General features: G+C 44.2%; 12 protein-coding genes across 12 annotated transcripts; 7 read left to right on the top strand and 5 right to left on the bottom strand.

Moving 5' to 3' along the window:
* The first annotated feature begins 146 nt into the window (after positions 1-146).
* Positions 147-3383, top strand: LOC128707068 (endoplasmic reticulum metallopeptidase 1-like). Its single transcript, XM_053802013.1, has 6 exons — positions 147-155; positions 386-446; positions 564-1969; positions 2047-2783; positions 2854-3139; positions 3216-3383. Exons 1-6 carry the CDS (start codon positions 147-149, stop codon positions 3381-3383), a joined length of 2667 nt encoding a protein of 888 aa, XP_053657988.1.
* Positions 3384-10444: 7061 nt separating this feature from the next.
* Positions 10445-14114, top strand: LOC128709722 (aminopeptidase A-like). The gene is made up of 4 exons (XM_053804731.1): positions 10445-11289; positions 11710-13252; positions 13316-13395; positions 13469-14114. The coding sequence occupies exons 1-4, from the start codon at positions 10445-10447 to the stop codon at positions 14112-14114; spliced, it is 3114 nt and encodes a 1037-aa protein (XP_053660706.1).
* A 281-nt stretch (positions 14115-14395) lies between these two features.
* Positions 14396-25485, bottom strand: LOC128719523 (phe13-bombesin receptor-like). Its single transcript, XM_053813150.1, has 6 exons — positions 25077-25485; positions 19498-19663; positions 19281-19413; positions 18026-18233; positions 17622-17836; positions 14396-15136 (listed from the first exon to the last, which is right to left on the bottom strand). Exons 1-6 carry the CDS (start codon positions 25483-25485, stop codon positions 14396-14398), a joined length of 1872 nt encoding a protein of 623 aa, XP_053669125.1.
* A 66903-nt stretch (positions 25486-92388) lies between these two features.
* LOC128708268 (uncharacterized) lies at positions 92389-93147 on the bottom strand. Its single transcript, XM_053803229.1, has one exon. It carries the CDS (start codon positions 93145-93147, stop codon positions 92389-92391), a length of 759 nt encoding a protein of 252 aa, XP_053659204.1.
* A 6515-nt stretch (positions 93148-99662) lies between these two features.
* Positions 99663-100595, top strand: LOC128719217 (mitochondrial dicarboxylate carrier-like). Its single transcript, XM_053812840.1, has 2 exons — positions 99663-100075; positions 100151-100595. The coding sequence occupies exons 1-2, from the start codon at positions 99663-99665 to the stop codon at positions 100593-100595; spliced, it is 858 nt and encodes a 285-aa protein (XP_053668815.1).
* A 1010-nt stretch (positions 100596-101605) lies between these two features.
* LOC128715846 (mitochondrial dicarboxylate carrier-like) lies at positions 101606-102531 on the top strand. Its single transcript, XM_053810767.1, has 2 exons — positions 101606-102021; positions 102084-102531. Exons 1-2 carry the CDS (start codon positions 101606-101608, stop codon positions 102529-102531), a joined length of 864 nt encoding a protein of 287 aa, XP_053666742.1.
* Positions 102532-113919: 11388 nt separating this feature from the next.
* Positions 113920-268403, top strand: LOC128710446 (uncharacterized). Its single transcript, XM_053805499.1, has 12 exons — positions 113920-114091; positions 156023-156233; positions 172819-172940; positions 204102-204568; positions 209399-210149; positions 220953-221093; positions 233763-233887; positions 253272-253400; positions 264093-264261; positions 264350-264497; positions 264564-265131; positions 266112-268403. Exons 1-12 carry the CDS (start codon positions 113920-113922, stop codon positions 268401-268403), a joined length of 5295 nt encoding a protein of 1764 aa, XP_053661474.1.
* Positions 222671-233459, bottom strand: LOC128710448 (parkin coregulated gene protein-like). The gene is made up of 4 exons (XM_053805500.1): positions 233176-233459; positions 233013-233094; positions 226709-226820; positions 222671-222906 (listed from the first exon to the last, which is right to left on the bottom strand). The coding sequence occupies exons 1-4, from the start codon at positions 233457-233459 to the stop codon at positions 222671-222673; spliced, it is 714 nt and encodes a 237-aa protein (XP_053661475.1).
* Positions 268404-271419: 3016 nt separating the features above from the next.
* LOC128719706 (signal peptidase complex catalytic subunit SEC11A) lies at positions 271420-272159 on the bottom strand. Its single transcript, XM_053813334.1, has 3 exons — positions 272091-272159; positions 271749-272005; positions 271420-271648 (listed from the first exon to the last, which is right to left on the bottom strand). Exons 1-3 carry the CDS (start codon positions 272157-272159, stop codon positions 271420-271422), a joined length of 555 nt encoding a protein of 184 aa, XP_053669309.1.
* Positions 272160-276904: 4745 nt separating this feature from the next.
* LOC128708940 (uncharacterized) lies at positions 276905-278583 on the bottom strand. Its single transcript, XM_053803921.1, has 3 exons — positions 277762-278583; positions 277357-277686; positions 276905-277264 (listed from the first exon to the last, which is right to left on the bottom strand). Exons 1-3 carry the CDS (start codon positions 278581-278583, stop codon positions 276905-276907), a joined length of 1512 nt encoding a protein of 503 aa, XP_053659896.1.
* A 2350-nt stretch (positions 278584-280933) lies between these two features.
* LOC128719387 (probable cytochrome P450 304a1) lies at positions 280934-282750 on the top strand. The gene is made up of 4 exons (XM_053813011.1): positions 280934-281291; positions 281344-281647; positions 281789-282069; positions 282134-282750. The coding sequence occupies exons 1-4, from the start codon at positions 280934-280936 to the stop codon at positions 282748-282750; spliced, it is 1560 nt and encodes a 519-aa protein (XP_053668986.1).
* Positions 282751-285380: 2630 nt separating this feature from the next.
* LOC128719388 (probable cytochrome P450 304a1) lies at positions 285381-287136 on the top strand. The gene is made up of 3 exons (XM_053813012.1): positions 285381-286036; positions 286169-286437; positions 286511-287136. Exons 1-3 carry the CDS (start codon positions 285381-285383, stop codon positions 287134-287136), a joined length of 1551 nt encoding a protein of 516 aa, XP_053668987.1.
* Positions 287137-288358: the final 1222 nt, after the last annotated feature.

The following is a 288358-nucleotide window of genomic DNA, read 5'->3' as shown; positions in this document are numbered from 1 at the left end:
GAACGCGGTGGACAAGTTCTGTAGCCGGTTACACAAGTGAAGCAAGCGTCAAATCTGCAACAAAACTTAGTTGGGTTTTGGTCGACGAACGGCAAATGAAACAGCCAGTGCCCTAGCCGACGGAAATCAATCAATAAATTGAGGCAATGTTTCAGGTAAGCGAACACACTTGCACGTTCGGAGTTTGGGCTTTAAAAGTGATGGAAGGTTACATAAATATTCCACCGGGTGGCGCGCACTGGCCCAAGTGCCGGTTGCCAGGATATCGATAAAGTTTTCATGCATGCATGTTTCTGGTTGGAAAGTTCATTTTTTATTTATTAACGTTTTGCTTTCATGCTTCCCATGGGGTTCGCGCTGTTGTTCACCTACCCCCCCACCTTAGCCATCCGGTCAATCGTCGAAACAGAAGCACCCGAAAGTGAAGGTGCTAGATCCGGACATAGGTATGTTACGGAAGTTTATTCTTCTTCGGAACGCAAAACAGAAACAGATCTTGAAGAGAATATCGATTAAGTAACACAACTTCCGACTGATTGCTCTTTATTTCTTTCATGCACCAGATTATTCGAAGGTGAAAAGCGTCCACAGCATATCGTCATGGTGGGGAATCGGTGGTATATTTATTGTCCTGTTCATTGGCAACATCACTAACTACACCAACTCGCACCTCCCGGATGGACTTCGGAATGCGCACCTCACCCACTTCCCGAACGCCTTCATAGCCGAACGCGCCTGGAAGGATCTGAAGATTTTGAACGATTTCGGACCGAAACCTACCGGCACGTACACGAATGAGGTGCTGGCGGTCGATTTTCTCAATCGCGAAATATCCTACATCGATCAGCTAAAAAACCGCAACCAGCAGCTTATCGTGCAAAATCAGATCGTATCGGGTGGGTACGTCGGTGTGTACATGAACAAATCGGCCGCCAACGTGTACCGTAACGTGCAGAACGTCGTTGTGAAGCTGGTGGGCCGGAGTGAAACCTCCAACCGGTATGCGCTGCTGCTGAACTGTCACTTCGATTCGGTGGCCGGTTCACCGGGTGCCAGCGATGATTCTGGCAGCTGTGCGGTAATGTTGGAAATTTTGCGCGTACTATCCCGCCAATCGGAGGTGAACCGGTATTCGATCATCTTTCTGTTTAATGGAGCCGAGGAAACACCGCTGCAAGCATCGCACGGGTTCATCACGAAGCATCCGTGGGCAGGGGATGTACGGGCATTTATCAATCTGGAGTCGGCCGGTTCCGGTGGCAAAGAAATGTTGTTTCAAAGCGGCCCCAAACATCCGTGGTTGATAGAAGCGTACGCGAAGGCCGTTCCTTACCCGTACGCGCAAGCGGCTGCGGAAGAAATCTTTCAATCCGGTGTCATACCTTCGGATACCGACTTTCGGGTGTTTCGTGATGTTGGTCGCATTCCGGGAATGGATTTTGCTCACACAGCTAACGGATACCGGTACCATACGCGGTACGATTCGATCGATTATATTCCGCTGCCGGTGCTCCAGCGTACGGGTGACAATATTCTTGCGCTGACAAAGGAAATAGCAAATGGGGACGAGCTGGGTAGTACGGAACGGTACGCACAAGGCTATATGGTGTTTTACGATTTTCTTGGCCTTTTCTTCGTATCCTACTCGGCCGATGTAGGGCTGATGATCAATTTGTCCGTGGTGTTGCTGTCCATCATCATCCCGTTCCTTTCGCTAGCTCGGTCCACTAGCGGTACGCATGGGAAGCAGATCCGTTCCGAGACGATGACCGGGTTTCTGGCAACATTTCTTGGCGCCGGAGCGAGCGGTGTGCTCTGCTTCTTCATCGGTTTGCAACTCGATGCGATCGGCCGGTCCATGTCGTGGTACTCGTCGACGAACCTTATCCTTGGTGTTTACTGCTGTCCGGCGTTGCTGTGCCAGTGCATAGTACATTTGCTGTGCGATCGTTTGTTCGGTAGCAAAACGGTTAGTATTGTGTTGTCGTTCGCGTCCTGTTATTATGCCGTTCTAAATTTAATCTATGTCCTTACGATCGCTTCCAGACCCCGCTGAGTCTCGCACTCAAAGTACAAGCTCGGCTAAATGGTGTGAACCTCTTCTGGGGCATGATAACGCTCGGCATAACGTTCACCGGCTATCGGCTAGCGTACATCTTCATGGTCCTAATCCTGTGCTCGCTCTGCTCTAGCACACTGATTTCGATGCTTGGGCTGCAAAACACGGTCCACAAGTGGTTACTCATGCATATGTTCTTCCAAATTGTTGCCCTCGCCTGGAGCACACAATTCTACCACATCCTGATGAATATGTTCGTCCCCATTACTGGTCGTATCGGTTCGTCCATTAATCCGGACGTCATTATCGGCACGCTGGCCACCTTTACTACGCTGTTTAGCTGCAGCTATCTGACCCCGCTGCTATTTTTGCTCAAAAAAACCGATAAGCTTATTGGGGAGCTGGTGGCCATAACGCTGATTGCGCTGGTGCTTGCATCGTCCACACACGTTGGCTTCCCGTATCGTGATGATGCCGTCAAGGTACCGGCCGTCCAGCGCCACTACATCACACACACGGTGCGTAAGTTCCACGATTATAATGGCGGCGAGCGGTACACGGATGCGGGCTTTCTGCTGCAGGAACTCGATCGCAATGCGAAAAAAACGATCGAGGGCATTGCAATGCCGGATGTGGTGACGCCGATGCGCGAGATACCGGCCTGCGACAAGGAACTGTTCTGTGCCATACCTTTCTATTCGATATGGCATCAAGTTTTATTTGAGTAAGAATATTTCGACGAGATCTTTACGTTTGGTGCTGTGTGACTAACTTCATGTTGCTTAATGTTTTAGGAACTATTGGCTGCCAGGACCGGCACCGGTGGTGCGACAGTCAGTTACCGTTTCGCTCAGGGAAAAGGAACAGTTGAATGAACACGAACATCGGTTGCATCTCGTGCTGAAGGGAAGCTTTCAAGCGTCACTTATAATTGGACCGAAAGCGGGCACAACCTTAAAGCGCTGGAGTTTACTGAGTGAAATACCGGCTCCGATCGAGTTTAACGGTCAACGGGGCCATTTTGTGCTGCTAACGGCCGGTGTTGAGAGTGAACCGATGAACATCACGTTAGATGTACGCGTAAGTGTTTGGTTTTAACGTCCAGATTCCACCGTACCGGTTTAAAGCGTCATGTCGATTCTATTTTTCGCCTTAGCACGAGCTGAAGAAATACGACGGTCCGCTGATCGATCTACTCGTTACAACGACACATTGGGAGTACCAAAAGGAACACACGCCCGTGTTCAATCGCCTTCTGGCGCGTGTACCAAGCTGGGCACACGTCGTTCCCTCCGTAGCTGCCGTCAATAGTTATACCTACTAGAATTAGCGCTTGATCTGTTCTGCTCTGCGCTAGATGGAGCCTTACACGCGTTGCACGTTTCACTCTTACCAAATGATATTACGGCAAAACGTAAAGCTTTCTCACTTTGAACACAAACTAGCTACTTCTTCATACTATTGCCTTATAATACTATTACGAATCTACAACGCCCCCTCCAATTCGTTCTGGCGAAAGCAATAATTAGATATTAGACGATTCTCACGCTTGTAGAAAGTTGTTGCACAGCAAGTAACTCTACAGTTTCTCATTATTAATCATCACAATTGTACTACGACTGTGGGTTTCTTCAACAGTTTATTCATACCAAAGCAATTTCTTCCACTGTGTGTGAGTGTGTGTTTCTTTTACCAGTTGCTCTCTATTGCTGAACTTTCGATCTTAGTAATATAAAACTATCTATCTTACATCGAAGATATTAGAAGCGGAAAAGACTTAGATTATCGCTCGACTTACCATTTGACGGTAGGGGAGTTTTCGATTCTTGTCATTACACACCCAGTCAGAATCCAATCCAATAGATGGGGAGTTTAAGCAATAATCAAACGCTAGGATTATACGGACGAATCTTAAAAGCAACATTTACCCCTCCTCAGTAAATGCTACTACATTATGTTCCTTCTACAGCAGAGTACGCTGTGCAGGAAGTTCTAAATACAGCACAAATGAGAATTAAAACATCAACCAGTTTTATGGAGAATTTTATCTCTTCCTTACGCTTACGCTAGATGGAATTTTTAAGTACGCAACGATTGGTTAATTTGACAGACAAAACAAAAAAAAAAACAAAGCTTTAAAATCGCCTGCGTGCAAGTGGTCGACTTTCCCTCAGTTGGTTAGTTGGTGCGACTAGCAATTGTGACGTTAATTAAATTGTTTATTTCGTAAAGCAATAGAATCAATAAACAAAACGCTTTAAATACATAACGAGTGTACTCCGCGGTAGTTTTATATTGACTCTTAGATTTACATCTGAAACGTAGTTTATGCATCAGCAAACCGAAATTATTCGTTGATCATTTTGTACTTCCGCTGAACAATTAACGAATCCATTGTTGTCATTTTATTATTTCTGAAGGGATTTTTGAAATCGGTGTACTCCAGAGTTTATTCCTAATTTTAAATATTAAAAAAGCTGTTATTTTTCATAATAACATTGAAACTATCGTACCAGTCAAGCTACTTTCCTTCGAATTACCTACATTTTTGGGGGTTAAACAATTCTATTACACATCTTTTTTTGTAGTACGAACTTTGAACAGCATTAAAGCGTAATACAGCGCTTTGGAACTGTGTTGGGAGTAGCTTCCAATAAACACGTGCCAAAATCTTGATAGTATTCCAGTGTTGATACGGAAAACTTTGAATTGCCGTGACGGCCTTTGCTGTTTTCTGTGGCGCCATCTATTGTACAATAGCGGAACTACAAATCGTCTTTCTGTATTTCGGTGCACTTCTCGGGGAGCTCAAACGCGCACAAAGCGCAAAAAGTGCTAACATTAAGTTCTGCAAATGCTTCTACAACACGAATTAGAAATAATTGTGACTTTATCAACTGAAGAGTTACAGTGATAAAACGTTGTTATCTGCTCGTTACGCTAAAACAAAAAGGAAAAGAGACAGTGGCTAAACATTTTTGGAATTCTCTAGTTTTTTCCCAACTCGCTGCGCCACATTCTTAATGCATTTGGAAGGAAAAAAACGATAGCGAAAAAAAAACCCACCTCATTCCACACAGCAATAAACTAACCGTCCAACAATAATCAATTGACACAACCAGCTACTCGACGTCATCCTTATCGCCGTTTGTGTGGGGAATAACAAAACTAAAAAAAGCGCTCGAAATTAAGAGGACTTATCTCAGCGATAGGTGACTCGTATCGCTCCATATTTCTGGATGCCTCTTTGTAATAGCTATCCACGGCGCGAAACCCTTGGACAGTTCACTCTCATCCGTCGCGGGAGACGGGACTTCAAAACTACCTTCCCGGTGCGTTTGAGCACGTTTGCGGCAGAATCCATTGATAGCCAGCGGTGACCAGTGTAAAGAGTGTGTCAGTGAAGTGCGATAATAAACATGGTCAATCAAATGTTACAACAGTCGAAAGGTAAGCGGTAACATCACTCCTATTGAGCGAATCATGTTGCGTGTGCAGCAGTACAATAGGTGAGATTCAGGGTTTCGTCTTCAGTAGATAGAAGCGCACTTGCCAATGATCGATAATAGTGGCACGACATTGTGACAGGCAATAATGAAAATACGTTTATCAGTGAAAGATATTATGTGTGAAACCGGACCGGTTGGAGGGGTGGAAATCAAACGCCCAACTTCATCGCGGTATTGTGCGTGGTCAGATTAATGTGTCGGTTCATGATGCTTTACCGTTGTTTGGGCGCATGTCTACAACTGCTTCACATGTTATCTGCCTGTCGGGGCCGTTTTGTTTTCCAGACTGGATTTTAAAGAACAAGGTCGCCACCTTCCTTTCCGTGGCACTGTTCGCTATGGTCATCACCACGATTGCGCTAGCCGTATCGAACAACAACAATGCCAGCGATCTGGAAGAGTGCGTAGCGGAAGTCGATATGCTGATGGGCCTAACCAGTACGCAGGCAACGACGACCGACACAACCCAGCAGGAAACGGCAAGCACCGAAACGGAGGATGGAGGAACTACCACCACACCGGTTTCGATGGAAACGTCACCGCTTCCCGAGGTGACCACCACAACCATTCTGCCGACCACTACCGCAGATCCGGGAGTCATCAACTATCGACTTCCCGGCGACAATATACCGCTGCACTACGATTTGCAACTGCATCCCGATTTGGAGAAGGACACGTTTTCTGGTACGGTTACGATCACCATACAGACGGTACGTGCGAACGAGCAGGTCGTACTGCACAGTCACCTGCTGCAGTTGGATCAGATAAGGTTCCGGTGTCTGAATGATTCCTCCTACACGTACATCGTAAGTATTGGGCATCGATTATTGTACGTTCGGGCGGATTGAGCTCGTGATCGTAACATTTTCCACTTTCACTCTCTCTCTTCGATCATGACAGAATAGCAACTACGATGACAAGCTGGACTTCCTGAAGCTAAATCTCAACAAAGCGATCCCGCAGGACTACGTGTCGGAGGTAACGATCAATTTCAGCGGCCGGCTGGATGCAGGAATTGTTGGATTCTACGGCAGCTCGTACACGGACGCAGCGGGTTCGAAAACGTAAGTAAAGGGTGCTTCCTATACGCTGGGGACTGTGGTGCACTTACACCAACAGGTGCATTGTGCACTAGCTATAAATGTCGGTTTCCCTACTATCTTACCCAATATGTCCACGCTGGACGAGATACACACTAACATGATTACTGCTGCCATCTGTTACACCGTTGGCGCCATCGTCGACCGGTTTTGTTTGAGCGGGATGCGGATGTGTAACTGGAGGCGATTGCTCTGCTTTACCAGAAGTACTACGGTTTGCTTCCGACAGAGCGGGATGAAACGACGTAGTGCTGATGCTAGCTTAACTCCCGTTTCATCTTCGTTTTCGCTTTCGCTTTCGCTTTCAACCAGAGTGCCGAGAGGGAGCTAGCGTCATTTCGGATCTACCGTAAACCAGATGATGAGGGCTTTCCAACGTAACCGAACGGAATGCAGATTATGCTGGTTGCTAAACTGGCAACCATAGCAACCAGCATAGCACCTGTTTGCCGGGGGGGGGGGGAAACATGTGTTTTTTTTTGCGCACACACAACACGTGGTACACAAAGTCGGTAATGAATCGATTAGCTTTTTTTATGGCGAAGCTAAGTTGAAGTGCTGTTGAACATTGTCCACTCGCGAAGATTACGGTGAGGCATCCCAACGCTAACGCTCGTGTTGAAGAGTAGAGTAAACTCAAGTGTCGTTAGGATGTAGCCGTTTGGAGATTCGTCCGGCGTGATGATCTTCACAGCTACTAGGCAGTTAAATGGCGCGCACTGTAGCGTACTAAACGGAATATGCCAACCCTTTTTCGGGTGATCCACACAGATTTGTCTAGTACGGTTGTATAGCACACCATCAGCACTTGTGCTGCTATGCATAGCAAGCGGCAAACGATTTTGTACTTCGAATGCATGTGTTTGTGTGGCTAATTTTGCTTCATCAAGGTAATAAGTTGCCAGCTGCGTGTGTCCAGCATGCACTATCGCCAGGCCTTTCTAAGTGAGTGCGTATAGTGCTTTACAACGCCACTTAAGCGTCCGGTGATGATCTATTGAGCGTGCGAACTGACCAAACTCAAGGTGCCTGTGAATGATGGGCGATGATGGATGCTGCTGAAGCTGCTGTTTTTGGTTTCTTGCCTTACCTTTTCCCTTTTCCATTTCTTGACTCGGTGTCTAGTGTATGAAAGCGACGAATTTACACACTATGGACAGTATGATGGATTAAATATGCTAATAAAAAATATTAAATATCGTGCCAGAAGCAACTCAATGAAAGATCGTTCCGGTTATGGCAAAAAAATAGGTGGGAAATATTTTTTACATTAACAAAAAAAAAACAACAACTTTTTAAATCAATTTGCTCAAGTGTTCCACTGTGCGTTCCCTGCCTGGCCTAGTGGCGCATACATTTATGAGACGATCGTACGCGAAACAGACGAATGTTTGCCTTCGCTCGGTTCGGACTGCGTGCTTACGGCGAGCGTGCGCAACACAAGCTCCAATTAGGCAAAGCGTCAATTTGTCAACGGACCCGTAAAGCGTAATACAGCGTCATTCGATGCGTGGTTGTGATTGTGTTTAGTCCTGTGCAACGTTAGTGACAAAAAGCGTCTTAATACTGTTACACTTAATACAAACCATTCCCTGTGTAAACTTAATTGAAATACAAGCAAGCGGATGCCAGCAGTGTGTGCCATTTATCAATATCTACAGTACAATTGGATGCCGGTGTTTGCAGTGTGTCGCAAAATAAAACATGGTGTCCTGTGAAGAACGGGAATCATATTACGCCCAAACTGTGTCACTGTGTGCAGGACGAAGCAAACGGCAAACCACAAAACCACAAAGTTCCAAATTATTGCGAGGAGAAAGCGAGATGCGTTCAGAAGCGTGTGCCCGGTAGAACAAGGAACCCCAAACCAGATCTGGGAATGAAGGAATTTTTAATTTTTTGGCCACAAACAGGTTTGCTGTTTTTGGGCGGCAGGAAGAGAAGAACTTCTTCCCTTGATGAAACAGGGAGAAAAGAAAACACCCAAACTTCAACAGAACGTTTTTTTTTTTTGGCGGATCGCTCGATACGATCGCGTACCGAACCGAGCAGCACCAAAATGGTACGGTTCGGTGGCATGCCAATTTTGTTCAATTGTCTCGTAATGAAAATCGGTTCGGTGGAGAGCACCACAGAGATATCGGTATAATTTGATAAATCACGTACCATTTGCCAATGTGGTAGCAGTTTGCGCGATGGTTAGAAAGGTTTCGCTTTTTTCCCTTCAAATTACCTCTGTAATGTGTTGCTGCACCTGGGATTACTTCCGAAAGCATTTAGCTTAACTATTCGCGATTCTACGACAACTCTCCGTTGCTAGTGGTTTGCTTAGACTGTACGAACTGTGAATGCAAAAAGCTCGCGAGACATCATTCAATCAACAGTAGGCTTGAAATGAAAAAAAAGGTCAATGAAGAAGTGTTGCGATATGAAACCAAATCTGGCAACGCGTACCACACTGTGACAAACCCGAAGATACGTGGGTGCAATGGAAATTGTTGAGCAAAATCTTCCTCGCAAAAAGGTCAATCGTGTTAATATGCGTTTTTGGCGCCCAGGTGCTTATAAACATACTAAATGCCAGAGTTTGGAGTGCGTGTTGTGGGTGCAATAGTTGCATAAATACTGCCATAACTTTAATACTGTTGGGCGTTCGGATGTAAGCATGATCCAGTTTTAGCCAGCTCGCGCCAAACAAGCCCATGCTGTTCGATACCGTCATCATTTCTCCCATGACATACTTAGATATATGCGGCGACTGGAGGATTGGAAGGGGGAGGGGGGGGGGGGGGGGGGGAGAGCACTTTTTTGTTTTGGAAAGTTCTCCCAAAAATAACAAACAATCAAAATCCAAACTAAAAAAAAAAATCACACACAAAATCGCCGGCACGTCTGCTAATGTCCCTAGTACAAGTACTAGCTCTGTGGCATGGAAACGGCGGTAATGGCACACTTTGGCGCGCTCGCAACGCTTGAATCGAAAGGGCTCGTCTTTGGTTGGTACGTGCGTAGCATGCGTACGGGCGGTTGAATCATTTTCCAAATTCAACCGGCCAAGGTTTCAATGTGTTTTTGTTGTTGTTGTTGTTTCTTTCCCTTTGGTTTCTATTACCCTCACCCGCTGTTGGTGTTGCCGATTGCAGTGAGCGAAACAATTCCCAAACCCGCTTACGGTCGCGTGTTATTGCCATTGTGTTCTCATTGAAAATCATCACCACGATGACGATCCACCATCAAGTTTGGTCGAGTGTGTAATAGCTTTCGTTCCTAAAAAAAAAGGTTGGTGTGAGCCGTGGTGTGACTAATTGTGGAGTAGCATTAGTTACGCGCCTTTGGAACCAGCGTGAATTGTTGACTCTGTGTTTCTGCACAGACGACATTCGATCAAGTGCGGCACCTTGCTGGTTCTAGCGATAAATTAAGCTATCACCTGTTTACGATGCTGCAATCGCGTGACTAGACGACCTTGTGCTTACTTATTTCTAGCTTTTACTGTCCCTGTCTCGGTGGAGGTGTGCAAGGCAATCGCAGTAGGCAAGTGACGACGGGTAGCAAATTGGGCATGCTGCGCATACACCGCTGCAACCATTTAGGTGCGAGCTGATTGCATATGAAACGGTTCTTAATAGTGATACGTTGCAAAGCGGGACAGTTCAATAGAAAACACGGCTCGAAAAGTGAATCTTCGCTTGTATAGTTGGACCGGCAAGCTCAGTGTAACATTGTAAGATAAGACGTTAGAAAACCACACTACACACGTATAACTTCTCCTCCGGATGACGGTGAAACCGGTAACGGCGGTTGTAATTGGTTCCGGGATGACCGTCCGACCGGCCGCACATTTCGCGCAAAATGCATCCGAGCGCGAACAGCGGCGACGCTCGATCGTGATACTTTCGCTACTGGCCGCTTGTGCGTTTCTGTTCGTGCTGTCACTTTGCCTACTGACAGCGCTGGTGATGGTTGGGCGCAATCTGTCATCCGATGCTGGCAGTCATTCCGAGCTGACAGCTGCCACCGATGATATGCATTTATTTGTCAACAACAACAGTATTGCATCGCACGACGGTGAAACCGCGTTCAGTGATAACGGCACCGGTGGCCAGTACAACCGTAGCACTATCTTCCTGCCGAACTCGGTGTATTATTCGGTGACACCAACAGCAACTCGGTCAGAGACGGCCGGTCGAATGAATCGGGTGTTTAAGATGGGTACGCAGGTGGTGGACAAGTTAGGCTTCCGGTTACCGCGTCACATTGCACCGGTGCATTACGAGCTGTGGTTGCATCCGGATCTGCAGCGTGAAACATTTGCCGGGCGCGTTGGTATCGAGCTGAACGTGTCCGAATCGACGAACTATATTGTGCTGCACAGCAAGCTGCTAACCATCACGGAAATGGTGCTGCGTGAGCTGAGGAGCGGTAATGAGCGACCGGAGCGTGAAATCAACATATCCCGGGCGTATGAAATGCCGGAGCATGATTACTGGATCATCGAAACGCAGGGCGAAATAGGGGCCGGTGCTTATCGGTTAAGTGTGCAATTTAATGGCAGCTTGGCGGACCGTATCATTGGGTTCTACAGCAGCAAGTACCTCGACAAGACCACGAACCGAACAAGGTAAATGCCGGTTGCAAGGTGGTATTTGCTTGTGGAGGATGAGTAGGTGGTGTGTTATACACACTTGGCGATACCTAGATGCGATTAGCCTCGTGTCACTATGATGGATGGGGGGCGAGCTTTGTGTACCGCAATAGGGGACTCTAGCCAGGTTATCTCTGCAGATACAGACTATTCCGTCCCATACTTCCAAGCGAAGATGAGCAATGGCAAACAATATGTTTCGGCAATTGTAGCGAAGGCAAAAGAACAAAAGCTTCTTTACGTGTTTTTTTCTCTTTTTGTAAAAATAAACTATATCTTTATTTTACTTCTAGCAACGGCAACGATTTTACTTCAAGATCAACGAGATTTAAATATTTTACAACGTACGCATCTAACGATACATTTTTTGGGTTTCTTTTTACCGTCTATTTGCAGAAAAATTGCAACATCCAAGTTTGAGCCAACGTTTGCTCGGCAAGCGTTCCCATGCTTCGACGAGCCGCATTTGAAGGCCGAATATACGATCCATCTGGTTCATCCGTCCGGCGATGGTTACGAGGCACTGTCCAACATGAACATCGCCGAAACGGTAGCGAACGTCCCTACGACCGGGTTAAGCACTACAAAGTTCGAGCGAAGCGTTAAGATGAGCACCTACCTAGTGGTGTTTATCGTGAGCGATTTCCTTTATAAGGAGGTGCAGATCATTCCGGTCCATGGCAATCCGTTTCCGTTGCGCGTATACGCCACCCGGTTCCAGCAGGACAACGTTGACTATGCGCTCGCCACCGCACGTACCATCATTGAGTATTATGTGAAATATTTCGGTATCGCTTACCCACTGCCCAAGCTGGATATGGCGGCCATACCGGACTTTGTGTCGGGTGCGATGGAAACGTGGGGATTGGTCACGTACCGTGAAACGTCCATCCTGTACAACAAGGCCACGAGCAGCACGGCCAACAAGCAGCGGGTGGCGGGTGTGATTGCGCACGAGCTGGCCCACATGTGGTTCGGCAACCTGGTAACGATGCAGTGGTGGAATGAACTGTGGCTGAACGAGGGTTTCGCGAGCTACATCGAGTACAAGGGCATGCACGAGGCGTCCCCGGACTGGGGCATCGAGGAGCAGTTCATCATCGACGATCTGCACGGTGTGCTCACGCTCGATGCTACGCTCGGTTCGCATCCGATCGTCATGTCGGTCGAAAATCCGAACCAAATCACGGAAATTTTCGACACAATCACGTACTCCAAGGGTGCGTCGGTTATACGCATGCTGGAGGACTTTGTGACACCTGCCGTTTTCCAGCAGGGTGTTACGCAGTACCTAACGAAGCTGGCCTTCTCGAACAGTGTTTCGGAGGATCTGATGCGCGAGCTGGACGAGCTGGTGGACACGGTGAGCGTTACAACCGTGATGGATACGTTCACGAAGCAGAAAGGTTTCCCGGTCGTGACGGTCACGGTGAACGCTTTGCAGTACGTGCTACATCAACAGCGCTTCCTGGCCGATAAGGACGCGAATGAGACGGAAGAATCACCATTCAGTTATCGCTGGTACATACCGATCACGTACGTAGCCAGTAACACCGCTTCGGGTGCTGCGCCCCAACGGATCTGGTTCCCGAACGATCAAACCATGGTGACGATCGATAAGCCGCAAGGTAGCAACTGGATTAAGCTAAACTATCGTCAGATCGGGTACTATCGGGTGAACTATCCGGTGGAAATGTGGGAACAGTTTGGTGAAGCTTTGCTCAAGGATGTAAACACGTTCACGATCGGTGACCGTACCGGACTGCTGAACGATGCGTTTGCTTTGGCGGATGCAACACTGCTTCCGTACAACAATGCGCTCGATTTGACGCGCTATTTGAGCAACGAAAGTGAGTACGTGCCGTGGTCGGCCATTGCGAGCAAGCTGAAGACGATCCGCAATCTGCTGTACAACTTCAACTCGTACGATGACATTACGGTAAGTTGGCGCATTTGAAACTCGCCCTAATGTTGTACTGACCATGTTTTTCCCCATTTGCAGAGCTACACCCAAACGTTAGTTAGCGAAGCGGTCCAATCAGTCGGCTGGGTTGTACCGGAAGATGGTGAACATATGAAAAAGTAAGACTTTCTCAGTTCTCTAGTTTGATCCCGTGGATGGTGTTTTGATGCGCTTTAATTTTTCCACTTACAGCCTACTGCGTACGACGATCCTCGATCTAGCCTGTTCCTTCGGGCATCCTGGGTGTATGTCGGAAGCGAGCAAACTCTTCCTTGGTTGGTTGAACGACGGCGCCATTATCCATCCCGATTTACGCTCCGTTGTCTACACGTACGGCATACAGTCGGGCGTATCCGTGGCCGACTGGGACAAAGTGCTGGACCGTTTCCGACAGGAGAACGATGCGAATGAGAAGACGAAACTTATGGTTGCCTTAGCGTCCTATCCCGATCAGCGCACGATGCGTCGCTTCTTGGAACTGTCCTGGGAGGCGGCGTTGGTCCGCACGCAGGATCAGCTTAGCTGCATCCAGTACATTGCCGCGAATCGGCACGGCGAACAGCCGGCCTGGGAGCATGTGCGCGAAAACTGGCCCCGCCTGGTGGAACGGTTCGGCATCGGTGAGCGTAACCTCGGCCGGATGATTCCATCGGTTACCGGGCGCTTTACGACGTTGGCGCGACTGAACGAGCTGGAAGACTTCTTCGCCCGTTATCCGGAAGCGGGTGCTGGTGCGGCCGCCCGCCGCCAAGCGCTCGAAACCATCCAGAACAACATCCGTTGGCTGGAGCTTAACGAAGCGAACGTGGCCAACTGGCTGAAGGAAAATAGAGTATAGTGTACGATGCGTTGTCCGGGAGAGGATTTGTCGCCGGCCCCGATCGGTCGGCGTTGTAAGTGAATTAAAGTTTCATCCTCGATTTGTGCTCTAGGAGATCAAATCGCAGGTACACCGTATCATGCGTTTACCCAATCACTTCCTCGTTTGTACACTGCATTCTTTGGAGGGGGGGTTTGAGGGCTGGTTTGAGGTCATCGTGTCACTCTTCGCTGAGTTGTTAGGTTTTTCGTTTGTACTGTTTGTAGTCCATCTAGGCCGACACCTTGTTCGGATGTCCTCTAGCGTATCTCACTATTAACCTCACCCATAAACCGTGCCAACTCGGCACTACTAAACTCATCCTCGTCGAACTCCTTCAGGCTCGAGTTGCTGATCGTGTTGGTATCGACACTGTCGCAACTGTTACGCTTACGGTACGCCTTTCGTCGCTCGCTGGCCACATCCGCCCCGGTCCCGTTACCAGTCGGCGGTGAATTCGATTTGCACGGCGTACTGGTGGGTGATTTGCTGAACGCTAGCACCTTCTTGGTGCCCCGCCGAAGCTTTTCGGCGATCGTCGACAAACGGCCACTGGTGGGTTCGTGCGATTCGAGTGGATTGCCACTGAGCCGGAGTGAACCGTTCGAGCTACGGCTTAACTTACCGTTGCTGCTAATGTTGGTGCCGGTAGTCGATTGACTGCTGCTGATCGAGATGCAGTGCGAATCGGCACGGGTGTACGTTGGCCGGATCGATATTGGGGGCATCGTGCTGCGGTTAGACCGGTTACGGTCGTTCGTTAGCAGCGATAGGTTCGATTCCTGCTGGTTTCCGGTGTTTTCAGTTCCCGGTTGCTTCCCGGGACCGTTTCCTGCCGTGCCGCCAATCGGGATGCCGGTACCGATGCACGCCATGTTGTTGGAGTTTACCTTGAACGATCCGCCACCGGTAACGCCGTACCGCGACACGGCACTGTACGTGTGCTGCTGGCCGTCAGATTTGTTTCGATTCTCACCACAGAGGCTCATCTTGAGTGTGTGCTGGAAGGACGGGGAAGAATGGAAAGCAAATATTACATGATGCTGGAGGGCACGCTACCAATCTGCCGTCATAGAAAAAAAAACTTTCGCCACAGAAAAGTCTTAGGAAGTGGTTTATTTTGCATATCCCTTATAAAACTTTTAAACGTAACTGTTGGTGGGGAATTGTATGGGAAGATAAACTTTCATCATCGTTCTCAAGGAAACTCGTTTATCACAGCTTCCACTCGTCCCGGTCGCCGCCCCATCAAATGGACGGAAGACGGCGACGTTCGATGGGCGATTCAATGCCGATACCCAGCCAAACATGGGTGTATAACGTTTGCACCATTAGCAGCAACCAACCGATGGAACTTCTGCGAAATTAGGTTCACCACATAATCTATTGACCAGCTATCCTACCGGGAAACCATTTGCGTTGTGTTGCGCGGGTCCGATAAAACTGTCCCTCCGCCGCACGTGATTTATGCACAATTTTTCCTATCAAACTCGCATCTAAACTGGGGGTGTTTTCCGGAAAGCACCAGCACAAATCTGTTCAAAAACTGCGATAACTATGGCACCAACGGTTGTGTGTCGTTGCGCCAGTGAGCGAACCGGGACAAAAGAAGCACAATCAGCACAATTTCGATATGGGTGTGTCAGTATTGTACGGGGTTCGGTTGCTGGAAAGGAAAGTTGCTGTATGATTTCAATTTATGCAAAGCATTGTATCGACGGTAGCCCGTTCCATACTGTTCTTTTCATATCCTCGTTCTTGTCCGAAGTTGTTTCGGGTTTGGCACACGCAACATGATTTTACTCCAATGTGAGTAGTATATTTCCACATCACCCACAAGGGAAAGGAGCTGAAGAGACTGTTTTTGAGAGTTTTTCTTTGCCTTTTTACCTGTTAATCGAATGGAATCCTATACAACTTCGCCGAACAATCTATCCTAATCCATGGAACCTTCAAACGCTTCCTGTGAGAAGACCGATCACACTAGTGGAACTGGTGAGATCACGCTTCGATTGTAAACAATCTAAAAACTTAACACCAACAAACAATTTCGATCTTCGTTTGGTCTTGGCAGTCTTGGCAGGAGAGAACTTCAGAGTTGAGCTGGCGCGAGTTACGACAACGCCAATCTGCAGTTCTCATAAATGTCCCCTTGCTAAGACCAACCGTCGAATGAACATCTTATGACGAATCTTAAATCACAGGTATGTATTTTGGGAAGATGCCGAGAAACTTCAACAACCAAAACCCAAGAACTCAGGGTATTTCTCCAAATATTCTCCCTCTAGCTCAAGATAGACGTAGTTCGCCAGTGTATCCAAAAAGTATATCAAGTATATCGTTGCGTTCTTTTTTCAAAGTTTTATCAGTTTCCTGAACTCCACTATCAGGGCAGCAACAACTTCTAGCAGGAACATTTGACCATCAAACTCCCGCCTTTCTGTTTCGCACATACATCTAATCGTAGTGTTACGGGCTGACGTTATGCTGAACTGAACTCTGCGGTCGCATTCCTTCACCGAATAAGTTTGTCCAACGGAGAAAATCAAGCTTTTCAAACTGAGCAACTGTGAGTCGACGCTATATAGTCATCAGTCCATGGTACGGGGGAATGCTCCTTCAAGGAACGGGATCCCGGTCCTGTCGTGTGGGACACCGGTGCCACTGGGCCGCATCAAGACCAAAATAGAGCAAGAGGCTTTTTGCATAAGCTTGTGCTGCAGGTGACATGGGAAGGAACCCAGTCCAAGGCACCTGTTACACAACTTCGTATGATCTGACAGAGAGCACCTTCACATGCAGATGCTTGATTAGAAGGTTAAACCAAGACGCTTTTATGTAGGTTTTTTTTTTATCCTGCGTTCGAAAGCAATTTCTCGAACGTCGCCTGAGGTTAGCTTTGCGCGTGTGGGAAGCATGCAGTCGGCCGCTTCCAGACGATCCCTACTGTAAACAATGGCAGGCTCATGCCTGCTAGCCCGATTTATGCCAATCAAATGATAATGTCTTATTTCGTGCCTCAAAACCGATGGCTCTACGTCTACGTCTGAACGATGTTTCGTTCTTGCCTACCTGATGGTTAATGGAAACCCTTAACGACAACTGTGGATACTTGTTGATACAACAGTCAAAACGATTAGGTTTTGGAATGGATTCGCTTGGAAGACTCTACATTATTTCGTTGCTTAAAGTCTGCGTTCCTTCTAAACTGGTCTTATGCCTCACCGGTATCCTTTCATGTTGTGGAATTCGCTTTTAGTGAAGAGATTAACACACTGTGATAACTACCTCATTTATAAAGAAAGCAGACGCCGTTAAAGATTAACCTCTCATAAGCTCCAATCGTTAACAGCCGTGCCGGGCCGGATGGGCACAGCTAGTATTATGCTGTTTGATGTTGTCCAGTATCAGTGGACTGATTTCGCCCAAGGTCGACCAAAGGCCATAGCAGCCCAGAACGATAAACTACTACATCAGTGCGCTTACCCGGGATGCGTCGCGGAACTTGTGGCTCATGATGTTGTACAGCAGCGGATTAATGCAGGTGGACAGGAAGTACAGTATGCCGGAAATGTAGTTCAGCACCATGTACACCTTGTAGAAGAACACGCTCTCCGTTTTGGTGAAGACACCGTACACGGCCATCAGCCGCTGCGCATGGAACGGGGCCCAGCAGATGAAGAACGTTGCAACAACAGCCACTGCCGTGTCCGAGGGCGGCGAGTATCGTGTTTTTGGTTGGAGAAAAATGAAATGTAAATTAAGTATAACTGCTTATGAAGTTACCGAGGCATCGGTCCAAAATAAAAACGGATGGTTGGATGATTTTCGGCGGCCCAATTAACGTTTATCAGTGTGTGTGTGTGTTTTTTTTTCATATTTCGCTTTACCTAACATCCGAATCACCCTGCTCTGGGCACTGACACCTCGGGGCGGTGTAGTGTAATCAGATGACGCCCGTTTTACGCCCTGCAGCAGTTTGCTCTTCCGTAGCTTAATACCAATTAGCACGTACAGCACCGCTATCAGCGTCATCGGGCCGACGAAGAACAGGAAGCTGGATACCTCGAACGCGTGCACGAAGTGTTCATCTTTGATCTAGAAGGAGTAGAACGTGAGTAGTATACTTTTAGTGGTCGGAATTAAAGTGTTGTTTTTCATCAAATAGAAGTACAGTACATCCGGGCTGGCTAGCCGCATGTCGGTTACTCGATTTCCATGGATAACAGACCGTTCAGCTTTGTGCGTGCAATAATTGAAGATGAAGCTGGCAGGTCAACGGTAAAAGTAGAACAGTAGAACGTCGATTATCCGGGGCCTGATTACCCGGCGACCGGATTATCCGTGAGCTAAAAAATGACAGCTAATGGAATAGTTTTCACTTTTATGATCGTTCAACCGGTTGGTGCCAGGAGTTAAACTCCCTGTAAAATGATCCATACTGTTAATAATGAATAACTTCTAATATAAAAAAAAAAACATTTGAATACTTGTCAATTATTGCACGTGGAAAGCTGAACCACCTGTTATCCGTGGAATTCCGATAATCCGGATAATCGAAGTTCTACTGTATTCATATGTTTTTTTTAAATATTAGAAGTTATTGTTTTCTTAACTATATAGATAATTTTGTAGGAAGTTTAACTAGATAAACTCTTTATAGAAAACTCTTAAATTTGTCTCGGGTCTACGGTTAAACATTTAGAATCAATACTACTAACTGTCATTTTTTAACTCACGGATAATCTGGCCCCCAGTTATTCAGGACCCGGATAATCGACGTTACTATATTGACTGTACTAAATTGTGTGTTGGTAGCACTGAATAATGGAAATAAAGCCTTACGGCTAGAGATAAGTGGTTACAAAGCAACAATTAAATAGTCCTTTGTAGTTACCATTCATTACATTAGTATTAATTGTACTGTGTACAGCTTGTGTAACCAATATTTTGCACAAGAATGCGTATGCATCTGTACCCTATTAAATCAATTAAAATCGGTCCATTGCTCCTTTCTGCTGTGATGCGAGAGTTCTACACGGTCGAACAGGTCCTTCGTTTGTTGTGGTGAAAATTGCATGTTCTCCAATGGAAATCAATCGATGACGAATCATTATTTGTACCACGCTACACGCATGCACTTACCGTACATAACCGAGAGTCACCGGTTTCCACGATACCGAACTGGAGTGCCTGTGGTGTGGCCAACCCGAACGCTACCAGCCAGATGACGATCACAAACTTTATCGCCCTCGACAGCTTCGACATGGTGTGGGACCTAGTTGGGAGTAAGACAGTTTTGCGGTTTGTTGACCGGAAACAACAAGGGACAATCTGCCGGGGGTCAGCCTGAGTTTCTTACCGGAACGGATGACAGATGGCGATGTACCGCTCGACGGTGAAGGAGGTGATGGTGAGCACCGTCGCGTTGGCGGCCGTTTCCGACAACAGTCCCGTAATGATGCAGGCTATCTGGTTGAAGGGATAGGCGAACGGATTCCAGGTACCGTACAGCTCTTGGGGCATTCCTGCGGACAAGGACGAAGCTTTGGTTACGATTGATGAACACTTTCGCAAGGATTTGGTCGGTGTTTGCAGAACTTTGGAGAGAGTTCAAAATGATGGTCGTTTCGTAGTTCAAATTTTACAATATGAAACATCATTGATTGATGTTGTTGTTCTAGAATTGATGTTCTAAATTCCCTTCGGAGTGGGGAAAATCATCAACTTGCAGTCAGACAAACGCTGAAAGGCATTCTTCGAATAAAATTTTCCATCCATTGGTGTGGAGTGAGCTGTGTGTTTGAATCACCGAAGATATATTCATAAGCTGTTCGCCTCGAGACGCGTGTTCTGCGCGGCGAAACATTCGTGGTATTTTGTTCGACAACATGTGTGTGCCCATTCTCGTCTGCCCATAGCTTTGCACATCGTCAATCAAATACCGTGCAAGCGCAATTGGAATGTTCAAAAAGGGCGCCAAACTCGCGTGGGGGGCAGGGAAAGGAGATTGTGTATTGTAACACACATCCTTTCCCTGCCCCGGGGCATGAAACAAACTCTCGTTGAGGACACAACTCGACCTTTAATATTGTACATCTCTCTCTCTCGTTCTTCCCCTCACTACAGCTTATACTATTGGCCATGGGTGGGTGGCCATGGGGGAAAGGGGGAGGCGGCAATTGATGATCGTAAACTGTTGCCAGTGGCCGGACACGATTGCTAAGAAACGCCAACGGCCGACCGGTTGACCCGTGGAAACATGGGCATCTAATGCCCGGCAGGATGGGGCAGGCGGATTTGGCGTTTCCGCAGCTCAAGTGCAATGGAAAACCATTTGCCCGTAGTAACATGCGGCCCCGGAAGCATCTGGCCAGTGTCTGATAAAGCCAAGACGATTTTATTACATTACGTTACTAGCGTGTATTAACGATCGATCGTACCCGGCCGGCGGTGGTGGTTGGAAACGTCTTACGGGTTTAGGTCGATGGGGGAGAAGAGGCGAGAAGGGCGAAGGAACAAGAAGATGATGGTAAAGGCAAGAACAGGAGGTGGGGCAGAAATTTCATGACCGTGTTTTGTTGACCGCGAATGGTGAGCGTGCTGAGTTTCATATCCGTTGGCAGACACTTCCATCTCTTCATTCGACCGACCGTTTGATGAGATTGTTTAACTTTCCAGTTACAACCATGGTTACACTAATTGATCCTATTTTTAACGGAAAAATAAACCACAAGTGGGCCGGAAAACGGAAAGGGCGGATGATGATTCGCCAAAGCGCAGATTGATGCTTTTCCAGCGAGTGGTATTTATTATCACTTTACGATTATGATAATAAGTGTGAACATTAGAGGTGATAACAGATCTGGAAGGTTTGTAACTTAGCTTAAAGGCGGGGAACTTTTAGAGAAATTGCTATCGCTAGGGCCAGTAAAGGGTTCTTAAATGAGATAGGAGCTGTGGCCAAACATTATTATTAGCGGTTTTACGAAGCAAAAGAGTTGTGCAACCAATTGGACCAGACGGCAGAGATTTGAGGAATTGCGGATTAAGATCCTCTCTATTTTCTTGGGCAACATTCGAGCAGAAGATAGGGCGATGGGTTTTTTGGTCGAAATGATCTCACCTTTACACCAGTTCCTCACATCTATTCAAGACTTGTCAAATGGTCCTGTTACAAGAATGACACTGGAGTTGTAATCTGCTGAAATGCTTGAAGGGAAAACGATCACAAATTCGGTCAAAGTCGAAAGTTGTTGAAATTTCGTCCAAACCATACCATTCCTTCCATACGCAGAATTGATTACCCGTGGGTAAATCACGCCATTCGGAATGAAGCCAAGACCGTGGATCGATAACAATTGGAAGCCAAATAAACAGGAATCCACTTTTCGGCAAATAAATCACTTTCGATTGAGATTTAAACGGGGTACCGTTTAGATACTCTGCTTACTGATATTACTTGGTATAGGCTTTAGGGATTTGGGAGGCATTTTATCGGCATTCGCTGGCAAAAAAACAATTTCTTAGAAGGATTCCCTCCGCCTACAGGAAAGGCTACAGGCTAAAGGTTCTTCGCTAAAACATGAACTGTCGTAACACACTTGCTTGCGGTGTGAGCAAAGAAACACTTTGATTTTGCGTGACACGGACAACGTTTACGATATTAATAAACGGTTGTAATATGGTATAAATATGGTATTATCTATTTGAATTGTATTTTATATCTCAAGAGATAGATTTACTCCATCATTAATGGTATTGCATCTTTGTTCAACCTAATATTAGTATTTAGTGCAATAAGAAATACAAAGTTGTGAAGAGGATTTGTGCATTTGTGCAAAACACCCTACAGAAGAGAGAGTCTCGAACATGCCGCTGGAACCGTTCGAATCTTACGGGGGACAGGGGGACGAACTGTCCGGACTGTCTGCTATTTAATATGGCTCTGGAAGGTGTAATGAGAAGAGCGGGCTTTGATATCCACTCGGTCACTTCAATTCCTTCGCGGATGACCTAGACATAATCGGACATCTGCGGCGATGTACGAAGTGTACAACCGACCGCAACTTGATGGCTTTAGGATTGGATTGAGGATCAACGAGAAGAAAGCAAAAAACCTGCTTGCTGGAGATTCTGACCCTGATTGAGCCCGCCTGGGGAGTAGAGTATCAGTTGACGGGGACGATCTTGAGGTTGTCTAGGAGATCTGCTACATTGGTACGATCGTAACTTCTGATAGCAACCTAAGCAAAACAATCCGAGGAGGCGAATTGTGATGGGGAATTGTGCCTACTATGGACTCCACAAGCTCCTATGATCCAGAAGCCTTCATCAAGAAACGAAATGCAGCATATATCGTACCCAGATATGTCCGGTAGTCCTCTTTGGTCATGCATCTTGGACTATCTCTGGCGATGTGAGCAGGGCGTGTGTGGAGAAGGAAAATGAACCATAGCTTCAAGTCAAAATGTGTTTTCTTTTACATTTCTTTGCATTCGAATTGTAATCGTTAATAAAAACACGGTGCATGGCAGTGAAATAAGGTTTGCCATTTGATACGATCAAGCGAACACTGTTAGATGCTACCACATAGCCTGCATAATAAATGCCCCATTTATCTGGAAACCCCCATCCCAAGCGCAACCGAAACGAAATATGAAATTGCATTCATATTGCTAAAGTAGCACATGTTGACAGCAAAAACCTCGACCTTTTGCAAAGGTAACGATGGAGTAGACTGTCTTGTCCTGGTGCACGGCATCTTTGACCCTTCGAGTGTACTTGCATGCTGCAAATACAGTTTATTCACGTTACCAACGTTCTCTTCCACTCCGCTATGGAATGTTGCACAACTAATGCTGATTACGGGTAGCGTTGCATTTTTATGCTCTTTTGCTTAGAGATGCACATCGTGTTTGGTGCTGCAGATGTTTCCCAAGGGGGGTGAGCACATGATATTTGGCATCCATATGTGCAAATCACACACAAATATGAACTATCCCCAGCTAAGTGAATACCGGTGTACAATGTTTCAACTTTTGTCCTTCACTCTCCTTCGCTAACATCGTGCTGTGAGTAGGGCATGAGGCATGACGCTTGGGAAAATAAATGACGAAAAACCACCGGAGACTCCAGTGGCAGAATATTTAAACTCGTTTTTGCTTTGTCCTTTGCTGGCGCCCCGTTCAGCCCCGGGCAGGTGTCGCTCTGTTTGTTCGGAAACAATTCGGAAGTTCCGAAATATGCTGAAGATCATAGACGTGACCTTGCGGTGGTCAAAATTTTTACTACGTGCCAGTTGGTAGAATATGCAAGAAGTCCTCCGTTTTTTTGTTGTTGCTTTGCTTGGATCGGTTTCTTGGCACTAGCAGGGCGGACGGAGTATGCTCCATGGCGCATGCATATAAATTGGATTTTCATTGAAATAGTAAGGAAAAGGATAATGGCGAACCCCGTCGGTACCGTTTAACCTTATGTCCGTGTGCAGGTTTTTCTTTTCCGGGTGGGTTAAATGTGGAAGGTAGCCCTGCCTGTAAAGCAGGGTGTCATGACACACTGTTCCGCATTTGCATCTGATGGATCGTAAGAAATTCATATGCTCTTTGGAATCTATTATCATAATTTGAAGGAAACATTCCGGGAAGGAAGGTGAGAAGAAAATTGTTGTTCTATCTGTTAGGTTCTTTTTCATAAGCAATTCTATTGGAAAATAACCCATAAGAAAGGGCGAACTTACAATACAATTTCTCAATAATTACCCTTTTAGTAAGAATTTCTCCCTGGTCTAACAGCAGTTCCAATAATAATCAGTGATCCGCAACGATACAATATGAGCAAATTAACACTTACTGTAAAGGGGTGTCCAGTGTACTTAATTCTTCAGCACCACAACTCGTTGTTTCCAAGTGGTTGAAAATTTCCTCCCAGCACCCCAGCTACCCACCGTACCAAGTGGAAGGAGTTGATCGAACCTTCGCAGTATTTACAGTTCCTCAGACTTTTATTTATGTTAATGATATTAATGTAGCAAAGGGTGAATGGACACATATTTCCACATTAGTGGTCAGGGTGGGACTATCTCCGCAATACGCGTTTACCGTTGGTGTAATGATGTCAGGCAGATTGCTTTAACGACAGTATCGACATTTAGTTTTTGCAAACCAAATGGAGTTGATGTGGTAATCGTTTGCAGATGGGAAACCACAGCCCAAAGAACTGTGAAGACTACGAATTTATCGCAAAGGAATGGTAATTGCTTGAGCGTAATGAACCGTAATAGTATAACCACATAATGTTAATTTGAGGTTTGCTCACACCTGAAGCATTAGTATTAGTTACTTTGAGTTAATTCTTGAGAGCATAATACACACAAACAGATATTTGATTATTCGTCTGTAAACTTCCTGCTTGCAGGATTTACTTTAGTACCATATTCCTTGGTTTGGTCGTCGCGAATGCGACATTTCGTTTGTGTAACATTTCTTTAAAATCTCACCATGTGGCATTTGAGGTTTTAAGACACAAATTTGACAGTCAGCTTAGACCTGCTTTGAAGACGGCTTGGTTTGGGTGCTCATACTTTCGCATGCCAAGTAAGAATTATCTCCAAACACAAACGAACTGCTTCTCAGCAGCGTAATGAGTTGTGTGTCCCGTAAGACGGAAGGATTCCGAAGCTAAATCTCATTTAAGCAAAAGCTTCGTTTAGCATTTTTAGCCGGCCCATCATCCTCGCCAAAGCGCCAAGCAGCAGATTCCACCTCATTAGCATCGAGCATGAAATGAGAAGAAAAAAAAACACATCCCTGGCAACCGATGCGCATCACCCATCTGGCAGTAAGGCGCCGGGTGCGCCACGGTATTCAGCACCGCGTTGATGCCTCCCGGGAGCAGTAAATCAGATTACCGCGTTCGCGCGATAACCGTGTGACAACTTACCGAACAGCAGCAGCAAAAAATCCGACACGGCCAGATTGAACAGATAGTAGTTGGTGGCGGTGTGCATCGATTTGTTCTTCGCGATTACGATGCAAATGGACAGGTTGCCTACGATGCCGGCCACAAAGATGAAGCAGTAGAAGATCGTTATCGGCAGCAGGATGCAGATCGGGTTCGTCGCGTAACCCTGCGATTCGGCTGCATGCCCGGCCACGCTGTCGTTCGCGTACAGGTACTGCGGTTGGTACTGCTGGTGGTGGTGGTGCGGATGTTGCGACTGATGCTGCTGCAACGGGTACTGCAGGGTATGGTGTCCACCGAGCACATCGGCCGGTAATCCCTCACCGGTGCTGTTGGTGATGATGGCCGCGATTAGGCTGCTGCCGGCTGTCTGTGTAAGCTCCATCATGTTTGGTGGCTCCCGCGGGAGAGTTGCTAGCGGGTTGAATCAGGTTGCACGGGATGGGACAGCAGCACAAAAGTGCCGTACGTTACTAGCGGTGCTGGGCCATGGTTGAGCGACCGAAAGGATCTGCATCGGTGTCGCTGGTATCAGGACGAGGAAATGTACGTGTGGCCGCGCTGTGCTTGGTGTCTGAAAAATGTACGTAAAAACGAACGGTATTAAACTTTGTGTTGTTGCAAGGTTTTGAAGGTGTTTTATTCTAAATTTAGGTAAATAAAAATACCCCATATGAAATTTCACGTATAATATCTACAGTGCGTAACATAAATAAGGAAACATTTGTTTAAGAAATGAAGCAACCATTTTAAGAGACTAGTAAAAATGATTGTCAATTTTCTGAAAAAAAACTATTTGAAAAGCTACGTAAATTAATTAATTTTACAATAGTTAATAAAAATAATAATTCACTTTAAAAATTACAATGGGCACCTCGTTTTAGACCAACCGTAAGTATCGCAAATAGTTTTTTTTTTAAATTGTGCATAATATTATTAATTTGCATTGTTCATACGCTTGTTTGGATTCCTTTGTTTGTAATGTTGATATAATAATGGTAATGATAATATAACAATCGAATATTATATAGTGGAACGCCGATTATCCGGGTGTCTGATTATCCGTTATGTAAATAACAGTTGCAAAGGAAATTTGATATATTCCAGACAACACCGTTGACGGAAGAATTGAAAGACCGAATTTTACATGATAAAATGAATTCAAATGCATTAAGAAAACAAATACAATTTCTTTTGCAACAATAAAACAATCAGGAAAAATAAATTGTACTCTAAAAAAGCCCTATCTATGATACATTACACGCTAATTTTATTATAAAAAAGAGGCACTCCACTGTAATTCCACAAATTCGAAAATCGATTGTTTATCGATTGTGTAAAAATACTCTGTAAGAATTTGCAATGCAATGTAAATAAATATGTCGGGTTTGCTAATCGTCAAAGTTTTCTAGATTTTTTTTCTAGAAAAGCATTTAATCTTTTCTATATTGGCTTTTCTTTTCTGCCCGTGTTTCCATAGTTACGTTACGCACTGTATTTTTTACTGCTGTGGAAGTCCTGCGGATTGAAAGATCCACGTTAAAAATAACTTTATTTGAAGTACATTTGGTTTCACTCCAACATAACAACCCTCAAAGCAAAAAAAATACTTCGTGATGATAATAATCAAAAGTATTTGGAACTCCCGCCCCGCCTAAGACATTGCCTATTTATTATTGGCAATCACATGCTTTCATGCTCGCCCTGCATGAATTGCGACCCAACGTGAGATCGGAAACGGGATACGAAACCACCACCAAGGGACCGACTTGCTGTCATCATGCGAAAAGTGTCCCCCACCGTCGTACGGGCTCATTAGCATATTCAAGAAATAAAATCACACAATCATCCATCTTGGCAAATGAAATTACGATAAGATTGTGCTGGCTCTGTCTTGGGGGCGCGGCGCAATCGAACGAATTGTGCGAACAACACGTGGCCTACCGCAGCACGTGGTGTACGGTGGTGTGCGCGTTTCACGCCAGTGCTTCATATGTGTCCCATACGCATTCTGCGCGTCTTAAACGATGACAGCGTGTCGTCGTGGGCCGCCTGTCAATCAAGCGCACGGCGAAAATCTATAATCTGCCGCTGATCGTACCCGCAGCCTACTCCGTTGCTGGGTGATATTTCCTGCGGTTTTGGGGATTCGGTACATGATATGGATTAGGCAGGTGGATACTTTAGCCAGCGCACGAAGCGACTGACACGAAACAGTCAAACATAAGTGATTTCGTTAAGACAACGGTTCCAGGTTTTTGATTGGAAGTGGTTTAGCGATGGGGGATGGATGTTTTTTTTTTATCGTCAACGTTTGACAAAGTGTATCTAATGCTCGAACGATGATCTTTCGGTCCCGGAGCCACAGAGTTCAACCTTTTTTATTTGACGGTCGATCCGTGGCTCCCGTGAAAAATTGGTGAGAGCCGAGTTTCAGTTCTTCATTAGCTGAAGTAGTTTTGAAGTGCGGCAAAATGAAGGCAAGTCAATGATTCATGAAAAGGTCGCTCGTGCGCCATGATTGAAATCAAGTAGAAAAGTTGCAAGTTGAACAATCAACCATCGAAAAAAAAAGTACAAAAGTACCCAAAAGTAAATGTGATGTTATTAAATTTTGCCATCAAGATGACATTCTGCTACCGAATGGGTTTCGCGGCAAGCAGTTCGTTAAATTGCGTTTCCCACAACACGGTGGGACACAAACTTTTGAAGTGGTTGCGTCCTAATGCGTCCCCCCCGTCTTGAGCGAATGTTTTGTCTTGCGGAATCGAAAGTCTAAACATTGCGTGCAAAACTTCCATAACGCTCCAAACCGGTGCTTGATTTTCGCTCGTTCAGTTCGGTCGCTACCGGAACTGCAAAGTCATCCCGATCACCGTTCGCCAATCGGATTTTACCAATTTCCGGTTCCATTTGGCAGGTGAGAAGTTTTTCCCATTTCTGTGCCGCCTCGGTGGCCCGCTCGGCTTCCGGTGATGTGTATTGATCTGTTCAGTTTCATTTCACCGGGCGTTTTGGTGTCGTCTGCAGGCGCAATAGCACTCGCATGATGATGATGATAAAACAGACACTGATTCTACACGGCAAAAGTTTTGTCGAACTGTTTTTCGAAACGATTTTTCCATTTGTTTGATAAAGTGTGCGACTTTTTCTTTTCCTTGCTGTGTGTGTGTGTTGGAGATGATTGTGCAAATGTGCTTCAATCGACAAGTTTCAACGCAACAACGCAATAGTAAAACTTTTGGCCATTTCCTAGAAAAAGAACAAAACAACAGCACGATTATCAATCAGCGGCCCTTTCCGCTCGGTGTTGGGGACAAAACGGTTCCACATAAATCATAGCTTCACGAATACGCGATTAGCCGTTAGTAATACAAATTGATTTACTTGTGTAAATGATATTTCGATCCCATATCTCACACGAAGTGTTTGTTTGTCCAGTGGCCGTGTTGGTCCAGCTTGCCGAATGTTGGCGAATAGCAAATAAATCATAAAAACCCCCACAAGAAGAACAAGTGAGACAAACGCACGGTGGACAGTTTTTTTGATGCTGGGTCCACAGCCCTGACCGGAACGGTTGGTTCTGATGCGAGAGAGATTTATTGTGTGTGACTTATTGGTGGTGCGATAACAGTGATAAGTCATGGATGGAAAAATACATTTTTTAACGATGGCCACCGACACCGTTCGTTTATGCGAGGCGATGTAAATCTTTTAAATGGTCCAAATTCGCTAAGCAAAACGGTCAACGTGGTGACCGTTTGAGCCACTAGTAAGTCATTTATTAATGTCGCACGCTCTTAAGACACATCACGGTTAAAAGAAACCGTTCTCGTTGCGGTGGACGCCAGCCTCAGGCAAATGTTTGTCGCCTGTCGGCCAAACCTAATCCTGTTTAGGATTATTTATGGTGTTGCGATGGTGAAAGATTTAAATCACTCAATTAACACAAAGCTCCGTGCAGTGATGAGAGCGGAGAAGCACTTTCACTAATTGCAAACCACCGCACATTAAAACAATCGTTTCGTTGTTGATTGAAAATAATGTACTGGTAATGCTGGTCGACCACCTGCGAATTCCTTGGTTTATCACTCCACTGGAATTGCTTGTAATGTTGCCAACGACTAGAAAAGGAGAGTCCGAACAAGCGACATTTGTTCAACTTCCAACCCTGTAGCAATTCCGTGTCTTCCCAGCAACTCCTCATCCCGTGCATTCCGGATCACTTTCCCACTCCAGGAGTCCAGAGTTCCCGGTGAAGTAATCCGGGTACGAGCGTTTCGAATGTCATCTCCGAACGGGATGAATTGATAGCCCGATCATTGTTTGGGGATCTCGAGCTGGAGCTGTGATTGTGATTGCATGAAATTTGTCACTGTCACTAGGGCGTGTTGTTTCGGTAAGTTCTTACGCTGTTCCGTGTTATTATACCGGTTCGTTGTTGCAACATAATCCATCAGCCCCTGTCATGTTTCGGCTGTCGAACGTGTCATTAGTTAGAAACTATGCGAAGGTTGGCACAGAAAGTGGATAAATATAAATTAGCATCCAGCTAAGCGTGCCGCCGGGCGATTGGTTGGGGCAAAAGGGCGACACCGGGACAGGGGACAAAGAAGTGTGTGTGTGTTTTTTTGGAGCTGTATTTGTTAAATATTTAACAAATCGTTCTGATCAACCGGAACAGACCCACCGTCTCGTCTTATGTGACACGCCGCACACTGTAAAAATAGGCAAAAACAACCAAAAAAAAAAAACAAACGGAGGCACATTTGAATATTCACCGATAACGAATTCATAAGCCGAAAGATCTGTTTGCTACTCTTTGTGTGTGTGAAGCAACGCAAGCGCACCGCCGCACGAACGTTTGCTTGTAGGTCATTCGGTTCTTTGACCAAGCGCGCAGAGCGAACGTTGCGATGTTGCTTGAATTATGTATGTAACGCGTGCGGCTCGCAGCATCCCGCCCAAAAGCAGCGATGATCTCAGCGAACAGCGGGCCCAAAAGGGCCGAAAGGTTTTTCAACTCCTTTGCCGATCGAAACGATAACGTCAAAAGTGAAACCCTGGTTAGTCGTTTACGTACCCGCTCCACCCGGGAGCTCGTGTCGGTAAATGGGAACGAACCGGGAATTTGACATCTCTCGGGAAATGGTGGCCCAATTTGAATGATTCCTCACCTGCACCGTGCAATCATTCCGAGCTGATTTGGCGAACAAGGCTACAGTAGATTGGAATTGGAAGAATTGGGAAAAGAATTCGGTTGCTAAGCGTAACGATCAGTATCTCCGCGATTTGCTAGACTCCTTCCTGACTCCTTTGCAAATGAGGACACGTTACACATTCAGCGTCACATTGCATTAGCCCGGTTTATCTACTTGCCGCCGTGCCGAAATGTTGCGATAATGAGCTTTAAACTTTGAGCGCGAAATGGAGGTATTAAAATTCAATCTGGCCTATCGGACTGTCAACCATATTGCGTACCTTCGCCGTTCCATCGGGGATCAGCCTCAATTTGTCCATAATACGGAGCGGCATCTACTTCACGTAAGTAGATGATATCGTTTACAACAACAAAAAAAAAAACACCGGTTGCCCACCGAGGCATTCATTGTGCAGGTTGTTGGCTTGGCTGGTTGGTTGAGGTTGGCTACAAAATTGCCCATTGAAAGGCGACCGTATCGTCAAACCTTTCGGCTTGGATTAAGCAGCAAGATTAGGCTTAGGGTTTCGTAAAGTAACTAATTTTGAGAAGCCACTTAAGGACGCTAGGGACGCTCTTATTCTAGAAGAAGTGTCGTAAATCCTTAGAATGTAAGAATGTAGAATGTTAGAATGTACAACTGGAAGAAGCACAAATCAAGCGAGAGCAAAGAGGCTTAGACATAAAATTTATCAATATACGTTGAAATTCCGAAGCGTTTACCTCCACCACTGTTGGCATCGAAAAGGCGTTTGATAGTGTTTGGCACGGGGGACTTTTAGCGGGGCTGGTTTGATCTACCTATGTATTTTACAAAGAAGGTCTGCAGCTACTTGATAATAATATTCTGTCAGAACACGATCGCTGTCCCAGCAGGCGTTGCTCAAGGAAGTCTTTTGCCACCTTTGCTATCACTCTGTACACTACAGATATACATGCACTCCCCTGCGATGGCTAGATGTTCCTGTTCGCAGATGGCACTGCCAAAACTGTGAAGGACAGGAGATTTGTAGAACTCAAAAGTTGGATGCAACGATGTCTTTGTCTACTGCTCAAATATGCGTCGGACTGGAAAATAAAAATAAACCCCGAAGTGACTCAAGCAATCGTATTCCCTCATCGTTTGAGGAGATCACCTGTTTCACCCATGAGCCGTGGGCTTGATGTCGATGGCACAAGTGTCTCTTGGTCCTCTACGTTTACATCACCATCGATAATAAAATGCTCTTTCGGGGACAGGTTGGCGAGCGGGCATTCGCTCCTAAAGCGTTTGTATCCTCTGATTTGTCGAAGGTCTCGATTATCGATACCCAACAAATTGGCTAGCTTAAGTCAATCTTGTATGCCAATGCTACTCTATGCGAGCCCAGTATGGGATTCGTGTGCGAGGACTCATCTCTGTAGACTGAAGGTCATGTTCAACAAATTGCTGTGCATGATAACAGACCCAAACTGGTTTTAAACCACTTAAGGAAGCTATAAGTTTGACAAGCTCCAGATTTTACGGCCTAGTTGTATAGTATGTTGTATGAATTTAAGGTGGATAAGATTAGAGATTCACCACGGTAGCGCTCCCAAGAATGCGCTAATACACTTTGCCTACAAGACATTCCAACGCCCATTCTGTAAAGTCTTATATGATTGTATCCTAAGGTTTACTCCACTATTAGCTAACCAAACATACGCAAATGTATTTATTTTTATTAGGAGCCTTTATAAAATATTTCAGACTTTTTATATTATCGTGAGCTCTGGAAGATATTCGACCCGGCTCGATAGATGGGTAACTGTTATGACACTCACTAAATGACCGTTCGGTGTCAAACGAGCTTCTGGCCGTTCAGCTTGGTCAGAGGCAACCAATCGATGCATAATTTATCAGTTTATTTTCAATAGGGTGGCATTGTGTGACAGTTTCGTCCACGTTATGCTTGTCTGGAAGTCTATATGCCTATTCCTATGGAATATGCTTAAAATATAAATATCGCTAAAGCATAAAATCCCAGTTTAAATTTTATAAATAAAACAAACAACCTAGGAATGGAAAAGTCTAAGGTTTCCATCATTTTTTGTTCCTCAAAAAAAAACCCTTAGTATAATAGCCTCAAACTTCCTGTTCCGAGCAAAAAGCTAGCAGGTATACTATCAGAATATAAGCGCAACATAAACAAAAAGCATCACCGAATAAGCAAGTGGGTTTCGGGTTTCAATACCGGAACCTTCATTCCTGGAACAGTTTGTGGGAATGTTTATTCATCACTTTTCGGAGCTGCAAATCTCCGAAAGATGGCTTATTGTCAGCATGGCGTTGATGGTGCCAGCCAGCCCGTCAGCCAGCCCGAAAGCATTGTCCGGGCGGGACGAACAGAAAAGCTTTCCCATAATCTTGGGCGGAAGATGAAATGTACCTTTTGCCAGATACACGCAAGTTTACCAGGTTACGGGTGCTGTCAGTTCGCTTCAGGGGATTCGGTTTTCTTGTATTTTTTTCGATTCATCGAGGCATTGCCAGCACCCCACCCACCCACATTTGGTTTTGACGTTCTTGACATTTGAATGGTGTATTTTTTTTTCACCGGGAGACATGTTGAACGGTGTAGCATGATTACAGGCAATGGCTCTGAGCTAACGGATCCAATTCGTGGGGGGGAGGGGATTTGGTTCACTGTTGCGAGATAGGAAGGTTAATACAGTTGGACAGAAAATGTGCAAACACTTTGTTCGGGAAAGCACAGTGATAACGTTAATAAAATAATTTTATTATGTTTAAATCCAATAATAAAGACCGAATAAGAGCAGCGTGCTCTTTATAATGCGTCTCGGCTGGTTTTGTTTCCGAACGGCCCAGCGTGACCCAGCATTCCTGGGGTGAGCGTATTTACAGAGCCGCTGAACATGAGTGGATCAAACCAACAAACCGGCTTGAAGTTGACCTCGAACTTCGTAATCGGGTCCTGCTGTCAGATACCGCAAAGCCCCCGAAACTTCGCATCAACAACAAACACAATAACGGGGCCGTGCACGTGGTGGGTTGTTTTTTTTTTGGTGGATGGTCAGTTTGTTGTTGTTTCCAGTCCTAACCCGTACCGAAGTGAAATGTCATCCAAGATGATGGAGCTCTTGGAAATTGGATGGGTTTCTTTTTCGTGCCGAACACTGGCGTACCCGATCGCAGTGTGCTGGGCGATTCGTAATTACATTTTCTCCAACACTAATCAGCAATTGATTGATCAGTGGCAAACCGTGTAAAGGTGGTAGCGTTTACGTGCGGGGACGAAGCCGAGTATGATCGGACGATGTACTTTTACTCGTGCAAGTCCAATCAGAGTCAAGTTGGAATGTTAGTACTTGGGTTATTTGGTCGTATCGTACGGGATTCCCTTCTGTCGTTGCCCTAGAGCACTGCAAACTTTCTCAATTGCTTGTTTTGGTTTGTTATCGTCCTAATGTGGGTTTTGCAGGTATGTTTGAACTTTTTTCTGCCCAATGTAAGCGGTTTGATGATTCTTTCCACTCTATTTTAACCCTGCTCTTTGGTTGCTATTGTTTTTGTTTAGGGTGAATGAATGAATTGAAGACATTATGACCGCTTGCGTTCCATTGCTTTAATTGGGACAGAGAAGAAGTTGCAATGATGTAGAAATAAGCATTACTTTTGGACTTTCGGACAGCTGTAAGATAAAAGCATTGTTTTTTACCTCCAAGCTACTTTGATTGCCTAAGCTGTATTGAGGTCACAAGAAGCAAAATCCAAGAGATTAATCGGCAAATTTGTTGTACAATTGTTTTAGCTCACTCAGCTTGGGACAGAAAGATTGATTAATCATTCAAAATGCACTCAGGGTATATGGCATCACTCGATGTACTCCCACCGTATTTAAAATAATTATTTGGGTACATGGTTTTTGAAATTTATTTAAAATACTAAGGGAATAATAGAATCGCCCTTGACTTGTTTGAAATACAATTTCACGTATTTTCATATTTTTTCTAACCATTGCTCCCTGTATATTTCTTCTTTCTTTTTTCCTTCTTCTACTTCTACTATTACTATTACTACTACTAGTACTACTTGGTATACCGACCAAAATTATTTAAGACGTTCAATTGCAATTCAAACAATTTTAACATTGTTACAATCTATCTGGAAGAGTTTGAAATAAATTGCAAAAACCACGTGTCTATATACTTATGTTAAGCCCTGTACTATTTTTCTCCAGCGTCTATCGGTAGTGAACTTTTAATTGATTTACGATCTTTTGATTTAACATAATTTACAGTCACTCAAGCTTATACTCGTGGTATAGAAATAGAAGGTCGCAATGTCATGAATTGCTCAACACAAGTTCTGTAAGATAGACAGATTTTTTACGCGCACTAAAATCGCTCACAATCGCTGAAGAGAATTTTTAGCATGGTTGTTCATTAAAATATTTTCATGATGTTCACTTCTTAGTGAATGATAATAAACTGTATGAAAAAAATGAAAAATTTGATTACAAAACATTTAGAGTCATGTATTTAATAAGTTTTGTTAGTTAGCAGGTTGATCCAGCAGGTTAGCATTTTCCAATTCGGCAGGTGAGCAGAGCAACCGCCGCCACTGAAAAGCTCCATCCATGTATACAACGACCATGAACAGTCCCATAAATCTGACCACCCTATTCGCGCTGGTCACTGTGGCCACTTTTATTTTCCTCCCCCAAGCTTCAGCATGAGCGCCACAGCGCTGGGACCATAAATTGTTTCCAGAAGCCGGCTTTTCTGCTGTCCACCCGAAAGTTCATAAAAAAAGCTCGCCATTTAAATCGTAATGATAATTCATACGTTTCCAGCAAACGAACGCGAATGTTACACCGACCCGGTCGGCGGAAGCGGTACAAATTTATGAGTCCAAGTGCACCAGTAAGCATTTATTAATTACCGAGCGAGATAATCGTTTATTTCACGAGGGATTTATTCAATGTTCCGCCGTTTTGCAATGGTTTTGTTCTAGTCGATCCGGTGCGAAAAGTTGCATGGTGCGCAAAAAAACGCAAATAGAAATTGAATGCTTGCGTAATGAGATCATTGCTGCAGGGAAAGTCGATGTGGGGATGATTCATCGCCTACTTTGCAGTGGTAGGAAAATTGCATTATCCTTGTTTGAGTAAAAGATTGCATTGAGCACTGTTTAATGCAATGTAACACAAGTTGAACAACTCAGCTATTCAACTGTTGTGCTAAATCAGTTCACTGCAACACTGCTCCAGCGGTGTGGTGAAACGAAAACCATTCAAAATCATTGTTAATTCTTCGGTAATGCATACGTTCAACTTTCTCTTCGTATGGCGTTGGTGTGGTGCAAAAAGTTATCCGTTTCTCCATTACTCAAGCTAATGAAATTTGCCATCTCGTCGCGCCCTCGCTTCGATTCGTCACAGGGAAAACTTGCTACATTTGTGCATTTGAAGCCTGGAATTCATTCATAATGTGTCATTCACTGTGCTCTTAGTCGGATTCCTTCGGCCCGGAAGTCCAAAGCAGACTGAACTGTCACCACAACATGACGGAAACCTCCCACGGACCCCATCGGTCGGGTGGATAATGTCGGTGACACGCGGTTCCTGTGTGTGGCGACGTTGATTAAAATTGTGCCACCCATCATAGGATTGCACTGTTAGGTTCGTGTGTGTGTGTGGTTGTGAAGGTACTGATGTTAGGGCTGGCATTCTTGTTTACGTGCAATGTAATGTTTGTCAGTGGCGAAGAGAATACGAAGCCACGCTCGCAGTAACAAGTGAGGAGTATGCTACGAATGCGAAGCAAGACGGTAATTGCTCGCAAGCGTACATTGCGAAAAGGATGGGTGTCAGAAATCGTCGATACGTTAGCGCACGTGCCAATGATGCTGATGTTAGGGATGAAACTGAGCTTGGAAAAGATGGGTGAGTAAATGAAGTTTGGGACCACGATATGCTCCTGCAGGAAGCGCCTCGCTTTAACTTTTGAACGCAATATGTTAATATCATAGACAATGTGGTACGTAACGAAACATAAAGTTAGCATACCCAAGAGCAGTTCATTCTCCGTTGATTGCGTGTGACTGTTTGCTCTTCAATTCATTTTTTTTTGTTTCTCGCTAAAGTGACAGGGGATATTTTTGTTTGTTTTATATTTGTTCGAAGTTGCAACAATGAATTAAAGGATTATATACTAGTCAACTGTTCGAATTCGAGACGGAATATCCTTCTTATACGTAGTGTTTTGTTTGTTACATATGAATAAATAACACGTTCCGTATTCCGTGTCACCCATGCAAAATGTGGGGCCCTGTGGGGCTCTTGTGCACTTGGAATATAAATTTGGTTTGCATTTTTGATACGGAATCTAAAGAACAAGCCCCTGGGTGTAAATTTGAAGCGAACAACAAAACAATGATTGTAGTATTTTCTTAGATAAGTATTGTATTTTGTGATAAAAATAATTAATTTGTACGATCTTGTCGCGAGATGTTGAAAGCAATTTCTTCACAGTTTTCGTGATTTTCGACCGCTCGAAACGATGTTATTTGACTAGGTTTTTTCTTCATTTTTCTGTTTTTCTCGGAAATCTTTTGCGATTATCAGAGACGTAGACAAGCTTTTGTGACAACTAATGTTTTAAAATCGAGGCGGCTGGGTGGTGTATTAGTATCGGGACCGGTCTTCACACGACAAGCCTGGTCCAAAATCCCATCCGGACCAATCCTCCGTACGCTTGACCGACTAATCAGCTACGGATAATCTAAGTCAAATAATATCAAAAATGACCGGCATTTTAAATCTTGAGATTGGAGTGCCAATAAAGAAGAAAAAAAAAAAAGAAATGTTTTAGAACATTATAAAAAGGCTTACAATCACTGTCCCAAGCAGTATATGCAAAATTGTCGATACATAAATATGCGCATATCTTTCGACGTCATCAAAATTAAATGGAGAAAAATACCCACGCATCTACGCGTTATCACTGGTGTTATAATCTAAAAAGTTGTGAGTTAAGTTGATCGCCCCGTGGATGAGAAAATATCCCACCCTACAACACAACATAACAACAAACAGTGTATTTTGGCACACTCGGTGTAATAATAAATCAAAAGTAAGTAAGGAATTTTCTCCCTAATTACTAGCCGCCCCCAAAAACTCAACGGCGAAGTTACTGGAGAGGAAATTCGAAACTCTATTAACCGTAACCCGCATTCAGCGCATACGTGTCCAAAACCGGTTCGTCGCGGTTGCTTCACTCGCACTACACAACACTATCGTGTGACCGCGATAATCCACGGCACTAACAACGACCCAAAACAGCGATGAACAGCGTCCCACGCGCACCAACCTATTGACCGGTAACACCGGAGAATATGATTTACTTACTATAATAACATAAAACTTTTTTCCCCTTTTGCACGGTGGGTAAAACTTTTCCGGAACCCATTATGACAGCGTGGGGCTCAGATTCGCCCTTTCGTTGCCGCATCGGTGCACAAAGGAGCTAAAGCGCACACGGCCGTACTGTGGCCCGTGCTGTCTTTTTCTTTGTTGTTGTTTTGGTTCGATCACTTCCCAAAGGGTCCCTTATTTCACCGCACAATTACCATACCATACGGCCGGGAAGTTTGGATTCGATCAGCACCGACAGTAGAGCAGGTTGTCCAGAACATCGTTGGCTCCTTGGTGAACCATTAATTAAGCAATTCATTGACGTTCGGCTAATAGTTCCAGGTTCCCGCCGGGATCTGAGTAGGTGTGAGAAATCCCCAATGGAGGAAACATAGACCCATGCGCACATACACCGCACATGAGGGTGGTAGCGCCAGAAAACTAAGCGAACCAATAAAAGTCAGATGTTTCTTACGCCCGGCCGGACGCTTATCGATAGTTATCGGTGAAAGGGGGTAAGGGGGGGTGCGAAATGGGGCGAGCTATCCCGCGGTCGAGATAGTTCCGCACGGTACCAACCAGTGGTAGTGTACACAAAATTATTCATCCTAGGTGGCTTCAGGACGGTCCTGCCGGGGGGAAAGATTCAAAGGTGGAAAATTCAATTATAACTTTCATCAACAAAACATGAAGCGGAGCTAGCAGAACCAATAACAAAACCAACATGAAACAACGCACTGATTATAGTGAACCCCATCCCAAAGGGTCCAACTTATGGAAAACATCCGCAAGGAAGCTTATAAGCTGTCACACTCGTTTTTTTTTTGTTCTCTTGTCTCCCTTGCTCACTTCCAAAAGCTCCAGGAAAGATGATGTCGTAATTAACTTTCACAGATGATTAGAGCATTTCTATGGTGGGAAGACATTTTTTTTTCTTTGTCCCGTTTGCTGTCCCCGTCCAAGAACCGTTTCGGACGGGTAGCGTGAATGTCCTGAGAAGTTTCATCATTTGCCCACGGCGTCACCTGGAACAACGTCCAGCATCAAAAGGATGACTAACGAGGTTCGGTATATTGGATGAGGATTGTGCGACAATTTACCACAATTGTGTGTGTGTGTGTGTGTGCAGGTTGTCTGAAGGGTATATCCGGTCACAGGGATAGATAAGGACATCTCGACAAAGAAAGACGATGGGAAAGGAAATTCGTTTCCATCAATCGATTTAACCAGATTAGACCGACGAAAAAAGGACGTTTGTTCAGCATCGAGTACCTTGGTGTCACACAAATTCCCATCACTCCGCATCATCATACCGCTTGATCGTGGTGCAATCAAGTAACCACCGATGGGAGACCACGGCCACTGTCCACAAAGTTGGCGCCTCGCCGTTGGGTACTTTTCCGGTGTGTGTGTGTGTGTGTGTGTGTATGTTTCCTGTGGTGGATAAAATCGGTTGGTTATCTTTATTGTTTCCACTCATTAACAGCTGCCGGTTGCGTGCGGTTGGACAAAAGCACACCGGAAACAAAGTTTCCCATCAAATTAAGGCACACTCATTGAACATCTTTTGGCCATTATTTGCCGCAAAAGTCTCGCTTTTGTTCCTGCTGTTGAGTGATGAGATGGCGTGATGGAGTGTTGTGTGCAGTAAGAAAACTCCTACTCCTCTCCTTTCACCGCACCCCAAAGAATGATCATCAGATTGGATAAAAAATCATGAATTGCTTTATGCTCACAATAGCTCAGAACTCTGTTGACAAGTGCGTTTCGTCACAGGTTACACCCACTAGTAAAGCTACATCAAGGGATCTTGAGCACCAAACCAAGAATGGCGTAAAATGTAAAAAATGAAATGTAAAATGCAAACACACGCACACACACACACACATTCCACCTTCGAATTTTGTGGAAATAGAGCATCGTAACGAGAGCATTACATGCACCATCTTTACAGACGAATCGTCGCGTCAAGGTAGGCTATGACGTTCAGAATATTTGCTGTGGCAATTATTCTTCCAGGGAAATAATACAGCTCAGCCATATTCCAACATTGTGCGTTGGCCAGAGTACAAGAACGACCGACATAAGCTACCAATCATTGGGTTTGATTGAATCTGGCGGCTATGGTGGAGCTGACTTTGAATAGAATTACTTCCACCAGCAGGACGAATAAATGAATAAATGAAAGCAAAAAAAAAAAGATGGATCAATCGATGATGGGGAAGGACAAAAATATGAATACAGTTGTTACAGCGCGAAAGAACCGGTACGTCGTCTGTAAGTACGGTATTAGTCCGACCTCCCGAAACCCCGTTCCACCGAGTGCACGATCGCCGACTTCATGGCTAAAATCATCAGATCAGAACACGAAGGAACTTATCTACGAAAGCCGAAAGAAGACGAAGAACCAAACGAAAATAAGCGAAAGTAGCACTTCTGATTGGCCCCTTCATGCCACATTACATGATCAAATGAAAACCGAGCACACTTGTCGACCGTTTTTTTCCCCCCATTTTTTTCGGGAAGGTCGATCGTTTCTCACCCGACCCTATTACGAGTCAATGGTGCGATGAAGGTTCTCAATTGGACGGAACCTGCTTAAGCTTCGGAAAGGGATCGCCCCAAAAAAGGACCGGGGACGCGTTGCGTGTGCTGGTAAATATTCTCAAGTGTTTCCATTAAAAGTGCTGCTTATTTGTTAGGTACGACACGACCGAGAAGAAGCTTACCGAAGGAGTGTGTACGGGGAGGGGGGGTAAAGCAATTATGATTTTCGTTTGAGAAATTCTTAAGTTGGTTTCCCCATTTCACGACACTGGTGCTGCTTGTTGCTCGTTCAGACATATGCACACATTTCTTCCTTTCGTTGGTTCTAATCGGGTCCGGCATGGCATACGATAAAGCCTCTGTGCGCCAAGAAGCGGTGACCTTTGCATGTAGGCAATGGTACCGGCGCGATATGAAAGTTGCCACCGGGAATTCGCCGTAAACCTGGATCGCTTCGTGTGTCTTTGGTGGAGCCATGCCATGTGTAAGGTGCTTCCATTTTATAGCCTTCCACTGCCAACCGGTGTGAGTGTTTTTTAGTGCCCGATAGCCGTTAAAGGGCTCACTTGAGCATATTTGACGTCACGAGTGAAGCCTCACGATAGGAAGCTTTCGCGCGGTTTTCCGTGATGTTCGGTTGGATTATGGGTTTTGTGGGACATACGGGCTATAGTTTGGTGCCTATTAACCAGCAGACGAGTGTCGGAGATTTATCTTGAATTTCGATCCGAGCTGGGAAGAGATTTGCTGAAGATTAAATTTTCGCCTGACTACATTGGTGCTGGTTGAACGATGAATTAGTGGCACGAGCTGCAGCATTTAAGTTACTGTTGTTGTAATGATTCTCGTAAATGCTTTAAACTGGTTGCCTTTGCAGATTTTTTTTCTATCGCACCTGAAGGGGACTGAGATTCGACCTACATGCCAACTCACGTTTCCCAACACATCATTACCGTACGTCGAGTACCCATCTGTAAGGGTATAACAAATCACTTTCACGACTCAATTCAGAGTGAATGAGTTGCATACAAGAATCAATTCTTTTACCGACTCTTTCAAGAGTTATTACTCGAAAATTTGGGGGGACACGAATGAGTTAATAGACACCATAAAGAATGGCAAAACACATTAAAAAATGGCAACACATGTGTCAAACCACTCACCCACGAATGTATCAACTCACCCACGAATGAGTTGATAGTCACCAAGAATCATAACTCATGTATCATGACTCATGACTCGGGCAGCTCGATAATATCCTTATCGGGCAGCTCGATAACATCCTTATCGGGCAGCTCGATAACATCCTTATCGGGCTGCCCGATAACATCCAGCGACACTTTTCTGGCCCATTTCTAAGTCAATTCATACAGTTTTTCCAACTAAACTAGATTTTTTCGGGGCCCCCCACACGGCGAGGCCCTAGGCAGCCGCCTACTCCGCTCACCGTTAGATCCGCCACTGTGGTATAGTGCAACGTGCCAACCCGACCACTAGCCTGTTGAAAGGTAAAAGTTTAAATCCTTGCCCAGATCGGAGTTCTGAGTTTTGACCGACGCGGTTTAGGTGGATGAAAGTTTACGCTGCACCGCTATAAAAGCCGCATCTCATCTCTTGCACCGCTCTCACTGCGCATAAAGTATGAAACATTTTTGACAGAAGTTTCGTATTAGTTTCTATCGGTGTTGTAGTTTGGTTTACACCTGGCCAAGTTTACAAAGGCACCATCATGGGTACGAAAGAGGTTGTTTATGGAACGGAGGGTAGTGAGAAAGTTTGCTGCTAATCGCTTGTAGTGTGAGATTTTTCTCGTTTACTTTAGTGATCCGATGTTTGCGTTTTTTTTTTTTAAATTTACATCCGGAAGCGCAAAAAAAACATGGCATTTGTAATGCTTTATGTGTGTATAAAACTACTTGAAAGTTGCAAACAAGATACTCATAAAAAGCCCACCAAATAACAAAAAAAAAATCCTATTTATTCCTGCTTATATAATCAGAGATGAATTGGAAACATTATTGCCCAAGAAAGGACATTTCCCCGAAAAAAAACCAATTAGATCGTCCTGGGGGAAATAACATTTGACTAACAAAATGGATACTACATTATGGTGATTTTGTTTTGTTTATCTTACTACCGGAAGCAAGATGAAATTGGGGTTGAGCAAATGAAAATCTGAAACACGCTTCAACTGGTTGAGAAAATTTGAAAATACAACAAAGTACGAATCACTTACTCTTTGGGCGCTCGTTGCGATTCCGGATGCTTTCGTTTGGGTTTGAAACCCATCCATAACTCTCTCTGTGTCGCTCTTTCTCTCTTTCAGCTTCGTATTCATTTGCTCATGAATAAATTCATAAGAAAATGGGCAAATAATATCATGCGGCCCATCGGTTTCGTAGGTCAACGATATGTTTAACCGGCCATGAGAATCTGTCAAAAGTGCAGTAACGCAGCGGAACCGTGGCGCGTGGCGGTGATGTTTTATTTGTGTTGGTAAATTAAACAATTTGCTGCCCCGGTGGCCAAATTGACTACACGATTGCTGCAGTCGGCCGACTTGATTAGAGCCAGCTAGTGTATCATAAAATGGTAATAAACACTTCGCTAGCACACCACCACATGCTGTGACAAATTTCGCCCCGTTTGGGAGAAGTTATCCTTGAGCAGCATGGGGTTGGGCAAAGATGGCTTTTCGGGCTTGGAATCAGAAGTCACAAACGATTGCTGTTAACGAGAGTTATACTGCATGCATCCCGCAACGGTCGGGCGATAAGGATGGTAGGCAAGTGTTGGCCCGGGTTCGGTCCTGATTGACACTTATTAATTTATGTGTCGTGCGTGCGCGTAGATTTAAGCAACGAATGGTGACGGATCGGAATCCGGCGGAAACATAAACGTCATCGTACGTTGGAACAACGAAACGGCACAACCATGGACGGTGCGCAGAAATAATGAAGTCCTTTGTTACTGCAACCGGAAGGAATGAAGCGGTATGGATTGACAAGGATATTCGATTCATTTCGGAATCTGCCACCCACCCGGTGGGTGGTGTTTTTTTTTTAATCGTATTTCCTGCTGGTCTAATTGCCAGCAAACAATGCCGATCCTCTTCAAACGGTGTCGGAAGTCATTTTCGTTCAATATCTCGAAGGGCAACAGATAAAAATAACCATGGGCGATAGCGGTGCACTTCCGCTGCTGAGTGGTTTGACAATTGTCATGAAAATTAATATAAATTCCAGGACGATTTCAAACACATTTGCTCGTTTTTTTTTCGTGTCCCATGCTACATGCAATATTGGAATAAAGCAAGACATGTTTACGAGTGGCATTAGACCTTTCCAATTTGGTAGAATGTATAACAAAAAAAAAAGGAGAGCGCAACAGAACACAAAAAATAAGTAGACAATAGACAATGGAAGAACACAAGCAAAGGAGTTTAACGCAACGAAAGAACATACACTTGCACCGTGTGGATAATCGTTGTTGGAGGAAAGCCTCGCTTACGATTTAGCATGCAAACGGATATAAGCTGTTGTAATGCTTTCTTTTTTTATGTTCGGTGGCTGTGGCTTCAAAGCCCCATTTTAATTCTTGATTTCTTCCAAAACCCAGAAAAGCTTAAAGAAGGTTGGAAAGCAAATAAGAAAAAATCTCATTAAAAGAAGGATAACATTTCTGGTCAGCCTTTGGTCCGCTGGTGGCCAGCTTAACCCATCGCTCGCACCCCTCGAAACAGCGATGGGATATCTGGTTTTATTTTTTTGCTGGACGACTTTCCTTTCAGAGCTTTCTTTCACAGGTCAACACAATCTTCAGCAAATAATACGAACCCCGAGCTTTGATTTCCCCGTTTTGGGTCGAAATAAAAATAAAGTTTCGGTGCGAAAATCCAATACCCACTTGTGGGTTGTTAGTGCAGGAGGGGTTCATTGGACACTGTTAGCTACAAAACCGGTTCCCGTAGGCAGTCAATCGTTGCGAAGATTTATCACGCTAGTGTTGATCCGTTAAATCCGGGGTGGAAATAAATTTCGCAAGAATTATTTGTCCGCGCTGGGAAACGTGTGAGATCGAGCCCCACAAAGATGGAGGCGCCTGGTTTGCCGTACGGAAGTGTCGTTTTCGCGACCCCCATCCCGGCCCCCCCTGTTTCGCGGGGTGTATGCCGCTGAATTCCGCGAATTAATGATGATAGTTCATCAATATCGCTTTATCAACTCTCTCATGCGCTTGTTGAAGCTATGCTCGAATGAACACACTTTGTATCACAGTGGTTCCCGAATGAAGTAAGATAATTAATCCAATAGCTCAGTGTCCCGTTAAGCGGCATAAGATGGTTGAGCGTTTTACGGCACGAAGACGGTGAGCTTTGAACTGATTATGTACACGCGTACACCGGTGCCCGAACAGGCCCGGCCCCGCAGAGGTTCGTATTATAATCAACTTTTCAGCTTGTCGATAGCAAGGGGACAGACACTACACCGAGCAAAGACCGAGCTCTAAGAAGAAGTGGAATGCAAATTTAGCTGATCTGTTGCAGGATTAATTAGCCACTGTCAGTACAAATCGGGCGGTGTCGGTAGTTTGGAATGGAACGATAAGCATGGATTTTCTAATAGGTTTACCGCTCCTTATTCACTGGAAAGACTTAACAGCAGGGCTTTAATTTTATTATTAATTATGCGCCTGAGATGGATCTGGTTGTTGTTTGGTTTGCTTTGTTGAAAATATTGTAAACAGTTGCCTTAAATGAATGAATTTTTTTATTTTAAAAGAAGTACTTTTGGATAAGATTTTTTTTACAATCTTTACGTCTCGGAGCGACGTTGTAAAATAGTCGTCTTAGACACGTTGATACATACCAACGCTTCTCTATTTGATTGAAATCCAAAAGAATCAAAAGGAATAAAACAGCACAACAAAGATAACCAACAATTCTGGGAAACCCTCATCGTCATCGTGCTGTAGACAATAATGTCCATGCGAAGACCGTTCGATGGAGTCTAGTGCCGTTCAATTTGCTAATGTACCGTGAATCGGTACTACAGACGTGTTGTGTGGGAGGACTATTTCTTGTATCTTTAAAATAAAACCACACCAACAAACAAAGAAATACGTATGTATGTGTGAGTGTGCGTGCGTGAGGCAGCATCACAAGGTGGTGTAAAAATGTCATCCGGCTCGGGAATGTCGAAATGCCACAGCGAAGCGATGAACGAATAGCAGAACGAATCACATCGATTTGACAAAAAAACTCTGGAATGCCACCTGTGGATGGGTGACGTTGCTGGGTGGAATGAAGCTGCAGGAAATATATAAGCCGAGCGCTGCCGGTATCATAAAGGCCAGGTGAGTTGCGAAACGGATCATGGTAGGAACGGTGCGTATGGAAGCGCACCGTAATGCGTAACGCGTGACATCGTTATTTGGGACGATACCAAGAATTTATGGTTATCCTAGCTGGTTACTTTATCTTTTTTCGAAAAATGCACACCCAATACTTGGGATGATGGAACGAGCGAGCGAAGCGAGCATTGTAGAGCGTTAACTGTTATTGCTTTTCGACATGGAAATAGAGTAGAAACACTGCCAATGCCGATCGTATTGAGCAAGGCTTGGTAGGAATCACTGTGTATTGATAGTTACGGTACCGGCGAAATGGCACCCATAACCTTCCCGGAAGCAGTACAATAACAATTTGTGCCGCTAGTCTGTTATATCCATATTAACCGCTTAAGCAATATTGAAACAATGGCGAACTTCTTTACAGCAGAAGTGAAACGATCAACGATCGCGGATGTGAAGACTAATGGGTTTGCCTATTTACTCGAGCTTTACGACTTTGCACTTATGTCCGCATCGATGTATGATTTAAAAGGGTTTTCCTCCATCGCAATGTTTTTTCCTTATGCATGCATGCCATAAAGTGTCTTAAAATCAAAAGTCGATGCAAGGAAAAATAAACAGCTTTTATAATGTGACGACGAAAGCTGTCTTGGATCCTCGTCGTCGGAGGCCGTTAGCTCAACGAATAAATGTTGAGTGTACAGCGAAGATTTCCAACGTTTTTGCTCCGGGTCGTGGATTGCCGTGATAAAGCATTACTGCTGGTATCTAGTCTCACATACTGACAAATTTTTACTTCAAATTCTCGCCGATGGTTGGTCGGATGGTTTCGATACCGTTGCCCAGTGATGGTTCACCCACTTAGAAATAGTTTATAATATATATATGTGTGTCACTCGTTCGTTCCCAGAATTGGCAGATAATGACTTTCTGCGAATGATTTCTCTTTGATGAAGTTAATGATTCAGTTTGTTTACTGAACGTTTAAGGATAGCATACATTCGGCAAAATATGTTTAATGCAGTTCTTCATAGTACATTACCGGCGTTCTCTGAAATGACGCTTTTTGGCATGAAAACTTTTCATGATTTCGGTAGAATATAACATTAATATCGTACACTGATAAAAATGTTCAAAAAAAATGATACAATGTAATTAATGATAGAATGTAATTAACAAATGCACGATCAATTAACACGACGCATCAGGCACTTCCATCTGACATCATTGACATCTGTCATTTCGGAGTGCTCACAAATAATGATGACCGGTAGCGCCATCTTTTGTAAAATGTTTGAAACTTACTTTTAGAACCAAATTGATGCGATGTTCGTGTGAGGAAGTCATGTTTTTTCCAACATATTATTGCTTTTAAAGTGTTTAAGACGTATTTATATTTTCAAATTTAGCCATTCGAGGTTCTATTTATTGTGGCTGTTGAATTTTTCAAACATAAAACATCCGGTTCCATCAAAGTACGAGTTACACAACACCTGCAACACCATGCACAGCTATGCATGCACGGAATTAAATGATCTTTCTGACACTGTAAGAGCATTAGCACACTAAAAGGTTTTCACCACCACTGGTCAACGTTCTGAATTAAAATAATGATGCTGGATTGTTTGGTTTGGATTGATATGTTAAATAAATATCCTGCAACTTTGCGACTACGCAAAAAAGAGAAACCCTTAAAGTGTGCATAAATAAAAACCACCCGCATTGGGCAAATTATGCATAAATTTGAATTCAGACAGATTGTTTTAATGCCACCGCTGCATGCAAATAATCCTTTCTGATGAGCTTTGTTTCATTGTGTGAAACTTTGTACGAAGCAAACTTTCCTCCAACATGCCATGGTGGAGTTTTTTTGTGGTAGATTAGTGGTTTTTTTTCTCCTAAAGTTCATTTGCCTCTTAGTATTGCAATGTGTAATTTAAGCATCTTTAAAGCAGCATCACCAAGAGCGTCCGTTGCGTGTAATGACAACACCATTCATGTGCACCGTAGGTCAGGCCAGAATACTAAATGCATTCCGCTGTGCTGGAGCGCATCTCTAAAGGGAAATGAGTTCACAGAACCTTAACTGCGGGTGTAAATTATACCAGCAACCGAAAAGTCCTCGCTATAGCGCTAACGAATTCTAACGAAAGTCTGACATTCGTTTCACTTTGTTAGCACCAACCGTAATCGTTTCACGCAAAATTATGCACCTTGACGGGCGAACGCCTGTCATTGGGCGCGTGCCAGGTACGGTGAGCCCTGGCAAGATAGGATTACTTTACGGTAGGCTAAAACAAAGTCCAAAAAGTACTAACCAAGATTTACTGCACTTTTCTGGTGGAAGAAGAATGGAGCAAGAAAAAAGAGAGACGGAATGATAATGTGCTGCACGGTTCGTTGGAGGTTGGATACGTCTGCTGCGCTGTTTCAATTAGTAGCGCAGAATGGAAACTTTCTCAGCCTTTCATCCTGCCATTATAACAAGAAAACGCGTGTGATGGAGTGGATGGTAACGCACGAGCACGAGTTAGAATAGTCGTTTTGCGGTTTCATATCAGAGCAAAAAATAAATCGTTCCCGATAAAGTAATTGACCTGGAATCACAATAAACTCCAACATTATGCAAAATGAAGAAGTATGCGTCAGGACTTCTTGTCGGATGTATACTTTGGGCACCATTTTGTTCAACGGACAAGCAAATATTACCATAATCAGCGTAAACAACCGCTTCTAGGGATCGTAATCATTGCGCCTGGTGTTTGTGTGGCGTACGTGGTAAAGACAAAAAAACTAATTTAGTCTCGCTGCTCGGCGAGATCAATTTTGTTTCGCCATATTGGAAAGGCTTTCGTAGAATTTTCCCGCACCGTCTTGACAAATCATTAGCAGCAACAATGTAAAGGCAAGCATGTCGAGCAGACATTTGCCAAACAAATCGCTTAGGTGTGGTTAATACTTTGCCCGAAAACTGTTTTGTCCGGGCAGTTGAGATGCGTAGGCCGTCAAGTGATTATCACCGAACAGTATATTGGGTAGGCTTTCGATAAACCAACTCTGCGCCTAGATGTGTTTCTGGCTGTCAGAGCCGCTGGAGTTGTGGGTGGACCCTAATGAGTGCGGTTAATGCAAGTTGTGCTAGTCTGGCCGGATTTGTCTCGCACTTGTCGATCGAGTGGTTAATGGAACGGTTCAATCCGCTGCGGTAAAAGGGAAGAAATTCGCTTTTAATACGACTTACCACACTCATGTACGCAATGGTGATCTTGGGCCAGTATGTATCTGTATGTCCTTTGCTATACTAATGCGCTTACTGATACGCAGACACCTTCCGATTCCGCAAACATTTGAATGTACGCCGCACAGCGGTAAAGGTTACTTAGAGCATTACTTGTTGGAAGATTTCACATTCATTCGGTGTGATCTTGGAGAACACCCCGAGCAGCACAACCTCGTTACACAGTATCAACACTTGGAGTTTACACAGCGCTTCATCGCAACATTTTCACATTACTGCCATCGCCTTCAGCAATTGTATTCTTGCTCATGTGAATGCAATATTTTCCACTTGACATGTATCACATGCCGGTTTCGGCTGGCACTTTATCATTCGGCGTGTAACAAACGGGCAAAGGGAAAGGTGGAACAACAAAACGCATTTAATATTCCATCAGTACCGGACTGCTTGTGTACTATTTCTTTTGCTTCTGCACCTTCAGACAAAGTGAGGAATAATTTTCCACCCAATTTCCACCAATCTATCTCACCGCCTTCGTCGACCGGAGGTTTGCTCGCTTGCGAGTAAGTAATTAATGGTCACTGGAGACGGGAGTGTATCGACTAGAGCACCAGACGCTGGCAATAATTTAGAGAGCTTTTTTTTCGCACTTACAACACAACACGATGCTTTTAAATGGACGTGGTGGTAGGTAGGTAGCTAACGACAGCACTCAATCACAGCGCAATTTGCCGACACAACGGTACCAGTGAAGCGCGAGTGCCATTTCGTATGGCACGATGCCTCGGAGTCCAGTGACAAATAATTCTCGCCAATGGCTTACGCTTCACGCCATGATCAATGGACAGGCAGTGTGGTACATTCCGAGATGAATAGAACAATTTGCCAATCAAAATCCCGGCGATGCTCGCCGACTAGAGAGGGAAGCGCACAACAACACCTCCAAACACTAGACACACTTTTTCACGCATTAGCACCAGCACCAGGCGACTCCATCGGATCGAATGAACACGTACAGAGGCTGTACGCTGTGACGATGGATCAAACGACAGTACCGCTGGATAAACAGCGTGCTGGAGAGAGAGAGTGTGTGTGTGTAAATCACGTGGCAACAAAACGGGACACTGTACACGCACAGGAAATTGGAACGTACACTCTTCACCTAATCCTTTCTACAAATCTGCTGAAGATGTTCGGCGACGAGATCCAGCAAAGCACGCGAGCGCGAACTGCACGCACGTTCCGTTCTCGACGACGGTTTGTTTGAAACAGTTTGCAGATGCAACGGTGCTAGACTGACGAGACAAGTGCGTTAGTCGTGCAACATAAACCGTTGAACAGTGGGTTCATTGTGTGCGATGGAGTGGACATCGTGCTACGACAGGGAAAAGCTAACACCCTTGTCACAGTGTCAATACACATGTGTAAATTAAACTAAAGTAGTATAAATGTTTAAAAATTTAGACACTTTGACAAAGATCCTTTACCTTACATGAGCTAACATGGAATATGAGCTAACATAGAATTGTAAAACACAGAGAGAGAAATTTAATAGAAACAGCCAACAATTTCCAAAGTTTATCATGGATGAATAAATACATGAACAATAATTTCTAAAACAAAAACAATAAAACAATAACTTAACGTAATTGTAATTACTGATACAGCTACTTTCTCCCCTACCACTCACTAGTTCTCTCTTTCTCGTCTTACCGAAGCAACATACTAGGTAATACCTGCCGTAATTGACTTACTAGAATTTATTTTATAAAGTATCCAGAATGACAGTCGGATCTGTGAAAGAACGGCATCCCTTCATCCTATGCCACAAATACCACAGGTCACACACATCGAAAAAAGTCAAACAAAAATTGAAATGTAACTATTATTTCTATTATCCAATCAATCGAAAAAATTGAGTGGCGATTTGAAATTAGTTTGTATCATGATGAAAAATTTGTTTGATTCAGTTTGACTCGAACCTTTTGATTCGCTGTTATTTTAACTTGCCCAGTATCAGAAAAATTTCTTCAAGAATGTGCGTACCAAACATTGATACAAAAAATATGGTACAAAATTTTACTTTACTATACAATCTGCAATAATTATTTCTTGAGATAAGCTATACTATGCAAAGTTTTTTTTATTTCGAATTTAAAATTGATTTTCCAGTTTTGATCGCCGCCCAATAATATTTTTCAAACAACTACACATTTTATTTGGTTTTCTTTTTGCTGGCGAGATGATCGAAATCAAACGAACTCAAGCAGTTCAGAACATAAACGAACAAAAAATTACAAAAAATATAAAAAATAAATAAATAAAATATGTCTTTTAATATCCTTTAACTGCATCAATCAATTGGTAGGTCCACTTTTTTCGTGCAACTGTCCCACCGTACGTCACATCAGCAGCTGTCACGCAACGTGCCGAAAAACCGGTTGCTATGTTGCGTCTCCACCAGCCAACTGGACCGGGGTTCTCGTGCCGACGCAACCGAACATTTGGAAACTTAATCAATTCTGCCAAATTCTACTTCATCCAAATGCACCTTCTTAGCAATGGATTCGCGTTTTGTGGTTTCCTTGAGGGGGTAGTTTACACAATACTACCCTAAACTGTCGCCCTCTTTTTTTCTTACCTTTCTCATCCTTAAATAGCTTCCCTCTTGACTGTAAAACTTCGCCGACAGCGGTGCAAAAGGGACGGCTTGCAAACAACTTGTCGGTCAACTGTCAAATCATGCGCTAATGTGGGCGACAAATCAATCTCCGTAACGGTCGCGGCCAATCGATGAAGCAAAGTCGCCGCCTATATTACGAGAAAGCCTCTTTTCTCTAGTCTACTTCAAGGGATGTTGAGCCCGTGTGCCTTCGATCAATTGTTGATTTTCGTGTCAGTTGTCGAAAGCACACAGTGTGGGAGATATAAACTTCCAAGAGGGGCTTCTAGAGCTTCCAAACCCACCCTCCTTCTCGCCCCCATTCACCCACCCACCCGGCCGTGTTGTGTGTGTTTTATGAAGTTTGTTTGTTTTTCAAATTAAACAAAGCGTTTGCGTGCGTGTGGTTGGAGAAGATAGAGATTTTTGTTCTACGTGCGTATGCGAATCATTTACAACATCGGTTGTAACATTTTTACACAAAGGCGTTCGTTTATGTTTTTATGCCACCCCCGCCGCCGTCAATTGCATTAAGCTGAAAAGGCGATTTTTTTGTTTTGCTTTTCTGTTTTCGGGTAGCTGAAACTTCCTTTGCGCAACGATGAGCTGCGTTCCTATTCTGTAAGAAATAAGGCCAATCCAAATGTAACGCGTTGCAGAGCGAAAGATTTTTATTACATTTCTTATTGCATGCTCGGCAGCAGTGTCTGTAGGTAGACGCACCATAGTTATAATTTATAGCAATGACTGAAATGGCTTCTATGCTCAAATAAGCTTCAAACTAACCGCGTTCGTGCTGTTTGATGTATTGAATGGCTAGCGCAATGCTGACGGGGATAGATAATTTACAAACATATTTCTGTGTGTGTTTTTATTTATGTCTATTCCTAGACAACCTCTAACACTCAAACCGATTTAGGGTCTGTTTGTCAAGGGCGACTAATCCGAAACGCCCCCTAAGACCATCTCGTGGCCCTAAATCATCGAGATCGGAATCAACCAAACACAGAACAGTATCGCAGTATCGATGAATGTGTTATTAATTAGATAATGATATATTGTCCCTGTTCCAGGCAGCTAGTTATGGAATCGTTTGCAACGTCCAACGTTGCGCAGCATCTTTGAAAGCAAAGGGCCAGCTTGCTTGCAGGCATCATTCCCTTCCAAAAACGATCCGAAATTTCTCTACCGGCACCACGTATTGCTACGTTATTTAAGAATGCGGAAGACTGCCGGTGATGTTAAATATTTACGCTTCAAAATGGCTGCCAATCGATCTTCACTCCAATGGTTATGAATGCCCTTATTGTAAAATCGATTCCCATTGACGAATGCCAATGGGCAGTAAAGTTTTGCTCATCCGTTTCGCCATGTTTAATCAGCCACACAAACAAACCGAATGTTTGGGAAGTAAGAAAAAAGCATAGAAATGTGGAATTACAACGTACTTTGGAAAGATTTTGAGTTGGTGGAATTCACGTAACTTCGTTCGGTGGGAAGATCCGCCGCCTTAAAAATGGTGTATTCTGAGGTAATAGCTTTCCGTTAAAGGTATTTATGTATTTTGACGAAAACTAGACTCGATAAACAACAGCGCGACTGGTTCCAGGAATAAGTAGACATCCTACACGCTGAATCCTAGAAGAATTTGTTTGCGCTTCTTTCTGGTAGCAGAATGATTTCAACAAATTTGCTCACGGTGTGTTAATTTGCAATGTCCCGAAGGCATTCGGCAAGATCCATCGTCCACCCACGGTAAGAATTGGAAATGTTTCCTGCTTCGCGCAGCGCTCTGCGAAATGGAAACGTTTTGATTTTTTTTCTTCTCTCAACATTCAGCACTCAGTGTTTGCCAGCCAGTTCGTTTGCGTTCTGGTGGGCCATTCTCAAGAGTTTCGTACCACTTTAAAATGGCCACTGCAACGATTGACCGATCGCAATCGGGGCTGTATGAGATTAATGTTCAAGATTTCCGCCTTCCGATAACGATAGACAACGGCCAGAAGCAGGGAACGATGATTAAAATTATTAAAAAAACGAAAAGCTTTTCGCCCGCATACCCGCGATTGCTATCAGCGCTTTCTTCGCCATCGAACCGTTGCGCCATCTGCAAGCTAGCGAAGCAACGGGCAAAGTTTTCCATCAATCGGGCAACCATCAGCCGGTGGTGTGCACCCGCAGAACAACGCGACAGACGACACCGGCTACCGACAACGCGGTCGTAAAAGTTCAGTTCTGGGTTTATGTTCCACAAAGCCAACCAGCCAGCCAGCCAGCCAGCCGTTCTTTGTTGCGATGGCGCGGCCCCATACCATCCAGCTTACGCGGGCGTTTCCGCGTTTTGATGGCTTTACCTTGCACCGGAGGAACCGGTTTTAACGAAAGTAAATTTCCGCCACAGGAAGCCGGTGACTTTCAAAGCGTCCCAGAAGGATTCGATTACTTGTGGCAGCACCGCGATACTGTGGCGGTCGGATGGACGCACCCACCGCTCTCGTTTAAAGGGGGTAGTACACTCTGGTGAACTGTAAAGCATGTACTAAATTCTGCTGAAACAACGTTTAGCCTGCCGTTTTCCGTACACGGAACGTCTTCGGTCGCTGTTACTAGGCAGAGCGAGGGTATTTCCTACGGCATGCTGCCAATCGGCGAACATTTCAACATTCGCATCGTACACACAGGAACAATGTGTATATTTTTTCATGTTAGTTGACAACATTTCTGTCATCGTACGTAGAATTTCATTATTATGATGAATTGACGAAAAATTGGCGACGTTTTGGAAACAAACAACAACAAGTTTTGGGATGCCAGTAAGTTCTTTGGAGGAGATAATTCTCTCGATAAAGCAAAAGCGTAACGTAAATAGACGGCAGAACGAACTGTGGAAAATTCCTCAGTCTCAAACCGTGTTCCAATTGGACGACACCATTTGCGAGTTACCATGTCTACCAACTTCGAAAACATGCCATTGACATAAGCACGATAGAAGTTTTGAAGCTCTTCGACACTTTGAAGAATTTTTCCACGTGAAGAACACCTTTTTATCTTCGCGAGTGTACTACCCCCTTAATCCGGCCGGTCCCGACCTGTCCAGTGCCTGTTTGATGGTGCGACAGTTGGGTGAAAAATTAACTTCAACTTTAGCCTTACTGAATCGCTACGGATTAGAGAAAGATGATTATCGGGAGCTGGACCGTAACATCCGATGCGAAGTGGCCGCGTACGGACAGGTACGTTGCGTGAAGGTGTATGCAACAATATACGAATAATATGGGAAGTTATCGAAGCACAGCTTCCAAACCTAACTCTCGCTAACACGGCTGTGCCATTTCGGTGTGCGGAACCAGAAGTTTTTCTTCGCAACGCCCAGCCGGGCGGTAAGAAGTATCGATTTCGAGTTGCTACACGATGAAAAACTAATTCTATGTCTTGCTTTCTGACGTACCCCGAAAATCTCCTATCCGTTTGTGGGCTGTGGTAAAATTTTCATATCGCCATTTTTTGTTTTTCGAGAACGCAATTTTAAGACACAAAAAGCGAAGGCCGGCCGACAGAGTGTTTGTGTTTTTGTTTCATTTGCATTGTGAAGCACGGAATTTGAAAATTCGCTATTTGCTGAACCCAGATGCGATGTAGTTGGGCGTCCACGGCCTTTGTGTTTAGATTTAAATGGAAAGCGCCGTCTTTTCTACCAGCAGAGCCATATGCTTCCGGGGCCCACGAGCGAAAGAATATTGATGGATGGTTGAAGTAATTCGAAACATGGTTGAAGAGTTCTGAGTTTTTTTTTTTAATGCAACATAAAGAAAAAATGGACGAGCAACGGCTTTGCAGAGCGGTTGTGAAGCAGCAAAAACAAACGGACGACTTAATGGGAAACGTACTTTCAGAATTCTGGCGATAGTTTTTCTTTTTCACAGGAAAATTTCCATCATTTTCCATTATGATCCAATATAATATTGAATATTTTGAGAATTTTTAAGAAAAAGCATTCCCAATAGGGCAAAATATTTACAGATCATTCTTCGAAGTGAAGTGAAAACCCGAACTTGAGGCACCATCAGAGGATTTGAAAAAATTCATCGAAAACTGAAATTTGGACACAAGACGCAGGAAATCACTTTCGTATAAATCATTACCATTAACATAACATGTTCTGGATAAGGAAAAAACGCAACGTGGTAATATCTTGTAAGAATAGTGAGAAGAATAGTTAAATTCAGCAATTAACAGAAGACAACTTTAGAAGTTCATTCTGTAAATATTTTATGAAATATTTTTAAATATATTTTAAAGAGTGCAGAGTAAAGAACGTTTTGCATTGTTTCAGCCATAAGACGACCAAGAGAAAAAAACCTTGAAGTGCTAAACTCAGCTTGCTTCAGCTGCCTTTCAGCTGTTATACGCGACCTGCGAAGATGATTCAAAATAATTGTTTTAAAAATATACAACACCTTTTAGTAAAAACAAATTTTTTTTGGGTAAGGATATCCAGGACATCAAAACACGAACAAATTGAGAATTTCCACGGATACAACGGGGCATAAACTTGTCATTTAAAAAAACTGGACGTCTGGTCTTAGCTTAGTTAGTTTAGCTGTAAGTTTAAATTACTTGGGTTGGAGGTGTTGGTGTGGCTTACCTGAATTTCAAAGAGAGAACCGAGCCGTCATTCTAGAGCCGTAGCCGGTTTCGAAAAACTTCGGGTAGGATCAGTATAGTATGCAAATGTTAATCTGGAAATAATTGAAATACCATCAGCTATCGGAAAGGGAATTGGTCCCATCACTACCAATACACCACCGAGCCGCCCTGGTTTTCTCTTTATAGGTAGATATTTCTTAAAGATAGATATAGATAGACATAAATAGAGATAGATTTTTAATAGTTTAGAAGACGATAATCTTTTAAAAAAGATTTTTCTAAAATGCTGACTGTTAATCTTCTCCTCAACATATCTTTAAGCATGATTCTAGTGCAACAGAAAAATTATTATACAAATACTTTGTATAAAATTATCATAACTGTACATATTCTTTTGAAGATAGTAAACATTCTTGTACCTAAATAAATAAATAAATAAATCAAAAACATCTTGTTTCGTATAGCAAATTATTATGGGACCAATATCACGCCATAAAACGTCACACGAACGACGACGGACTGTAAAACATCCTCACAACATAAGGTGATTGGACGAGATAATAGGTTAAATTTACTCAATAATCGTCCAATTGGTTGGGTTCAATAAATGCGAAAGCCAGACATCTTTTCGCAAAGTCGCTTTAGAACGAAGGCAACACAGCAACAGTAAAAGCAGATGGGGGTTTTGCCTTCTGCTTCGCAAGCATTTTCCCACTGCAGATGCAACCGATGACGATGATGATGGGTAAATGGCATCGCCATGGGATGCACTTACTGCCCGAAAGCAATTTAGTAGCGAGTCTCGTAATGATATGGGATACAAAGGGTAAAGTTAAGGTGCAGGCACATTCCACGGGTACATGGTCAGGGTCAGTGCATGACCCTGCATCACATCGGTGAGCTTACGGTAAGCAATATCATCCCTGACCATCGGCACCGAAGCTGACCGTTTCGGGGGCGAATAACGGGTGCCAACAGGGATAGACAAATTCACCAACGCTAGAATGAAATAAGGAAAGAAAAGGCACACCAAATCGGCATACCATTAAAGATCGTGACTTGACAGTTGACTGGCTCTACACAACGGTTACCCCACTGGAGGGTGTCAGTCAGTGCTAACCTTCACCCGCCAAATTCACCCAGTACGCAGAAATATGAAAATTTCCAAATTCAAACGTTCGGTCCATAACGCAAAAAGCCTTCTGGACGCCACTCAAAAAAGGGCGACTTCTGCCGCCAACTCACCCCCGTTGCCCAGTTCCGCTGCTACGGCCGCTAAGTTATCCCAAGAATGAGAAAGCAATTAGAGCTAGCGGGATTGGTGGAACGAAGAATGTTTCCACCAACATCACCCGTGAACCCCACAGTCAGCGGTGACTCGGAAAGGATATCGAAAGAAGCCTCGAGACCGCTTTGCGCTCCCGGATAGGCCGTGTCTTAATTGATTAATGGTAAGATCGTGGATCAGTCCGCAGTGATACACGATGGCGATCCAGTTCTGCAGCGAACGAGAATAACATCCGCCAAATTACTGTCTTACAGGGTGGGGCAGGAAAATGAAACTCTAATTTCACGACCCGCTGCTTCGTAGTCCGCACTGATCAGCGACCCACCCCAGCGGGTGGTAAAGGGATGTCCGCTGTGAAGCAACAGTGAAAACAAAAAAAAATCGTTTTAATTAGATTTTAGCACCGAAAGTGAACCATTACGCGCTAAATGGTACACGGGCGCATTCCTTCACACTTAGCTGGATGCTGGCCAAACATTTGTTTTTCCTTGTGCGTTTAATTCTTTCGCCGCTTTCCAGCGGATTAGAAATTGGGCAAACAAAAGGCACCATACGGTAATGGACGGCGGGCATGGCGCTGCTTTTCCAAAATGCCTAGTCGAACGGAGAACGATTTCATTTGCTGCGTAACCGCTTAGCCCGGTGGCTTTCTTCTAGGCTGGACAAAAAAGCGTTGAATCGATGTAATGTCTAGAATTTGCACAAACTAGCAATTAAGCTTTGGCGCTATCTTTCATTACCGAGTGGAATGGGTTGCGACCGCTCTCCCACCGACAACTGGTGCAGATTCAGTGGTCGGCAAGTGGGAATTTTTTGGGAGGTGGTTTAATATTGGTTTAGCCTTATGTTCTACGGCTAATTTATATCAAGAGTTATAGTATTAAAACCATGCATGGGCAAATTAGTTGAAATTAAATAATAGCTTCTAGGATCTAACCGTTGCGAAATGGGAATTTCGATTCAACCTCCATAAGGTCAAATGTACGATCAGCAAGCTAAGAAAGATCGATGATTTGTTCGAGCAGTTTCCCGGTGCTCGGGATTTAAGGAATGGGGCAGATCATACTATAAGTTAGTAAGTTTAAGACTAATAAGCCTGTATCTGTCAAATAATCCAGGCTGTATCATTATGTACAGATGCGTAAAGGGCATAGCATTTGGACATTAAGAATGACAAGATGGCCTTACCTGGTTTAGGCCTGCTAGCAAAATGGTTTGTTTTGACATTTGTCGAGCTCCAGACCGAAGCTTCCATTAGGAAAACAATTTAATTCTTTTCTACTAGGCTTAACTTGGCTTGCCATTTGTATGGAGAGCTGTAAGCGGATAAGTCTGGAATCGTCAAAACGCACACAAAAAAACAAGCTAGGCATATGAATCAGGCCAATATTTGACAAAAATCTTGCCACTTTGTTGACGTGCTCTTGTATTCTTATACATTTTGCCATATAAACACATCTAGAGCAAAATGTTTGAGTTAAACTTCTTTTAAAAGTTATAGAAATTGCATTCTTTCATTTTTATTTTCCCTTTATAGTCATTATTTGTTGTTATAAAATCATGAAAAGAAAATATACTAAAAACAGTAAACCAAAGTTGCATGTCAAACATGGAGTTCATTTCTAGAAGTTGGGTTTGCAATAAGTTATAAGAATTAATATCTGCAAGCGGAGATGTAACCGTAAACCTAACTATTGCACACATTTTCTTTCGATAGTTCGTGTATTTTAATCCAATGAAGGGATATCAGCATCATCAACATCAACATCACGGATTACTAGAAGCTTTTACAATTAAAATAATGCATCTATAAGTGAATTAGTACAAGTACTTAAACTCTTGCTCACTTGAATAGTTTGGCACTCCTCAATTCACAGTTGCCCATCCCTGCTGCAGAGCGTAGCATAAAAATATACCGTAAGCGAGCGAGAAAATTAAGCCACACCGCTTTATCGTCCGATCTTCTAGTTGTAGAACCCGAGGGCGTAACAATACCACGCACACCATTAATTAATAGATCGCGAGATTGTGATCGCAAGCCCGACACGATCGTGAAGCTCGATTTCTGCACCTATAAGCACACGTGTGTCAAAGGAAAAGCAAACAATAATTGCAAAACCCGCTGTTGCCGGGTTCTGGCATATTAACATTGTTGATGGTACGAGCTCGGTGGGTTTTTTGGTAATTAATTTAAACATGCCCATGCTTCAGGCCGATGCCAACGATAATGGATGCTCGATCGAAACCTGCCCCGGGGGGAAGTGTGGGAGTGTCCAATCGTTGATCCGCACCATATCCAGCAGAAGACGCCGGGCACTGATCTACCCATTCCGATCGACGTTATTCGCGGAACGGTTCAACGAACCACAAAACATACGGAAGGTCATTGAATTTTTCCTTGCCCGTAGTATTTTTACGCAGGACTGACTATCCAGCTACGGGCGTATAAAAGGCAACGAAAGCCCGAAATGGCGAGCCTAGACCTGTTCAGTATTTTCACGGGAGCTTTTTTTTGCCTTCTGCCCATATGCCAACGGACGTGATGGAAGGTGGTACACGGCGGAGCAGTGAAGAAACGGAGCAACCGCATATATTAATGGCATCAAAATCAGTGATGATAATTATAATAACACCATTTATCTGATAATTGTGGCTGGTGCATGGAAGGCGGTGGCTGTTGGCAAAATATTGCAGAATAAATTCCATTTCATTTCCCCCGAATGGAACCAGGCAAGTGGTCGAGTTAGCGCGCTGGGTCGGGTAAAGTGATGGGTGTTAGTTTTCCAGGCTGGCGCCACCAGCATTCGCACTTGCGGGCGGTTAAATGGTCCCGGGTTCGGACAGCTGCGGCCGCGAGATGTTGGTTCAATCGGGGATGCCCTCCTTCTAGAGGATGGTTCGCGTTGGAAATGAATGCTCTTCTCATGAAATTGAATCCGGGGACTAGGTGTGGTTGGAAGAGGTGTGAATCATTCTACAATTTCCTTGCTGTCTTGCCGAGCTACAGCCTGCACAGTGCTTTTTGAGTGTAAAAACTGAATAAAGAGCTCGATAGCACAGCTTCACTCTGCAGCACTGTTGTTTTGTCTGGTTTTGGAATTTCTTACACCCTCCGCTGGGTGGTCGGTCCGTGTGCAAATGGATTCGTCTTTATCTTCCTCGGTGCGCCACAGCATAAGTGGGGCCGTGTGGGCGTCTCGTAACGCACAACAGCTTCCAGCGATTGCCCACGTTTCGGGTCGGACTGAACACTTCACCCGGGCACAATTGTAGGCACGAAGCGTGCGCGTAGCTAAATTTTTTCCTTCGTACTTCGCTCCGTGAGAAGATGGTTGGCCTTTCAGCCGATGACCGGGTAACGCAACGCAGCATCCAAACGGAGGGAGGGAACGCCGGTGAATCTGGTGTTCGGTTCGTGCCAGATGAAGATTGAATTTCGATTGAATGGTGGCAACAATTTCCCGGAGGATTGGCGATACGGTGCGCGAACTAGCGATTGGATTCGTGCACTTTTACCAGGGATGACGCTGTGCCTGCCGAACGGAAACGCCATCCGTTGCTGGCCGTCCGCTGTTGATTTGATTCCGATGAACGATTGGTATAAAGTTGCAGACACGAAAAGAACAAATTGAAAACATTCATAACATTGCGATTTCTTTGTGCGATGTGCTGTTCTGGTTTGGCCGCTTTGTTTTGCCAAAAGAATTGTGCGACAGACGAAACCGATGGAAAATTACTTTTCCATTTTGATTATATTTTGACCAACAAGAAAAAACAAATCTAAAATAAAATGAAATAATGAAATAAGATAAGTATTGCAAACGAATGCCAAATTCGAAAGAGGAATACAAACATCGTACAATGTATGAATAATATATAAAATAAAAGCAGAAGTAGGCAATCAACATAAATTTAACAAATATGGCAAGATAATACACAAATATAAAAAAACACATTAAACAAAAAAAAAATTTTAATGATATGAATAAAAAAGAAAATTATAATTACAAAATAATAATAACAAATAAATAAACGAACAATAAAACGATGAAGTATAATAGACAAATAGATTCACTGACATAGCAAAAAATGGTTGATATTTCTATTTCATCGTTGTGCTTGTGTTTTCCACTTTACTTTTACCAAATTTTTCATTTCGTCCGTAAGCATTTCGGTATTAGCTACTTGCATTTCTGCTGAGCAACAGTTGTGTTTTGGCATGGTATTTGCCCCTCTGCCTAGTAAATGTTTGTGATTATTATCGAAAAACTTTTTCCACCAGCCACGGCAAAACTTTGGTGCGGGTCGAATAATGCGATTACAGCGTCGCTGTATTATGTTTTATATATCTGGCGATTTTCCATTCCTGCCTATCACCTTCAAATGCCCACAAAGCAGTACATTTAATTAACGGCGAAAGTTGATTCGATATTTACTTTGAAACAACTGATCAGTAAACAGGTCGGCAAATAGAGAAACAAACCACGTAAAACAAGCCACCTATCTAATCGAGCCTGCCTTGTTTGGCTTGTTTTTGGTCGGATGCCATAAACCAGAAGAGGGGGGGGGGGGACTGTATTATTGCGTGCGGGATTTAGCCCCATTCGAAGCAACGGAGGTTAAGCCATAGCATTTGGCTGCACAAAAAGCAAAATTCCCACAAAAAAGCTGACCGCCCACAAGGGGGCACCGAGCGAAATTGGCAAAAGATTAACTGGAGAGCCAGAACAGCTGATACGGACCGCATATTACAGCAATGCTGATGTGCCGCGCCGTACTTCTGGTTTATCTTCGTGTTTGGATACGAAAGCAACCTGTAACTCATCAATCATCGTTGGCAATGAATCTATTCCCTGCTGCGTGAAAAGCGTATCGGCTTGCACCGTTCTCTGCCGTTAAAGGTGTACCGGGGTTGATCGCTTCTGAGTGGCGATGAATGAGGAGGTTGGGGTTGGAAAGGCGGGGGATGAGGGGGGTTGGAAGGGTGTGCCAAAGAATGGCCTCGATCCCATCTCAAAGCCGGGAACATCTTTCATGACTTTCGGCAGTGCTGTTGATAAGAAAGCCGACCACGCCGCCAGTGGGACCTGGTGGAAAACTGTACAAGCGTGGTTGAATTAATCAACACGTTAATGAACGTGTTTCAGCCGGTCACAGTCCACAGTCCCGTGGCCTTGTAACGGCCCTGCAGCTAATGGTGGTGGAAGTTTTGCGAAAAGTGGGGTTGAAGACGGATCGTTTGTAGCGCAACGGCAAACAGGCCCCGGTACCAACGGACCACACCACGCAGGGTGACAAAATAATAGATTCTAATTAATACCTCCATCGGGGTTTGTCTACGATCCGGGATCTAGGCGTTGGTCTGCTGTGTTTCACGGGTCATGTCGATTGAAATGTTCCGGCATCATTAGATGCTGCCAGCGGTAGTTAGCCGATGCGCCCAAGAAGCATGCTGACGTACCAGATGTACCAAAGTACCGATGGAAAACAGACCCAACGAGGAAGAGAAGATCAATTAGACAACAGAAAAGAAAATGCGGTAAGATATTCAATCATTCGTCCCATCTATGTGCAAGGTCCATTTCCCTTTGCTGGCAGTCAGCAGTTGCAGTAGGTACGGATCTGTCCTTGTCTGAAGTTTCTTCCCCACAAGAATGCTCTTTTGTGCTGACCATCACAAACAAACCCCAAGACAACCCGACATCGCAGTTGACGCAACGCGTCGCAATGAACCGTATCTTCGGGGCAGGCTTCGGTCAAGGCCGGAAAATTAAAAACGATGCAGCGATTTTTCCCCCTTTTGCTCCGTTCTGCGAACGTCAAGGATAAGGCTGGGGCACAAAAAAATGGCCACAGCAACAACAACGAAAAAAAAAAAGGATTGCGATTGCGAGGGTACCAGTTTGTTTTGCATGTAAATTAGGACAAACTAGCGAGCGACTTATGATGTTAAGGCTGGTGCTGGTTGTGGGGTTGGAGTTGTTGCGATAATGAGAAAGTTTTAACCATGACCCATCCCCCAGTAGGCAGTATGACGGTAAGGGAATATTGATGCTTGATTTAACCGACCGAAGAGGGGTTAATTAGATATGGCAAAGTTTGAAAATAGTACCTTTTATTTATATTCCGGAAATTCGGGGTATTTGTTTATCCGGGATAGGCAATGATGACATTAAGAAACTTTAAATGGTATTTTAAATTTAGACCAACGAAGCGTTCTGGGTTGCAAAACATCATGGTGCAGAAAGGGCGGAACTGGATCCGATACGTGGGACGCATTGGACATAGGCACGTGCTGGATTATTTACTGATTGCGGGTAGGTATTGCAAATTATGTGCCCAGTATATTATGAAAACCCTTTTATGCTAATTTCAAAATTATTCCTTTTTAAAGCTTTGTGATTCATTTTTCTTTAACAGAATATTCACACTCGTTCGGCACATAAATTCACACAAAAACCGAACGCTTCCACCCGTCTGTTGGTGTAATGTCCAACACAATAATACACCATCGCTTTATCGGTGGTTGGTTTCTTTGGAACATTATTTTAAAAGATGGTTCATTCTTCGCAACAAAAAACGAATTAATTAAACCATCCGCCGGGAAGACGAGCATAAGACTCACTATCTTAACAATTGCCAAATGGTTCTCGTTCTCCCCAGGCAAGACGATAAGATAACGCATTTTTGGAGTGGCAGCAAAAAATAAAGTTTCTCCCTTTCATCCACACTGGATTGCCGGCAGGTTCGCGCGCAACATCAAAAACGACGGTATCAAGTTTTAGCAACCTGCAGGTAAATTTGGTCCAAACAGGCGGTTCGCTCACATGCCCGCTAGACGAACGTCTTCCGATGTTGACCTCTTCTCGCCGAGTGTTCTGGGCCGGGGTGATCGTGGATCCAGTTTGAGTACTGTGTATTCTATGCCCTATGCTCGCGTTAGCCGTAACTGGGCGACTTCATTCGGGTCGGTGGGTAGGTACTGGCGTGAGAGGTTAGCCAAGTGAGCTTAAGGTCGAAGATATTTCAATGCTCGCAGCATATTGGAAACGAATTGAATGTCCGTCCGCGTAGTGAAAGTTAGGCGCGTTATAACAACCTGTCCAGAACGTGCCGGTTGAACAGACGTAAACCCACCGTTACGACATCCCCGTGATGGCACAGCGCGAATAAGGTCTTCCCCGACCGTCCGGCGTACACGTTCGGCGATGCGTTTGCTGTACGGTGAACCACAATGGCAAATGGTGCGAATTGAATCGAACCGTATCGGATCGCGGTTATTGATAGCTTATGGTGTTTTTTCTTCAATAATATTTGATACCACTACTCACGAATAATTCCCCTGTACCGGCGTACAACAGAACAGTAAAATTTCCGAACGACCACATTTCTGCTCCAAGCAGGCTGAGGGATTTCGAGCTGTTGATAAACAGCCGGAGGGATTTTTTTTTGGTTGTTGTTACCGAAAGTCCCCCATAAGCCCTGATAAATGGGTTACTGTCCCCATGTCATAACGTTTGATGCGCAGCGTCCGAGAAGGACACTTGTTGATGGCACATTTCACTGACCCTTTGGAAACGGTGTACGGTTCGCAGCAAAACAACAGCACCGAAGCGTGACCGAAGTGGCCGGTCGCGTTTCTACGTAATCCGTTTCGGGGTGTCAACCTTTACCGAGAAGAACCATTTTTAATTGCCCGCCGGGAGTAATATCATCGCGGTCGTTTGATAAGGTTGCAGAAGTGTTGAGTAAACGAAATTATGCGAAAGTTTACAAGTGTACTGGCCAGAAACGAGCATCCATCTCTTTAGGGCAACAGCGGGCAGCTACTGGCAGGTGTTTGTTTGTTTGGAAGTTTTTCTTCTCGCTTCTTTAATTTTGACTTGCAAATGATAATTTATGAAAAAATTTCAGTAAAAATTATCGTTACGTTTAACAAATTCTCACATTAAAAGCGAATATTTTTAAGGTTAATGTTTATACTTTAAATGACATTTTGCAGTCGGTAATCCGACAGAAAATAAAAAAACGCAATAAGGTTTAATAATGTTGATAATAATTATGATAATGATTAATAATAATGAAAAAATTTACAGAATTTATATAATTGAGCTTCATGTAAAAATGATGCATTCTATCATTATCCTTGCTTCCATAGGTCGTTGAATGCAAACACCAAAACAAGTACAAAGGAGTTTTGTTCGTGTCCAACGAATTCAGCGAAAAACGATATCATTTTTCTTCAAAGCTCGATGCCCTTGCTGGTGCAAGATCGTTGACCAAGCAAGGTGAAATAACTCCATGAATCTGCTGCTGGCATAGCTACGGCGCCTTTAATGTGCGCTGTTTACATTTAGTTTGGTTACGCTTTTTACATTTAGTGATTTTTTTACAAAGTTGCAAAAATTACTAAATGAAAAGTGTTTCCCAAACCGAACAGTTTATTTCGGAGTTGCATTTTTTAATCAAGCATTTGTTATAGGTAGAGTAGGTGGACACTAAATTCAATTATTATATTACTATCTTGATTCACTGAAACTGTCTAAAGTAAAAAAAAAAAATAGAAATATTATACTTTAAAAAAAATTATAAAAGTTTAAATATCCTTGTACCTTGTAAAAAGTGTACTTCATGAGGCGATTTTAGAAAATCTCATTTACATAAAAAAAACTCAACACTTTCAAGTTAAAAAGCAAAATTCTATGAAAAGTTAAATAATAAAGCAATCAATTTTCAAGGAAAGTGCTAGTCAAGTGTTACTAAAATGTTCGAAGAAAACCAAATGAATATTGAAAAACCCACCGGGTTCTTTGACTTTCGACCAATTCTGGGTGCTGATAGCCATAACGTAGTTTCGAGAAAGACTCGTTTAAACATTGAACATGTTGTTGGGGTTTCGCATGTTGATTTTCCCACACATTCCAGAAATCCTGAAAGCTTCGTGAAAATGCAATAAAGAATAAATGATTTTATAGAACTGTTCACATTGGCTGTATATTTCCCATACACAGGGCAAACAAAAACCCCAATGAAAACTCCAACCTAAGACACATCAATCATCGAGTTCCCGTTACTAATCGTTGTCCCAAACCAGGAGGCACAAAATTAAACCCTTTGCAATGGTTTATGACTGTTTCTTAAAAACTTTCTCCTTCTTCCGTCGCTTAAACGGAAGTCGTTAAAAATACACGGTCGCCGTTTGGTAACCATGGTAACCATGAGTTTCTGACATTTAATCAGCAATAAACCAATTGCAAACGATGGTCCACCAACACACGTGCGATGAAATGAACAGCAAATAAAAAGCAGAGTGTAAAACACGGAAACGAACGAAGTGGGACAGAGCATGGGTGTAAAAATGAAATTTAAATCTCACATTGTTCGGTTGAACCGTTACACCGGCACAGGGTAGAATTTAAAGGGTTTTACGCCACGCTCACATACGTGTAGTAAAATGTCTTTTGAGTCCCATTTTTTCCCCCCGTATACCAAAATTTACGAGAAAACGGTATCCCACCGTTTGGAAAGGTCCTTCCTCTGGTAAAGTAAATTAGGGAAACATGTGGAAATGCTCTGCCCAAGTACCAACCGCATGGCAACGAAAGTGAATTGTAATGAAAAAGTGACAAAAAAAATCCCCATTCGCCATGCACCGCTCACCGTTGCGGGAAAGTGAATTGTAACGTAAAGCGCCAAAAAATGTCTATATCTCGTACGCTACGCTAACGAGATGAAGCCGTGAAGTTGGCTGTGGGGCTGCGCTCTCCCCTCCTGTTGGGAACGGGAAGACAACCCTGCCTGGGGACAATTTATTATGACATAAAGAGCACCGATAATCATATTTTATAGCAATACGCGTCGTGTGCTTAGTTTCCTCTTTCTTTCTGCTTCATTTTTTTTTACTTTGGCAAGAATTCGAAACCATGCGCCATGCACACACGGCCCCGGAAGTGTAGGGTATCATGATTTAAATTCTGGAACATAGGGCTACACATAGCCCTGCTCCCGATGGAATGCATGATGAAATATGGCTTTACCATGGACCCCATGCTGCATGGTAAGGAAAGCTCTCAAGTCGGAAGTGGGTTCCTTTTGACTTTTCCCCTTGTTTGCTAAGGTTTAAAGCCTCTACCGCACCTTTATTTGCTTCTATAAACTCTTTCAAGGGCAAATGATCGATGTTTAGTACATTTATTAGTCATTTTCGATAAAGATGTGTGGTAGCATGGACGTAGAAATTGATTTACTTGTTTCGTTTCCAACACAGCACACCTTGCCGTGCAGTGCCGATGGAAGCACAAACTTGAACCACTTCCGAGCAGCGGCAGTTGAAGATGGTTTAGTTCGGCTGGAAAAGTAAGATTTATGTGTCTATTTAGGAAGGGAACATCAAACAACGTTAGTGTCTTCTCGTGCACACTAACGAGTTTCACCAATCGTAAGGGCACTCGATGGCACGAAACAGTTCGCCAGGTAGTCCCACACACATCTGTTCTTCGTTAGTGCATTACGGTGCGGGCAACTCGGCCAATCGTTGAATAAAATTCAATTACTTTCTTTATTGGAGGAGAGCCAAACTTGAGAGTTGCTTGAGAGTTTATTTTGTACCATTCAGATTTGGACCATTAAAGGAAATACTGCCTAATTTGAAAGTTTGAGTAATTTTCGTTTCTTTACTTACTTACTCATCTGGCGCTACAACCGCTTCGCGGTCTTGGCCTGCTGCAGAAGTCGTTTAAACCTCTCACCGTCGAGTACCTTCATCTGTTAATCCATCCATCCATCGCCATCACTCCAACTCAATTGGGGCTTGCCATGTCGCCTCTGTCCATGTAGGCGACCAGAAAAGACTTTACGGGCTGGGTCGCCTGATGTCATTCTCATGACATGATCAGCCCACCGGAGCCTGACGACTCTAATAACACTAAAACTAACCCTAAAAAATCTCGAATTTGTAATACCCGTGGAGAATTCATTAAAATGATTTAAAAAATCAAAACATTGATAATATTACGAAAGAAGACACTTTAATGTTGCACTTGACGAGTTGAACTTTGAATATTTCTAATCATGATAAAATGACGAAATTTACACAAAAAATGTAACAGAAATTTGCACTTGAAACTGGAGAAAAAAGGGATAGGAAAATTTCGAGTCAATTAGGGTGTAGGTTGTTAGAAAATTCTGGGTACCGGTCGGCAAAAACCTGTTACGGAAAAAAGCGTAGACAGGGTACACAGTTTTGCCCTTGGGCTGTAACTTCGTTACTCGCCGGTGTATTAGTTCTGAGTTTTTCACCAGATTGTTTTGAAACCTTTAAGCTTCGATTTTAAGTAAATGATGTTTGTATGTATATTTCCCCTTACCAGACATCCGGAATTTGGTTAAATGAAAATGACAATACGATTAACAATACGATGTCGCTTATCACATTTGCCAAGAAAGAAGTACTTCTGTATTTGCTTTTTGTTATTCACCTGAGCACTCGTTAATGAATCAGCAGTAAGCCACATCACTGTACTATCTGTTGCCCGTTTTATGTTCATTCATTTCGAACTCTTTGCTACAGCTTGCTCCGAATGCTTATCTCGTTGACACACTTCGTACAGTAACTAGATCGTGCTTGTACAACTTCGTCCTGTGGCAGCACCGGACACAAAGTCCTACTAAGCTAGCAATAAATTAAAGCACAGTCTTAGCGTATGGTTCGATTTCGAATTTAGTAGTGGGTGTGCTTTGCCCTTTCTTTCTAGGCAGCAAAAAGAAGAGAGAAAAAAAAACCCAACACCATTGGGGTATAAGATCTCCATGGAGACGGACGCAGTGTTCGATGCCAAAAATAGCGTACAAAGAAGAAAACAACAAAAAATCAACGATCCTTTCTTGTCTCATCTTCGCATAGCGATGATGGTTGACACACATTTTGTCAGCTATTCGCACAAGCTCGTTATAATGCTTTTACAAACCTTTTTTTTCTTGCCCTTGCTACTGCTTCCTTCCTCAAATTAGATTGCAAGAGAGGAAAAGAGCAACAACAAAAAATCGTTTTCACCCCCACCGTTACAACAGAACGGTGTATTTCTAGATAAAAGGATTTTAAAATAAAATGAAGTATTGAAGTGGATGGTAACGAATGAGTGAACCATGCACACAATGGGAAGAAAATCGACGTAAAAAGTGGCCACTTGAAAAGGTTGAAGTGGGCTTGTAAATGAATCATTAAAAAAGGAAGGTAAACAAACGAGAGTAAACACAGGGTTTCGCAATGAATTTGGGACAGGAAAAAAAAACCAACAACAACAACAACAACTGGCTTTTGATGCAACACACAACGAAGCGCTGTTGGTGCTGCTCAACAATTGGTGAGGCAAACTTTTACAATGTCAGTAAAACAATAATAACTCAAAGTGAAACTGAAACGCTGTGTGAAGTGCGGTGTTTTGTTAGGAATTGCATTGTTTCACATTACTTTTCAGTATTGCCAGAATGCGCCCAGCAGAACGGCGTGGGTTTTGCACGCATATTTTTGAGTTCAACCCGTTACTCCAACCGGTTTTCCGAGTTCTGATCCGGCTGCTGTTCCGCAGATTGAAACAGCCGTAAGCAACGTTTTCGTGTTGCTTGTTTGCTTGGTGGTTGCCACAATTCAGACAACATGGCGTCCTTTGGCACTGACACAGTGAACCCACGTGCACACGTACCAGCACGACGTAAACACACAAAGCAAAGCGCCCAACCCGCGGATAAAAGGCCTACCTCGATGGGCGTTTTATTCGGGTAGACATTCTTGTTTCGGTTGTGCTGGGTGTTCTGCAATAAATTCTTTCCACCGCAGCCGCTAACGCATACAACTCGATCCCTTTCGTGCTGCCCCACTTTTCATTACCGTGGACCCCCCCTCCCCCTCTTCCCCCACACGGTTCGTGGGCTCTCCTGGGCACAGGTCATGTTGTTCAAGGTGACGAAAAGGATGCTTTCCTTCATTTGTGCAAAAGCCAAGCATGCAAAAATCCCTGACAACGGGCACGAATTGGGCGTAAGTGATCATGCCTTTTGCCTTTTTTTTTAACCCAAGACGATTCTGGGCACTGTTTTGTATGCGGCACGTTGGGAAAAAATGGACCTGGGGCCTATAGCTCCACATTATAACCGTCACTAAGACGACGCCGACAAAGATAATGGGATAGAAAAGTGGAAAATTTGCTCGTTCCTTTAGCACAACTCGTTCCCTCGAAGGATGATTTTGTCCGGATGGGTAGTAGAACGCTCGCATGAAGTGCTGGGCTGTGTTAACGCGCAGCGAATGAAATGGAAGCAAAATGGGAACGGCGATACTAGAGTGTAGGCAGAGCAAAACGATTATGCACACTTTTTTTCTAACCTCGAAAATAATGAAAGGATCAGTTACGCACGTGGACGGAACAGACTGCACAAGAGGGCAGCCGACCGTGGGCGATCACCAATGTAGACAACATTATCTGCACGCCGAGATTATGATGTTGCTTAAATAATCAATTAATATGCTCACACGAACTTTCACGTGTAGCACCACGGTGCGCTCGAAAGGAACTCATACAAACGGAAAAAACCTACCTCTTCAGCGTTTCATTTGCCGTGTACAAATTTGAATAACCTCAAAAGCCACGCTCTACTGCACAATAAGTACGTGCCGAATGGTGGGAGCCGAAAATTTTGAAGCCAAGAACAAAAGATAATTTAATCAAAAGCATTTGCTTTTTCCGCTCGCTAGAATGATGGTAAATAATGCAATTAATATATCACGCTCATACAGACACGCGCGTCCGGTAGCAGGGAGTGGGGTCCCTTCGCATACCACGTGGGTGAAGATTTTCCTGGAGAAGCAATTAGCTTTAGATTTTACGGTTTGGTAAACAGTGCGAGGTATGGCTACCGGTACAGGATTAGATATGGCTGATCTCCAAAGCATTCGAAATAGGGGGAAATTTAACGTCAAAGGCGAATGAAAGTGAACTCTTTGGGAAGCGACACACGGCTTGCCAGTTGTTTCTGTTTCAGGCTGTGACATTGAGTTTCTATGCAATTATGCTGTTCCAGCTACATCACAAAACAAAATTCCTATTTAAGCTTGGCGGCATGACAACAGCACAAAACTGTTGACAAAATGAGGATCATATTCTATAATTTAGAATTACATAATCCAACACTGTTCAGCATAGAAAATTGTTCATACATTTGAGGATCGAAACTAATCTGCAAGAATCCGCCTAGCATAAGTAGACTATTTAGCTGAGTGGCTTTATGGGAAAAAAGTAATATATCATAAATAAAATATAAAATGTAAATTAACAAAAAATAATACATACTAAGAATAAATGAGAAGTCATCTAGATTAATTAGACACGACAAGACCGGTCCAATAACCCATTGTGACCAATCCAGCCGTACGCAACGTGCCGTGTCTTTAAGCAAAATAAAGTCAAAGAAAGCCAGAAATGGCAGACCTAGATATCTTGGATGGACTCTTGGGCCCATGTCCAAACCCCACTGGCCCCACTTTCTCCAAAACGGACAAAATCCTTCCAGCCGCGTTCGAGTGGAAGATGCTACAGGAGGATTTTTGGCCTCGTATTTGTGAAATGACAATGGACCGTCGTACTGGGTGGGAGGGTCATGTCATGAGAATGACACCGTACGATCCATCCCTTAAAGTCCTTTTGGGTCGCCCACATGGACAGAGGAGGCGTGATAGGCCCAATTTGAGATGGAGTGAGAGCGTTGATGCGTCCACCGAGGAAGGCCGAGATACGGTCGTGGATGACGCCCATGTTTGTTCGCAGTGAAAAGTTCTAAAACGTTCGTTTAAATTAAGTTGAACGACACATCTCAACGACAGTTTCAATAAAACAGCTTAAAGGACAGTTTAACAAATCGTTGTGCATAGTTTATGAGCGACATTCATCATCAAACCCCTATTGTAGTGTGTGCGTGCTGGTGAATAGTTTCAACTGCCAGTGGACTCGTACCGTGGTAGTTATTAATGACAGTTTTGCAACGATTGTGGACGACCAGAGATACAAACCCCAAAAGGACCCACCACGGTGGGCCCTTTATTTCAGAACACTCGGATGCTCGATGCGGTTAACCCAGGAGCGGGTTTACGCGGCCAATGTTTTACAACACGGCACTAAGCCGAATGCTGTTCCACCGCAACCGCGGTTTCGCTATCCATCAATCAAGTTTAAACACAGCGCAAGGTGACTTGGTTGTTGAGTTTTCCAACCGTTCCATTTTAAACACAGCCTGGAAAAACGAAACTGGATGGAGAATGAAAATGAAAAATGGGATGAAAAAGTGGAAAATGGAAGGAGAACTGGAATGAAAACATTTGAGGCAATGCAATGAAATGAAACAAGGAACTCGGCTCAAGCCAGAGCTCAGAAACAATGAGTTTGGTAAGTTAACTACTTCGTAATTGAAAACCGCACACACCCCACTCACACTCGGTGTGGTGGGTATGTGGGATTGATGATGATTTTTATTTTACAATTCCATACCATCGATACACCCACCGACGGTTCACTTTGGTTCGAACGCTTAGATGCGTGGTTCGGGCTGGTTGGAGGACCTTCAACTTTTCCCCCCTTTTCAGAAATTGCGATCGATGGTGTGCCATTCGTTTCCATTACGATCATTCATTATGGGAGTAAAATTTATTGCAGACAGTTCTCTTGCTTCTGGTATGTGTGTTGGTATATGGCGAGTAAAATGACAACAACGCACTGTGGCTGGAAAGTAATGCGACCGATGCGGATGGCGATGTAACTTGATGATGGAAAGAAGAAAGCCGCCAGGAAGGGGCATATTGTCCGAAGCAAGAAACATACGGTTTGGAAAATGAAAAACCCGACCAAATGGAACAACAATTTTTATTGTCTTGCACGGGATTGCGGCACACCGTGAACGTGAAATGTCATTGCCTACTCAATATATGTGCTCGTGACCCATCCGTTTGTGTGCGTTCGGTGTCGGGAAGTTGGTCGGAAAATTCTTGCAATAAAAGCCAACCGTCCCCTCATGCTGCTCATACCATGCTATACGGATCGCTTTGTACCAGACGATCATACACAGGTGGAAAATCATGTGAGAATCGATAAAAATGGTCAATTTATCGGTCGCACCCGTAAGGCCTTCCAGTTGTGCCATCTGCCAGTGGTCCTAATCAAGCGCTATATTGCGCTCAGATAACGAACGAATCCACGTGACGCGACCCATTTATTTGATGGCCCTTTGCACGTTACATTTCCGGACTGGGGCTCGGTTGGCAGTGCGAAGAAAAGCGGGAACACATTGATTTCACATACACTACACCCGTAATTGAGCTTAAACCGCTTGACTGTGAATGATAAATGGTGGCTTACCGTGCATGAGAAAATGTGTGCAAGTGAATGAATTGATGCCGTGCAATAACTTCTCTTCGGTTTGATGAAATTTATAATTTACCCTCCCCGCAAAACGATCTAACAGCTCGTTTCTAATTGCTGAAAAAGGATTTCCTTTTGGGTAATTGGTTGAATTTAATTCATATTATTAATTACTCTTTGCAGGTATAGTTCCGCATTAGGTGTGGAACGGTCGTGTAGGTAGCTTGCGGTTGGAATTAATACTTACATCAAGGGATAGGATTTGCATGGCAGGTTGTTAAGTAATTACACAGCCATTCGTTAAATTATGAGTGAAATTGAAAATTTGGTTTTAGGTCAGGTTCTAGATTATTTGATTCTTTCTTAATTCTTTTTTATGAGTTATACAAGTTCACAATTTATTATATTTTGTTACGAAGAAATGGGAGCTATTTATGGATCTCTTTCAAAATGCAATTAATTCTGTACTAAACTTTTCCAGCTGGCACACCGAATGCATAGCATTCGCAAATCTACTGAAGTATCTTTTGTAAAAGATCCAGTATGTGCGAACGTTTCCAAGGTGATGTGCACAATGGTTCCGAATGAATAAATTATTAAAATCCATATCTCCCCGCAGGCTATTTATTATTCTTTTGCGATTTATTGCGCTAACTCCCGAGTATCGATTGCGATCTACCCGCAAAGTATTTATTATTCTTTTGCAATTTATTGCGTTAACTCCCGAGTTAACAAGATTTAATTCATGAGTTAAATCGTAACTTGAAGGTCACCGTAAAGAGTTAAATCTTGCGCTAACTCACAATTTAAAGTATGTATTGAGACGAATTCCCATCGTTTTAAACGGATTGTTTCCACAATTGATTCCCAGTTGTTCAAACCCAAATATTTTCGACGTAAAGTAGCCAAGCTGAAGCAATTTGTGGATGCTGTGTAAGTTGAACTAGAACTTGCCGAGTTAGATCTGAAATTCTCCCCATTTTATGGACTGGTAAACATTCCTTCATAACGGATAACACGAAAGCATGAGCAAATGTTTGATGTGAGAAAGACTTGGATGGCATCGGTTGGAAAAAACCTTCAAGAAGGGAAGAATTTCAAGATCTTCCTCAATACATTCTAATTTAACTTAAGAAACAATTCCCGGATGACTCCAGTTTTTGCCACGTGAGCCTGCAAACTTTATGATTGGATGAATGCAATCTTTTCCTGACCTCATATTTAGCTTAGATTTTAGTCTATATTTGATGTCTCGTTAAAGTTATTCATTTTTTGTTCTTTATAATTCTTATTAATTTAAAGTTCGTCTAACTCGAACTTTTGTTGACTAATTTTCTAAAACAATGTTAATATTGTTGAAAAGTTGTTACTATTGTACAAGTTTAATTTGTTAAGTAAATAGTTCGTACTACATCAATTTCCGATTATGGACAACATAGACAACGACGGCCTTAGAGAGAAACTAACAAAAAATCAATCAATCTTATCGGTTGTATCGGTGCCTTGGTGTTCCCGGAATTCCGTGACACTAACAAAGCAAACCCCCCTGTGAGCTAATATGGAACAGGCATGATCAAGTACCTCGTAATGGTGAAGAAGAATAGAATCTAGTCCATTTCCCAAATGGATATCATCAAAACGAAGACCAGTAAAAAATATTCCTAATCACCTGCAATCAACGGCACTTATCGGCTCTCAATTACAAACTTCCAAGCGAAGCTTTCCACACTTCATCAGCGGAAGTATTGCAATATCTAAAAACTTTCCCATCTCAGCTTCCTGATGACTGGCTAATGCCAGTGGAGCCATTTCCCAGCTAATATTTCTTTTTATCGCTCAGAATTTATCGGCCGAAAGTCACACGGAAAAAGCCGCACCAACGATGGCGATGTTGGGCGGCATCTCGCGCAATGAAGATTGATGGTTTTGGTGAAAAATTTGCAATAAACTCACAGTGTTTCGCTTGCGTTGAGGTAAGCACACCACATTGAGCTACTCTAGCACTCCATTGATGCTGCCATAAATCGTCCGATGGTACGGCGTGTCTCATCCGCCAGTCTCAAGGGTACACCCAGCGGATCGATCTATGTATCGATTTTCGGGCGGACAACAATTTGCTGGATGTCCACCGAACCGCCACGGGTACGGTTGTTGTTTCTCAATAAATTCTCCACCCGATGATCCCGTCAATCCAAGTGCAGCTAGGGATTCCCTTCCCGGTGGGAATGTTACGCCACGCGCAGAATACCTTTCAGCGTGTATGTGGGTTTGCATTGAACGGAAGTGCGTTAACGAAGGGTGATTGCCCTAACATAAAGGCATGGTGTATGGCAGACCCAAACACGAAACACAAAAAAAAAACATAGACGGAGAAAATATTTATGTCACATCATGCATTTGCAATCTCCACTTTTCGATGCCGAAACCTAAAAAAAAAACAATCTGAAATTGGTAATAGCACACCCTTCCTAAGTGCTTTGGGTTGTGGTTTTTGTTTTGTTTTCCAGCTGTATACCCATCACATTATTACCGCAAAAGACATGCAATTCGCTGCGCTGAAGTCCTAAACATTCATACCGCCCCCTGGTTCTGTTCGGGGTCCTCCTGTGGTGGCAAACATCGTAAATATGGTTTTATTTTCTATTGCCCCACAATCAAATAGCGGCCACTTGTGGTTGTCTCGATAAACAAACACACACAAAAAAAAATCATTTTGGGAAATAAATAAGCGAGGAAAAACAAATGCAAGCTTTAAAGCTTAAACGACCGTATCTGGCTCTTCGAACGTTCGGTTCGTTTGAGTTGGGTACGGTTGTTGCGCAACAACGATTTCCCCTGCAACGTAGCAGCGGTTCGGATGCGTGTCACTTTAAGAAGACGAAAACGGAAATCGATGTTGGAATGGACTTTTTAAAATTGATTTTAAAAATTTACATCATTGACATATGCGGATCACTTTTAACGAATTGAATAAAATTAAATTAAGTGTTTACTTTCGATTGCTAAAATTTCCTTATTTCTTTTAACTATAAAAATTTAGTTTAATAAAATTGCTTATCATTTTTTGATGATCTTGAATTGCTCTCTTTTTAATTGCCATTCCAATAACCGTATTCAATTAACGTTTAAGTAAGACAGAATTAAAATTTCCCAGTATTTTACAGTTTTTTGGTGAAGGCTAAACATGAAAATAAGCGCAACCTTTCTACGGGCCACAATACTGCAAATCAGATCATTAACTGTCGGAAATTATTGGCCTAAACAGAATCCGCTCGTGAGGCGCTGAAGCAAACGTAACGCCCGGTCAGCTCGTTCCCGTTTGCACCCGAACGTGTGTTTGTAACCAATGTGTGATACACCACTGCCAAAGTTTATGATTTAAGGGATCGCATTGCCAGGCAGCGGCACTTAGTGCCACTTCTTCCGTGAAGGGTGGAAGTAATTTGTTTGAGTAGTCTTTCGATCTAAACTGCCAAACCTTTTCCGGCTTCCCATTCCCATTGCTGTCCTTCTTTTTTTATGCTGGGAAATGGTCCATTTTTCATGTAAATTATGTCTATTAATGGACTCCTTAAAATGTGCTTGTGGTGTTGATGATCGAAACGCTTCGGTTTATATTTTTACAAAAATTTATTTTTCCAAGGTACAAGACAACGCAAAATTTTAATAGAGATTAGTTCTATCTTAGTTTTTCCTGGATCTTACGAAAATCTCATTCGGTACATTCAAGTGCAATGTACCGCAATACGCTAGATTCACCGTATCGCACCCCGATTAAGTGGCTACTTATGGGAGTCTCGTTGCCTACATTCGATCAGCAGCAGCGTGCGATGATTTATCTCACCCCTCTAGCAGCCATTGAACTGTGGGCAAGTTAAAATGAAGTAGCTCGGAGGAAAATAGCCCGAAGAAACGGCGTTTCTTACCGTGCATACGATTCCCGTCCGTTCCTGCGAGTGGAACATCGACGATTGCTGTTAGGCTGGGCGTGCATGTGTGCTGTACGTATTTAATAGCAACCGAAAAGCAATGAACTCCAAACCGGATGCAAAACCTCCGGCACGAAATCGCCATTCCATGTGTGCGAATGTTGCAAAAATATGCTTCCGGACATTTTAATGGTGCTGGGTGCTGGGGCGACGGAGTTTACTATGTTGGCCTGCTGCCAATAGAAGGTGCCGAAAAGTAATGTAGCAGCAAGTAGTTTAGTAAGCAGAGAGTTGACCATCGTGTTGGTCAACCGGAAGATCTAATACTACAAAAAGAAGACCACTAAGAAGAGCATGCATCACAATATTGCGGGTGCCCAACTGTTCTTCAAGATTTGAATAGAGGTAAATCCTAGAAACCTTTTTACACGATTATTTACAAACAAATAACAGTCACACAATTCAGCTCCATATGTTTTAATTCAAACTTTCCTCAATAGGGTTCACAAATCACACACTTTTTATGCTAACCTATCTCGTTTTTAACTTATCACCGTCCAAATAGACATCAAGGGACAAACCTGTTCGCGATTTTGGACACATTCTTGCTCCTTGAAAGTAGTTCACTCTTGCCATCACAGCAAAACCCCTCGCGGTGACATTCCTACGCCTACTATTGTGGTTTTCTTCTGTTAGTCTGTATGTTATTACCATTTACACTTCGGTTTCGGCTGTTCGGAATAAAAAAAAAAAGGAATATAAAAAATATTGATTCGAATTCCGGACAAAATTAAATACGATTTTTTATGGAAGTTCGACAGTAAAATGATTTTTTCTCATTGATTATTATCACAAGAATAGATTCTGATGTACTCCGATGCAGCAATGAGTTATGATAATGATTTATTTTATGATTTATAATGATTTATTCACACTGTAGTCAATATGAAGCAAAACTGCTAAGAAAGCCTTCAGTGGTGATCTTAGCGGTAGCGACTGATGAAAAACATTTATTTACTCCATAATAAGGGCCAAAAAGATGCAAGTAACATGAAAAAATCATGTTTCCAGTATATCATGGCAATCAGGCAGAATTAATAAGCAGAATAGTTATAGTTTGGGTAAGAAAGATTTGGGCTAAGACGGGAGGAATGTCCGGAATCTGAAGCCATGTGTAGTTTGATGCAGCACGGTACCTTTAGGTGAGAAAACGTAATCAATGTTGGTTGAACACAACGAACTTTTCGCACATTTTCAACCAGATTGATGATCGAAGGTTCGATAACCCTAATCATGGCAGATTTTTTCCTAAATATTAATATTAAAATAAATACCATGATGTACCATGCAAAAAGAAAACCAACACATCTACCAATCACCCCACAATGAACTTTTCTCTTAATCTCAATTTCATTATGTTTCTTCTGCACACTCCTGGTATCAAATGTTGGTGAAAAACAAACATAAGAAGCATAGAAAGCAATCACCAACCGTGAGCTCGATGGCTTGCGCGAGGGCAACATCGTACAACGCTTTCTTGGCTTCGGCACCATCGGTTACACCGAAGCATATTGCGGAAAACGTGTACGACGCAGCATTTGCATACCTTCGAAGCAATCGTAATGGTGCGTATCCGGGGAACTGCTACCGCCAAGTAGCAGTGACCTTAACCGATCGCGTCTGGGTAACGACGGTGCAGTAATTTCCAGCGCATGTTCTCTACCACTTCATTCGTATTTGAATTCGTACGCGACCGCGAGATCGATGCGAATTTAATTGCCCTCATCATAAACACGTACCACGAAGCGCACACCAGTTCCATCTAGCAACTTCGGTCTTACTGTGGTGCAATGGCGTAAGTGTACGTTTGTGCTTTTGCTCATTTTGGGATGATAAAGAAGAAGAAAATAGTTGAACATCGGATGGAGCAATGAGCAATGAGCGGAAATCGCGTAAAAAATCACCGTTTTAATGATTATGGTACGGTGGTAGGTGGTACACTGGTCCCGATTGATCGAACCCCCATCGATCGTACGATCGGCGTGCTGCAGGCGAAACTAGCGTTTCGGGCTGTTGGCAATGTTTTTGCCGGCAGTCGATTTGCAATGACTGATTCGTAACTGTAAGTAGCAAAAAAACAAGGTTCAATGAGTGCTTTATCCCTACAGACGCGACAACGTAAAGCAAACAAACAACGGACCCACAGAAACGAAACACCAAGCTGAGTGAAGTACCGTGAGCAAACAAACAAGTATTACCATTGCTGTACAAAAGAAAAAACTGCTAATTGCCATTTTAAACTCATTTCGATCGCGTTTGTCAAAGTTTTGAGAACGTGGCACGGATCAGACTTGTTGTTTACCGCTGTTTTAAGACGTTAAAGAAAATGGGTTTATTATAGCAATTCATACGAATTATCTGTCACCTGGTGGCAAATCCAGCCATACTTCGCCTTTTTTTGGCAACTATCTCACTATGCATCCAGCAACATAACCAAACCAAAAAAAGTCTAGCAACTGAGCTCGATTGTTGGATCGTACTGCAGGCTAAACACTGGAGCGAAGAAGTTGTATATCGAATCAGAAGTGCCTTATCTGGTTTGTTGGATACAGTCTCCATGGTGGAAACAGGAAAAACAGAAGCCTAGTTCTAGCTTCACGATAACATTTGGGATCTTAAATGAGCAGCAGATGATGAAGTTGAATCTGAAGGGTAGAGTGACCTTAGCGATTGGTAGAGGATATTGGAGCTACTAATCAAACGATGAAGAAGCACTTGGAGTACTCTTGCGAGGAAATGTCTATCGAGGCTTTCTGCATTGGAGGATCAGTCAATGCCAGACCCTCCATCAAGAAATGGGTAAACAACCACACATTTTACACCACTCTTCTAAGGAAGTTCCTTTAGTTATATGGAAAGTTATTTGGGACCCCACCGGTGGTTCAACTGTGAGTGAATTCCTCATTAGCTGGCCAGGTGTTTTTTTTTATCCTTTTTTTATCCTTTTTTTTCTGCAAGATTTGGCGTCGCCTAACTTTCAAGGAGCCTAACCTCTAAGGAACCCTTTGCACTGCTGGGTTCTTCAACCTGCTATTTCGGAAAATAGGGGTTCTCGGGGCCTTTAAAGTTCGGGTCCTCACGCACCCGCTTAATCCGCTATATGGATGATTCGCCCTTACCTTCAGTGACTCTTAATCATTGAGTGGTTCACGAGCTACAAAAAGCAAATGTAGCTTCCTTCAGGACTGGCGGTGATCTGGGATTTGATCACAAGGAGTCTTCTAGCAATGGCCGCTTTCATCATGAACAATCACGCGAAGAAGGGGACCTGGAGTCTTTTCCCAACCAATTAATTCTTGGTCGAACTGAAAGCTTACCACGGTTGCTTCAGTGTGAAGTACAGAACGCATGCCGTGATGGAAATAATTCTATTTACGAGTTGTTCCACGCACAAATCGAAACCGAATGTCTCAAAGAAATGATTATCGGCTAATACGTGGTAGCAGTGTTAGGTCATTCAAATATCCACCAAAATCCGACTGAACAGCAACGTGTTGTTTATCACATTTCGCAGGCATTCTAAGGATGCTGAGCCAAGTAAAAGGTATGTATAGTAAGAGGTATGCCGACCCCTGGTTTAAAACCGACCTAGTGGAACAAAGAAAATCTGTTATAGCGATAGCGATTGCGAGATGACAGACGTCTTTTTTTTACACAAAAACTTCCTCCTTCTTCGTAGGAACTGCGTAGCAGATTATACGATTATTATGGGCACAATTGACTGACGATTTGAAGTATTATCCACAATCATTGCATAAGTAAAGGAATAAAAAAAATATCTCCCGATCACAAAAGCACTTCAAACCTAACGATCATCCTCGTTCGCAGTGACCAACAGTTCAGCTACAAAAAAGTACCCACAAAAGGTTTCCGCCAACGGTTACAAAGTCAATAGTTACGAAGCAATCGTTACAGGAATATTTGACCTTCGCCTTCGTCCCAAAAAAGTCTCCGTAAACCGGCAGCAGCAACAGGCTTACCGGAAAACTAATTGAAAATAAATCCTTCGCCAGATATGCAACCTTTCCGGGTGGGCATCGATTTTGCAATCGGTTGGTAAGAGATTACCAAACAACCAAAGCCATCGAAGCTTCAACCATTTGTTGGGCCATGGCCGGCATTGGCAGCTAAACGGCACACACCCGACCAGTGCTGTGCTGGCGGGGGGGGGGGGGGGGGGGGGGGGGGGGGGTGTTTTCTGGGTTCGCTGTTCGATTTGATCACAGTTCCCACAACTGACCGGGTTCTCAGGGCGGTGGCACGGGAATGGAGTTACAAGTGACAAATTTTATGGGTAAGCATTGAAACCTTGCACACCGATCACACTGCGGTACCGGTAGGGAAGGGACAAGTTTATTGTTTGCGTCCCAGCGGAAGAAGATTTGGGCGTTTTAGATGGTGTCAGTTTTTGTGGGCAAAACTGGCAAAGTGGTTCAGATTTTGGACGAGCAGGAAACACATTTACGACGGAACTGATTCAACGGTCCCGCCGGTCGTAGGGGGAGCAGTTGTAGCATTGAAAATGCAAATTTAACAGCCAAGAGGTTCTGCGCTCCTGTTATCCGTACGAGCTGGACAAGTTTTGTGTCGCAAAGCAGCAGCAACATTACAGTGTTTTTCCGCTCCATTCTCGGCACAGACTGATAAAGTACGGGGTATTGATGGTAAAATTTAATCATTGCACACCATTGGTTTGATGAGACGAAATGATGAAATTAAATGAAACATCTGCACTGAAATCATAATTGGATTGTTACGTTTAATGCCTTTTTGAAAAAGTATAAAGTGGTGCGCGTTTGGCGAATCGACATCACCAAAGTCCCGCTGGACAGTTGGATGCTGTAAAGCTTAGTCTTTGGTTTTTGTCGGCCCGCACTAAGCACGTAAATATTTATGCAGAAAGTTTTACCACGCTCCATGAATATTGTAAATTCGGCCACTCGCAGCTCTACAGGTGACAAAGCGATTCCGTCAAAAGGAAAGTTATTCAACCTCCATAAAATATGCAAAACTCGGGAGCGTGCAGTTGTTTGCCATTGTGACAAACATTCCGTTGGGTAATTAATATATTCAATAAATTATTCAGCCCGCACTTGATGGACGAGTGATCAATCGAAAATCCGAAAGTCCCAGATAAGTCAACACAATTGATTGAAATCCATTTTTATCTCTCAATGCGAGGGTCAAGATTAAAAGTTTGTGATATAGTCGATGGGCTGATAGGGGGAATGGAAATTCGGATCAACTTCGAAGATCTTTTGGATTATTTTTTGGATCAAGGTCATTGTAGTCTACACGGATACAGACGCCAGCAGTATCAAGAAGGTGAATGGTGACCCTCAGAACCTCGGTGGTTGGAACTTTATCGGATATCGGATGTACAACGACAGTAAGGATATTTGCACGCCACGTGGTACTTCCCAACAAGTTCCCAAATGGAATGCGAAACTTTCTGTCTTTAGTACGTTGGGCGAGAGATAGGAACAAATATTCGTTTCCTCGAACGCCACGTGACCCATTAGATAAGATGATTACCATGGCAGAACCGAAATATGTGCCTTATGCCTCCCGTCGCTGCCCTAACGGTGTTGTTTCTGTTTATTGTATACAGACGGTGTCCCCCTCGACCAGGTGGTGTCTGCGAAGGGCTTAGGTGTGTGGTTAGACCACAGATTGAAAAGCCAGCAAGCATATAGTAGTCTCTATCTTCGACGCCGTATCGCTTCTGACTTCTCTGCTCAGCTTATGTTTGAGGACTTTATATTGTAGTGTTGTAAGGCCAATATTAGACCATTCTAGTGTGGTCACCGCCTTCTCCCATAGGCCTAGGACAACAACTCCCTCCATATCCAATCCATCGTCATGTTTTGGGGCATAAAAGTTTCATCTTCTCAATCCTACTCAATCCCGTCCTCCCTTAACCTTAGCTAAGCGCCGCACGCCGTTTGGCAGTTGTGATCGATTGCGTACGGCATACGAGTTTATGCGTTTTTAATTGTTATGCCAATTTGTTTGATTATTGTTCATCTGTTTCTGCTTTCCGTTATCGTGTTCGTGCTCATGATTCTTAGTCCTGTTATTTGTGCTTATTTGTTGTCATTTTATTTAATTGAATTTTATTTTTTCTTACGCACTTCTCTTTTCTGCTGGCTTTTCCCAATATTTCCGTCTTCATTATACATTAAGATTAGTTAGGATTTATAAATTTGTACATTCTTCATTGGAAAATGAATTAAGAACAAATATTAATAATAATTTGTTAAGATAACAGATATGATTGTTAAACAAATTCGACAATTTAGTATATTTAGCAACTTCAGGCATGTTAATTAAGGCATGGAGCTGGAACTTTAAAAAAATCATTACAATAGCTTCAATAAATAAGCAACTTGTTACTTCCACATACGAAACGTTCATTATAAACACAAATCGAACAGACTGTTGAAGTTGTGAACCTATTTCACCCATATGTTATGCCTTTTTCCACCTGTAAACGTGTCTGATGAGGACATACCTATTAATGAATGAACCATATTCCATTTCCAAACCCGAAATCGAAGGTGATTAGCTATCGTTTCGACGGCATGATAAATTGCCGCACACTCCGCTTCCGTGCATTCACACGTGTTCGTGTCAATATTTAGCCAAATGTGATACACGCTTCCCACATTCATCAAGCTGAATCACCAGATGTCTGCATGTGTACGGTGTTTCACTTCCTGCTGCTACTACGCCGGCCAGCTATTCACGCCCCCTTGCCATTACATTCCATTGGTTTGCCGTCAGCCGTGCCATTCGCGCCGTTCGTTGGCCGCGCGGGTTTTTGGAACGTAGCTGCGGCGCATCGACCGAACCCCGGCGACCCGCGCCGGGAAACGCGCAAGTTCCCGAGCGTTTGCGACTGAGTTTTGACAGAATTATGGCAGCAGCACTTGGTTGTGCCGTCGAGTGTGTTTGGACCACACGTTTGGATTTCACACACACGCGCGCGCACAACCATCGCTGCCGGCATCGTATCGGATCGATTTTCATCTGTGGCTTTGCACAACCGACCGCCGCGCTGTGGGTTTAATTGCTTCGATCTCGTTCTCGCGCACATTTCGCACATCACTTTTCCGCCGGCGGTTGTGGTGCAATGTCGGCAAATGGAAATGGTCAGTACGGAAATTGAAAACCTTGTAAACACAACCCGTTGCCCGCACGCGTCATGTGCACGGCCGTGGAAATGCTTCCGCCACAGGGACACGGTATGGCGCCCGGTAAACCGACGACAGCATTGCGAATGTGAAAACCTTCCCAGTGCGATACGTTTGAAATGACCGCATAATGACCGTCAACGATCCATTTCAAAGTCAATCAATGGTGCGGTGTATGTGTGTGCTGAAATGCTGATCCGGGGGTCCGGGTGTAATGGGCTATTAGCTGACCGTAGGAAATAATTACCCTCCTACACCAATGCACGAGAAGAATGTTTGGGTAAATATTTAAACCCAACTCCCGGCAGCTTCTCGCCGGCGTAATAATAAATTACCAACTGTGTTATCACAACAAGGAACTGCCCGTTGCAGCAATGGTTTCAATTGCGGACGCGTGTCGCTCGTTTTTGTCCACGGAAGGAAAGATCAAGATCATTTCCATCACGTACCATAACTAACGCTACGAGAACTTTCACGTACAATAAGAGTTAGTTATGTTTGTCAGTGGGACGGGTTTTTCGAAATTTCCAATCCCAATTACGTTGGAGAAATAAACTAACGTCAAGGATGATAAATATTGGGCGGTTGAATTAGTTCCAAATTCAATCGGAACCATGCTGTTGTTAAGTATTTGCCACGGTTAAACAAACCACGTCGAACACGTCCAACAACACGTGTTGATTTTGACGGTTTCGATGTTTATTCTGAATGTTTGTTCTCGTTGCAAGCAATCGATCAAAAGACACCTCAAAAATAAGCACGGCGAAGGGGATTTGTAAAGTTAAATCAATAGTCGGGTCGGAGCGCCAAATGTTTGATAGTTTCGTTCCGATCGTACGACTGTTTATTCTACTATCAATTAGCGTAATGGTCGTGGTTCAGTATGGAGAAGGATGCTTTTCATTATATTCCATTACTATTTCATCAGGACATATTAAATTAGTGTTGTGCTTGAAAGGGCGACTCCCAACCGGGGTAAATAAAATTAAAGAAATTCAAAATTGGCAGGCAGGCAGAACGCTTAGTGCCACTTGTAGTACCACTACAGAAGGTGAAGAAGTTGAAATTATGAGGCTTTTCAGAAGTCATTTTATATGAATGAAATCTTCACTGAAGGATCGACTGAGTCAACTATCACAAGATGCATTAGTGTATAAATATATTTTATGAATCAGATCTTGATTCACAGATCTTGAATTATATCTCTGAAGTTTCATGCATCTTCGCGGTGTCTTATTTTAGAACCTTCATAAATAAAACTTTGTCAATATATGCAATTCCTGTCATGGTCTAGCTCCAACTCCAAGCACTAATAATTGACATAGTTCAATTGAATTGTATCTTTTTTGGCAACAATTTTATTTTATAATGCGAACAAGAAGCTTAAAACTACAAATACCTTAAGTCGTGAACCTTTGCACATCCATACATATTAAGCGATTCTTTGAAGACTGGTGGCGAGATTTGATCAAATTTAGGATATGTTTTGTATATATTTAGGTGTGTCCAACCGAAGTTGGTTCCTACTTTTATGTTTCCGTCCAACTGCTGGGAGTTAGGTCCCAGACAACTTTGCTTCCCTACTACACGATTACTAGCAATTTGTTTAGTACCCTCTTTTTTACCTAGGTGGCGCTTTTTGTGTCTTGGCTAATTACGACGCTCTGGTTGCCACATATATATTGAAATTGTTCAAAATGTCAACTCAAAGCTCAGTACGTACAACAGCGTACAACGATCCTTCTTCAGTCTGTGGGAACTACACTGCTCAGAAAACCAGTCGCGACGATCAAAGCTGGGATTAGGTAGAATTTAAATAACTCCGGTCCTCACTCACTTACGCCTTCGAGACATGAACTTTGTGCGAAACGAAATTCTCTTAGTCGAGAGTTCGTCGAGAGGAAGATGCTCGGAAGGGTTTTTTCGACCCCGTATGTGTGAACTCACTATTCGTACAGCGAATAGTGAGTCAGGTCATACGTACACAGTGGGGGCGTGATAGGCCCAAATTGAGATGGAGTGTTAGCGTTGATGCGACCGCCAGAAAGGCCGGGCTCATTCGATTGACAGACACCGGTGCTAGATCGATAGCGGACTCCTCCAACAGGTCAAGACCCAAAGTAAGTTAGAATATGTTGAAGAATTGCGGCGATTTAAAGATTCCTCAGACGATTAATGAATCTTCAGTCAGTAGCGGACTTATGGTTTAGGCGAAGTAGGCGTCCCATACTTCACCCTCACAACGGATAAGCATGGCCATTATCCTCGTTCCTGCGTTTAGTCATTTTGAAATAAGGGACCCTGACTACTATTCACCCTAAGGGCTTCAAAGAGGCTTGATCAGTCACTGTTCCTCCTAATAGAGATTCAGACTCGTTTATCCAGGTTTCAAGATCCATCCACCCTCATGAATCTGAATAGGAATCACTCTACAACCAATACGACATTGCAATTTGTCACCAAAACGTAGAAAAGGTACCGCAGTGTATCAAACCATTTACGATTCATTTGCTAGTTTAAGCCTCTGCTATTGTGTACCTTGAAAGCACTCAGCAGAAGAACCTTTTGATGGATAGGAAAGCATTACAGTAATAAAACGTAAACGAACGGGATCATTGCTTCTTGATGGCACCAAATTTGTTTGTTTGCATTTGCTTCATTTTCCGTACGGTTGATTCGTTTCGGCAACTGAGTTTTCCAGGGCCCTTATCTTTTCCATTCGCTCGTCAATCGCTTCGTCCCTCCAGTGGCAGCCTTCTCACCAAGTAAACAGTGCCATGTGCCGTTACCACAGTGAATCATAAATAGTGTGGAAAAAAAATCCCCACCTAGGAGACAATTTTCCTCGTGGGACAAGAATAAACGGTCGTATTTCGGGTCGTTTTTTTGTTACGCATGTCCTTCCACTCAATCTTCTCAGTGTCAGCGTACAAGGGAAAGGATCACGATTTCTTGCTATTGTTAAGGGGCGAGGAATCGTGGGACAGGTTTTGTATCGATTGACGAAGCTGGGGAATCAAACCGGCGTCCTGTGCCAACCAACTTGTCCGGACGACCCCCGTTTGGTATGTCAATTTCCCTGTGGTGTTCGTTGCAATTTCCTAGTTACAGGAAGAAAAAAAATAGAATCACATACACTCACAACAACATTCTCGTAGTGTTAAAAAAAAAGCTGATGATACGACGGTAAAGCTTTCGACAGAGACGACAATATTGATTGCATGTTACGTCAGCTTAATCGGACGACCGTGGAAGACCGTCATCAACAAGGGATATTCGAAAATGCCGGGAACGGACAAATGCCTCCGGGCGGGGGTGGGTTGACGTTTGCAGACTATATCAATCTTACCGTTTCCTGTAAAGTCATCCCTAGTTTTTACCCTTCACTTCCTGGGGTGACCCCTTATCAGCTGGGCAACATCCGGTGGCAAGTGGCTAACAAATTCGGAACCGCTTTAAGAAACTAACCGATAGCGGACAAACAAGCGGGGGGGGTGGGTTTGAGATTGGATTGGGTGGATGAATTTTCCGATCCGTCCGATCGGTGAAGCTTGATCAACGCAATGGATGGCTAGGCACACACGATTTGTCCACCGAAAACTACCGGGCCCGCAAAGCAACACACGGGTTGACTGATTAAGCGTTATTGTGTGTGCGTCGAGTGGTTCTTGAACCTCCTCCTTCTTGGAACAAGCGGTGTCCGCCAAGCAATAACTAACAATTCAATTTGATTGGCTCGACGTAAATTCGCTGTAATTTGCCTTTCCTGCCAAACCACTGGTTAAGTACAGTTTACAGCAGCAGCAAAAAAAACCCTCGAAACAAATCCGGTGGGGCTCGGCGGTGTTGGGTGGTCGTTTCTGCCGTTTTTGCTTTAAAGTTTGCACTGCGTAGTGGGCTGTTTTGGGGGCACCACAAAAAATAAACAATCTCACCATGTAATGAGGCAGTAGCACACACCGATACCATTAATCATCGTTGTTAATATGCGTTTTTGTGTTATGACATTCGATTTGATAAATGATTTTGGGCTGAAAGAAAACAAAAATAATTTTGGGCTGGTGAATGATTTTGGTTGAGGGAAATGTTTTTGCTGCCGATCCAATATACTCACCGAACAATCGGACGATGAGGTATTGTGTAGCCTTGGTTTTGGTGTGCGCTAATCCAAACAGACAGCTCAGCTGACTTTTATGCGTAAGCTTCCTGATGGAAATAAAATCAACTTGTTAAGATATTAGAACTTGGTCCGTTCCAACAGACACACTTTATCGGACAACAATTGGATGTTTGCATAGCGTACGGGATTCGAGTGCACTCAAAGCGCTTTCTCGTGTTAACACTTTGTCGAAATTGTTTTCCCATTAAAATCATACACGACATGCAGTGGGTCGATATTTGTACCATCTTCTGGTTGGATACCGTACCATTTTTCCAGTGAAACGATTGAAAGGAAATATCCGCTTTGCTGATTAAATTACTGTACCGTGGCTTCGTGGTAGCGTCCGGAGTGAAATATGCTTTTCCCGCGAAACGGAATCAGATTCGGCAGCAAAGCGTACGTGAGCGTATCCCGCGCGAAAAACACAGAGCGGAAGAAAAAAGGAATTTCCCCGAACCACCCACAAGCGTCTCGCTAATCTTGTCTGATAAGACACATGGATGTACCCAACGCGGTACAATGGGAAGCTGTGCAAAAGCTCGAGTGTGGAGCGGCTCTTAACCGCAAGGGCTGCAAAAAAGTAAATAATGGATCCACTTGCTGTCGCTTTATCCGCTCCGATGCCAAATGTTACGTTGCAGACAAACAAACAGAATCGAAAAAAAAAACACTCACCAAGTCAAATAATCGAAACATCACGATCCGAGCAGAAAGATTTAGCGTTTTGTTCCCTTTTGCGCCCCAAACAGCGTGGCAGCTTCTTCCTTCGATTCGACGGTGTGTGGTTCTCGTACGCGGCCGTAATCAATATCCACTCGGCACCGTAGCAAAAAAAACAGACGCAAAAGTGACACAAATTGGCCCTTTTTGGAAGAAAAGGCCACGAGCTAACTGGGACGATTACGCCGACCGGCTTTCCCATCACGATCGGATCGATAAGAGAAAATCGATCGCTATGTGATGGAGGAAAGAAACACCAACCAAGAAGCGTGACGGAATTAGTGCATCGTAAAACGGTGCGTAAAGCATTTGCTGAATGATTATTTGCTCTCCGCACCACCATTTTGGATCCTTAATCCCGGGCAAGTCGCTTGTGTTCCATCATTTCGAATCCAGGCCACACGGATTACGTTAAAGCTAGCGCTGTACCGGACCCGTTTCGTATTGGGATTTAATGGACTAGAGTAGTGTGATTTACGATTCCTGATACCGGTCAGCATTCCGGAGCAAAAGGCAGCGAGAGTGCATGCAAAATATTCCGTCTCACACAACGTTGTTGCGCGGGTGTAAGTTAAAGGTTTTGTGAAACATTAAACCAAAGGACGAAAGATTGATTTTGCGTGTTTTACAGCGTCGGGGAGAACTCGCCGTGTTGAATGGAATGCCAACCTTGCCACTATCTGTCAGGCAGCAATTGAATTTGCTGGCACATAAAGTTGAGGATAAAGGAACCCTTTACAATGGTGTAAATAAAAGGTTATTGCAACGGATTGCTTTGATTAAATCGTGTCACACATGCGTACAGGAACGAGTAGAGGATATTAATATCCGGTAGGAAAATTCACAAAGTACTCGACGAGCTCGTTCTACATGCCCAAAATTGTATGTAAATTGGACCAGGTTGTTGTGAACACCATTGTTGTGAAGGGCGTCACCAAACTTCATCGACACGTGCTCAAGAGTTCTCTCGCGAAAACAAAACAAAAAAGCAAAGGTCATTCGCCACCAAAACGTATGTTCCTCATTAACGAAACCTGTCAGATGCATGCGTTCAATTGCAAGCAATAAATAAATTCACAAACTTCACCTCCATTTCTGGCCACATCTTGCGTGTGTGTGTGTGTGTGAGTATGTGTTGGATATTGACGCACGTTTCCGTAACAGAGACCAGGAGTGCATCTCACACGTTCGGAATGCATGGAGGAACGAGCACTTGGATGGGAGTGAATAATGGCACAGGTCGTAAGCAGTAACCAGGCACACCCAAAAAAAAAACAACAGTTTCCGACCCGTCACACGATCCCCTTTCGGGTAGCCCGGCGAAACATGACAGTACGCCGGGCATGACACACACACAAAACAACCAGCAAAGGGACACACCAAAACCGGCACCATGAAATATGGCCGTAAAAGAAAATAAAACGGAAAGCGGGTAGAATGGCTCACACCATCCCATCGCACCATTCGTCAGTGTGATATCTTTGAAGGTTATGTTCTAGGCGGTTTCTTTACGATGGTTGGGGCCCCCATTTTGCTAGCCCATCCGGGTCACGAATTGTGATCTACTAGGTAAATAGAAGGCATCATACAACTACCCATGCATTGTGGCACCACTGGAAGCGCCCGAAATGCTCGTCATGAAACGTTATCTCATGACATATAGCGTTTCATACAGTTCGTGTGGGATTCTTCACTACGTTGCCTGGGTAAATTTCATCTCGGTTGTACAAAAAAAAAATAAGGCTTCCGGTGAAATGGTGGGTACCCCCCGTTCGACTGGTAACAGTTTGAGTCTCATAATTCCTGGGGGGGAAAGAATGACTTGTAAACAATTTTGTAATTAAAACATAAGATCCTGGTAACGTTGCAGGATGTGTTGTAACTACTTACTTACGGTTTACAATTTGAAGCAGTGAGCTGTTCATTCATGTCCACAAGATGTTCAAGCTTGCTGTATCACGTTCTACAGACCGTACCAACATGGCGAAAGATATTGGCTTCATTAAATTTTAACAAATCTTCCGGTCATTTGTCAAAATTTCTCACAGTCATGTGTCATACGATGGAACGTAACAGCGATGGAATGTAAGTCACACCCTGTGTAGCGCCTATCGTCAGTAATTGATTTTTTTTCTTCTCTTCTTCATGTTCTCTCACCCTTCGACCAGGACACAATCCCTCATCCGGACTCATGAAGGAAATGAATCACGTACAACGTAAACCTTTCCCATTTTCAACTGCCGGAAACTGCCGTAAGATCAAATGTTTGATATGGAGGACGATGGGATGTGATAAGGTGAAAACCTTCCGTTGAATTTCGTGTTTGTGATAAAACATTTATGTGTTTTTGTTGTTGCATTCTTTGCAGAAAAGGTACGTTTGCTGCTGCTGAAGGCAATGAGATTTCTTTCTGCACCAATTCGAAGGTATCTACAAAGTTGAAATATTACGTTTGGCCTTTCGCCAAATGGCGCACGGTTGTGGTGGTTTTCATAGATTTTTTATTCCTACCTCACCGTGCACATAGGTACGTACCATCCGGTCATGCACTTTGTACAGCAACGCTTTGGACTGGTCGCGAACCGCGGACATCAGCCCGGACGTGGACTGTTTGCGGTGCACCGTTAAGATACCGTCCAGCTCGCGGAAACTGCCGGACGGGAGCGGTTCGAGCGTGACGGTGACGTCCGCCATATCGATCAGAAACGTGCACAACCGTTCGTAGCATTCGGCAACGTTCACCTTCAGCACGAAGTGATCGTGCGTGGCTGTGTGCAGCAGCTGCTCGACAAAATCGATTACTGCATTTTCACCATTCGCCAGATGCATCGTGATGTAGAAGGTAAGATCATCCACCAGGACCAGTGTGTTCGGTTTGGAAGCTTCCGAAGATAACCGGCCGCCGATAAGTTGCAACAGTGCGGGACCGTTCGAACGACCAGCGCTGGTGTGGAGTTCCGATAGCACATCGACGATGCGTAAATGTCCCGACTGTACCGCCGATGCTGTGTTGAACGTTAGCTTCTGGCAGGCAGCGGTGTAGTGTGCGGCACCATGATTTGCGGCCAGCAGTAGTACGTGATTGTCTGTGCTGCGCTTAAGATGATTCGTCATCAGTAGCGCCAGCAGAAAGCTACCGTCGACACCGGACTGCTCTTGGATTAGTGTGACACGCGGTGCGTTCGGTGGTGTTTCATCCTTGCTGCCGGCAATCGGCCAACCGCAAACTGACAGGACGTCCCAAACCATGTCGTGGATGTTTGATGGTGGGTGGGAAAAAAATGGTGCTCGTCTAGCGGGTCGGTTGAAGCGTCCGTCCTGTAAAGAAGATAAATTAGACTTAATATCCACAGTGTGTTTGGTGTGCTGGTGGTGGCGTTAACCGCATGGTAATGTGGAAATGTTTCCTTTTTGAAACACAGCCCACACCAAAGGGAAACCGCACGGAAACCAAGACCGGAACCCACCGTTCTGTACGGTAGGTTTCGAGTAGGCAGGCCGACTTAGGTGGTGCGAAGTAGTAGAAGCGAAAACCCCGCCCTACCAGACGGGGACCAAAACCAACATTATGCTTTGCAGTCCCGAACAAGCTTATGCACCAAAAAAAAAAAAAATGTTGAATATCAAATATTTGAAGCAAATACAAGCTTTTGCTTATCATGTGCAAGAGTATTTTTGAAACTCAAACGTTTGAAACGATTAAAAATAGATGTTGTTTTACTTATGTTCCAGCCTTTATAATGTTTACACTTATGCCACTCTTTGCCAAGTATCTCCCATTAAAAGACAAGTCTTTTTGTTGATGGTAATATTTCAAGGAATTAAGCATACCCTCAGCCGAATCTTAAAGTACGAGTTGATCGAGTTTTCTTCACGCTAAATCCGTATATCGTCAGCAGGTTCATGTTGCATGCCGTCACACTGTTTTAGGCGAAGATGGCGTGGGCGGTTTATCCCCCGTATTTGGGTGAAACATCGCCGATGTTCTATTTTTACGGCAATGCGGCCACACTCTTCGCCTGTTCCGTCCTTTGCCCTTACCATCGTAAAAAAAAAATAGCAGAATGGTCGGGCCGTTGAACGTATGGGAGGACGCAACACGATGCAGTTGACATTGGAACTCCGAGCGGGTGTTTTGATGTGTCGTTTACTAACGGCAAGTTTGCCATGTTTATCCGATCGATAGAGCAAACAACTTGGGTCTACAAGTAAGTTTGCAGCCACCGGCCGTCAGAAATGACCGTGGATAATGGATTGGACAGATGAAGATGAAGGCACTCGACCGTCAGAGGTTTAGAGGACTCCCGCAGCAGGCCACGACCGCGAAGCGGTTGTAGCGCATGATAAATAAATAAGTAGTAACTTCACGATACCAACAGAGGAATCTTTCTGCTTCCTGAGCTTTCACTTGTTACTCCGTGGTTTTCCCGGACTTCACAATTTTGCTGCAGGAATGATACAAAATTTGTTATTTCTGATTGACAATTGGTCCAACAAGAGCTATGTAATAATTTTACTTAATGAAGCAACACAATTTTGGGGCGAAAGCGCTCAAAACTTCCTTGTCCACCCAATAACGACACTGTGTGTGCAATATATTTTCACATTATTTTGATTCTGTGCTTGCCAACGCACATGTATACGGATTGCAAACCGTTTTACCACCACAAACACATGGAACGTGGCGGGAAGCTCATGTTACAACCGTTTTACAAACGCCCCCGACCATATGTCCCCGTGAATAGGTGTAATAGTAATGGGAGATATGTTTCACGAGACCGAACTCCGATCGGGACACGAACAAAACCCCGGAAAAGATGGGATGTAAAATTCAATTTTGTTTTCCAGCTCCAATTTTTCCTCTCGAACCAATGCCGTTAAATCCGTACGAATGGTAGCAGCAGCAAGCGAGAGCTACTCCTTTCGCCTTGCCGGCGCACAGGATGATGCATTTCATGGTGAATTCTTCCATGCAACACCAGTGCAAAATCGTTCGCCGGCGAACGGAGGAGACAAGTCCAGCTTTCATCGCATTCTACACATTTTATTTAATGCTTGCACAATGCAACATTCCAGCTTACATTGTGCTATCGGTACGAATTCGGGGGAGGGTAATTACGATACTGGGTGTCACTGATGGGACCGAGATCCAGGAACCCGGAGTCCGGGACGTTAGCTTCGTGCGAATCTCAGCTCACGCTCCATATATTTACAGAAGGGCAGTACGTTTAGGGGACACCCATTTTTCGTTTAGTCACGAACCCGTAATTTAGCTGCACGGTATTATGATGCAAATCGATCATACCACGAAGGGGGGAGGGGGAGCTCTGAGTGTTTTATTGAAATGGAACCACCCGACCATAATCCTAAATGAGAAGCGACCGTGGCAGATGAATCGTTTCACATGCCAGACCCAACACATTTCCTGGTGCAGTTTGCGAAATGCGCTGGGTTTTTTGGGGTTGATTAGGAAGAGACAAAATCCTACCACGCCTTCGGTCGTCTGTCGCAAAGCTAACAGATAAGCGATACGCCGTGCGTGTTTATTGATCGTAAGATATTTACGGGCAATATCTGCACGCCGTTGAACAGCTGTTCGTGGTGTGGAAAGTGGAAAGTTGCCTAATTTAATGTTTACTGTTTAGATAACATATTCCTTCCGAAGGTTTTATTTAATAAGCCAACTTGTTCGCTCCTCATTATCGAATAGCAACCAAAAAAAACTCAATGAGTCGAAAAGTTTCCTTCAACCCCTTACGGTGGATCAGTCACTAAAATGCTGGCACACTGTGTACAGGTGGCCGATGGTAAAAGTTGTGGAATTCTTTAGCTGGGAGGGAATTTCTGTATAAGTATTAAGTGGAATACTTTTACCCAAAAGGCAGAAGCAAACACCCTCTTACCGAACAAAATAAAAACACATCCAAAAAACAACCCCCCCCCCCATTCCCATATCCAATTCCCACTCGATTCCGTCTCATGGGTGTAAGTCTTTAACCGCACACGTGGTGATAAACTTTCGCTGCCTGGCGGTAGTTTGCTATTTCTTTTGTTCTTAACGAGTCGATAATATGGTTCCCCTTCCTGGCCACAAGCATGGGGAAAGCTCGCTGCGAGGACTTCAAGCCGGGGAAGAAATCGCACCCGTTCACAACGATAGCATATGATGATGTTTGTTACCAGCTGGTCTGTGCTTAAATGAAACGAAAAAGGAAAGATTAGCCACCCCAAACTCTTTCACCGCAACGGAGAATTTATGTGGGTGAAGAAAGCCCGAAAAAAAAGGAAAAGAAACAAACCGTTAGGCATATGACGAACCACGGTTGAAAGGATGACGATAGTCTCCATCTTTCGAGGATACGCTTGCGACCGAGCTCACGCCCATTCGCCCACAGTTTAGATTGTTTAATTTTTCGCTTCATTGGAATGCACTTCTGTTCTCGGTGAAAGGGGCGGCTACATCGAAGAAAAACGATTTCGTTTGCTGTTTGAGGATATCTGATCGTTTCCCATCGAACGCTTTTGGAGGAGCCGATTTGTTTGTTTGCTTCATTGTTTGGGCAACTTTAAACTTTTCGGTGCTAGATTTTGTGCTTATCTACGCTTTCATTTTATCGTACAAGTTAGCTTAAAGTTGAGTTTACTATTTTGAGACGGAAATCGGTACAATGTTTTACTTAGCTTATCATTTCATTTTAAGAGCAATTGAAGTTAAAACAAAAACTGACATCATTTATCAGGATTTAGTATTAGATTTACTGTAAGAGGAAGCTTTTTTATCTTAAAATGTAATGAGTATTTGCTAGTTGCTCACTGTTCTTGTATGACGCCAAACAATATTTACTATCTGCGCTTTAGTAATCAGTTGGTGCATTTTACGCACGACAGGTTCGGTAGAAAAAGCCATCCGGATCATTCCGGACCTGTACGCAGGCATTCACTATCCAGCTACGGGTAAATGTAGCCGCGATAAAGCCAGTCGAGTGTAGGTTACAAGAAATAAATATTATACAAGAATTTCCTGTAGCGTAAAGCAGCGTGTTGAGAAGAATTTTCCTCTAACAGTCAATAAGTAATGGGGATCATTCACATAACACATAATTTTATGAGCGAAAATTTCTTAGCACAATCAACGCTCTGTCAAGATCGTCCAAGGGTTATCGGACCGTATGGATTGCTTTCCGTTAGCGTAGGTATGCGGCACCGGTGTCACACAACAGGACCAGTACGAAATTCCATCCGAACAATCTTCACCATACAAACCATACCATACAAACTGGCCAACATAGCCGCTGTATGTTGAAATCTCGACTTGACCATACCTTCCATAAGATTGTTTCGCATAAATTAAACCCCAGAATGGAGCAGACCTTCAAAAACAAAAAAAGAACTTTAATTGTTTGAACAACAAAATTATGTTCGTTTGCATGAGGAAAAAAAAAAGATTTCTTATCATATTTTCCCACACCCGGGGAAATTCTCAGCTGGGCCACGTTTGCCCGGGGCTGTTGGTCGATGTAGGAAAAAATACTTGCGTCAATGTCAACTTACCGGGCGTTTCGTCTTCGTGCGGAGACGCGCCAAATATTCCGACCGATTGACGTTATCTTTGGAGCAGGTTGAGTAAAAAAAAGGGGGGGAAAATAATAGGTAGTGTCTAGAGCGTTACGCGGCTGGTGTAGATAGCTACATAATATTTTCTAATGAAGATTAAATGCTTCCCCGTTGACAGTATCATATCTAACAGGCGCTATGGGGTCGTCTGTCGCTGTTGGTTAAGATTGTCTATCGTTTTTTTTTTTTTTTTGTTCAAAAGCCGGTTTAAATGATGATGATATGCTGGTACCACCGCCTATCATGCCGGTACCATAATCTATCATCAATCAACGATATGAATAAGGTTCCCGCCCGGGAAATACTCTCGCCTTAAAGTGGATATGTAACGAGAACTCGATGGTACGTAAGATGGGCAAAAAATGGCCAAAAAGAACAAATCTGTAACACTCTGTATGGAAACAGACTTACCGTATGTGCGAATACAACATCACCCATCACCTATCACCCACCGACCGTTATTTGTCTGGGATGTGCGTCAGCGGAGTGAAGGAGGCAAGCAAAATACGAAAAAAAAACCGGTCCATTCCAACATATTGTCACTGACAGGAATCGTCAAGCGATGATAAATTTAGCTAAACGGCGACCGGGCTGATAAATTCTCACTTCATCACCGTGAGCCGTGCTGAGTGGGTGGTGTGTTTGGTGCAATTACAACCCAATCGGAAGTGGTAGCTTCCTTTGTGCATTCAAAACATTCGTTAAAGGCCTTCTCCCGTCCCATCGGTGAGTACTATTTCCGAAGAAACACGTAAACGTTATCTAAAAAGTGTAATTTGAGTGAGTAACTTAAACTATCGGGTTCTCGAGTGTGTGGGTGTGTGCTTTTACTATGTAACAAAATTGTGCCGGTAACCGGAAATAAAAACAACCCCTTGAAACGTGCGTCCACTTTGCTCAAGGCAGCTCTCCTAGTAACAGTGGAACCGACCGAGCAAATGCTAATGTGAACCACAAACAACTCGCACCGTGGAGACGGCCGGCACAACGTGTAGCTCCATAAAAACGCGTTTATTGAGCGATTAACAGTGTCCACTTACCGAAAGGTCAAATTATCAACCGCTTGATAATTGAATATTTATCTTCGTAACGATCGCAAATATTACGAAAAGGGAGCGCGCGCGCGCTTACACTTCTGTTTTGAATTTTGCTCGTGTTTTTACGTTTGTTTTGATGTGACGGTTTGACGTTCCTGTTGCAAGTGGATCATTTTATACCAGGTTTGATGATGCTGAATTTTCCGTCCGCCATCTTGAATGTGGTCTTGCCGAGCGAATGCATTGAATTGACAGTTACAAATTCATTTCAGTAAACATTATGTAATGTTACACACGTTTCTGTGCAATTTTATGCCATTGAATTCAACACAACGAACGCAACACATTTCTTTGTAAGATTTTATACACTTATCGATACATTTTATGGGGTTCTGCGCGTTTAAAAAGTTCGCTACTAGTAAAAAAAGATGAACATTTTAAAAATCAAACCACTTTTCCACACGAAAATTACATTTATCGTTGAAAAGAACACAATTTTTGGCTTTGAAATTCCACCAGTAGAAAACACCCTAATTGAAGGCGGGAATGAAATTTGTTAGCTGGGTCACTTTGACAATTACGTCACGTTCGTTTCGGTCATTCATAGAGAGACCAACAAAAGAGGCAAGTGTTCGTCACCGTCGCTGCCGCCGCTTGTCGCCATCGTCGTCACCGTTCGTGGTCGTCGTCGTTGTCGTATTTTTGGCCTTAAACCTTCCCTGCCATCCCCAGCACACACAAGCACCTGCCTCCACACGCTACCGGGTAAGCCCAACCTGCATTGGCTGCTGTTGCATCCCATTATCTTCCTCAAACAAATTCGGCGTGGTTTTATCTAAAAATAACGTCACCACCTGTACTCCTGGCAAACCACCGTCGTATCTGTCGTCTTTGACCATGAACCGAGACCGAAAAAGACGACTTTGTTGAGGGGGCGCACCTTTAGCTTAACCTTCGCCTAGGGTGTTTTGTGCACTTTGTTTACATTCTCCTTTCGCAGATAGTATGACACAATCATATCAGCTGATTGTGCAGTTGATACAAGATCAGCAGTTTTCACGATATCTGACACATTAACCGATTTTGCCACTTTCTTCTATTTTTAGCCACAGAATGTCCGACGACAAGAAGAAACGCATTTCGTACTGGTACTTCGGTGGATTGGCTAGCGCTGGTGCGGCCTGCTGTACCCACCCGCTGGACCTGCTGAAGGTCACGTTGCAAACGCAGCAGGAGGGAAAGATTTCACTGCTCCAGCTCACGGGCAAGGTGGTACGTACGCAGGGCGTGCTGGCACTGTATAATGGCCTTTCGGCGTCGCTGCTCCGTCAGCTGACATACTCGACGACACGGTTTGGAATTTACGAAGTTGGCAAGCAAGCGATGGGCAACGACTCCGGGTTCCTGGGCAAGGCTGCACTTGCTGGAGCTGCCGGTGCTGCTGGTGGTTTCGTCGGTACGCCAGCCGACATGGTGAACGTTAGAATGCAGAACGATATAAAATTGCCGGTCGAACAACGACGAAAGTAAGATCCGTACAGCACGGGTTTCAAACATCACTGATCCACTGATATGCTTTTGCTTTACTTTCTCGTTTTTAGCTACAAAAATGCCGTCGATGGTTTGTTCCGGGTGTACCGTGAAGAGGGTTTCGCAAGGCTCTTCTCCGGTGCATCCACTGCCACATCGCGTGCCGTGTTTATGACCATCGGCCAGCTTTCGTTCTACGATTTGGTGAAGGATTTGCTGTTAACATCTGGTCATTTTGGCGATAATCTCACCACCCACTTCCTGTCCTCGCTAACGGCGGGCGCGATTGCTACCACACTCACACAACCGCTGGATGTGCTAAAAACGCGTGCCATGAACGCAAAGCCGGGCGAGTTTAACGGCATCTGGGATATTGTGCGCTTCACCGCACGGCTCGGCCCGCTCGGGTTCTTCAAGGGGTACGTGCCGGCCTTTGTGCGACTGGGACCGCACACCATCCTTACATTCGTCTTCCTGGAACAACTGCGCATGAACTTTGGGTACTTGAAGCCATAGACGCAAGCATCCCCCCAACCTAAGTATCGAACACACACTCCTGCTATCCACTAAACAATTACCGGTTACGGGTTACCGTGAGCTTTTAGAGCAATTTTGACACATTCCACTAACGAACAAGGAGTCACACTCAAACTAGAGATCGTACGCATTACCGCAAAACGGACGGTATCGAACTTGTTATGGGTAGATATATTTTTTTGTTTTTCTTTTAATTTGCAAACATAGGATTTTGCGACCACTCACAGAGCGGTGCGAAACGTAAAAAGGGGATAGCTTTAGTGAGATAAGAAAGCAGCGCAATAAATATTTATCACTGTTAGCCGCCTCGTTCTGATGCGCGTTTGCATATTGTGCGGAACGCATCGTGTGTGTTTACCGAACCATTGTTTACGTCTGTCATGAAGATAAAGATAGTTTTGACATCGGTGATGCGCTGCACGTTGTTCCGTACCGTGTGAGCAGCTTCTTCCGTGAAAAAGTAAGTGTAAAAGCGTATCGTTCCACTTGCCGGTAAGTTGAACCAACGGTGCACAGGTTGATGGAACGGATCCGGCTGTACGAAGACGGGTAAACAACACGCACGTAGTAGAAAGGATGGATAAATTTGGTGCGATAACACAACGATATTGACATGGGATCAGATGTTTTTCTGATCGCTGTCAAAATCAGCACAGTTGGCAAAATGTTTGGGTTTCTGTCCAAAAAATCAAAATTTAATACTGTTTGCAACATTGCAATTGTTGGATAAAAAGGGCAGTAAAATACTTTTGTATGCACTTTGTAATTATTTCTTTTGTTATCACACAAGTTTTCGTTGAATACCATTCAGTTGTTTCTGTAAAACCGTGTAGAAGTTTCACCGATTTTTTAACAGTACCGACTGTTAAGTACAAACGATAACCGCACAGATGGCGCCAGTGAGGATTGCTTCACATTTGAAATATCAGTTAGTGCAGTGCGACAAATTGTTACGTCTATTTACAGATCTTTCGTATACATCTGACCATATGGCATCAAAAAAGTCGGAGAAAGCCTCACGTTGGTACTTTGGAGGGTTGGCAAGTGCTGGAGCAGCATACTGCACACATCCTCTAGACCTGCTGAAGGTGCTCTACCAGACGGACATGCGTAGCAACGTGTCGATGATTCAATTGTCACGTGAAATCATTCGGGACGATGGCATAAGGGCACTGTATAGTGGCGTTTCTGCGGCAGTATTACGCCAACTTACCTACTCAACGACACGTTTTGCGATTTATGAAATCGGCAAGCAATCAAAGTACGGCAAGGACAGCGGCTTTTTCGGTAGAATCGTAATGGCCGCTATCGGTGGTACGGTCGGGGGTTTCGTTGGTTCTCCCGCGGATCTGATCAATGTGCGCATGCAGAACGATGTGAAACTACCGCCGGAAAAGCGCAGAAAGTATGGCAGAAGCGCACGATGCGTAACGCAACATCATCACTAACCATTCTGATTCATTTCAGCTACAAAAATGCAATCGATGGCATCATTCGTGTGTGGCGCGAGGAAGGATTCCGGAGACTGTTCGCTGGTGCTAGTTCGGCCACCGCCCGATCGGTGTTTATGACCATCGGGCAGCTTACGTTCTACGATCAGGCCAAGTACACGTTGTTTGAAACTGGCTACTTTACCGATAACATCGGTACGCATTTCCTTGCCTCGGTTATTGCCGGTGGCATTGCGACTACAATGACGCAACCGATCGATGTCGTCAAAACGGTTATGATGAATGCGAAACCCGGGGAGTTTAGTAGCATTGGTGCAATTTTGCGACATATAAGCAAGTTGGGACCCGTTGGGTTTTTCAAAGGATTTGTTCCCCGGTTCATCCGACTTGGGCCCCACACAGTGCTGACGTTTATATTTTTAGAGCAGCTGCGAATTAATTTCGGTGTGTTAAAGTCACAATGATCAAGTGCTTATGTATCCCATCTCGGAACCGAAGCTTGGTGAAGGAACTGAGACTGCAATGGGAAGTAGAATCTAGTAGAAAATGTGATTAGTAGCAATAGTAATTATACTAATAGTGTGACTGAATTCAAACGTATAGTATAGTGTTTGATTAATAAAAATATTGTTTTTTATTGGCTTTATTACATGTGTTCATTGTTTTTTTACGTGATTCGAAAATGTTGCGTGCATAATTTGTTTTTAATTTAAATATTCAACGTTTGACGATTTAGGAATTTCTGGAGGTATAAGAACTACCAAAGATTCACTGCCCGAAGGGTTGCAGTTCTTGGGATATTTTATATTTCGAAAAGTGTTAAATTGTGGAAGCAAACCATCTGAAGAAACATAAAGCAAACATTTTTTGGTAGGTATTCAAGGAAATTGCGGCATAAAGTGCGACATACATTAAATAAAGCTTCTCTTCCTTCTATTTCGAAATGTTGTTCCGGCGATCTTTGAGGAGAATACTTTTGAGAAGCAAAGCACACTCCAGGAACAGTAAACACCGCACAACATCAATACTCTTCAGCAATTCGTAAACATTTATCCCGGAAAATTCATTAAGTGTTATGAATCTGAACTTAATATTAAACAACGCAAGCCATGCCAGGTTTAATAGGATTATAATACAGGAATTGTCTTATCGTTAGTGAAACATGTGAAACAAGTTGAAATTATTTAAATTTTCAAGTTTAACCAAGTGTATATTTAGCCAATACGTATGACTACACACACACACACAGCTACACAGGTACAGCTCCAAACCTGTTTCCAACACAACCAAACCAAAGGTTACTTCGCTTCGGAAGATGGTGTGCGTACACAGTCGTAAAGCTTTCGGAAGGGTGGGTGCAGTGGGGGGTCGAAACATCGAAAGCTTCGGAAAACCAGTTTTCCACGGGTAGTACGCATACACACACACACACACACACACGGTCGTACGGTTCGCCCATTTGTAAACAGGTGCGTTTCAGCATGTGTTTGTGTTGCCCCGTTTGCTGCAAACGCGTTCGTTCGTACGTTCGTTCGTTCGAACACGTCCCGTTTCGTTCCGGCACGCTTTGGCAACCGTGGAACAAGCGGCCCCGTTCGTTGCACGTGCGCAAAGGATGGAATGCATGGTTTGCTGCTGGTAAGGGAGGGGTGAGTTTCGGTCGTTGTTTCGAAAGGCAACTCCGAACGACCGTTTTCACAAGCGACGGGCGAATGTTGCTTTAGTAGTAGTTGATTCGTAGATTCGAAAGGACGCACCGTTCGTGACGGGCACGCGTCGCAGCACTGTTATCGTCCATTATCGTCGTATGTCGTCGTCGTCGTTGTTCTTCTTGTGAGACAACCAGGAAAGACACCGTTTAGTGAAGGTTTGTTTCCATTGTTCTTTACTGTGTGAGAGTTTTGGGGAGGGTGGAAAAGTGTTGCCGAATAGTTCCCCGCGTGTGTATGAATAAGAATTCTCCCTACAGAAAGCCTTCAGCTCCGGACGGAAGTTTGGTGGAAAGTCGAATGTTTGATGGTGGAGTTGCGGATTCGCATCAGTTCGCCACTTTCATCCCGCAGCAGTCAGAGCAGGAGAGCTTTCGTTTAGAGGAACGGGGGCTCTTGGCTGTCCGTTCCGTTCAGCACTTTGAACGTGTGGCTCCAATCACCACTACCAGCAAGCAGCGCCCGACATACCAAAACAAGCCCCACCGTGTGTGTCTGTATGTGTGCGTGTATAGTATAGTAGGAGAACGTTCGCAGTGCGTTCTGTGCGATGTGAAAACAGCAAAGAAACGAAACGCAAGCTCACAAACCAGCTGGTGTTGCGGTGTGTTGTGACTCGGACGTAAAGTTACGTCGCCGGGGGGAATCGTAAAAAGGGAATCGATTGCGGGGCCACCCTTTTTTAGGGTACCGGCCAAATCTTTCCCACACAAACGCATCGTCCAAGTTGACCAAGTTGTCCATCAACATCGAAACGCCGACACGCGCCGGGGTGGGAAAAAAACCCTCTCGTTTACTTGTAACATGACGTAAGTTAGTGTTGAATTCTGGCCCGAATCGTGTGAAGTTCAGTTCCATTTCGCGATTGTGCTGACGGTCAGGTCACATAGAAAGCAACCTCCATCCGGTGGTGGTGCGTGTGACAGAAGATGGCAAATGGTGCGTGTGTGTAAAAAAAAGGTAATTTATCGTCCCACAGCTTGAATGTAATGTCATGTGCGTTTCGAAAGCTTCGTCACCTTTCGCGAGAAATCTGGCATCGCTCGATTGGCGTGCCATAAACAACAGATCTAGTAGTACATGCTCGGATACTAACGTGCGTGGAGTGTGTAGTATGTGTGTGTGTTCTGTCACATTGAAGTGTCTGTGTAGTGGTGGAGATGTTTTCTCGTTTGCCATCTTCACGTTCGCCTTCAACACCAGCCGTGGAAGCGAGCCGCACCAAGTGAGCGAGAGGGAGAGAAAAACAAGATGGATTTCTTGCAACAGCATAACTGCTTGTTGTGGGCCGTATACGCTTGCAGCATGATGTGTTCCTGCTAGATAGCCAATATGTGTGTTGCGCTGTTCGGTAGCTGTGTTGCGAATATCGAACATCTGGTTTCGCCTTACGTTTGTGGGTTTTCGGAACGTACACACCGTGCTTGGCACGCTACATGGCGATGGAAAAGCGTCAAGCAGTGGTAGTAACCCTCAACCTGCCCGGTTTACCTGCCTTTTGTTTTGGCTGCTGGAAGGATATTCGCAAACCAACGGTTGCGGAACGAATCATGCCGGATTGCGGCATTAAAGCTTCTTACGAAGATTACATGCGGCTTTCACTGTGTGTGCGTGTGTGCGTATGTGTGTGTCTCGGTGGGAAATCGGTTTCGGTGATGTTGTTCCATGTCCGGCTGGTGGCGTTGGTGGGAAAATTCGTGCTGTGTTGTGTATTTTTCATCTCGCTTGGATGCTGGAGAGCTTAGCTCTTATCAACTCAACAGCAATCGGTGTTTGTACAGGGTTACCGGTATTTTTTCACCTCAAGTCTTTTCACCTCCATCGCTGTTGGATGGATAAACTCGCCCATTGAAGTGGAACACGAAGAAAACAATTAATTTCTTTTTTTTCGTGAAAATTTTGTTTTTTTCGAACTAAAGTTCGACCTTTAAAATTTGGACTAAAACCTGAGAAGTTTGAAATCGTTTTTGAGAAAACAAAAGTTGCTTAATTCTTCCCCCAAAACGGCTGGAATTTTGGGAATTTCAACAGTAGGAAGATGTGGACAACAATACAAAAACAAAACTGTAAACAATCAAATTTATTTGACGATCCATCTCGCTAGAGAGATTCATCCCCAAGCGCAGCATGAAATTTTGGGGTGGCAAAAATGCTAAAGTTTTTGTTTTACCCGGTGCTGCAGAACTGGGCTGCCGTGTAGAAGTGCTGGGGTGTTGTTGTCCTACTCACAAATTCCCCCCCAACGAGAGTCCGACAACCAGCGAGCGCTGCATCAACGCTTTCTCATAGATAAGTTGCTAACTAGGCAGGTAAGAAGTTTATGGAAATGTACTTCGTACTTTTCTGGTCTGGCCCCCGTTCCCGGCCTAGCAGCCGGTGGTGGGAATGGCGTAAAGAAGAATAAGCGCACGCCGGGTGTACGCGCGTAAGCCATTATGACGAAGGATGCGGATGATGATGGAACGCGTGGACTTGAGCATTGGGACGTCCACTGTTTCGGTAGGCTCATGCTCATCGTCCTCACTACATGTGCTACCGAAGTGGAAAGACAACAAAAGGCACCAACAACACCGGCAAGCGGCGAAAGCGGAAGGACATGGACCGCTGGGATGGGGGCTGGGGTTTTGTTTTTCGGAGAATGTGTCAGAAACTCGGACAGGAAAATCCCACCGCGTGGGCCACATCCCTCGTCCAATTCGCCCATTTCGACTTTTCCCCACGGGTCCGGGGAAATTGTTGTTGGATACTTTTATTAAATTTATTCACATCAACCATGTCCTCGTTCCCCAGCCCCGCGTAGCATGGAATGCGAAAACCGTATTGCCCGTACGATTAAGCTTGGGGAGGAAATTGTATTTAAGCGGTGCACTGGCGGCCCGAAAGCCGGCGCCGATGGGTGGATGATATCGTATGAAATAAATTGACGTTTATTGCGTTCATGGAACAAAAAAAAACATAAATGAAGTGTAATACACGAACGTTTTGGGGAAGTGTGCCGCAAATTAAGCGGCCACTTTTTTGTTTGGACAGTTTTGTGTCTTTCTTCGGAGTTTGATTGATGTTGGAAGATGATGCTCAACAATTTAGAATCCTTTTAGAACTAAATAGGACAGACACTTAAGACTACAATAAAGGGGAGAAAAATTAAACTCTGTAATTAGCTAAGCTGAGAATAAACTTTCGGAAATCTTTCGAGTTTTCAACATACCCATAGCTTATTATAAACACGACCTGTTTTGCTTTGTTATTTCTCTGCATCATTCGAACTTTGGTAAATGTTTTGCCGACCAAAGATTGGGTCTAACTTCAACTGCACCCAAAAGTTGCTAAAAGTTTTCAAATCCACAACTTGAGAGCACCTTTAAGTATAACAAAATGGAGCTCTCCTTTCTAATTGTCCATTGCAATCATACTGCCTAGAACCCAATTCATTAATTGAGATTCATTCAAACTAAAGTATGAAAGTTGAGTTAAAGCGTTCAAGCATAATGGTTATGAAGTTTGTTAATTAAATATTGTGAAATAACACTCCCTGTTGTTAGTGTCATTAGAAATTTTTGGTGTTTATCAGGGTAAATTGAAAACTGTTCCTCTGTTTCGGTTCTATAACCTATTTTCGTCATGGCCTGAATGGTGCCTAAACATTGCTGGAGCTTGAATTATAAAGAGTCATTAGAGAGTAATTCTTCTATCTTATCGGCACATCAACCTCAAGAGGTCTTTGGTCTGCCATTTATGACTTTCATTGAGACTTTATTTACCCGTAGCCGGATAGTCAATCCTTGCGTAGTATAGGTCCGGATGCTATTTTCCGACCGGTCCTGTTGTGTGAAGACTGGGACCGCTACTAAAACACCAACAGGCTGTCCGTTATTGGGGATTTCAGATTTTGTTACAGGATTTTTAGATGACAGAACAACGGAAGCACCTATCACAACAAGCGCAGCACACCCCAGCAGGCATAATGCAATGCAAGTACATGATATCACAATGGCAGCGCAGTTTACCAAAACACCAGTACGACGGTAGAAGTAAAGTACAATCCGAGGAGTATAAACGGGTCCTAGGATGGATTTTCACAGCCAGACGATGATTGTTTGTAACATTAACAGTATTTTTGATGAATTAAATCATATTTAATTCGATAAATGCAGTAAATATTTTGGTTGGTTGGTTGTCAAAATCTTTCACAAACCGCGTTTATACTGGTCGGATCGTACTTGGCTTATACCGTCGTATCAGTTTTGTAGTTAGCTACGCTGCGATTGTGATATCATGTGCTGCGCTTGTTGTAATAGACGCTTGCGTCATTTGAAAAAACTCTGTAAGATCTTTCAAATAGATGGGGCCATAGTTCACGTGGAATTTGAGCTTAAACCGGCCATGTGTATGAGTCATGATTTATCAGTTCAGTATTTGACTGGTCTCGTAAATCGCAAACTTTCCTCTGTACATTACTTAGATAATGAGATTTTGATTTTTTACTAAATAAAATTGTTAATTATAAAATTCTTATAAAACTCTACTTCTACTGCTATTACATTGGTAATGCAATCGGAATAGTGGTTTTCAAATAACATTCGACCCATAATGTTGTGCTACATGATTACGAGTGGATGTGATCGCTTAATTAAGCAAAGTGTTCCCTGGCCCATGAACCCTTTGTACCGGGATAAATCCGATGGAAAAGCGTTTGGTCAGACGACGTACGTAATACGGTTTGCAGCGGTTCGGGTCGGGGATGCTTCTGCTTTGCAGCGTCAATATAACGCACTCAAACACACATCCCTGATTCTGTCGAAGAACTCCCTTTCAAAAGGGCAAAGCATTCGAACTCACCGAAACCCTGTGGACATTGCCGGGTTTCAATCAGTGCCAAAGCGAAAACGGAGCAAGCGGGAAACCATTTATAGAAATCCTTTCGCCTATCGTTTGAAGCCGTGAATCGCTGAGTGGGATTGTGGGCGGATGGGTAAAGGGCGTAGTGGCCACAGTTTCCGTAGTTCGTAGTATGAACTCGACAAGCGCTTTGATGTTTGCTAACCCCAACCAAACCGTCAGCCACTAGAAAGATGAGGTTCTTTATCGGTGGGTCCTTAAGGGATTATCTTCTTGTCCTCCGTTTTGCGTATGGACCCCGTGCCCTTTTTCCCCTCGCTTTTTCGCGCAACAATTTTCCAATTCGAATTAGTCAATTCGCGACCAAATGGAAATAGTGTTTGGGGAAAATGTTCGGCTCTTCCCCAGAAAAGGCCACATTTTCGGGCGTGCATATCGAACGGTGCCAAACGAGGCATGAATTTCCCCGCACCCCAAATTGGTGTTGGTTTGCAGGTAGTCAAAACAGTTCCTGGAAGGTTACGAGAGGCACTCGCTCAATAGCGTGTTTGTCCCGGTTCACATAGATACTTCCGATTTGGGGGATTGGGGGGGTGTTGGTGGTTGTCTTTACCATATTACCGGCGTATTAGCATGAATGGAATACGCACATAAACCTGCCTGTCTGCGCCGAAGTGCCACATAACTGTCGGTTACGGTAAGGGAGGGGGGGAGGGGGGAGGGGAGGGAGGAAAGCAACCGCACCAACCGCAGCAGCAAACTGTGGCCACCATGCGTACGGTTCATGGTTTTTATGCGTTTTCCACCGTATGTCGTCAATTCGCGCGTGTGTGTAGGGTGAAATGGTTTGTGTGCGTGGGGAGGACTTTCCCTGTTTGGTTATACCGTGTCCTTTCCTACAGCCATCGACGGGTTTTAGGGTGTTGGTACTATTTTCAAGTTCAGGAGTTTATTACTATCAAACGAAATGCTGTGCGAGACACAAATGGAGCTCCTTTTTTTGCACGGGTACAGGAAATACGTGTCCTTGGTCCCGCACACTCCTTGCGTATGTACCATATTTTTCCTTGCCGTTGTCTCCATTTTCTGTGTGCCTTTCCTCGCTATCCTTTCGTTATCTTTTACCACAACATGAGGATCGAAACGGTGAAACGGGTCACCAAACCTGTGAGCGTTACTTTTCCATTTTGACGCGTGAAAAATGAAGGCTTGCGATTCCACCCTCCGGGTGGCACCCTAGAAGCGCTTCCGTCACCCATGGTCGTGCTCGGGCAGCTCGTGAACGCGGAAGGTGTCTTGAGTGCGAACAGGAAGCGTAAAAGGAAAATCGACCAAACCGGTTCCCATATCCGTAACTCAATCCGGGAGTGGGGTGGGTGGGGAGGAAAAACAAAACCGACCGGTTGGGCGGCGTAGGGATGGGGGAACCAAAACCAAAAAAACTTAAAAGAAAAACCTTCTTTGTGCGTCAAGTAGTCTTTCCTCTTACCAATAAAGCGAATTCTTACCGAACCAAAAATGCACAGGAGATGCGCACGTTCGTGTGTTCGTTTTGGTGAAACCGCAGTTTCCCTTGCGTAAGGATTCGGTTTACGCATTTTATAGCCATCGTACCGTGCGGTGCGGCTTCTTGCCATTTCGTGCTAAAGTCAAGTGCAAACGTGTCGAGGCCTACAAAACAAAGAAGCTAAAGAAAAACCTCCCAAACAATCCGCACTTTTCGCACAGTGAAAGATGCCTTCCTTTTTGGTGGTGTGCGCACGCAAAACCAAACGAGCGAAAAGGGCACTGCGTGGAAAGGGCGGTTCAACCGTTGGGCTGTGGACATGAAAATCGCGTGAAAATGATAAAAATAATATAAAAAAAGGAATGGCAACGGCTTCGGGAGATATTAAATTTCCACCTCCCGCAGCATTATCGGACGGTGACATCAGGAAGCAGTGAGGTAGCGTCTAGTCCTCCCTGCTGTGTGGGTTTGTGGATGAGGAAAATGTAAAAAAGAAAAGGAAGACGAAGAAGAAATAAAAACAGCCCCAAACCTGCAGGCAGGATGGCACACGAGATGAACATCGAAAACAAGGGTCAAATGGTGAAGTGATAGAGTGATAAAGGAGCGCTACTTCCCGGCGAGCGACCGTGCCGCCAAGACCGTGAGCTGGCAATCTTACCGGGCCAGTACTTCGCTTTCGCTCACCGTATTGTGTTGGGTCGATCACTAGTTCTGCTCTTTTTTTTGCTGTGGTTCGTATCGATTTTCCGTTCGTTCACATCAAGATAAAATAGATGCTGGATGAATGCTTCGGGGCCGATTGCGTCGAGGGTTTTTGCTCACGTTTCCTGCATGAAATAGTTCGCCCGACAACTTGACAACGACAAATTTGTTTGTGTTTGCGCAAACCTGACAACACCTATTTGTTGTTGCTGCTTGGGATAAGGCATGATTACATTAAATGTGAATTTCATTACAATGGTTCAATAACGATTACCAATAGATAGTAATTAAATGTCTTACCATGCTTCTCGCTTGGTCGCCATACTTACCAAACGTGAAGAGTTTGAGTTTATGTTTAATAATTATTTTTATATGTTAATGTTATCACGTTTTAGTTTGCATAAGTCAAATATTTACTATTGATTGATTGTAAAGGCTTTTGATAAAATGACTTTTATTGTTGAGTCAATAAGCGCCATTTTATTTTCTTTATTTTTGTAATAATTATTCAAAAACTATATAAATTTCGTAACCATCATATAACAACAGCAAAAGCAACATAAACAGTACATACAGTACATTCAATGAGCATTCAAATTTACAAATTTTAAAATGTCAATTGAAAAGCAACTTTAAATCTAATATTTTTAACATTTTAATGAAAAAAGCAACTTCTAGTACATTGTTGCTGGTGAGATTGATAAAATTTTAAAAATAAACGAGGAACAACATTAACTTGACTTTATTAATTCAAGTTTTATTGCGGTTTTTATTGTTAATGCAGTTTTCTATGGCCGTATAGTTCGTTACATATATATACGGCCACTTGAAACGCTAAAGATTTTGCATAATAAATAGAATTTGAGACAAGTTCTAACAAATTGGAACCTTTTTTTTACATCAAAGAAATTCTAATCTTTTTTTCAAAAATACAATTTTCTTCCTTTTTACGTGTTTGTTTGTTACGTGTTGTTGCTTGCGGTTTTCTTTTTAAATTTTGTTGTTTAATGTTGATTAATGTTAGTTAAATGTTTTATTTTTCTTGATGCGATGCGGTCATAAGGAGTTCAATGAACCGTTCCCTATGTTTTTTTTTAATCCACAAATATTGGTTTCATACAGGTTTGTGATAATAATGTGTCGATAACCTTTCAAAATGTTGTTTCATATTTCCAATCAACTACTCACGATATGCACTGAATCAAGAATAAGTTTAGAGATCAATTGGTCTATATGAGGTGTGAATTGCGAATGTTAAAATGTCAAAGTACTTTAGGAACAAACACTCGTAGTTTAATTCTTTTAAACGATGTAATAACTTCACTTTTATTATCTGGTGTTATTATTATACATAAAGTAAAATTATAATTCATGTCCTTGAAATTAATTCCCTATGTTTACGTCCTTATGTCCTCATAATGTTACGATATACACTGTATAAGGGATAAACAAATAATCGAAATGCATGGTAATATTGCTATCGTGTACATATTACACCATTAACAAAAGCTAAAAGGTTTTGTTTAATTTTTTTAAAGTTTTATCCAAACCATTGAAAGAATAAAAGATTTTTTTTTAACATACCCCGTTTCCATAACGTTATGAATTAATGCTTCATGGTTGCAAAGTTCAACCAAACCGTCACAAGAAAAGCATTAGCACTCAGTACATGCACCGTAAACGTAATTAATAAAATTAAACCAGAACCTGTGTGTGCGTGTGTGTGGCACTATGGTTAGTATGGGTATCTCACTACGGTAGACACGTACGACCGCCACTGACACCCCGTGCACTGACCGTAAAGTAATTCAAATTTTCAACCCCAGGGGAACTAACTAACCACTCCACTGGCGGGTGTAACTGGGGGGAATGAACCGCCGGGCGATTGAGCTTCCGAGTGAGAACCGAAAACAAGACCGAATGGCAAAATTCTTGCTTCTCCCCCTATGAAGCATTCTCACCCACGCTAGAAGGCAACGTACTAATAATAATTAATATTTATTTGTTCTTCTTTTCCGTTTCTTCACCGGACCCGCTAGATGTGTGCAGTGTGAGCGGGCGCCACCAAACCACACGGTGCCCTCGGCACCCTGAAGGAATACGGACACTACGCTCCTGCTGGATGGACCTCTGAGCGGCCATACATACACCGCCAAGGGTGGAAAAGAATCACTGAATCTCCGGGCGTTGGTTTGCGTGAATGATCAAACGTGTGTGCGCGCAAGGTTCGATACGCAAGAATGAACCACATCTCTCGCCCAGAGCGCGCAGTCCACAGTGTCCAGTGGTCTTAACGTACCCAGAACCCATCCGGCATGGTGTGTGCTAATCGGAGTGTTTAAAGAAAGATTGCTCGCGTGTTGAGGAATTTGTTGCAGAGGGAGCATAGAGATAAGTTGGTTCATGTGTCTGTTTTTCCTTTGTTTTATTCTAGAGTGTGGCCCGTAACAGGTATTGAAAATTGGCAGCCTTACAATTAGCTAGTTAGCAACGAAAAGCAGGTGTCGAATGGTGCGCCCCCCGCGTGAGCATGAGGTTCTGTTCTGATAAATAGTGTAGTAGGCCTTGCAAGTGAGCAGCTGGTGAGAAAAGTGTGCAGCGGTGAAAAATCATCCCCCTGCGGGGGTTGAGCTTTTGCAAGTGAGCAGCGTGTGTGTGCGTGTGAGTGAGTGTGTGAATGCAAAGTATAAAGATGAAGCATCCGGTGATCATGCCGGCGCACATTCGACCGGTCGCGTCGTAACGGTCGTGCTGTTCAGTTCAGTGTGTGTTAAATAGTGTGCGAAGATTGTGGCGTTCGGATACGTACGTAGCAGTAGCAGTAGCAGTAGTGGCCTGGTGGCCAGCAAGTAACCTACCTCCAACCTCGGTTCTCCTCATCTCCATCCTCCTCTTCCCACCACGCCACACACACACACCCCCTCTCTATCTCTCTCCATCCCTCGCAGGCGCCGAATCAAAAGCTCCACCGATTCGGTTTTGTAGCCCGTGTCGCGTCACGTTCCGCGTTACCCGGCGCTAGGTCATGGTTAGGATCCGATGTGCATTCAATTAAAATTTAAATGAGCATTTGGTGATGTCATTACGTTCGGATGATAATGAACAGGATTATATTCGGGGTGTTTCTCATCCTCACGTGCCGGCCCCCATCCGCACTACGGGTCCCGCCGGTGGACTGGCATCAGCCGGCGCCGGGTTACGGTATTGCCGCCCCGACCGGAGCGGTGGGCATCGTAGCCGTCCAGGCGACTCCACTTGCACAAGGTTAGTATGATAAAAATCTCACCACCCCCTGCCATTTGAACCATTTGGTGCCATTAGGATGTTCGTATTCGTTGTGGGCTTAAATTCCGGTGTGAAATGGCTCACCGGATAGATTTATTCGGTTGCCCGTTGTGTGCTGTCCAGGTTCTGCCCGCACACCCATTCGGTTTGATTTTGGGTAGCGCAGCAACAAATTTCATTAAAAAGCAATAGAGCCACATCGCCCAGCGTAAATATGAAGCGGGGCAACCGAGGGAAGGGTTGCATGGTATGCGTTAATTAGGGCGGACAGGTTTTTAGTACAAATTTTCGCACAACAGGACCGTTTAGTGCCTGCGGGACCATGCGTGGGACAGTGTGTTTCATGAAAATAATTACTCACAATTGAACCGCTTTATTTTGATTGCTGTTATTAAAGTGTTATCGTTATAATAGTAGTAAAATTGTTCAAAGTATATCACTTTGCAATTACTGGCCGTTACAAGTTCAAGTCCCAACACGGGTGCCATTTTTGCCTTCTGCCTGTAGTACCGGAGAATAATAATGTTTTGAGGGAGATGCGGATTCTTTCACACTTACTCGATCTTTTGTAAGCTGGAATCGATAAAGCTTTCTCTACTGACACGCTGAAAGCTTCACAAAAATGCTACTTATCTAAGATCGAGAAAGTGCGATAAAATCTATGTTTATCTTGACGCGTTCTCGTTACAGTTCAATTTGATTCACTAATGGCTTCACTAGTTGTCAGTTGCAGTTAAAATGTGTATTTAAGTGTTTATATTTTTACGAATTGAGCAATTTATATTTATAAATTCTAGCTAAAATATTAGTACAAATAAAATAATCTTTGCAATCTTTAATACAGGGTTTCTCAACAGGAACACATGATACCGAATGGCACAAGCGAATATGATAATCGAAGCATTTGATACTAAAAAAAAATAAATATTGAAGAGTCAAGAGTTGAAGAGTTTGCGACATATTCAAGAGTAACTGGAAAACAGTTAAAACTCATTAAAGAATTCAGATTCTTTTTGGAAACTTTCAATAAACTTTTGTATAGATGAAACAACGTTTGGGTGCTCGGAATACCCTGCACTATTTTCTCAATATTGGGGACAATTGAATGCAAGAAGTGTTGCTTAAGGAACGAAAGGCTTGTCAAAGTTTAGAGTAAAGTTTAACATCATCTGGCTGGTTCAATCAGCAATTTAGCTCTGGAGAGAGCAAAAGGGTTTTCATGCGTGAGGATCCTTCACCGCTACTCACTCACAGTGATATCGTTACATCATATTTATTTCTCTACAACACAGAGTAAAGTGCTCTGCTTCCACTTTTGAACGCTACAATTTTACTATTGATAAACAGCGCTTCACTATGAGAGCCGCCAGGATGATGTTTTTTAATAATCGATTGTGTAGACTTTCTACGAACCTTCACATCGTGTGTGATCATGTAAATACAAACTCATAAAAGCGGCCCCCTCCCTCCCTCCCGGGGTACACACGAGCACAGCTACGAATACGTGCGGCATTGCTACCGTAAGGATTAGCTATTTAATATGCCCAGTTCCGGGTGCAGCATCGCGTCTCGGTTGTTTCAATCAATAATCCACCGGAACTGGTGCTGATCTGGCATCCATTTACGGATGGAGCATCGGGTAAACTCGCCGTATGTGATGAGGATGATTTATGCGAACGAACGTTGTTGCTGCTAGTGTTTGTTTTGCATTAATGTTTGCCGAGGGTTAAGTGCATTGAAGTAGTGGGGGGGCTTTTGCTTCCTTTCTTTTCCCAGTAAAAGCATAAACCCCGCAGCGCTACTTTCCAATTAAAACTGTATCAATATTGATATTTTACAACTTAAAATGGCTAATACTGCACACAAACTTCAATCCCACCGATGGTTTGTTGTATGCTGCAGGTGAGATATCTTGTTTTGGGGGTGAAGAGACACTTTCACACCCGGATGGCTTCAACATCTCATTCCAGCACTGATTGCACTTGATCGATCGCTACCCCGCTGTTCGACGGTGTGGGACAGACAAAGGCCGTACGCTTGCTCATTTTCAAGTCCACTAGTCCGGGAAGCATTGGTAAAAAAGTGGCAACACGAGATGAAAAAAAGAAAACAACGGAAAAGAGAAGTTGTAAACAAAAACAAATGGTGCAAAACGGGGCACTTCCAGTGTTTCGCTTCAGTTTCGAGTGCATGCAAGTGCACTTGTTGTTTTGGGTGGTGGGATCAGTGAGAATGGAATTGTTTTGTTTTTTTTTTTTTGCACGCTCCGGGAACTCGATTGCCAGTACATTCGGCGTTCGTCCAAACCATGATAGGCAAATGTTTGTCCGCATTTTAATTGGTAGTAGCATCGTCAATGGGGGGATGAATTTCCCGATGGTTCAAGAAGTCATCCATACTGAATGCACTGCAAAGGATGCATTCGCTGGTTCTAATTGTGCATCCTGACGTTGCTGTACGAGCTTACAGAGATATAGCTAGATGAATTAATATTTATTTTAACAAACCCCGTGTGTTTGTGTGTGTGTGTGGATTGAGTTCGTGCATTGCGGTCACCCTTTCCCGGGGTCTACCGGAGATCAAATGCAGCGACCGTGCATGATGCAATTTTCACATGGACAGAGCGTGCACGGGATGCGTGGCCGCACTGATTGAATTAAGCGGGAAAAGCCAGTGACCTGATTTTAACAGCATACCGCGCCCACAGGGACCGTTCGTCCCCGTTCCCGTGTCGCCTTTACGGATACGCTGCACATGCAGCAACTGATTGATTTTAATGAATTTGGTTGGTTTTTTTTTCTTCTCCACCTTCATTCCTGGCAGTTGGCAAGTATTTGCGCTTGTTGCATGCATTCCACCCACCCACCACGCGGCGTTTGATGGCTGTGAGCTTTGCTGCCTGCTTTGGTTGTTGGCTGCCGGCCTCGGAGCTTTTGTTCGGGGCTGTTAAAGATGAATCGGAATAGCTGCAAATGCAGATGCCATGGTTGTATCGCACTGAACCGACATGGTTGGAGCAGGCGAAACGTGATACCCGTACGTGGTGCACACGCTGTTTTGATGGGCCCGGGTCAACCCTACACGTCCCGATAATGTTTGATGTTTATGGTTTCTCAATGAACCGCTGGCTGGCTAATGAGACAACGCGGGATGCTAAATGATCTGCTGTTGAAACATACTCCCACAGGGTGTTGAATGGGTCCTTTTTTAAGAATGTTTCCCGGCTGAAAGACTATGAATACGCTTTGGTTTTGAATTCCACAGCGGGAAAGCATAATTTCAGCCATATTGTCATGTGCGTTTGTGCATATTTACACCACACAGTATCATTATTTGCTAATTTTGCTGATGAATACAAACAGTACCATGGCCGGTAGCATGGTTGATCGCGTCATCTGCATCTGTACAGTTTTAAACAACTCTCCCAACACCGTCTGCCAACTCGTTCCATAACGCTAATGTGCGCAAAGTTTAATATTGGCGTGCAGTTTTGTTTTGTTTTGCTTTGTTTGTGCTGTTATTGCTTGCTATCATTGCTATTGTTGAAATTCGATTACTATTCCTGCTTAATAATTCAGCATCGATTTCACGGCAGTTGCGTTGACGGCAGCTGCCGTTATGTTACCGCATCGCATCGGCAGCATTGCAGTTGTTTGCAGTCCCGTTGGTGATGTTTGTTACACTAATCCTATCAGTTCAGCGTGACCGATATTCAATTTGTTCGCATCTCCACTCCACGCATCGGGTTTCGGTCTTTCTCGGGAGAACCGAAACACGCACGCCTAGAATCGGCTGTCCTGGGGGGAGGACTTTCCGCTCCCAGAACAATGTTCCGTAAAATGAGTTAATTGAAACGGAACACCTGCATGCCGGGACGCAGCTGGCGGAGGGTTAAACCACACACGTCCCATTTGACAGACAGCAGCCAGCTTGTGCCAGGGTTGTGCACGTTGGCAATTGACTGCTGAATTTGTGGGACGGTGCAAGGACATTCGTCGGAGTGCACTGAGGTTCACTGCATTATTGCCAATTGCGGCCGGTTCTCCAGCGGGCGGTGGGCAACAAAGCATAAGTAGGGTCCTGTGATGGAACTGCCTACAAACGAGCCCTCGCGTGTGGCTGATACCTACAGTCGGTTGACAGAATGAAAGGTAAATTGCTCAAACCATTGAACGATGTTGCCCAATTAACGTGTAAAGCGTTCGTAGTTGGAAGAATCAAATGATCACGCAATTGTTGTTGCTATAGTCCATTGAACTACCCTTAAAATTAGCTTGTCATGTAAAAGTAGATTTTAAAGTTGGGGAATTACAATGTTATAATTATGCATCGTTAGTAGTAGTGCTGTCTAGATCAAGTCAGCATCACGGCCTTTCTTGTGGATATATAAACGAAATCACACCATCTCAGGGCCTGTCATGACTCCTCTGTCCATGTGGACGACTAGAAAGGACTTTACAGGTTGGGTAGTTCGGTGTAATTCACGTGACATGACCATCTCAAGAGTAACGGACGAGCTCAACGAGTTCGACGAGTTCGTCACTATCACTGTTCTTCAATTGTTCTTCCACGCTTACCAAAAATCTACTAATAATCCTTCTAATCATCTTCCTGTCGAACGCGCCAAAGAGAGATTCATCAGTTTTGGACAAAGTCCATGTCTCTGTGGCGTACCTGAATGTTGGTTCTATTTAATTTCGATGTGCTCACAGTTTCGTTCGTAGCGATAGGCGTTTTGAGTCCATTAAGTATCAATTTTTCTTTTAGGACACTTCGAAGGAAGTCCTCTTGAAGTCTGACTTGAACTTGAATCTAAAACTGTCTTGCCGCTCAGAAACTCGGTAAAGGTTATTTATCGTGGAAAGCTTAAAAAGTTTAAAAGGAAAGCTAACTCAATTATTTACAAAAGTCCAATAATTAACGTATTTGTCCTTTTGAAAATACCACGCCAAACAAGCTTTTCCCGGGATTCGAAGTGTAATCAAACGCATGCAAGAGTACGTAAAAAGGAATAACGATTATTGAATTACAAAGTTAATGTTATTTTAGCACTTTCTTCGGTGCACATGATTGCCTCTTGTTAGAGCTGCTGTGGGTACATTTCCTTTCGAAGAATACTTAACCAATAGCACACAAGTTAGATCATTTTTTTCTCGTGATTGTATTTATAGTTCTTTTTCATGCCTTTTTTGAGCAATCAATAGATATTTTTAACAGCACCAGCGCGACCTAGTCTGTATCTCCGAAGACAACTTTAGTTGACCTCAAACAATTACGACAATATATTACTTTATTTGAAATAATTCTCAAAATCAAAATCAAAATCTCCTTAACTTGACTGATGTCCACAGTTATGATATGTTTTGCCCATATTATTACAACGGAAACTGGTTAGCGCCTGCTTAGAGTCCAAATTACACGAAAAAGATAAGTTTGCAATGTTGAAACACGAACAAATACGGAACTCTCCGCTTGAAATGATCCGTAGCGCTTTAATTTGCAATAAAGTTAATAATACGCCTAACAATTACAACTGTTACTTACGGGTGTTGCGAACCGTTGAAATCTATCACTTACCAAACCAAACGCATTATTCGAGTAATTAATGCTCTTCAATCGTTCCCTAGTTTGGTTTCAATTTACTAGAATGTGTGCTACCATCCCAGATTGTTCCACGAACCCCCGTTGCGAAGTCCTTAATTATTCAGCACCGAAGCACTTCCTGTGTGGCGTTTTGTCGGCCGCGTTTGTACACACGGGCAGCCGGGCTACGAGTGGTGGGTTAACAAGGTGGAGAGAAAAAAAACAACTTTTTGCCAACTGCTAAAAGCACAATAAATCGCAACAAACAAAAACCGAAAAAGCAAACAAACTACTCGCGAGCCGAACCAATTGACTGGGCGTTGATTTGTTCGATTCATTGTTTTCGATTTGCTCCGAAACACGGGTCATCTATTTTCAAAAGGGAGTGCCCTCGCCCACCGTTCATTTATGGTGTTTCTGGCATACACCGTAGTTTCATATGGTTTTGTTCTGCTCACTGTGTGCTCCCGTACCAGTGTCTCACTATTGCAAATAGTTAGTTGCGTTACGCTGTAATGGAGCAGTACTGTTTTGCCATTCTGTGCTTTTTTTTGCAATCGAACCGAACCGCCCTTTTGGGGGGAGTTGTGTGTGGTGTTGTTTGGTTTTTTGTTTGTTTGGGTTGTTGTTGCAATTTGCCACCGATTTGTTTAGCGAGGTGCGATTCGCGTCGGTAATTGTGTTAGTAGTGTTCAACCCGGTGGCTCTAGCTGCCGCTTCAAACAGCTCATGTGAGTCGGAAACAGTGCCGGAGGGAGTCGTATTACCTAGAGCTTTGAATGAAGGGTGGGTTTTGGCGGGGGGGAAACAATGTCCCGGTGCGGATTCTTTCGCGCTGCCTATTGTTTCCATGTGGACTGAACGAATAACCTACATTTAAAGCCAAAGTCGAGTTGATAAGCATGCTGAAGGGCAAAAATAGCTTTCATTTGCTGGGGGTGGTGCAGTACATGTATGTTTTGTAAACGTTTTTTTTTAAAACATGATAAATTAATTTGAACGTTAAATTTTGAACATGTTTATTATACGGGATTACGTACTCCAAGCGCAACAGATTGTTACACACAAAATGGACGACATTAAAATTATTACAAATTAAACATCATGATCATGGCACGAATGGCTCAATGTACACGATGTACTACATAGCACCTTCACGGTTAGTCTCGCCGTGAAATTTACTCCCCTTTCCTCCATCCCATTCCAGCGGCCCTCTTTTTTTTGCGTGCATCGGACGATCTCCTGTTGAGCGGAAAATTGAACAGCAATATGCCGAAGCAATCATGCGTCCATTGCTTAAAAAACAGTTTAAAAGCATAACAACAAAACACAAACAATATTTACACCCACCCTACACGCTCACGGTGTGCCAATGCCAATGTCCATTTGTGACGCCCCATAGTGGAGTGGAACGGAGACACACGGCGCAGCCTATGGAAAAGTGGCAAAGGGCAGTTAAACAATAAAACATGACGGGTGTGCTGTTTTTTTCTGTTTCGTTTTGCTTTACTGTATGCACTGAATGTGCAACATGCAGTATGGCACCCGGGTTCAATTTTCAACTCTGCAGGGCAGGACACTGAGCACACACTGAGCCGGGAGGTGCTGGGAAGGCGTGCGTTTTGGGGCAGTAATGCAGCCCTATGAACAAAACAGAATCCAAATCCTTTCCCTTCGGCAAAAATTCGCCAAAATGCAAAAAAACCGCCCGGTGGGTGTGTTGGCATAAATGAAAGGACCACCAGACAACAGCGAACAGCACAAAAACAAGCGAGGAATTGCGAAAAGCATACAGCAACAAAAAAAGAGATGAAATACACTAAATAAAAGTATGCTAAGAGCACATAATCACGGTAGGTTTATTTTGCACAATTTATTAGCATATTCCACTACACACCACTGGGTTCACCAGTGCACCGAACCACGGCTTGCTCACACATCATTCGGTGCGCCCGTCACCCGGAATTGCCCCCCCCCCCCCCCCCCCCCACCGGGCTGGTGCGGAGGAAAATGTACCGTGAAAACGGTACGATCATCACAAAAGCGTAAGAAATCGTGATTGTTTTCCATTTCGTCGCTGTGCAAGTTTTCGGGGGAAGTTTCGAATCGTACGCCCTAATGCTAGGCCACCACCGGCAGAATCGGGCCTCGATCGCCTGACGACGGGGGAACGGTTGGAATTCCGGAGGTTGGTGGAGCCGTCGGGCGTTAATGACTCGTTAAAATGAAGATGAGAACACGGCCGGACTGGGTGGATTAGAATTTGCATGAACTTCACGATGGCGGCCGGGATTTGCGACGATAATCGTGTACGAATCTGGGGTCTCTTTTTGTTTTTTTTGTTGCTGCCTGCAGCCTTGTGGAAAATTTTTATCACCATTGTCAGCGCATAACCAGCGCCCCGTTCTCGCCGGAATGGTTACGAGTGTTCGGACAATTCGAGCGGAAATAGTTGCTAAACTTTGTCCATCCAGTTCGGCAGCTCACTGTTTCCACTAATTTCAATGGATGAGATGGTTGCGCGTTGCTGGGAATACGCGAACCGAATGCTGATTGAGAACTGTACAGCAGTTTGTACTGGGTGGATGTGTGTGTGTGTGTATAGGACAAAGTTCGCCCATATCTTGATCGGCTCGAAAGCCCTCAAAATTCACCCCCCCCCTCCCTCTAATGGCTCGTCAGTAGTGCCTTTCGAACGATATTCCACCCGGTGTACTCCCCACGGTTCTTCCGTCCTCGTTGCGTGCGTTCAATCGATTCGCGCCTGGAAGATCATCGAAAAAGCTCGGTCGGCACGGTGCCAATGTGAAATGGGCGATCAATTTTTAATAAACTCCCGTTCCGGCAGGGTTTCCCGAGGCCCGGGGAATCGTCGTCGTTGTGTACTACCCCACCCATTAGTAGGCCCGAGCGCGCCGAGTGCGAGCAGTTGTTTTGTAATTAAAATTTTGCTTCCTTCTCGCGGGCCACCCTGCGGCAGAAAACCGCGCAAACCGCCACCCGGGGCGGGAAAATAAACTTTGTCCTTCGTCGGTGTGAGCGGGGTTGGGATATATTTTTCGCGTACGCAGCGGGGGGTGGGGAGTGTGCCGTTGATGGAAGAGTTTAAATATTCGAAGCCGTAGTTGAATGGAAATTGAATTCAATCCCCAACCCATCCCGCCACTCGGAAGCTTGCACGTGGCACGTGGTACTGCCACGTTTTTCTTCTGCAGGTGCGCTCATCATTTTGGGCGAGGTGAATTAGTTTCGTGCGGTACACGAATTCGTGTCCGGAATTGGCGCATTTTCTTAGCGGCCGTTCGTCCCTCACCAGGGCGCATTTCCAAAGGAGCTTTGGAATACGGAACACAAACGGGTGGAAGGGGGGCGATTGGGTGGAAGAACCGGGGTGATACGTGGGAACGATTACGATCAATAGACCGAGGCCACCCGAAAACCGAGGATGCTTTCCCTCTAGCTGTCGGTGCACCCGTACGGCGCTACGGTACCGCTGATGGGAAGTTATAGTTTCCTATCGGAAGTTCCGGCTCTGCATTATTGCCAACCGTTGTGGGCCGTGTATATTTGTGTGTCTGGCTCGGTGTCGTTTGGGTAGTACGACACCCGGAGCAGAAGGTACCGAATGCGGGACAGGCCCCGGCAAAGCGAATGTTCGCAACCACCGGGGTTGGGTCTCTGTTGTGAGTAAACTTTACGATAAATTAAGAAATAATAGCTACAGGATAATTGATTCGGTCCAAAGTTGTGCTACAGGTTCGATGTCAGTATCTCGTTTGCATGACCGGGGACATTGGGAGCGTCGGGTTGGGGCGAAGCGGTAACAGGACCGGGCGGCGAAAGGGCGGTAGGCGATGGCGAGTGTACAGATAGATATAAATTGGTCAACGTTTTCATTATAACTCCCCGAGGGCGTACACAAACAGCAGCTTGATCGATGTAGTCAAATATTATGCTATGCCGCCGAAGAGAAACTACTTCCGGGGCGTGCAGAATTAACTGTACCCGGGCATCGTTACCGGGGCGCAATGTGCGCCCGATACGCTCAATGAATGTTCAATTTTTTATTGCATAACACACTCGGGAAGATATTGTTCTGTGGTACCGTTGCAGTACGATAGGCAGCCAAACCAATTCGTGGGGTGTGTTTTTTTTTCGGATTCGCATTTACACATTTATTGCACGCTAAATGAGAAATTCCGAGAGAACTGTTGTATTTGATGAGCGTCTGTTGAAAAATCAAGTTAAGGTTTTGAACATGGAAAGAGTAGAGCAATTAGGTAGGTTGTAAAATGTATTGAAGCACTTGAACTATTTTTCTCTTACGGGGTATTTTTTTTTCGAAATTAACTGGTAAAGTTGGAGTATCTTCTGGATTTTCTTCAAGATGAACTGCAATGTGTTAAGGAAGATGTGGAATTCTATCCACTATTTTTCGGAGTTTGTTCAACGTGCAACCGATTTTGCACAAAACTCTCTCAACTGACATTTTCTCACTTTATTTTGATTCGAACTACGGACCCTTTTGACGCTATATTTCGCATTAAGGACATTTTGAGTCAAATTTCGGACAGCATCAAAACTTCAAAAAAGCGACAATAAATATTTATTTACTCCAAAGTTAGTGCCTAAAAGATGCAAGTATCTTTAAAACTCGTTTCCAGTACATCATGGCAATCAAGTAAAATGAATAAGCCGTGTGATTGTAGTTTGGGTATGAAAATGTTAAGCTAAAACGTGAAGAATGTCCGTAATTTGAAGCGGTTCGTAGTATAATCCAGAACGGAGGTAAAGTTGAACATATTTTTGGATTCATTTTAAGTTGAACTGCAATGTGCCTAGGTAGATCTGGAATGCTCCAACCTTACTAGACTCACACGTTTGGAAAAGCTTTTCGACATAACGGATGTGTTAGATAAGAAAGCTTTATATAAACAATATCTAGAAGTCGTGAAAGACTACTCATTTTCCTCAGTACATTCACCTTCAACTTGAAAAGAATCTAGAAATGTCTCCTTCTTTGCTATACTAACTTGAAAATCTTGATTAACTTAGAGTAACGCTCTGTATGAAGTTTCTGATAATAATGTTTCCCCTTTAGTGGCGAATGCACAGTCGACTCTCACTGGTTGGGCTTATTTTAGTTGGGTTACTCGATAGTTGGCGCCTTAATAGTTGGGTTGCACTCTCAACCATCAAGGTTGTCATACTCAATAAATCTGGCCTACTAAGCATGAAATTTTTGTCTATGTACTTCGTGTTCGGTTCGTGTGAACTTCGTGTGCTTATTCGGTTAATTTCTCGAGTTTGACATATGTCAAACAACCCAACCATCGAGTGCGATCTCACTAGTTGGCACGCATTCATATCCCTACCAGTAAGGTTCGACTGTAATTTAATAGTTGTAAAATCCTCATTAAACTTAAATTCAAGATGTTATACCCTTTTTCGGTTGCTTTCCTTTTTTCATGACAAATTGTTTAGCACCTTTCACAGCACGATCAGTGTCATGGAAAATAGTAATTCCGAACAGGTTTTATCTCTTGTTAATGATCAACGCATCTTTTTCCACTCGCTTGACAAATGCATAATAGCACGTAATGTTTTTTTTCCACAACACTGTCGATAGGGCATATGGGTGGGTGTTGACAATTTTATTGCATCTTCACCCCGGTTAGTAGGTGTGTGTAAATACTACTTCCCGCCCTGGGGGAAGAAATTGCCACTGGAGGGTAACATGTACCACCGGTCATAACTGGCAATTGTAAAATGCTTCAATTAAAATTACCCGTTTCGCGGGTAACACCAGCAGTTAGTATCCGTACGCCTTAGTGTGGCAACTGGGACTACGGTAACAGGATAGTTTTAGTGCCTCACTTAAACCTCGCCACGGGTGTGTCGGGTTTTTGCGTACCGTTGTAGCGTGTAGGGTTCCAAAAACGGAACAGCTCTACCCAGCGGATATTAAAAAAAAGGAAAGGATTCGGTTGATTGCAAGTTTTACACGGACTTTCTTGTGCGGGGTCCTGGTCGGTTGAAAGCACACCGGTGAGACGATGGGTTTTTGCATTCTGTTTACAGTTTTCACACCAATTTGGAGTATTCTCACCTCACCATTTTACAACAACCGGCGTACCCGGGGCCCGAACATGAGCAAGAATTGTGTTAACCGTTCCTAACGCAAGCTCGTTAAACGATGTTTAACTTCCATTACTACCGGCGGGATGGGTTTTATGTAGGGTAGGTACGAACATCTACCTCGTAGATGTCTGCTGTCTGCTGCGAAACGGGAGCGTTCTTCCAAAAGCGGTGACTGACAGTTAAAGATAGTTGAACCCACCTGGGTAAGGATTGTATCTCATGCAAACGATAGCATGCAGTAAGAATTCGGCACCCGGTACGGAACGGTCGTCCTTTACCGAGCGCTAAATAATGCATTGAAGTGTTTCGATATTGTCTGTCCTTCGGATCTTCCCGACTATCCATCCCGTCCGGGTACGTGTAAATATTGAGCGTGAATCACAAAATAGCCCAACCCGTATGAGCATCTTCTGCCGGGACGTTAATAGAACGGAAGCACACCTAACCAGACTGGGAGGCATGGTGCTTTTTTTTGTTCTGGGTTTCCATGTTTCATTATCACACACTAGCCCATCGGTCCCACAAGTGCCATGGCATCCACAAATGCTTTCCCTGGTTTACGATATGGCAAACGGGCACGAAATGTGTGGTCGTATCGGGCAAATGTCAGCCAGAGACCAGCGTGCTGACGTGCTCTTAGCGTCATTTGTTTATTTCTGGTCTGTATGTTATGTGTATGTGTGTCGTTTGTTGGTTGATACAAAAAAAAGGAATTACACCCGGCCACGAAAGGGAAACGTTACGTGAGAACAAAAACGAGCTTCGAAAGCGGTAGACACCCTACTTCGTGACCCTGGATCAAACAGGGCAAACAGAGTGTCCTGTACGCTGATGTACTCACTGCACTGATTAGAAACTGACACGGCCGACAACGGAGGCTGTAAAACGTGCAATTTTTCCTTGCTAATCGTTCTCACCAGTGCTCACCGACATCCAATGATGCTCGGGCCGGATGAAATAATGTCCCACAGTCGCACAGTTTGTCGCACGTGTGCAGCAGCAGAGTAGGTCAATCGTCAGGGCAGGTGTTGACGTACGTGTACACCGAATCGATGTTTGGCTAGAATTGGTATCACGAAGTGGATTGCCGGTAAGGCTTAGTCCGCCGTAGATGGCAACAGGATTCCCACCGACTCCGACCGGCTATGTTCAGCGTGGTTATCCGGAGGTGTTTTTTTTTGTCTTCCTTCATGCCACCAAACAACACTTTCATATCCCATGCTCCACACACCACTACACGTGATTATTCTGCCGCAAACGGATCGGGTCATGAATTCTCAATGACCGTTCGGTCTTGTTCCGTGATATCTACCCCGGGCAAAGAACCTGACCTAGGTATTCTCCGGTGCGACACTTCGAGTGGCCCCATTTGCCAGGTCCGGGCGGCGTGAGGCATGCGTGTGTGTGTGTGTGTGTGTAGGGGTTGCAAAGCTTCCTTTCTTTCCCGGTGCACATTCACCTGCCCTATGCTAGGTTCGCTTTCCCACTTTTGCCCGGTATTTTTGCCTGCACGGTCGAAAAAAAGGTCCCCGCGTGTCCTTTCGTATGAAGTGGAGTCTTCAACGAAAAAGGGTCTACTAAGCCGGGTCTGCTTTTCAAAACCCACTCACTCGTGGTTTGGTTTTGGAGAGGTTCACTTTCTGTGTGTGTGCGTGTGTGTGTGATGGCAGCGAAAAATTCTTAACCTCCAAGCGAACAAATAAGCTCTGTCCCGAATGTTTTTGCGGTGCTTTTAGACTTGGTACTGCTGCAAGGCAAGACCGCAAGAGGGGCTAAGTGGGGGGGAGAGAAAGAGAGAGGTCATAAGAGTACGCACGTATATGTGAACGACAGTACGGGCGAAACGTACTTTGATGATGGTAATTTGCGGTTTTTTTTTTTTGGGAAGTAGGTTAGCTTTGAAAAGATGGCATAGTGAGGAAGATGAAGAGCAATAGAATGCTTCTTTCGGGAATTTCGTATTGATCTCGTTCCGTTACGCCCTATTCGGGGAGATGGGCGAAAGTTTACTGGTGTACCAAACGATGAAATGTGTGCGGAAATGCTTGCGGGCCGGTGGAGAATTTTCTTCTCGTGCTAGTGGAATCAAAACCCGCGCAGTGGAAAATGTGTAGCAAAACCAGCAGTTTTGTGCAAATGGATGTCAGAGTGATAAAGAGTGTTGATGTGTGTGAGAGTGTGAAAGAGATAGAGCGCAAATTTTCAGACAGTTTCAGTCACAAAAAACCGGTGACAAGGAACGGAACGGTAGAGCGCCAAACTATCGCTGTTCGGTAGATGACCTATAACCCGACGGAACAGGTCGGCGATTAAAAGACGATTAAGTGGTGCTCAGCAGATGAGCTGACGCTTCGCGGCTTCATACGGCGAGATTTGGTAAAAATCATCAACCCCTTCAGAAGCGCATCCGTTAAGCTCATTAATGGCTTAGTTATTGACGTACTGCCTATCGTTTTGGGGCTGGTATTTTGTTTTTTTTTGGCGAATGTTTGACGAGCTGCATTTTTAGTCTGTCTGTATTATTTTTCTACCGCTGTTCGTATGGCCGTGCTTTTTTTTAAACACTAGCAAGTCTTTATGAGAAAGATAAGTAAGGTGTTTTATGGAGCTTCTACTTTGAGTCCTTGAGAGGGGATTCCGAAACGGAAAATCATCCACTGATCGGATGTTCAGAGCTTGCAGAAGATGGCGGAGCAGCAGCTACACTTCGTACATCTCTTCATCGATTTCAAGGCCGCATAAGTCAGCATAACAAGGGTAAAACTTTACGACGCCTTTAGAATCCCGGCCAAACTTGCCAGACTTGTACGAATGACAATGACCAACATCACGAGAGGGAGAACTCTCAGGGCTCTTTGCTACCACCAAGGGTCTGCACCAAGGAAATGGGTTAGCTTGTCTACTCTTCAACCTAACGCTAGGGAGGGCCATTCGTGACTCGGAGGTGGAAACTTCGGGGACCAACTTCTATAAGTCAATTCAGATTCTGCCATTCGCTGATGACATAGGCATCATTGGTTTACGGCTTTTCAACGTAGCGGATGCTTACCAAAGGATTGAGTAGGTGGCAGAGAACCTCGGGTTGGAGATTAACGAGGCAAAAACCAAGATGATGGTGGCACCACCAACAGCCCAGCTCATAACAAATCCTAACTTACGCAGGGCGCACTTTCGAAGTCGTCCAAAACTTCACCTATCTTGAGTCAAAAGTCAGCACGGACAACAACATTGATGTTGAGAAACGCTCCTAGAGTGCTGGCTGTCAACCGGCCTTTCTTCAGTCTGAGGAAACTTCTATATATAGCTTATATATAACTTATATATGTCCAGTGCTCACATACACAAACCGACGCAATTCTCTTAGTCGCGTTCGAGAGGAAGATGCTCAGAAGGATTTTTGGACCCGTATTTGTGGAAGGACTATGGAGGAGCCCGACACATTGACGAGCTCTACGAGACCTGTACGGCTAACTTACTGTCTCTTATAGCTGATTAGACTTTCCAGGCTAGTATTGGGCTGGTAATGTCATGAGTTTGTCACCGGACGACTTAAATTTCATTGTTAAAACATGGGAAAATTGTGGAGAAATTTTGTTCACAAATGATTCCACACTTCCTGGACCCGGTTGAACACTTCAATGCCGGTGGTAAATCACTTCACTATCATGTTGAGTTGGCTATCATGTAGTGAGTTTTTTGTGTTTTACTTCTAACCAAATCCCACCTTTGGTCGACGATTGTCCAGAAGGCCGATTCGGGTTAAATGTTACGGTCGTTTCGGTGAGGGAAACAACAACGCAAAGTGTTTGCTGGCAAAAAAAACAACAACAACAACAAACAATACAAACAGAAGAAGCACAAAGGCACCCAGCATCATCACAGCAACACCTATGGATGACAACTTTCCTGAAAGATACGCGCTGCGCGTGGCGTAGTGATAATCTGTAGATGATGACACATCCGGACAAATAAAGCTACTTCCACACCGCGGTGTCACCTTCGGACCCGGTTTGATCCACTTTCGAACGCTGCAAGTGTGGCTGTTGGTGTACGTGTGTGTGTGTTTGTTTGGGAATGTGCGTAGGCGTACAATGCCTGTGGCCGGAAAGTCGGTCGATAAGATGCGATTTAGTTGTTGTTTTTTTTTGCGACAACTTTGTCACAATGGGCGAGTTTGTTTGTTGTGTTGGTTTTTTGGCGTCCGATGAAGAAAACTTCCATCTAATTTGTACAGCACCGAAGTCGAAATGGGATGTGTGGGTGGGATAAAAGTGCTAACCATCGGTTTATGTGTTTACCGTGAATGGTGTGGCAAAGGTAGGAGATTGTTGAATTCATGGATTGGAAACGGATGCGCAAAAGGTTGTCGAGGGAAATATTTCTGTTTGGTCAGTCGTTTTTTTAAATCCGAAATCGAGGTTTATTTTGCCAGTAAGCCAGTAAAATGTTGTACTACAATAGCGAATAATTCGGCTGCTAAGAAGAGTCTCAGTGTATTAATGCAAATGACTGCTGAAAATTTGAAATATAATATAAATTTTGAGTTCATCTTGACGTTTAAAACAAGTAACAGTTGTAACAAAGCTGTCAAATCAACACATTTTATTGACTTTCGATGTTTAATCATGCGTATTCTATGATGTCGGTGCATAAACTTTATATTTTTGTTTAATTTTGAATAAAGTATAACATAAATTTTTAATCTACCATCAGAAAACTGGTGTAAAATAAGTTGCAAAACCCCAAACAATGAAAGCTTTCCCAATTGCCAAACAAACGCAAACGATCGGGTGCATGATCAACAAAAGACTTCAACCATCACGATCGGCTAACTTTTGTAAGCGACGAACCCGAAGATAACGACCCGCACCGTAAATGTTTCATTTGTGGCCTAAATTGCTCCGACAAACAGTCCTGGCCCGACTCGGTGCTTAGCCAGATTTGGTGGTTTACATTAACACGTGACCTATTTGCATTTGGCATACGCTTTTCGGGATGGGGTATGTGCATTTACCTGCCGCTTCTTACGGCCCAAAAGCCATGATGTCATATACGGTTGGCCGGTGCCCGGTCGGGTGCTTTGTCCGCTGTTTGTTTGCAGTATGGTTAGGAGCTTTTTTTTTGTGTTGTTGGTCATTTTTCGCAATCACCAAATCATTTGTGATAAGGTAGGTGAAGCTACTTTTTGCCCACACCACCCCCTCTTCGTGTGGGTTCGTTCGGTGTGTGTTTGTTTGGCTCGATTGAACAAGCTTGCTTGCCAGCCGGCGTTGACAGCAACACGGCGCGTTCCAGTTTCCATGATTCCAAATGGTACTGCATCCGGGTGGTGTGCTCTTCCTATTGCCTTCCGGCAATCAACAAGAACATCATTTCTTCAAGCGTATGAGCAGAGCGTCGTTCGGCACGGAAGAGGCAAATAGCATTGTTCGCTCTGAAGCTAGCGGCGAACGCGCTCGTCCGGAAACTGGCACTCCATTATAAGGACGTCGGCCATCCGGTAGCACTTCCTTCCGATGAATGCCACCCGAACAGCAAGGATACGATTGCTCTCCCAGGGCAGTGGCAGCAGGATGAGCTTCTGTCGGCGTTTCGGATGTGGGCAAATGGTGAGACATCATCGAATGCATAAATGTTCATCGCTTCTAAACTGCGTTGGTGGAAGTGGCGCATTGGGTGGTTTAAGAATGGAACGGGTTCGTAGGAATAGTCGATGGCAAACAATTTCGAGAAAATTGATCGCATGATATGTTCCTGTTTTGTAGTGCATCAAGAATTACTTCCAGAGATACTTTACCATTTGATTTACTGAAAAACGTTGTTTCTGTTTCTTTCTTACAGGTAAGAATACGACAAATTGGTACATTATCAAAGGATCCGGTAGTCGGTGTCGGTGGGCCAGTGTCCACAAGTAGAACCCCCCCAATACACAGGCTGGTGGTGGGAGCTGGTCAGCTACGCAAAAGGGGAAAGGTCATTTGTGGTCTCTACCCGTCCGATCGCTTCGATGCTTCCGAGCGCAACATGGCGTTACAAGGTAGAGTGATCCGTCCCCACGATGTGCTGACGCAGCAAAGGTGAACCAATGAGCCACCGGGCTGTTGGTTACGTTAGCCATTATGGTGTTGGTGCTGGGTGGTTACGGCGACGGTTATTGCCCGCTGAACAATCACAGATAAATCTTACCCCCTTTTTGCACACGTTTGCGTTCTACGGCCATGGTATCCACATTCATCCATCCCACCTTCCGTGTGCCCGAGGTCCGTCAAAGTTCGCCTGCCATGGGGCTGTTGGTGCTGTGTGGAACATAAGCGCTCAGGTGAGATTTATTATGCTCGTTAGTCGTCGCTGTTGCTGCTCGTTGCCATTACAAAACGCTCACGAGGCGAAGGTGGCGAGGAACTGGGATGTAAAGGTGCGGAAAAAGCACCCTAAAACCCTTCAATTAGTCGTATGAAGCTGACGTACAATTGCGAAAGCGTGGTGAGTGAGCTTTGGTAAATCATACACTACACACACCCACGACGTCCAAGAAGACCGTACGAGACAGAGAGAAAGAGAGAGATGAAAGGAGGAAAGCACTACCGATGGTCAGTTCACAATGGCAAAGCGAATTTCTGGTTGGTACAAACACTAGGACAGTTGGAATATGTTTGATCCATCCCAGCATGACGCTAATGATTGACAGACAACGCATGAGGTGGTGATTTCCAACCTGATTCAGACGACAGGCGCATGAAAGCACTCTGTTTTGGTAAAATCGGCTACGATCAACCGAAAAGGGAGACTACTACAGCCAGAAACCCTTTTCGATCGATGGTCCGCGGAAAGTATCTGAATGTTTGTGGACGCGATCGTACAGTTCACTGTCGATGCAAGGTGATCATAGTGAAGGTAGTTGTGCAGCGTAAAACGCACCAGTGCTAGTGGTGGTGTTGCGTTTGACCACAGTACCGGGCCAATGCTGTTGTGTTGGTTACGATTGAGTTGGCGATTAAGCAATGCAGTACGCGTACGCGTTTCTGCGAAGCAAGCTTTATCTGGCGCTAGACCGAAGAAACCACCCCTGGTGGGTGTCTAGCAATGGGACGAAAGACTTTTAGCAAGCCGTACGGGCAGCAAAAAAAAAAAACCTTCGGAAAACCTTCCGTGTAGGATGGTTTTGGCTGGAGCTTACGTAGTGGTAGAAACTGGTTTCGTTGGACGGTTTTGCGATTTGTGATTGTCGTCATTCTTTTCTTTCGTCTGCTGGGGTTCGGTTGGCATAGCATTTTCGTGGACGTATTTGTAAACTGACGCTGCTGGCAAAGCGAAGGTTGTGCGGTCCCGGGTGGCGCCGAGAAGCTTGTGGCCTGGTGGAATGCAAACTTTTTTTTTAGCAACGATTTGTGACGGGAGATTTGTTGTTGGCGGTGCTTTTAAACTGTTAAGGCTGTAGGTTCTGTGGCGTGGAAGTTCCAGTGTAAGCCATGGCAAGGTATTAGTCATCTGTTTAGCTAGGTGGCGACGGTTGGTACAGTGTGATCGTGCTGTGACTGTTTGACGTTATTATGCCACGTGATTAGATTGGAGGTATTTATCGTATATGAAGGAAATATTTCGCACTCGAACAGAGCTGAATATTGTTTAAGTGTTTTATTCTCGATGTCCACAGTCCAATTGATGCCACACACACACACACTTTTAACACTCACTAGGTTGGATACCTTAGTTAAATTAGCAGCATAATTGATTGTAATTGCAATGCTTTAGGATGGACACAAGACAGTGACAGAGATACGGTATTTAATTTAAATAATACATTCTCTGATCAGCATTCTTTGCTATAATTGGAAGCCATCAGGGAGAGGTTTGAGCTTAGCAATCTGTGTTGCATTCTTAATTTAATTGAATCAATTATGTTCAGCATTTCCAGAGCACAGTGCTAATGCATATTCGTTGGTTTAATTGCCATTCCAAGACCTCAAGACCGGATGCATACATTGATTTGCGAGGGTTTGATTTGCAGATCAAATAACATGCTCTCCGGTGGAAATAAGCGTGCATATATCATCTGCAAGTATTGGGAAACATTTAAACAGCATCTGATGCATGTTGTTCTTTCCTAAAGATTGAGTGTTTGATCGAGAAATTGGAATTGTTTAGCCTCTAAGGCAACAATGTTGGGTATTGCCGATGAGATTATCGATCGGTAACGTGCTGCTTGAATAATCCGATTCCGTTCCAGGTTTCTGAATTTGAACTTTTGTTTACCATTCTGTCCAATACGGTGAGAATGTATTTAAAATCCGTGATGCCAATCTGCACGGCACTTTTCGCAGCTAACGCTGGGTTCTTGAGAAGCTTTCCGGAGGACTCTTGTTGCTGCTGTTAGCTGTTACGCTGCCTAGTATCTCCTTCCTTTGGCGAAACGCTTAAAGTTTTAGCGAGTGTCGCGGCAAACGGACAATACAAACGGCCGGCTGGCAAAAAAGGAAGGTCGAGCCCTTCTTCTGCCGAAACTTTTGACCGCGAAACGACTGCAAAATATGGCCAACTTTTCATGATTTATTCCTTATTTGTCACTCGATAAGCACCCCGCCAACCGGAGGGGGGCGTACGCGTCCCGGAAGGCTGCCCAGTTGTTTGCCACGGACGGGCGACTCCGAGTCTAATGCGGTAGGTAACGACGGTTAAATTGATGTGAAAAGTTTCACATCCCTCTTGGTTCTTGATGGCCGGCATGCTGTACAGTGTTTTTAATTTGATATTGTCCGGCTGGGCTGGGGTGTACAGGAATGTTTCGTATGTTTTGTTTTTTTTGTAATGCTAGCCACGGTATCGTAAACCGGATGGTACGGTGTAGTTAACAATTTAATTTACGATAGCAATTCAACTTTGCCATTGAGCGTCAGAATGCACTGCCTAATGAGCTAGCCCTTGCTGGAGATAAGCAACAAGATGGTTAGCGGTGGATAGCCCTTCATGAAAAGGGGTTGGAAACATTGACCTGAATGACGGTGACCCAAAGCGGGTCTGCCTTCCAATCTGCTAACGATGTAGCTTAGGATTCGAATGACTCATGAGGATTTGATGAACGCTAATGATACGAACGACAACCTTCTCATACACCCTCGTGCTCTGTAATGGTGGGTTTGCACATTGAATTATCTTTTATCAGTATGCCATTTTGAAGCGAATGGAAAAGAGATCCCCTTTATTAACAGGTGCGCTCTTCTGAGCGCTGAATGAAGGTCTGATTCGGAGTAAAATTACATTAATCAGTTCACATGTCAAATAACCCCGAAAGGAATAAATGTGCTTTTATGAATTTTCATGAATGGAATTTGCTATTCGATGTAAATTTTAATACGATTGCTAACGGCGAAATATTGGATCATAATGAACATTATGGATGCGTTGGTATATTATGCTCCATTATGGTGAAATAGATTTAGTACAATTTTCCCATTTAATCGGCTTACACATCTCCTTTTGAATGCTTTGAAAGCTGAAAGTCTCTTTGTTTGGATATGTTCCATTGAAGGGATTTCGCTGTAATTGCAAAGCGACAACTCTATTAGCGCGTCTACTAGCAAAAATTTGCTCTATTGAAGTCATGGCAATGGAACAATGTGCTTGACATATGACAAAATTTGCCTATAAATAGTTGTTTTCATCATGCAAAAGTTTGTTGTAGGTTTTTCTTCGTCTTCATCGGTACAATAACCTCAAGAGGTCAAGGTCTGTCATTGCTTGCTTTTTGTGACTTTTTATTAATTCGTAGCGTGATAGTTAGTCCTACGTATGGAGGATTGATCCGGATTGGATTTTGGACCGTCGTCCTGTCGTGTAAAGACCAGCTCCGCTACCAACACACCACCAAGCCTGCCGCCTGTTGTAGGTTTATATTACCGTAAAACAATCTCTCATTTGTCCATGCATTTTACACGGTAATCACCGTTTAAACGATACTTCCAACGATGTGATCTACAGTTGTTCCATCTTAATCGAGCAATTACTCCGGACGTAAACAATCGGAATCCGTTCTACACAAATAACAAAACATTCCGGTATTCCGAGCTAATCGAAAACATTATCCGATGAGTAGCGGATTGACCATCGGACGCAATAAACACAAATAGCCCACGGACGGATAAACTCACCCTAACGGCTCCCAAACCGCCCGAGTGGCTGAACGTTCTATAAAGTGTTCTATTAACCTTTTTTTTTTCAACCACCGCTAACTTCATCGTCCGTAGTGGACCGCGTGCGTGCAGAAGTGGGCAACGAGCAAAAACACAGCAACATAAAAAAAACACCCGCTAAACGAAAGCCATAACAAACTTTTAGCCAAGAAAAAGGGAACTGGGAAAAAAGCATCGAAAACGTCTGACTCATGGCCGATCGTTCATCACCGGATCGTTCGGGTTTCCGATATGTGTGTGATGTGACGGGAACCCGAAAGTCATGCAACGGTGAAGCGGACCGATGACTGTCACCTCCTGCATGGTGCTTTTTGTGTACGGGGGCTACACAAGCCGCAAGCGCTGCTGTTGTAACGCTGCTTGTCCCTGTGTCCGTACGGTGTTGCGCATTTTTCTTTTGCTCGTCCAGAACACGCGCATCGAACCGGTCCGCGAAGCGTCGATGAACCGTGCGGATCGTTGTGTACCGGGGTGGCTGCATGCTGCCTGCCGCTGGTGACCGTGGGCTCGCGTGGTTTTGTTCGGAATGGGAAGTTCATCGACCGTAACAGTACATGTGCATCCGTACCGATATACGCCTGCATGACTGATTCATAGACTAAACACATCACCCTTTACGCGTAGAATCATATGCAAGATCAAGTGTTGTCTTTCATATCAAATATGCATGGTTTTGATGTAAGCCTGATGATTGCTATTTTATAAACATATTTTAAAGTGTGCTAGGTTTAAGGAATCCATCCAACAACCCACAATGAATTACAGGGTTTTCAAGCTTAAGTCGAAAAGTTGGAGCCTTTTTTTTGGATTCTTTACAAGCTGATGAGTCGAAGTAGGTCTGAAACTCTTTAAACTTTCCGGAACTTGAAGAAAGTGGGAAGATTTTTTTCAGTAACTTCGACTTTGACAAACCAACCTCGGAACACCCTGCAAAGGTTTATAATCGATATGGCGCAAGTAAAAAAAAAAGCAACAAAAAAAGTTCGCCTTCACTTAATCATGATCGAGTGCCCTCGATAGCACGCCCGGAAATGCAAAAGTTTCAACCCTTGGGTCGAAGGTTTCCGGTGCGAATCGAGAGAGGTGGACAGAGGAGGGGCCAGAACAAACAATAAAATCAAAACCGTTCGGAAGGAAGGATCGTTGCGGTGAATCCGTACCGAACGAATAGGATGCGTGCTGATTAAAACGTCAAGATAATTTCGAACTCCTGTTTCCGCTGTTGGGTTGCTCGAGCGAGTGTCGATGCTACCTAATGAGTGTATTCTTATTCAAAGGAAGAAAGGAAGCCAGAGCGAGAGTGGGAAATGTACGCGAGTTCGTTGGAAAATTGTTCGCAGTAGGAAAACTTTCTTCCTGTGGGTTTTTCGCGCGGATTCGTTCGCCGGAGGAAATAAACTTTCCGAACGATATCAAACCGCGCGCGGAACACTCCAGTCCGGAAACATTGCGGCTGGGATGGGACACAATTTTGACAGGCTTCACATTTTCATTGGCGGGCCCAGTGGGCCCCGGGAAAATGAAATATTTCTAATTGCTATCGATTCGCCCAACCGGAAGTGATTACCAATTCGACTTTACGACCGTTCCCCGTGAATGGGGAGGTGATAGATGGTGGTGAACGTGATAGGGAAATTTATTGGGAGCGAGATGCGACTTCAAAATTAAAGTCCGTGTAAAGCGAGACAAATATTCAGTTTCGCACTTTCGATATAAAAATTTCTCACCGAATGATGTTGAATAAAACATTTTGAGCGGAATTGTTAGCTGCCTGATGGCTGACTGACCGTAAAGAAAGATGAAGCTAACGATGCGATAAAGAATGCAAACGGAACGATATGATGCAACCAGGGCGATGTGTGCAGGAGCGTTGGAGAGCTTCAACGATACTGTATGGAATCAAAATGAAGAAATGATTGAAATTGTTCCATTACATAAAGTTTAATGCGGTTGACACGGCGACAGAAGCATCGAGAAGAAGCGCACAAGCATGACCGATAAGGGTTGATAAGTTGAAAGCCTGGCATACTTTCGGCTATCACTTCTGTTTCGATGGCATGCTTTTGGGCACCGGAAGCAAAACCCCAATGTTACCCAGTGCTTGGTCGTGGTCTTTTCCTGTATGACAAAGCGACGATTCATCTGCATCTTTCGGGTGCTTGGTTCATCACTTTGTGCTTCATCATTTTGTGCCGCATGCCGGGAAAGCATTTTTCGTAAAGTGTGCGAAGCATTTCATCAAAATTCTTTCTGCCGAACCATCGACCCCGCACCGGACGAACCGTTGATTTGGCTGTACTTTGTTTGGTCTGACTTTGCCAAACATTTCGCCTGTAAGTGATACGGGTCCGCCGCACCAGACATGGGTCGATGGACATGTTGTTCTGCTGGACAAGTTCTTATATTTACCATTCGTCTAATGGCGGTTTTTTTTCTCGTTGTTGTTGCTGCTTGGGTGAAAAGCTAGCCGCGCCCCGGGGTTGGGTTTGTTATCTTTTCTGGGAATGTTGCTTTGAAGTGAGCTTAAAAGCATATCTGCATGCGGTCCATGCATTAGCGTGAAGGGAGCGTACGGTTTTTAACTCTTCTAGAGGATATTCAATTAGAAAGTAAACGAAATGTATTCTATTAACAAGCACCGGCAAATCAAATAAATTGAATACAATTGATATAAATTACTTTTTTCCACAAAATCTTAAATACCTTCCTTATCACACGTTTCTTAAGTCATCCTAATGGTCCTTGATATTAAACTTAAGTCTATCTGTTTAAGTTTTACCAAAGTGTAACAAAATAGAACACGAATGCTGTGGATTTTCTAGAACTTTTACTGGCTGACATATTTCTAGTCTGACATAATGAAAGCTTTATTTGCACACATTTGCAAAGCTTTCATTACTTACTCATTAGGCTTTACAACGGGTCTTCTAAACTGCTCACCACTCCGCATTCATTATCTCAGTCAAAAAGTTCTAAAGTTCCTTAAAAGTTTGAAGGATCCCAGATCAACCTCGAGACAGTCTAGTGCAACCAGAACAACATCCAGAAGTAGCTCCAACCTTACCAGTTGTGCTCGAACTCTCGGTAAGTATAAGCTGCAGTTGTCACGTTAAAATATATCTCAACCCACCGTCATCATATCACACTGGTCCGTACATGTACGAACGGTTTGCTTGCATCTCCTCAAGCAACGATTAACCCGGGAAGGAGTGATCGTTGCGGAAATGTACGGCGCTGTTACATACACCGACGTCCCGGCCGGAAATATTTTTCATCAAAATTTCAAACTCAATTTTGGAAGCTATATTGGGCAGTGGGGCGCGTTATTTGCTAAACGTCTCCCATCTTTTTAATGGAGAAACACTCTATACGAGATAAAGGCACGACAAGCCGTTGGTGTTTTGTTGGAGGAATGGCAGTAGACTAGGGAAGTTAAACAGCTAAAAAGCAGTTCCGAAAATATGAGGGCATCGTATCTGGCCTGGGAGCCGATATGTTGTGTAGACGACCCGTGCCGTGTGAGCAACAGGATAAGAAGGATGGTGAAAACATAAAAGAGCTTTATGTTCGGTGAAGAATGCACCAAATGATAGCACTCCCACACGATCAGTCGTTGGTGCATCCTTGCATCTGTTCAAAGCAGCACAGCCGTTGCCCATGACAGTGTCGTTTAATGCTCGGTCTGTCATATGCCGGTGTACCCGCTCTGCCAAACCAGGAATCAAACTCCTTCGCCCGGGCACTGTTCATAATATGGTCTGTGTGTTCTGGCCACAAAATGTGACGAGGCGTTGCTGTTACCTCTCATTCGCACATTCGGGCAGGTATGGGGTTAGGTTGAGTTGAACGTACGCCCAAAGTTCCAGATAGTGCTGCTCACAAAGCTGCTCGGGACTGGATCATTTCCTTGTTGTTACGTTTTCGCAAAATGCTTGCTAATCCTCGTCCGATTAAAACCCCTCTAATCGGATGATCGAAAGGGAATCGCAGCCGAGGATGAAAAGTGCAATGAAAATGGTCTAATTTACGTAAGCGGGCCGGTGGCTGAAAATAGACCGCTGCAATTGAAAACGCTTTGCTGACCCGGTTGCCGGTGATGAGCACCGAATATGGGCAAACGAGATAAAAATCGAAATAAACCACCCGCCCCGAGGGGGGTGGTCGGTGTGGGCTGTTATGTTGCGTACGCATAATTATCTGTGCGTGGGTCGAAACGACGACGACGACGACGTGCGCTCCGTACGCCAGTGGATCTTGCCGGTGATCCGGTTATTGCGTGGCACTCGTTAGGAAAAGCCGCTGCGTAAGCTACCATTAGCTTGCATTAGTCTCCCGATTCCCGGTCCGCTCTGGCTGCATCATCACACCTTAATGCTTGCCAACCTTTTGCCCACTGATTACCGGCCTGCTGCGTTGATGGGGAACCATCGCGTACGGTGACGGAGGTCGTGCAAAAAGACGACAGACAAGATGCTATAACCTCTTTCGAGATGCAACGAGGTCGGAAACTTTTCCAATCTGCCCGGATCGGTGGATGTACCATGTGCGAGTGCGACTGCGAGTGTGTGTGTGTGTGTGTATTGTTAGTAGGAAGCTTTACCGTCGCTGCATTTCGTTCGCAATTTGTGCTGCCATGTTGAGTGGTAGAGAAACTAAGTTAATTACATGGTGCTTTCGGTGCCACGTACACCGGGACATCGTTCTGACGTTCGTCATCTTCATCAAACCTGGTGGCCTAAAAGGGCGGCGTGTTCACATCGCACACCGGGTACACACCGGGGCCAAACTTACGCGCACCAGACAAACATGCGAGTGTGTAATCTTACGGTAAGCGGTTAAGGTTTTTGCCATGCCCGGCACTGATATCGCCACTAAAGTGCTTCATTTGCGTTAGATAGAGCGATTCAGGAGTTTCGCCTTCCCGGTTGAGATGGTTCGGTAGGCAAGCGTGTCCTTCGGTGGTGGTTGATTTTACCTCATCAATTACGGTGTGACAGTTTCCCGGTCCCGGGAAGGTTTTCGGTAGTTGATGATTTCAAAAACAGCACCATTAGCAGCAACTTTAATTAAGCTACAGTTAAGTTAAATTAGCGTAAGAATGCTTGTTACTTTCTATGAAACAAGGCACCGAGATTTTGTACACCGAGACGTGTTCGATGTGTGTCCAGTACAAGACCGAACATTTTTCTTTTGATTGAACTCCTTTCGGAGGTCGCAGACGATTCGATGAATCGTGCCTTTCTTCGCTTGTGAAAGAGGACACGATATCAAATATTGAATGGCTCGTCGTAAAACAAGAGAAACAAACACGTGTCCCTTAGTTGTTGCTCCGAGGCATACAAATCGTTGATGGGATTTTAAGACGAGAACACGAACATATGTTTTGGAATCGTAGACATGTTCTGTATCAAAAGAGACCCCGGGTATGTGTTGCCTACTGGTTTTTACTACTCTCTACTAAGTAATTTTATCTGCACTCATTTCCAGTGAAACCAGTTGACAAGCTGTTTCCAAATAATGCAAAACGTTTGAAGTATTTTGTAGGAAAAGTGTACTTCTTGGAATATGCCCCAGACTTGTTCCGCCTAAAGTGATTGAGTGATTGTTTGAGCAGTTCATTACGACCGCAGTATTATTTATGCAGTGATTCTTCGTACCCGGTGATACGAACTCAACGGCGAACCACAGAGAGGATTGGGTTTCCAAGGCGAGATAACGGCGAGGACGGTATGGAGATCATTTTGGCGAATGGCGAAATCCCCCGTACAGCGTACAGCGGTGCCGCAACAACCGCACCGCCTATTATCAACGTGGCCAAACCGTTGCCGGGCATGTTAACACTTCAAATTTGCTGCTCATAAATAATCGATAGCTTTGTGGGTAAGGGTTACGACTTAATTTCAGCATTACGCCGGTGCTTCACGTGCGTATCGTCTTAGCGGTGGCACAATTGGAGCAATGCAATTTCGGTGTGCCTACGGCCCAACCGGCAAACCATGCCACGGTACCTCGATCGAAAGGCTTATCGGTTACTCATCGAATCTCAAACACCCCCAGTGGTCGGATACCCTGATCGGTACGGTCATTGTTATGTGCGCCGTATTGAACATGAGACTGGTGGAGTACCTTCAGCCCGGAAAGCCGTAATAGTGGCTGACTCGACGTCATCGACTGACTACCCGGCACACGTACAAAACCGCAGAGAGTTTCTGAGAGATCCTACGAGCGTGATTGCGTACCACCAACCACACCGATCCCGCTCCCGTGTTGAAGGAAGGTAGATAAGCCGAAACAATTAACATAAATATTTATAATCCTAGAATTCTATGCCCCTCCCCCAACCACCTCCCTCCCCACCCCGTAGCCGGTCGGTGGCTTGTTGAAGGTGAACTCTGCATAGCTCAGCACTGTCAGGAGTGTACGAGGTCAATTTCGACGCCGTTCTACCGTTTCAGTGGTGTTACGACTTGAACCTCACATATCGCATATGAGTGCACAATTGATTAACTGGCCAGGGCAACCAGGGCAAACTTTAAGCAATTTCTTCACGGGGCATCCGTTGTGTGCGTGCAATTATGACATCTTCAGTCAGAACGGCTCTCACGGCTTGACAGGCTGCATGTCTGCCCGGTGGTTATTGCGTGCACACGCATTGCCGGAACGATTATACTTCAGCACTGGAACTGATGCATGACACGGCGGGAACTCTGGCACGCTGCCTTTCACACGATTAATACCCTTACGTGCTGGTGTCATTTCTATACGGCCGCACAAAGAAAGAACCTTCCCGAGCAATGGAACGAACACTGGGGGGTCCGGTTTTTCTCACCCGGCCTAAGACAAATAGCATCGTTTAATCAAACCGTACCCTAATCTGTCTTGAGTGCCCGGATGTGGTGAAATCGGTTGCAGGGCATATGTGTCCTTCGGGGGCAGACCACCGTTCCCGATGAAAATTGTCTTCGCACACAGGACTGTGCTGTCGGGTGATGGAAGTGTAGTAGTGGGGTGGCAGTTTTTTTTTTTTGGTGCAATGTGCGAAATGTCTTCTCATGATTATGTGTCACTTACATTCCGGCGATGGTCACGGGGTGCCTTTGCATCAACAAGCACCGTTTTGTCTAGCGATGATACGAACTTGGCTCGAGATATGTTTAGCAGCTTTAAAGGCTGTTTCAAGATCCATGTGTTATGTAAATGTAGCACGAACTGTGAGTTTATTTATTGTTGAGGTTTGAAACATATTTCATTTGTAAAACTGTTATATAAAAAATAAAATATTACTAAGCCTTATTTCAAATATGCGTACTTTATTCGTGCGAGTGTATAAGAGACTTGTTATTATTTACACCCCTGAAGGTATGCAATCCCTATAACAAAACGGTACGATGTACAGGCACTGTACTAAAAACTGATGTACTAAAAATGCAAGTCGTATTTAAAATTGTTTTCTGTAATTGTTACCAAATTCATTAAAACAAAACATATGGAGAAATGGATTGGTTATCTACATAATTTTCTACGGTCGTGCAATTATCGGGGAGAACGAAATAAACATTTGATTGTTTCATGTTTTGTTTCACTGTGCCGGTGGTCATCTCCCAACGGGAAAGCGGTACGATACTAACCTGTTCGGCGATCAAATTGGCAGTACGATCGTGTGTCTCAGTCAGCGGACGGTGTACTTGATGAAGATGGTATTATTTAAGTGCTGCCATTCGTTCGAGACGGTTCGCCGAGCGTGGTCTGCTTTATTGCAACTGCAATACGTTTGGCCAGAAGCGATTTCAACCGGATGGACGCTTGTATTAGCTTACTCCTTTTATTATACCACCTCACCATTAACCGTTTGTGTTGCGGAACATATGCACATGGAAGGATTATTTAACTGACGAAGGACTGTGGTTAAGAGAAAGTACCATGACCGTTCTGGGTTCTGTGGGGTGAACCTTTCGTGAGCGTATCCACGGGAATTAAAGTACACAATTTCATCAGCACTTTTCTTTTCGCATTAACCGCTGCTATGTGTGTGTGTGTGTTTGGTACAGCCTTGATGGAGCACAAAAAATGGCCGGAAAATGTATAGCACAACACACACACACACACATACACCCATGTATAAATACATGACTACCACAAGAAGCTTTTTTCGTGCTCTGTCGTACCGGAAGTGGAAAGATTTGCAGCAGGAACATTATGCTTCCCTTTCCAGGTGGGCCCATATGTGCGGTATGCAGTGGAACCTGTAGCTCCTCTAGCTGACTGAGTTTTTTGTTTTGCACCTTTCTGTGCTTAACGGTGGATGATGGCGCAGCAGAAGCCGTAACCGTACCGGGGCCGCCGTCGTTCCCCTGTGTTAGTGCTGCAGGAATTTATGTGCTGAGCGCTATGTTTTGAAGCATTCTAATCCACCTCACCGGCTGATGACACGTACGTGACGTTGGCATTTCTATGAAATTGTCTGTTTTTGTTGGTCCGCTTTTTTTTCGCCGTGCCTTCGTCCACGTCCATTTGGTATGTGTTTATGAACACAACAGGAAGTAACAGTAGAAAGAAACGGATGAGGAAAATATTTTCCAACAGATAAAGTTTGCCCCCTGGAAGCATAATTGCTATTCTGTGTTGGGTGTAGATCATAAGTGGTCGAATGGAAAGAAAATTGTCGAAAGTGGTTCTGTCCGAAGTTATGAGGAGGGATTTTGTTGTTTTGTTTTTTTTTCTTACGAGCACTTTACATTTTTCATGTTTGATAAGATAAGTACTGAAATACTTTTAGATCGGTACATACCGTCTTAAACTTAATCGTTTGCCGTCATGTTTAAAATTGATTTACAAATATTGTAATATCTTCATATCAGGAATAATCTATAAACAGAATGTTCAGAATGTGTCCCAATTTATTATTTTCGGAGGGCCCTATGAACCTATGTCTCTTATGGTTTTCATGCTTTTGAAGCTAACCCAACAATAAAATCCTTGAGACATCTTAAACTTTTCGCTCCGTTCGCGTTCAATCCATTACGGTTCCATTCTGCACCGTACCACGATTCCACGTACCCGCGGCCATGATTCCCATGGTTGAGATGATGTTATAATCATTATTTTCGGCGTTTTATGTAACCGACAAAATGAGACTAGAACTTTTTTCGCCCGGCACAGACACACACACATACGGCAATTTTCGTAAAAAGTGCCAATGGGCGAAGGATGTAACCTGTTCTTACCGGGTGGAGCTCACCGTGCCGAAGCGGCTTCATTCGGCTGAAGTGGTTTGCAGCAGAGATGAAACTGCATACCACCACATATGCACACGGCCCAGATGCACATGGGCAACGGATGGCGTACGGCAGTGGCTTTAATCGGGTAAATGCACTGAACTAAGTTGAAATTATGAGTTTTCGTAGTATCAATAAGTGGCACTTCCGGGCGTACCGTGTCGAGCGGAATTCGCCGAAGCAGAGCGCCAGCGTACGACTCCTTCTGGCGAAAGGGAGTTTTAGTAGTATGTAGTTTTGTTTGGCACTCAGTACAGCTCCTGATGGGACTGTGGGACTGGAAGAGCTCGTAAGCGTGAGTTCGTAAAAGTTCGTCTAATTGGTGAACAAGTTTGAACCGGATTGCATTTAGATGGATTGGTTCCGTGGCGTTGTTTGTGAACTTTCGCGGTTTCGCCACTTTAGCGCACGTGTTTTTTTTTTATTTCTCGCTTAAAAAAGCTTAACTGGGAAGCGGAACGGTTATTACAGCATGATAAAAGCTGGTATGCCTTCGGTAGTAAGGACGGCAGTGGGAAGTGGTCTTGCAGATACTTCACTAGGCAACGGGCACCTTCCACCGCTGGGCTATTTTTATCATTATATACGGTGAGAATCATTCAGCAATTCCATAATGGCCTACGGTGGTACTCAGAAGGATGGAAACCTTACCGAACCCCCATTACATCGTACTTCTATATTATAAAATCCTTATTGTACTGCAAGTTAAGAAAGGCTTCCAATTGAATGGGACGCCACAATATTGTGTAAGGTTTGTGGTGTAATGCGTGTTATACGAACGAAATCAATACGAATTGTATCCATCAGCCAACGCGTGCGCCATTGAAGGTCATGCTTCATCCTTCCCGGGCCCAGCTGTTTGAAGGCATTAGAATGGCTTGAAAGAAGAAAGGCGCGCGCGCGAGAGAGAGACAGAGGAATATTTTAACGACCAGTTTTTAAGTTTCTTACAGATGGCTTTGCGCGTCACTTTCCACCACCCTTGTTCTAGGCCAGGGTGGAAAATGAAGCCAACAAGGATAAAATCACGTGGTGACCCCAGTTCCGTGCACTGTCCCGGTTCTGGTACCGATCGAACTGTGACCGAGGAACAGGAAAAATCGCAGATAATTTGTGCAAATACATCAGCAGCACTGAGTTGGAAGTGTGGCAGAAAGGAAAATCCACACAGCCAACCGGTGGGGCTCGCAATCGCGCCGTGAAAATATATTTAGAACCACCGTGACTATCGGCGAACACGCCGCACCATACTCACACACTCACATTGGACAGGGAAGCCCTGTCAGTAGGGATTATAACGACACTATTAACTTTTATGCGAATCGTTACTTTCGAAGCCTTCGGTTTCGCAAGGATACTTCTCGTTTTGCGGGGCCGTTTACAACCGCGGTTGTCTCATGTTTGGGGCTGCCTCGGAACGGAAACACATCGCTGCTGCTGCTGTGTGTGTGTGTTTGTGCTCAAGGTGTGGTATGTGTCTGACCTCTCGGATCCGATGATCCGGCATGCCGAGCACGTTCCGCGTCGGGAAGCTTCGCAACGTGACAGGATTCGTGTACACGGGCAAGAAAACCGTAGCCGTGACACCACGCCACTCTGGCCACTCTGGCGCACACTGCCTTTCTTCCTATGTGCTGTTTTTTTTCTCTTCGACGTGGGTGGATGCAAATGATTTTCACATTATTCGAAGGGAGCTTTATATTTTGAGCATTGTCTTCGGTGGAAGTTCGGGAAAAGCACGCTTGCCATGGGAGATGGAGAGCGGTGGGGTTAATTTTTGATTTTGGTTTTTTAGTGTGCGCCACGTTGTCGCATGATTGATGACAGTTTTGGGGATGGGATCGAACCAGATAGAAAGGAAGGTGTGCTAATGTTCCGCGAATGGTTGTGGTAAATGGGGCGCTTATTAAACTTTGTTAATAATTAATAATTTGGTTTTTCGTTAAGCTTTCGAGTTCCGCGTTCTGGCAGATATTGTGAAATATATTAAGGTGTTGTAAAGGAGGAGGATTTATTGTGTTACTTTTTTGTTAATGGTTGCAGTTATTTCGATTGCAATTGCTGTAATAAATATCTATTTATACAATAGCCATCAGCAAACAAATGCGATGGATATTTTTATTAATATGCAGTAGTCTTTTAACTAAAGATAGTCCTGGAGTTGCGTTCTGTACTACGGACATATTATTTAGAACTATAGGTAGTTCTAGTTGTTATCATTAGTTTACTTATTTGCTATAATTATGTGATATTCACTTTCCAAGCTGTCAAATATCAAAAGCCACGTTTCTGTGATTACCTCTGCCAGGCAATTGTTTAGCCATTTTCACACCTAAGGCAGTGTCAATTTATCGGATAGTTTAATTGTAAATTACGGTTAAATTAGCAGTCGTTAAATTATTCCTAAAGTTAGACATGGTGACATGGGGCAATATGTGGTAGTTTTTCCTAAGTGACCCTCCGGTGGTTTATTGGTAGCGAAGCCGAGCTTCACACGACAGGATCCGGTCCAAATCCCATCCGGACCAATCCTCCGTAAATAAAGTTAAAGAAATGGCGAGAAATGGTAGGGTTGGACCTCTTGAGGTTTTTTGTGTAGAAAGGTAAAGGAAAGGTAAAGAAGAAGTTTTTCCAAAATTGGTATTGGTTATTGGTATAATCTGACAAAGAAAATTGCCAATGAAACCTTTGAATAGTGTGTTTTCTGTATGCGTTATGAAGAGGTTTGTTTGCTGTTGGCTTACCATACAAATAGGGAAGTCAGATTAGCCCAATAAAAAGTCCAACCAGTTGCTGGACGCATACAAAACTTTTCTTTTTGTTGATTTCTCACAATAATTAAATTTAAATGGAATAAAAGCTATTCGAATTTTGCTTAATATTTTCATGAAATTTACTAAATTACTCTAGAACAGTCGTTCGATTTAGTAGTAGATAAACAAATTCGAAAAGAACCAAACACATCCTGCAGTATGATGCAACCTGGGGTCAATTAACCGCTTGTTATTTGCTTGATTGTTTGCTAAATATTGGTTTTCAAATTGAAGTTATGATCGACCCTTTTATCTGGTACCGTGTCTTTCGGGGACTACCCGCATTTGGGCGAAATTCCAACTACATTTCAATCTACTTTTAGTGCTTCGAAAAGTTATGATGATGCATTTTTTTAATGAAACATGTTATTATCAGAAATGATGAAAGATATGAAAGCCCATTGCTCTTTCATAATGGCTGCTCCACAGTGTCCACAACATTTGATTTCAACCGTCCAATCGCATTCATCTGTTTGATTTTTTTGTTTCGGTTGGCAAATACAATTCGTGTGTCTGTTGGCACACGGAAACACGGTACGCAGGCGGCAATTGTGTTTGAATAATTTATTCAACGATTTCAGCATTATGAATCCGGTTTGGAAGTGTGAGATCGGGCCTTGCGCCGGATCTGCGCTTCATCGCGCGGAGCAACATTTCATCAAAAGCCGCTTTGTCGCGATGCACAGCGACGGTCGCGCACCCTAGAATAAATGCAACACCCACCCGCTTAACGGTCGGTTCGGTGTGTTTATGTACTTGGCCACCGGTAGAAACATTATTTGCACGTGAATGTTTTATGTCGAGGCAAAATGCGTCCCCCCTCTTTTTGGCTTCCGGAAGTGCAGGGAATCGGGTTAATTGATGATTTTAATTATTAACACTCGTCAGCGTTCGGAGGGGCAATGCGCTTTTCGGTGGAGGCCCGGTCGAACGGATGGATGGCGTCGTTGTTGCAGTATGGCCAGCACGACATTCGGTGTTGTAAAGCCCAGCCGGGGCCTGGGCAGTCGGCTGTTTCGTATTATGCATTGTTGCCTGCCGGTTAAATGTTACGCCGTCGGTGGTGTATGCCGTGCAACCGGTGCGGCGATTGTTGAGCTGTGCAATAAATTAAAAATCACACCGTTTGACGTACATCCGTTTGGAATGACCGAATGTTGGTGGATTTTGAGGTTGATCGGCACTCGGTGTGTGGAGTGTTCGTGTATAATTTTTTTTTCCCCCAACGATAAATCATATCAAGTCGAAATAAAGCAAAAAAAAAGTTACTGTGAGTTCGTTTCAATGATAGAATAATGAAACAGCATACGAAAAGGTCACTCGAGGCGCAACTTGAACAGCGTCCATGTAGCATAATGTGTGTGTGGTATGTTCAAATTTTCATCTCGCAACTGATGTTATGTCCCTGCGCCAATTATTGTTTTAATTGTGATTTTTATTAGGCTTTATTGTTCTAGCGCAAGCACCAGAATGGGTCTGCTGTTGGGAAAAGTTTAGATTGTACGTAAGCAAAACTTTGGTTTGTGTAGACCAAAGTACAGTTGGGTATTGTGCAGAGAATTTAATTTACAATTTTTGTACACTCTTCAGCCCAACAACGTGGAGTTTATTACATATTTTTAGCAATATTGTTGCTTGTGTTTACACACAGTTGTTCTGAGTGAAGCAATACCTTTTAAGCAATACCTACAATTCAACAATTTGTGTGCGATTAATATTAAATTAGATTGAATTAAAAATATTGTTCTTGAAGACGAATGCATTTTTTTTGTAAAATTGAACTGAATGAACCCAAAAATCCTGCACAAAAGCTATTGCAGCCTTCTTAAGGTTAAGTCAACGCTTATATCAACTTAGTTATATAAATAATGTTTTGAGCACAGGTGAGTAAAAAGAATCCTTTTTAAACCTGAAATTTTCAATTTGATCACAATGAAGGACTCCATATCATAGTGTCCTATTGGCCAAAACGTTAACAGCAGATTGTGTAGTACACGAACTACCTCGGCTCTCGGATTGTTTTGTAGCTTCATGCTAACAACTAATACTTGTTAAGAAGTCTTTTTAGTTCGTATAATATGCTATCAATCATATAGTACGGCACAAGCTTTAAGCTGCTCCTAGCTCCTAGACAACCGAACGCAACGGGTAAATAACGATGTAAAATGCTCATAAAAAAATGGGAAAATATTTAACAATCTATAGAATTAATTCGAATATTGTCATGAATCATCAATTGTGGGAGTCCAAAGAGCCCCATGCTAGTCGCGAGCCACTGACCTAGTGTAAGGCTATGTTAATGTCAATAGCACAAAGAATGTTGAAAGAAGAAAATAGCAATTCCGGTTAAGCCCCATGACAATCACGCATGATAATGATTTAAAAAAAAAATGATATCCCAAAATCCAGTGCACATTCTCATACAGCATTTTTACCGCGCCCAATAACGGATTGCACAATCCCGTACCCTGCCGTGTCATCGTGCCTTATTATTATAGCTGTCAAAATAAATCGATCGATCGAGTGTGCGTTCGTGCAGCAGATTACCATTTGTCTGTGCTGCGGCCGGCATTAGTAAGTGCCTGCTCATGATAATAAAACAAAAGCGTTAGATTTATTTTCGATCAACTGTCTAAATGGAAAACAATTGGTAGCGGGAACGGGCGGGAAAACAGCACCACGCCGAGCAAGAAATCCCAACCGAGGACACATCAAGGACAAAACAGACGGTTACAGCAATCTACGAATCTCGACCAGGGTGTGATTCATAGTCTCGCAGGAGGCAAGCATCCATTTTCCCGCTTGACGTTGATGGGTTTTGTTGCGGTACTCCACACATGTGGAGCCCGACGATGGTTGATTGCTTTTGCTTTCGATTTACCATGGTTCCCGTGCCGATTTGTCGAGTCGTTCGGTCGGTTTGGGCCGATTTGTTTGGCGCATTATTTTCTGCTGAAGGAACGCGAAATAATCTTCCCCGATGTAGGTTGGTTCCTTTCATTTTTTTTTTTGCTACTGGAGGCGGGAAAGAAACAGGAAATTCATTGCACGTTGGGATCGAAGTATTAGAAGCGGAACCGAATGAAACTGCAGCGTTTGGCATACTTATCCTTGCCGCGATTCGATGGATGGGGACAGAAGACGATTAAGTTCAAGCGTCAACGAGCGTGAATAAAGGTTCGCGACTATACTTTCTCTCCGTTTTCGTGTGCGGTTTTGGCACGCTCACGGTGGTGGTTTGTAATTATCGAGCAATTAATATTACCAAGACACAACGCGCTCTACGCACGCAGGGTACACTTCTTGGGAGGTTTGAGGCGCGTTTGATTGAAGCCATCGTAGCCATCTATTTCGCATTTCGCCGAACAAAAGCTGCTGATATTCGGCAGAAGCCAACAAACCGTCGGAGGTTGCGAGACAAATGAAGCTTTTACGGCTGTCACGGCACCCTGCAGAAGTTGGCTCCTGTTGTGTTTTGTGGCGCATTATCGGTACGGCTCTCGGGCGGTTATGCTATCTTATCGAAACGATGCTTGGTGCCGCCGTGTACGGGGCTTTGTTCGCTTTCGCTTTCGGTCGTTGGGCGGTTATTTTTGGAAGGGAGACCCAAAGCACCGTTTTCACCTCTTTTGTCAACGGCGAAACAATCGAACATAATGCGCAAGGTGCCGGTGGTTGGATGCGAGACGAGATTTCCACTAAAGATCCCGGCCGCCGCGGATTGGAGCATCTGTCTTTGGGTTGGTCTATAAAAGCGACTCCCCGGGCCCGTGCTACCGTCGGTACCGTGCCGTGGAGAAAGCGAAAGCTCGTTTCGCCCACCACCCGACAAATAAAAACCGGCCAGATAACGTAGGCTCATTATCGGTTTAATTGGACGTGCTTGTGTGTGCGAATCGAGTTCGGTGGGTGACTGGCACTAACGCTCATCCCGAGCCCGACGCCCCGCGAAACACTTATCTTGTCTTCTATCTATTAACCCGCCCCATTGCCTACCATTTTCCACCGCGGGCCACTTCTGGTGAAATAAAAAGGAAAAGCTTACGAATGATGCGCTGCTGCTGCTGCTGCTGTGTAATGTGCATTAATCGTTGCACGTGCTATCTGCGTATCCGCTCACAATCGAACTGGGATTTGGTAACGCATTTAAGCGCCGTGTTGCCGTTCGATGCGCATACCAAAACCCCCACCTGTATGTAGAGCGTGACCAGACCGGAGATCGGTGTTGATGAATGCGCGGAAGGCGGTCACTCGTACACCGTTTGGACACCGCTGATGGACGAGGTTGGCCAGATTTCCAACAAGATTTCGTGCCCCGTTCGCTGTGTTTGGTGAGTGAGGACATTATACATGGCTCAGTGCGAGATTACCTTGTCCGAGAGTGACCTTGACCAGCAGTCTTGTTGTTTTGTCATTTCTGTTTCGTTGTTTCGCGAGTTGGTTGTGCTTAGCACCGACCGTGTCACAGTTTATGTCATTTCGGACTAAGATGCTAGTGTGTAAGGGATTGGCTTCACTTCATTTTTACATCTCGCAAGAAATGTGTCACAAATCATTTGAATCGTGCTCTTGAAAAGTGTACTTCAATTACACTCCTTCCATCGCTTAACGACTCCCCAGCAAGGAAGTATCCAATTAATGCGTATCGATTGTGCGTACTTCCGAAGCATCAATATCGGACATTGACGGTTGCTGTCTTTGTGTCTGCTCGGGCAACACCACCTTGAACTTGGAGGCTTCGACATTCGAAACGATTTCCCGGACAACCGGACCGAGAAGATCGCTGCGTTCATCAACCGGCTGAGGTTGTTTCGCTTTTGTTCCTCAATTTATCTTCTTTGTACGTCCATTAACTCACCTCATCTGTTGGTCATCTGTTGCCAGCGAATGACATCATTTTGCGGGTTTGTGTGTGAAGCTTTGCCTTTTGTTGTAAGCTTATCCGTCGCCACGCGTCATTCCGCGTGCTGGGCCACATCTAATGGCGGGATGGGACCGACCGGCAAGGACAATCGACCGAATGGAGGTGAAGGTTGCGAACTCAGATGCCATTCGCCCGGACCCGTTCTTGCCACAAATGTTGCGATTAGGATGTAGTGCGGTACCGATACACTTTGACGGCGATGACGACAATGGGCGGTCGGGGATGGGGACATTCTTCTTCGGTCCGAGAGTAGCGTGGCGTCTTCCTCGTTCGTGAACCAGGTGGAGTGAACGATGGACGTTAATGCTTCTGCTCGATGTAGAGGTTATTGCGGATGAGGTTGCATACAACTCGGGTTTATTTATGTATGGATGGGCATTAGTTATTGGCTGCCGTGAGCCTTGCGCTTGAACTGACGATAGAGCTATATGAAGCCCAGATTACGGTTCGCAATATTCTGCCTGACCTGCCCCATTCACCTTGCCCCACCGTGTAGTGCTGTCTGACACACTCGTACATTCTAATGTAGCTATTAGTTTTTCCCCTACATCAGCACTTAATCTGCATTCGTACGATGTTCTACCCTTCTGGGGAGCATAGAAACCAACCGATATGACGTAGACGTACACTATTCCAGGCATTGATGAGATTTCTTCAGCATCTACCTGATGTGCTGCTCCTCATCCCAACACGATGCGCAATATGCGCTCGACTCGAATATGTTTCTCTGGTGTTAAAAAATCACACAACTTCCATAGGTGGAACATTTCCAAGCACCCACCGTATCATCCCGTTTGATGCATATTTAATATATGTAAAATTCGAAACGATCAAAATGACGCTGCTTATAGGAAAAGTATCTAATGTACACATCTCCACGCGGCCATTGCGTTCACTTTCGCTCGACGACACACAAGCGCGATGAAGTTTATGTATATCGTGGCTGCTCTTGTATTAAGCTTTCCTTCGCCTTAGATGGATGACGCGAAAGTGAACGCACTCAAAAGCTGTTCCCCAACCGAACGGGGAAACTTTGCTGCAACCCAGCTTAAAGATTCATACCGGTTCGGAATGGCACAGGTTGACCCGGTCAAATGGTTCGTGTTGGCTGATGTTTGCACTGACAAAACATGAGCGGTAGAATTTATTATCTGGATGAATGGATCCGATCCAGATGCATACGATCGTTTGGTCTTTTTTGCTTTGGTTATGATAGATTATTGATTGATAATGTGTTGAATATAATTATGCCACCCTGGAGAACATGATGTTCTACTAAGGTCAGGCATTTAGTGTAGCTTGTGGATAGCTGTTAAAGGGGGAGAAAATTTAATAAATAGGTTTGTTCACCATCTAAAATCAATGCTTGCCATGCTAGCATCGAATCAACTTGGTTACAGCTCAATAGATCCATCGCATGCGCCCAATACGATGAAGTGAACGAATCAGTCAATCAATTAATTGCCTTGCCTTGGTAAATCGGGGAAACTCGGGCGAGTTCCCGGAATCTTAACGCGCTAGGTTTATTTCACGTACGAGAGATTCGATAGCACGATCTGTTTGAGGTTGGTTTGGGTCGGAAGCGGCAACGAGTGTCCGTACTACATGATCCTGACAATACACCCTATCCCGACCAGCTGTACCAGCTGCGTAATGTAATTTCATTCCGGCAGGATTTCGTTTACACTGCTAGCTGTTACGCCGTGACACCGCACGATACGTCCCCCGGGGAGCGTGCAGGATTCGAAATTGGCAAGATGCCGAATGGTGTGTGCGCTGGAACGGAACCGCGCGCTGTTACGAAAATTGAATTTACATCGTGCTCTCGCTGGGTGTTGCCGGTAGCAAACACGTGCATAATGGGATGATGTATTCAGCATATTTGGAATCTTTAGAATCTGTTTGTTCACGGTTCGGTAGCTAAGCGATGGTGCCATGGTTCGCGATGTCTATTCATTCGTATCATTGAATGGGTAGCAGTCCGGAATGCGAGTGGCGAGCCGGGCATAGTAGTAGAAACAGTCGTCCTGTCCTCAGTCGGCCGTACGGGATGACATAAATTAGGTTAATTGGGCGCTAAAGAATCGGATCGGATAGCTGGACGATTATGCGTGCTGAAGTTTAGTCCTTATATATGAGCATCGGATCAACGTAGACCAGATTGAATTCATTTCATCCCGTCCCGAAGTGCGATCTTGTCTGTGCTGTGACACCCAATAAGGCTGCAAACGATCGACACTTTTTTTTTTGTTCGAAAACGGTTCCAAATATTCGATGTTCATGTGAGTTAATTATGCATTCTTATGGGTATGCGTAGTGATTTAATACTTACCATTGTTCGTGCACGTTCAATTATTGAACGCGACACCAAACGCGGGACCCGGAACACCGCGCATGAATTATGTTGCTTATCGAATTTCCATCTACACCCAGCCCTCGGTCGCGTTCCGGCAACAGTCCCAAACGGACTCCTCCCGCAGCGGATGTAACGTTTGTCTGCGACTGCGTGCAGCTTATCGCGATGCATATCCTGTAATTGTGTCTGGTGGATTAAAATTTATGCTTGCCTCGAAGGGGTGCGCTCTCCTCCTGCAGACTCAGGTTCGATTTTGTTGCATTCGGGAACAGTGTGTACACTCCATGGGATTGGGTGGTAAGAGAGTTAATTATGATGCATGTAAGTGCAGCCAGTACAAGCGAGAATGCGAGCGAGCAGGAAAGAATTTCTTCGCGCAATGCCAGTCGGTTTGGAGTTGTTGTTTGTGGTTAATTTCGAATTTCGGTCGCGTTATTTCCCTTCCGTACGTAAATGTTCGCTAACGTCCGAGCGAAGTGTAATTACCTTCCGGCCGTGCAAAGTCCCCGGTGAACTGCTGGAATTGTACACTTTCTGCCTGTGTGCTACCGTGTTCACATTTTCGACCTTCGGGCAATGGACAGCAGTTTAATAAATGTGTTACATTGTGTTTTTTTATCTCCCTTTACAGTTCCATCCTTGGCATCCGGAGGAGCCGACACGGCGATCAACCCGTTCATTCGGTACTGGGAACCGGCCCGGTTCGATCGCGGTTTGCTGGATCTGGCCCACCAGCATCACGAACAGCACCGAAGGCGCCGCCGGAGCATCAACTACGAGCATGGTTCCGCCTCGTACGGACCAGCCAACGTGGTGCGATTGAACTTCCGGGCTCATGATCGGTAAGTCAGAAGAGACAGTGTGCAGTGCTTAACGAATAGTTCAAAGTACAGCAAAACCCAGGTGTTTATTATTTAAATTTTGAGTGTTCGAGAGTGTTGCAAACATGGCCACTGCTTGATGTAAATTTTGAGACTAACTTATTGAATGAAACAAGAACTGTAATTTGTTCACTTTTGTGGGTAAAAAACTAATATAGCCCAGGTTGAAATTTCATGCTCCTTCATTTTCACATTGCATACTTGTAGGCGCACAATTTTTTCGGCGATAACAGTGTGATTCCCGCATGACTTTATTGGTCATTTTTTTTTTAAATTGTGGATGCAGTCGACCGTTGATGGTTTTATTAATTTTCAATTTATTTTTTTCCAAGCATACAAGTGATTAATCATTCAATTGTTCGATCAATTCCATTAATTGTTTAAGCTTAAACAACGCCCAAGCAGTGTATATTCAAGAATTCTTATTGCAAACAGTGGCAAAATCAACATAAATGGTTACAGCTAGCTATTTAAAAACGGATAACTATTTTAGCGTTTATTAATAACCTTTGAATATGAATTAATCTCAAATGTTAAGCTGTAACTATTGATGGGCAGCCTAAGATTTTTTTAAAATATGTATTTAATTTCAAGTATGACGGTTTTTGCCGTATTATCATCACCGCATGTGTTGTTGTATTTCGAGCAATTCATCATTAGTCCTCTATTTAATAATCTTTATTCTTTAGAACGAATTCAAAATTGTTCTTCGTATTTTTATTAAGAAAAAATTGTGTTCGTTTTCCTGCGAGGCTCGGCAGTGTAATGTAGCTAAATTTGCACAATGAAGAACGTGTGCGAGATCATAATTCCCAAGGCGTATTAATCTTTCAATGAATTGTACATCAGGATTAATGTTGAACAGTGAGTAACTAAAATAAACTGTATATTACCAACCTACAACATTATGAATAGTAGCTCAAAGAAGATGTGTGTACTTGATGATAGTTAGCTTGAGAGTGCGTGGTTTGTTACTTCTAGTTTAACACAGGACCTTAAAAGTAAAATTTGTCTATTCGCATATTTCTTCCTGTCTATTCAAGTAGGTTCTGCTGTAGCTGGACCTCCAACAGATGATATAGATATCAAGAAAATCTTATTCACTAAGGCTTCTTCGCTATCCGCTCTTAATAGTGTAAAAAAACTCCTCTTCGCCCGGTCCTGATGGGATACCTATGTATGTGCTTAAGTGTTGTAGCGTCATTATTGTTTCGTACCTGTTAATTTTGTTCCAACGGTCGTTGTAAGAGTCTTACTACTCTCCGTTATGGAAATCCTGCTGGTTAATCCCAATCTATAAGAAGGGCTGCATGTGCTATTGTGTCTAATTATAGAGGAATTACTAAGATACAATGTGTGTAATCTTAAACGCTCGATTAATTTTGCCTCAACCAACACAGATTTATGCACAAAAGATCAGTTGTGTCTAACCTTATGTGCTTTGTTCCAATGTTGTTTTTCCATTTGGATGCTGGTCACCAAGTCGATGTTGTATACACCGACTATAAAGCCGCATTCGATTGTGTCCCTCATCATCATTCCCTTATAGTTAAGCTAGAGAAATTAGGCATCACCGATCTTGTTCTCTCTTGGTTTAACTCCTGTGTTGTGTTGAGCCTCGTTGTCCAATGATTTGCTAATAATCTAATTTGCTAGATTTTTTTTCATCTAATTTTGATCATCGTTGCTAATGATCTTATTTTATATCTTCCTAAGTGTAATGTTCTCCGTTCGTTCGTAATGTTGTTCGTTCTTCTTGATCAGGCTGTAAAAGATCTAGGTGTGAGGCTTAACCACAGACTTAGCTTTTCAATGCACCTCGAAAAAATCATTAGTAAATCCTACAGTTCCCTTTATTTATTCCGTCGCATTGACTCTAAATTATAAATTCTCTATGTTTAAAGGCTGGAACAAGACTGGAATATAGCAGTCTTGTTAGACCAATTATAGTGTTTTATAGTGTTGTCTGGTCGCCGTCTCCTCCTACTCCTAGTCTGAGACTTGAGCTAGTGCAAAAAGCATTTCCTCGTTTTGCAATCCGAAAGAACTTAGGATCAGGCCATGAGCTTCCTCCCTGCCCTGCTCATTGTCAGGTGTTGGAACTTGAAACCCTTGAAAACGGACGCTCTCTTTCGCACAGTTTAATCTCCTCAATCCTGTTTGATGAAAATGATGCGCCTAGCCTCCTTACGTCCTTTAATTTTTATTTTCCATCCCGACCACTCCGTTGTCGTCTTCCGCCAACTTCTCCGTATCCATTCCCCCTGATTGTGGTGTCTCCCAATATTTTCCCTTTCCACTTTTCCAATTTTGTATCTCTATCTTCATTTACATTAATATAGCTATTATGTATGAGTTATCTTCATATATTCTAAATGGAAAACAAATGAATATATATGAAATAAATTGAACTCAGAGGCAGTTTAGCTAACACTATATTGTTATACAGATACTACATGTTGCATGTTGCAATGATGGACATCTGGCATTGTTTGCCAGAATGTGAAATACATAATTACATAAGTAATTAATAATTACATTACATAAGTAGATTTTACTTTGGAATTTCAATCGAAGTATCAGGAAGGACGTTATTGTTAATTGTGCACGAGTTAATTGATTTAACTGACGAGAGGTACACGACAGAGGACAATTTCATGTAGTACGAGGCATGTTCATGGTTGGATCACGAGATGGATTATAGACGACGCTAGTACCTTCAGTACTGGCCACCTTGAGGAAGCTGTTAGCTGACTGCACTTATAGCAACATGGCCCGTTTTTTAACATTGGCACTTGATCTTCTACGAACTTGACCAGTTCGTCATATTCATCGTGCTTTGCACCCACTGCTTGCCAACCAACAGTAGGCAGTTTGTACGTCTTCTAAAAAAGGAGAATGGATAGTGACATGTTTCAGTATTCCCAATAGGTTTACCCAATTTATGCAAACTCTCCACATGCAGGGTAAAATCATTTCGACGCAATGTCATAAAGATGCGCCAGGTCATTTAAGTGACTTCCGATTGGAACTGCTCTAAAATGTGTATCGCGCCTCAGTACTTGTGATCCAGATTCTTTTTCTTGGCATGTCGCTTTGGTTTGTTGGTTCGGACCGGAAGCAAGAACCTCCGACTGTATTGGGCACTTCTGTTCGAATTACATTCTTTATTATACACCCTTTCGTATGTATACGATTATTTAACTTTACATTTTAGCTTAATTCTACTGCGCACTAATTTCCTGCATACATTAATCGTTCATAAATTAGCGCTTATGTTGACGAACATTTTTGGTGATCGGGTTTCTCAGGCCTCACGCGACCACGGTCAACATAAATTTGGACATATGTCCGGGATATGTCTGTTTCTTTCTGGAGAACTTATCGAAGAGCAAGCTTCACTTTATATTTTCTCTCGTCAGCGATTGCGATTATGATGATCTCATTATGCCCGAAACGCGTCGCAGCTTCTCCTACTAATGCTGCCATTCAGTGCAGTAATTCCTTCATACCCAGGATTTCAGATGCACTGTTTTTGCTCAACATGAACCGTTCCATTAGTGGCTTCATCTTCGTTAGACGTTAACTAAGATGGGTATTCGTAAAATGCAAACGCACTGTTCCACCGATTATTCCCCAACCCCTCGAAGCATTGCTTTAGTTTTGTAAATAAGTAATTTGTTTTGCGCATTGATGTAACAAGACACCTTTACCACCTTTTACCTTTTACTAAACGAGGTAAGTTCTTGATTGTGGTTCTCGTAACAATAGTTAAAGTAACGTAGTAGCGTTTAGATATTAAATCCTGACATTTAGGCGCTGCAATTCGTAAAATATTCAATAAAAATGGTTCAAGTGTTACTTCGCTCTAAATAGCTAGAGCCCTCTGATTCATACCGATGTTTGTGACCTTTTCTCCAGCTTGTTCAATGTTTCTGTTTGTGGTTGTGTTTCTCTGGTTTCATTCAGATTCGAAAATGTTTTCTAAAGTGCCATTGTGTTTTCTAATGTGTTTCCCAGATGTTCTAGGTAATATGACTATTCTCATCCGAAAATGAAATGTAAGGTCCATTTATATATTGTGTATCGTATATCCAGCTTTATTCAAAACAGCACCCGTTCTGTTCTGCCAATCGATACTGTGGCGTAAATAATCATGCTGAAAGTAAAACCTGATGGCTTGTTGCAATATCAGATGTGATATAAAATAACGAAATGAGCTATTCTAGGCAAAAAATAATACGATTGATCGTGTAGATTATTGTTCATACCATAATTTATTTAAAAACAAACTAAATACTAATTTTAAATATGTATATGTTATATGTAGATATTATATGTAGATTTATTGACTAACGATACAAACGGTTACAGAAGGGAAAAACCCACATAGGACGCGTCCTGCATGAGCGTGGCGGTACGATCAAGTGGTCACTCAGGGCAATCCGATGATCCCAAAACCAGTACCCCACTGCCCCGCCTTCGACTGCACGGAAGCTAAGAACGAACGTGAGATATTTGATGCGTTGATGGAGGAAACATCCTAACGGTAGTGAGCGTAGTATTAAACGATCGCACATCAGGATTGATGTGGGGTCACTATTTGCATGAGAATGTCATGCAGATGAGCGTCAGCACACTACTCCAATTACTCAAGTACGCCTAAATCGTTTGGTGGCCTAATATAATTTGGCAGCTCGCACGACTTGAGTCAATCCAGCGAAAGTCCATTCGGTTCGCTCTGCGCTCCTAGGATCATCAACTCGACTATTGGACCAGATGTGTGTAGCTAGGATTCCTGTCCCTCAAGGAAAGGGTGCCAAACACCAGGCGATTGTTCCTGTCGGGTTAAATAGATGGTCAAATTAAGTTTCCTGCTTTACTATCGGCTAACAACATATACGTACCGGTTCGTGCCTTACAGGTGCGGTCATTACTCGCGATGGATGATCGGCGCACAGTGTTTTAATATTTCGATATATTTTTAATCCGACGTCAGAATTGCACCGAATTGCATTTCTGCGATGTGTTCGAGACTGGTATATTGATCCCAACATTGTGTATATTAATAACCTGGTCCGCTGGTCCGTGCAACTAGAAATAATAATATAAAAATCTTCTACATTTGGATAAGTCCCCCGTCTCAATTAGTGAGTAATCGCTGTGTGTTTTTCACAGCAATTACTCTCCAGTCAGCACCACGAGGAGGTTTGAGATCGGAGTTCTAAAAATGCTCAATCATTGCAAAAGGTTAATTTTACATTTTGCAATCTTTGCATCTTTAGCATTTGCCAACCACCTACCTAACCATCTAATCTGTTCTTCACTACCTAAACTGAACTCCTATCAGATGCTAGCTATTTGGCCCTAGTCTGCTTTTAGTATATTTAATATCTCCTCAAAACTATTCTGATTATGCCGTTTAAACTGATATTCCCTTAAATATGATCTCATGCTACCTTTATTTGTTCCCTTACTCCTAAGAAAATCCTTTACATGCTTCCATAAATTCTCTATATTCTGCGTGTGTACCTCTCGATTCCCTGGATCTACAAAATTTTCCGAATGATTTACCTTAAGATGCCTATACCCATGTCGCTCTAATCCTCCGTACGCTGCCCAACAATCCGTCATCACTGTACTATTTCTATCTACATTGTTTAAAATTAAATTGTGAAGTGTTGGCCTATCCCTTTTCTCTACAATTTCTAAAAATATTTCCTTTGTTTCCCTACAAATGCCTCCAACTAGCCAAACCTGATTACTATCTGAAACACGACCCCTATTATTCTTTCGCTTAGCTACTACCGACTCGTCAATTTCTACCGTTAAACCTGATCCTCCTATTGGCCTTCTATTTGCCTCCACGTAACTAGCACATTTTTCCCTAACTATACTAAACCACTTATACACTGTATTCTTATTAACTCCAAATTCCTCAACTATTGTTTCTACGCTTAGATTCCTAGCCCATCCTAATATCAGTAGCAAACTTTTCCCTAACGTTATCCTCGACCCACTGAACACACTGCCCTTCCTAATCGAACATTCTGCATTATTACACCGCGGATTACAACACACCCACTTGAAACACCCTTCTGAACTAATTTTTCTCCTATTCATACCTGCACTACAGTTCTCGCAATTCTGAGCTGCCCTCAATAGTCCTGCATCTAACATCAAACCAACTAGCCCTATCTCATCTTCAACTAACTTCACTAGCTTCGTCACTGTATTTGCCTGTCCTAACGCATTCATATTTCTACACTCGTGTCTTACTGCCCTATCAACTAACTCTTCGCTAAACCACTAGTCACGTTCACGCTCTACGCTGAATTACGGCTGAATTACTGAATTAGGTACTAATTTCCTTTTTTAATTTAATTTTTTTCTATGCAAGGCACACAATATTAATTTCCTTTCCTCCTGGCTATGTGGCGATGCGTTGGTTTGTTGGTGTCGTTTTAAACGTCGCGTTTTACGAATGGGGCACCTTCAGCATTGGTCAATGCGATAGTTGCCCACTGTACATTCGAAAATGCCTTTGGCGCATGGCCTTTAGTTCGAATAAACATGGTTACTGCCGTAATGCTTATTTCATCTTACATTATGTGAGTGGTTATATAATAAATAAATTCGTCATTTTCTCGTCTACAACTTGTAGATATACAATTTAAAATTTTCTGCAAAAAAATGTATTGCATTTCGAAGATCGAAAATCAAAGTCCATATCCAGTGCTGCCAGATATATCGAAATTTTAACCCGTTAATTAAAAAAAAAAATATTTTAAATTTCAACTATTTATTTAACTCTTCTAGTTTACATTGCAAGTGATACTTTCCGTGAAATGCGTGAAGTTGGTTTCATGTTATGGCTCTTCAAAGTTGACATGATTTTTTTTTTTCAATGAAATGACAAAACATCAAAAACAGTTTTTTTGTTCTTTATACATTTTTCACAACAAAATGCTTTTGATAGTTTGTAGAATTGTGTACCATGGATCTAAAATAAATTTCTCACAATTTTACTGGAAGTAAGTAAAAAGATAAAGGAGCATAAGTTTGAAGTAAAACCGTAAAATTAAAGCCATAACATGAAACCAACTTCACGCATTTCACGGGAAGTATCACTTGCAATGTAAACTAGAAGAGTTAAATAAATAGTTGAAATTTAAAATATTTTTTTTTTTAATTAACGGGTTAAAATTTCGATATATCTGGCAGCACTGGATATGGACTTTGATTTTCGATCTTCGAAATGCAATACATTTTTTTGCAGAAAATTTTAAATTGTATATCTACAAGTTGTAGACGAGAAAATGACGAATTTATTTATTATATAACCACTCACATAATGTAAGATGAAATAAGCATTACGGCAGTAACCATGTTTATTCGAACTAAAGGCCATGCGCCAAAGGCATTTTCGAATGTACAGTGGGCAACTATCGCATTGACCAATGCTGAAGGTGCCCCATTCGTAAAACGCGACGTTTAAAACGACACCAACAAACCAACGCATCGCCACATAGCCAGGAGGAAAGGAAATTAATATTGTGTGCCTTGCATAGAAAAAAATTAAATTAAAAAAGGAAATTAGTACCTAATTCAGTAATTCAGCCGTAATTCAGCGTAGAGCGTGAACGTGACTAGTGGTTTAGCGAAGAGTTAGTTGATAGGGCAGTAAGACACGAGTGTAGAAATATGAATGCGTTAGGACAGGCAAATACAGTGACGAAGCTAGTGAAGTTAGTTGAAGATGAGATAGGGCTAGTTGGTTTGATGTTAGATGCAGGACTATTGAGGGCAGCTCAGAATTGCGAGAACTGTAGTGCAGGTATGAATAGGAGAAAAATTAGTTCAGAAGGGTGTTTCAAGTGGGTGTGTTGTAATCCGCGGTGTAATAATGCAGAATGTTCGATTAGGAAGGGCAGTGTGTTCAGTGGGTCGAGGATAACGTTAGGGAAAAGTTTGCTACTGATATTAGGATGGGCTAGGAATCTAAGCGTAGAAACAATAGTTGAGGAATTTGGAGTTAATAAGAATACAGTGTATAAGTGGTTTAGTATAGTTAGGGAAAAATGTGCTAGTTACGTGGAGGCAAATAGAAGGCCAATAGGAGGATCAGGTTTAACGGTAGAAATTGACGAGTCGGTAGTAGCTAAGCGAAAGAATAATAGGGGTCGTGTTTCAGATAGTAATCAGGTTTGGCTAGTTGGAGGCATTTGTAGGGAAACAAAGGAAATATTTTTAGAAATTGTAGAGAAAAGGGATAGGCCAACACTTCACAATTTAATTTTAAACAATGTAGATAGAAATAGTACAGTGATGACGGATTGTTGGGCAGCGTACGGAGGATTAGAGCGACATGGGTATAGGCATCTTAAGGTAAATCATTCGGAAAATTTTGTAGATCCAGGGAATCGAGAGGTACACACGCAGAATATAGAGAATTTATGGAAGCATGTAAAGGATTTTCTTAGGAGTAAGGGAACAAATAAAGGTAGCATGAGATCATATTTAAGGGAATATCAGTTTAAACGGCATAATCAGAATAGTTTTGAGGAGATATTAAATATACTAAAAGCAGACTAGGGCCAAATAGCTAGCATCTGATAGGAGTTCAGTTTAGGTAGTGAAGAACAGATTAGATGGTTAGGTAGGTGGTTGGCAAATGCTAAAGATGCAAAGATTGCAAAATGTAAAATTAACCTTTTGCAATGATTGAGCATTTTTAGAACTCCGATCTCAAACCTCCTCGTGGTGCTGACTGGAGAGTAATTGCTGTGAAAAACACACAGCGATTACTCACTAATTGAGACGGGGGACTTATCCAAATGTAGAAGATTTTTATATTATTATTTCTAGTTGCACGGACCAGCGGACCAGGTTATTAATATACACAATGTTGGGATCAATATACCAGTCTCGAACACATCGCAGAAATGCAATTCGGTGCAATTCTGACGTCGGATTAAAAATATATCGAAATATTAAAACACTGTGCGCCGATCATCCATCGCGAGTAATGACCGCACCTGTAAGGCACGAACCGGTACGTATATGTTGTTAGCCGATAGTAAAGCAGGAAACTTAATTTGACCATCTATTTAACCCGACAGGAACAATCGCCTGGTGTTTGGCACCCTTTCCTTGAGGGACAGGAATCCTAGCTACACACATCTGGTCCAATAGTCGAGTTGATGATCCTAGGAGCGCAGAGCGAACCGAATGGACTTTCGCTGGATTGACTCAAGTCGTGCGAGCTGCCAAATTATATTAGGCCACCAAACGATTTAGGCGTACTTGAGTAATTGGAGTAGTGTGCTGACGCTCATCTGCATGACATTCTCATGCAAATAGTGACCCCACATCAATCCTGATGTGCGATCGTTTAATACTACGCTCACTACCGTTAGGATGTTTCCTCCATCAACGCATCAAATATCTCACGTTCGTTCTTAGCTTCCGTGCAGTCGAAGGCGGGGCAGTGGGGTACTGGTTTTGGGATCATCGGATTGCCCTGAGTGACCACTTGATCGTACCGCCACGCTCATGCAGGACGCGTCCTATGTGGGTTTTTCCCTTCTGTAACCGTTTGTATCGTTAGTCAATAAATCTACATATAATATCTACATATAACATATACATATTTAAAATTAGTATTTAGTTTGTTTTTAAATAAATTATGGTATGAACAATAATCTACACGATCAATCGTATTATTTTTTGCCTAGAATAGCTCATTTCGTTATTTTATATCACATCTGATATTGCAACAAGCCATCAGGTTTTACTTTCAGCATGATTATTTACGCCACAGTATCGATTGGCAGAACAGAACGGGTGCTGTTTTGAATAAAGCTGGATATACGATACACAATATATAAATGGACCTTACATTTCATTTTCGGATGAGAATAGTCATATTACCTAGAACATCTGGGAAACACATTAGAAAACACAATGGCACTTTAGAAAACATTTTCGAATCTGAATGAAACCAGAGAAACACAACCACAAACAGAAACATTGAACAAGCTGGAGAAAAGGTCACAAACATCGGTATGAATCAGAGGGCTCTAGCTATTTAGAGCGAAGTAACACTTGAACCATTTTTATTGAATATTTTACGAATTGCAGCGCCTAAATGTCAGGATTTAATATCTAAACGCTACTACGTTACTTTAACTATTGTTACGAGAACCACAATCAAGAACTTACCTCGTTTAGTAAAAGGTAAAAGGTGGTAAAGGTGTCTTGTTACATCAATGCGCAAAACAAATTACTTATTTACAAAACTAAAGCAATGCTTCGAGGGGTTGGGGAATAATCGGTGGAACAGTGCGTTTGCATTTTACGAATACCCATCTTAGTTAACGTCTAACGAAGATGAAGCCACTAATGGAACGGTTCATGTTGAGCAAAAACAGTGCATCTGAAATCCTGGGTATGAAGGAATTACTGCACTGAATGGCAGCATTAGTAGGAGAAGCTGCGACGCGTTTCGGGCATAATGAGATCATCATAATCGCAATCGCTGACGAGAGAAAATATAAAGTGAAGCTTGCTCTTCGATAAGTTCTCCAGAAAGAAACAGACATATCCCGGACATATGTCCAAATTTATGTTGACCGTGGTCGCGTGAGGCCTGAGAAACCCGATCACCAAAAATGTTCGTCAACATAAGCGCTAATTTATGAACGATTAATGTATGCAGGAAATTAGTGCGCAGTAGAATTAAGCTAAAATGTAAAGTTAAATAATCGTATACATACGAAAGGGTGTATAATAAAGAATGTAATTCGAACAGAAGTGCCCAATACAGTCGGAGGTTCTTGCTTCCGGTCCGAACCAACAAACCAAAGCGACATGCCAAGAAAAAGAATCTGGATCACAAGTACTGAGGCGCGATACACATTTTAGAGCAGTTCCAATCGGAAGTCACTTAAATGACCTGGCGCATCTTTATGACATTGCGTCGAAATGATTTTACCCTGCATGTGGAGAGTTTGCATAAATTGGGTAAACCTATTGGGAATACTGAAACATGTCACTATCCATTCTCCTTTTTTAGAAGACGTACAAACTGCCTACTGTTGGTTGGCAAGCAGTGGGTGCAAAGCACGATGAATATGACGAACTGGTCAAGTTCGTAGAAGATCAAGTGCCAATGTTAAAAAACGGGCCATGTTGCTATAAGTGCAGTCAGCTAACAGCTTCCTCAAGGTGGCCAGTACTGAAGGTACTAGCGTCGTCTATAATCCATCTCGTGATCCAACCATGAACATGCCTCGTACTACATGAAATTGTCCTCTGTCGTGTACCTCTCGTCAGTTAAATCAATTAACTCGTGCACAATTAACAATAACGTCCTTCCTGATACTTCGATTGAAATTCCAAAGTAAAATCTACTTATGTAATGTAATTATTAATTACTTATGTAATTATGTATTTCACATTCTGGCAAACAATGCCAGATGTCCATCATTGCAACATGCAACATGTAGTATCTGTATAACAATATAGTGTTAGCTAAACTGCCTCTGAGTTCAATTTATTTCATATATATTCATTTGTTTTCCATTTAGAATATATGAAGATAACTCATACATAATAGCTATATTAATGTAAATGAAGATAGAGATACAAAATTGGAAAAGTGGAAAGGGAAAATATTGGGAGACACCACAATCAGGGGGAATGGATACGGAGAAGTTGGCGGAAGACGACAACGGAGTGGTCGGGATGGAAAATAAAAATTAAAGGACGTAAGGAGGCTAGGCGCATCATTTTCATCAAACAGGATTGAGGAGATTAAACTGTGCGAAAGAGAGCGTCCGTTTTCAAGGGTTTCAAGTTCCAACACCTGACAATGAGCAGGGCAGGGAGGAAGCTCATGGCCTGATCCTAAGTTCTTTCGGATTGCAAAACGAGGAAATGCTTTTTGCACTAGCTCAAGTCTCAGACTAGGAGTAGGAGGAGACGGCGACCAGACAACACTATAAAACACTATAATTGGTCTAACAAGACTGCTATATTCCAGTCTTGTTCCAGCCTTTAAACATAGAGAATTTATAATTTAGAGTCAATGCGACGGAATAAATAAAGGGAACTGTAGGATTTACTAATGATTTTTTCGAGGTGCATTGAAAAGCTAAGTCTGTGGTTAAGCCTCACACCTAGATCTTTTACAGCCTGATCAAGAAGAACGAACAACATTACGAACGAACGGAGAACATTACACTTAGGAAGATATAAAATAAGATCATTAGCAACGATGATCAAAATTAGATGAAAAAAAATCTAGCAAATTAGATTATTAGCAAATCATTGGACAACGAGGCTCAACACAACACAGGAGTTAAACCAAGAGAGAACAAGATCGGTGATGCCTAATTTCTCTAGCTTAACTATAAGGGAATGATGATGAGGGACACAATCGAATGCGGCTTTATAGTCGGTGTATACAACATCGACTTGGTGACCAGCATCCAAATGGAAAAACAACATTGGAACAAAGCACATAAGGTTAGACACAACTGATCTTTTGTGCATAAATCTGTGTTGGTTGAGGCAAAATTAATCGAGCGTTTAAGATTACACACATTGTATCTTAGTAATTCCTCTATAATTAGACACAATAGCACATGCAGCCCTTCTTATAGATTGGGATTAACCAGCAGGATTTCCATAACGGAGAGTAGTAAGACTCTTACAACGACCGTTGGAACAAAATTAACAGGTACGAAACAATAATGACGCTACAACACTTAAGCACATACATAGGTATCCCATCAGGACCGGGCGAAGAGGAGTTTTTTTACACTATTAAGAGCGGATAGCGAAGAAGCCTTAGTGAATAAGATTTTCTTGATATCTATATCATCTGTTGGAGGTCCAGCTACAGCAGAACCTACTTGAATAGACAGGAAGAAATATGCGAATAGACAAATTTTACTTTTAAGGTCCTGTGTTAAACTAGAAGTAACAAACCACGCACTCTCAAGCTAACTATCATCAAGTACACACATCTTCTTTGAGCTACTGTTCATAATGTTGTAGGTTGGTAATATACAGTTTATTTTAGTTACTCACTGTTCAACATTAATCCTGATGTACAATTCATTGAAAGATTAATACGCCTTGGGAATTATGATCTCGCACACGTTCTTCATTGTGCAAATTTAGCTACATTACACTGCCGAGCCTCGCAGGAAAACGAACACAATTTTTTCTTAATAAAAATACGAAGAACAATTTTGAATTCGTTCTAAAGAATAAAGATTATTAAATAGAGGACTAATGATGAATTGCTCGAAATACAACAACACATGCGGTGATGATAATACGGCAAAAACCGTCATACTTGAAATTAAATACATATTTATAAAAATTCTTAGGCTGCCCATCAATAGTTACAGCTTAACATTCGAGATTAATTCATATTCAAAGGTTAATAATAAACGCTAAAATAGTAACCCGTTTGTAAATAGCTAGCTGTAACCATTTATGTTGATTTTGCCATTGTTTGCAATAAGAATTCATGAATATACACTGCTTGGGCGTTGTTTAAGCTTAAACAATTAATGGTATAGATCGAACAATCGAATGTTTAATCACTTGTATGCTTAGAAAAAAATTAATTGAAAATTAATAAAACCATCAACGGTCGACTGCATCCACAATTTAAAAAAAAAATGACCAATAAAGTCATGCGGGAATCACACTGTTATCGCCGAAAAAATTGTGCGCCTACAAGTATGCAATGTGAAAATGAAGGAGCATGAAATTTCAACCTGGGCTATATTAGTTTTTTACCCTTTTGTGTCCTCTTTTGCTTCATATTTTGTGGAAACAATTTAGGAGAGGTTCAAATATTTTGAATGTTACAAACCCACGCGTACGGCCCACTAGCTGAACCCACTATATACTGTGAAACTTTTCACGCTAAGCGTATTGCATACTTTTTGGCGCTTATAGTTCATCGCGGTTCCGTGCGCGGTGTAGGAGGGCTGGATTTCTTTACGGTGTGGTGCAACAAAATGCATTGCTAGTTGTATAACTGATTTACTCTTCGTTAATAGATCAATAAAGGTTTTTAGAGACCTTCCCAGCAAGAACTAGCCAAACTAATAACCACAAATAGGGACGGAGAAGTGAAGATTTAATTACTTTCAAGCAACAACATTCGATTCCACTGTTCAACTTCTCACCGTAGCCTGTAGCAAATGAAATTTGTTTGTTAATTGCTAGCAGAAACAAATGTTTGGCTATTTTTCTCACCTTTCGCCTTGTGCAAGCGAAACATCACAGCCATGTTTCGTACAGGAACAAATAGAACATTTCGATTGAATGTGTCACCGATTGACCGATGGCACACCGACGGTCAACCACGGTCAGGTTTCTGTTTCCATCTGAAACAAATTGTGTCATTAGGTTCATGCATTTGTATTAAAACAATTTCACATTCGCTCCTGGTGCTGGAAACCCGGTACTGTGTACCGCCGGAAGCAGCGTCCAATCAGGCTGCAACATTACTCAACCCGTGCCCCAATGTTGTTCGATGGCTCGTTTCCAACATGCCCTACCGGAGCGCCCAAAAAACCACGTCCACCAGCAGGGACCGACCATGACGAAAAGTTTCCGGTCTACGACGATGTCGGTGGGAGCCATGCTGGACGGTAGCAAAAACACAGTTACCATCCGAATGAGGAAAGATCGACAGCAGGAACAGAAGTAAAATTCGCAATCGCATGAGGAACATTTTTGACCAACCGGTGTGCAGTTGTGTTGCACCTCCGGTCGTGCACTGCGGTGTGTGTGTGTGCATGTAGAAGCATAGCAGATGCTGTGCACTCTATGTGCTGTTTACCGACTGGTCTGTTCATCTGCAGGCTTCCTGGGGGTGCGTCACTTGCCGCTACTAGACACAAACGGCAGTGGGAAGGCCGTCCCGAACTCGGGGAACTCATTTTCATTAAAGCCGTTCGCAGGAACCGTTCCGCAGCGAGACGACGCAAATGCCGCAACCTATCGGAAGACCAAGAGATTGTGTACATGTGTTTCTGTGTCACACAAAGTTCTGGTCGATGCACATTGTTGTTACCGTACTGATTAGCTGCCGGCTATCGCAACCGAGGCAAATTCACGACAGTCCAATGATTGGCGAGTAAAACTACGAAGGTTGGGGGCTGAACGATGCGCACAAAGTAGTTATCTAACGACATAATGTTGTGGCAGTACAGTGGCGGCATACGAGTGATGGTAATGCAAGAGTTGTGCTTCGGCACCATCGCTGAGACAGTGTCCGGATCTTACCGTAGAGAGTAGCTTTTTTGGTTTATGTTTGGTTGATGGGCTGCATACTTGAACGTTTCTCATCATCGATGCATGTCAACATGCATTGAACTTTACAGCCCTTGCCCACACCCGACTGGTCAAAGCCGCCATACGGTTCCATCCGTCGGACGACCCTTTGGAGAGCGCATTTTGTGTGATTAATTTTGCACGACACCAATAATGTCTTCGTTACGCTGCTTGGTACCGTTGTTCACCGTGCCAAGTGTAAGTGTTTTTGCGGTGCGAGGAAAAGTTTTCACATTCTTTTCGGTTTGCGTAGGCTTTGGGCACCACTCGTTAGTGCGCTTGGGTGGGGGAAAGTGGCCGCAACACAACCTGGCCTGGCAGCAGCTGGGCCACTGATAAGCCCACTCCGTCCGCTATTTTACAGCGTGCCGGAAAGTTTGATTTTCGGACTAGGAAGGAAAGTTTCCCGTGCGACATAAGTAGTTGGTGTCTCTGGTAAGGGGACAGAGGTTAAAGAGTGACGGGAATTAGGCGGGACACACACTTGGTAACAGACCGTGCTAGTATCTGAAAATGGTCCTTAAAGGGGCGAACTGGTCCGGCTGTTTCCGACACAGTGGGTTTACCGCCGCTAGTAGTGATACATGTGCAAGCGAGAGACGAGTTGCCACTATTTTGGAGGGGAAAAAAGAAAGAGATTCAAGTGCTGGTTAGAACAGTATCTAACTTAGGGGAAGGAGTCGGAAGGGAGAAAAACTTTTCCCCACGAAACTGTTATAACCTCAACTTCCCGCTGGAACATGGGCGAAAACTTTAGTGTTTATTTTATATATTTTTCGCCTAGATTCGGCAGACATCGGCGCACCCCTGGCGCGGGTTAAGGAGCATTAGGATTTTGGGCTAGCGGGAAAGCATATTTTTCTTCCATAAAATGAAGTAGATAAGGGTAAAAAAACCCCAAGATAACCACAGTTACACGATGCAAAGTCGCGATACAACGAACCGTCGTAATAAGTTAAAACAGCCCTCTACCGTTTGCCTGCTAGGATGGTATCCGAGTTTCTGGGCAAGTTTAGATGCGAAAAGTTTCCAACGTCACCACGCAGCCTTGCAGATTTGCGAAGCTGTAGATTAGTATCACACTTGGTCGTTTTTTGGTTGTTTGTTGCAGTAGCAGTTTGTTTTACCCCGTCCTCCACCACTAACTGTACATGTCGTTTTCTGGCTTTATTTTCAGCGAGTTCCGGCTGGTACTGCAGGAAGACCCGCGTTCAGTATTTTCCCGTGATGTCCAGATCGAGAACACCGAGGGCCCGATGGACTACGATCTATCGCGTATCTACACCGGCACGGTAGAAGGTAAGTTTTGCGAGACACGAGCACTCGCGCGTGTGTGCCTGGTGAAAAAGTGAAAACAGCTTCCTTCCAACGAGCCGAATGTTGAACTTTGAAGGCGTTTTAGTGCTCATGTCATGAAGAAAAAAAAAAAACACCGGAAAAGCTTTCAGGCTTTCGGAACAAATGAACTAGTACTTACCAAAACATAGAACGTATAATGAGTTTTTCATGTGAGAAGTTGTGCAAATGCTATGCAGAAAAAATGAAGGGCTCTTTTTATCTTTTTGTTCATTTTTTGGACGTTCTCATTTCACCGATCACTTACATGATTCATGGTGGGAAAAATATCCTTACTCGCAAAAAAAAAACCAAATTGCCATGAATAATGCACATCCATGTACTATATCATATGTTGGGATCATATATACCTTCCCTCTATCTGCGATGTGAAGAAATTACCCGCTTTATGGGATTGTACAAAAAAAGGCTATCCCATCCGTATGTACCAACTACGGATTCCAAGGCTATTCCATAGTATGTATGTCCGTATGTGTGAGATGTGCTAGAATTGAAAGCAAAAAAAGGATTTTTGCATTTGGCGTAATTAGCCAAACAGTTAGAACTCCACTATGCTGTAGTGGGGTGCCAGTCGAACCGCAGCTATCGTGTAGGTGCACAAAGCGAGTTTGGCAATCGAGTTCAAGTAGGTTCAGTAGGTTCAAGCATATACGAACTGGTATTGGAGAGGCATCCGATCTCGGGTCGAGCCTTGTAATTAAGAATTGAGCACCAATGGATATGGTGCAAGTCTTGTGAATAAACTCTAAAATTGTTTATAAATTAATCCTACTGTCAAAACTATGTTGACTGATTTAATTGACAGCTACGTTTGACAGTAACTATCAAATATTGTTGATAGAGGGCGCTAAGGAAGCGGCTAGTGTCAACGGATCTTCGTTGTTACTGGTCAACTGCCGAGGTAGAAACAAACAATTTTAAAATTACTTTTTTTTTCTTAAATTACTAGCATTAAAATTACCCCTGCTTGTGTTTGAGGAATTAAAATATCCACAGTTGTGCTACTACAGGGAAGTTCTTAATATAATTAATTATCCGCTTTTCATTGTAACTCGGAATAGTTCAGAATTCTTCTGCTGTAGGCCATAAACTATCCCTAACTGGTTGTAAGAAAAGAGTTTGCTGTGGTAATTAGACGAATCGTTCACTGTTCCAATTCTACCCAAAGGCTTGTTTTCGTTCGAGAGTACATTTCCCAAAAAAAGCAAAGAAAACACATGTAACCGGTGGAAGAAATGGCAGAACATTGATAGCACAAACATAAGTGCATTCCCCATTCCCCATCGTCAGCTTTTGCTAATTTCGCGAATGCACATGCCAACCCAATATTTGGTCCGACTAGCCCCGTCCTTCCCCAACCCCAAAAGCATACATGCATAATGTATTTCAGCATCCGGAGGCCGTGTGTTCCGATTGGCAGCAACGACAGCGCCGGGGAAGGTCAGCAAAAAAAAAGCGCAAAACAGCGTTTAATTTGTGTGCCGGCCCTCATATCTGTTGGTTCTCTGGCACGGGACCGGCACCGGGATGAGTATCGCGAAACATTCTGTTACAAACGGTTACTCGCGTAAACGTGGGGGAAGGCAAACGCGGTCAACATTGAGACCATATTCTCAGTGGACCTCCACAATAACAACACACAGAAAAAAGAAGGCTGTCCGCGTTGCTGGCAAAACCAGTGTAACGTTGGCGTGTTCGTTTTGTTCGGCAGGCACAATCCGCAGCGAACCTCGGAGCGGAAAATTCAGTAATTTTATTCATAATGAAAAATAAATGGCTTTTCAACAAGTTTAATTCCCACAGCAGGGAAACCTAGTGGTGGAGAATGTGTGCACAATTCTTTTTTTTTTTCTTTATCCTTATCAGGGAGCTGTGGGGGTTTGTATATTTGTAGCCAGCGCTGTGCTGATCGTGTTAGTGTTCCGCTTTTCGGACCCGGTTGAAGTGCTTTAATGGAGTCTGTGCGACCAGCCAGCCGATGTAAAAACACAGCCATAGGGTGAGGGGTTTTTTTCCATTTTGTCTGGATCTGGTTGAAGCGGTCAAATTCTTGTAACGCCATGCCGTATGGTGGTCCGTCTCTGGAAACGAGGCTTTGTATGTAGTGCTTTTTGTTTGTCCAAAACCGTTAAAAAGGTTGTGCGGTGCACACGAAAGCGTAAGCCAACCGTGCTTGGGTGCACTACTCGCTCGCAGTGAGTTTGTCCTGCATGTTCATTGTAAATGCATAATAATTTTTGGCCCCGTGGTTTTTTTGTTCGTTCGCACTAACTGGAGGCACTTTTCCAACTTTTCCCGAATCTGGAACCGATGCCTGGATCCAACAGAGCACCAACACCAGCCAGAACGTTTCGGTTTCGGATGCGACAAGAAATCTTTCCGGTGGTTTTGTTCTGCCCGTCACGCTTCACGGGTGGAACGCTCGAACGCTCGAAAAACTAATTTCATTCTTCAGTTTGAAAGTAATTTGTCTGGCTGCTTCCACACTGCTATCGCGCTGACCCCGGGGGCTCCCCCGCGGTGCGCAACGGGGGATTTGTGGCTCACGGCGCCTGGCGCATGGCAGACGATGATCCGGCTTGGCAGGCGGTCGGTAGTGCATTATTAGTGCAATTGTCCCCATTGCCCTGAAGCCGAGCGAACGATACAGTTGCCTGCACCTCGGTAAAGTGCAGCACTCGGTGCAGTCCTTCTAAGTCCTTCATCCACCCATTGTTTGCCGGGTTTCCCGCTTCGACCCACGACAGGCGGTGGGGGGCAGTGTGTCGTCTTTTTTGAATGGGCAATGATGAACGAATTGTTTCCCGTGCAACCTTTTGCTTCGTGTGACATCCTCATCAACGATGAACTGTTGCTGGCTAGTGGTACGAGGGACATGATGGTGGTTTGGGGTTTGCGATGGAAAACGGGCACGGGGCCAAAGGAGTGGAAAATTTAACACTTTTCCCGTCACTCGACGCGACAGAAATGCGCTTTGAGCATGCAGAGTTTGGGGGCGGTCTTGCTTTGTCCGTTCGTTTGTGCTGCTGAGGGGGTAATAGTTTGCTGCTAAATGCACTGGTTTGCTGCAGTAATTGAAAATTGTTGTGTTTTATTTCGTAACAATCAACCCACTTTATAGTTTAGTACCAATTAATTGCTATTGTTTCTACTTTCGTTTTGCATAATGTAAAAGTTTTTCATTGATTTGATCTTCAAGTTTGTATTGGTTTTGGATTTGGTTTGGATTGGATTCAAATTGGTTTTGTATTTTTATTTGTATAATATGCTTAAAATCCTTTAGCATATCGGTCCTTTTTTATCTTTTATTTTTCTTTAATGATAGTTGTGCTGTATTTATTTATTTTATCAATGAACATTTTCTCAATACAGCAATTTTATTGAGATATTCGATTTCAGTAATTGAGGTAGTGATTCAGTAAGGTTGAAATTTGCTTCTTTATAGTGAAAGGTATCTCACCCTGAGTACGATGTATCATGCTCATCTCACTCATGTCAAGTGGTTGTTTAACTCACTCATTCACTTTTCGGAACATCATTTGGGTTTTATTTATGGTACAATACCACCAAGAAACCAATATTTTAAACTACTAGATTAGCCCAATTTTAGCGAAAATGAACTGTATTTTAGTCAATTTGTAGGAACAATTAATATAAAATGGTTTTAAATTAAATTGTTCCAACTATTTATAGCTATAAAGCGCTCTCTATGCTGTAGCATAACGTCATAACATGACACACCACCATCAGCACAATTGAAAGTCACAGGAATTGGATCGATTGATTGACTGCCGAGTACGTTACCTGGGAGAAGCAAACGTTTGGCTAACGAAAGAAAACCGCCTCAATCAATCAGCCCTATCTTAACTACCTTCCATTTCACACATACACACGCGTGCCATCTAATCGCGGCAGTTTTGCGGACATGATTTTATCCTCCCGGCACGTCGTCGTGCTACACACACACGAGCTGTACTCGATATTTCCCGCGTGGCACCACGATTGAACGATAAAAGCCTCCGATATCATCATTATCGCATGGGAACGCGAAGGTACACTTCCGTTCGCATCGGTTGCCCTCGTCCTGTTCCACCGTCGGCGTACAAACTGGTGAATCCTGCTCGCCCCCGCCTAAAGTGTTTGAACATTCTTGGCAAGTGTCGCTTAGCAGTATTTTCCAGCTGCCAGAACCAGGTACCCGCTGTTGGGTGTTTTATTTTTCCTGCACTGGTGTAGGTGATGGTGTTCTCTTGGTTTTTCGTGCATTCGCAAGAAGATACTCTTCAATCGCACTTGAGGCGGAAAAAAACGACGGTCGATCGACGCCTGATTGCAGCTTCCGCGGAGAACGATCGATAAATATTAATTCGATTTGATTTCATTAGGATGATGCGCAGCAAGTACATTCGATGGTGGCGAGAACCGGCTTTCTCGATGTGTTACAGCCCTGCCTCAAGCGAGCCTTTTTATCCCTAAGGGTACCGTCGTGTTTTATGTAGCGCCATGCGTGATGGTAAACGTGCAATATACAGCCACATGTGGGAATGGTTGTTTTAGCACATGGGAAGCGTTTGCGTACCGTAGCACACACACATCGTACGTGGGAGAAATTCGCCTTTTCCTGTTGGGTATGACGATGCTTTTACCAACCCCACCGAATGGTGGGTAATGCGGGACCGATTGCCGGAAGAAAGGGTAACAACAACATCAGATTATAATGTGTGTGTTTCCGTGAGTTTAGACACTTTACAAAACGACCCCAGAACCGGACCACTGTTAAACCCTTCTCGTTTTGCATTGATTTATTGTGTACCGATCTGCCATATTGATCGACCCGGATTGTTGTACCGCTATTCGGATACAGCTGCGGAGTGAATAATCATAAGTTATGCGTGTGTGTGTGTGTGTGTATGGTATTTTCGATGGTCCTTTTACCCTTCGAGAGGACGGTACAGGTGGTGCCAAAACGATACCTTAAACATGCTACCACCACTTAGTTAGCGAATCGTTATGGTGTCGGGGCAAAGTGTTTTAACATCGGCCAAGATAAGGAAATAACGAAGGAGTAATAAGTTATGCGCGTTTGAATGTTGTTGGTTGTTTGGGATTGAATATAAAATTTCATGATAATGCGAATGCGTGTAGGTTGGCAACTTTCGTTCGCTTGGTTCCGTGCAGGATTCGAGCAAAACCTTTTGGAGCAGCATTTAGCTTTGATTGAATTGCGTTATAAATTCACTATATTTGCTCACCGTTTTTGCACTCTGTCTGTTTGGCTGTGTTAAAGCAAGTTTTAATGTGGCCCACGAACTAGCCTGCTAGTCTTGCTGAGCTATTCACAATTTGCTTCCCGAACATACAAATACCCAAGCTAGTGCTATAAATCAACTGATTCATCCGGTTCTACTATTTCTCTGTTTGCTGCGCGCCATCCACGGATGAAATGTTCATGTTTTGTTCGTTTTGCTTTTCTCATCATCTCGTTTTTCTATCTTTTGCTCTCAATGTACAACAATAATGTGCAACGTACAATGGTCGGGCGTTCCTTCCCACCTGTTCGTGACCGTTGTGTACTCTCACTCAACCCAAACAACATTCCCGAGCATCTTCATACCCAAACAAGGAGTGCGTTCTATCGTTTAGAGAAGTATACGGAGTAAGTGCATGAATAAGTTAGATAATGTTGATGCATTCGTTGCATCGTCGCGTAATGTGCATGTTTGTTACGGCCTGATAATGCGGCGTTGTTGATTTACAGGTTGACAATATGCAGTGGTTCTACTTTAGAAGGTTCAATTATGTTGAGAAGATGCTCAGTTTGCTCGAAAAAGTCGACCTTTTTTATTGCATTTTCTGTAAGATTCCTAAATTGGATCTTGATTATCAGTTGTCTTGAATCTCTCAATATACTGAGGAGTAACGAAGTTAGAGCTCTCAGCGTAAATTCATCCCCAAACATCTTTGGGTATCTTCCATCTTCAAATTAGAGTTTCTAAAAAAAAAGGTTGGTTTCTAGTACTTCAACATGATTAACTTGCCATTCACTTAAATGTTCTTAAATTGTCAGTTCAGAATCGATTGTTTCATACTGCACATTTTCCAATTTTAAACGAAAAATCAAAACCAGTTCGTCGGAACTGGAGTAGTTTCAATTTGCATTATTTTTCCAATTATTGAGGCATCCGAAGAAAGGCGTCAACTGATGAATTTGTACAACTTCTCGTTAAAAATCTAAAAACACTGGAGGTATTTGTCCTGCGAATAAAATTAATCCAAAAATGATCCATTTTTCGAGGTTTTGATTGTATGTTTGACTCTACAGCATGAACTTCGCATTCAATATGAGTCGGTATTGATTCATTGCTGGTTTTGTCTGCGATTTGATATCAAAATTTTAATTAGAAAGAAAATTTTGCTGATGTTTAATCAAGTAAACATCATTCAGGAAAGGTGCGATATAAACCCAGGGATATACTTTAAATAGCTAAGAGTCTGTCCCGGTGCACTGTTCAACAACCACTCGGCATTGAGCTCCCATTCAATTAATCTGAAGTATAGCTTAGCTTCCATTGGCAGCAATACACACCTTGGCCATTTTCCCCCCCATTCAAATTCTACCTCTCCAACCGATTATGCAGCACGGGTCCACTCCGGTTCGCAGAGGGTGCGAAAACAAATGACTAACCGCTCCACGATACCATCTTCCGCAAAGCGATAATGAACGTTCTGACGAGTATAAGGACGTTTCTGCTAGAATGGCCACCAATCCAATTATGAATCGTTTGTTGAACTGAGCCACTCTACCTCATTGACCACCCCCCTCCCGTGGGTGTGTTGCCATTCTAGCCTTTCAACGCTTTGTTCGTTCTTTGCGAGTGCTGAGTTGGCGTATTTGGATAGTGATTTTTGGTGAATCAAGGCACTAGGTAACACCTTCGAGTTTTCTTATCCCTTGTTTGCTCAGGGATTCAGGGCCCGCCCCGGAGGGTGTACGGCAATACCGGGACAGTTTGCGTGCATGAGGTGATAACGTGTCCGTTGGGATGAATGGGGAAAGGGCAAGATGAAATCGAGAGATCCAATCCGAATGACGATGAGGGTGCAGAAAATATTGCCTACAGGGCACGGGACGACAGCGGGCAGGACATTGATTATTGGGCACCGGGTTGCTATTATTTGTCCACCCTCACGCCCAATGTGCTACCGGATGGGCGATGGAATAAATTTCCAAATTGCTACCTTTTTTGTTTTTGTTCGATGCGTCTTTCGGTGCCACGTCGAGTACGTGAACTAGCGTTGGGATCATTCACCCTGACCCTCCTGCGGAAAATCGTTCCGTGGATCTGGTGGATTATTTGCCGAACTGTTTCGGGTTTTGCCTGTGTTGGCGTGCCTTTACGGACAGTGGCACCTGTAGAGTATAGAGTTTTGCTGTAATGTGAATTTACAACAATAACACCACCACATCCAGGCCCACAGACACATACACACCGTTCGATGGGACAATAATTTATTGATCTAATTAGCATAATTGGAAATGCTGATAATAATCACGGTGATTCCAACAACCACAATCCCGTACTACCATCTAATGAGGTAGGCCTTTTTCATGGCCGTTATTCATCGACGCTTTACAGTAATCCCTCGCCTCCCCCCAGTACTGCCAGTACACGGTACAAAAGTAGTCCCACAGCCCAGTGCGGGATGGATACAAGGCATCGGCACGCAAGGATTACGCACCAACGCGTCCGTTTATCTTTGAGCGAATGGGCAGCAGGGTTTTGGGAAGATGCGGACGAACAGTAAGGCATATGACTATACGGACCCTAATTGAATAGCACTCGGGGTTAATCCGTGATTCGTACCGTGATTGAACCCCGGACTGTGTTCGGCTCGGCAGTCAAAGTTGATACGTTGGGGTTGGTGAGTTAAACATGGTTGTGCAGTGATGTTAGATTGTGGGGGTTTCCCCTGCAATTCCATGGCTGTGTTTTAATTCCCCTCAATAACATTGACGATTGACGGGTCGTCGGAAAATGTACGCAATTTTCCGTCGAATTTATGTTTTCAAAAATGACCACAAGTCTCACTTCTGTTGGAAAGACCGTCCGTCTGACAATACGTTTACATTCTTAAGCAAACAGTTAAAATTGTTGGTGTCAGAATTTTTTAAAACTGTCTTACATCATCTCCAAGCCTAAACTTTTCTCCGGTAAGGTAATGAGAAAAAGAAATGGTGAAATTTGCATTTTTGTTTGCAGTTGGAGCGTGTTATGTCATTGTTTTTGTATTTTTTTTATTCGTTTTTAGCTTTTAAAAATTATTTGTCTTTCTTGTTTTTTTTTGTCGAAACCCGAAAGGACACGCGGGAGACGATACGTACCCCATTCAGCAAGAACCGACACGCAGCCTAATTAAAACACATAAATTATCCCAACGAAATGAAACCGGACGCACCTCTCGACGACGACGTGGACGATCCCTGACTCGCTTCTCGCTTTTCCTTTTTTTTTGTGTTCATTCGCTACACTGTTGTGTTGTGTGAGTGTGTGTTTTCATTTCCACCAAAGTACGAAAAATACGCGGCCTCTCCCGTGGAGCCCTTGGCTGATGAATAGCGAACGGTGTAGTTAGTTTGGTTTTGTTTTTCGTCCGCACCGCACCGCATGGCCGTCGAAAACTCGCACCGGAATGTTGTTGCTTACTGACAACGTGCCAGCTCGAGGATATCCTTTTGGCATTCTGCTGTTCTGCGGAACACCCGACGAAAATGGGCCCTCCGCTTGGACTGGGGGGGCCCGGGCGTGTGTTGTGTTGGTGTCGTTTTGTTTATATTTGTACACCGTAACACACACCCGACCCTTGGCTATGAACAAACACTCAGAATTTTCCTTCCCTACCAGTGCTGATGGCAAGGGGGGGTGGATTTTGATGCGCTTCCGGTTGAGTGCATGGCCTTCGGTGGTCGGTGTGGCGTAAGAAGCGGGGAAATAATGCGTGGATCTTGTAGCGGTGTAGTTACGTTACGGGACATGATAAATAACGGAGCACGATTTGTGAGTGAAGAAGTTTGCCCCAAATGCTTATGGTATGGTGAATGTGAATGGCATTATGTAATACGGAAATTAATTGCATTGAGAGAATTTCATTCAGCGTACATTCATTGGGAGGAGTGTAGGAATTTAAACCTACAACTGATGATGATGCCAGTGAGAAGCATATTTCACATTCCCTAAATTTTTCTAGTCTGATTAATACAGGGGTTTCGAGTTTGGTTGACAAATTTGGAGCTAATTTTGGATTCTGTTCATATTCGATCAGGAATCTGTTATTTTTTTGCTGAACTGACATAATGAAAGCTTTGCCAATGTGTGAATGTAAAGTTTTCATTGTGTCCTTAACGTGACTTTTGAACATGATACAGTAAAGGGGAAGAATTGCTGGACATTTGTCAATCAATGTGAATAATCGGGTGTACGGCAGCTTCTACAGATTTGGAGTGTTAAAAGCACAAACTGGAATCCATAAAACAGTCCAACCAAATTAGCTTGGGAATGAAAGTTTAGATTGATTTTCTAATCAAATGCTACAACCATTTGCTAGACAAATGTCAAAGCTCCACTAATGTCAAAATATGACATTGCCTGTTATAATAGTTGAGTTCGAAACCCCTGCAAAAATGAGAACAAAGTTGATAGTAACTAAAAATCATTACTGGATCTGGACTGGCTTCGGTCTCAGCTTATTTGGCTAAAAAAGGATAATATATAAATATAACTTCATACGTCCAAACTGCAACCTGTTTGAGTGTTTCCCTTGAAAATGAAAGTGCGAAAGTCTCATGGATATAATGCTGTTATCTAGCCATACCTACAATTTAATATGCACGTCCGAATTTTACGTCTTTCGTCAGGTGGTGAATGACAAGCTAACATACTGGGGAAACTAGCAGCTGTTGAGTAAATCCAAACAGGATGGAGAATCCTTTAAAAATTCCTCAAATTTTATAGAAAACCATAAAAACATATTATGCGGCGTCTACCACCGGCACCGAAAGTCAGTCATGTGCGCATGCATTGTGGGACGAGTTACACTAATACCGCACACACGGCGCGAGATTAAAGCGTTAATCTTAAAGCAATAAGAGAGAGAAAAAAAATCCTCCCGCCGAAAACGCTTATTACGGCGTAATTGAACCCAGCTCAGAAATGCATGTTATCATCATGGGTTGCAAAAATTTCATTATGAAGTTCGCTGTGTTTCATCAACCCTCAGATTGAATATTTATTGCTTTACGGCTGCTACCGCTCTTAGACACCCTAAAAATGACGTTAAAAACAGAATCCAAATCTGTGAAAGCGAAACGCAAACAAGATTCTTATCGTAAAGCGTAAATCGGTAGCGTAGGGTTGTTGGACCTTGCTTGGAACCATTCTCGTAACACTGCGGCAAATGCTGTCCATCAAACGAAAAACTTAACAGCTTTAGTCTGTTCCGCACAGAAGCACATGATTAAATTACATTAAAAAATCTTGCAAAGTAATACGTTTTCTCTACCACCGCAGCCGTGCGATAGAGGGTAGGTTGTGGATTAGTTACGATTAGTTGGGGGGTAACTTTTTTGTTATTAAATTTATCCAACCGAAGGAGCGGCAAAGGGAGAACACGAATAGTACGCACGTACAGTTTATAAGTTTGATATCTCCTTACCTGGTCGGCCGTGCCGGTCGGCCAACGTCTGTCTCCCTTCTCGCGTCAGTAGTGCTTTAAAGTGAACAAGTTGGCTTCCCCCGTGCTCGTGCTTCGCATTCGGTGTGCGGCAACGGTTTATGATAAGTTCAAAGTTGCTAATTTGCTTAGGAGCATAAGTTAAGCGTCACATTCATCGTGATGCTGAGGTCCATCCATTCATCGTGATGCTGAGGTCCATCCATTGCTCTGTGCTCGTTCGCACTTGCTTACCCACTGTCTATAGATCTTGCGTGCGGTCTCTGAACTACGGAACGCACCGGAACCAAATTCAGCTCCGGTTCATTGCAAAAGATTATGTTTGCAGAATGTCCGAAAGATTGAAGTACGGCGAAATTGGTCGAGCAGGCTGGGTAAAACTCTCGTACCGAAAAAATAAAAGGAAACTGAACACTCTGTTCAAAACCAAAGAAAAGCAACGCTGATAGCAGGCTTTTGGTGTCCTTTTTCTCCGGAAGCGACCCCGGCCGGGTGTCCGGTGGGTGTCGGAAATGTTTCATTCTTTTAATTTAAATTTAGTTATCACTAATTACCATCTTGCCCTTCTTCCGGCCAGATTCCGGCCTCTCGCCCGCTACCTGCTTTAATCTCCGAGCACACCCTGGCGCACTGGTTCGGTGCCGGTACTATCCACAGCCAGCCGCAGATAAGTTGTAATTAAGTAGTTTTTTATTCATTCGCCACGAACCTGATCCCTGGTCCTGGTTCCGTAGTGCTGTTTTTGCCATTTGGGAATGTCGAGTGAGTTCGTTTGTTTTTTTTACTTACCCCAGCCCTCTCTTGAACTTTTCATCATTCAGTCGAAAAAGGAACCGAATTCGCCATACTTTTTTGGTCCATATTGGATCCTGCCTACCCCAGCGGATGTGATGGCAAAAGGCGAACGTATCGGGTAGTCAGTTTTTCGTAAACGATCGCCAATTAACGCACAGGAAATTTAACGACACGGTGGCCTGCGGTGATGCTCGATGATGATATTTATTTAGTGTTGTTGTGTTTGGTCATTGGCGGATTTTGTTTCCGATCGATGGGCAATTGCGACGCCCTTTTTACGGTGAATGCACACACACACACACACACACATACTACACGATGGGCTGTAGTGGGCTCGAGTGACCGAATTGAGTTTACCGACGACCTGCGGCTAAATAAACCATCACGTACCGTTAGAGGTGTGCAGGGACACCCTACAGAGGGAATCGCTGCTCGTTGCCACTTTTCTCTCGTTAACCACATTCAATCGAACGATCGGGGGAGGGTGCACGACGGTAGCAAAACATGGAGCATGGGGTGTTGTGTTGTGACGTTCGGTTTCATTGTCCGGATATCCTGTGAAGTTCATACGATGCCTCTCGACATTGCACAGCGCACTCACGCATGAATCCGCACGAGTGATTCATGGTCAGCCTGAAGGGTTTCCTGGTTGTGTTTTTATTTGCACTCGGTATAATCATTTGCATACATTTCGCAATGGAAAAAAAAACAACCCGACCTACTAGATCGTTGGGTACCGAAATGTGTTGTATGACATTTGTCAAGGCCTCGAAACAGTGCCAACTAGATACGCAAAACGTTTCAATGTGACATAATTTATCAAATCAAAGAACATCCCTGGTGGACTTGCGATTTTCCGCTTGTTTTTTTTTACAATACTGTCCATCCTTAAAGGACACTCTCCATCGTTTTTGGTCTTTTCAAAAAGGTCAAAGCATTATGTTGGCTGGCGCCCGTCACTATTATGGCACCGAAAGGGTAGGATAGTCCTTTCATCTACTGGAAAGCAGCCAAACCAGTTGTGTGCTTTTCTATGTCGATCGGTCCATCCGATAAGGCTTGCCAGTAAGAATGTCATAACGAAGGACACCCGCCATGGCATTGGTTGGCTGTGACTCACGTCAGCAAAAATCTGTGCAATGGGACGGACCAAATGGAACGGAAAACTATTTCCCCAATTTGCGTCACCACCCAACCCGGGTCACGTGCTGAAAGCTCCGCAGGACGCTTTCTTCAAGTAGAGATTCATGTTTTCCGATTCCCGAGTGGGGATGCAAAAAACCGGGAAAAATCTGGGCTCCCTCTCCCCGCCTCCCCGTTGCTGCTACGACTAGTACTACTGCATGTTTGTTTCAGGGTCGTCCTTGTAGCTTGCTTTAAGGCGATGTATGATATGTGTACCGCTTCCCGATAAAATGGTGGACGCGTTACTATGACGTTTGCCCCAAACCCCCAGCCACACCCCTATACCCAAAGGCATGTAATGTGTTTGGAGCATTACACCCTCCAGGAGCTTGTATAATATGCCGGGAAGTGCACTAGCTCTGGCACACTCTTCCGTCTGGTTTGTCGAGAAAGGGACAAAACATTGAAGCGCACATAAAGATAAATACAACGCAGCCCAAACGTGTGGAGCGGCTCGAACGCCGGGAAACGGAACGATCGTTCCGTTGCGCCATGTGTGATCGTTCCACAACCCGCTGGCAGACACGGCCTGCCGTGGAAGGGCATTAGTGCCCAAAGTGTATGTGCATAAATTTGAACACCAAAAAGCCGGTGGTAAAAACAAAACGCAAGCGACGTCCTGGCGTGCTGGTTGTATTCGCTAAATTTATCACTACGCTTTGCTCCCCGCACTCTCGTGCTGAAGGTGAAATATGGTCGCTGTCTCGCATCACGCCAAACAATCGGCCCCGGGTTCGGTCAACCGTGGTGAAGAGGCGAACATTCGGGGTGCTTCCATCATTCGCTTAAATGCTCGCCACACTCGATTATGGTGGTCATCTGTGGGGGGGGGGAATCTTTCAGCCCAGGTCAGTTAACGAGTCGCCGCGAGCTTTAATTGTGGCCGCCCGGAACGAATCGACTCGGGTCCCGGGGTCGAGCGGAAGATTACTATCGCTGTGTCCGGTGTACTCTCCATAAATAGCATATCCGTTTTTCACTTTCCCGCTTTCGGCGCTCATAAATAATGCATCAAGTGGTTTTTATACCTAACCCCCCCCATCTGTTACCGGCGTGACCATCGCCTAATCCTTTCCACGCCGTACCCCTATCCGATCCTGGGATCCTTGGGCGAGACCGATAATTCTTGTCCTACCTTTACTCCACGCCCCACCATGTCATGGCGGTAATTTGTATTTTTAGCATAGAAATATGGCGTAGATCGCAGGGTTTTTTGTTTTGTCATCCAAACCGGACCTAAACGATTGCTGGGCCCCACAGGTGGTTTTGTGCTCATAGGAATGGTAAAACGTAAAAACGAGTCCAATTTTTTATTGTGTCCCTGTGTCGGAACCTACGGACCTATTATTACTAGTTGAGCAGCAGTACCGTCGGTGGTTATTTGCAGAACGGAAATCATAAAGCATGTCCTAATAAAAGAGCCTTATTTTGACTCGTACAATTCGTGCTGGGCCTGTGTGAGTAGGATATGAAAATGGGCTCTTCCCCTTAGCACCGACGGAGACCATGAGCACAGACGCCTAGACGCATAACCGGCACCCGAAAAGTCCCAGCAAGTGGAAGAAAAATGCTCGATAACAAAACGGTCCGGGCCGTTGATGAGAGTGTGCCTGGCGGTTGTTTAATTTGATCACTTAATAATCATTCCCCAAAGTTGCTCGTTGCAGTAAGGGAAACTTTACCGGGCGGTGGTCAGTGCGATATCGCATCGCAGGCGTGCTCAATCATACGACCATTCCGAAACGATCTTTCCATGTGCTTTTGTTTTTGCTCCGTTCTGAAAGTACGGTGCGGTTCAATGGCAGGATGTCCATTTCTTAGAATTCATTGCACGGTTTAGAGTAACAAACCAGGAAGCGAATGAACGTCCATGATAATTGATCCGGTCCGGTGTATGACCGCCGGCATCTTCGTCTCGGCAACCGCGAGCCAGAACCAACCCTGGGAACACGTGTAGCATTCTCGATCGTGTGCCTTCTCATCTTCACACGCCCTGTTTTGACATGTAATCGTTAATAATTTATTCTTGTTTGGCGCTTTCACCGTAGCGTGAAAAGTTTGTTCCTGTGCATCGATTTCATAATTTGTTTTTTATTTTCGAGCTTTCTTTCTCATCTCCTTTTGCTTTGTGTTGGACGCTCCGAGCCGTGCTGGTTCCCGACTTGGAAGCCATACCACGTGCGGACGTCAAACTGGGCAACAAAGTATAATTGAGGCGATTTGTATCCACATCCCACCCAAAGGCCCCCTCCCCACCACGGGAGCTTGTTCGGCGCAGCAATGGTGAGAAGTAAAATAAAACAAAAAAAAACAGCGGTAAAATGCCAAATGAAATGAAGCATCGAAAGTTCGCTTATCGGGGGAGCAAAAGTTGAACCGGGCGCGTGAATTGGTTCGTTAATTTTGACAGGATGTTTATGATCCATTTTGGTCCATTTACTGCGCACTGGCAGGCGGTGTTATGTGGTGCTTTTGTGATGTATTTTTTTTTTTGCTGGTGTTTTTTTTCGATGGAAAGATCGGTTTTGGCGGTCAGGATTTTTCACCACAAACGGGATGATTTGGTGGCTTGATGGTGTAGTTTGGAAGTGGCAATACCTACAACCGTCCAGTAAATCAATGTGACTTTATGCTGGACGTTTTCGCGAGCGCTTTGGTGGAATCGGTAGGGTGTGTTAATTTGGGCGCGAATGTGAACCGTACCGTAATAAGGTTTGATGTTGATAATCAATGAAAATGGTGGTTGTGGTTAGCGCCTGGGAGTTAATCGTGAAAATAATAATCGCAATCTAAATTCATTGCCGACATTATCTATTTTTTTGTGTTTCGCTTTTTAGGTTTGAAGTTCGTTTTTAATATCTTACCACACAGTGCGACCAACTGCACACACTTACAGTTGAGTGATTATTAAATGGAGAGATCATGCATGTTTCAATCTGTACATACTTTGTCAACAGCAAATAGGAAAACTATTTGCTGCATTGGATTGATTCAAAAATTGACTGAAATGAAATTGTAAATTAAATTCAATGGCTATTATTCAGAGAATCAATAATGGAATGCTCAAGAAGTCTAAAACGACCGATAAAAAGAGGAAATAAAAGGGAAAAAACTTGAGGAAATAATATATCACTCGGGGGGCGGGTTGGTGGCATGATGGTAGAGGCGCCGGTCTTCACACGAACCGGACCAAAATCCCAATCCCCCGTACGCAGGACTGACTATACAAGCTATACGTGTAAATAAAATCAAAGAAAGAAAGAAATGGCAGACCTAAACCACTTGAGGTTGCTGCCCCAGTAAGGAAGAAAGAAGGAACATAACACCGAGATTTTGGAGAAGGTTGTTGCCTCCAGTCTTCAATACATCTACGAAGATGAGCACTACGTGACAGTGCCTTAGGACATACGGCAATTTGGTCGAAACCTGGTTTTCGAACGATTTAATCGATTTCCTGGACAAAAGTTTGGAGACTTCCAGCTCCCCACATTTTATTTCTTTCGACTTTTTGTTTGGTGGTCGATGATGTCGATACTTAAGGAATACAAGGCCATCACCTTGGACCAGTTCGAGTTTGTAATTCTTAAAATTCGGATCGAAATTTCCAAGCAGTTTCTGGCGTGCCGTTAACGTCTGGTTCTAGAAACGTGTGAAGATCACAAGCTTTTCACACAGAAATGTTACAAAAAATCCTTGTTATCGTAGTTTTCGATAACAAATTTTTTTTAAATATAGTTAAGTTTATTTTAAATTACTTTTTAAACTAGTTGAATACTAATAAAGTAATTCAAATAATGAATAATAAAATGTGTGCAATGTTTTTTTTATAATCAAACATTTCATTTTAGTAAATTTATTGAAATAAATAAATGATTTAAGGTTATACAGGTGGGTTGATAGAAATATGGTTTGTTACAAATTCATACTTTTGATTTGATATTGGTTTGGTTGAATTGTCATAATATTTGAATCCCTATTACACTGTGTAACACGTTTAAGGTGAGTACAGTCTAAATATACCTTCAAATGCTAATCGTGCACTGGTGCCCTCACCCATTGAAACACAGCAATCCAAAAGCAAACAAGACAAAAAAACTCACATACTTAGCAAAGTCTACCCAAATCTTCCAACCGTGCAATGAGCACTGGCTAATTGGATCAGTGAATTAAACCTCGAACCCGTTCCGCTCGGGCGCACTTGTCGCGGGCACTTCATTTGTCAGCCTCGAAATGTTTTTTTCCTGCAAAGCACCGCAGCAAGCGACTGACTGCAGGAGACTGATTCCGCAACCTGACCGGGCATGGAATTATCCCTCACCCAGTGCATCCAGTGTCGACCCACTTGAACAGTTTACGGCCGATTCGCGAACCTTTCTCTGATTCCCAGCCGCAGGGGCAGGAGAAGCAACGTTGGCTGTACCACACTGATTATCCCACCGACCGGACCGACGTCTGTTTTGGTCGCTTGTCACAACGCTTGTAGTACTGCGAGTTGGTTTTTTGTTGTGTGTTAATAACAGACGAAATGTTGGTCCCTTTTAACGTCACGGATGTGCACGGTATATACATGGTTCGGGCGACTCGCTGCTACGGCTTGCGAAGGCGCACACCATGGAGCCCACTCAACCACCGGGCTTATCCCTTGTGTATCCCAAGAAGCGCAGGGGAAAAAAGGTTTCGAACCGGGAAAGTTTCCCGGCAAATCCTTTCGCTTCCTTTGCTCGGCTGTACCCGGAAGTTGGGATCGCATCGTGCGACCAAAGTTTCGGATAAATCTGAATTTTCGCGGAAAGCGTTCCATCGAAGCGTAAAACTGGCAGATTTAAATCGAGCCCGATGACAATGATGACGATGGTAAAAAGCGGTTGCCCACTGCGGTCGTCCAGTCAATCACAATCGCCCAAAGTTCCGCCAGCATTCGGCGGGGTGGGATCGAATCCAAAAGGGATTAATTTGATGATTTTTTCCACTTGATCGATTTCGGTGCCGGTTTTTTTTTTGGTAAATGTTTGTACAGTCCCCAACTCCAAACGCAAAAAAAAAACGAACGGGGAGGAACGGAGGACTTTCCATGGATATGCGGGATTTTAGGCCGTGTGCGTGACCGGGGTTGTTCCTTGCTGCGTCGGAAAGGTAATTGGAGGGAAGATACCAGCTTAGCAAAGAAAATATTATCCTTCTCGGCTGTGTGCGGCGGTTTTATGTAAAGCGATCTCTCACTCTCTCTCTCCCTTCGCTTGTCAGTAGATTGGCGGATGAATTTGTTAGTGCGTGCCGTTCGGTGGGCGCACCTGCCTGGAATCGTTGATGAACGGATTGCTGATTGACACAGATGGTACTCGTTTCTTGCCGTTCAATCGTTCGAAGTTTTGTGTGTGAGTGAGCAAGGCCGTGTGCTGCGCTGAGGTGCCCTTTTGATTGATGTCTTTCGGATCCTTTGGGGTACGGTATCTTTCCACCTTTCGGCCGTACCGTAATGACTATTGGGAATGGGAAGTTTTCTAAAATCTGCTTCTCGAAAAACTCATCGTTCGCTCGGTTCAGAAAATTTGGGCCATACCTCGTCGACGTCGATTCTCTCAATGAGTGGTGAATATTTTACCAACAAAATGATGCCCGGCACGATACAAATCCTTTTGTTTTCCCTTTCGTAAAAGTATGTTTTATCCCTCGCTGTCACCTGGTGGCCATGAGTCGCATCGTTCCTTTGCTCAGGCAAATTTCTCTGTACATCCTGGACGGTACACACACTCCGTTCGCACTTCTGCCGAGTGGTGAAACTTTTTTTTTTGTGTCTGTTCACGATCGATTGTGATGGATAGTTTGCAGCATATTGCACTGTTGGCCGGTCTGGGTGTGCACCAGCTGTGCACATATTCTGGTTCCGTGCGCCAGGTAGCGCTTCCTTGCGCAACGAGCATAGAGCGAACCGTAGGAAATATCGCAAATCACGGGTGCGGATCCTTCCCCATCAGTCAGTCAGGGTGTCGAAAATGCCAGCTGAGCTACCCGGTTCTAGCCATGGTTGGTGAGAGCAGTACATGTCTCTGTGTGTTTGTATTGGTTACTTCTCGCTGGTTGGCTTCTCAGTGAGTTACAAATCTGAACAATCCCCGGGTGGAAAGCAGATTTTGTTTAAAAAGCACAACAAAAAAAGTTCAATTTTCCCTTCACGATACGGGGGTAAATTCCTAGAATTTGCAGCTTTCACATTGCAAAGCTATTCGCGTAACATTCCACGGGCATCCCGGGAGGTTCTTTTATACACGTTCCTATAGAAGTTTCTTTTAAATGAAAGGTAGTTTTAGACTGCAACTGCAATAAAAAATCATCTAATCAATGCAACCTGCAATTCACATGTTTAAGTTGTACGGGATTCCTATCTGCTCGCATCTTCGACATGTTGCATCAGCAGGCCAATATTGCCGATATGCTCACGCTCGCATGGTACCAAGTGACCAAAGAAATTCAATCCGGAAGGCAAATACTGTACCAAGCAGCAGTAATGCAGGCCTTTCGGTGTACAGTTTTACCCTTGCTGGCTTTCTGATCTCCTTCAGCGTTAAGATTTTTTCGTACTCTTTATTGAAAAAAACAGAATTCTGGCCAGTGCCAATCCCAACAAAGCCAACCCTCTACGGCCAGAAGTTTGGCCAGAATTTGCTTCAGCACTTCCGCTTTACGTTCGCATTCCTGTGTTTGCTGGCGTCTGATGCCTGGTACAGATTACACAAGAAGGCTGGCCGACAGGAAGGGGAAAAGGGAAAGCCAGAAAGACACACAGGTATGTTGGCCATTGGCATAAATCCGGTCCGTTTCTTCCGGAAGAATTCTAAACACACAGCGCTGCATAGCTGCATAACATACCGTACGAAACGCTTTGTGCCCCGATCCTTGGGGTGAATCATGCATATATGCAGCGTTGCACTTGCAACCTGCAATGCTTTCGGAGTAGTGGAGATTCTGCTGCTCCCGAACAATTTTCTGTGCGCTTGCATTTAGTGGAGATGAGGCCGTTTGGGCCGTTCGTTCGGGGGATGTGTTTTTTATGTTTTTGCAAAACTTCTCCGAACGTCAGCTCTAGATTTTGGCCAGTTTCTGGACGTTTCTTGCTGTAAAACACACATCGGAGCCAAAGGGCGTAGGGAAAACAATAGCGTGGCGATGTTGCTAACTGGAACGGAGAAGCATGAAGCACCCATCATAACGTGAGCCTTCCCCAATATTTCGAATACCTAATGGAACTTCAACCTCTATTTCGCCCAGATCCAATTTGGATACGAACCGTTTAGCAGCTTAGCTGGAAACTCTAATCGACTTGAAGTGTACCACAACAATCGGAGTGTATCGAATGTCCCGTAGACTGGCCTTGCGACTGTGTCTAGGAAATTTCATTCTGAAGCGTCCGGTGTCCAGACAATGTTTTTGTTCGTGCTCTTTATGTCTCATGTCATCCTACATTACCCAGTGCTGTTGGCCACATAGGACATAACCTTTTTCCAATTTCAATTGTTTTTTTTTGTGTTTGCTGTCTTATTCTACTTTTGAAATGTCACTGGGTGGTTTTTTGCTGATCGTTCCTTGTCCAATCGTTGGAATTTTTCTTTCATCAATAATTTACATTTACCACTGTTCCGCTGAACTCATTTTCCTGTTCGATATTTTCGATTGCTTGGTCGGTTTTCGTAGGTGACAGCTGCACAAATCTGTCCATCGTGTGGGAATGTTCTATTGCTTTCTTGTAGACACGATTAGCTTGATAGTTTTAGTTGTTCTTTGTATTGTTTTTCGATTGTGTTCCTTTGTCTTGTGCTCTTTGGTTGATTGTTTTTCGGTTGTTTTGATTATTTTAAGATTCTGTTGCAGACGGAACGCAAGTTACAACGCCACACACAACGAGTTATGATCCTGTTGATTGTTGATTTTTATTTAGGATTTAACGTTCTTTGCTTTGCCATAAAACTGAAACCAACGTCGCTTAAATTGCCACCTAGTTCGTGCACCACACAGCACAGAAGGATAATGTTTCGCGCGCAAACTTACCATTCGCTCTAACCAACCGAGCACCACCACATCGAAGTTGATTAAACTCATTTGAATGTTGGCAAGTGGTTTTTGTTTTCTTTTGTCTGGCAAGAGACGAAACATCCGCTTCGTCTAGACAACAATGCGCTACCATCGTCCCGACGTCCAATAAAACGTGACCCGGCTACTACGGGTAGCGCATATCGCTAAAGGTTCTAGCTGCGGCAGATCCATCGCGCTGGTACTGGTAGTAAAAAGTTCTCGTTGGGTAAAAAGAACAGGGGATGATAAAGTTTGTTTATCGTGTGGTGTGTTTCTTTTTGTGTTGCTTATGCTTTATTACAACCATTTTTCTTTGCCACCCAGCGGTGACATTCACGGTGCAACAACACAGTGACGAGCGGATAAGTGGGAAACTATGTTTCAGCAACAATATCCGTCCGGTTTTGAAAGTGCATTATGCGTTATTGATAAATAGCACTCAAAGCAACAGCAACACTGCAGTGTTGGATGGCGTTGTAATGCCAACGGAATATTATTACTTAAATCAAAATCCTCCATTGCGTCGAAGGAATATTGGTGCACGGTCTACGCTTTGGCGTGACTAACAAAGTGCAGCTTATCTCGACCCTTAAGACATTCGGTTGCACCTGACCGGGGGGTACTGGAGCGCACGGCACTCCGAAAAATGCATAATATTGCTGTGCTTGTTATTTGCATATTGCGTTCGTTGGTGGGTCCTTTCCTTGCGATGCCTGGCAAGCACTTCGCTTTGATTCGATTGAAGTACGTTTATCTCAAAATTCGCTGTGGAGCGAAACAGGTGAAGGGGATGGCTTCTGCAATTTTGAATATCCTCACTTTGAACTTTACATTCGAAACAAACATTTCTTTGTTGTTAGTTTCTCGCGTTTTACCATTTGCAGCGAGACCTTTCGTTCTTGTCCATCGTTGCGTTGGTTTTTGTATGCGGATGCAGGTGTATCCAACGGTCCGTAATATTGTTGTTAGTGAGAGAAGCATTCCATTTCTACCTGGCCACTCTGTGATCCATCACAGAGGGCATGTGCCGGTTATTCCGGAGCAAAGATGCAAAGACAGTTTCCCAAACGCCACCATGATTCTCCCGCTGGCTTCATCTGCGTCGTGCTTTTACAGCTTCTTGTGCCGAAGTTTTTCTCACCATCAGCATCAGCCAGCGTTGACAGCAGTTCCGAAGGGAACTGCTAATGCCATAAAGTGAGGCTTTGACAAAATAAAATGAAGGACCCTTTGCCGAGCTTTTCTTCCCATTCCGGTTAGGTGCGCTGTTCGTGGGGTTTCGGATTGGTAGCATTTCGAACGGGATGGATTGATGATTCTGGGGTTGTACAGTGCAGCGTTCTGCTGGTGTTTTTTTTCTCTTCCTGTTGTTCCTCGCTCTTTCATGTGCCCGCACTGTTTCGGGTTCGGGTGAAAGAGACCGTAAGAAAGCCCTCGTTCGTTCGTGGCGTTGAACGATGAATGACGTTAAGAGGAATACTTACCGAAGCTGAAAACTTCTTGGCGTACTTGGTGCGGAAGCTTTTGCTCGAACATTTCACTCCCTTCGCCGTTCATCCTTCAATCAGTGGGCAGGGTGGGTGGGGGGTTGGGAGGGGATGCGCGCGCGGTTTACAACTGGGTTTGGCCCGCGGTGAAGTGGGAAAGACAAACATTTAATGGAATTTTTGTTGAAGAGCTTTTTACCATAAGGAATTTGCTATCAAAATAGAGCGAACGTCCTTGCACCGTAGCCGGTTTCGCCAGCATTTGCCAACGATTGACAGCGTGTTTTTCGTTTGATTTTGCCCAATACCCCCGGATTTCCACGAAGAAAAACACTCAACCGATTTGCCTTCACGGAACTTGGCTTCCCGGTCAACCGTGAACTGGGCAGGGCCCGCCCCTTAACCCTATTTGGTTATTTTTAAAGGAAGGTTACGTTCTGCGTGAAATTACTTGATTTGGTTAGCTGCCATCACTCGAGACGGTTTTGCGAGCGGTTGAATGAAGCTGGGCGGACCATTTGGGGTTGGGTGTGCAAAAAATTTTCATCCTTTTTTTTTCAACCTTGTCCAGCGTCCGGCTGGTCGATGATTTATAGCACAAATATTTGAAACATTTTTCGGCGCCTATTTTCATTTGTAGGGCTACGAAATTCTTGAAGCGCTTGGTGGGGCGTGCAAAGCTGGTCCGGAATTTGCGGAACGGTCGGATGCGCTGTCATGTATCATTCAGCTGAAGCATAGCTGAAGTATGAAATGCCATTCCGCCTCAATGTTGTGGAGGTGGAAGCACAAGTGTCTTGTTGTTGTTTTTTTTCTTTATCATAAAATAACCCCTTTTTCTTATGATTGTTTTACATGCCAAAATCAGCATGATACAAGAACGTGCACCAGTTTTCGCCCTTGATCGATCGCTCCAAATTCATCCGACCGTTGTTGTATCGCACGAAAATAGGACACTCAGGGCACTCAGTTTTCCCATTCTCCCTCGTGTAACATATTTCTCTTGTACTGCTGCACACACACGGACACACACACACACACTGGCAAAGATGCGGCCCAAGTTTGAGAACTCTCGAAGGAATGGTTCAAAAACTTACTCGAGCAACTCGTTGACTCTTAACGCTCGGCAGCAAAGCATACTTTATAGCTAGTGCTACATAAAATCTTCACTCCGGTGGCTGAAAAGTTGAATCATAAACCAACCACCAACAGTACTACGGAGTGGCTCGAAAATGAGGAACTCGTCCGTGTGCTCGAGCGTGATAGATCGTTTCCGTTCCATATTACCGGCATGGTAATGCGCGGCACTGGGCCAGTGAATATGACACACACCATAGATGGTGGTTGCATTGCCACGCCAGTGCTGGTAGTGCAAAGCGAGAAGGACACGTTTGGCACATCCGCAAACCATGCACAGAAATAAATTCGCTACACAAAACAAGCTGAGTAAAACACCATTAACGGTGGATGGCGACAGATCAACACCAATGCTCCATTCGATCCGACCGACCCTACCTTATGGGCTATATTATCGTGCTCCCGTGACATCGTGCTCTCATAACCCCCATAACCCCCGGTTGAGTCGAACGGTCGTCAGATGGGATGACAAATAGAAAAGATGCCATTATTACTATCGATAAATTTCTGCTACTTTTATGGCACACCGATCGCACCAGTAATGGGTGTGCATGGCTGGACTGGCTCGTTATTATTTGTGCATCGCTCCATTCGGGTTTGTTTTATGACTCTCCTGGGACCGTGGAGAATATTCCCCCTCCCCAAAAACTTGTTGGTGGAACGGTACGGAAAGAAAGCAAAACAAAAGTACACAATGTTTGAAAACAAAAAAAAATCTACGGAATGTGTGGCCTTTAACCTTGCCTGACCGCTCGGTAAGGTATGGTACCGTCGATGGCCCATTATTTGTAGCGCGTCGTCTGTGGACAAATTTTATCCATCCGTGGTAATAGTTCCAGCTATTGGCCTGGCCATGCACAATGTGGCAATGCAGGAACACAATGTGGTGGGATTAGTTTTATTAATGGAGGGATACACACCGAAAAACTCCGAAATTTGGCTGTTTAATTGAATTTTTGAAAGAATACGGATCCTAAATGCTAGATTCTCAATTTTTCTCTAAACTTTAAAAAGGAGTTTACTTAACTTACTTACTGAACTTAACTTTTGATACTTTCAAATTATGCCATTTTTTTTTTAAATCCTTCAAACTCATCCAACGAGTTTGGACAATAAAATCAGTATATTGTTCCTGTTGTTCCGTAACCCTGTCTCCGGTAAAGCCATAAGGCTTTTTACATAAGGCATAATTAAGAAGGATATGGTTTGGGAATCAACATTAAAATGGTTTTAAGCACAAAATTTGGAGTTATGTGCAACCGTCGCTCTTTTCCCACCCATTGTGCATTGGTGCTACCGGGGGCAAGGACATTTATTTTCCGAACTTGTCGGATGAAAATTTATCTTGCAAAACATTGAAACACGGCACTGCTGCCGCACGGCTACGGTTGAGGTACCGCGTGTGTCGAATTCGTTACTGCTGCCGCTTCTATTCCCGCCGCCGTTTTCCTCGGCGGCTGCACGGTGGGTGATAAATTTTATCATCATTTTCAGATCGGTGGAAGCAACTTGCTTCCATGCTACCACCCGGTTTTTTTTTATCCTGGACGGTAAAGAGGTGTTCCAGTGCGCTGTGCAAGTTGGTAAATCTTCTAGTTTGTGGCTGGTTTTCGCGCATCGGACCGGAAGGTTTTTTTTCCTGATATTATTAGTCTCGTCCACGGCGAAGAAAATGAGCGCCAAAATGTTCAAATACTGACGAACGAACGAACAGTGTGAAACGAAGCAATGCGAAGCTTTACAATCGCACTCACGGGGAAAATCTTGCCCCGTGGAAAAAGTTTATCGCGTCGGCACAGTGGTGTGTGTGTGCATGCGCCATGTGCTGGCTTCTGTGCCATGAGTGAAAGAGTTTTCTTATTTAAAATTTGCACCATCCATGTGGCACTGTTTTATACGTTAAAAAATGTCGTAAAATATGGCACGGTAATTAACGGCACCCACTGCTGCACCCACCCGATATCCAGCTTTGTTCTGCTTTATCGCGAATGCATGTTGTGCAACCACCGGTTGTGTAGTAACGTTCGGGGGTTTTTTTTCATAATCCACCACAGAAAAATGCAAAAAAAATTAGTGGGAAACGGGAACGTACACGCACAAATTACCGTAGGTCTGGCACATTTCATATGATGGGTGGCGCGAATCTCGCTTAGTCATCTGTAGCACTTAATTTAATTAAAATAAAGACTGCTGCAAACATGGAGCGAAGAATCATGCTGCTTATGCCAGATGACAAGGCACATGAAACGGCAAAAAAACTAGGGACGAAAAGAATGTGTTACATAACGTGTCCTGCTTGTTGTTATCGTGTTTGCTGTGCGTTTGATGATTAGAGTTAATGACCTATGCTCGAATAAACCATTGACGATGAGTCGCATCGCGTTGCAGAATAGAATAGCTTGCGTTGCAATTTACAGCGTTTCGGAGTTTAACTCTCAAAATCGTTTAAATCGTTTAAATCAATTTTGAGCAAAGATTTATGCATAGACATTTTCGAAGCTTTCAGGGAGTGCAGTCAAGAAAGCTTTGCACACAACTGATTTATTCTTGTAAAAAAATCCAGAAATAGGGAAAGATTCCGAGGTCTACCTCGTTGAATTTAAGATTAAGTTTAAGTTTAAGTAAAGCTTTTCTCTGATTGCTGAATGCATTTATCAAATAAAGCTAGCCTGAATCGAGATTTATCTGGAATAATTCGCAATTTCTGGAAGTTTCTCAAAACCAAGCTGATATAGGTCTAAACTCATTCACATATGTACAAACTGCCAATGTATCAGTTCGCAAAGCTTAGAGTTAAATTAGCTTCTTTTTGGGAACGGTCCAGAAATCCAATGTTATTCCAGATCTATCTCGGCTCAGTTTTGTTCTATTGGAACCATATTCAGCATAAAAGCTTCCTGCTATCAGATGCATATATTCGTAAATTTTCGCATCATTTGAACCCGAAAATTCTGTTCAATGTTGATATCTTTAAACAGTAAGCCGGTCCGTGCAAATTAAAATACGTCTGTTTGGCTGCCAATGGACAAGCTAATAAAAACTGCCCTGACACAGAACGACCCTCACCATTGACACCTTTACACCCCAAACAAAGTCAATTGCGTGAAAAAAGAAACAAAAACGAAAGGAAACAACTACAATAGCAAAGAAAAGGCTCCGACACACATCCATTATGTAAAAAATCAATTAAACCCACCGCGTGCGCTGCACTTGCCAGCGATTGTTGCAGTGCCCAATTAATAACATGACATATGCAAATAGCAAGCAGTTTGCCTGGTTCGACACGTTAAAAGTAAAACTACACACACTTACACACACCCAAACATGTGCTTCCCCAAAGTGTGCTTCCCGAACGTTGCGGACAGGCGAAATGCGTACAGCTGTTTGTTTGTTTTCCATCGCCAACGCCATCGACAGGGAACAACTTTACTACACTGTTGCACCTGCGATGGTGCAAGGATTGACCCGCTGTTGTGCCACCGTGAAAAAGTGATCGAACCGTACTCCGTACGTGTGTGTTTCATTTTGGTTTTTTCCCCAACCCATTCCGCGCTTTTTCCACGCTACACCACGACACTGATTGATTTGCATTTGCGCGCAAGCCTGGGCTGGGTCGGGTGTGGAAAATCCGTGTGTGGTGCAAATGGATGGTGAAATAAAATTTAAAAATTTATCTTGCTCCTGCTTGTTTTCCCGCTGAGCTTGGCATGCCTCACCCCCCCTCCCACGCCCATTACCCTACCCGGGGTAGGACATGGATTGTGAAGTTCCCATATGTTTCACCGCTGATCCCCCCGGGGGGCGGAGTTCGACACCCGCGTCGAAACGGGGAGCGCTCAGGCAGTGGGAGGGAAGGATAATATTTATTAGCATTCGACAGGGCGTGGAAAATTAATGAAAACCATCTGGATTGTGTAGCGGTGAGTGTTTCTCGGTCGCGCGGAACTATCGCGCTAGCACATTCGATTTCTTCGCACCGGAGTTTTTCCCTGCACCCTACCCATATGGCGCACATTCAAATAAATCCTTTTGGCAGGTTGGAGGTGCCAGCTTGCGATGGCATACGCCTGGTCGGGCAGTAGTAGCTAAATCAAATATCATTAAAATGTATAGCTTGTGCTGCCGCGGGATGAGACGCGGGCACTCGGGAGGCGAGTTGGCACTAGTCATGTCAATAATTCAATTCTATGGTCGCGGTTGAAGTTCGGGAAATGATGTTTGGGTACGGTTTGGCAGTTAACGCAACTGTCTCGAACGCTGCTCCTCCCCGACCCGGGGTCGTACAGCTAAGCATTTCAAGGAGAGAATCAGGCACTCCGGAAGGCGAAGCGACGACTTGTTTAAACTCACACGCTTTGTTTTTGCATTGCCAAATGCCGGAACCGCACACCAAGGGGGTTTCGCCCCCGCTCGAAACCATCTCAGTCTCGGGGTAAAACTCTACTGCATGGCAGAACTGGGTGACTTCATGAACCGACTTCAAACCTCCAAACCGTACGAAAAGTTACACACTCGGTTGGGTTTTTTAAGGGGTGGTGTACATAGTATCTGCTCGGATCCTCACCGGCCTTCCGCACATAGTTCTACTCCTCGTGATCAACCCTTGTGCGAGTGATCCGGTGCCTTCGGTGTCCGCTCTACCGTTGGCGCTGAAACTAGCTTCCTTCCGTTCGGCACCGAAAGCCACTTGAACTTTCGATGGCTTTTGAGGTGGATTTCGTAGACGTTCGAGAATCAGCGTGCGTGTAACGGGGGTGAGAAGAATATGGACAGCTTCATGATTCATGTGGGTAAGCTCTTTTGCGCTAGGTTTGGGCTACACACTCGAAAGCGCTCTTTCTGCTCTGGTTGGCGTTCGTGGCGTTTAGGCAACATCCGATCGCCCCCTCCGGGAGCGTGAGCTGGTTCCCTTCGAAAGACAAAGAAAGATTTAGCAAACTTCAAAGTTTGTGCGTGGCTTCTTGCGTGGAAATCCAATTCGAATAAATTGGACTTTTCGAGGGTGTCGGTGTGGGGTGTGGAGCTTTTTTTTTGTTGCTTCGCTTTTTGGACAGCGATTGGTTTTGCTTTAAGCGGAGAACTTTAATGCGTGGCAGAATTTGAATGGTTCGTTGTTTTGATCGATGGGAAGTGGGTTAAAGTGTGAAAGTTTTGTGAATTATATATGGGGTTTGTGTAAATTTTGTTTTGTTAAAAGCTTTATCGAGGTGACTACTACAGAGGATGATTTTTAAAAGATATGAATGATTCTAATCTATATGATTTAAGATATAGAAAAAGCATTGATTTTTTTAATTAAATGGAGTTACCAGAGAGATCCGCGTACGTCGAGTCTGGGTGCAACATCGTTTATACATGAAAGTAAGAAATCTTGCTCTGCCCGTTATTATTTAAGGTAGTTCAGACTTTTTGCAAGAAAATAGGAACCAAATTTTGTAAAAAATTGTAGATCAATGTATGTTACATAAATGCTTGAATTTTGTGCTATAAACTAGCACAGCTTTCATATTTCGAAACCCACGAATCTCAGAATCCGCCTGTAATAGGTACCGTGTGTCTTGGGGACTACCTGTCTGTCATGTACAACGTAAATGGTTTATTAGGGAAAATTGCAAGGTTTGTACTGTCATAAGCATCTCGGAAATTTGGTTTATTGACATCTTTTGACACATCCCATACAAATCCTTCCAGGTTCATCGGATGATGCGAATCACAGCGTGCGCGTGAGACAGAAAACATTCACTGTCTGTTTGTGTGCGTATGTGTGATAAATTGTTTATCACACTCACTGTTGTGCATCGTAAGCGCCCACAACAAGGACATTTTGTGTAGCAGAAAGCGGGAACCGGGTGTCTTCGCAATATGTACATGACTGGGTACCGATGTAACCCAACGGCCTTCCCGACTTTACCATACATCATATTGTTGCTTCGTTGCCCGCGACATCGCTACCCGGTGCGCGTTCACGTCCACGGCGTTTCGTGTGTGAGTCATAAATTGTGTCCATCGTTGGCGCGGCGTTCGGCTGTCAGTCGGATTACCGTCCACTGTGGGAACCGCCCCGTTTTCTCTTTACGCTCGCAAAACCCATAGGAGGCAGCCGTTTAGCATCGCGTAAGCGGCTTAGTCCACTACGTGAAGCAGTGCGGCACCACGTACATGCGTACACATTGTAGCCGAGGGATTAACGGGATCAACATTTGCTTGTCCTTAGCCCGGGCTGGGGGTGGGTTTTTACAGCGTTTGTCTACATGACGCGCAGGCCGCCGTAGAGTGTGCCATGTTTTGCATGTCTTTTCGACAAATCAATTGATGTTACTTACTCCTTTTTTTGCGCCCATAAGTTCCCGCAAAACGGCGAAGCTTTCTGGCTTCCGTAATCCTTTTCACTAATCCCTTGTGCCGGCAGGGACACAAACTGTCGAACACCAGTGAGACGCTGCGTTCAGTGCCAAGGGGGGGACCCAGAGTTAATTCGCTGCTGTTTGATTCGGTGGTAGAGGTGATGGGGTTTTTTTCCAGCACTTTTCACTGTCACCATCGGAGCATACGTATCCGATCGATCGGATGCCGGAAAGGCTTCATCTGTCTGTCACATGTCGCCGTACGGGAAATGGGAAAATATGCTCAATTCGTAACGTGCAATAACAGAGACGCAGAATAACAACAACGACAGCGACATCCAAATAACGTCCTTTTCCCAAATATCGATGGTTTTGGGTTTCGGTTTGAAATGCTAATTTTGCCGCTCAGTTCTGGATGATATGCGAGCGAATGTGATACCGGATCGGAACGGTATTTTCCACCTTTATTTATTTACCCGTTTTTTTTTAGCTCGCATACCCCAAAGGACCGTAGTGTGTTCGGTGCGGTGTACCGTGTAGGTTACTTCTTTCATCTTTGAAGCGAACTGTCACGCAATCGAGGGATGCGGACATTGGGGAATAGTGAAACATAACAAAAAAAACCGATCCAAGGAGCTTTTTCTTTCTCGTTCGGTCGTTGTTTGTGGTGGTTGGGTTGTTTGTTGAGCACAGCTCGTTTGAATTGTGCGCTGCCTGATGATCCTTGCCGGAACTCGTCCTTGTTCCGGGGGACAGCTTACGGTGCTGGTAGTAAAACATGCATACGATATTATGTAATACGTGGCGGATGATTATTTATGAGGCGGAAGAACTTTCCAAAGCCACACACACACAAACGCAAACATGATACCCGCTCATCGTTTGACATGTACGTGTTGTGTTGGGAAATTTGATAAAGAGAGGAACGTTACATCGAACGTTTGTTCGGTGGAATATTTTCAACAACTCCAACAACAGTTGGGCCAACCAATAAATACTCATAAATCAAAGTAATCGCGAGCCGATCGTCGACACATGAGTGGGCAGAATGTTTGGAAGAATATCATCTTTTTGGGGATTTTTGAGATCGAGTTCACCAAATGTCGATGCCTACTTTGTGTAGTTTGAAGTTAATTTGCTGCAGGTATCTCGTACGAAACGAACCTCACATGTGGGAAAATGTAACCAAAAAAGAACTCGTAAAGTCGGACATCACAAAGATGAAGCTTCTTTTGAACCGTTTAACAGTGTTCCATGCGCCATACGTTCGTCTGCTAATAACTAATAGACACACTGACACGATGAAAGCTCCCGTTTTATTGTTTCCACTTGCTAATCGGCTCCATTTTCACCTTTCACAGACGATGAACACTCGCACGTCCACGGTGTGCTGACCAGCGACAACCTGTTCGACGGTACGGTTGTCACGAACCTAGAGCAATACTACATCGAACCGGCCGCCCGTTACTCACCGGAGCTCGAGCGGCGGCACGGTGTCCATACTGTGATCTACAAACTCAGCGATGTGAAAATTCACCAGAACCACCATGGTCATCACCGGCCACCACTGAGGACCGCTGAGGCTCAGGGTGGCAGCCGGGATGGTTCTGCTGCACCCGAACGCCAAGGTGCAACGTCCGGTGTGCGTACGTTAAATTTAGCAAAAACCCAGCCTAGCACTAGAATTCAATTCAATCACAACCCGGATGAGAGTGGCCGGCGAACCGAACCGGTGCACAGCAGCGAGGCCGAAGCAAGGCAACATCGCATCGGAACTGCAACGCGCAAAACGCGTAGAAAACGGCGCTGGCTGGAGGAAGAAGAAGTGGTAAGTTAAATCATTACTGGATTGCACTTCCGCACATTCCGTAACTTTCGTTACGATCGCATGCAAAGCAAAACAAAAAACTCGATCCTTTCAAACGACTGCGCAATCATCGGCCACGGTATCGATCGCTTGCTACGTGAAAGCTCTCCAGTCACCAGACTCGGGTGGCGCGTTTGTGCATAAACTTGTCCCCGCTAACTTTTCCACATTATCGAATCTTTCGGCGAAAGGCTTCGGATCGGTTCAATGCGCAACACCGTACGGCATCGGCATTTTCACCTGATCTCGGTTTGAAAGTTTCTCCAGTTGAACCGCCAGCATGAAACGAGCAGCATGGTGCGTCATTACTCGTCCGAGCGTCGGTGAAGTTTAAAAATAAAGATATCAGGGATTAGTTAATTTTATTTTGCAACGTGCTGGTAGGGGAATGAGAATGATGAACGGAAAAGTTTTCTTCTGCCACGCTGTTCGCATCCTTCCCCACCCACACGGTGTGGGGGCCTACGGTGCGGAAAAACTTTAATTCCTGTGGCGTACTAACGGTACGTGCCGACGGGTGCATTTCATTAAATAATGAAACGATGCCGTACCGTGGGGGGATGGGATGTGAGGAGGAGTTAAATCATGGTCTGTGTGTTGAAATCATTCACAGCGCATGATAGGTGTCGACCCAGTTCGGGGTCGGGGTAGCTCTGGTCGTTTCACAGACGACATGTCACTAATCCGAGAGAGATTAACAGAAACATGACACGAATACCATTTATGAACACACCGAAGATTCCTTTGGCCTGTGTGCAACGGTTTGAAGTTCGTAGACCTTGAACTTCAGCTTGCAGCCAATTTCGGTGTCGGTGTGAACGTGCCGATGACCCTACCCTTTTTTTACGGCACGATACCTAAAGCGGTGCGGAATAGTTTGTGCAAGCTGTCAACTTTTCCTTGCTGATTGTCAGTTACCTCGTCAGAGGTTGGTTGAGAGTGTGAAGCACCGACATGGGTCAATTATTTGCATCGATAATCTGGAATGGACGGCGTTCATTACCGATATTGAGCGGATTTGGGAATAGTTTTCGAGGCAAAGGACAAGGAAAGCAAAGCAGTTTGCTGCCGAACCAAACCATCGAAGGAATGAGCGTGCAAAGCTTCGGCTAAACCACAATTTGTTTGCACAAAATCGACTTAGCTAAATCTTGTTACGCGATCGTTATGACGGGGTGCTTCATTTCCCTGGAGCGTACGGAACCTTGCCGTAACGTTACTATTTGTGCCAGTGTGGCTGGTGGAGTTGGTTTACACCGCTTCACTTCTGGTGGGGAAGATGGGAACTAACTTGATTTGCTCGAAATAACGAAAAACATGGATCGAATGATGGACAGCATCCCAGCACTCATGAAGCAGTGTGGTGATTCCATCGATCAATCTTCTGCACGAAAGTGTTTAAAGTGATACATTTAATCAGAAGCAGTACAACAAGCATAGTTTTGTGTTGTTTTTTTTTTTTGAGGAAAACTACTTGTAGTTTTATATTAGTAACTATTTTTTATTAACAGGTTTCTGAATTAAAATAATGTGAAGTTTACTAACAAGAGACATGACTAGGGACCTTACGTAATTGTAGAACTTTTTTAGGAATTTTGTTAAAGAATCATGTCTACCGTAACTCAGGAAGTTGAAATCTTCTAGCAATTACTTTGCGAAAAGCATTTTTGCTAGGAGATTATTGTATTATCCTGCTTGTAGTTTAGTTAATTGTTGAAAGATTGATTTTTACAAGTACTTCTTGAAAGCTGGAGCATTAAGCAAATGCATGCTGACTGCATTTCTCCTCATTATTTAGACAATTGTGATAGTACACCGTAAAACATACATCGCAGAGTTGAATTTCAGTAAGTTCTCTAACATCACTCAACTCTTATCATGTGCATCAATTTGTGTGTAGCATAAAATGATTCCCATTCGTAGCCTCTTTTTCCAGTGCAATTGTTGTCCTTTGATCTGCCGATTAGATGCGATGCTCCGCTAGGCACTGGATGCACGGTACGAAACCTCACTGCTTTCCGGGAGGGGGGGAGGTTTCCCCGCCAGCCCAACAAATCCCAGCTTTCTTGATCAATAGAAGATTTCTTCCTTTGTTGAACCATCGTGCCGGTCCGTTGAACGTACGAGCATCCTTCGCTCGAGGACACGACTACTTCAAATACATGCAAACATCCCGTGCCTGTGCGCCCCGGAGTTGATTTCGATTTCGTTTGAAGTTTGCACCGCTACAATGACGCGCTCTGCCGTCATTGCCCGTGTGGCGAAGGAAATTGTAACCCAATGATTTCATTCCCCCTTTGTGCCGCGGACGGTTGGGAAGAGTTATGCGGTACGACGGTACGTAAACGACGAACGGATATCGAACGATTTTCAAAACGATTGCGTTCGTGCAGAACACTGCGGGCGAGAGTGGCTTTGTGGCTGGCCAAGCACTGGGACGAAACGTAGCGGTACCGGATGCGGTCCGGGTTTTAAAGTCGACTGTATGTGCGCCGTTGTGCTTTCCTTCCTTCTTTTAAATGTTGGCTTTTCGCAAAAGAAATGCCTTCCACCGCTGTAGCCCATATCCGATGCGATGGATTCGAGGTACGTGTTCACGGCATCCCTTCACGACACCGCCGTTTTGTGGGAGCTTGAAATTCTCGGTTCACAAAGATGTGGCCTCCCTTCCTCACGGCGGCAAACGTAAAACCGAACCGAAGCCGAAAAGATCCGTGCCCCATTCCGGTGCACTCCAATCAAGCTGCGGACTAACAGTCCCACTTCCTCCGCCGTACCTTCCCTCCACCGTTTCACCCCTCCTTGGTGGGGGGTTCCTTTGCAAGGTGAACACAAAATGGTGTAGCCGCGGACGAAAATCGTTCACCGTCATTGCCGCCGGTTCGGGTGGATGGCGTTAAAAGGTCGCCCCGGAAAGCAACCGGAAAGCTTTTAGCCTTTTAGTTATTTACAAAGCTTACGCTTCGACGGCGTTTGTGAGTTCCGGGTGTTGTACCCGGCGTCTCCCGCTCTCGGTGGCATCTTTTGTGCATCTCGCTTCACACGCAAGCCATCTGACTCGGTTGGTCACCATTTCTTCAGCAGCCGAATGTGTACCGTTTGTGTGTGTGTGTGTGTGTGTGTGTGCGCCATCCGTCCGGTGAATTTAGAATGGAATGATCGAACCGTACGAAACGATTTGGACCCATACCAGCTTCCTGTCCCTCATCCTTTAAAGGGGCCAGCAGAAAATGGCCTCGAAAGGGAAGCGAAATGAATGTCAAATCGGATTCTGCACCAGACGACACAGAACGACAGACGCCTGTCGATTTTCCCGGTGCGCTCTCCCGCTGCTTTGTGGACGAGCGGTGCTGAAACACGGCCCGGGTACTATTTTTATCCGATCGTGAAGTTGGAAGCTCCTGCGCGTGCTCCCCAAGATCGTTGCCGGCATTGAAAGGATGAGGTTGGGTGTTCGGGGCACAAAACGGGGATCGAAGTGTGGAAACGCAGCAAGGCTTCCTACCGGAAGTGAGGACCGTATTTACATTTCAATGACTCAATTCACCCCTCGGGGAACGCAAGACCCGCAAGCTATTTGCTGAGTGGCACACAGAACAGTTTCTACTTCATCGACCAGATTGCATTACTCGAAGAAAGCGACAATGGCGAACCGAAGGAATCGGGTTGTTCAGTCTTTTATTAGGGGGGTTTTTTTGCTTGCTGTTTGCTTCATCTTGGTCCTCAACCCTGTGCAATGCTCTGCCCGGAAGGGAAACATTGAGAAGATCTCCATCTCCCAAGAACCAATCGAAACCCTTTTGCCATTGTGGCGATACCGTTCGTACTATCTGTGCCACTTAATGGCCACATTAGTGAGTGCCTCTGGACCGTTCAATAAGCAGCCAGCAGCACTAGGAAAACTTTCCATTTGTATGAGTGCATGTGTGTGTGTTTGTTGCTTTCCTACGTAATCTGATTCAAGTGGGTTCCACAGTGTTTTTTTTATGCTGTGTGCTCATTCCATTCCCACAGAAGCACTCCGGATGTTCTCGGTGCCTGCTAAAAGGGGATTTTAAAAACAATGAAGATTCTTTACTGCCTGGTCAGATCTCAATGGGGGGTGGTTTGTTCCAATGAAAAAACATCCCCTTGGAGTCCAGTGGTGGAAAGAAAAACTCATTCTTAACACGCACCTTACACAATGTATTCATAGTGCTTGTGTGTGGGTTTTCCAACACTTAGCAAAATTTGCATTTTGTTTTCAGTCCGATCGGCAAAATCCTACAGCTTTTGGCCCTTACTCCTAAGTGGATTTAGGTTGGAAATAGACTAGAAGCAGCAGTGGTCCGTTTGGTCCGTTTTGTAAAATTTTTATTTATTTTTTCCCTCCCGGTTTTGTTGCTTCGAGTCTTCTAGTTTCCTAATTGCGTTAATTAATTGGCATGCCTGGAAATCATCACTCTTCGAAAACAATGGACAACGCAAGGACGAACTCGACATCCCGGCACCGGGGGGTACTGGTTAAATTGTTATGGATTTATGTGGGTAAATTCCCGAGAGCTGACTAAGCAAACCCATGCCGACGGTGCAGTGGCTCGCTTCCCTTCGATGCTTGCCCGGTCTGTATTGGACGGAAGTTGTGTAACAGGATACCGCAACTATTCTCCCGGTGGCCCGGTCGTCACTCGCTCGCTCGGGAAAATAGGGGAGGGAAATAACTGTAAATTGAGCTGATTAAGGTTGTTGAAGCAAGCAGGCACTAATTGGTTGTTGTCTTCTCTTTATCACTCTTGCGTCACTCTATTGCAGATACAGGAGAGTAGAAACCCATCGCTGCCACTAGATCTAGAAGTACCCTATAACAATGACTACACGATAGTGCGCAGTCACGGGAAGGCGACGAACGTCGGCAGTACCGTAGCACCGGTTGGCACGGGTGCGGCACCTGGCGCCCTTCCTCCCACCCGTACCACCATCAACCGGACGGTCAATCGAGGCATTATTGGTGGAACGGGAATCGATGCACCGATGGTACGAACGACCGCACCGGCAGTAAACAATCGTAAGAACCATTTTCTGTACAACATCTACAATCCGCACGGTAGCGGTAGTACCATCATTACGGGCGGTGGGATGGTAAGCGGTATCGGGGGTGGTGGTGCGGAACAGCACCCGTGGACGCGCACGATCAACATGACCGGTACGAACTACAACAAGGATCACTACGTGGAGATAATCACGAAGAATGGATCGACGCGCAAGAACATCCCCGTCGCGGACCACCCGGATGTGATGGTGAATGGCAATATCAACTTGAACGTGCGGAACGATCTCCACGATCACCATCACCATCATCAGCAGCAGCTGTTGCAGCAGCAGCAGCAGCAGCAGCAAAAGGACCAAAAATCCTTTGCCAATTCGCTGTACGATCGGAAGAGCACTTGTATGTTGTATCTGCAGGCGGACCATACCTTCTTCCAGAAGATGGGCTCGGACGAGGCGAGTATCGAGGCCATCACACGGCACGTGCAGCGAGCTAATCTCATCTACCGGAAAACAGGTAAGTGTTTGCCTATGTGTCAATTGTGTTTGGCCACGAACTGTTAAAGGAAAATTGCGATCGATTTAACGCATATACTGTTGGGTGTTAAATTAGGTTTACATTGTTTTGCAAGAGTTGATACATTACGAGTACATTACGAGTAGGAATAGCAATTCTCACGACGTAAAACTCATAGCTCTTCTTTGTTTTTACATGAACAAAAGAATATCTGGATCATATTGTTTGTTCTCTTAACGCATGGTAAACAAGCAAAAGCGGCATTAAAGCGATGCTGGGATCATGAGGCTGTCTTATATTATGAGCTGCTTCTAAATGGTCAACCCAGAACTCAGGAAAAGCTTCGAACCACAACTCGTTTGGAGCTAGGTTTGAAGAAAAGACCAACTTAAATATGAAATTGGATATGAATGAGTAATCTTTCTACTCATAATGTTCCGTAATTTTCCGTTGTCGAGAGCTATTTGGAGAATTGTGGATAGAAAATTCAATAATTCTTAAATTTTAGCTCGATCCATGCTGGACAATCTAAAGAGTCTTCTAATTTATAATTTTCTGCTAAGGGGATTGAAAATTTGCACGGATCGTTGTTGAGCTAACTTCCAAAAATAAAATGAATTAGTAACAATGAAATGCTGAATAAGTAGGACTTCTTTGATGGACAACCGTAAAAATAAAAGCTATTTATCCACATTCAAGTCTCAAATTTGGGCCATAATACGCTTGAAACTTTAATGTACACCTGATGTGTTGTTACATATACAAGAACAAACATCTTAATTTGCAGTAGAGAAGTTAAACATTAATTAAGCTAGTTAGGAAGTTAAAGATACGTTCGCTTGAAGCAATGAGATCCATGTCAATAATCCTTCAATACCATCCTGATCCGGCCTCAACGGGGTTAAGCAAACTCAAAGGAATCAATTTATTTGTACCGTGCAAATTGCAATACTCTCAAAACAATCTGTTTGCATTAAATTGCTTATTCCATTTCGTTCCGCTGTCTCTCCCCACCGTTGCTCGGAGCATGGAATGTCGTTTCGTTATGCTTGCGAAAATGCATAAGCATATCGTTCAATTTAAGTAATATTTTACTGTAACCATTCGTATCGGAAACGGGACCGGATTTCGGTGAGACATCGGGCTAAAGCAGTTTTGGCAGTGGCAGAACCCCTGACCTTACTACCTCCGTTTTCGGCTGCATTGTTTGGTGCGCAAAATTCACTATCCAGACAATGGGCGATAAGCACTCGGAAAAATAACAAACAAACAAAAAAAACCAGCAGGACTATCATGAATCTCTTAACCTTCTCTGTTTGGTTCCTTTTGTTGCCAATGGAGAAGAACCAAGACCCGGGCAAGTCGAGCCCGGTCGAACGATGGCATCGCAAATTTAACACTGGCGTGCATGCATGCCACAACACAATCCGCTTTGAAAGGCATTGGCACCCGTGCAGCTTGTCGCCCTCGTAAACCTACCCCACACGAGGACTGAAATACTCTCTCGTGCAACGGGTCGAATCGAATCACAAAACTGTATTTGATAGTAGCTTGAATATTTTGGCCCATCTTCCCAGGTCTCAGGACCATCAGGATTGGTCTTTATGGGGTCACGGGAAGGGGGAAGCCGGAAGGGGCCAGATGTGGGGGACTAAAATCGGAATAACTAAACCGAGTCTCGCAGGATCCTCCACTAGCCCCGCCCCGAAACGTACTGCATGCATCACTTGCACCTTGATCCCGAAAGCGCCCCCCTCTCCCTCCCCCCCCCCCTCCGCTCAAAAAAGGATCGGCCAAATATTCCGACAGCCAAAAACTCGTTTATAGCATTACATGTTTTCCGTTTTTGCTTCTGGTCGCTCGTCAACCGACATCGGAATTGAAGTTAGCCCGTGGATGCTCTGGGTGGTGCGGGAGAAAGGGCGGTGTTTATATGTATTTTATTCCTGAACATTTGCAACTTTTCCTCCTATTTCGGAGTTGGCATCGCAACGAATACGTTTCTTGCACGGAATCGAGAGAGGTTTTTTTTTTCTTCTCTCTCCATTTTTCCAACCAAACAAACGCCGCTCGGAAGCGTGTGCGGTGTCAATGTAGCGTTTGTTCCACTTTTCTGTCGTCTTCTTTCCTTCCATAAACAGCAAAAAAACCGGGTTGGCATGCTGAAACGTAACTAGAAACATTTGTTCCAGCGACCAGCGACAGAACTTCTCGTGCATTGATGTTATCATACCGGCTGGTTTGTGTGGGTGTGTGCGGGTGGGAGGGGGCGTCTATCGATAAAAGTGTGTTTGTGTATGTACGTATGTACACGGTTGTTTTTAGCTTTGCTCTTGTACCTCCACTGCTCGTCCAACATGTGTTTTGTTGCCTGTAGAAGATTGCTTCTCAAAGGGTTTTGGATGTCGCAATTGCTGGAAGCCCTGGTAGGTCCCCAACCGTGGGACATGAACGCTGCAGGCCGCCTAACCGGTGGTACGATGTAAAGCAACATCTTCTAAAACGAAGGAGGGAGGGGTTTGATCCTTCAGGTGGTTTCACACAGAGAGCAGCAAATAGCGAGTACTGGGCTGATTGATAATATCGTTGCCTGTAGTAGCTGTATTTCGGTGTGCCGTTCCTTTGTGCTTTCTAGCAGCAGTTCGAACAACAATGGTGTATATAATGCAGAATTCCATTTATATTTTTAACCAGAGCAACATTGCTATGCGGGAAAGAAAATAGAACGACGGAAACATTGGTGAAACACTTTGCCCCATTCCGATTCCAGCGCGGTCTGAATCTCTTGCAAGTTTGACAAAGAAATAAAATAGGCTAGGCGGGTTAGCGTATCAACCCGAGAAGTTGTTTGCATTTTCCGCCATAAGAATTGCCTCATGATAAACAGAGTAAATTTATTTACCATACTTGGGCGAAGCTTTCTTTAAATTCGAATGGCCCAATTCATGAAGGAATCGGTCCAATAGGCTGTATAACTAATAAAAGCTTCGCATCAGTGGAACAAAAACATACGTCTTTGTTTAAAGTTTTTTGTTTAATTAAAATGTTCATCAACACATGTTGTCGATAGAGCCAAAACCTTTAGGACATATGGTGTGATCTTCATATTGTTTTCACCTACGAAATCTTAATCCCAATACCGTGAAACTTTGCCCCGAAATGGGGAATTATTTTTATTTAGACATCTTCACAAGTAAAGCTGATGAAAAAAAAAATCATTGTTTCTAGGTCTATTATATATATTATTCCAGGTATTAACTCTACTTTTAATAATTTAGTCCTCAAAAATGTCCGTTATTTTTAATATTTTCTTAATTTTTTAAACGCTCACTTTTTGACTCGATTTTACCCGAATTTTGTACACTAAAAACACAACATAATTGATCAAAACTGACGGATGAAATGTTACTGGCGCTATTAAATTATCATTTATTAAATTACTATTATATTATCATCTGATCTGGTTCATAACATGCTGGACAATTCAATTTATTCAATAACATTATTTTTGTATAACCAGTGTTAATCAATGTTCAATTTTCCTTCTTTTTTATAAAAATATCTTCCCTATTGAAAGTATTTTGCTGACGCTCAAATGATTATGAAGCGGTATGCCAAAGTTCCCAGCGCTTAATTAAATGACATCGTAAACTCGTCCACCGACGCAATTTGCGTGTGAAAATCAATCAAAACTCGTTATGGTTCACCTACAATACGCAAAACGTTTGGTGGTTTTATCAAACCTCGCATACGGACAGTCGTGCTCGTGTCTTCGTGCCTCCATTCCAAACCTATAATGGGAAACTCTGCTTCAGTGACGCACTTGGGGAAAGGCGTTGTTGTTGTTTTTTTTTTGCGTCGGTTCGACGACATTCCCAAATCCGCAATCTCCTCAATTTCCCGCCCGTCGACACCGATGACATTCGACGGAAGCGCACCGGCATTCCGCCAGGCTGGTCCTTCATCAAATTTTACCGCAGTCATTTTCCGGTCGACAGCCTCCGGGCGGGGACGCAATTGTCCCCGTCGTCGTCGTATCGGGTTTGGCGGAAATATGCCGTACTACTGATAGGCCAAGCGGCTCCGATTGCGAAGCTGAGAGAATTTAATTCAATTCCAGCGTCCACTCAAACGCCTCGACAAGCTCGACACGATGTCGTTACGATGCCGGCCACCGGTGTGCCGGGAAGCGGAACAGAGGATGTGGATAGGGGAAAGTCAATTTCCCACGATGTTTTCCAGATCGGTGGGTTTGCGTACGTCTTTTGATACGCGTCACTCGATGCCGATCAGTCAGATCAGTCAGTTTCTACTCGGGTTGCTCTCGCGCTTACCGTCTGCTTAGATCCATTCATGCTCAATCGGACCGCTCAAAGCGCTGCTTAGACAGGCGTTTGCGTTAGCGGTGCAAGTAAGCACCAAACAAGGAAGAAGGATGTCTAAAATCTTAGCGAACTTGTCGTGTTTGGTGGTGGGAGAGGGGGCGAAAATCGTGTCGTTTAATCTTACCGCCACAACCGCTGGGGCAATACGTTCGCACACCTCATCTTCATATTATCAAACAGCTAGAAATTGGAAATCAACGAGGAAAAATATGCTGAAGATGGGTGAAATTGTAATTTGGCTGAAAAGCTGAAGCGTATTTTTCAACATCATTGGCACCCGAGAACTCAATCAAAGCGTAAAATTGGGAGCGCAAATTGGAGCGGCGGGAAAAGATGTGTCTGTCTGCTACTTTTTAGCCAAAAATTGTTTACACGCACACACCAACCACTGCTTTCGGGGCCAGTGATTTTCACGTTTGCAAATTACTTTGAGTTCGTTGGAATTAAGTGCAAATGCTGGAAATGTTTACTATGTCACTGTGGTGAAGTTAGTTGGAAAAATGTTTGCCCAGCGCATCTATGCGCGTTTGAGACACGTACGACATAAAACGCTGATCGGTTGTGTTAGTTAAAGTCCACGAATTACATCAAATGTAGGTATGCTTTTCTCAAAGGGGGATAAAATGGCATCGCTTTTTTATGGATTAACCAAAACTCGAACAGACAGGTAACACTAAGAAATATAAAACACAACAAATGCATTTTGGTAGACAACAGCTGACCACCAGCTATTGTGAAAACTTTTGCAATACCTGTTGGAGGTTGCAAGCCGTAAAAAGCCTGAACAAATGTTGTTGTAACCATCGAATTTCAATCGTAAAGTTTTTTTTCCCCTTACTCGAATGTTACGCAGTGCGAGAGTAGAATGACAACAAAAACCAAAAACAGGAAATGCATTTTATGTTCTTCATTGCACGTGGCTGTGGTTTTCGGTATCTCTCTGTAGTCTATCGGTTTTAGCAGAAGGTTTTAGTGCCATTTTGATTCCATTGCAATCTAACATCAATGTTCGCAGTTTTTCGGTGTAAAAGCACCACGACGAAAATAGTTGTGTTGTTACTGCTCGAGAGTAAAATATTTTGTTTTGCGTATGTTTAAGCAACATACTTGTACAATATGTTCAAGAATTTCCTAAAATAATGTTGTGTTTTATAAAAGATCCGGCCGTATATGTTTCCGGTTACTTTAACTTGTCATTGTTGTTGGAAATATTTTACCGTAGACTTTAGTATTATTGCGATGGTAGATGAAGCCAGCTATTAAATTAAAGAACGCATATGTAGTCCGCTTTAATTATACCGTGGCATTACAAGCATCCGACCTTTTGCTATTGGGTATTGATGTATTTCGCGCTGTGATTTGCTTCGAGTAAATAAGTAAGTAAATTCAGGTTTTTATTACTATTCGTCGATATGTTTTTTCAATGTGTTGATGTGGTGATGATTAGAGGTATATTTATATAACAGGTTGATACACTACGTGCTAGTGAATAAACTACGATGTATTTTGCTCGATTGCATTTAACGCATGAAAACATCGAATAAAAGCATAAAAAAAACAACATATTTTTACTCCATAACATGGTGTGGAATTGGATTTCCAATTTTGTTGTCGCTATCTGCACGCATACGTGGGAGAAAAAATACACCAGCCATTGATAAGATTAGATCTTGAGCGCAGATCCGATTAAAGCTTCAGCTACCAGGCGCCTCCATCAAACACTTCAACCATGCGTCTCCATTTAGGGCGCGTCAATTCACATGCGATTGATAGAACGCCACAAAAGCCCGACCGGTACGCGCTTACTGTGCGTACGTGCAGCGATTAGATTAGAGGAAAATACACAAACCGGGATGAACCGTTGCTCGCTGTGCACGGCGCAAACCCAGTTCCGCGCTGAACCGAAAGCGCAATCGGTTTGTTTTAGTTTTGCACTGTAATTTTTCGCCTATAAAATGGTACATCCGCTTTTCCAATTAAGTGCACATATTTTTCACCGAAACCACTGTTTGTTTTTCTGCAGCCAACCATTTCGCACCGAGTGTCGGTATTAAATCCCCGCGAAGTGAAACCACTCGTGCGGGTGTGTTAGTCCGATTGGGAGCAAATAATTGGAGCATGAAACAAAAAAAAATGGGCAGGGGAGGGCATAGGACCATCTAATCCGTCCGTTTGATGCACTTTTCGGGATTGCCTACTGGATTGCTTGGGCAGTACTATTTGCATAATTTAAACCTGTTCGAAACGTGACTTCGTTTGGTGAGGAAAGATGAAAGCGAAAATGGTTTGAATTTGAAACTGGAAAAGAATAAAAATGATACAGACAAAAAAAAAATACACACACCATGATTATCTGCAGCAACCGTTCACTAGTCAAGGCGTGTTGTTGTTAACGTAGCTGCCATCAAAAACAAACCACTCGATCGATACGTTAGGATTAACAAGCCCGTACACTGTAGACCGTTGTCTCCGTGCCGGCATGTTGTGGTGTGCCAAAATTTATTCCATCTCCCTGCCATCTTTGCAACGAACAACACGACCAACCTATCGGCGACGGAAACCACCCATTTAACATCGAGCATGTTAACGCCCGCCATCGAGTGGGCCGAACTGCTGCCACACTGCCGTTGATCGAAACCAACCGGCGTTGGGGTAGGCGAATGTTTCTCAAGTGAATAATAAAGTCCTGAAAAACCGATAATTGTCTTCTGGCACTGACACGAGCCTTCGGGGGGCCGTTATCGAACCACCGAGTCCACCGGCCGGAGCTGTCCTCATTTAGTGCCGGGTGACGTTTCTGTCAAAGCTCGTCTCCTCGGCTAGCGTCTGGTCGAATCGAAAGCGCAGAATGAAGACAGCCAGCATACGGCAGGAGTCGGTGGTCGGTTGGTTCTCGCTTTAAGCGAAACATGCCTAGCATAAATTTAAAATTATCGATTGGTGGTTCACGGACAACACGGGCTCGATTATGTTCGTGTGGTTTTGCTGCTCCGTGGTATGACAGCACGAAACACGGCCGGTACCATAAATTGCAACAATTTATGGTTAAACATAAACAACCGTAAAGCCCCCGCGCGTAAGCGGGATCAAAATTGAGACATTGGGAGCGCATTTTAATTGTCCGTCTGCATAATGTATAAAAATCGACACAGAAGGCAAACAAAAATAAATTGCACTGCCCGATACAGTGGGCAGCTTCCGGCACCGAGAAGATTGGGTGCTATTTGGTGGGATTTTGCAATTAAAATTTATACCGAAATGTCAATCATTGCGTAGGACACTGACGCTACCGGACGGTTGATGGTAGATTCGTAATGGTGAACGGAAAAGCGCAAAACGATACATATTTCTTCATTTGTGTGCATTTGATTTAACAGTCGCACGGCGCCCTGAGTGGAATAAATTATGCGAGATGCCTATTGGAAATGGTTACGGTAGAAAACAAAGTGCCACAAATCAGTTAAATGTTGTACGGCAATCGTATTGATGATGAAAATCGATCTGTTAATTATGGGTTTACACACGGCTACCATAACAATGAACATATGGCAAACAAAGCACGTTCCGCATCTTATGCATAACTCATCAGCGGGATGTAAACCAATAGCTGGTAAATGGAATAATATTTTCCCATTAACAAAAGGCACTCTTATATTCCATCATGCAGTGCACTGTTAGCTGATTGTTCTGGTTAGCAATTTTACCGAAGGGTTTGTACTCTACTCATGAAGTTGAAAATAAAGCTAATTGGAATGCTGCCGGTTCAACAAGTTAATGTGCAAAACGAGCGCATTACATGTACAGCATACCTTTTTTGCCTTCTGTTCTCGTTTAAAGCTATCCTTTATTGTACAGAACAATAACCGCTCTATAGACGTTGTCACCTATTATACTGCACAAATCCATGCAACAGCTCCAGCTGTGTATCACCACAAATGCTTCTACAATGCCAATCGAACCGTATAAAATCTAATGAGTAATTTAAACCATGACACTCACATGAACGAACGGATGAAAAAAACAAGTATTCTATCGTTTTATACACACCAGGAAAAGGCATCTTTAAACCATATTTCTAATAAGTACAAGAGCCTGACTGGGTGTAAAAGTGCACTCGTGGCATCTGAAGAGTCCCAATACGTGAGTCCAGAAGCATGCAAGTGTGTGAGCACGTTTGGGTGGCTCATGTAAAAACGCTGTGATTAGAAAACCGCTTCCTTTTGTCGTACCATCGTCCCAAATCCCAACGCAGGGTTCCTATTCTCCGGTTAATTCTGTACACTTCTCGTCGGTAAACCGGACCTGTCTCTTGAGGCCAATCGATAAATTTAACTGTGACTTTCAATGGTGGTTTCCACCGGGGGGTTTACCCCCCGGCCCCCTTCCCCCTAATTTTGCCACACACCCGATGGGCTAAGCTTACATCCCAATATAAGCACAAAAGGCTAAGCCTGTTTTAATTCGTTTACTCCTGCCAATAGGCAAATCTGAACCAAAAACCCCAACATGTTGGTAGTACGCTCTCCCAGGACCACTGCCCTAATGGTTGGGATGTGGAAAATTGTCCCCCCGGTACGATGCGACAGGTTGGCTGTGCTGGATTTGTGATCCGAACGGTAACACAATGGTAAACCATCAACTGCATCAACGAACTGGAAAGTGTGCTTAATCGAAATGGAAATAAATACAGGCTGTGTAACCATGACGGGCGATACGACTCCGTCCGGTTGCGGTGGTTAACGTATTTTTAATTGTAGTGTAAATACAGCAACGTGTACCACAAGCTCTGTTTGATGTTGAATATGACTGGAAACTGCAACAATTGTAGGCTATGCTTTCTGGTTAAATTATGGTATAGAAACTGTAGGTGTAAAATGGAATCATGCTTTATTGTTTCACGTTATTGAGGCTGGTGTTGTGCTAGAGTAAAATTATTCATATGAATCTTCGATTATTAAACGATTTATGATTCATGGTTTTCTCCACATTTTTTATTGAACGCCTATTTCCTTTCTACCTTCAGAAATTATGATTTGAGTTCATATGGAATGGCGCAAGTACCGCTTGCCTTTAATGTAATAGCCAGATTGATTCATCCTAATTTTCCTGTTTGATTGTTGGGGATGTGTACTGGGGTGTGGTGTATTTGGTAGTGGCACATGTGTCCCACGTGCCCAGCTTTGGTTTAACTTTGCTTAATATAAATAAAATTTTACTGGCTACCATATAAGAAAAACATTTTCTTTATTTTGTTAAAGCAATGAAAGGATTTTTTTACGAAGAGGATTCCAAATTATTTGCAACAATTAAAATTCTTCTCTTTCACAACTAATCGTTTGCCTTATGCTTTGAAGCATAACAATTATTATATGATTTATACAATTAACCTTCCTTCGATTACTAAACTGTTTAATTGTTCCATCACAATTGCTGTCCATTATGGCATTGTAGCACCTTGCACCTTGCGAAATGAACTTTCAAGTGCACTAAAAGCTTCGCTACCAAAAGGAAGAACACGTTTCTCTCTGACACTTCACTTCATTTATAGACCCGTAGCTGAAGCGCCATTTCACGAAGGTGCCAGAAGAAATGCAAACATTCAACAAATGTCATCATACTGTTGGGCACCTTTTGTGCTTGCCGATTTCTTTCTGCCTTACCAACCTTGGCATAAGTAGAAAGCAGGCGGCAGGAAATTGTCACTCACAGAAATCATCCGAACCGAGGGTACGCCAAAGGGCCCAGGGATATTTGATGAGGTAGACCCACAGGAATAAAAGCACCGAGCTTGGGATGCTGATAGCAGCTAACTCGCTCGTGAAACGGGGACTCCCGTCTTATCCCGTCAGGTCCTTTGCGTGGGTGTGTGTTGCTTAAGGTTTTCTTTCACCTTTCGACTTCTGCAGCGCGGACTGGAGAGCGGGATGGAATGGGCAGCAGTGCACACACATTCCAAGCAACATCAACAAAGTCATTGTGAAGAAATTCATCTTCCCTTTCGACGTCGTCGCAGCAAGTGGTGAAGCAAAAATGCATTTCCCGCGGGCTATACAGTTGCCTCCATGGTGCCACCCTTAGTTGGCGATGTGACGCCACAGGAGAGATGGATTAGAAAATTCGCCACCTGTACAAATGCACAATATGCGTTCTTGGGCGGATTGCAGAATTTTGTGTTCAAATGTAGTAGAGCGATGGAAGGAATTGTTTATGTTGCGAATGTTTTGTGGTTTAGTGTCATAGTGTTTGGGGTAGGTTGCGGTAGTGATGATACCGCAAATGATCTCACAATTGCCATTTTGTGATGCGATCTACATTGTTTTACAATTTTAGCATAGAAATACATAACAATGAATAAATTATATTCATACCAAATGATAATCTATTTGTATTTTAAAATTCATTTTTTATTTCTTCCCAGATTTCAATGGTGATGGCAAACCGGACAACATTACCTTCATGATCAAGCGCATCAAGGTGCACAATCAGAATGCGCTGAAGGATCCATTGTATCGGTTTCCCGGAAACTACGGTGTGGAAAAGTTCCTGGAGCTATTTTCGGGTAAGTTTCAACGCTCACACTATGGATGATGCGTCCTCGATGCTACAGGATTAGCTACATACAAGCCTGTGTTTGTGTTTATGTTTGTTATCTAACCAAAGCAACAAAACCCGGCAGGTTACAGGCCCGTGTTAGGATACACATTTTCACCCCAAACGTTTAGTGCACTCTGAAGGATATGTAATAAAGAAAGTATCAAAGGCTCGGCGATGGAATTGATCCAATAAATCCAAATAATCCCATCGTAGTGAATGAACGACGCGCGCGCGCCCTGTACGATGCGTTGGTAGGGGGAAAAGGGGAAACCCAGAGTGAAATGGCGGGGTTAACTTCGTTCGGAAATAAAAGTCAATTGGGGGAAAACCGATGACTGTCAATGCATATTTTATCGGTAGGTCGTTTTTGTGGCACGTTCGAATGTGTGGATAAAAGGTTTTCCCTTAAAAAAAACCCGCCCCTATATTCAGCAACGTTTGCGTGTGCTGCACATTTTGTACTTAGGTCAGGGGCCCGTATTTCAATCCAGTAGGTATGGCAACGGGATGGAAATGAAGAACGAGAATCAATGCCAACTCCGCTTCGATAGTTGCTCGTAATGGCATACATGCTAACGTCTCGTTGAAATCAAAGCATATCGCTAACGAGTACTTTCATAACATTTCTTTTAATAAAAAGAAAATAATAAAATTAATTTTGAATTTTGTAAAATTTTTCACATTTCAATCACATTAAAGATTTTTTTATAATACAGATTATTATATTGTACAGAGTACTTCCCACTGTTCCTTTGGGAATCTCGCTCCAATTCTTTATTATTCTTACATTATCTAATTATTTTAATTCTCACATAAAATCACGGAATTGGACTGACTAGTTTCTTGAAAAATATCAAACTTGTAAAAGTCTAAATGTCTAAAAGTCAATCTATGCTGTAGTAAAATGGCAAGAAAGAGAAAATTCTCTTCCCAACCGCTTATATATAAATTTAACCCATATACACACTCATAATTGCAGAAAATTGCACAACCACTTCCCAAGGAACTTCCCAAAACAAGTAAAAACGCACACTTAACACATTTTGAACCCTCTGTAGGTTGTTTCCGGTTGATAGTTTCCCTATTATCAACCGTAAACCATATCACTTCCTTGCGTTTTACCGTGCATTTACGCTCCCGGCAACAAAAGTAATAGGACGGAAAATTGCACAAATGATGATTTACCATTTTCCATCCAATTTGGGTTGTGATTTATGCTGTGCGACCGCCGCACCATTCCACACCAAGCGTTTCGTACTTTAAATACATTACTGGGTACGACCGGCGACCACAAGCGAACATTCCGAGAGCGCATGAATAGATGCATGTAAAGCTGCAAGGCTGTGCGCTCGGGAAGACTTCTTTCTGAAACGGCCTCAGCAGTCGGTCGCGTTAGTGCAATAGTGTTAGCGATAGCGAGCTGGTTACGTTTGCAAGCATGTTATAAACTTATGAAAAAGAAACATAGTTGCCTTTCCCCTTTTCTTTGCCTTGGTATATTGGTTTACGTTACGTTACCGAATTTCGATGGTTTATTCCACTTCATCGATTATAGACACAACTTTCGTATGTTGGCACCATGTACTTAATGTTCAGATATGCGTCCGGTCCTCCGCATTGTTCCAACTGCTCGAGGGTAACGTTGACCACATCACCGATCCGTCGACCGCCGCGAAAGTCAATACGATCGCCTATATTCACACGTCGCTGTTTGTAGAGGTTCAACGTCGGGAGCAACTGTCTGTAGTACGGAACCAAAGCTATTCCAATCGAAGGACCTGGTGGAGTAAAAACATTAAACAAAATTTACATTAAAACCCTCGGCCGCGTACTGTTTGTAAAGTGAATGAACTTATCAATTTGTCTGGTTCGGAAGCGCTTTACAAAGCATTCCATTTTGCCCCAATGTTATCCCGTGTGGATTGTATTTCATGCATTCCATCTCAAATGTTACGGTTAAGCAAAAAAACTCGCAATGTTTGCTCTACCGTTTGCATTACAACGTACTGACCTCCGCACGAACCCAAACTCGCTGGCAGACGCCGATGGCAAATAATTGTCCATTTGCTTGGTTAACGTGTTTTTTCGAGTTTTCGTTTTTTGGTGAGTGTTGGTCTGCCGCAACTGAACCCTTCTACGACCGTACGACCAAGTACGCGCAACCCCTAACCAAATGATGTGTCGTTTTTTGTCGACATAGTTCGACCCAGGGTTCGATGTGGGAAAAATAGCGCTCAACGTCAACGTTCCGCTCTTGCATATGAAAAACTTTTTCTTCCAGTTGTTTCCTTTTCGCATTCCACGAGCAGCCAGTATGTGTGTGTATGTGTTTTTTTTTAAATATCTCTCTCTCTACAATTTTCAACTTTCAACTATGCCACCCCGATTTAGCACATTTTGCTAGCAATTTTACGTACGCTTTACACCAGCGGTGCAATCTCGTTCCTGGTGCCAGTGCTCCCGGGCACCTGTCCTTGTTTTGGAGTTGCAGATGGAATGAAAACGGTCAGCTCATTTAAAGGCTCGAACCGAAACGACATAGTCAAGGCGCACCAGGCGGACGGGAAATTCCGTACATATTTCCTTTCATTTTATCTATTTGACTTTCGGTGCATGGAATATGGCGTGGTGCTCGGTGTGCAACTGGACATATACCTGGGCGTTGGGAAATTCATTTTTATTTTATCTTACCGCTTACCGTGCTTAAAGCAGAAAATCGTCCCTGTGCAGAAACGGTGGCTGCACGATACCCGTGCACAAATTCGCTCTACAAATTTGCACTGAACCTCAACAAACCGTACACATACACGCCATTACCGCACGTAAAATGTTGTAAAATAATGATGGGCCAACAGTAAAAATCATAAAATAATACTGCCACCATGACCATGTGCGGGTGTGTGCGGGGGACGGAGGGGGGACTGTGCGAAAGTGTTTCGCTTCAACCACGCAAAAGAAACAAGCGCGAAACGACAGAGCAAATGGTACGAGAATTTTTGCGGTTTTACAAGGAGTTGAACAAAGCTGCTGCACCGGGTACACCCGGCCCGACCAGACCGAAGAGACAGACTGCCCGAAGGCGCAATTTCGTGCTATTGCTACAGCACGATTCGCTCGGTACGGGATTCGAGCTCCTATTCGAGCACGTATTCTTACTGCTTTTTGTGCATCGTTTACATCGCTGCCTGGCCGCTTCCGGGAAAAATCACTATTTACAGATGAGGACGAGCCTAAACAATCCCTTTGGCCGGGAAGAGCGTAACAGGGGGCCACCGTCCGCCTGATGGGAATATTGTAAGAAAAACAGTACCAAGGCTATTATGTGTGCAGCATTGTGTTCCATTTCAACAGAAATGTCCGCAAAAAAGGCTGCCGGAATGGGATTTGGCCGGGGGGAGGATGATGAGGGCAGAACGAGTGTAAAATTCTTCGAAATGGTTAACAATTCGGTTGCGCTTTTGGAGTTTTATTCCTTTGTTAGACACACAAGTAACAAGGGTTTGCTTGGCAAAAGGATGAAACTGCCGTTTGGATAAAGGCGAGTTGTATACTTTGAACAACTGGAAGTTGTAACGGGGATAGAATGATGTTTCCAGATACCGTTTTAAACATCATCATCTTTTTATAGTTTGATTTTACTGTTACAGAGATAAGATAGCATACGCTGTAATAGATCATATCAAACACACAGATATCCAGCACTTAACGATCATCATCAAAGAATACCATACGTTGCGTTGGTAAATAATTAAAGCAAAGACTATAAAAAGATCCTGAGCACGTACAATTGTTTGTTATAAGCATCGTTTTAACTAAATTACACATTAACGATTATTGCTGCGCTTTAGACTAGCTTTTCAGTGAACAGTTTCAATTAACTGTCGGTGAAATGTAGAACGAAAAAAAGAAATAAGAAAGAGAGAACCCACCACATCCGCCAATGCCACTAACTCGGCCATCATTCTGCAGCTTCATTTGATTTGGTTTGGCACGAGGACGAGGAAAGCATAGGAAGAAAGGCGTCCCATCATGGTACCACCGGTACTCTGAACCAAGCGACACGTTTGTCATGTTTCAACGTTAATGGAAAATTAAAATTTAATTTCTCATCCCCTCCCCCCAATGCGTCCCACCCCCCATTTCTGCCACACCCGGCAATGATTCTCTTCTCGCACGTGTGTAAATTCTTCCCAAGAGGAATCTAGCGGCGCGTGTGTTCGTGTGCAGCAGTATGTGCCGACCATAGCAAGTCAGAGAGCGTACTGTAGCCGGTGTTGGTAGAGAAAGACGTGAGAAAAAAAAATAGATGATACCGTTTCCACGGAATGGTGGGAAACCCACTTGCCTAATGCAGCGGTACCCAACTCAGCGGCTTCACTCCCGATTCCCTGGAGGGCCGGGAAACTGTCGAAGCTTTCCAAGATATTAAAACAATCCCAACAGGTGCCAGGACCATAAAAACGCTATCAGTAAGTAGCTGCCTTTCCACCGTTTGCCTGTTGTGCACACCTTGCTCTTGCTCCCGCTCTCGGTGTTCTATTACAATATTTCTTTGTTTTAATTTCAGTTTAACTCGTTATAAACAATATTAATTAAACCCACGCCGCGCACGTTGCCGTCAAAGTTTGTGCGAGGTGAGACAGTGGAGGTGTTCCAATGTATGTGTGGTAAAAGCCATCAGCACAACTAGGATTGGTTCAGTATCCTTCCTCGCTATCGCCAATAGGACCAATAGCTTTAAGCGATAGTCGAATGCTTACCACGTATCCAAGAATTCCAATCAAATGCCCAATAAAGACACAATAATAGTGCAAGACAAATGAAAGTAGATGGAATTGTTTTATCGTATTCCATAACTTAATTCAATCGCGAAGATTGGAAACGATAAATATTGGAATAGCTATAGATAAGCAATGATTAGCAATGATTTACAAGACGATTGATTGCCTTAAGACTGCATCTTTAGTAGGAACAGACATAACAGATGCTTAAGGTACTATGTCGATATGTGACTAATACTTCGACAAAGCTAGACCTCCTGATTTTAAAACACAAAGCGCCTCCATTTCCTATCGGCAAAAGAAGCTACGGAATGTAAGAATATCCCAAGATGTTTATTATACTGTTAACATTTTGCTCAAAATTAGGCGAGCAGCAAATGTATCAATTATCAACACAACATGCACGGTGAAATAAAAACCGAAAACACTCCCCGAAACGGGCTCATTAAAGCGTCACGATAAAGCAAAAAAGTTCGTTGCAAAATCCCAACACTACACTCAAAAACCCCGTTCTTAATCCAACATCCGGTTCCCCTGTTTCAAACCCCACATCAACTCAAGCAAACTAACTACTGTTTTAGGCAACCGAGTGTGCCATCAACGTTGGGTTCGCATCAGCATTAAGCGATACGGAGTTGCTCTATTCGCACCGGAGATGAGTCAGACGGCACAGCACTCCCCCTCCGGCGCCATGCAGCCCGTTCTGTACACATCTGCCTGACTGTCATCTTCGGTTTGGCAAAAGATGCTCGTCTAGGAGATGGAGAGACCAATCCGGACTGCCGCCCGTTTTACTTACCGACTCGTAGCAGCTGCTGTAACGCTCTTAATGTTGCAATTATAATGTCCGGATTTCTCGTATTCAACGCCTCGCGCATCGGCAGTATCAGCAGGGGGATGGTTTGGAATATCTATGCGTGTGGGTTCATGATTTTTTTTGTTGCAGAACGGCCGTAGAAACAATACATGAAACAAAGAAAAGAAACGAAAATGGCAGCGTGAGCGTGTGTGTGTGGGACTGTTTTGGGTAGAATACGTAAAACACCGATCCCATCTCGAACGTCATTCATTACAATCACCACCAACAACCAAATGGAGCCTGGAAATGGAAATCTAAGAGATTATGATAGCATCACAAATCGGTTGGAAATAACGACCGCAATTATAAGCATTGTGTGTGTGCCCAGCAGTAGCCTGCCCGGGGGGGTTGATGTCACTTGAGTTGAAACCGAGCAAAAGGCTCCGGCTTGGGTCATTCTTTGCCACTACCAGATGCCGCTCCCATCGAAACAAGCGATAGGCGCTCTCGTTATCATTATGGGGCACCCTACAGAAGTGTCCCTTTAGTAGTCGCACGTACCCAGCATCGGTTCGTGCCTTCTCAAGCACTAGAAAATCCTATCTCTGCCCATCCGGGCGGTCTTCATAATAATCTAATCGTGGCACGGTTCACTAAGCCTAATCCCGAGAGTGTCCATGGAGTGGTTTGTTCATACCGGCAGCACCGAGAACCGCTCAAAGTACCTTAGAACGGCATTTTTTGGGGGGCTGTTGGAGAAGCGTCCTGAAAGTAAATTAATTTTTTCATCCAATTCCTTCACATTGCCTGCGGTCAGCCATGACCCCGCGCCTTGCGACGACGGCTCAACTAAAGCTGGCTGGTAGCCTGCAAAGCACCCCCTGCGGCGACGCTTTCAATGGGGCACAGGATTGCCATGCAGATGATGGGCTGGATCGTGCCGACCGTCCAAGACTTCCTGTAGCTACACAGAAGGCGGTACCTGCTGTTGATGAGGCGCCGGTTGGACCCCATCATCAGCATTACCGTCGGCCATCCTCAATCAGCTACAGCACCCGTCGCGCTACCACGCGGTGTGTGGCGCACGGTAAGACACAGCGCGCTAATCTACATCAAATTAATTTATTAAATTATTTACCATCATTGAGTCGGCTGTTTTCTGAGCGTAAAAATCAAGAAACCATCTTTTTGCCCGGTGACAACCAAATCCGGTAGGAGGGACTAGTGGGGGTGCTTGCTACGTCTCGTCTTAGCCTCACTTGACCGGCAAGTTCATTGGCCAGCAGCACTAGCGTGGGAACCAGAAAAGGGATAACCAGGGAAGTCAATCTAATTTGGCCAATTCGGGCCATCTTGCTTTCACCGCACGACTTTACATCACCGGCGGCAACTTGGCGGCGACATTTGGGGCAGCGGCACCAATTTGCCACCAAGCTGAAGCTCGGATTAAACCCACGGCCAAAGTCACCGGCTCATCAGCACCGTACGGCAACAGTGGCGGTGCAAGAGATTTCGGTCCCCAGCAGGATATCTGGATCGACTCTCGCTGGCAGGATCCGAACGATTGATGATCGTTGGATGATAGCTTTTGATACGAAGGGAACAAGTCTTTGAGCTGGAGTACATTGAAGCGAAGGGAAAAGTTTGGTCCATTAGCAAAATGATGCAAATTCTCGCAGTTACTGATACTGGTTTGTGGGAGGTTTAAATTTTGTTAGTTGCAAGTTTTTCCATCGTCAACTTCTGAGCTCTCAATCTTTACAGTCAGGTGTTATAATGCGACCATTAATTTATGTAATGCAATTATCCTCACAACAATCGATTAGAAACAGTTCTGGAGGAAGCACTTTGTATCTAAATTGATAACTTACTTTCTCTAACTACCGAAGGAAAATCAACCTAGCTAATGTACCATTCCATATCCGCTACCTTCAAATTCCCATCCCGCGCCGTTTGGAAATCGGGCGAACGTTCGTCCGAATGTATCCGTCCCAGCTGGGTACGGTAATTAAGCATAATACAAAAAAGTTTATTTTAAACGCAAATCTGATACAATGCCATACTTTCCGTTGTCAATCGTCACCCCACGGGTGTTGACTCGGTGGGCGCTTGACGAATGAAAGCCGGAAAATGCTGTGAATCATGGTTTTGCATGCAGCTGAATCATTAATTCCAACGTGCCACGTACCTGCTGCCGTTCCCATGGCAAGCCCCGTCCAAGCGGTTTGCATAAATTCAGACCAAACAGAGTCTTCCCACGCATGTTGTCTTTCTTTCCAAATCGTAACACGGTTTATTATTACCCGCCACCCGCCAGTGACCGACCGGGTCTTTGACAGGCCCCGTTACTAGCGCGGAAGAGACGGCAGCCCCAAGGCGCGAAGCCATTTCCGAAGGCTTGCCGTATCATGGCGTGGAAAGAAAGCTTCATTTGAATGTTAAATGATTTATGTTTATGCGATCACCGTCTGGTGGTGGTGCCGGCCCCGTTTCCCCATCCATCTGGGGATTATTGTGATTGCTCACTCCGGGCGGTACGGTGGGTGGGGCAAAACTTCGACAGTTTTTTGAGAACGTTCCACACAAATAAGCGAACGCCCGTTTGCTGGTGGTTCTCGATTCGATTGCGGTGCGCAATTTTTCGCCTGTGCACTCATATTCGTACACCATCGATCTTTGCCGGTGGTACGAGGTTGTATGAGAGGGTCTTGGTGGGCGCTATACTTTAAGAATGAGATCCTGATCAGCAGATCCCGTTGGCGTTGGTTCCCAAAAGCACCATTGAAAATAGCATTGGTGACGTTGATTTAAGTTTCAACCAAGCACAAGAGACCAGAGAATACCGCAAGAAGAAATATATTTTCACCCAACTTGTGTGCCCAGGTTTCGCCCGGGCCGTGCCACTTTACTACGGCTTAGATCCTACTTTGGCTTGCATATTCCGTGCTTTTGCCTGCCGCATCGTACCCATCGTACCCGAACAGGGTCAAATTTTGCAATTTCTTAACTCTCATTATGATGAATTTGTATGTAAATCGTGGCAATATTTGAATATTGTTATACTCATTTCACGGTGCGCCCCAAAAGTTTGCTTCCCGGCCCACACCCGTACCCGGGGATGGTGTACCGCGCTAGCATGGCTTTTACTTTTTCATACTCGATGCCGACAACTGCCATACTCCTAGGTGACCTGCGGACCAAATACGATTCCATTCGCTATAACGCTCAATGGAGGCCAGAAGTTTCCGTACCCGAATCGAACACTGGGACCGTGTTTGTTGTTGTCGTTTTTGTCCCCCGTGAGTTTGTCTCGGTGTGAATGGCGTAATCCTTAAAAAAATGTACCATTGACAGCTGGTTGTCTTTGCACCGTGTACCAATTCGCCGAACCTACCTCACCGGAGTTCTCCAAAATGCCTTTGCAAGTGCGATAGATTTGTGGCAAAAGTTAGATCTAATTTTATATTCGTTCTGTTTCTTTGTGCACGGATTTATATGTTGCTTTGTCACGGAATTCACCTCGGTTAGATGAAACATCGACAAAACATTCAAGAGGAGCATACCGTACAGACGAAACCGAATTTAGTATTAAAATCCTTCTTCGGTTGCACACATGTTTGCACATTCGCGTGTGCCAAAGTGTTTGAATGTCACGGTTGCGGAAATTCACATTAAAAATAGAAGACTTGACTAAGTCCCCAGAATAAAGTACACTTTGCGGTTCTTATCATTTGAAACGGTGCTACAGGTGTGTTGATTCTCAGAGGAAATCTGTGTGTGGGGTATTTTTGTTTTAGATGCCGCACATCAGATCCAGTAAAGGACACCTTTCGCTTCCACGTAAACTCAATTCCACGATGATTGGTACACAATAATTAACTTTGAGGTTATGCTGATTGGAGATTTCTCATCATCTTCATATCTCGCTCCCACTGGTAATTCCCACAACAACTCCGCCGAGGCCCTACCATCTACCATGCGCTGCGCAACATCTCAAGATAGCCGCCACTTCACTCCGCCTAGGCAACGTCCAGATATTATGCTATTTATATTCCATTTGAGTGACCTCTGATGAACTGTCAAGTCCCGAGGTCCCTGAATTAATTTTTCGCTTGCACATAAAAATGCACTATGCAAAAGTTTGCCTCGAACCAGTGCAAGATAAGCCGAACCAGCGCAGCAGTACCGGCGTGCAAGTAGCACAACACTCCATGTCTTCATCTCGCAAGAACCGCTAGAACCGCCCGTATTTCGTACGCCAACCCTCGTCCGCAGGCCTTTGATGATTGAGTGCGATGATTTTCTATCTCATCAGCTTTCCACGTCATTTGTTGACGCATTGCCGACGGAAAACGAGGTCAACGAATGGGGCCGAGCCAGGAACAGGTCTCCGTCAGGTTTTATGTTTTACGATGCCCATCGGACACGGGTAAACGTGGATGGGACCATGGCTAAAACTGTGCAAGCCTTGTACCTAGCGAAGGCTTACACACGCGTCCAATTTTACAACGGCGTACCGCTCTGTGTTCCTGCACGTGTAAACCATTTCCAGTAGGCAGAGCCTGAAACGTAAAGAGCCGTATAAGGCTTCCACGGGTTAGCGTGAAGGTCAGCGTTAGTGGTGATGTCGACCGTCAGCAGTAACAACATCCACGTGACGGTGATGATGAGGACGATGATGGCTAGCATAGCAAATTATCCCTTCAGTGGCCGAGTGTGGCCATGGGGCTTAATGCAAAAACGGGGATTGCATTCATTGGACAGGACACAACGGGTAAAGGCTATGCCTCGGAAGTATCACGTTGCCGTTGTTTGGTGGACAGAGTAAGTGACGAGTTGGACACATTTCTGTCTGTTCCGGATGCATGTGTGTGTGTGTGTCTTTCTTTTCAATTCAACCATGAATCCGACACATTCCCTAAAGGGAATGTTCACATTATCTGCACTTGCGAGCCAACAAAAAAACAGTTGTTAACAAAAAGTGAACCAGAGTGCTGCAACCCAAAATCTGCCATAAATCTTGTTCCACTCAAGGGACGGCATCACGAATCGGACAATAGGAAAGAGCTAACAACAACAACAAAAAAGAAGCTAGTTTCCGGAAGCAAACGAATGCGACATCCCTCACTTCCAAACCACTATTAGCCATTTGACGAAAAAGCATCGGTGTCCATCCGGTCCATATCCCGCCAGCACACCCGGGTGTGTTTTTTTGTTCTGTGTGCTGTCTCTTGTTGAATGTTTCAGCACTCTAACAACCCCTTGCCCACGCCCGTTCTAAGCGCTCGCCACGAAGTCCCGCAAGTGTTCCCTGCTCGCGCACAGTACACGGGGCTAGCCCTCTCGAGCCACAGATTGCATTAACGTCTGTCATCGTCAGCATGAAAGAACCGGGATCACTTCCCGCGCGAATGTGCAACGGGAACACATTCTTCATCGCTACGGTGCTGCGCTGGAAATGCAATTTCACAGTCTTCGCTTATTCATACGAATGGGCTGGATGCACTTCATTCACTGTGTTTTTCACTGTCACCCTTTCCCACTGTGCGTAGTGTTTGAATGTGTGGGTGTGTGTGAGTGTGCTCGCCCTGTTGCAACTGAGCGCGAATCCTGGAGAATGATTCCTGGGCGGAAGCGAAGCAACAAAAAAAAACTTTTTGCTACACAGCTTGTGCTTTACGACACGGCAAGTGGGATTCGTCTACGGCAATTCATACTGAGTAGATGATGATGCCGCCGGCGTGCAACAGTTGGACATTCCTTCTTTTGTGTGTCGCGTAGTTTCTATGGCAATTTGTTCCACACACACATGCTAGTTTACTAGCGAGTTGAATATATGCATCCATTTTCGCTGTACATACATGTCCAGCAATAAGATTAGGGATGAGAATTAAGCTTCCACGGGATAAGTAATTCCTTCGCAGTATGTTCAATATTAAAAGCAGTGCATTTAATTATGCATTTCGTTGCGACGGGCTCAAATGATATTTAATATGGTTAGTCTACAGATTATGCAGGAATTCATGTATTGTTATTTCCTTTAAATTACCACTGTCTCAAGAACTTTATGCTAGATCAAGGTGGAGAAATTCGAGAAATACTATATGGGACAACTAACTGATTATAATTTCAATTTCCCACATCTGCTCCACTAGAAATCAGAGTGCCTAAATATAGCTCTGCGGGTTCTCAATAATTAACCGTAGACTAAATCCTAACATCCCTAACGAATGTCAAGAACTCCCCTCAGCTTGCTGCAATTCATCAATCATTAAACCACACACACACGCACACACTCACTTACCTGCCGTTCGGTGCCAACTCCCAGCAGGTCGCACACACCGTGGCGTGCAAATTCTCGGTACGGAAACGTGGACTCGCACAACCTGCAATTATTGCACCCACCTTCGTTAGAGTGTCGAATTTGACGCGGCACCGGCCGGGCTCGACCGTTTTGCTCCACTTACCCATCGAAGAACAGTGGCAAATAGCGCTGATAGTTAAGCTGTTCGGGCGGTGTGTGCCACTTGATGAAGTGCTTCACACACCGTGGTCCGTACTCGCGCGAGACCGGTATATCGCCGCGCAGGAAATATCGACGGAAGCGTGAAATTCGTGGCCGCCGGATGCAGAACAGCGGGATGGTGCAGGGTGGCCAGACGCTCGCACAACACTGTCGTGCCTGTACCGTGAATGCCGGCACGTGACGGAGAATGTCGGGACAAGTGCGAGCTTTGCACCAGCATGACATTGGATAGCAGGCGGAAATAGCTTCAACCGGGACTGAAAAATAAAGTCAATTGGAATTTGGGAATCACTCTTTTTCTTTTCGCAACTTAAGTAACTATTTCACGAATTTGGAACACTATTTTTGGACAGAGAATTTTGATGTTTTTTTCCGAATATAAAAAAAAACTTCCAGAGGCAACGGTTACTGAGTGAACTTTGACAGTTCACAGTTTTGTGACGCAGTGTTCCATGTGGAGCCACTTTCCAAGGACTACTCGATGCGAGAATACTAATGCGATATGTTTTTTTTTTTATTTCTTTGCAGAGGAGGATTACGACGCGTTCTGCTTGGCGTACATGTTCACCTACCGCGACTTCGAGATGGGCACCCTCGGACTTGCCTGGACCGGCGACCTCAAGAACGCCGGTGGCGTTTGTGAGAAGAACGGGGTAAGATATGATCAGCTGCATCTTTAGTGCTTTTTGTAATTTATATTCCACAAACTGATGAGCTTGCTGTACAGATAATCGGTATCTTTCCGGCATATCGTGTGCATTGTTGGAAAGCAATGAGAAATTTAAATTTCTTCCCAAACGCACACGGTTTATGGGCGTTCTGTAATTGGGCGTTTTAATCTACACAACACAGCGAAAACGAACCCTCAAAATGGCTTTCACCCTATCAGTAGATCCAATTTAGCACACGGTGCCGATGTGGAAAATCCTGCGACCATCTATCGGTAAAGATCGGAAGCCGATGGATACCGACCGATCGGAAGCTACATCAAATTTAATGACCACTCATCGTGGACCACCCGCCCTCTGCATACGGGTCGGTACTCGGTAGACCTTGGAATCTTTGGCTTACCCTTCGGCATCGTCAAAGCGCTCGGACGGGTTTTTTTATGATTATTGGCTCAGACACGGATGGGCTGGAAGCTTTCCATTAAATTTCAATACCATTCGCTCTCCGCTGGTGGTTGTGTGCAAGCCGGCAGACCTATGAGTGTGTGGGTGTGTATGTGCGTTTGTATATCTGAGCGGTGGCTTATTTTATGTGCCAAAAAGGACTCTCGTACCTCGTCGACGATCCGCACCGGCGTAGAAATGGTGGTGAAACGGGAAATTTTATTGCTTTGCGCGAGAAAGACTTCATCGAGTCAATAGAACCGGCTCCTCCGAATGCGAGTGGATGAATGGAGGGATTGAAGCATATGGATTATTTGTCGACAGTCAGAAAAAAAAACCTCCATCCGCTTTTATCGTACAGCAGTCGACTCGTCTTGCTGCCACCGTAGCCGTGCTCGGAACGAAGGATTTGTAGCGATTGATCGTTGCTGTTTCGCTAGAAGAACTAAGCTTCTAAAGGGGAAGGATTACCGAAAGCAGCCAAAGCGTTTTATTTCAGTTTTCGGAAGCTTAGATTACATTCCGTTGGAAAAGGTGTATCACGCTGCGTGGCTTCGGTAATGAATTTGAATGAAGCATCTTAAGTCCACGTTCGCGTTGCAGCATATCTTTCATGCAGATTTCCCGAACCGGTATTAAACTTCCGATGTTTGTTCGCTCACGCTGTGCTGCTTCCGCTTTTAATTAACTAACGCTAGCTGATACGAGAAAGTACACACCCGTTCGTGGAGAGCAACGAACAGGAGTCATTCGCAATTCAAATCAGAAAACCCTTGTAGCTCATTGCAAAACCAGCAGTGCAGCATCGATAATCGTACTGCTATCCCTGTGATATTGATAGACGAGTGCATACGGTGCAGCACAAGCGCGTTCTTTTCATAAAGCCGTTTTAACTCTTCGGTATGTAGAGGACTTTTTTTTGGTCTAATTTTCAATGCACTCCCAACTTCGACTTTCCAAAGCAAAAAAAAAAAGGTGACAACATATGAAGCGCATGATCATGGCGCAGGAACAAATTTTTCATCACTATGAAGTACTACGGTTCGAGTGGTCATATCATCTCTATCAGTGCGCCACTCGGCAGAACGGTCGGCACAAAGTTGAACCCGTGTATGGATGAGGCGGAGATACGGTTAGGTTCCCGACCGCATACTCTAGCAATGCCACCGACTCGGTGGCATCAGTCAGAACATTCCACCGATGCTTCTTCCAGGGTGATGCGTTTTGGAAAATGCATGACATCGACAGGGTTGTCGCTGTTAGCGTGTACTGTCAACAGCTAGCTATCCCTCTAGCTGCATCGCCACCCGGGTGGCATCCATTGCTATTTATCTTTGCAGACACTGCACTAGCCTCGAAACTGGCGCCTCTATTGCCTGTGCGTTTCCACTGTCGGTACAGTGCTAACTTTTTAGCACCGAAGAGAACCAGCATGCCTCGGACGGTATGATACGGGGACATCAGGTCCCCATCAGTTTCATGTATAATCATTGCCTATTCTTTCCTTTGGTTGTAGCACAAACAATGTTGAAAGCTTTATTTTACTACAATCCCAGTACACGTGGCGCGCAGATCGCTCTATGAACGACGGTGACGATTGGCGGTTCGCGTGCGCTTGTACAATCTTCCCAGCACTGTTGCGAATATCCAGCGGGGTTATTGACGTGCAGCGTGCGTCAATCCAGAGGTCGAATGGAACACAAAAGCAATAGAGCGCAGAGGGCAACATCGCGGTGCCATAAAACCAGCAACTCCAACTGTTGAATATTGTCTGATTTTTTCACCCAAAACTAACTCCGCGGGCACTATTTTGACTCATTAGCCGTCCGACTGGACGACTTGGACGAGAAATCGTGGAGTGACCGCATGTTCCTAACTACCTCGCTTTTGAATAACCCGAACAAACACGGACGGGACGACAAAGCTCCACTTACCAGCTGTGGACGTCGTGCCAGTCACCGGGAACGTTCGCTTAGAAGCCTCATCGAAAGGGAAAGTTTACCACGGCACGGTAAGAATTATTGGATCCCATTTCTAGCCCGTACCGTGCTGTGCTTTAACAAGTGTGGCCGGGACCAAAGCCCGGCTGGAAACAGATGACAGGTCGTAAAAAAACTGTCCTCCGGTCGGAATGGTGTTGGGTCCGACCAGTCCGTCCATCCTCTGCTTTGGTGGGTGAGGTGAGCGAATTTGTTAACTTTTCGTTTTTCATCCATTGTTCTAAACTGCCATTTGTTGCCATCCGTTTCATTTATGCTGTGCAAGCTATTGTGTGTGTGTGTTGAAGTGTTTGCCATATTCTAAAATTTAGAGTAAAAAGCCCCCCGGAAAAACAAGCATATTGCTTTTTGCATTTCATTTCTCCTTCCTTACCGTCGCAGTGAAGTCGGTCCGGCACGGGGTCCGGTCTCGTCCCGGCCAAAAATAAAAAGGTAGGTGCGCGCAATCTTTTCAACACCACAATGACAAACATTCTTTGCGGCTGACGAGGATAGATGGGCTCGCAGTGTGATGGGACGGGGATGGGCAGCAAGGTGCATTAGAGATAAAATATTCCGCTTGACTTGCGCCGATCTTTACCGTGCCAGTCACCGGCGGGGACATTGTGTAACTTTCTGTCCCGTGTTTATTACAAAGTGCCAATTTGTGCGTTGTTGGCTTGTTTTCGGTGTGTTGGCTGGTGTGGTGTACGGGGTGGCCCAGCAAAACAACAACGGACACGCTAGATAGCACCGCACCGGCAACATTAGACACGATCCTAAGGGTTCTACCCAAGCGTCCCCAGCCATTTGTCACCCGGTCGGATGGTAAAGTTGGATTTATCGTACCTTTGGCGGTGAGGGTTTTTCTGGCAATATTTTCGTTCTACATTCTAACGATTTTGCTACCGGGGGAATTAATGTTGAGTTTTGCATGTTCCAATTGTAACAGTATCGGGCAGCTTTCGGGACATAATGTCTAGCTGTGAGCCGACATCGGCAATACCGTGTACGCTAAGAGATCTCTATTAACTCACCAGCCCTATATCGCAGATTAAATATGTTTAAGAACATTAGTGCTGCTTCGTTTTGCTACATTTAAAATGAGATAATAAAGGTAACAATGCAAAGAGACAGATAGAATTGAAGAATTGTTACACCCTTGACTCGTGGTTCGTGCGAAAGTCGGTAAGCGATAGCGTCTTTGTGCTGAAAAGAAACATCTTCAATCTGTTCCACCTAAAACCCAATGCCCTTTACCATCCAACCAGCGTCATCCATTTTCAAGCTGCTGCAGAAAGCAAGAATTGTCCCTCGCCACCTTTTCCACCCAGCACAACACCATCACACCGAGTGCAATAAAACTGCAGTGGAGCGCAACGAAAAAAACAAATCCCACAGCTCAGCATTACCGTGCCATGGCCCTTGCTTCCCAGCTAGTGCGACAGCGACCGATCCTTCTAGTCAGCGTGGAACCGCACAAAGAAACAAAACATACCGGGCCTTGTCCGTCGCCTGTGTCGCACTGTGTCACCCCGGGTAGGAAATGCAATTTCCGTCTCAATTACGGTGTGTCAGCAGTAAGAGTTCGGGTTTGAAGCACCCGCTTACGAGAACGTATTGTTGTGTGTGGCGTACTGGGTTGAAAAAGGGAGAAGAAGGAAAAAACGGACGAACTGGACACTATTCCACCATTCCACAATTCCCAACTTCCCAATCCTCGCTCCCAGGACGATGTTCGAAAGAATTGAATTTTAATCCAATCTGAAAGCGACTAAACTTTAGCTGATTGTATCCATTGCCGGGCTGCTGCAGATTGGGTCAGGGCGTGGGCCCCGGTAGAGCGAACACCATTTAAAGCAGAGCAAAGCATCAAAAGCACCGAAGAAAGGGTGGTGATCTATCGGAACTTTTTGGTCTTCGGACTGGTTCTCGGAATGCTTAGGAAAGGCTATCGAACAGGAGTTGTCGAACGCTTTAGTTTTAATTAGTTTTAGTTTAAAGTAGTTACTTAAAAGGGTTTAGAAAATAGCTGAAATATTATCAATTGCTTTCTTACCGGGAGATCTACACTCAGAAGCAAGGAAACAAGGGTATTTTTGGGAAATTCTTAAGCAGAGACTATCTTATTTGTTGGATAACGCCATGTGCGGTCATTCAAGGACGTAACTAAAATAATTGAAAATACATCTGAACTATTGCTTTTACAAGACTTTTTCGCAATTTCGAATCTGCGGGATCCATCGGTGTTTCGCCAGACATTGCAATCCTAATGTTTAAAAATATAAAGTAAAAAAAAATACCATTAACTAATATTTCATGCGCCGAGTCTTAAAAATACTAAATTTTATGAAATAGTTATTGCATTTATTGTTAAAATAATAACTTTTTATCACACCTGATTTTCTGACCATTTGCTTAAGGTTACACAAAGTGTTAAGCATAAGTAAATTATGAATTATGAAATTGTGGGGTTCTGGATACCGATTTTCTCAATACGTTGTTTAGAGGCAAAACACTCGTCAACATTTATGTTGGGTCAACAACATTTGAGTTGTAGCTTCGTTATCTGGCGGTTTAGTGATACGATTTTTTTACCAGCTGTTCCTTACACCTAGAGCTTGAAAAAAGTAGGAGTAAAATACTAAAATGCGTTTGAACTTGCTTGATATCTCTTCCTTAAACAATTTCTACTAGCCATATCAACATCTTCATTGTGTTTCGCATTTTACCCAAAGTAAACTAGGCTGGAATCTAAAGTCGCTTTATTATTGGACTCATATCTGGATTAAGTATTTGTTTATAAAACAACAAATTTAACACAGTTATTTAACAAATGTCTCTATGCACAGAAGCAAATAAACGAGTAAGCAAAATTAATACAATGTCACAGCTGTACAAATCGTACGGTTGAACATTCCAATCCTTCCTCATTTTCTGCACCGTTGGGCAAAGAATAAAAATCCCTCCTCCTCCGGAACCGCTCGAATTAAATAAGCCCACCACAGAACGAGTGCAAGGGATGTCGTACACAGCAAAAAGAATACGACGATACGAATTCCGGTTTTCCCATGCCCGTTCGTCATCGTCAGCGGTGTCATCAATTTCCACTAAGAGTGACGCCAAAAATCCCTCCAAAAATATCTTCAATTTATTGGCATTTCCTTCGCCATTATCCGTCATCCAAGTGCAACCGCCGGAAGGGAAGGCAGGTTTCGTGCGGATCGGAACGGTTTGGCACATTCGTGTGCGAGCAGGCACGAACAAACCGCAGCCTCTCCATACACACACATACACACACACACACACAACTCACGTCCGGGTGGCCCGATGCTGATATCTACCAGTGTCGATCGATAGTGATTTATATGGCTCGCGGACATTTTTCGCATCCCGAACGGCTGAATTACTGCTTCCCGGGGCTACACCCATGGTTGGCCCGGGCCATCGTGCTATAGCGTCCAATCCAACCAAACCACGGCAGGCCCGTCTTCCGTACGGTGCGTAAATGTTTGCCGAATGTCGAGCAGAGCGCGGCCAGCGCTTTTATGTGAAGTGAGGTGAGAAATGTGAATGGAAAAGTGGCTGACTTTGGCAAGAAAACGACCCACCATTGTCATCATTACTGCGCGCGGGGGAAAAGAATCAAGTGCGGAGAAGGAGGCGAAAGAGCGTAGGAAGTGGAAGAGCAGAGTAGTATAATGCGCGAATTTTCCTGCCCGAATTTTCCACATCGTCTTCAAGAAGCTGGCCGGAGCAGCAAGTTGAGCTGCTCGGTCGTCAACGCCATTTGCGATTGCGAGTCAAGATTGGCCAATCCGGCCAAACGGAGGAACACAGCACTGTGTACCGTACTGTGTGTGTGTGCTATTCGGGCGGATTGTGGCACTAGCAAATTTATGGCAACCTTTAGCCCTGTCTGAATCGAAAACCAACCCTCACCGTGCGTTCACTTGTGCGAGAGAGCGCAGTAACATCCCCGTCCTCATCCCGGGTTGGAACGGGACAAAGAAAAATAAAAACCCCTAAATACTTCATCGTAACGTCGAGTGAACCGCCAGCCAGCCATTGCAACACTCACTGACCAAGCGTCGTCAGTGACGGTGGCACAATACAGATAGTGGTTGCCCCGTGAAACAGTAGCAGTACTGCTGGTGTACCGGAATGGTTCAAAAGAAGCAGAGTGCAAGTACAAGTGTTGGGTAAATTCAAAACAACACAAAAAAACGGAGCATGAGAACGGCTACGAGAATCGAATAGAGTCATCCATACAACTTTTATGGACAGAAATGATAATTTACTACTCTCCAGAGGCGGTTAGTTATGATAGCTGGCTACCTCGTTGGTTTTCGGTTGGGGATGTTACCCCAACGTCGTCAGCTGGACAGCCACACCCACACCGTCACCATTCACGAACGGCACACGGCAACACTCGGTCACCCATCATAGATCGTTGGGATTTGATTTACGCTTACGCTGAAGGTAGTAAACTGCAACCACCAGGAAAGAATACAGAAAGGACACTAGAGCGCACACATGCGATCCACATGACCGTCGTCAGGACGATATCCTTTTTTTGTTGTTGTTTTGTTGGGTGCTTCGAGAACACAACTTCGGCTTAAAACTAGTTGACCAAATTGTACCCGAACCGAAATGTGTCGATGTAATGCCTTCTGGGAGTCCAACTTTCACACCCTTTCCTGTATGCGTATGTTTGTGTGTTGGCGTGGGAATAACAAGGGTCACCGGGTATGATTGAGAAAAATGTACTAATTGTAAAAGTTTCACACTCACCTTCACCACAGGTACTACAGAAGGTACTAACCGTAAACAAACTACAAACATTAACCGATAACAACCACCGCAAAAAAGGGCGGAAAGGGGGGGGGAGGAGGGACTATTTCTGGAAGGGAGAATTGCTTAGTAACACCTGTGTTGGCACGGTGCAAAAAGTATTTCCATCAATGGCCGGAAGTGTGGAAGTGTGGAACCATATTCGTCATGTAGAAAGTACCAATTAGTAAATGGTTGTTTGTTGTACGTCCTTTGCTGGGCGATGACCACCTAACGCACACACACGCACATATAAATGTGTATATATGCACATGTGGATTTTAAATTAAAAGTTATAATTGTACAGTTTTTCGTTATATTTCCACTCGTTTCTACTATGTTGTCCACTTGTAGCTTTTTTTAGTACAATGTTAATTAGCACTCCATTTTTTTAGTACAATAAACATATTTTGTTTTAGTTAGTGAGAAGTTGCGTTAATAACATAAATAGCAATGATTTTTGTGTCCTTTTTGTACCAACGTTACGTGAATGAATGCCCAGTGAGCCAAATTTCTTAAAATTACCCTTAACTCACCCTAATTTGCACATAGTTTTGTAGTGTTCTATTTAAGAATCTGTTTTTGCCAAACCGATGTTTAATTCGTTAGAGAAACGTTTAAAAACCTCGCCCGTACATTTCACATCATTTGATAGAAAAGCATGCCGTGAAACAGACACATTAAAAATTACTTTCAGTTTATCAGGGACACGGAAAACTGTACTTGTAGTTTCGTTATTCGACTTTTTATCCCAATGCTCCAGCGATCGGTCCCAACCGAGCTGCCAGGAAAAAAAAGTTGTATGTATTTCACCGTTCTTTGTTGTCGTACCTTTTTGATGGTCTATCTAAAAGGGATCACGCTTGTTGTGCATCTTTTTTCACACCCAATTTCCCAGATGGTGCTTTTGATGCTCTTTTTGCGCTTAAAACTGAATAGGAAACGAACTTTCTGCTGTGAGCAGCTGTACTCACAATCAGCAACAAATCAATGTCTTTCGGGAGGGGAAACATAATTTCCATTCTCGTCTAGACAACTGCCAACTAGCATGCCGTGTGGTGGGATTGGCCTTGTGTGAATCGTGAATGATACAACTGGGATCGTAAAAAAACGTAAAAAATCTTCTCTTCTATCGACGGATTCTAACGTTCCGTTCACACACACCCACGAAACGTTCCTTCTCAGGTGAGAAAAGTCGGTGCTGCGCTACGTATTAACCGTCTGAAAAAAAGAAGGATACAGTCCTGGAGCGAAACGAACTTTTTTTTGTTATGGTACGGCACCAACATCTACGGAAGAGTGTATTTATTTATTAAAATGCACATCACATCCGCCGGAAGCGAATACACCCCTGCCCGACTGGGTGCGAAAGTATAGCGAACGTAACGAACGTCCTAGCCCACAAGCAGAGCTGTAAAAAATGCTAAAAACAATAATAAAATTCCATCCGAGTGTTGTACCGAGGAACCAGTGGTAGCTGCAGGAGACGTAAAAATTGCAACAAAATAGACGGCCCGTTCATACACCGGTGCTGCACCCTCAGTTCACAGCGTGATGACGTGAATGCTGTGACAGGAAGATGGGGGGAAAAAAAACAAGCGAAGCCACGGAAAACTCGTGCCATCCTTACTGGGGATGCACGGAACCACACGACCAATCGCACAGCGTTTCGACACATTCTCTATTCTTCCCTGGCGACGACAACACATTTCCATTGGGAAGAATACACCTGCGGGCTTGGCGAGGTAACTATGGCGTACCGGATTATGTCGGAACTTCTAGGCAGAGCTGGAACCCGTACATGTAGTCGAACGGAAGCCTAAACAATTTGGCCGGTACTGGTGGATGGGTTTGCTGCTGCAGACCTGTAATCTCTTTGCCAAACTAGATGGCTAGAATTAAACTCCACTATTGTACGGAGTGTGAGTTGTGCGGATGCAATTTTAATGAATTTAAAGTTCATAGCACATTATGGGCAGTGGGCTCAGTTGGAGTGATTGGAAACACACGTCACGCACATTATGCTTATTTGTGCTAGTTAAACAGTGGTGGTATTTACGATAGGAATTCGCTTTTGTTTTCTAGTTATTTATCTTTATTTGAAATATTTCCCAAATGTTGACCATTGAATAAAAAATTAAAGAATAGAGTGGCTGGTGAAGAGTTAGCATTGCCATTGGCTTCTTTTCGATTCAATTCCTCCCTATTTAGTAACGATTCTTGGGATGACAACATACTCTTAATATTACCAAGAAACAAAAGAGTATGTCAATATTTTCCCAATAATCTTCACATACAAAAAAAAGATTATCCATTCCAATAAAACTATGGAAGATGTATAACTGTTTATGTTCAATTAACTTTGGTCATATTGTCCATAAGGCTTTTCTGCTTAGTACTTTTTTTTTCCTTTTCCAAAACATATTACTTGAGTTCATCAACCTGACGTATGACATGAGAACCAAATTTTCGCCCGCATAAATAAACGCCTCAAGATGGAATCTCTTTATCAGTGGAAACAAAATCAGCTTGATGGCATCCCACCCAACCAGCCACCGCTTGGCACAATGTAGAATTTTATTATCATTAATAAGCCTTGTAAAAGCGCACGTACACGCACCCGTTAAGACGCTCCACCCTAGCGCCCCTTATGTGATAGCTAATCGTCGTTTCGCCCATCCCGCACCGTTGCGCGTCGGTCTTTGACACTCGGGCGCCCGCGTATCAGAAGTAGGCTGCAAAGATGACATTGTTAGTAATATTTTATAACGAAATCAAATAAGATGCGAAAGTTGGTTGGGCCATCATTTATCTGAACCATGGGGGTTACACGGTTGTCCCACGGGACAATGGAGTTTTCTTTCGTTCGGCGTTCGAAGGGCTGTAGCGAACACCTGTACGCTAATCGAATCGTACCGGGTAAAAGGTAATCTCGTTTGCCTTTTGCTCTACTCTCATGTCAGTGTCAAGTGAAGGACAGCATGAGTGAAGGGTTGCTTCCGCTGTCTTACCATGCGTACGAGAATCGATTGGGTAACTTCAAGCGTTAAGAAATGAACGCAAACAAACACGGGTTTTGTTGCTGTTGGGGGAACATTGCCATCTTCAGTTTAGAGTTGAGTGAATGTTGCTACCAATTTTTTGTTTCTTTCCTCTCTCTCTCTCTCTCTCTGTTTCACAACTGACAAATCCTTGACATGCTGCCAAGCTTCTCAATTTTTCGGTGAATTTTTATTTGTTTTCGTGTGTTTTCCAACTTCATTGAGAGATGCCAGTCTGATGCCAACGGCCACAAATGAACGCTGGAGAGCTTGCTGGTGAACTGTGTGAATCAGCGGTTGGTTACAAAAGGTCATGATTGAACGCACGATAGGTTAATGGGGAGAGCGGGTGGTCTAAGCGACTCCCCCGAGAGATTGTGGACCTGGCACCAGGCACGGACGGAAGGCACGGAGGCGTTGCGAGTCACATAAATTGAAATGAAAACTTTTCCGCTTTTTCTTCATTACGGAATTCGTCCCCTGGGATGCACGGCCAACCGTTGATTAATGGTACCGTGCCGTCGAGTGGACGGCAAACGACCGTTCCTTCCCATTTGAACGGTTTCATCGAATGAGGAGCGCACAAAACACAGTGGCGGAGTTTCTTGCGTAAAGAAAAATATTAAAGCAGAAAATGTGCAATGATACACTTTTTTGGCTTAAGTGCAAGGACTTTAATAGCAGATAGCAACAAACGCGTCTCAAAGGGGCGGAATTCGCCGTGCCACCTTTGGCTTAAAGGACTTCAGAAGTTGTGGCCAAATAGAGGAGACACCTTTGATGGTTCTCAACACAGTTTCCTTTTTTGCCCATGATGAGTATTCGTTCTTCACAGCAGTATGCTTCCCATATGACCACAACAATGTTGCTCTGCAACAAATCAATATCGGCCATAGGTAATACATTATTTACAACCCAAACGCCATACCGGATGGGTGATTTGTTGTGAGACTTTCCCAACATTTATATCTGCTCCAGCCTCGTCGGTTTACCGGTGGCAAAACATTCTTTGATTCGCAATGCACCTCAACTCTTTGTTGGGAGGATTCTGCTTCTTACCTTACCTTGGTTATGATCATTTTGCGCATCCTGATTGATGTATGGAACATAAAATAAAACATGACTTTTAAATCACGTTTCCTGCTCCTTTAATAACCATCTATCTGTCCCCACAAAAAAGTTCTTTGTTCATATCGTGCCATTCTGTGTGCCCTTTTGCTGACCCTTTCTTTGCCAGCGTCAGTAATTGAGAAGGATGTTTTACTTCCTGCTCTTAAGGGGGTTTTACACTCTGGTGGCATAATAAAGTGGGATTTTCGGGATTTATTTTAAAGATAATCATAAAATTTATGATAAAAATAAGTAATACTTATGTGCATTCTGACGTTTCTGGAATACAAACAGCATTTTTTAACCAAGAACTCCATCGGGAACTGTTATCATGAGCAGCCTAGTGCCTATACAGGTAGTCTGCTACTCGGCGGGTTTTATAAATATCGCATTGTTAAAGCTAATATAAAAACAATATGTTTATAATAAATTTTCTGTTCTCCATTGTGAAAATTGAGGGTAAGACGGATATTTGTATGTGTAAACATGATCAGTTGAAGAAACAATCAATTTTTCGAGCCCAAGTATGTAACAATTTGCTGTACTAAAGCTTGCACGGAGGGGCAATTTTTTAAGAGATCTGAACAATGTTAGTAAGATATACAAATTTTACTCAAGAAGTCAAACACTTTATACTGACTTATACTTACTTTACACTGATTTCACAATTAGAGTGTTTGAAGTTAAGATTTCCTTCGATCACTTCGGAACGGAATGGCTCATGAACTTTGGGTGAATTGTGCTATAAAACATTTTTAAACCAAATACATTTGATACTGTGGAACTTTGTAAGTGTACCACCCCCTTAAATCATCCATTGCCCGCGCGTGTGTTGGCTGCGGTGTGACTTTCATGCCCTCATGCGGGCTTCCTCCTTGCAGCATTTGGCACATCTTGCGAGAATTGCATCCCCTGCCACCAAAGGGAGATCATAAACAACGTTAGAAACATTCCAGCACGTTCAATGGGCCACCAGGACTTTCCCTTTTTTTTTTGTTTCACCTACCTTTCTTCCGGAGTTCTTGTTTGCAAACTCGGTTAAGGCACACGTACCGCACGAGCGTGTACGAATGCGTGCACGTAGCGATGGCGTACTGCCGCGACACAGTCCACCACAGGGGATGATACAAACAAAAACAATTAACAACGAAGTGTGGCACAAATGTTTGACAACTGCGTCTCCGTCCCGTGTACCAACGGCCAGGACCGTCCGTTCCGTTCGGGCCGCCCACAGGCCGTACCTTTGTGTAATTGTACGCCGTATTTGTTTGGAGCGCTCGTCCCGTCTCGCCCACGGCGAAAGGATAAAGCAACACGAGTCTTGAATGGATTCTTGCATGACAAGTGCCACTGCAACGATAGGCGACGGAGTGTGATACACTTGTGTGGCAGCCAGAGTAAATGTGTGCCTTTCGCCCGTACCACCTTCGTGTGTTGGGCAAGTAAATTGAAAAGTAAAAGACAAACTGGGGAGCCTGTGGAGGGGGTGGGGGGGTACTGTGTTTGGAGGGCCAGATAAACGGAAAAATCTTAACCCAAATCGCACACCCCCCCGTGGATGGCGAGCCGTGTGACACATTGCTGGTGGTGTTTTTGTTCGCAGCGAGTTTCTTGCGAACACACAAGACAAGGGTTCAAGGCAGTGGTAATTTGAGTTATGCTACGGATTGGACGGACAGGTGAGATTGTTTGTATCAACAAAAAGTTTCCAACAGTTTGGGAACAGCTAGAATAGAGTGTGAATTGGTGCAAAATATGAGTGAAAGGACAAAAAATCCACGATTCTGTTTTATTTTATAAAAAGACTTCTTATAGAATAGAAACAACTGCCTAAAAGAATCGCCCACAGAGGATGCTATTTATAACACAAAACCGTCAACAAATACAGTATAATTAAAGCCCAGTGTGTTAGCTTTTTTTATTACACACCCACTGTTGTAGGTGTCGGTTTTATGAGTGATCGCGTTGCGCACTGGATCGAATTTAATGCTTTTAGTTTTAATTACTGTTTTCAGCTTTTGAAAAGGCAAACTTTGGTCCAACTTTTACGCTTTAACAACATCCAGCGGTGAGGATGGTCCCTGCCCCGGCTGTGGGATGTTATGTTTCTTTTCCCGTGCTTCATTAATTATGCATCATCCCACTACCCGCCGAACCTACTACAACCGATCGCCGGGATCTGTCGGTGTAACGAATGCATCCGGAACCGGGGCGGTAGCAAATTGCAGAATACAAACATTATAACACCCGTGGATCATCATAATTTGGCAACTGTTTTTTGTTTTGTGTTTTGTTCCGGTGGTTTGGCGGCCGTACGACGAGATGGTGCATTATAAATAAAGTAAATTGGGTTTTTTGCTACAATTGTTTTACGTTACTTAACATTCATTGGATACATGCAGAACCATTGGAGCACTCAGAATTGAACATGGTACGAATAATTTATGGACAGATTTTAGCCATTTCTCTCATATTCTGGATAGTGCCAGAGTAAAAATACTTAAAAGGTGTTGGGAAAGGCCATGTACAAAGTAACTGTATCATAACCAAAACGATCATATACAGTGTTTTCGAGTTTAAGTGATAAAATTTGGAGTCTTTTTAAATTCTGGTTTCAAGTTTATCTAGCATGTGTATGTGACATCTGGAATCCTTTCCCACTGTTTGAATTTTTTGCAAGTTGAAATCGATTCTGTTCAAAGTGTTCTCAACTTACACAATAAAAGCTTCTCCCAACGGTTTGAAAGCTTCAAACTCGAATTGATTTCAAATCCCAAAAAATCCAGGAAACGATATGGATGTGAAAATTATCTCCACAAATCCCAATTTAATTTCAAAGTTATTCAGAAATTGATCCAAATTCATCGTTTCTGGTACAAAAACCCCTGTAGCTCTCTGTAAATAAAATTTAGAATCGTTCACATCAATCGATATTCATAATAAAGCAGAGCATAGAGCAAATTGTTCCAAGATTCCAGAAAAAAACAAAATTCGAAGTGATATGTCTATTTCTTGGAATTTAAACTGGCAAGTGAATTATTAATTCCCAGCCAACATGATCCAACTGTTTTTTCTACTGCATTTGATTACACAATACCACAACAACAATCTCATTGAACCACAAAGGAACTGCCCGGAAATTATCGTTCCCCGTTCCACTTGCACGTATTTGTGCGCTTACCACTTAAGTACAAACTCTGTGCGAAATTCGATTACAAATGATGGTCCGGGTCCGTCAGTTCACGCCTCAAATCTCCATTTAGTGCATAATTCAATTATACGCATCCTGCCGACACCGTTCGGTATTGAAACGGGGCAGGCAAAAACCCCGGTGGTAGGGAACGGGGCAGCTGCCCAAGCCGAATGGCCACCCGCCGGTGATCGCCCGTGCAAGTTACGCGAATTGAACCGTTGCCGGCGCTTATTTATTTTTCCAAACCATCCAAACCATAAGAAACCCCGCAACTACAACCCACCGAGCCCGTTCGCTTTTTGCCCGGCTTTGCCGGCGTGTTTGTGTGCGGCTCGCGTTGAATTTAAGGGAAAGAAAATGGCCCCAAGATCGACTGGATGAATGGTTGGAAGTCCAGCTGCCCGGACTCGCGGTATGATATAGCATGTTGTCCGACGAAAGCACGAGAGACACGGCGTAGTGTATGAACCATTGCCGGGTATTTGTACCATTTATGCGCAATTTTTGGTTTCGTGTTAATAAAAGCGAACAAAGTTCGCCGGGAAGTGGAGAATCGCGGAGTAAGTGATGGTGTGTACGTCTGTGAGGTCTAATTAAAAATAAACGAACGGTGCAGAAATCAAACAAATTAAGAAAAATAGCCCCACAGACGCTGGTGGATTCGCTTGGTTCGTGCTCCGTACGGACAGCGGAAGTGCGTGTACTATTTATTTATGGGAACATTTTCACCGTACCCACTGGTATTGGGTACCGTGGTACGGTTAAACATTTATAATGAGAAAAGCTCGACCCGAGCAACGAAGAAACGTAGTTTAATGAATATGTTTGCAAATACTTATATTAGTATTACGTGTTCGGTGCAGGGCTCGTGTAGTCTTGCACATTTTTTTGTACATTTGGTACATCTTGAAAACAACACTCCTGCTCCATGACATTTAAAATTGTGTATATACAAATAATTTCACATAATATTTGATTACTAACATGCTGAGTAAAATTAAATAAGTGAAATAAAATCTCCAAAATGAGTAGTTATAACTTATTTGTGATGTAACTTTCTCAATATCAAGCTATTTCTATTTTTATTGTCCTTTGACATGACTGCTTACCCTACCTGGTTGATGTGAGTTGAATCCCTTAAGAATCTTACTCATAAATGAGTTATTTAACTCACGTACAACAACTCTTTTTGTGGTGAGGTGTTACACTCATTTCTAAACAGGAAATGAAAATTTGTATCTTTTTTAATGTTTTAAATTTTGTAGAACATCGTTAGATTCTACCTCTTCAATTTTGCCTTTTTATCTAAGAATTCTTTATGTATTTTGTGAATTTTTAAAGCTTCTTCTTGCTTTCTTAGTTATAACGTAGTTCTTTACGTTAGAATCGCCTAAATCATTTAATTCATAGCACTTAGTGTTGATGCCACTGCCATAAAACTGCTCCTACACCAACGACAACAACAGTACAACACAAAACCTTGTCTAGCCACAGCAACAGCCGCCTAAGCGAAAACGAAACTAAAACTTCAACAAGAAATCATTAAAAAGGATTCAAAAGAATTCTCAATGCTTGCATCATCTTTGAAACAATACAAGATTAACAAAATAAAAAAAAAAACCCCTCGGAAAAGAGATGAAATTGTCCGGTCCGGTTTGCTAATCAGTTCCATTTCGTTTTCATTCTTCTCACGGATGGTGCAAGCGATAACGGTGGCAAATCCTCGTTTTTATGCCGACTTTTGTTTCTAATTTATCCACCATCGTTTCGGCAACCAATTCGGGAGAAGGTCCGACCGAAATGTGCCGACGAAAAGTCATCCGCCCACCAGGAGACACAATGTGAATGTGGCTAATGAGCGAAACCCTGCTAGCCCACCACCCCGAAAAAGGTTGGAACGCACCGCGCAGCGCGCTTTAATTAGATGCACGGGACGCCGCAACCGTAAAGAAGGGGCTTTGGAAAATTGGAATCCTCTGCACAGTCGTGACAACCGATCTTCAGTACAGTGAATCGTCTCGTCGTTATCCGTGTTTGATGAACGCCTGGCAGAGCTGCCAAAAGGAGACAAAAAACAGGGATTATAATTACGAATACACCTGGTTGTGGTGGCACATTTTTTATGTGTTTGCTTTTTATAGAGTTATCTGAGTTTTTCCTCTTTCTCTCTCACTTATCTACTTAGAGTGACTTTCCTTTCTGCGGCGAAAGCCAAACGGTAGCAAGCACGGTAAACGAAAAGGTGTTTTCTTCGCTCGAGGAAACGGATTATCGCCTACGATTGTGGTGAAACGATTAGGCAGCCTTGTATTTACTGCAAGGGTCGTGAAAGGGGTTTGTTTTTTTGGTCTGTAGATCACGTTCTGTGACGGGATGACTTGGTTAAATATATTTGTTATCCCTTTGTTGATGGAGTTCCCTTTGAATGTTACTTAAGCAGGAAATGCTTTCGACAAATGCGTTCGGTTATTATTGGAAAGATGGTTACCGAATCTCACTTATTCTAGAACTCACGGAAAACGTTCGAGGTAAACTATTTAAAGTGTCTATTTCAACAAAATAAACCAACAAATCACGTTACGAAAATTGTCTAAAAATCTTTCCCCTAATTAAATTGTCTCACAATGAACGCTTACACACACAATCAATGCTCTAAATTTTATCCATTCCTGTCGCTATCGATCGAATCCCTGGTGGGGCATTGATTAAATTCCAACACCAACCAACCGTCAGCAGCTTCCAGCGAAAGCTTCCTTCGCCCAACGCTCAACAAACCGATCGGGAGTGGTTTCGCTAATTCAAAGGAATGCTATAGCTGTCAAAACAGTGAACCACAACGAACTTCAACCCTCCCCTGGATTCCACCAGATTCGATTTGTATCGAACTGCACTTAATCAATCTGCCACTATATCCTTCTCGCTCGCTCTCTCTCTCTCACACACAATTCTTTCCCAAAACAAACTACGCGCCATGTTGTTTTTATTGGATTTGGCTTACTTCTCGGTGGTTGTAGGTCGTGTTTCATGATGATGAGATGAGGATTCTAGGCGCTTCCTGCTTGTCGTATCCTTCACAACGACATCCGAGTGACGGTGTGCCCCTTCCCCCTAGGGGCAGACAGCCGAAAGACGATGATGACTGATAGTTTTTCTATTCAATTACGTCCAAATGAAGCTGTCTCGTTAGCCACACGATAGCCACAGAGACCGGGTCGGCAGGAGGAAACTGTTTGTGTGGTTTGGGGGGAATGGTTTGTAGCGGTCGCTCCAGAAATTCCGGGGCCAAGATCGAGACGCAGAAATCAGACGCTCCGGCGGACGAGGTGGGATTTTTTGGCAAGATAAGATACATCCATCCAGCACGAAAACGATTGAGTTACAAATTAAGAGTGTGGAAGATGGAAGCATATCTATCATTCTTCGGGCGGGAAAGCGTGCTCCGTACACCCGAAAGATGGCGTTTGCTCGCTGCAAGCAGCGGATTGATGGATGGTGATGATGATGATGATGATGGTGAATGTGTAATTTGACTAGCATGCTCCATCGAATGGCCGGTGGATCGAAAGAAACGGACGCTATTTCAAACGCCGATGACATTGATTGCGTTAATTTCTGTCCAATTTCGCGGGACTGTTGGTGATTGGAAAAAGAAGCACTACGCATATTCGGTGTTCGATTCAATAGACTTCATAGAGACAAATAACCCCAACGACTTATGGAATATCATCATAAATAACTAGCTGAAGAGTATAAACTATCCATCACAGTTACGCTACAGTACGGTTGCTATTCCGTGAGGTTTAGGATTCGAAATAATGGGTTCTTTCAATTTGCTGTGAAAAGTTATTCAATACTCGCCAACATAATGACAGATAAAATGACACGAACGATACGTCACGCATGGCCGGGGGATAAGTGTCAAAGAATACGGAAGCCATCCCGAAAGCACCACGTCATAGTCACGTCAGTCATTGGGTGGAATTGGTATGGACTCCCAACAAAGAGCTTTTCTTATCAAGTGAGAAAGTCATTGCTGGATTCATTTCGAGTTGAAGTGGCATTACGAATCTCGATGGCAAAATTCTAAGCTTGGATGAACACGTATGAAAGTAAGGTTTCATTTCGAGGTTTCATTTCAAGTGAACTGGAATTGGGACTGGATTGAAGCTGAAGTAGTTGTAGATAGACATGAAATCTCCATTAATCTTTCGCAACCAACACACACGTCATGTCAGAAATCTTGGTCAGCCGAAATGGTCCCAACTTCCATCGTAAAATTCAAATAGTAAACAGTTTACAAAACTTTTATTAAAGGCTAGAGTACTTTTGGCTTTTGTGAGGTGCAATCTATTCTCTGTAAAGCTTTCTCAACCATATTTTCAAAACATTCCGTCCTGATGGATGACCGACCAGTACAGCTTTCAATCAATTTAATTAAGAACAACTTTGGCAGGCAGTTTAGTAGTAGCTCACATTTACTTTTACCTGTTCCACTCGATCATGGTAAGAATACAGCAATGCTGTAGCAACTCGCTCAATCCAGCTCATTGGCACACTAACAAAGCGCTCTCAGTTGCGTCACGACGGTGGGGTTCGTTTCATGCCAATAATGTGCATCGTTCGGTTTCGTTCGTTCGCCTTGATGGCATCTTACACCCTTCAGCAAACAGAAAATCACTCATTTTAAGCTCTTGCCCTGCCCTCGAGTACAATGCAATCGGAGTGGAACTCACAGCATTTTCACCGCTTTCTTTTTCTTCCTCTTCCAGCACTACCGCGGTTCGCTCAAGTCGCTCAACACCGGCATCGTCACGCTGCTCAACTACGGCAAACACGTCCCACCGGCCGTATCCCACGTAACGCTGGCACACGAAATCGGACACAACTTTGGCTCACCGGTAAGTAGCGGATCGTCCACTCCACTCCAACCATCCACCAAATTAACCTCCCGCTAGGGGGGGGGGGGGGCGATTGTTGTACGAAAAGCCAAAAAGCGCTGATTCCCTTAAAGTCCGTTCCGTGTTTTCGGGCAGCGCACGATCATTAAAACATCAAAGAGGAAAAGCGACCAACAAGCTTGACGCACACGGCTGGTAGGGAAAATGGTTCCGCGCCAGCAAAAACCCGGTCCGGAAAGGTGACCGGGTTTCCGTTTTCTTAAAGGATTAAGTTCAAGTAACGAATTCCGGGCAGGCAAGTTGGGTACCGATATAACGATCCCTTTGCTGGAAAGTATCACCGGTCTGCTCGTTATTTCAGCGAACATCAGTCACCTGCTGATGAGTTGGTTATTTTCCGTCTGTTTTCGATGTGCTTTCGTCTAAACCTCCATAATGACTGATCACTGATGCCTGACAAAGCGAACGCAGCATAAGGACCTTATCGTGTTGCTCGAGCCGTAGGAAATACTTAGCCATTGCTAACTAATTCCCCAAAGACGTATCCCGACTGATGCAGCTTGGGCAGCAACGATCCTTTTCAGCTTGCCTGGGTGGGGTTTTTTTCCTCTAGCCCAGGTGGTCACGCTTTACCATCATCGTAGGCCCCAAACACACAATTGGCATCGCATTCATATTGCTAATTGAACGGAGCATTTTAATTCGATCCCATTCAATTAAACATCTCCTTGCATGCGATTCGCAACGCTTCGTCTTCTGCTGCTGGAAATTAATTTCATCTTTCTGCCGACCTTCTCTCATCACTCCGACGTTGAGGTAATTCTGGCGCTTTCACCGGAACGATTTTGATTGCATTTCTTTAATTCGCTTCTCCTTTGCCGTTCGTTCGCTGCTGAGTCCACCATCGATACACCGTGACCGGGGCTGGTTTTCTGTCTTTTTTTCCCCCTATTTTCACACCGCGTTGTCGCCAGCTTTGATATCCTTACCAAAGTGTTTATCTGTGCGGGTTTTTGTACGGTTCTTTGCCTACGTTCTGGACCGTTTCTGGCTATATTTTATTCAATTTCATTCTCCGGCAGACGAAACGCTGCACGACCTACGATCAACAGCGGTAAGAAGCTAAAATGCTGACAAAATAAATAAATAAAAGAGAAATAAAATCCAAAACACCGGGCCGGTAACGGGCGCACGGCACTCCTCAGCCACATCGACGATCAATGGCGACCTTCGAGTAGCACCACGATTGGCGATACCAGCTGGGACCTGAGAATCAATTGTGTTTCTGGGCTGTTTTCTTTTGGTACACTCAAACTTTTTTCCCCATTTTCTGTTGGTTCGTCAACGGAAAATCGACGAGGGCAACTCGCTCAACCGGACAGGGGCTAAATTGGCGACTGGCAAGATCGCTTCGTCTCAGTCTTTCGCTAATATAATACAACACACAAATACACATTAGGTCCTCTTCCTGTCACGAATGTGAAAATATCGTTCAGTTGTTGTGCTTATGGTAACATTTTTGTGTGAATTTCTCAATAATTGATGGACAAAATTGGTGTCAGTTCTCTTGAGACAGTTTTTGTTTTTGTTTCCGGTTCGTTTGTAGAGCTTTCTTGTGACATTGAATATAACCCGCAAGAAAAAAAAACACTTTTGTCCAACGTTCTTAAAGATAAGCAGCTTGAATGTTTGCTCTCGCTGTCGCTCTATTGTGTTTCTACAACACTTCTTTCATCCCATAGTGGTACATCCGAGCGGCTTGCAGGAAACAAGAAATCCAGTCCATCCAAGCAACCAATTGCTGCACACGGTCAAATCCACCGATAAAAGATAATACTTCACACCGGATTCGGCACGGCGTTGCTCGTGGATCTTTGTCCTCGTTGGTCGCTGAAATTGATTTCGTCTGCCATCCCCTCCCAACCGAGGAGGGTAATCGAACGCCATCATGCCGGATCGCACCCGAAGAACCGATCCAAACGTGCCTTTGACCGTACCGTGAGCCAAATTTTGTGGACCGAACCACCCCCGAAATGCATTTTTCGGGGGAGATTCGCTTCTTTTCTTTTCATCAAGGAGTTCCAAGAACACGATAGGTTCTTCCTCCCAACGACAAGTTTGTTCGTTGTGCGTTGATTGCGATGATGAAACGTTTGGTTTTGGCGCTTCCGTGTTTTTTTTCGGGTTCCGGGTGACGGGTTCATCCCCCAAACCTCCCCCATCCCCACCCCCTCCACGGAACTTGGACACCGTGTCGAAGACGTTCGAGCAGGGAGCGAATTTATTGACACGGAAATAATGGGCCTAATCCAAGTGTAATCAAGATTTGGTTCGGCAAAACTTTTCCCCAAAACTTTCGTGAGGCGCCACTCCGCCTTCGGGGTTTCCCTCCAGTTCCATTTCAATTTGGGCTGTGGGTGATCTGTCCGAAACATTTTCGCTCCTTTCAAAGTGAGCATACAAAAACCGAGAGGGACCATTGTGTCTTGTGTGTCCCCCCTTTTTGCTTATCAGCATGTATTTTATAACACAAAATAGAGAAAATGTGAGTGTGTATGTGTGTGAATGTGTGTGTTTTTTTCACTTGATTGAGATGGAAATGATTGAAAAGCAGGCAAAACTTTTCACTCTTTTCGCAGTGTTCTTAATTTCATTCAAATCCTCCATTCAAGTTTTATCCATCCGCATTTTACCGGGTGTATTCATGCGAAAACCTTTATTCAACAAGCAGAACGGGACGTGTGCTTCGGTTTTGTAAAGTTACACAACAACACAAAAAAAAACACCTCGAAATAAACTATTCCCTTAAAATACGGAATTCATAAAACATTGACTGCGTTTGAGGGTGGATTCGTCCGATAATTCCTTTCACTGCACACGTTGCCGCCTTGATGGATGCCACCCAATTCCCTGCGATTCGAAGCGATTCATTTTGGTAGTTGGGGGTTTTCACTCTTGTTAATGGTTAGTACAAAAATGCAGCTGCATTTAACCGGGCAAAAAGGGAATGGAATGGACTTTTTTAATATTCACGTGCACGACACGGATGCGCATCGCATGGATCGTTTTGTGGTGAAATATGGGGGGAGAGGAAGCCAAAATAAAAAGTGCAAAAACCGGTGATATATTTGAATTTGAAGCGAATATGACGGAAACGGTTGGCCTGCCACTTGCACAATGGGACAGCGCTGAACAAATAGATGGACATTTTGTTTTATTTTTTATCAACTATCCCGATTTCATTAAAACAAAAAACACGTAATAAAAATCTTCGGTACACTAGGACTTCCAGATTGCGCCAGTGTACCACACAGAAGTGTCCACTACAGCTGTCCTCTTCGGGTCAGCGTGCGCGGGCATTACACGCGATTTTTGCATCTGCGAGCTGAGTTCTGTTTCATTCATTTATCAGATGAAGTTTAGTTTCCTTTAATGTTCATTGATAATGGTTGGCACACACGAACCTAAACAGTTTGCCGTACTTACAACCTAATAGTATCATAGATGTAATTAAATCTAAGCAGGCATTACACGGACAGATGTCGCAGATGTAATTGTTGTATACAAATAAATGAAGACTAGCAAGAGCTCAACATCTCCATGACTTTGTTGAACTCAATCCTCATATGAATCATGACAGCCAGTCGTTCCAGATTCAAGATTGGCCGAGCTCGACATTGAGCGGTTTAATAGCGGGCGGGAGTGTCAGTCGTCCTCGAAGTTGAAGATAGTACTGACGCAAGGAGATGGAACGTCGAGACCAAGACGAGAGCTGTCGGAATCAATACTTCCAATCGTTGAATGGCTTCGAGAGCAACAAAGAGGCCTGAAAATTCTAGAACTGACCGTACAATAGCGCAGAGTCCCGAAATTTCTCATGTATCCGTATTATCCGAAATAAAAGTTGACACGCACATTGCGGAGTCGTGGAGTACTCGCTGCTACTTGCCAAGTCTGCTGTACATTACATTCAGAATTATAAGAGAGAACTGGGATTAGCCAACTAAAGAAGGGTCGATAATTTGCTTTGCAAAACATGACACCAAGTTTAAGAAGTTGAAACTCTTGAATTCTTCAATCAACTGTGATAGTACCTTTAGCTTTACGTCAATCTACCAATCAAACCAATTTGGACAACTAAAACATTTTTTTCCCACCGATATGTCCACCCTGAATCCCAACGTGCACCGGTCGATGGGTAAGTACCGGCACGCGTATCCCTGTTGTTTGCTGTCCCTTGCCGGGTGCTGATGGCCATGCAATGAATGAAATTGCACCAAAGCGCTAGTGGTACCCAACGGAATGGAAATAGAATTCAAGAAATGAAAGTACCACACGTCTCGTCCACGGCGACGGTGAGGCAAAGCGTGAAGAAGAATGTTGTGGTGGTGTGAAAATGAAATGTACATCGTAAGTGGTGGCACTTCATGCATTTTCCAAATCACAAACACACCCACACACACAACCGTACATACATTCAGCCTTTTTATTTTCTCCATTTAGTTAGAGTAGAATAAAAGTGCTCTCGGCTTTTCGGTCGCAAAACATGCTCACAAAAAAAAAATCATTTCCCAGGGAAAACCACACGTAGAAAATGATGGCGGATGCGGAGTTTTCCATGGCAAAGGAACACCCTGTTTCCCTGGCGCTAGAAACTGTTGCCACACGGCGTCAACCCAATTCCGAATGGGACAAAGAAAGGAACGTAACTGCATGCCCGTTTGCAGCATGTGGCCGGCTGTGACCTTCTCGTTCGCTTTATAAAGGGTCGAGTTCCAGCGGTTCCACACACTCCAAGCGCTCGTTTGGGATACCGCGTGCAGCGACCATAAGGACAGCAGTGGGTGGAAATCGGCCACGAACGGATACGAACCTGGCGCAGTGAAAGGCAGCATAAAAATGACGAAAAATCGTAGCTGACACTTGAAACAAACGAGGACTTGTTCTGTCACGACCTAGATGTGACATGCGTTTTAGTATTGCTTCTGTGTGCTGGCCCCTCCCCCACACCCACAGCAACCACCTTTTCGTTCGGCCTTTGTTTGTTCCGATTGTCCGGAAATGGAATAGAAAGTAAAGAAGGGACCAGAAGCCGCACCTGTCGGAATGTGTTTCTGTGTCAAAGCGTTCACGCCACCATCTTGCAACGTTGCCCTCATGTGTACGTTTGTGCACAAGAAATTCCGGATCCGGTCGGTACGGGAATGGTTTCGAGCTGATCTGGGTGGCTTGCCGAATGGGTCACAAAAACCTGTTGTCAGGACATCTGTCAGGACACGTTTGTGACGATGACACCACCGAGCAGCGTTTCATCGGTGACCCACTTCCGCGAGCCGACCTCGTTTTTGTTCGCCCTCCCGTAAGGACACACAGTCGGTTATTTAATGAGCGACTTTCGTTGTCGCCGTGGTTCCATTTCGTGTCAACAAAATTTTTCCCATTTGCCCAACGAGGACGATGAGGATGGGTGCTACCACGTTCGCTTTTCTGTTTTGAACAGTCCGGGCTCTAATGCTTGCACACTTGCAATCTTTTTGATAGAGCGAGTGTCAAGTTGCAAGTGTATAAATATTAATTAAGCATCATAGTGCATACGTGGTGGTGGTAAATGTTGTTGTATGCAACTTTAAGTGAAAGATCTTTATAAGCAGCTAAAAATAATTGCTGACCAAAGCAAAAATAAGACGTATGAATTACAGTTTTGTTGAGTTGCAAAGCCTACTAGAGGTGCATAACTTGAACATGTCCGGTTGGAGTATTTGTCATTTCTTGCCGGTTCCTATTCATTGGATCATTTTGACAGATATGTCGTTTTGTTCGTTGTGACATTAGACTTCAACATGCATCAATTTCATTTCGCCCAAAAAGAAGTGTCTTCATAGTGTATCATGTACAGTATGTCGATTTTCGTTCCAAATTATGAGCATTTGTGGCATTCGCTGCTTTTGTGTTTTCATTCGAAGGAAAAGCTGTCGAAGCACATCCTTTGCTGTTAGAAGCTTACGGTATACTTGCTCCATCCGTGAAAACATGTGAGAAGTGGTTTCGGCAATTCCAGAGTGGTGATGTTGATGTCAAGGGCAAAGACTATCCAAGCGCTGCTGGATGCAGACCCTAACCAAACTGGACATTGGATTTGACGCAAGTTACGATTTTCCAACGTTTAAAATCGGTGGGTAAGATCCAGAAGCTTGGAAAATGGATTGACCGAAGGGCAGATGGAGCATTGCTAATTCGTTTGTGGAAATCATCTTCAACAGCTCCAAGTGAATTCATTTTTTTATCGAATGGCTACTGGTGATGAGAGATCGATTTATTTTGAGAATCCTAAGCGTAAAAAATCGTGGCTTTCACCTGGTGAAGCCGCCCTTTCCGCAACAATGGTGTATTGCGCTTCTCCGAATATGAAGATGTCTAAAAATGGGTCGGCGAATGGTTTTCACCGAAGCCCAAACAATTTTATTAGAGTGGGATTCGCAATATGCCTGAGTGATTGGAGAAATGTATAGAAATCAACGGGCACTACATTGAATAAATAATCTTATAGTTTTTCCGAAAACCGTATTTATTCAAAAACCGGACCATTTCAACGTATACACCTAGTATATTTAGTGTATCTCAAGATTCTTTCAAATTTTGAGTTGTCTTGGATGTAGGTACAAGATAGTGACGTTGCTGATCTTGACTCAAATGTGGCCATGCTACATGTACGCGTGTTTCAGTCTTTGGGTTTACTTCACCCAATCCATCCTTTCTGGTACATTCTCATCCTTTGAGTCTAGTTTAGCTATAGATAGAGCTTAATTTTAGGAATTAAGCTAGTTTTGCTAAACCCTATGGGACAATCAATTAATAATAATATTAATATTACAATACAGTTGCATTATTTATGGAGACGCCTAGTACCTGGTAATACAGCGTTGATTCGATCGGAGATTGCTATAGACCCTCCATCACAAACTTTCGCATTTTTTCCATAAACTGATTGTATAAACAGAAAAAAATCGAAATAGACAAGAAAAAAAAGAATTTTGCACCACATTTCTCTACCAAATTGAACATACGCTAATGATGTTTAAATAGTTAGTTCAAACGGTTATAAAACGTGCAAGAAATACTGAATGTTTTCCATAAATGGGACAGACAAATCTTAAGCACTCCTGTATCCTGTAGCCTGTATCTACCAAATAATCTAAAGCTGAGCTAAATGGGGATAAGTCTGGACACGTCAAAATGCATACAAAAAAAAAATATATCTGGCCAAGAGTATGATACCGGCCAATCTTGATTTCGGTAACATTTTCCTCAGAATCCATACAACATAAACACTGAACATTGTGAACTTTGTTCAGTTAAATTAGTAATTAAAATGCCAATGCTTGGTTGGCTGTTAGTAAATCAAAACCCTTGATGGAAAATAAAAAAAAAATTATTACTTTTTTAGTAAGTCTTCAGAATAATCTAAATTTAATGTCCAAGAACAATACATTTTCGTCCGGCAATGCTATTAAATTTAATTAAAATGCATACAAATGATGCATCCTAAATTTAATATTTTAATGGAAGATAATTTTAAAAATTTATACTTATACCCCCGTAACATTCAATTTCAAAATAGTAACCCAATACTAAGGTATCCTTCGATACCAACAAAAAACAGTGTAGTTACATATTCTACAACTTATCTTATCATAGGACAAAGTTTCTATACCTGCAATGCTAATAAATTGGGTAAATAAAGAGCAAATAGACAGTAACCGTAAACAATAAACACATTCCAGGAGCGTCCCCACCGCGTACCACGCCACACAAACACACAATGCATACGGTCCTGTTCATACTGCAATTTCACATGATGAATAAGCGGTTGTAATTGTAATGCGATACACCATATATTCCCAGCGAAAAGAGTAACTTCCGACATTGTCCCCACGTAATAATGCTCTCTCGCATGGTTCACGCTCATGATGAAATGGAGGCAAATTGCTGCCGACGTGGAACGACGCGGTCTCCTCCTTGTTTGACTTCGCCACCGCTTTTGCGAAAAGGAAGCAGCATCGTTGCCGCTTATTATTGTGTGTGTGAGTCGGTTGCTGTTCGAAAAGACTCGAGCGCACTTGAAATGGCGAACAATGGCGACCCATTCCACTTGCGCACAACAAGAGGAAAGAAATACACTAATGAAATCCGATTTTCATACACAACCTCTTAGGATGGATACAACAAGAGCACAGGACGGAAGACATATTGCCTGCTGGCTTCTCCCAGTTTGTGTCAGTGCTCAATCTGCAACAGTGGGGAATAATTGATAGAATAATAATTCCCAAGATTTAAAATCTCGTCCCATCACGCCTGCCTCAACCACCGCCACCCGGCGAACGTGTTTAATCCAGTGCAGATGGGGGAAAAAAATAAAGGATACCTTCAAAATATTGTACAATAAATAACAGGTACCGGGGGTTGTTTTACGAGGCCCGCACCCGCCCGGGGGGTGATTATTCTTTGCCATTCTGTTCTTGCTGCATACACACCGTGGCCGCTGGTGTCGCTTCGAAGCGTATTACTACGTCCACCGTCTCTATTGCGTGATCCGTCTTGAGGGATTTTCCCCAGTTTGAGTTAAGAGGGCCATCTCCTCCGTGGACGTGATTCAATCCTCGCAAAGAAAGTGAGCTCCACATTGTGCCCAGTGCCACCAGGGTGTGTGTGTGTGTGTGTGGCGCGGCACAAATAAATACGGGAGCGGAAAATTTATTAGTCACAATTAATCGTTTTGCTGGCGAAGGACGATGGTGGTGGCCAACCAAGCAAACCCGGGTTCGGACGGTCATTAGTGGAAGCTGAAAAGTTTACTGGAAAAGATAAACATGAACGAAACGAGATCTTACTGCGAGTGGGAGAGGGGGAGGGGGGGGGGGGGGAACTGACAGCACGTCGAGTTTGACTGGCTGGCGAAATGGGAAATGGGGAACAATAGTGCGGGAAGGGTGGTGAAAGGGACCGGCAAAAAGAAAAACATCCAACCAGCAGACAAGTGGAGTCATTGCGAAGAAAGACCGATGCAATGGAACCTCATCTTCGCAAATTGCAACTGGTGTAGTTGTACGTTCCTGGTCGCTTTTTCGTGGGAGGAACTCAAACAAGTGTTACTCATTTATAAGACATACCGCTAGAATTGGCTTGCCAGCGCTCAATTTCCTTGGCGGTGGATGGTGCGCGGTGTGTTGGTGGAGGCACGAGGACATAAAACACTTTCCACCCCCCCACTTTCTGTCGGTACGCCAGCTTGTTTGTACGAGGTACACATGATCGTGTAGCTCCGCCGTGTTCCGTTGAGCGCAGCGGGATAATATGCGAGCTGACGTGTAGTGATTAGCTTTGGGAGGAGTTTATTTTTCAACCACCCGATCCCGGCAGCTGCAGTTGTTTGGTTGGATTTGTATAACATGCAGTCTTCGGCCGGCGGGAATGAACGGGCGCTGCACACGTTTCTTGCAAGTAGTTGCTAATGAGTTTGGTGAATAATCATCCAAACGTTACACCAGATTCTTGTCAAACGGGCGGGAAGTTGATCAGTTCTTGCTTTCCATCTATTTTTAAGCTGATGGGGTTATTTATTGTTTAATGTATAAGCAGATAATTATTTTAAATGCAGTTTCTAATTCTAAACTACATTATTGTCAAAAGTCTACACGTCTTGATTTTTATTTTCAATTCAATTCAATAATCCGGGCAACTGCGTACCGGTTAATCGATTTCCACGGATAAAAGGCCCTACAGCTTTGTACGTGCAATAATTGAGCATGAAGATGTCAGCTCCACGTTACGACAACTCAAACGATTTTAATAATCGAAGCTATTGTTTATTAAAAGAATGGACCCATTTCCAGCGAGTTTAAATATATTTATAGAAATCATCCCATTTCCCATAAAAGTCAAAATTGTACTACTAGCTGTCATTTTTCAACTCACGGATAATCCACCCGCCGGTTAATCAGGTTTCGAATAATTGACGTTCTACTGTATTTTTAAGCATATTTTAACGCATTTAAAAATAACAGGCAGATAAATCTTAAAAGAAAATATTTTTACGGTTAAAACCACACTAATATAATGAGTAATATGAAAAATCACACAATTGTTTGTTATAGGTTAAAGCTTTCTAGAGAAAAATGTTTGCAATGCGAAAGGGAATAAATTCCCTTATTCGTATAATTCGCAACACGCTCTATCACAAACGCAATTTCTTTCACCCTTGGTCAACAATTGCAACCAAGCAAGGAAAGGCTCTGCTTCGTAATGGTCCATTCTTCTAAAGCCACGTAGAAATTAACCGCGATTTAATAAACCAATTTCTAATTCAATTTCCAACCATCAACATCAACAACAGCGCAAACGTTTCCACAGAGCCAATCACAATTATAAATGCATTCCGGTGCACTGCAATGCAACGGCACGCGGTGTGTAACTGTGCGTGGCGCCATCTGGTACCACGGGCAGGAACCTACTGCACATAATTGTGGTTGATTAATTTCCTTCCCTGCCCTGCTCGTAATTGCGGCCATTAGTGCGAAATTGCCATATTTCACCGCGATGGCCGTGTGCTCCAACGGGGTTTCGACTCGCTTCTTTTATTTACATCTCTTCACTCACGCCCGGGTTGGTGCTCTTTTTCTCCCTTTTGTTCCACAGCACGATCCGGAGCAGTGTACACCCGGCGGGGAGGACGGTAACTTCATCATGTTTGCACGCGCGACGTCCGGCGACAAGCGCAACAACAACCGCTTCAGTCCGTGCTCGCTGAAAGCCATCGAACCGGTGCTGAATGCGAAGGCACGCAGTGCCAAAGGTTGCTTTACCGGTAAGTGTTGGAACGCCACAAACGCCTGGCAGATGAGTCGGCACCATTGTAATGATCTATTGTGTTGATTTGATTCCCACGCAAACAGAACCGCAGGAAGCCATCTGCGGAAATGGTGTGGTCGAACCGGGCGAACAGTGTGACTGCGGTTGGGAGGAGGACTGCAAAGATTCCTGCTGCTATCCGATGTCACGCCATCCTCGCTTCGACCAGAAGCCTTGCACGCTGACACCGAGGTAAGTGTTGCTGTGCAGCGGCGTGAGAGTATCGGGGACTGATTGGCACTCGTTTCCCATCCGCAGGGCCCAGTGCAGTCCGTCGCAAGGACCGTGCTGTACGCTCGAGTGTACGCTCAAGCTCGGCGACAAATGTCGCGACGACAACGGATGCCGCGATCCGGCCTACTGCGACGGCCAGATGCCCGTCTGCCCACCGTCCATCAACAAACCGAACAAGACGATCTGCAACAAGGAGTACGTGTGCTACATGGGCGAATGTACCGGTTCGATCTGTCTGGCGTACGGGCTGGAAAGCTGCCAGTGTGCGGTCGGACCGGCCGATCCACCGATAAAGGCGTGCGAACTGTGCTGCAAGCAGCCGGGCGAGGACAAACCGTGTCTGAGCTCGTTCGACTGGAACGAACCACCGTACGATGTGCCGGACATGTACGCGAAACCGGGCACACCGTGCAACGATTACAACGGGTACTGCGATGTGGCCCAGAAGTGCCGCGAGGTCGACCCATCCGGTCCGCTGGCCACCCTGCGGAAGTTGCTGCTGTCCGAGGAGAGTATTGCGAGCTTCAAGAAGTGGATCCTCAGCAATTGGTACACCGTCGCGTTGATCGTGACCGCTGTGCTGGTACTGCTGGTAAGTGTTGCGCGGTCACCTGCTTGAACATGGCACACGGGTTAACCTTTTTCTTTGATTTCGATGCCGTGCGAATAATGCCCGAAAGCAGAAAGTTCGTCGAAACGTGCGCCACTGGAAGGACATTCCGCTGGATATTGAGCAATATTGTGAGGACAGAGTAGTGTTTGATTGTTCCGCTCCTTTTACTCGCTCGTTATCGCTCACAGACAAGGTCATTCTTCCCTGTATTGCTAGACGTGTAACGGAAAACAAAGCGCTCGACATGTCCTTTTGAATTTTTTTACAGGAATTTACGAATTCCAGTGATAAAGTTGGAGCCCTTTTCGTATTCGTTTCAGGTTGAAGTAGACTGTGTGCAGGTAGATGTGGAATCTATTCATCTTTATCGAGCTTTTGCCTCGAGCTTGGTTTTAGACCATAAGTCTCAAAGTTTTAAGCATTTCTAGATTACGTTCAAGTTAAACTGGAATTTGTTGAGGTAGATCTGGACTTCGTCACACTTTCTTAAAGTTTTGCAATCTGAAATTGGTTCTGCTTGAAACACACACCGAAAATGCTTAGGAAAGTTGAGAAAATGTGGAGCAGAATCCATGTCAACTATCAAGCAAGTTATAAGAAATTGGAAAGGATTCCAGATCAACCACGGCACAATCAAGTGCAAGTTGGAAACCATTAAGAAACAGCTGAAACTTTACCACGTGCACTTCAAAAGCTCGATGCTGGACATAGTTTACTCAAGTTTTATAGCTGCAAAAAGCTTTGCAACGTGACAGATTAACTGTCAGTTTCACTTTAGCCTGAACAAGATGCACACCGTGTGAAGAATTCCACATTCACCTTCACTTGAACGTTAAAAGATTTTCGTAATTTCTCCAACTTTTTCACTTCGAATTCGGGTAGAAAGCCCTGCGAAACCTCTCCTTGCCCGGAGTGTCCTTACCAAATTGCTAACCACCGGCTTCATCTCATTCCCGCAGGTTCTGAGCGCGAAGCTCCTGGGCAAGCGTACCAATCTAAAGCTGAAAACGGTCACCATCATACACAGCGCCACGACGGAGACGGTCCGCCTGCCGGAGGACAACAACGGTGTAATAGTGCACACGGCCGTCCGCACGAAGGTGCCGCTCAAAAAGAAGGTACGCGGCGAACGGACGAAACCGTCGGCCGCGGGCAAGACCACCAAGGGACAACCGGTGGGCGCAACGGCAGCAGCAACCACCGGACCGGCGGCCCAACTCCCCAAACAACTGCTAACCACGGTGAACGGGGCGACCACAACCACCACCGCCGTGCTACCGTCCACCTCCAAGGAGCTCCAGCAGCGCCAGCAAGCGTCGGGCACGGGCGGGCCGGCCACCATCCCAGCGACCGGTGGCGCCAATCCAGCCACCATAGTCATTAAGCAGGTGAAGCGGCACGTTGGGCGTACTACCACGACCACCACGACGGTGGCCGGCGCAACGGACAGTCCGAAAAGGTTGCTGCGCCGGAAGAAGAAACGGTCCAGCGCACCTGCCGCCGGTGGACCGTCGGACGAATCGCCCGTCAAGGAACCGAAGCAGCAGAAGAAACACAAGAAACCGAAATCGAAGCATAAAGAGGTGATCGACTACTCGAGCCGCAACGCGTCCGATGCGCACAGCCACAGTAACACCTTCGGGAAGGTTCACCGCTGGTTGCTGGAGTCGCCGATCGTGGCCACCCAGCAGTCCGCTGCCACCGGTGCGTACGGCCATGCGTCGGCCGTATCGAACATGCTCAGCAAAAGTCAATCCACGCCGGACCACCTGACGCAGGGCCAGCAGACGGCGGCCGGTGCAGCCGTTCCGCTGGCCCAGACCGCCGCCACCCGGTCGCCGAAGAAGGCGCGCGTGAAAACCAAGTCCGTCGGTAATCTGAACGAAAAGGTGCGGTTGCAGGTGGTTTACAAGCCTCCGTTCAAGTTCAGCCTGAAACTCTCCAAAACGGACCCGTCGGCGGTGTCGGGCGTGAAGACACACGTCGTGCCGGGACCGGCGGGCGGGAAGCGGAAAAGCCGTCCACTGACCGACCGGAAACGCGTTGGACCGGGTGGTGTGGTGGCGGGTGGTGAAGAGCAGCCACGCAAACGATCGGCGATCCTCGTCCGGCAGCAGGTGTCCGTGGCGGAGGAGAAGATACCCATCATCGGTAATCCGCTGGCCGAACCAAACTATGAAACGCTCAACCCCCGACACGGGCTGCCCGGCGAGGAGGAGCTGCCCGGGGCGGATGAGTCATCGCACACGTACGAGAACGTGACGTTCGGCCATGGAGATGAGCCCGACTCGATGATGGCCATCACCACCAGCTCCACATCGCAACAGCAGCCCAATGTGCCATCCATCAACACGGCCACGTTCCGGATCAGTCGGAGCGCCAGTGGGACACGATTGCAGAACTCACCTTCGCGCAGCTCCTCGCAACAACCGCGCGGCAGCACGTCGAATCTAGCGGCCGGCGGACACCACAGCAACAGTGGAGGCCGCGATCGGCAGCGTCGTTCCAGCGTTCACAACAGCTCCACCAGTGCGTTCCGAGCGTTCGGCGGTGACAGTACGGAGTGTCTCATCCGGTCCAGCACAACGAACCTCGCCAAACCCGGCCACGGTGGTAAGCGAAACAGCTTCGCGGACAAGAAGCGTTCCAGCTCCACCAACCTAAGTCGCCATCAGTCCGGTTCGGCATCGAACCTGCATTCGCTCAAACGGCACGGTTCGTCCAGCCAGATGCTACAGCAAGACGCGACCGGAAGTCGCCGGAATAGCATCACGCAGCCGACGAAACTGTCCCGCTCGGCGTCGAACGGCCAGGGTACGATGGGGCGGCGCCATTCGGGCGCTAACAATGGGACGCTCGGTAGCAACAACTCTACCAACTCCAGTAACGGCAGCCATGGCCACCATCATTCGCACCATCACCATCACACCGGACAGCATCAGCGGCGTAGCAGCGTAGGTACGGCCGGCGGTGCGAAACCGACGAATCAAGCGCCACACCAACAGCAACCGACCCTGGCGCGGCAGACATCGCTGAACGTGAAAACGAACATGGCGGTCCAGCCGCATCACCATGGCCGTCCGCACACAGCGACGTGTGCCGACGATCCGAAGACGGCCCAAAGGCCGTTCGAATGGCCAATGGTGTTGCCGGGTGGTGTGGGTGGCAATCGACGTCCCCACGATGAGCCGCTTCCATCCGATCTGGAGGTGATGGTTTCGGACGTGGAGAATCTGGTCAGTGATAGATAACAAAGTTTTTCACATAACAATTAGCAAAAGTGTGCGTGAGAGCGAGAGAGACAGTGTGTGAGAGAGAGAGAGAGAGCTAAAAGAAGATATTATGGATGCAAACAAGTGATATGATGGATATAGATGGGAGTGGACAGAGTTAAGGCAGAGCCCGAGTTTTTAGTAGGCGGTGGACGAGAGAAGAAAACGAACGAGAAAAAAAAACCCAGAGCAATCTAGATGAGAAAAAAAAATGACAGATGACAAACACCATTTTCGATTGTCGATCAAACACAAAATGCGACAATGATGGTGATTGAAGCTGGTTGATGAAAGCTGGTGGCTTGTATTACTATTTTTAAAACACCCAAACTCTAGCTCCATTTTTTACTCCCTCTTCTCCGAACAATCAATATAGTTTGAGCTGTGAGTAATAAGAGGAAGGAGAAGACAGATATTGAAGAAGATATTTACATCCGCACTGGAAGAGGCTCGCCTACTCAGTTCGAAACCTCCCCTAACCTCAGCAACGCTCAAGCCACGTGTTCCGCGAAGAGTACATGGAGACGCCCAGTGTTTTGTAACAATTCGTTCAAAAAAAAAACAACGCTATGCCGGTAATTATGCGAGGATAAGAGTCTCTCGCCATCATTGTCCCCAAGGTTAAGAAGAAGAAAAGAACAAGAAAACACAAAAGAAAGGTCAGTGTACGAGTGTACGAAGGAGATGCCGCCATGTGGACTGACGTATTTTATTGAACTTACGGTTTAAACAAGAAGTTTTGTTTTACGTTTGTAATCCGTGCCAATTAGAAGCAATTCTTCGCAAACAAAAAACACACACATACAAAACTAAACTCATGCAAACAAACAAACGCTACGCTACTCGATGTCTGCCTGTAACGTAACGTAGCGTAACAGCGTTACGTTACTCTGGTTGAAGTAATAATTGTAATGACAGGGAGAAAGGGAAAATAAGCCCGCACCAGAATCAAACGGTAGACAGGAACTATTAGCACCAACATACACATACGCCTCCTATAAACACACGCCTTGAATGTATGTGTGTTTTGGGTTTGGTTTTTTTTGTTGTTGTGTAACCGCTTGTTCTCCGCGCTTCGAATTTCCGGCGCGAATGCGATTGGGTAATTTCATGCGAAAGCGCCACGTCTCCGAGTGTCTATATTCTGCAAGGCTGATTAAAAACAGAAACAACCCTCCACTCGATATCAAAATCCTTTCTTCTACCCCGAATGTCTCCCAGCCCTGTTCGAACGCATTTATCAACCACTCCCCTATGACCAAGCTAACCTGTACCGACCTGTACGAGATCATATCACTAGAACAATTTTTTACCGTAACCGTCTTTTGGTGCAATGCTGTGTGAGTGGCTGTTGTATATTTTTTGGGAACTTTTTTTCTCATTCGGTTATAGCTCGCGAATGGAGATGTGTTGGAAGGTGAAAGCGTATCACTTGGAAGTGGCTGCATGTTGGCCGGCCGCGGAACCGTAGTAGTAGTAGAATTTAATCTGCCAAACATCATCGTTCATCAAATCAAAACCCCGTTCGAGGCGTGGTATAGTTTTGTTATCCCCCGAAACACCAAAACACCATCACCATATTGTTATTGTAAAATGCAAAAACAAACACACACAACACGTCCTGTGCACTGTGCATTCCGATTAGCTAGTGACGCCATATTGCATTACTCCACCCCCATCCCCGACCCACAACCGGGGTGTAAGGTACTCAAACACATTCCACAATGCCTGCCGATATTACACTGCTACACCAGGAACCGGAGCAGCAAATGAGAGCAATTTTTGTAAATAAGCGCCTGATGGCAGACAAGGAAGGGGGGCGCGTTGTTGAGGCGCGCGCCCAGTAGGTGTATTTAAGCCGATCGCTTTCTGTGTAAACAAATTAACTGTTGCGCTACGGGGACACCTGTGGGACGTCCCTGCATCTCCATCCCCGCCCAAAACCCCCCCCCAACAATACGTTCCACAACAACACGGGTGGGATACATATTACTAGCGTGTAGAGTAAGGCTGCAGAAAGAAAAGGGATGAAATCGATGGTAGAAGTTGGCGGAGAAGAAAAAGAAGACAAGCGTAAACGGGGTATGAGAAGTAACACTAATAAGAAACTAAACATATAAGATAAATGTGATTCTAATCTTATAGAAACTCATAGGCTTAAGGTATAGCAAGAGTACGACATCACTAACAAACAAAAACAACCGCAAACAGTGTGCGAAAACAGAGCTGAACTAAATGAGAGTGCGAGAAAATTGAAGCAAAATAAAGAAAACAGAAACAAAACAAAGAAAAACACACAAACACCTGATGATGCTTTACTTGCTGAAACGACCGACGATGGTGATGATGATGATGACGAAAGGTATGTGCAATTTAAATATTTGTGATGTAAATGATACAATGGTTTCTATAGTGTAGCAACGGAATTCCCAAGGTGGTCAAACTGGCTGCCTACTTAAATTAATATCGTGCTAGTATATTATTTCCTAGTATATCATTATAAGAGAATCAAGAAAAAACAAAAGAAAACGCAATGTACTAATTTGTAAAGCGACCTATATAGGTATATACCTGAACAAATCCTCTAAAAAGACCGCCCTAAACTGTAGCTGTTGGTGTATGTTTGCTTCAACATTTCGTTCTCGTTACCGATAGGAGCGCCCCCATCTGGCGGGAGTTCAAACCACAAACGCAACTGAAACATGCAAACACCAGTATGGTAAGTGTTTTTATGTTAATTTATTTTATTTACCACCCTCTTTCAGCCTTTCCTTTTTTCGTGCGAGATACTAAACTGATTTTGCACTGCTTTCCCACCATTGGAACCCCGCTCGGATTCGTAGCGTTGGAAGCGTCCGACCGAGCTGGTACAATTAAACAAAACGCGATGCATACCAACGAGAGCCAAACGCGTATTCCAACCCGCCCAGCGTCGAGCAGATTGGAATGCAATTGCATCAGAAGAAGAAAGGAAGGTGCACCGCCTCAAATTGCCTTATTCTCTATGCACAAGTACGTATAACGCTAGCAGTCCCAGGATACCGTATTTTAGCTTCGGATACTCGTTCATGTAGATCGTGATCATCCCCACGTACGGCAGGAACCCTCTTGCTCGGCCAACGATGTCTTTCTTTGTCAGCCACAGTTGCCCCGGTGCGTACAAACCCCGATCGTCGACGGAGTTATTGTCTCCCTTGGTAAGGAATTTCACCGTGCCATTGCTCCTGTAAGATTGTCGGGTGGAATACCACAAACAAAAATAAAAGATTGTTACGGTACACACTCGGTGCGTTTTGGGGGACGGAACCAACCCACGGTACATACTTTTCGTGCAGCTTAATAACTCGGTGAACGATCGGAATGTCGCGGCCCTCGATCTTGAACACCACAATCTCTCCAACGCGTACCGGTTCGTCTTGGTTCGTGAGGAATAGCAGGTCGCCACGATGGAAAGCCGGTTCCATACTGCCGCTCAGCACGACAACAATCGGTGACTCGCTGCCCGTCACCACCATCAGACCCTTCCAGATCATCAGTGCGGACGAAACGATCATTCCGAAGCTAAGCATTTGGAACAGGAACTACAAAGGAAAGGCCAAAACGTTTAGTCCACCCATTGCGGTCAACGGAACCACGGTTACCCAGAGCATTGCTCGCAAAACTCACCTGTCGCTTGTCCATTCGCTGTACGCCACCGGCGAGCCCGCTCAGACCCAAACTATCCATCATGCCCATCGTCTTTGAGATCCTGTGTTCGCGCAGTAACCGATGCAATTGCCGATCGAGAAACACCACCAGCTCACTCGTACTTGGTTAGCAGATTTTTGTTACCGTTTCCGTGATTTGTGTTGCTTGCGTTCTGCGGCGTTTCCGAACACGACATCAAAGTTCCTTCTTCTTGTTCTTCTTGCTTGCTTTGCAGCTGTCAAAATATACACGTAGTCAAGCTTTGACAGCTTGCAACCCAGATTTACGTTGCGTAGAAAACAAATTGTTATTTTCAGTAGATTTGCATTCTTTTTACGATAACTTTTATTATTATCGAAGCGATACGGTGTTTTTAAACCCGTTCAGAAACTGTAAATTGAAATATGGAGAACACGACGCGGTATCATAAACGAATGTTCGAACATCGTTGCCGGGAGTTCGAAATCATCTGTGGTAATTTGATGTTTCGAACAAATCAACCCACAGCTGCAGTCATTTTTCAAATGCGCCGTTTTATACAGCAGATTTATTTTTAAGATTTTTTTACTAAAAATTTTTTTAAAAAAATCCGCTATATCAGCTTTTAACTTACCGGTATTGGATAAAAACACATATTTTGGTGCACATACGAAAAAAGAGCAATGAAAAACAACTTCTTACAATTCATCTCTGAGCAATTTAAATGATAAAAAGTTATCAATTCTATTGAATCAACCGACAATTGAACATTTACGCAACTTTTTTATAATTTTAAACTAATTCGGACATTTCCAGCACATCAATAGGCTGCATTTAATGTTTTTCAGTTCATTAGGCCCGGGTCTATGAAAAAGTTGCGGCAGCATTTGTGCCTTGGCAACAAACTGATGTGGTCTATGAATATCATAGTTGCAACAAGCAACAGTGTTATGTCAAATTGAAAGATGTCATCTTTTCAAAATAAACAATGGCGTTTATTAGCAAATCAACAGTTGAACAATAAACACGGATGGAAAACGAGATGGAAAGTGCTTCACCCAATTTAAATAACTTTTGCACGCTTGAAGGAGGATCGTCAACTTTGATGGTATGCTTGATGGCAGAAGCAGCATTGCAGAGACCGGGAAAAACTGCTCTGCTGCAAGAACGTGGCATAAAATGTGAATTTTCAACGTTGTTCCCGCAATTGCTTCGCGACCCAGTAAAATTTCATGAATATATGCGTATGGATAAAGGAACCTTTTTTTATATACTTGGTTATATAAGGAACAGCATAGAAAAGGCGAAGAAAAACAATGCGTACATCAGTCCTGAGGCCCGGCTCATGATAACCTTAAGGTAAGTTTATTACTGACTCTTGTATCGATGAATTCTATTCACTTTCCATTCGGGCCTTGTATTGAAGCGTATACGTATACGAACTTATACATCTGCGTGGTACAAACAAGCATTGAAAGCTTGCGTATATTCAAAATTTTTCTTTTATCAATGGTTCGCAGCGCGATGCGATTTTGTAGCGGTCTTGTAAAATTTTTTCGACAATGTAAAATCTTTATACTTTTTTCTACTTTATAGGAATTGATCCCTAATTGTTTCTTTCATGCTAAATTGAAGTATGAATACAATACATTACAATACTTAAAGAATGAAACAAAAGTATTTATTCGTCTTCCATGTTTTGGAATTTTGAAATTACTTCCATAATGTTCATGCGTGCTGCAAGCTGGTATTTTTTTGGTATTTCTTTAAGAGGTTCTATAATGCTGATAGCAAAATGGTATTCGCTGTCGTTTAAATTAAACCTTTCTGTCTTGTCCTTTTCTAAATTCAATAACTCATTTGCGATGGAAACAAGATCTTTTTTAGTACGTATGGCCGGTTTACTTGGTCCTGCCATCTGAAGCATCCTAGCGGGAGTTGTAACATCTTCGATGTTTTCAGTATCTTCGTCGGTTGACATTTCGAGGTATTCTAAAAAAAAAGTTAAGTTCAAAATTACAATTATTTAATTATTTATTTTCACTCCAATTCAATTGTTACCTTCTTCCATTGCTGGCATATTTCCCACCATTGGACGCGATGCGAAAACATCATTTAAAAAGCTCAGTTGTTCAAAGTGTTTCCACTGCTTGTGGTTGCTTGCAGCCGATCCAGTTATTCGATTCTTTTTATTTAGTTCTCGCTTGTACTGGCTTCGCAACACGTGCCATTTCTTCTTCAACATGTCCACTGAAACAAACAAAAGTGTGGGAATTATCATATTATTTATTCAAATTTATTTTTTAATTACAGATATCTTTCAACTGGATTAACCTTCTGAGCTCTTTCGTCGTCGTTTCGTATCTCTCATCAAGCAATTGCTAGTATAATCTACGAAACGTGTGAAGCAATTTGGAAAACGCTGCAACCAGTACATATGCCAGTACCAACGATTGCTTCATTTATGGAAGTATCAAGAGATTTTGAAGCGAAATGGAATTTTCCTAACTGTATTGGGGCCATTGATGGAAAACACATCAGAATCAGATGCCCATCGAACTCTGGGTCAACATTTTTCAATTATAAAACTTTTTTCTCCATCCATCTGCAAGCCATTTCTGATGCTAATTGTAAATTTATCACGGTGGACATCGGAGATTATGGAAGACGATCTGACAGTGGAGTATTTGCTAACTCTGCAACGTATAAGCATATCGAAAATAATACATTTAACATGCCTCCTCCTAAACCCCTGCGAGGAACTTTTTCCAATATGCCGTACGTGTTGATTGGTGATCAAGGGTACCCATTAAAAACTTATTTAATGAGGCCGTATAGTAGTGGGTTGGACGAAGAAAAAGAATCATTCAACACCACATTAAGCAGAGCTAGAAAGACAGTAGAATGTGCTTTTGGTATTTTGGCCTCAAAATGGAGATGTCTTTATAGTCTCATACAAATATCACCCAAGAATGTGGATGTTATAGTAAAAACAATGTGCATTTTGCACAATATTTGCATTGATAGAAGAGTGATTTTAGACACACAGTTATGGAGCGATATTTTGACACGGTCTGTACCTAATAATAATTTAAGGGCGAACAACCGAAGTAGTCAGTTAGCGTATGCCATTAGAGAAAACTTCAAACGTTATATAGTATCAGGCGCAACCGTTGAGTTAAACATATGAATTCAACACAAAAATATTCCGATTCAACTATATGTCTATCTAATTTGGATATAAGATACCATTACTGCCACATTTACTTTCAGAAATATTATACTGCAACAATAAACTATAAGTTACTTAAGATATTTCTTTTTCATCATCACGTAATCACGTGTAATCATCATGAATGTATGCATGGTCTGCCTGGGTAATGGTCCATATTTTATCTACACTGGCTTAAGGAATGGTTATGTTACACGCATACGCGGAAATTTGGAGACTGATAAATAAACTGCCATGCTACGCACTTTGACGACTACCTTGCGGACAGGGTCCCATCTTCTGGCAACTGAAGAAATGCGAAAATGTTATTTATGGAAGCAGCGCTTCTCGACAAAATATACGCACGTTGTTATAAAATTGTATACAAGCAACTACAGGCATAATACACGACCGGACTTTTTGGGAACACAAATTTGGACAAGCAGAATACGGAACAAACTAATCGACAAAAGCTATGCCACTTTTATTAAATCATCTATATGACCACGTTGATCTTCTAGATACTGATTGTGTGGGTTTTCCTTTCACCTTTTTAGGTGTAAGGTGGCAGATGATGTACATTTTACTACCATTTTCAGGAGCTTGTAAACACTATTCCTTTTATTCTAGTTTGTAATAAAAAAAAGCTTGTGCACATTACAGCGACCCATTACGTTCTGTGAAACCCTCAGAAGATTATTTAAGTTAAAGCTTTCCTTTGATACGAAACGTAAAGTGTCAACTTTACCTGATTTGGGAGCCTGAATGTCTGAATGTCGTTTGAAACTGAGAAACTGCCCAAAATTAAGCCAGTTCGATCAGAATTGCTGGCAAAAGGAAAAGCGCTGGGATTAGAACAAGTTATATTTGGTTTGTTTTAATCACATGCGAGTGCATTGGGAACAAATGTTTCTTTGATACCGTGGCCCAACCACATAGTTTCAATAACTATGACAATAGTAATTTTGCACAGTTTATACACTACTTGAAAATCACCACACGCTAATTATGTATAAACTTACCAGGAACATTGGTGATTTCTTGAATTTCCTGCCAAAGTTTCTTGTCCGAGTTACGAATATGATACTCCTTCAATTTGGTATCCCAAATCGCCGGCCGTTGTTCAATCAAGTCGATGAATAATTCCTCGTTCATTGTAAACGCACTTGCTCTATAAACAAATATATGATTATGCGTTTGTTTTTATGACTAATTTTGCCACATGAATAACATCTTACCTTAAATTTCTTTCGTGTATTCGTTTCACTGGTATATTTCACTGGTATATTGCGCACATGAATACAGGCGGTTGAAAAATCGAATTCGCGGAATTTCTAGCCTTTGTACGTGTTTTGACAGCCATCCATGGGTGAAGCAATAACATATGGGCTGAGGTGAGCCAAGTTTCACCAAGGTATTTAGTTGCAGGAAGATTCGAACATGAATTTCGAATGCTGCGGCAACATTCGAAACTGAAACAAATCGGTTTGTTCCTCTTGCAGCAAAATTCTTCTTGCAGCTTGAATTTGACATTTCATCCATACGATTTGGCAACAAAAGTGCCCGCAACATTTTCATAGACCCGGCCCTTACGCAATCGAACTTATCGCAGCTTTTCTATCAAGCTTTGCATACAATTGTACATGATGGAATCACAATCTGCATAATCGTCTGCCAGCTTCTGACCGAGCACTGCCATTGCCGGATGCTCGGGAAAGTACCGGGGTGCGAGTGCGGTGAGAAACACCAACATCGTCTTACTGACCGACACCAGCGCTTTGGTATTGTACACGAAATCGCTCGATGCACTGGAACGTTTGGCGGCGAGAAGACTTTGCTGCTGCTCGTACTGCTTGAACACGTTGATAAACTCGACCAGATTCGTCTGCAGCCCTATATGGGTAGGCCGGAGTGCTTCCGGTTCGACCGGGAACGTGACCAGTATGAAGAGTAGATTCACACCCTACAGGAAAGAATAGCGTGTGGTAAAGTGGATTCAATGAAATAATTAAAAGCTTGCGGTCAAAATCGAACAGTACAAGCCGCTGTACGTACATGGCAGTATCTACCGTGATCCCTCGAACTGCCCTGACATTTGAGGGCTTCGTGGGGCAGTAGCTGAACGATCTGATGCAGCCAACGGTAGTACCGTCGGTTGTGGAACCCATCGAGACAATCCTGCCGTAGCTGCTCGCAAACCGGTTCGTACAGGTGACACTTTCTGTCGATCGATTGTATCTCGTCCAGCCCGTCGATGATGTAGTTGGGCAGATCTAGCGCGAGCAGCTTCACCAGATACAGCAAGTAGATGCGGGACAGGTTGTGCTTCGTTTGAAACGTAAGCCCGTTCAAAAGCATCTCCATAATGTCGTCCACCGTGCTCCACTGTCGAAATGCATGCAAAACGCATGATCGCTTCAAAGTTTAAGATCGCAGACGCAACAGGCTAACCACACCTACCTGGGTAAAATCATTCCGATCCGCTTCCTCGAGCTCCACGTACAGATAAATGCATTTCCACAGTGCGTCCAGAAACAGTTCCTGGTTGCATTTGTTGGTCAGCTTCTTCGCGTTGTTGTACACCACGTGGTGTATGTTGGTGCGCCGCATGCACGATCGATGCCGCGGTCCCAGCAGGGTGCAAAACAATCTTACGCCCAGCCGCTGATAGGCGGGCTCAGAGAACTCCACCAACGTGATGGCGACCGAGAGAATGTATGCCGCTGCGTCATCGTTCAGCTCCGGTGGGCTAGCAACGTGCAGCGGGTACGGACCGTACAGTAGCTCGATCAACTGCACAAACCCTGTAACGTCGGCCGGATGATACTTCCATTCGGTCGCGGACAGGACCCGTCGATAGTGGCCGTACAAGCGATGCCAAACCCGATCACTGCCCCTGTCAGTCAGCAGTTGCTCCAGTTCGTGGCCCTGGTAGAACAGTGCGATACGCGCACGCAGTGACGCCTGGCCGGTGCGGTACTCCTCACCATGGTCACCTGCTTCCCCTTCGACGCCGTACTGTTCGGCTATCACGAGCGCTAGGTTTGTTTTGAACTCGACGTTATCGTCCTCATTGTACGCATCGTAACCGGTCAGTAGCGTGCCGTGCTCGGCCAGCAGATCGAACACGATCGGTAGCGTACCATCGAGCACGTGCAGAAAATGTTCGAATGTGGCCCGCTCTAGCGGACCGTCGTCGATGCTGGCGTCGAGCAATCGGGGCACTTTGCAGCATCGGATCAGTTCCGTCGCACGTTCCAGCGTTGCTAATCGGACATCCATATCGGACGGTGACAGGGGTGGACAATTGCCGAAATTGCCGCTGGAGGGAGGGCGCAGACACAAATGACAGCCGAGACCAGCCGGTTTGAAGCGTGATAGTGGTGTCCGCTTATCACAGGCTGAAACAATTAGAAAACAAGACGAAATTTCAACTATATGCTCCAGATTGCTTATCACAATTGATGTCGACCATTGGTCGGTCACAATCGGGTGGTCGTAAATTTTAAATAGAAAATCTCTTCATTAATCAACCCATAAATTGGCTGGCGGGTACCGGACCCGTACAGATGGTCCGTTTCAAAGTTCGCGTTTTTTTTTTGCTTCATCAAGCTTCATCAAACAAACATACTTTACGGCCTGTTTTATGTGTTTTAAAACAAAACACACACAAAAAGCATCGGACACAATGTTAAGCAGAAGGTCAACTGCGACAATCAGTCAGTACGGTACTGGTCGTGGGTCATAAAATTTGGAAACCTTTGCTACGGGGCACATGTTTGACGGATGAAGAGTTTGATTTCGTGGGGGGTTTTTTAAATCAACGAGCCGCGTAATGAAATTTTGTTTTTCTCATCTCTTTTTGGCATTAAATGTTCGTTTTAAATGCAATGCACATCTTAATAATAAGAATTTAGGAGCTTGAAAATCTTCTCATCTCGCTTTGATTTAATTCCAATCGTTATGTGTGGTGTGGACATCATCATCATCATCATTAATTCGGGACCTGCCTACCTTTACTGAATGGCACCCATTTATGTATCGACGGTACAGGTCTGTGCAAATAATAATTATGCCATTAAAACGCAAATAAAGCCTCGACCACACCGCACCCGACCAGTTGTTGATGAGCGCACCCTCAACGGGAGCTTGCGTAACTACCGTCGCCTACTACTATTGCGATGTCAATTCAGTGTGTTGAAATTCTTTGTTTGCTTTGATTTTAAAATTCTTGTTCTTTTGTTTTTCTCTCAGTAGGCCGATCATTCTGGGCATCTCTGTGTGTTTTGGTTTGGGTCGAATCGAGATCGCCAGTGTGCCACATCCAACACAGCTCCACTACATTCAACAGATCTCCGGATGGTATCCGAATTCTCCACGAAGAAACATCTTAAATCAATGCTATAATTTAAACGGGGTTGAGACAAAGACGGTGAGTGTCCTTTCCAGTTCCCTTTTCCATCTCGCATCGAAACCCCTTCGGTGGATGAGAACCTTGTGTAGAACGAACAGCGAGAAACACACACGGTACGGCAATAAGATTAAGAGTCCGAAACGCATTTTCCGTCACCATGGTAACGAAGTTGTTTCAACCACCAAAACTGTACCACACAGCTATACTGCACACTTTTACGCAATTGCTGCAACGAAGAACCCTTCCCTTTCCATCGGCCAAATGGAACGATGCTTACGATGCCCTTCTTAGGGTGCGGATAAAAAGGGAGAGAAAGTATACTGCGAGCTATCCTTTTTCTTTGTTGATGCGCAGTTTTTTTCTCGATACGCATCTCAATCATCTCTTCAAGATTGCTGGAATACACGCAGTGGTTCCTAACCGTAAGGTGAAATTACACGGTTTAGATATTGGAAAATAGCTTAATGTTAGCATGTTTAGATCATGCTGAATAAAATCGGCAGAAATGAACCCCCATCGAGATGTATAATAATGAGAAATATGATCCAATTATTGTATACACATTCACGAGAACTTAAATATAAAAAGGATTTGCAAAAAAAAAATACTAAATTTTACCATTTTATAGCCGCATGGACCAGTTGACAAGCACTGAGTGCTGGAGAACCGCATCTTCTAAAACCGCACTGCGCGGCACCTATTCCGCCCGGTTCCTATTGCGCCCTGAGGAACGGTGCCGTTGGATATATTGCGCCTTCTAAAAATACGCTTCACTTCACATCACCTCCCATCGCGTGTTTATGTATTGCTGCGCTCCGCTCGTCCTCTGCCAGGGCGGAAACGCATCGCATCGTACACAGATCCATCTGGTACACTTTTGGAGACACAGAACACTCGCACACACAGCCCCGAAACTGAGGGAAACCAACACGAAACAAAGCGGGTACAAACAGAACGAAACTACGACATCGGCATCGGTCATTTATCCGATTCGGGCCACAACGCCAATAGCCAGCCAACCCATGCTACGATGTCAGCAGTGGCATTCAGTCGGTCGTGAACATTTGTCGAATTCGGAAGATTAAATCTCAACACCGGGAAGTGTGCGTGTGTGTGTGTGTGTTGGGTTGTGATAAACGTTTTTGATTTGGCGTCTAATTATCCACCTCTTATCCGTGCGGTCGATCAACTCGGGGTCGTTATCCGGTTGCGCTAAGCATGATATTATCAACGATGGATTTAATTCTAGCGGCACTGGTCGTACTGATCGTTTCGTACACGATAAGGTACGTGCTGCACCGTCCATCCGCAAGATTTCCACCTGGACCACCGAGGCTTCCACTACTCGGCAGCTATCCATTCCTGCTGGCACTTAACTACAACCATCTGCATCGGGCCGCTGCCAAGCTATCCCAGCTGTACAACAGCAAACTCGTCGGGTTGTATCTCGGCCCACATCCAGCGATCGTGGTGAACGATCACGACACCGTACGTCAGGTGCTGCAGCGCACTGAGTTCGACGGGCGGCCAGACCTCTTTCTCGCCCGGTTACGCGACGAACAGTACGCACGACGAGGTAAATGGCACGATCGCACGTTTTTCCCGACGGCTCACACATTTTCTTCCAGGCATTTTCTTCACCGATGGCGACAGCTGGCGGGAGCAGCGAAAGTTTTTCCTGAAAACGCTCCACGAGTACGGTTTCGGTAGGCGCAGCGATGCTGTGGAGCAGGACTTGCAGACCGGTCTGCTGGAAGTGATCGCACTGCTCAAGGACGGCCCACAGCACGAACACGAACGCACCGTTGTGGACGGTACGCCGACCGGAAATGCCCACTGTCCGCAGCTGTTTTTTGCCCTCTACTCTAACGTGCTGTTGCGCATGCTGACCGCAACCCGTTTGGAGCGGGAAGATCAAGCGGTGCTGTTCGAGTGAGTAACACAACAATGAAGTTCCGTGTGGTTTGTGCGGTCGGTTTTGGTTAATTTATTCATGAGCTGGTTCCCACACACACACACACACACACACACATACACACACACACACACACACACACACACACACACATCTAGTGTGGGCAAATGTTCGCTTGCTTTCCATCGGCAGGGTGACGATTATGGACTGGCGTTAAGCTACATCCCCTGGATACGGCATGTGCTGCCGGGATGTAGTCGCTATCGCTTACTGAGGCAGGTGAACCAACAGGCGAACGGCGTTATTCGGGCGCTCGTGGAAAAGTGTGAACAATCGTACAATGAGGATGACATCCGCTGCTTTATCGATGCGTACATACGTGAAATGCGCCGTACTGGCGGCAAGCCGACGAGTGGCAGTGATGCATTTGGGTTTGAATGTAAGCTCGTGTCTAAGAACGATCGCTACTCTAAACAAACTGACCGATATCTTCCGTCCCGCAGATGATCAACTCATCATCGGTTGTGCTGACTTCCTGGTTCCGGCGTTTTCTGCCATACCGGCCAAACTTGGTCTCATACTGGAACGACTCGTAGCCCATCCTTCCGTGGTGGAACAAATGTACGCCGAGATCGAGCAGCACGTGGGTCTAGCGAGGTTGCCCCTGTTGGACGATCGTGCCCATCTGCCGTACTGTGAAGCCGTCCTGCGCGAAGCACTGCGGATCGATACACTCGTACCGTCCGGCATTCCCCACGTAGCCACCACCGATACCGAGCTTGCCGGGTTCCAAATTCCCCAGGGCACACTGATCATCAACGGCTTGGATTACGTCAATCATCAGGAGGATGTGTTCCCGGAACCGTACACCTTCCGCCCGGAACGGTTCCTCAACGGTGAAGGTAACCTGGCCCCCGAACAGGATCGTTCCGTACCGTTCGGTGCGGGTAAGCGCGTTTGTGCCGGTGAAACCTTCGCACGCAATGCGCTCTTCCTCACGATCACAACGCTCGTCCAGCAGTTCACCTTCACGGTGGAACATACACCCGATCCCGCTCGTCATTTGACCGGTGTCATCCGTACCGCGCCAGATTTTAAAATTAAGTTTACGGCTCGTTAGAAGAGCCGGGTCCTGTGCTTGCTTTATTGTCACATGTGAACCCATTGTTTAAAACCTTCAAAACTCTCAAGCACAGTTGACTTTGCAGACGTTTGTGTACGTTTTCGCGTGTGTGTTTATCGGTAATCATAGTGTGTAAATGGCAAATACTCGCGCAATGCAAATAAAATGTGTCTGTATCACCAGTAACATTGAACAGTTGACCGCCCCGGCTGTAGCGCTTGATTGAGCTTGTACTTAAAGCCCCTCGGCGTTCGACACCACGTTCCGATATCGATGGCAAACTTGAACTCATTCGAACTTACCTATTATTAGGGTTGTTACTGGGGCGCATAGTGGTACAAGAAGAGTTGAAGAGCTGCATTGTCAGGAAATTTCAGATTATTGTCCAAAATGGCGAGTATTAACCGAACCCTTTTCTCTGTTTAAGTTATAAAACAAACAAAATAATTAAACAAAATAAAAGTACTACTTAAGATCTTATTAAGGCACTTCAAGTCAATCGGTTCTTGGGTTGTAACTTCATGAATATTCAAGATATTGGCAACTTTTACCAATTATTTAGGAGAGCTTCTGCTTCAAGAACCTGCAGATGCTACATAGCGACTTCCTGCGATTGGTCCAACCGTTCCGTTCCAGTGCTGTCCGACAGTCCGACCCGATGCTTTGAATGTCCACCGAATTCAATGTAATCGCTGATGTGTTTCAGTTGACAGCAGGGCAGTATTTTATCGCTTCAACACTTCAGAAATAGACTTCGTCCCGTGCCTTGGCCGTCGTCGTAATTCTTAAGGTTGATTCAAGCATAGCTTTTCCTCTTTCGGTGGTCAAGAGTTAACATTTTCGGACGAGATGCTCTGTTCGTGCTACAGCAGCCACATGATGTCCAACATGATGGTAAACTCCAACATGAAATATTAGCATTCCTGAATCCAATATGCACATCCCACGCGCCCCAAATGCATTGTCCATGATGATTGGGGGCGCAAAGCTCCCAGACACGGACTCTTTCCTTGGTATTCTTTGAAAAACAATGTCAAATAGCTTTACGACAGTAGGTTGAAGCCTGTAGCTCTAGAACACCTCTACGGAGATTGAACTACTACGTGGTGATCAGCAGGACGGAGCATCAGAACATACGGGCATTTGGTCCACAACCTGGTTTCTGTACGTTTCAGCCTTCTTCTTGGACAACAGTTTGTGGATTGCCAGATTCCAAACCGACAGTCGATTTTCAACGAATACAAGGACATCAATTTGGACCAGTTCCAGACGGTAATTCTCAATTCTCGAAAAAAGATCCCCTTGCAAGTCGAGCGTGCTGTTTGTTTCTGGCTCGAGTAACAAGTGAAGCTCGTGAAGTCATTACCCGTTAAAGATTAATGAAGATGTCTTCTTCTTCTTCCTCTTCCTGGTGTAACGACCTACTAGGTCATGGCTGCAATTTCTGGCTTACTAGACTTGTTTTACCAATAAGCCGGACTAAGGACTAGTAAGGACTGACTTACTTCGAGGGATTGTTCCGGATGGGATATTGGACAGGTTCTGTTATGGACGCCGCTACCAATAAATCACCGACGGGACCGCCCTTAATGTAGATTAAAAATCACGAAAAAAATCATCTTATGGTCCAACAGCATCTATGCACCAACTCGACCGGTCTGGTCTCGAGACATTCTGCGTACAGTTCAACCCCGTTCCGGTGCAGGTCGATGCTTCACATAGCTGCTGAACTGCGAAGCGTTCACCTTCGCGATATCATCGCAACGCTTCAAGGTTAGACCCCAGCTGCTACCGTGTCCGTCGTATCCTACGAAACCGGGTGTTCGATTTAATAGGTTTGTGTTCCTTCGGTTTTGTTTGCCTCGCAACTAGACCTCGGGTCACGGGTTGCACAGATAAAAAGCACAATTCATGCTGTCCTGCTTAATGAGTCTGGCCGTATGTCTCCTTCCGCTTTCCGCAAAAGCACTAATGCCACACGAAACCTCATGCTTCAAAAGCACAAGTCACTCCAGATGCGAAATTTCGATTCGACAATTGCGTCTGTATGCAATTTGCGTGCGCGGACATTAAAAACTCGGCTCCATCCAGCAGCCCCAAATTCCGTCGCGATAAGAATGTTTACCATTATTGAAAAAAGTTTCGCAAAAACAAATTCGTTCCATCGTAAAAAACAAAAATTAATCTCCGTTTTTTGTGTGTCGCCACAAACAGTAGCCGTCATACAGAGTCTACCGAATCCGATCGTGGCGACGGCGTTCCGCTGTGTGCTCAGACAAATAGGTTAGTTACATGAAAGCATCTTGTCAACCGTCAACTAGTGCCCTAGCGAGATACTGGTTGTACTTCATCGCTTCACGATTAAAAGGAGATAATTGCATGCGTTTGATGGATGAGTGTCCACACACACACACACTAGCATGTGTGCACACACGGAACTACTAAACGACCACATCGATGTGTTGTTCGCGCCCTCTGAAGGGGTATTTTCCTGTCCAACTGAATGTGTGTGTGTGTGTGTGCGCTCCCGATCACCGGGGTGGGGTGGGGGGCGGCGATGACAGGTTGGTTATCTCGTTATAAAAAGTCTTCAGCAAACCCCGAACCGGTTCAGTTGCCAGTGAGAGATGTTGGCTACCACGACACTGCTCCTGTGGGGAGTGGCCATCTTGTTGGTGCTGGTTCGGCTGCTGCGATCACCGTCCAGCCGGCCGGGGAAAAACTTTCCACCCGGTCCGCCCGGCCTGTTCCCCGTCTTGGGCGATTACGGACTGCTGCTGCTGATCAACTATCGGCACCTGCACAAGGCGGCCCTCTCGTTGGGCGATTTCTATCGTACGAAAATTTTGGGCATTTCGCTCAAAAACTTCCCCTCGATCGTGGTGAATGATCTCGTGGTGGCAAAGGAAGTGCTGAACAGTAAAGTGTTTGACGGTCGGCCGGATCTGTATCTGGCGCGGTTGCGCGATAAGGACTTTAACCGGCGTGGCATCTTCTTTACCGATGGGCCCAGCTGGAAGGAGCAGCGTTGGTTCATTCTGCGGTATCTGCGCGATTACGGGTTCGGTCGGCGGTTTCCGCAGCACGAGGCCGAAGTGAACAGTGAGCTGCTCGTTTTGATCGATCTGCTCCGGGACGGACCGAAGTATGAGCATGAGAAGGAGATCATGCGCGACGGTTACGTCAAGTGTCCGAATGTGTTGTTCAGCTGCTTTGCAAACGCATTCCTGCAGATTATGTCCGGCGAACGGTTAACGCGCGAGGAATCGGCCGTGCTGTACGAGTGAGTGCATTCTATTTCTACGATGTGAAAGAAAACGAGCGGTTATTAGTGTGTGCTGGGACGGCGGCTAGTGTCATCCGTGTCCGATTCAACCATCCTCAAGCATTCCTTTTTCGCTTTGCCCCTTCGCAGAACCGGCTCGAACGCGATGATATTCCAACGGAACGGGGACGACTACGGTACGATACTCAGCTACTTCCCGTGGCTTCGCCACGTCTATCCCTTTTCGCGCAAGTTCAACACAATCCGCGAGGCGAGCATGAATGTGAACGGTTTCATGCAGACGATCATCGACAAATACCGGGACACGTACGACGAAAACCATGTGCGTTGCTTCCTGGATCTGTACTTCCGGGAGATGGTGAAATGCACCCCGCAGGAACCGAACTTTACCTTCCAGCGTAAGAATCCGGCGGCCGCCCGTATGCTTCTCGCTGCAAATCCACCACTCGCCCTTTCATCTCTCCATTACAGAGGATCAGTTGCTGCTCGGTTTGGTCGATTTCTTCTTTCCCGCCATCTCCGGCGCAACCACCCAGATAGCGATGCTGTTCGAACGGTTGCTCCACAATCCGCACGTAATACCACGGATCCAGCGCGAAATCGATGAGGTCGTCGGTCACGGACGGCTGCCCACGCTGGACGACCGTGCCCAGCTCTCGTACACCGAGGCAACGTTGCGCGAAGCCTTGCGCATCGATACGCTCGTACCGTCCGGGATCGCCCACCGGGCACAGGAGGAAACGTCACTGCGCGGGTACGACATCCCGAAGGACACGTTCGTGCTGATCGGGCTGGATGCGATCCACAACCAGCGGGAGTACTGGGGCGATCCGGAATGTTTCCGGCCGGAACGGTTCCTCGACGACAGCGGCAAGCTGTGCCTGGCGAAGGATCTTTCCGTGCCGTTCGGGGCCGGGAAGCGACTGTGCGCCGGCGAAACGTTTGCGCGCAACATTATGTTTCTGACGCTGGCCGCTTTGATGCAGAACTTTAACATACGCCAGCCGCCGAATGCGCGGTTGCCGGATTTGAGCAATCGGCACACCGGTGTCATTATCACGCCGGATGATTTTTGGTTAAAGTTTGTGCCGAGATGAAGCCGATTGGGTGTTTTTTGTTTTGTCTTGTGACATATACTTAAAGTGCTATTCTCTATGTTATTCTACGTTATGTACGGACACTCGCCAACGAGTTTAATACGTTTCAGTGTTCTGCTCGTTGTACGGGCGGTTATTTCCCGTGCAATTTTTCACGGAAAGTGGCCATTATAGTGGCCATCCAAGGTGCAGTTAATTTGTTAATCGACCTGATATAATATGAAAAATATACTCGCTTATTAATAATTTCTCGATAATGAACAAATATTGAACGAAAATGAGAAAAAGGGTCTTTTATACGATCTTCATCTCTGTGTCTCTTCAGTACTTTCAGAATGTCTTCGGTTGCAAGGTCTAGTTCAGTTCGTTAAAAAGTTGGTTCGGTTGGTGGCAATGATCGGAGCTGCTTCTGATCATTCCATATGAGTGAAAAGCATCTTTCATCATCGACCTGAGCTTAACTTCGACGACGACAATTCCCAGGAATTATATTGCTCAAAATTCCATTTTCGAAACTTGACCCGTTGAAACGAGTACTAATTTCGTACCGTTTTGGTTTGAGATCTCTTTGGGAAAAGCTTGATATAAATGGATATTTCTTATGAGGGAATTAACAATAACCCCAGCAGTAATACTGACGAAATCCTCTTAGGCATTTGATGGTATGGAATTTATGAATTTTTTTTTTTCCAATTCGACGATCGAAGCTCTGACTACTAGGGAACTTGTACCGTTCCAGTACTCATACACACTTCAGATGTATGGACTTTAACCAACACTGACGAAACTCTCCCAGTTGCGTTCCAGACCAAGACGGCTTTCTCTCTCACTTTTTTCTCGGTGTAACGACCTTCTAAGGTCATGCCTGCCATTTATGGCTTACCAGACTTGATTTTACCACGTAACTGGATAGTCAGTCCTTGCTACAGGAAGATGGCTGTCTATGTGTGGAAGTTACAGTGACGAACTTTATTAGCAGCAGAAGGAACGCACCGTCTTACAGTGAATAAGACTCCAATGACACGGTTACGTAATGCGAATGATACCGGACTACCCAACCGGTAAAATCGTTTCGGGTCGTCGATATGGACGGAGGTGCCTTAGTAGGTCCATCTTAAGATGGAGTGCTGACGTTGATACGTCCGACAGTAAAGACCGAAATATTAGATTGCCAGAAGACGGCGCTCGACCGTGATTGCAGCAGGCCGCGAACGCGATACTA

Source organism: Anopheles marshallii, chromosome 2 (assembly GCF_943734725.1).
Source record: "Anopheles marshallii chromosome 2, idAnoMarsDA_429_01, whole genome shotgun sequence".
In the NCBI taxonomy this organism is placed as follows: Eukaryota; Metazoa; Arthropoda; class Insecta; order Diptera; family Culicidae; genus Anopheles; species Anopheles marshallii.
This window is presented reverse-complemented; position numbering and strand designations above follow the sequence as displayed.

What these genes read in the sequence shown, in the direction of transcription:
- LOC128708268 (XM_053803229.1), bottom strand. Translation starts at nt 93,147, where the DNA reads ATGGTTTGGGACGTCCTGTCAGTTTGCGGTTGGCCGATTGCCGGCAGC.
- LOC128709722 (XM_053804731.1), top strand. Translation starts at nt 10,445, where the DNA reads ATGACGGTGAAACCGGTAACGGCGGTTGTAATTGGTTCCGGGATGACC. An exon ending in AAGACCACGAACCGAACAAG is followed by an intron (nt 11,290 to 11,709) that starts GTAAATGCCGGT and finishes GTCTATTTGCAG; the next exon opens with AAAAATTGCAACATCCAAGT. An exon ending in ACTCGTACGATGACATTACG is followed by an intron (nt 13,253 to 13,315) that starts GTAAGTTGGCGC and finishes CCCCATTTGCAG; the next exon opens with AGCTACACCCAAACGTTAGT.
- LOC128715846 (XM_053810767.1), top strand. Translation starts at nt 101,606, where the DNA reads ATGGCATCAAAAAAGTCGGAGAAAGCCTCACGTTGGTACTTTGGAGGG. An exon ending in CCGCCGGAAAAGCGCAGAAA is followed by an intron (nt 102,022 to 102,083) that starts GTATGGCAGAAG and finishes GATTCATTTCAG; the next exon opens with CTACAAAAATGCAATCGATG.
- LOC128710446 (XM_053805499.1), top strand. Translation starts at nt 113,920, where the DNA reads ATGATAATGAACAGGATTATATTCGGGGTGTTTCTCATCCTCACGTGC. An exon ending in GGCGACTCCACTTGCACAAG is followed by an intron (nt 114,092 to 156,022) that starts GTTAGTATGATA and finishes CTCCCTTTACAG; the next exon opens with TTCCATCCTTGGCATCCGGA. An exon ending in CCGCTGTGCTGGTACTGCTG is followed by an intron (nt 265,132 to 266,111) that starts GTAAGTGTTGCG and finishes TCATTCCCGCAG; the next exon opens with GTTCTGAGCGCGAAGCTCCT.
- LOC128719387 (XM_053813011.1), top strand. Translation starts at nt 280,934, where the DNA reads ATGATATTATCAACGATGGATTTAATTCTAGCGGCACTGGTCGTACTG. An exon ending in CGAACAGTACGCACGACGAG is followed by an intron (nt 281,292 to 281,343) that starts GTAAATGGCACG and finishes ATTTTCTTCCAG; the next exon opens with GCATTTTCTTCACCGATGGC. An exon ending in GATCAAGCGGTGCTGTTCGA is followed by an intron (nt 281,648 to 281,788) that starts GTGAGTAACACA and finishes ACACACATCTAG; the next exon opens with TGTGGGCAAATGTTCGCTTG.
- LOC128710448 (XM_053805500.1), bottom strand. Translation starts at nt 233,459, where the DNA reads ATGTCATGCTGGTGCAAAGCTCGCACTTGTCCCGACATTCTCCGTCAC. An exon ending in TTGCCACTGTTCTTCGATGG is followed by an intron (nt 233,095 to 233,175) that starts GTAAGTGGAGCA and finishes CAATAATTGCAG; the next exon opens with GTTGTGCGAGTCCACGTTTC. An exon ending in GAGTTGGCACCGAACGGCAG is followed by an intron (nt 226,821 to 233,012) that starts GTAAGTGAGTGT and finishes CCACACGCATAG; the next exon opens with ATATTCCAAACCATCCCCCT.
- LOC128719217 (XM_053812840.1), top strand. Translation starts at nt 99,663, where the DNA reads ATGTCCGACGACAAGAAGAAACGCATTTCGTACTGGTACTTCGGTGGA. An exon ending in CCGGTCGAACAACGACGAAA is followed by an intron (nt 100,076 to 100,150) that starts GTAAGATCCGTA and finishes TCTCGTTTTTAG; the next exon opens with CTACAAAAATGCCGTCGATG.
- LOC128719523 (XM_053813150.1), bottom strand. Translation starts at nt 25,485, where the DNA reads ATGATGGAGCTTACACAGACAGCCGGCAGCAGCCTAATCGCGGCCATC. An exon ending in GCCATCTGTCATCCGTTCCG is followed by an intron (nt 19,414 to 19,497) that starts GTAAGAAACTCA and finishes ACTCCCAACTAG; the next exon opens with GTCCCACACCATGTCGAAGC. An exon ending in GTGACTCTCGGTTATGTACG is followed by an intron (nt 18,234 to 19,280) that starts GTAAGTGCATGC and finishes TACTCCTTCTAG; the next exon opens with ATCAAAGATGAACACTTCGT.
- LOC128708940 (XM_053803921.1), bottom strand. Translation starts at nt 278,583, where the DNA reads ATGGATGTCCGATTAGCAACGCTGGAACGTGCGACGGAACTGATCCGA. An exon ending in ATCGGAATGATTTTACCCAG is followed by an intron (nt 277,687 to 277,761) that starts GTAGGTGTGGTT and finishes GCATTTCGACAG; the next exon opens with TGGAGCACGGTGGACGACAT. An exon ending in ATCACGGTAGATACTGCCAT is followed by an intron (nt 277,265 to 277,356) that starts GTACGTACAGCG and finishes TCTTTCCTGTAG; the next exon opens with GGTGTGAATCTACTCTTCAT.
- LOC128707068 (XM_053802013.1), top strand. An exon ending in GGTGCTAGATCCGGACATAG is followed by an intron (nt 447 to 563) that starts GTATGTTACGGA and finishes TTCATGCACCAG; the next exon opens with ATTATTCGAAGGTGAAAAGC. An exon ending in GTTTGTTCGGTAGCAAAACG is followed by an intron (nt 1,970 to 2,046) that starts GTTAGTATTGTG and finishes GATCGCTTCCAG; the next exon opens with ACCCCGCTGAGTCTCGCACT.
- LOC128719706 (XM_053813334.1), bottom strand. Translation starts at nt 272,159, where the DNA reads ATGGGCATGATGGATAGTTTGGGTCTGAGCGGGCTCGCCGGTGGCGTA. An exon ending in AGCGAATGGACAAGCGACAG is followed by an intron (nt 272,006 to 272,090) that starts GTGAGTTTTGCG and finishes TTTCCTTTGTAG; the next exon opens with TTCCTGTTCCAAATGCTTAG. An exon ending in GTTATTAAGCTGCACGAAAA is followed by an intron (nt 271,649 to 271,748) that starts GTATGTACCGTG and finishes ACAATCTTACAG; the next exon opens with GAGCAATGGCACGGTGAAAT.
- LOC128719388 (XM_053813012.1), top strand. Translation starts at nt 285,381, where the DNA reads ATGTTGGCTACCACGACACTGCTCCTGTGGGGAGTGGCCATCTTGTTG. An exon ending in GAATCGGCCGTGCTGTACGA is followed by an intron (nt 286,037 to 286,168) that starts GTGAGTGCATTC and finishes GCCCCTTCGCAG; the next exon opens with AACCGGCTCGAACGCGATGA. An exon ending in ACCGAACTTTACCTTCCAGC is followed by an intron (nt 286,438 to 286,510) that starts GTAAGAATCCGG and finishes TCTCCATTACAG; the next exon opens with AGGATCAGTTGCTGCTCGGT.